The sequence below is a fragment of the Vidua chalybeata genome, chromosome 9 (genome assembly GCF_026979565.1).
Source record: "Vidua chalybeata isolate OUT-0048 chromosome 9, bVidCha1 merged haplotype, whole genome shotgun sequence".
NCBI lineage: Eukaryota > Metazoa > Chordata > Aves > Passeriformes > Viduidae > Vidua > Vidua chalybeata.
Genome location: NC_071538.1, coordinates 28,642,315 through 28,930,672, shown reverse-complemented (window position 1 = coordinate 28,930,672; position 288,358 = coordinate 28,642,315). Strand labels below are relative to the sequence as shown.

Genomic DNA, 288,358 nt, shown 5'->3' with positions numbered 1-288,358 from the left:
TGCAGTGAAGCACAAATCTGTCGGTTTTCTCCAAGCCAGGGACCACATTTGGACAAATCCAGGAGACTGAGTTGGTGGTGATGAAGGCTTTGTCCAAAATGCTTCAGAGCTGTGAAAGGCAGCAGCAGAGACTGAGGGCTGAGCTCAGGGCATTTCCAGGACATCCCTTTACCTGCTCAAGAGGGAGCTCCATGGCCCAGCACTCCCCACTGGTGGCCATCACTGCTATTAAAGCCCCAGGCAGACCCAAATCTGACAGAAGAAAAGCCATCCTGCACTTTTCCCCTCCTCCTCCTCCTCCTGCTGTTCTCCTGCTTCTGGGTTTGCTCCGTGGCTGCCAAGTGCATCAGTCCCCAAATGGACACCAAGGAACTGCTCCAAACCAATGTGCTGAGCAAGTCTTAGCCATGGCACAGACACAGCACCTCCCACCAAGGCCTGAAGGCCACCAGGAGCTGGGCTGGTCCTCCCAGACACGTCACTTCCATCTGCACACTGCTGGGGATGGGGACACATCTGTATCCTTCTGGTGACCCAGCCAGCTCAGGTGATGCCCAGACTGCAGTGAGTCCCAATGGTGCCCAACAGAGCTTTGGTATACATGTTACACCCCAAATTTTTGTCAGTAATAGCAAGGTCAGCATTGCTCAGGAAGATCAGAGAAGGAATAAAGTGCCCTGTTGTCACAGCCTTCCCCGCTGCACGAGAAATCCAAGACAAGGGTTGTGCCCTTGGAGCTCCTTCCTCTCCCTGGTGGCAGAGGAAAGGCAGCTTCAGCCACAATCCAGTGAAATACTTTAAAATGTCCATTTTTGGCCTGTTGGTTGTTTCAGAGGATGTCTGCCAGATGCTGGAGGAGATGATCCCTTGATCACTGAGAGGCGGCTGTGCTTGAGATGGGCCTGGGAACACCTCATGGGAAATGGTCAGCTAAGAGCTAGCAGAAACCACACTGCTCTAGTGGAAGTGTCCCTGCTTGCTGCAGGGGTTGGCAAAGTGGCCTTTAAAGATCCCTTCCAACCCAAACCACTCTCTGATTCTACAATTCCATGACTGGCAGTCAAATTCTGTCCAGGGGAGCAGTCTCCTGCATCCAGAGGAGCCAGAGGTACTGAGCAGGTGGCTACTAACAGGAATGTACGGGCCAGCCATGGACTAAGTAAATTGTGGCAATCTCCATGGGCCACTCACTTAAAAGTTGGACTCAATGATTCTTGTGGGTCCCTTCTGTGATTTCTTAGAAGTTTTAATGATTAAAAGTTTAAATGAAGTATGTTGAGGAAGATGAGAACTGTAATATGTGCCTCCAAGTCCAGCTAATCCCTGAGGATTCCCATCTCCCACCTCTGCAGTTTCAAAATACAACTGTCAGCTTTTGTAGATGTCCACAGAACACCATGAGTGTTTCTAAATGAGTGAGTGAATTTAAGATAAATTAAAAAGCAGCCTGATGTTCTTTTCCTGCTGCCTGCACCCAAACCAGAAGGGCTCATCCCCCATCTCTCCCCTTGTTGCACCTCCAAAGTGCTCCCCTCATGATGCCCCTCCAGGGAATGCTCATGATGTCCTTTTAGGGAATAAAAAGAGAAAGAAAAAACTCGCAGGAAAAAGGCCTTTTCCCCATTGTGTGGGTGACAGGCCAATAAACAACCTGGCTCAATGGCCTCTTGTGCCTGAGGACTGGGCCAGGCAGGGGAGGGACAGGAGGATGAGGATGGAGGGGAAGCAGGGGAGGGAGAGGAGAGAGAAGAGGCAGGGGAGGGAGAGGTGGGAGGAGAGGAAAAGGAGGCAGGAGAGGCAGAGGAGGGAGAGGAGGCAGAGGATGGAGAGGGCCAGGAGCCGCAGCAAGCAGCCCCTTCTCCTGCGGGCTGATGGGGCTGGGGACACAGTGGCCCCTTTGAGGGGCCCGGCTGGCAGCCCCCGCCCCACCCCGCGCTGGGAACCCTTTTCTTTTCATCGGGCTGGTTTTGTTTACAGTGCTCTCAGAAAGGACGGGAAGAAAATGCCGGGAGGCGGCACTAAATCATTGCATGTACTGCGCTGGTTTTTGTCCGTTTCTCATTTTGTTAGGGAAAAATCAATGGAGTCATTAAGAGCAATCCACTTTGCTAATGAGTTCCAGCCTAACCAGCGTGCCCTGGCGTACGTGGGGCTGGCAGCCCGTTCCCAAGGGCACTCCCTCCCTCCATCCCATCCAAGGAGCCGCTTTGTGCCCCCTCCCCGCTGCCGCGGCCAGCGTTACTAACGAGGGATGCAGGGAGCTGCTGCCGGGCATCCTTCCCACGGGCTGCCTGCTCTCCCACCAGCTCCCGAGGCCAGGCGAGTGGACTGGGGGAAAAATCCCTGCACGCCCACCCCAACACAAGTGCTGGTGCTCAGAAAGCTGACCCACAGTGACATCCCCCATGGGCATGGCAACACCATGTCCCAGGCTCAGGGTGCCCATCAGAGTTCACAGCAACACATCTCATTTTTTAATCTCATTTTTGTCCATGAGCATGTTTGCATTGTGATTATTTTTTACAAATCACCGTAGCCATGTAGGAGCCAGTTCATGATGATGGGACCAGTGATGGATCTCCCCTGGCACAGCTGCCCAGGATTGTTTTGCCATGGTCCCTTTGAACCACAAAGCCAGAGGTGCTTCTCTTGTGGGGTTACAATCCCCAAATATAATCCCAGGAATTGCCTGTCAGTTGTTCCATTACCCCTCAGCCTTTTCCCTGCAGGGAGGCAGTTGCCTATACACTCTGCCACAGCCTCCAGTAATAACATGCACTTCAAGGAGATAACTCCTCCACATCGTTGTACTGCTCCATGCAGGATTCAGAGACAGCAGTTGTTTTTCCAACCATTTTCCAGGACAGCCATCATCAAGATGTTTTTGCTAGCAAGCACTGAATGGGTAAATTTTTCACAGTCAGCACTTCATATGTTATAGCTTTTAATTTTTATTTCTATTTATTTCATGCAAGCCCTGGTGGGACAGGGCCCCTTCAAGACTTGAGCTTGCAGGGCTCTGCCCAGGGTCAACTCTGCTCTGAGCCACCCTCTGCAATTCATGGAATCCCAGAAGGGTTTGGGTGGGGAAGGGACCTTAAAGCTCATCCCAGTCTCACCCCTGCCACGGGCAGGGACACGTTCCACTGTCCCAGGGTGCTCCAAGCCCCATCCAACCTGGCCTTGGGCACTGCCAGGGATCCAGGGGCAGCCACAGCTTCTCTGGGAACCCTGTGCCAGGGCCTGCCCACCCTCACAGGGAACAATTCCTTCCCAATATCTCATCCAACCACACCCCTGGCAGTGAGAAGCCATTCCCCCTTTTCAAATGGTACTCCAGGCCCATGTCCCAAGTCCCTCTCCAGCAACAGGTCTATGTCCTTCCTGTGCTGCCATTTCTTTTCAGAGGGTAACATGGAATTTGCATGGAGCCCTGTGGAATCAGGGTCCAAAAAATTTGAGATGTAGAAAGAAGATAAAAACAGCCACAGTCTGGAGAAACTTTAGGAGAGACAGGTTAATTCTTCATCGTGTGTTTCACTGCAAATCTTTTTCTGTCCAAATGCAACATCTGACTAAATTAGGCCTTGATGTATCAGATTGGAGGTTAATTTACTTGCCTGAATACCAACACAAATGGCCCGATACAAGGACATGTTTCTATCTTCTTAATCAGAGCTGATAGATCAAAATCAGATTTATCCCACCATAGGAGTGCAGTGATTGTCCCAGTCCCAGCTGCAGCCAGTGGAGCCCATTTCTCCTCTGCTGGGCACAGCAGGCCTCAGATTTATCCAGCAGCAGCAGAGTTCCCTTTAGGAGGACTGTCCAGTCATTCTCTGCTTCCTTCTCTGGTCTCCAAAGCCATATTTCTGTGTATTTCTGTCTTCATCTCTCAGGTCAAGCAAATCACTTGTACTCCTGACCCACATCTTTCTAATTTACTCCAGGGAACGCTCTCCTCGAGCTTAATTGCTGCTATTACCTGTTGCTCATCCTCCACTGGAATATATTTCTGTGATTTCAGGCTAATTTTCAATAAATGATGATAATGCTGACAGCAGATGAGCTGCCTCCTTCCCACTGCCTGTCTCTGTTCCATTTCCCCCTGAACTCTGGAACAGATGTGCCTTTTGTCTCCCAAAGCAGAGCCCGTGACTCTACTCCCAGTAACCTCAGTGAGTGGGAAGCCCCACGAGGACTCGCTGCAGCTGCTGCCAGATGTTGGGAACATTTCTGAGCCTGCTCTGCCACCACTCAGGGCCTTGTGCTGCACACAGGTCCTTGGTCTTCCCCTTTGCTCTCCTCTCCATGGTGTGCCACAGGTCAGAAAGTGTTTGGACAAGGCTTTCAGGCACGTGGTGGGATTCTTGGGGCTGTCCTATGAGCTGGACTCCATGGTCCCTGTGGGTCTCTGCCAGCTCAGGATATTCTAACTACAGCTACAGTAGTAGAGTAACTACAGCTTCTTGTGCTGTTGACTGCTCAGCTCTCTGCAGCTGCTCCCAGTCTCCCATCTAACCTCTAACTCTGGATTCTCATCGGTCTTGGGAGTAATTTTACCTCAAATTCTCGTGTTTCTGAAAGGACTGGGCTGACTCCAGCAGAACCAGTATCTAAGCCTACATTGGAGGCTGACTTTCACATTCTCAGTCAGTCCTACCCCAGCCCTCATCCCAGTATTTCTTCCTTCCAGCAAACCCTTTGAATGGCATTCCCACCACCACAGGCAGTTCTGTACCTGCCAGTTCAGCTCCAGCTCCTGAAGCAGGGACAGACTCGCTCAGAGACAGAGCAGATGTCCCCCTCTGAACGACTCACAGTGTTTTGACACTGAATTTTGGTAGACAGAAGCTCCATGCTTCGTGACATTCTGGTTTTTACCTTCGGGTGACATTTGCAGGAGGCAGTGGAGCTTTGTAGGGGCAGCCAGGAATGCACTGCTGGGGGCAGGACTTCCAGAGAAACTCTCCAGACTGTTTCAATAAGGCTTTTTTTGATCTCCAGGACTCACAAACACTTCCTGTTTGCAGCTGACGAAACACCAGCCCCTGTTCTTTCCATTGCACACTCTGGCTGCAGGAGTTTTATTTCACAGAATGGCTGTGCCAGGTCCAAGCCCCCATGTAATGCTCCTGCCTAATGCTCTCATGTCAGAGCTGCTGTTGGGCACTTGGATTTGGTGACCCAGCACCCCGGGGCATCTCAGTGCAGCTGAGGGTGTTTTGCTCCTGAATGGAGTTTCCTAAGCACAGCCCACAGAGCCTCCATCACAAATCCAAAGCCATGGTAACCATGGGAACACCACCAGGTCTGGGACCTCACCAGCCACTGGCAACACCCCCCACACATCCACAGACTTTGTCAGCTGCCACTGATACAATCCTTCTAAATGTCTGACTGCTGTCCTCCATCTCCCTGGAGAAGGGACTGAAAATGCTATTTAAGGATCAGACAAACCCCTTAGATTTTCCAATCTTTTTTGGCATTTGTGACAACACCTAGAGAAAAAATGCGTTCTGAGCAAAGATGAATTAAAAACCCCCAAACTTCTCTAATGAAGACGATTTCCTCAGGCACAGGAGGTCCCCAGGGAACACAAATCCCACATCCAGCTGCATATTAACTCCTGCCAATCCCATCAGCTGTCAGCAACTTGGTCTCTTTGACAGATAAACTGTGGATTTCCTCTGAACAGACAATCTCCTGATCCCAAAGATAAATTATGCCCAAGATAAATTAGCCCTGGAGATCACCTGGGAACATCTCAAAGTGGATCCAAACAGCTCCAACCACAGGAGACAGGGTCAGCTGCACTCAGCGTGGCAGCTGGGGAATGAGGGTGTTAGTGCCCTGCCACAGACCCTGGGAACAAAAATTAACCAAAATTCATAATAGATACAGCCTGATGGCCTTGTCTGGTCTGCAGATAGGAAATGTCTTTGGAAAATCCATTTTATTGGAGATTCTGTGCTCAACATTATGGAAGGTGATGATGTCCAGAAAAAGCATCTGAATATTCATAGAGTAAATGCATTTACTCAAAGGAGATATAGCTGTATTATGGATATGTAGAAATTCTACCTTTAAATGCATTAGATTACATAAAATCTTACCCCAGGGAAACACTGGGTACTGAAATATTCTTCTCATGAATCTATGAACTCCTCACTTTTATTCTTCCCCTTTATGTCTTCTTTTGTTTTCATAATTTTTATTTTTTAAGAAGAAAGTAACCAATGTGTTGCTTGGGACAAATACGAGATGCACCCACTGCAGCACTCTGACTCCTAGGACCAGGAGTGCTGGCAAAAAAACCAAAGTTCAGAGCCATGCAAGTAAAAATTTCCCTTCCACTCTGCAACCCAACAGGACAACTTAATAGAATAGAATAGAACAGAAAAGAACAGAAGAATAGTCTAGACTGGACTAGAAGTATTTCTTTTGGAGGGGACCTACAATCAACAACTGCCCGAGCACTTCAGGGCTGATCAGAAATTACAGCCTGTTGCTAAGGGCATTGTCCAAATGTCTCCTGAACACTGACAGGTCTGGGGCATCCACCACCTTTCTGGGAAGCCTGTTCCAATGTCTGACTTCCCTTTCCATAAAGGAATGCTTCCTCATATCCAGTCTGAAACTGGGAGTACAAATTGGTACTCAGTGTACTGCTGATTAGTAATCAGTACTCAGTACAAATTAGTTCCTCAGTGTACTGCTACTGAGGAAGCTAATATTTAATATGAAGTATTTAAACAAGATGCACAACCCCAAAATAGGCAGTGTAAAGAGTAAATTGGTGTGTGAACATCAGCCCCCCCATCCCCCTCAGCCACTCGCAGTATGAGCTGTGCTCCAGCTCCTTCACTGTGTCTCACAAAGAAGCCAAGGCTGTCATTTAAAAGCTTTCTGAAACGCACAAAAGCTGCTCTCAGGACAGCTGAGATATGCAAAGAATTATTCATCCTCTTTTTCAAAACATCTCCAGCACCATTACTTCACTGGCACAGCCCTGGGGCAGGGTTACCCACTCTTACAGCCACACCATCCCTTGGAGCCAGTGGCTATTTCGAGGAGATTCAGCAAGAATTCCTGGGGTATCCCAGCTACTACCAGCATTAACACTCCAGTTGTCTCCCAGTGAGATGCAAGATCAAATCAGCAATGATATAAAATCCCACTTTGCTCTTCACCTTTACCCAGCATGTATATCCTGAACATCTCAGTTAGCCTGCCATGAATCCCAGACTGGTGACATTCCCACAAAACAAAGGATTCTCTCAGCAAATTCCTCACCCTCCTGGTCTTCTTTGTACTTGAGCTATCTAACCAAGGAGCTGGAAGGGAAATCTTGGGCCAGATTCCCCCCCCCCCCCCAATAATGGAGAACACAGGGAGCTGCAGCAGGCAGGTCACTGTCCTCCCCATGAAGCTGTGCCCACCCCTGAGGGAGACTGGATGTTCACATTACTGTGTCTTACCTTTTCAATTTTTTCATCAAGCATTCTGAAGAATTCTTGTTGGCTTTCGGAGATGTGCATGCTGGAAGGCAAAGGAACACTATCAATACCAACAGGATTTCTTCCATTATAAAACAGCCCAGGGTTGTTGAGGGGCCAGCTGTCAGCTTCCACCACCATGAAAAATAAATTACTTCATGGTTTCATCTACAATGTCAATTTTTAATCTTTTCCCCCCTATTTTTTGTTTGCCCACAAAAAATTACTGCATTTAGTTCTGTGTACATGTGCAACACTTGGGGTGGTAACTGGGATGGATCCACATACATCCAGAGGAGACTGTTCCCTTTTCCAGGCTGACTGCAAAGTTGGTAGCACAGTACCTCTCCCTCACAGGGAGAGTGAGAGCCCCCTCTCCTTCAGGACAGGAGGTTTTCCAGGACTGCCAGCCTCACCACCACAGAATGAGACACCCACAACGTGAGGTTAAAGACTGTGTCCTCTCATCCTGCCACTTGTTATAGGGGAGAAGAGACTGACAACTGCTACAACCTCCTGTCAGGAGCTGTGCAGAGCCAGAAGGTTCCCCCTGAGCCTCCTTTTCTCCAGGCTGAGCCCCTTTCCAGCTCCCTCAGCCACTCCTGGTGCTCCAGAGCCTTCACTTCAACTAATTCTTCAGCACCAAGAGGCTCAGTGATATGATTTTGCAGTAGTAAAGAGGGCTGGAAAATACTCTTTTTTTCTTTGTCTATAAAACACTGATGGTCACATGAGACCACGGGTCCTTCCCCATGGGGAACTTGCAAGCGAAAAACACAGAAAGGAGGAGGAGACAAGGGTGAGGATGGATGGCAGGTGGTACTGGGGGGATGGTGAGAGCCTCCCTCCTGCAGGAGTAACACCCCTCCAGGAAGGTGAGGCTGGAGCATCCTCTGGACCCGCAGCAGGGAGGAGCACTGGGCTCACAGGCAGCTGGGGAAATGTGCCAGGGACTCCATGTGCAACACAAAAAGATGCAGAAAGGGGAGGATGGGGACCGGAGCCAGCGGCGACAATGATGCCAAGCGGTCAGAAGGACACACAGCTCTTGGAGATTTTCCCCAGCACAGAAAGCTGGCTGGGCTTGCTGAATTCCCACCCATCCCCTCTTCCTCAGAGCGATCCTTTCAGCTGTAATGAGTTAATGCTCTCCCTAAGTGCCCAACAACGGGCTGCACTTCCCCACAAAGCTCAGCATTGAGCCCTCCCTGCTATCGGTGAACGTATACAAAGATCTGCTTATGTGGGACATAAATGAAGCTCAGTTCACACGAGGAGGGCTCAGAAATGGCATTAAAACCTAAAGCTGGTGATTCAGGAGCAGGAACAATTCACCTTTCAGTGGTTGAGGGAGTTCCTGTCCCCAGCTGTCTGCCTGTTCCTCAGCTTTCCACCTGAACCTCAGATGGGGAAGAGATGCTTTTTTTGGGACAGCTGACCCCATCACCTGCATATTCAGGTGCCTTGGAAAGGGATTTTAGAGCAGTGCAGCCCTTTTTGAGTAGGCAAGTGCTTGAAAAATAGTCTTGCCTTTAAAACATCATAAATCCAGTTTCTAATAAAATGAAATAATACTGTAGTGGCTCACCCCAACCATAATTCAAAACAGAACTAAAAGAAGGCAGGGAAAAAAAAAAGGAGTATTGTGTAGTCATATCCCTGAAAAATCCCACAGGATAATCCTACAGATCTGGTCTAGTAGAAGGTGTCCCTGCCCATGGCAGGGAGGTTGGGTTAGCTGATTTTTCATGTGCCAACCCAAACCATTCTGAGAGTTTGTGATTTGGCAGGGTAAAACTGGTCTGAAATAACCACTTTCATTTGATGCTTCAGGCTGCTGTCACACCCTGAGTTATGAACTTGTCCCAGGGTACTTGGTGGGTGTGTTTGATCATTCAAGGTGTCAGGGGAGTAAGTTTGGTGAGGAAAAGACAGAGCAAGTGCCTGTGAGGTCGGGTCAGGGTGCAGGGGGAAGCCCTGAAGGTGTGGCAGGTACCAGGACTGGGTGTAAAGAGGAAGGACCAACCCTTCTCCCTCTACCAAAGACCCCCATAAAAGCTACTGCTGGCTCTCTACATCCCCTGGTTATGAAGTCCAGGGCTCTGGATGGAAAAAATCCTCCTGCAGGGGGATCTCACTTTTCAGCTGACATCAAAATATTGTAGAATAATTGTAAAGTCCATGTTTTGTTTAGAAGTAACACCCATTGTACCACAACAGTACTGTAAGATGAATCTAATGATGTATCTATTAATTTCTGCTCTTCCAGCTGAGTAGACCTTTTCCACCCAAAGCCACCCCACCTTGCAGTCAGAATTGTTATGGTTTTTAGACAATAAACCTTAAAAAAAATTGTACATTATAACAGCTGTTTGCTGACTTGGCAATTAGCAACTCAAACACATGTGCCCACTTTATAAACAGAAATGCAGTGGTAGGTTGGGCAAACACTGGAGAATCTACCCAACAACCTTATGTTACATTCTGCACCTCTCTGGGAAGTATCCTTATTTTTGCAGGTCTGTGACAGAAATATTTATCTCTGTCAACGCAATGTAAAAAACAGGCTTTTCGGTCAGCTCTGATTTCTGCAGGGACTTTTCAAATTAGAGTTTTATGAAGGAATGGAAGCCCTGGCCCCATGCAATTCCTCTGCTGTGGATGTACCAAAAGATGACCCACCAAAAGAACAGCCTTTTTTATCCCAAAGTAATTAGCCTCATGTTAGAGCATGTTAAATACATCTCTGACCCTGCTGGGAAGGACTGAGCCACAATAATGAAGTACAGCTTTTCTGAAGAGTGCTTCTACCTCCACCTCCCTACCATGAATTTCTTTGCAATTACATCCAAAGCACTTGGCTTTTCCCTTTGAAAAGAGGCTGAATTACACTGTCAGCTGATTAGGAAATAACTAAAGTTTCCAGACTTGAAATAGTGCTCAAGGCACTTGATAGGCAGCAAGTTTAAGTTAGTAAGTGCCCTGAGGGCAGGGCACAAGGAACAGCATTTCCACTGGTGTTCAAAACCCAAATCACAAACCTTTATCACTTGCTGTTCATGAACCTGATATGTGGCTCTGTGTAATCAGTTATTCCTCAGCCAATTAGCAATTAAAATGTAACACTGAGTTAGAAAAGAAATGAGTTACTACTATCAACAACCAGCTCTGCCACAAGAGGCAAATGTAACACTGACTGACCCCAGGCAGAGCATGGGCACAGAACTGCCAACCAAGCAGGGAAGAACAACCTTCATTGTAACAACCTGACCATTCCCAGTCCCAGGCAGAACAGCTGCTAATCTACACCAGGAGCTAGCAAAAACCTCCCTGGGACTGACCCACTTGTATTTAGGAACACCAGTGGATATAGAGAAGTTTGTTCTGTGTAAGTTGTATAGAAAGCTGAGAAATAGCACAGGTCTTCTGTTGGGCACAATAGGATGCATCTCACCTTTTTTCAAGTCCTGCATCTTTGCTGTGCAAAGGAGAGGATGCTTCCCAGTCTTAGGACACAGGTGATCTTACCTCTAGTACTTAACTCAGCATGACTTTAGGGCTACAGGGTCATTTGGTCTTTGCCTAGGCAGTAATTGTGAACCTCACAGACACTGCTTGTGTTTATTTGTATTATGATTTAAACAACAGAAATTTAACTTACTTTGCTCTGGGTTGATGTACTAATCCTGGGATCTCTTTATTAGATTTAAGTCTTGAGTTTGAACTGGCACTTTTTTCCTGAAACACACAAAAAGCACACAACAGCATCAGTATTTATTAAGCACACAGAGGTGACAGGCATTTGTCATCAGGGTGTCACACTCGGCTGGGTCCAGGCTCAACTGACTGAGAAAAGCTCAGCAAAAATGAAATTAAAGGTAACACAAGAGATGAAATGACCCCAGGTGGGCAATTTTTAAACACCCTGGGCTCAGTGGCATGTGGAATTGCCTCTGGGTCACTGGATGAAATCCAAGGATCAAACTCCATGCTGGCTGGAAACTCTCCAGCGGTCCATGGAAAATGGGGTGTGCTCATATAAATCAACAACAACACCAGCCTCCACCTGCACCAGAGCAAGGCAAAGCACTGGGAAGACAGTCCCAGAGTCACCCAGCACCCCCAGGCTGGCTCAGAACAGAGTGGGGAAACATCAGCATCGAAGAACTGCCTGCAGGAGGAAGCACATGTCAGATGTGCCGGGGAAGAGCAGCAACTGCTCAGCCACAAAACTGGGCACAAGGGGCCCAAAGAAGCAAATCAGCTCTGAAGATCCCAAAATTAGGATGTGGGGATGCTGGAGAGAGTCCAGAGAAGGCCTCAGAGATGTGCCAAGGGCTGGAGCCCCTCTCCTCGGGAGCCAGGCTGGGAGAGCTGGGGGTGTTCACCTGGAGAGGAGAAGGCTCTGGGGACACCTCAGAGCCCCTCCAGTGCCTAAGGGGCTCCAGGAGAGCTGGAGAGGGACTTGGGACAAGGGATGGAGGGAAAAGACAAGGGGAAATCACTTCTCTCTGCCAGAGGGCAGGGATAGATGGGATATTGGAAGGAACTGTTCCCTGTGAGGGTGGGCAGGCCCTGGCACAGGGTGCCCAGAGAAGCTGTGGCTGCCCCTGGATCCCTGGCAGTGTCCAAGGCCAGGTTAGAGGGGGCTTGGAGCACCCTGGGCTGGTGGAAGGTGTCCCTGCCTATGGCAGGGGTGGCACTGGATGGGCTTTAAAGTTCCTTCCAAGACAAACCAGTCTGTGTTTATAGACAAGAACACAACCCTGTCCTTTGCAGAGGACCAGAACCATTAAAAACATCTTAAAAAAGGCCTGGGAGGGGAGAGTTGAGAGCCAGCACTACTTGGTAAGACCTCCTCATCATGTCACGAGCTTCTGTAACCCAAAACTTAGTGCAAACACGTATCTATTGTCTCCAAAATCCTTCAGAGGGATACAGCCTCTTCCAGATCTTCCCAGTGCCATGTGTTAGGGAAAGCTGCTGGTGCAGATGGGAGAGGTCTGAGTCAAATCTTAGAGCTCACACACTCCACAAATCCCTCTGTATTTCTTAGGCATGTCACACCCATGGCAATTTAAGAAACATAAACCCAAGAATCAGTGTTTTTGTGGGTAATTTTGGTGGTTTTATTTAGCCTTATTTAGTCTTTGCCTGTTTGAATCACACAAGATTTTGGAAAGGGCTACTAAATCACTGAATTAAAAAAAAAAAAAAAAGAAAAGGAGGCTGTCTAGCAGTTAATATTTTAATGAATAATTCTACAAGGGCTGTAAACATCAACTGCCTCAGCATATTTAACACTGTTTAATGCATATCTTCTAATCCTCCTAACCAGGGAACAGTGCCTTGCATGAAAACAGCAGCGAGAGAGAAACAAGCCCTTCTTCCAGCCTTAACAAGGGTGTCTGTGTTTGCTACACCCCACCAGCCACTGCCTGCTCAGGATCCTGTGGTATCACGCCAGAGCAGCAGAACAAAAACCAAAATCACTTTTTTCAAAGCATCTTCCAGTCTTAGCAGTGGTAGGAGGGTGTGACATGTACATGCTGTGTGTGATGAACACATGTGCACACAGACACACAACCCATGAGCTCATGTCTGACTCACATGGCTGTCAAAGCAAAACAAAAAGAGAGGGATGGGTGTCAAGGAGAACACAACAAAGCCATAAATCAGCTAAACCCCAGCCTCCTGAGCCTTTATCCTCAGATCTACTCCATGGGATGGGAAAGGGAAGGGAAGACTCTGATCTAGATCTCCTGTGTTGGAAGCTGTGATAAATCAAGGCAGCACAAACTCAGCTTTCCACATCTCTGCTCATGGTTTGGTGTCAGTGCAGCTCTATCAAGAGCTGGAGTCAGTCCAAATCCCAGCCTAAAGAAACTTCTGGCACTTAGGAACAAATAGAAAGACACAAGAAAAGTATATGCTGCCTTCTCACTGTGGGTCCCAGAGCAATATTCAGATTATTAACTGACATGCATGGGAAAAGAGAAATAAAATTCCTGTTTAGTTGACTTCAAGATTCCAGAGTTTACTCTTTCCCTCCTATTGCTCCTGATAATTACCACACCTCAATTATCTACTGCAATTCTCCTATTTAAGCAAAGAGTATGTTACCTTCTCCATCTGTTGCTCAGCAGGAGCAGACAGAAAAGGAAGAGTTAAGAGAAAAATAAAACCCAACCAGGTCTCAAATTGGCTCATTGCTTTGTTTATAACTCTTATTTATGGCAGTGATATTTCACTGCACTGATCGAATTATTGGCTTGGATAAAAATAGACATTCAAAAATAATTCTTCCAATTGCAAACAAATAGAGTATTTTTCCTCATAGCTTTGAAGACAAACTGACTCATCAGAAATTAATGGCTTGGCTTCTATCACTAAGCTAACAAAAACACCTTGAAATGCTTTAATGCAGTCAGATTGTTCTTCCAGACTGACTTGACTTTGGCTGAAGGGTCACTTCTGGCAGTCCAATTTTCTCCCTTATTTAACATTAAGTAAGTTACCATGCACCAAAAGAACCACAACTGGTTTTAGAGACCTAATCTGTTGTAAATTGAAATGAATATGCAGAAGTTTGTTTTTAATCTAGCTCCGCTTATAAGGATTATTTACAATAAATGCAGTAAATGCTGCCTCACACCACAGGCTTGAAAGAAAATCCCCAAGTATGCTGCACTTGTAGAGCAGCAGTAGCAAAAAAGGAGAATAGTGGACATTTTATTCCACATTATTTTGCAATTAATCATTATCAAGGTAGGGCTGTCATCCAATCAAGGTGATTTTATGTGATAGATTTGTTAATTATTGTTAATTCCTCCATAAAGGATGCACCATCTCCAGGATTTCAGGGCACTAACAGATGGCAGTGACTCTGCTGCCAGATGCTATTAACACAGCAACAGCCACTACTGCCATTATAATTAAATATCTGTCAACATTTCTCTTGATGCCTCCCCTCTGACAAGCCCATTTCTAGAGACATGTGAACTTCATTTGAAGTGTTTTGCTTTTCTTCATAAGGCCGCCACAGATTGACTCATGTAAGCTGCTAACAGTCCTTATAAAATAATATTCCTGATTTATATCAAGATGACACTTTTCTTCAAAGGAGCCAACAGCACCTTTAGCTGCTTTCTAGACCCAAGCAAATGATCATTAAAGTGAGTTAAAAGGAAAAATGAAGTATTTGTTTTCTTTTTATACCATCAAATATTCTTAAAAATAATTGTATCTGAAAAAGAGGAAGCAAATGCATCAGTTAGAAATGGACTGAATGATGAGATGTTAAATTTCAATATGCCAGCCCAGCGCTTTTTGACCTCACTCAGTCATGAGCACCAGCCTCACGTAGTAATACCTCACATGGGCTGTCTGATCCATCAGGATGAACAAGGGAGAAGCACTGACCCATGAGATTTACTCCAGTTTCCTTGCTTTCTAAGTACATAAGGGCTCATTTTTTGTGCTGTCCTTTGGCAGAAAGAGAGCCTCTCTCTTTTTCTCTACCTACCTGGAAGCAAAACCACCTGAAAACGTCATTTAGGGTAACTTCATAACGAAGGGGCAAATCAAATATGGAAAAATCTCAGATACTAGTCAAAGGAGATTATTGCTGGATGCAATTTCATCAGAGGAATCACATTAGCCCTGCCAGAATGTGTACAGGCATCCAGTCCAGGAGGGTGTCCTGGGCATGGCATGGATGGTGCTGACACAGGAGTCTGCTCTCCCCCTCTCAGATCCCCACAGGGAATGAGGGATGATGAAAACCACGGACCCATCTGACCACGGGCTTTGGAAGCCAGGCTGGGAAGGAGCTCGGTGTGCACACACCAAGCAGTGCCTCACAGAATCACAGAACATCCTGACTTGGAATGAACCCACAATGATCCTGGTCCTGCACAGGATAATGATCCTGTCAGAACCACACCACGAGCTCCAGATGCACATCACCCCCACAATGTACACCAGACCCTAGAGGCAGGGCTTAGCAGTGAATTTAACCATCAGGGCACACGGGCAGGAATGGATTCTGGTGGTCAGAAGACACCTAACAAAGACATTGTCACCACGCTCCCTTGGCTGTCCTGCTGCTGGAGCACCTTGATCCTCGCAGGGAGGACTCGAAAACATGGCTGGTTATCTGTGCATTTGGGTGAAGCTTGAGGTCACATTTCGTAATAAAAACCTTGTCTTAAATGGAATGTTTTAATAAGTACTCTTGCTGTGTCAGGTCAGTATCTCCTCAGCCCAGCATGAAGGAGTTGCCCATGAGGCCCCACCCCTGTCAGTATCTTCCATCCCTGGGGATGTCTCAAAGCTGTCTGGACTTGACTCTGGGCAGGAGGTTCCAGATAGCCCTGCTTGAGTCATGGGGCTGGACTAGAAGACATCCAGAGGTCTCTTCCAACCTCATCCAGCCTTTAGTTCCATGATAAATTATAGTCAGAGACTGGAAAAATCCCACTTTTGAGTAGGTTTGTTGAGTTTTATCCCCAGGCAGCAGTGGGAGAGACTGAGGCCATTCAGGCATACAAGGGGAAGGCAGCAGCAGACACAGGGCCTGGCATTCATTTTAGGAAAAAAACCCAATTCTGCAAACCCAGCCAGCATCACGCAGTGCGTCTGCACTGACACAGGGAGTGTAACCCAGGCTTGGCAGGGAAAAATCCTGTGCTTTCATCAGGGATCCAAGACATGTTCCAGAGGGCAGACCTCATCCTGAAACCAGCCACTTAATGGAGCTCAATGGAGCTCCTCATTCCCAGGGAAAACTACTGTACTGGGAAATTCTGCTGTCGGAACTCCAGTTCCTGGAATGCAATATGGAAGATTTGTAAAGCCCCCTCCAAAAAAAAAAAAAAAAAAATACTCAAAATGGGATAAAAACAGGTAAAAAAAGAGAAATGTGTAAATCCTAAGCAGCTGTCTGCAGCCCACCAAAAGGTCTCCATTGCTGAGAAAACAGGGAATGCTGCTTTCAGTGTTTATTTACCAGTCATGCAGACGGGGACACACAGTGGTGCAGTAACACATTGATAACTCTTTTTAAATGCTTTTGAGATGTTAAAAACTATGAAGGGATTGTTTTCAGAAGAACATCTAACATGCCCTTTACACTCAACTCAAGCTGCAAGAGCTCAAAAATCAGAAAAATCCAGCCCAAAGTATAAAGTCAGGGGAAAAATAAAGAAGAAAACAAAGGAAGAGGAAGGAAAAAGCTCCCTCTGAAGTGAGTTACAGGACTTCTGCAGTACCTAAATATAGTTCACCCTCAGCCCAAGTCAGTGGCCTTTGAGCTTTGGTGGAGGACATCATTGAAGAGCAGGGGATAAAAAAAGGAGGGCAATTCCCACCACTGAAGGGTTTTCACAGAGCTTCACAGAGTATTTACCAAGTCTAATGGCTACAACTTTCTAAACATCATCTTTTCTCCCAGTCAATATTAGAAAGTCTGGGCTAATTAGTTACAGTAATTCCAGTTAATTCTGTCGAGTAGAAGCCAAACACCAGGGTTTTGTGTGAAAAGCAGACATGGAGCAGCAGCTGGCCTGATGACAGGAAATTAGGGCAGGTAAACAGATGAAATTACAAATAAGGCACATAAATGATAAATAAGTACTACCAATGAATCCTGCAGGGAAACTCTTCCCTGCACACTGCCATCCTGCTCCCTTTCAGAGCTCTGAGCTTTTATCAACCCACATGGGTGAGTCCTTGGGGTTCTTTATAGCTTGGCACACTAAGGTCCAGAAAAATAACATCTGGATTTCTACCTCAAAGTTCCTTTCTGCAGACAGACTGATAAACCTCAAGGTGTCCTCTACAGAAAACAAGAGGTGTAATCACTGGAGAAATGCCTCTGTTGTGAAATATGAGGATTATGCTGCCCTGACAATCAGGGTTTTCTGGTTCCTTCAGCGCTCCTCCGCAGCACTCCGAAAGGTCAGCCAGGGTAAGAAAATGAGCATAGCAGAGATAAATAAAGCCAGAACACTTGTTTCCAAAGGTGCATGAAGTTTCAGGTCACATGGGAAATTGCCTTGCTCCTGCAGCAGGAGCCCTGCCCATCCGTGTAATAAACCCAGAGAGCACGGGCAGGAAGCAGGGGAAGGGACACGTCTGCAGGACTGCCAGCACGAGGGGACCTGCAGAAGGAAGATGGGGAACATCCCCTCCACCAACAACTTGGCACGAGGCTGAAAACTGTCCCTCACAGCTGTATGCCCCAGAAATCCAGGTGGCAAGGTGCCTTAGAGCATGAAGAACAGTGGCATCAGAAGATATCCAAAATACTGCAAACAAAATGCTGCGGGCAGGAAGGCGACCTGCTCTCCAGCTCTCAATAATACACCCGATCTTCAGTGGCTTTGGTACATCAGACTGGTTGAAACTTTTACCTAGCAAATAAAAATCAGATAGAAAAAAGTTTAAAACTCCATTACTGATGACTTGGAAGACCAGGCTGACTCTTGAGGAAACTTCAGAAAACATTTGGCAACAAAAAGCACTTGGCAACCTTGCACTTCTGCAGGTATGTTGCTTTTCTGGATTGTAGAGCCACCCTAGATAACAAAACCTGGCTCAAAAATTAATTTTCTGCTTAATAAGCCTGTGTCATCAACTATTCTGTCTCTCTCACTCAACCAGCTTTTACAAAAATATACTTATTTATGGTAAATGTAGATATTACTCGTGGTCCCAGTTCTTCATGTGTGCCTCCTGGAGGCAGTTTTCCACCAAGTGCAGTAAAACAGAAAGAGCTGGCCATGAGCATGAAACAACAGGACTGGGTAAAGTCTGTGAAACATTGACAGCCAGGGACAAATGCTGTGAGAGGGAGTCGGGGTGTCAGGGAATTCCTGCTCCATGAAGGCACCTTGCTGGAATGGCAGGAGGGTTACAGCACCACAGTTTTGCAGAACTTTTTACTGGGATGGTTTTGAAGAGTTTTATGCCCTTCAAACATATATGAGAGAACACAGCTAGAGAAAGGGATGTGCCCTGCTTAAATAGCTGGGTCTACATTTTCAGCAGCTGTAGCAAATTCTTAAGCTGCTTTTCTAGAGCCAAAACTGGCCTTTTTCAGCCTGTTTTTGGAACATGCTCTACTTTAACCCTTTGTAAAATCAATTTCCTGAGAGATGCCTTTACATACAAGCAAAGCCTCCCGAGATCCTTCTGTGCTGTCAAAACCAAACAAGACTGCAGATGCACACAGATCCTCCCCCACTGCCTTAATACAACGTTTGGGGTTACCATGTAGGATGGCCTCATGGAAATGATGGTGACCACCAAACAGCCACATTGAGGAGGTGTTAAAAATAGCAGCTGGTACCCCCATCTGCAAACAACAGCATGGTGATGGTGCTTCCTCTGGAGTTATGGTGGTCACTGGCTTTGATCTGTCGACTGCAGGTTTGGGCAGACTATGCTTATTACATTTTTCTACTACATCCAAGTAGTTCCATAAAGTGCACTGACATCCTCCTAGATGTCAGGATAATGACAGTGTCCCATTAGCCAAGTCTTAACAGGGAATTTAGCAGGATACACCTAAGTTGGAGCAGCTCAGCTGCGAGGAAAGGCTGAGAGAATTGGGATTGTTCGGCCTGGAGAAGAGAAGCTTCAGGGTGACTTAACTGTGGCCTTGCAGTGCCTGAAGGAGCCAAAAGGAAATGTGGAGAGAGACTGTCTACAAGAAACGGAGTGCCAGGACAAGGGGAAATGCTTCCCACTGCCAGAGGGCAGGGTTAGATGGGATATTGGGAAGGAATTGTTCCCTGTGAGGGTAGGCAGGCCCTGGCACAGGGTGCCCAGAGAAGCTGTGGCTGCCCCTGGATCCCTGGCAGTGCCCAAGGCCTGGCTGGACAGGGCTTGGAGCACCCTGGGACAGTGGAAGGTGTCCTTGCCCTTGTCCTTGCAGGGGGTGGGATGAGATAAGCTTAAAGGTTCCTTCAACCCAAACACTCTATGATCCTATGAAGATACTTTTTCCCCATCTTGTTCCAACCTGGGATTTACAGGTTGGATGGAACAAGAGAAAACAAAGACAAAGTCCTTCTGGGTTTGTTGTTGTTGTTGTTGTTAAGAGGAAAACCCAAACTAATTAAAGATGTGGTGCAAATTAAAAGATACTGTTATGACATAGATAAGCAGAGTGAAATGGTAGCAAGAAATTATGAATGATGTAACCCTGAGAAGTGAGGTAACCTAAAACCAAGAGTGGTGCTACTCAGCAATACACATACATTCACTTCAGGAAGGGTTTGTGTGTTCCAAACCAGAAAGAATTCCCTACAAAAAGCTCTCATTCTTCCAGCACTGTCCAAGGCTCTAATTTTGAGATTTTCAGTAATTGCAATTATGTAAATGCCATTGCTGGAACATATTTTCAATGTCTGTATTTTGCTCCTCGCAGCGTCTGTTTTATTTCCATTAATTCTCAAATTTGCACCAGGCATAAGATTTAAGACCCAAGAGAATGAATAACAGCTCTTGCTACATGGCAAATTCCAGCATGCCTGGGTAAAGTGTGCATTTTAAAGGACATAATAGTTGGAATATTATTAAGTATCACATATGTACTATGACACACACAAGAAACATTAGGACTGCAGGAGAAGCCTTGCATCTGATCTGCGTATTTTGTACCACCTTCTCCTTGTTTTAGCAGTTACTTTTGACCAGCAGAAAGAATCATTATTGTTTCACAGACTACAGTGGCCTGCTCACTTACTGTTTCCAGTCCTCAGCTGTATAAGGATTTTGCCTGCATTCTCCCAACACATTCATCTGAGAGTAATACTGAGAAGAGAAACCATATACATCAGAATGGAAGACAATCATAAATGGCTTAAAAATTTTATAAGCCATTTAAATCAGTAATGGAGGCTGGGTCTTAAGTGTTTATCTCCTCTAAGTTTCCTTGGAAGAAGAGCAGATAAATAAATGTAACTCTGAAGTGCTGGCAAAATGAGGCACCAATATATTCCAATGAGGTTGTAGAAATATAGCTCTGATGCTCAGGGTGGTGCAGGTTAGAAGATATCCAAACCAATACATGGAGAAAAATTAGCCTAAAATTCAATTACAGACCTGGAAATACTCAAGTCCAACTTGAGTAACTTGGAAATACTCAAGTCCATTTAGGACATTAACAGTTAGATTCAATGATCTCAGAGGTCTTTTTCAACCTTAGCAATTCTACGATTCTATCAACCTAAGATGACCAGTATTTCAGAGTCCCAAAATGACTGTATGCCTGTTATAGCCTTTAATATCCACTCTGCTTTTCCATCCTCTCATCTTCTGCATCCCCTCTTCCCAAGACCACTCCTCGTAGGTGAGAGAGGACATGGAAGAGACTCAAAATGAGCTCTGCCTTCCTCTTCCAGAAGGCAGCAAATCTTTCCTCCAGGAAAGGCTCACAGCCAGCCCGAGGTGGCTGTGTGCATCAGTCCAGCAGTGCATAAGCCCAGCCAGGGCTGGGATTTGGTGTCAGCTCCCTTGGGAGTGACTGGCCATGGAAAAGGAGACACCATGCTGTGCAAGATCAGGCAAGCAGGGATGGATCCATCGTTCACCCACAAAATTTCAATGTCTCTCTCGATCAGAACATGAAATAGCTTGGTGAAACCCTACAAGATCAGTGTCCTCAGATCTTCACCTGGTATCAACCATCACAAAAGTAAGATATTTCAAAATACCACCCAATTGCACCACCCCAGGGCATATACCCAAACCACTCCAACAGATTTCTGTCTAACCTGTTCTCCAAACTCCCATCCCACAGGTTTTCCCAACAGTCTGTCTTTCATCTTACCACTTCCCTGAAAGTTCAAATATTTAACCTACTACCCAAGCTTTAATCCTTGCCTGATGCCTTCCTGCCTCTCTCAGGAGTCGTGGAGAAAAAACTATTGTCGTGCCTTTTAAAGCAACCTTTCCTATATCGGATGACTCGTTTCCTTCTGTATTTTTAGGCTAAACAAATCAATTCCTTCCATCTTCCATTACAGCTTACGTTTGCTAAGTATCCTATTCTTGTCACTCCCCTCTGGCTCTTCCCCATCTGCCCACATCTTTCCTACCGAGCACATTTCCAATTTCAGCCACAGTATTTAAAGCCCCTCTCAAGTCAGGATGGATCACATGCATTGCCATATTTTTTTTTTTTTATTCCTGTTTTTAATTCATTACCTCAAACAAGCGAGGTTGACCTACAACAAATACAGGGTGCACCTGTAAACTATGCATTCATACTCAAAAAAAACTAAAGTAAAAGAATCTTGAAGGAGAAATTAGCTAAACTCACCTTCTCTAATGGCTACAAAACATTTGTGGTACAGTGCTCAAGATGTCTCTCATGCCAAAAAGTTGGTGGGGATGGTCTCTCTTCCTGTCTCAATGCTTGAAATATTAAACAAAACAATTTGGTGCTAACAGAAATATCAGGAAGTAAAAAATCCCCATGTTCTATGATTCACAGTCCATCACGTCTCCTTAAAATTAACCAAAATCACATGCAACATGCAAAACAGGTGTTCTTAAATCATTTCAATTTTGCTATCTAAGCAAAACTGGCTTCCAAGTCTATAGTTGACTTCCTGCCATTTGCAGACACAAGTTTTAACACAAGCTCTATTTTCTTTTCAAGTGAGGTGAGTGAAAAGATAAGCACCTCTAAAATTTAACATGGTTGTCCCATCACAGGAATGTTGAAAAATGATGGACCAGCATGCCTCAAACAAGAAAGCTCTCTGCCTGAGTCACCAGTGCACTCCAATGCATGGTCATAGGCATAGTACTCACAAGGAGGAGAAAACTAGTTTAGTATGGAGAGATGGCATCATTTTTCACTGCAATGTTGTACTATTAGCATTCAATTACTTCCCTACACTTAATTAGCTCCTTGTTGAATCTTAATGTGATAATGAGAACTTTAATTCAAACCATATACCATGCCAATGCTATGATCCTAACAGCAAAAATAGATTTTATTTAAGTCACCCAAGCCCCATAATTCCTCTTCCTTTTTATAAGACTGTGATTCATATAAAAGCACAGCAGATGCATCAGGACAAGAATCTTCCCCGATTGCCACTAAAAAGATTAACAAAATCTATTTTGAAATCAAAATCAGTTTGCTGTGATTAATAGTTCTCACTTGTTCATCTCTCTGCAAATTGAAGAGCAGCAGAGATGGTGATCGAGGCTCTCTGGAGATCCTGTACCTATGTTCAAGCACCTGGTTAGATCATTCATTCTGACAAAACTTTCACCTTTTTAACAACCCACAGCAGAGACCCCATGATGTGAATCCCTCCCTTGGCCTTTCTATGCCTCACACTTTATAAGCACTCAAAACCAGACTAGAGACCTACCAAACCCAGAACATCAAGACCCAGCAAGGAGCACACTTGACCTTCCAGCAAGCTCTTCAACTCTATAAGATAAACAACGACAAACAGATCACAGAACTTTACAAAGAAAACAAAAAACATCGCGCTTGGCACTTAGCAGCCAAATCTAACAATCTGACAAGCCCTAAACTTCCCAACCTGAAGGATTGCAAAAGCAGTTTTGAAACAAACAGAGGCATTAAGTGTGTGTGAGGATCATGTGTTTCCCCCACCAGTGAAATGCAGAGCTGCTCTAATTCCCTGACTCCTCACGAAGAGCACAGCCTTCCACACCACCGAGGCTTTGGGATGCAGTCGAGTATGTCCTCAACAAAACATGCCTAAATTCACTGCTAACAGTTTTCCTGATGTAAACTTCAACACTTTGCTCCTGGATCTGCAAAGCACTTGAAGGACTAGAGGTCCTTAAATGTCCCTAAACACAGAGGTGCCTAAATCCCCTGTAGGTCAATGGTGCACAGGCCCACTCGCTGCTCTCCTGAATCATGGCCTGCACAAGTCTTCCAGCATGTGCTGAAGACTTATCTTGCAGTTATTAAACATGATGGTAACAGGAACGACTCCATGCTGGAAGGACTCTGTTTAGAACAGCTGGGTAAGGCCTGCAGGGAGGGAAAGCTGTCGGGGAAGATGGGCAAACAACCCGCCCCAGGAACAGCATCCTGTGCTACTGGCAAAATTGCTGAAATAACCTTCAGCAGAGAAAGGAAGGGCGAGCAGCAGATGGGGATCACAAGATGAGGGCACATTTTATGATGCTTAAACTTCACTTAAACAACAGCGATCATCTGAGTGTAATGAGCAGAAGGAAATAGATTCCTTTCAGCCAAGGCTCTTGTACTCCTTTCTTCTAAATGAAGAGTCACACATGGCCTAAACTTACAGCTATAAATAAGCAGGTGGTAACATTGCACCGTCCTAATTAAATTCTAGGGTCATTAAATCCTTTCTGTTACTATGCACAGAGCTTGCTGCTTTGCCTCAGCCATTGCAAGGCCTTGCCATGTGCTGCTCACCTGAGTTCTTGCCTCAAAGCTGAGCTCCTGCACCCATGGACTCTTCTCCAGCCCTCCCATGGACTTTCCTGCTGCTGGCAGCAGCAAGTGAGCAAACTGTGACCATGCAGTCCCAGACTGGGATGGTTCTCAGCTCTCCTCCCCATCCCCTCACTTCTGAAAGGCCACATCACACAGCTCACTCAGCAGCTGGGGTGCAGGGAATGCTCAGGACGTTGTCAAGGCTTATCTGGGAAGACAAATGCTTAGATGATTAGTTAGTCTGTTCATAATCCTCAAATTCAGAGTTTAGTTTAAGCCCCAAATTCCTGGGGCTTAAAATGGCTTTCAATTAATTTTAATACTAGGCACGATGGGCCCTGGGGGAACCGCACAGCCACCACCATGGACACTCAGCACATGTTCTCCTGAACTGACCAGAAACTCTGGCCAGCACTAATAACACAATATGTGTTCTGAGAATATTTTTCAATACCTAAAGGTATTTATTTTCCTCTCTCATTAAGAGTGCAACTTTGCAGTCAATTTGGAATCATGGAGTGGTTTGGGTTGGAAGGGACATTAAAGGTCATTCGTTCCAACCCCTGCCATGGGCAGGGACACCTTCCACTGTCCCAGACTGCTCCAAGCCCCATCCAGCCTGACCTGGGACACTTCCAGGGGTGGAGCAGCCACAATTCATGGCCATTTGACTGAGGTCTGACACTAAACAAAGAAGACTGCAGAAGAGAAATCACAGATGTATCAGGATGAAGTCCTTCATTCCAAACATTCAATAAGCTGGACTTCCCAAATGAATTAGGAAAGCAAATTTCACAGCATCATTATCTTGCTGAAAGACAGAAGGATCTCTCAAAGTGTTGTTTAAAATTCTTTAACATTGAAGTATTGATTTAAACACTGTAGAATTACTATTTATCACAAAAAACAGAGTACAGTGAATAATTTCAAGACAAGAAAAATAATAAAATAACTAGCAATATGATTTAATTCTACATGCAGTACTCTGCTTCTTGTTATATTTGGTCTCAGCTATCAGCCTAGTGTAAAAGCCAGCCAAGAATTCTTCAAGCCCTGCCAGAGCAACAAATACTGGCCAGAAATATTTGTCGTATCACAGCTCAGTTTCCAAAAAGTAAGATGCTGGACTTTTACAGCCAGAAAAATACAAGGCGCAAAGGACAATAAAAAATGAACTTACTTAATATTGTTGGAATGCATCAGATCAAACGAATCCAAGTACTCTTAATCCTGTAGGACTGCAGCATGACAAATACACTTCATTTAGATACTCAGCCCCCGTGAGTCAAACCAGTCTGGAAGATTCAGCCTGGCAATTGCTGGATGTTACTCAATTAGCATGAGGCAATGATTTCCAGCCCTCAGCAACCGAGGCAGCCTCCACCTCTGGAGAGCCAGACAGCTTTACCTTGGATTAAATGGATCGATTTTTCCACTGTGTGCACAGAACAGCATCGTCAGGCAATTTGAGTTCACCGGCCACGTTATTAATGGACTTTGCTAATTTTTTCAAAGCACTCATAAAATACAAAAACATGGTGTCTTATAATGAGGTGTAATTGCAGCAGCAGCTTCTGCAACATGTGTATCTCCAAGGAGAATGTGTTGACACAGACATGCCCTTAAGAAGGTTGGGCTTTATCTTTCCTTACTGTCGGGTACAGTATCTTCAGCCACAGGCAGTCCTATTCATTTCAGCCAGCCCACCTGCTGCAGTGAGCCCTGCTCCCAGGAGAAAGGCACCAGCAGGAAAGAGTATCTCCCAGGGAAACCTCTTTGCTGTGTAATTCAGAACCCAGACATTCAGTAACACTAGTCAAGGTAAATCCCACGTACAAACCTAACAAATTAGGAAAACTTTAGGAACATTATTTCTTCATCTTGGATCAGGAAAAAATTAGGAGCAAACCCAAATTCTGCATCTTGGCTCAGTCACAGGTGTGCAAATGCCCAGCCTCCAAGCCAGGAAAGCTGCTCTAAGTTCCTGTTTTCACCCACCCTACTGTAAAGCACCAGCAATGCTCAGCTGTCCAACTAGAATATTCACCTACTTAAAGTGAAAAAAATGCCCTGAAAACTATCAATGACTAGAATCAGGAAAGTTCTTCAGATGATTTCATGTGTAAACATATTGAAGGTACTGACTCTGGAAGAAATGTAAAGCAGGATTTGTGTACTATTTTAAAGAGGGTGAGAAAACCCTTCTCCAAGCACATTTTGACATAATATAATGATGTCAAAAGTTCACTACTTACACGTCTGTGCTAATTGATCAGAGTGGCTGAATCTAAGCTTTGACTAATACCAAAGTGCAAAGCTGGCTGAGAAGAAGGTACTTTACAATGGAACATTGTTTAAATGGAGGAATACATCAAGTAGGATTTTGCTGGTATCTATCCTGGAGCTGGATTTTCACTAGGGACTGGAATGAGGAATAATAATGAACTGGAGACTACAACTGCTTTCCAAAACCCCAGAGAGTACCAAGCCAGGAAAGGCTCTGTTTTGCAGGATTCAAAGTTACCTTGACAACTTGGAGAGATGTCCTGAAAAAGTCAGGAGATCACTCCAACAAGTTCCAAGTCCTAGTACACCTGCAGAAATAACCAACAGGATACAATAATATATTGATATATCAATAATAAAATAACCAGCATGGAAGCACTAGCTTATGCAGTAGCTCTGCTGGACAGGATCTAGAAGCTTGCTGGACACCTGCCATGAGTACCCTGCTCTTGCAACCAAGCCAGGCCTCGTCCTGATGAATCTAGAAGCTGGGATGGCTGCAGAATGAGTGACTTGGCTACAGCCACCAGGAAGGTGTCAAAGAACAAGAACGACAACGGCTCCACATGAAGTGGAGAAAACACTCCATGGACTAGAGCTCCAAGGTGACAGCAGTGAGACACAATGTTCTCCTGCTCTCCAGACCTACCACCACCCCAAGGACCAACAAATGGATCAGCAACATGGGGATCTGGATGGCAAAGTGTTTAACTAATACTATGATAGCAGAGCTCCAGCCCTTGCACTGTATTCTTCACAATTCCAACATGCCTTCCCTTCTCTATCAATCTTATTCCTAGCTATCAATCCTATTTCATGCATTCTCGATCCTTTTCCTAGTCCACTCCCACAACTTTGTTCCTGACAACTTCTTTATTCATGTAAGGCAATAAGCTTGAAACAAGAGCAGAATAATTATTTGGTATCTCCCACCCCAGTGTTAAGTTCCTCTAAACTCAATCACGAAGAACCGCTGGCAGCTCCCTATTTGACAGCAAGATACACCAAAGTAATAAGTGATTTCACATCCTGCTTTTGAAGACAAGCTATTAAATTCATATACTGTATTACTTTAATCAAGAATAGTTAATTAAGCTGTTCCCCTGATATGAATTTTTATCATTCTGCACCAGCCATACATCACATTTTTATGACTCAGACTGGGCCCATGCTGCATGTTTGCAATCTGTCTTTCCAAATTAATCTGTCACCACTTGTAAACTCAAAGTGGATCCAATACATTTGGTCTCAAAGGTAACTGGGCCAAGTTCCGGGACAGTGGGGACTGGAAAGTGAGTGATGCTGAAGCACCACTTCACAAAAGGGTTTCAATGAATTACAAGCCACATGACACAAAAAACACACTGTTAATATTTTAGTCTGCTTGCCTTGTTTTATTTCCTTAAGTGAACTCGGCTTCATGTTCTATGCTACCATTCATAAAAGCATTTCAATAACTTACATGCTCATAGTAATCATCAGCATCCATAATGCAGGAATCATAAGTGCAGGCCATAAAGCAAGGGAGATCTGGAGTGTCAGGTTATTAAAAACATTAACAAATTATATGAATCTAAGTCTAAATTTATTACAAGCAAAAACCCCCCAACAACTTTCTGTTCCCAGAGCTTAAGGACAGGCTAATAACACAATGTTTTTCTAGAAAAACAGACTTCAAACACAGCAGCCAAGGAGCCAGATATGGATCTCTTATCTTTTACAAGTACTCACAGAAGTAGAATAGAAAAAAAGAAAAATGACATCACTGTATGGCTATGTGACTTAATCATATAAAAATAGGTTTAGGAAGTAAAAAAGTGAATGAAATGAAAACTTGGACAAGATTTTCAAATATTAACTGGGAATATTCTGTTATTATGCTGTGAGAAGCGGCTGGAATTTACCCCCAGGAAAATAAGGAACATAGAGAAGATGCGTCATACCATCTAGCCTTTTGTGAATCTATGCCATCAAGTCAAGCCAAGCCTTCCATAATTCCATCCAACCACTTTTATTTAGGTTTTCTAAAGGGTAGACTGATGAGGTTTGATGTGAGCTGGCTCTTTTCACACCTCACAATTTTACTTTTTTTTTTTTTAAGGCAATACAACCAAAGAAAATGGTTTAACATGGGACTACTGGATCCCCAGCTCCATTAATAACCCACTGAGCTGGCCCTGGCAAAGTCCCTGTCTATGAAGACAAAAGGAGAAGCACATCAGGGTACTTAGGTCACTTATCTTTTAATGAAGATAGAAAAAACTACTATATTTTGTTTATTGTAGTGAGAAATCAAGTACAGCCAGAAAAACAGTTACCAAAACCCAACCAGGCCCACAAGGAATATCTAAGTCCACTCCAGGAGCCCTTGAATTGGCTCTTGGGCCTTCTATGTGTTTTCCCCATTTAAGAGATTTGTTTAGATAAACTCACAAATATGGGTGTTTACACAGCATGACAGAATGGTGTATTTAGAGATTTTTAAGAAGAACATTCTTTCAGGCTCATCACAAAATGAAAGCATGCCAAACTTTAACTAAAGAAACATGTTCTAACACCGAGAAACTTTTATAATTAATCCTCTCTTTAAATCATCTCAGAGAGAGTTATGAGTCTAATTACCGTCAGTTGAGAAATTGCTCATGTTACCGAAATGGCTGAAACCAGACCCTGGGTAACAGACAATCTGAATCCCTCCCATCCCATGACCAATTTACAGCTAAGCCCTGACTCACTGCATTAAGTCCAAAAATATTTCTCGGCATTAGCGACAGCTCATTGCGGGAGGAACAACGGACACGGGCGTGGGGGCAAAAATCCCCTCCGAACTCCACTGCTTCACAGAAGGGCTGAAGATAATACATTGCTAAAAAAGCCTTTTTTTGATGTTGTGTTGGTTTTTTTTTTTTTTTTTTAATAAGATCACCAGGGCTATTCTTAGAGGAGTTACACGGTGTGCAGGTTGCAGCGAGCGAAGGCTTGGCCGGCGGCCAGCCCTGGCTGGGTTTGCTGCGAGGCTGAGCGATGCCTTAGCTCGGGAAGAGATTTCTGCTTGCTTTTCTTATGAAGAAAAGGAAAAGAGGATGCAGAGAACTCCATACACAACCAGCTAAGAACGAGCTGTACTCTGGGAAGATGTGCCACTGTCTCCTCACCATCACCCAAGGCCTGTTTCAGTGCTGAATGTTTTCCCCAGGAAGGAAATGAGTGTAAACACTTCAGAGGCAGCGTTCCCATGCGGATGTTATTCTTTGGAAAAGCTGGGCAGGATGCAGTGACTTAGAGAGCCAGGAGATCTCCAGCAGCAACAAATCCCACAAATATACAAGCTGCTAAACTTGTGAATGCAGCCAAGCCCTTACAAAAAAAAAAAGTAAGGCACGTTTTGACCTTGACTCACTCTTAGACACTCTGAAGCAACTTGAAGCTGGTAATTTCAGAGCCCCACCAGTCAGCTGAAATGGCTGAGATTTCCTATGCCTAGCTCAGGTGATTGCTTGTCTATGGAAATGAGCTCTCCAACTCTACAAAGAAGTTGCTGATGCCAGAGAAGTTGCTGACACCCCATCCCTGGAAGTGCCCAAAGCCAGGTTGGCAGGGCTTGGAGCAACCGGGGATAGTGGAAGGTGTCCCTGCCCAAGGCAGGGGTGGAACTATACAATCTTTAAGGTCCCTTTGCACCCAAACCAGTCTGTGATTCCATGAAAAGGAAAGGGTAATCTGGCAAACTCACAGCATTTCAGCAGAAGTGCCACACTACCAGCATTGCTCCAACCAAAACACCCTCTGTGTTCCACCACACCTGAAAGACAAATCTGTCCCTCCTCTCTTGCACAGCAGCTTTGTTTCTTTGAAAGGCTAAAGGAAAGGAGAAAACAAAGGGAAAAGGGCAGCTTGACAGCACTCCCTCCCAAACTGCCCCTCCACACCATGGAGCCCAACATCCAAATGTTCACAGAATCACAGAGTTTGGGTGGAAGGCAACTTAAAATCCATCTCATTCCACCCCCAGACATGGGCAGGGACACCTTACACTATCCCAGGTTGCTCCAAGCCCTGTCCAAAATGGCCTTCTTGGACACTTCCAGGGATCCAGGGACAGCCAAAGCTTTTCTGTGCAACCTATGCCAGGAAGAATTTCTTCCTAATATCCAGTCCAACCCTGCCCTCTGGAATTTAAGGCCCTTCCCCCTCAGTTTTGTCACTCCAGACCCTAGTGCCAGGTCCCTCTCTCTTGTAGGCCCATACTGGGGGAAGAGGACAGCACAACACCCCTGTGTCACAGAACTTTCCCCTCACCACGTTGTGTCTTTTTTTTAAACACCCTGGGCTTTGCAAACTCCCCCCAGCTCACTGTCCTGGAAGTACAAGGATTTTGGAATAAAAGCACCCATTTGGATAAACTTCTGGGGAAGCACTGGTAATATGTGAGCCCATTCTTGCTGTGTTTGCAGGCAGAGCAGCTGCTTCTGATTCCCAGCACTTGCCTTCAGGTGCTGCTGCAATACAAACTGCATTTAAATACATATACACACACACACAATTATAATATGATTACCTTATTAAGAAGCATTGGCTTTGTGTTCCCATGCAGAGATTATCTGTTGGCTTATTTTTTTTTTTAAAGCTGCCTGTCTTTTGATGGTATCCCATGGAAAGATTACATATTAGATAGAGCGGCACATGGTCCACACAGGCCAAATGTGGGAGATGAAAGCAGAGCACTGAGAGCTCTGTTTGAGCTCCAACACTGCTTCTTCCAGGAGCAAGGAACAAATAATTTAAAGCAAAAAAGGATTTTCTTCTCAGTGAGAACAATCATGAAGCTGCATATTACCTTAGGTCAGTACTACCTTGGTATCTGTATAAACCACTGCTTTCTATTAGGAATTATTAATGAATTATTCAGGAGAATTTTTTAACATACCTAGATGTAATTCCAAACTCTGTACGCACAAGAGTCTGAATTATCTGCTCAGCTTTTCAGAATATTGAAATACTTGCCTTTACTGGCATAAACTTATTTCCATAGAGATTTTCTTTCCATCCCTGACTTCTTACTTAAAAAAATCCTGAACTCTTGAACGTTATACTCTTGCATTGTTTCCCCTCCTCCCAGTCCAATTTCTTACTCTTCTTTCCACCAGCTGAAATGCAGAAATGCCTTCCAACACACATTTGAGTCTCCCAGCTGCCTGCAGAGCAGCTGGTCTTGGCTATCCACAAAATCAAAGGGAAATAACCAAAGTCCAAAAGCTCAATTATAGTGAAAAACAGACGAGGCTGAGCTTCTTCCAGCCCTGGTGTAGGAATACACAATGCAGAAGGATGGATACACTCACTGCTTTATTCCTGGAGGTGGCTGAAGCACCTCTAGCTCAGCTAGAGGCAACCCAGCTCCTTTTTCCTGGGGGGCTGTACACCCATCCTGCTTTAATCTGCCTGCTTTAATAAATCCCCTCCCTTGTCTCACCCACCTGCTCCCTGAGGGTCACGCCGTGGCTGCACAGCACAGAGCAGCACAGAGCCCTGGGCAGGCTGTGGGTGAGGCTGCTGTGCCCTTCCCAGAGCTCCCAGAACATGCACACAGCTGAGTGAGCACATCCCGAGTTCACACCAGGTCCTCGGGAAACCTGGATCTGCCAATCCTGTCACCCTGAGCACACAGCAATTAAGGCTAAAGAACCTGTTAATGCAGCTAATGAGCTTCCCCAGCAGCTCCTTCCCTCTCTCTACAGAAGACACCACAAATCAACATCTTTCCTGCTGATGTGTGCCCTCGCATCCCAAAAAGCCTAAGCCTGGGTAGCCCAGCCCCTGAATTTCCCTGGAAGAATTAAGAAGAAAAGAAGTCCACTCAAAAATGTTCACCACAGTTTCAAGTAATTTTGAGCAAAACACCATTTTCTCCATGACAAACATGAAACATTTCCCACCTTCCCACATCTAGTGGTGAAGTACAACCAAAATATGGAACAAGCAAAACTCCAGCTTGCAGTGGTGGGAATGCTCCTCCTCAAAGATGATGTGAGCATAAAATTGCCTAATAGATAGAAAGCTAACCAAAGCAGTGACTATTGAAACAGGAAAGTAACATTTCATGCTCCTTAGTACAACAGACATTGTCTACTTGAAGCTTAGTTAAATAACCAGTGCTACAACTTGTGCTACTGGGAGTACTCCTCACTCTTGGATCTTCTAGTTCGTGTTGCCTATAAAGGTATTTTTTAACATTTCTTACTAAATAACCAGGATGAATGGGGAAAAAAAAAAACAAACTAAAAATAATTTGGGTGATGAAAAAAGCCTTATGTGGATTGAATTGGAGAAAAATGGCATTTTTGGTGTAAAACAGGAGACAAAACCCAAGTTATTTCAAAACAATAATGGTACAAAGTGGACTGGAAGCTCGTGATTTTCTAATCCCAGAACAGTGGAGCAACAGGGCTTTTAAAAAATAGTGGCAAATTCAAAGCTGAAAACATTCATTTGAAAAAATAAGTTAGAACACTGTCAAATAATGACAACTCTGGATTATGCAACACACTGCTATCATGTGCTGTTCGTGGCAAGAAGAGAAGTTCAGTGCTGCAGAGAGCCCTCTGAGTCTCTTCTCACCTCTCCTAGTGGTGCTTCTGCTCCTTTTTCCCTTTCTTGTCACGTTTTTCCCTTCCTTCTTTATCCCTCCAGTCTCTTCCTGGGATGGTCACTTAACTCCCACTAACACACATTCCTCTTTGGGCTCTGGACTGCTTTAAGGTCCCTTCCAACTCAAATCTTCTGAGATTCTATGGTTATATCTCCAAAACTGGGTGCTGGAGATGTTCACATTTTTCATTTGACCAGCTTCAAGTTCACCTCCTTTAACTGCCCTTCAAAGACATCAGTTAGGAAAGCTTGCAAAAGAAAACACTTTCTACTGACAAAAATACCTGCAGTAATAAACAAGGTCCAGCCAGAACAGCGACTGTACAAAGGATCTGCCTGAAACCAGCCCCAAAAATCACACCCCTCCAAGGGCTTCACCTCAGCTTCAAAACATCAAAATTAATAAATTCATAGAACCAGGAAAATCCCTCTAAGATCACTAGTCAAACCATTGACTCAGCACTGCCAACACCACCACTAACCACCTCCCCAGGCACAACATTTGTACTGGTTTGGGGTTTAAAATGGCACATCCCTCCCTCCCTTTTCCAGATGCAATACTGTATTCACACTGAAACTGAGAGATCACAAAGGCTGTACGGGTAAACATCTAATGAAGCACCCATGGATGAACTTGTTGTTATCTCCATGCTCTACAGCAGTCTAAATTAGCACCTCACCAGATAGGGATATCCCAGACCCTAGATTTCCACCACAAACACTTTGACTCAAGGAATCCCTGAAAAGAAAGTATGAGCAGACCACATTATAGCTATAATTAAATGTGAACAGATGAAAGGCTGAATTACTTTGCCACTTTCACAAGGAGGTCAGGAGATCACAGCTCACCAGTGGTCAGGAGTGCTCCAAAGTGGGACTCTCAGGCCATAGAAGCTGCCTGGATTTACAGCTTTAGTCTCTATCAGTGACTTCTGATGATTTTAGGTATTTCTGCATGACCCATTCTGCCTGTATCTTGCCTCATCCTCTGTTCCAAAACAGCAGAGTTAACAATTAACACCTACTAGGCAATTGCTGAATAGCAAGTACCAGAGGATACAGAGAGCTTCTCTTGCTGACAGCTTGCAAAATCCTACACCTCATCTTTCTTAAAGCTTCAGTTCTGCAAGTGTGGAGATGCTCATGTCCTTTAAAAACAAATAAAAATAATAAGAAAGAATCTGAAGGTTCCTGGTCCTCACAATTGTGGAAGAAACTCTTAAATCAAGAACTTACCACCTTGCCATGACTGCTGACTCCTCTGTTTCACCAACAGCTCTGTGTCCATCCTCCTCAAAAGCATCAGCTTTCCCAGAGAGCGGGGGGGGAACCCCAGGCAGAAACTCACATGTTAAAATGATACAGGCATGGAAACAACAGAACCTGTATGGAAAATGATCTGCTTCCACAAGTGACAGTGGGAATGTCTCTGTAGGTTTTGCAAGAATCCTTTCCACCAACAATGTGGGCTGGTCCTGAACCGCGTTCCTGAGAGCTGCCCATCACTGCTACATTTTCTCCACCATCAAGCCCGCAATTACACGTTGCTCCTGGACACTGTTATTTTAATACACTTTGAAAGAAATAGCATTATGTATTTTTAAGCTTTCTACTTTAAAATCACATCCATCAAGAACTTGAAAAATCATATCATTCTACCTCTCCATAGGGCACTGTGCAGATTTATTCAACAAAGCAGAAAGAAGGAAAAAAAGTCTGGTCTGAAGCAATGCATCTGGAGCACAGCTTTTTTATGATATTCTGACCTGCTAAAAATATTTATTAATGATGTTAATTTATCTTCTAAATTTTCAAAATTAAATACTGGGGGAAAAAAATGAATACTTCTTCACCAGAACCATTTTAATGGAATTCAGAAGAAGAATATTAATACCTAGTGCAATCGTTTACTTTGATGTCTCTATAATATGTAGTGACCCGTAAGTGGAATGAGCTAGAACTGTCATAAATTCATTATGAGAAACCATTCTTTGAAGAATATCAATGCAAATTTGAAATTAAATGAGCAATATGGAAATGAGGTAATTGCACAGTGTTTAAAATAACTGGCTCCAGTAGCAATGTCCTTTCTGTGCACTTCTATTTCAGCTGCAAAAAACACTGGAGAGGCTGTGTTATGAAAATTGAAATGCTGTAATTACTTAGTACTGATAGTGATAGGGCAGCATTCATTTAGAATCTCAGACTCTGGGGGAAAAAAAAGAAATCCAAAGGATGATTCTATAATTCTCATTTCTCTGAGAAAGGGAACCTTGGATGGCATGCAGTGTAAAATGTGCCAACCCAGGCCCCATCAACAAAGACTGGAGGAAAATACTGTATATTCCCAGGGAGTTTTCTAGGTATCATCTTACAAAAGTAGAATGTCAAATTTCTCTTAGTATCCTACAAAAGTTTGGGTTGGAAGGGACCTTAAAGCTCATCCCAGTCCCACCCCCTGCCATGGACAGGAACACTTTCCACTATCACCAGCTGTCCCAAGTCCCATCCGACCTGGCCTTGGACACTTTCAGGGATGGGGGACCAGGTATCCAGAAGTGCAAAGGTGTTTTCCTCCATGGATCTGGAATGCACCTTCCCTCAGTGAGGGCCAGCCCCTGCTGTGCTCTCTCTGTCCCAGCACTGCTCAGAGCAGCTCTGCCTGGAGGAAGCCCCACCTTGGCCCTCGCAGCTGCCCGGGGCAGGGGTGCCCAGCCCACCCACCTCCTTTATCCCAGTGTGAGCCCTGCCACCTCGGGCAGAAGGAGCCTGGCATTACAACTCTCCCTCCTTCCCCTACTTACTTCTGCATTTTAATCCCTGGCTTCCCTTTACTCACTGATTCTGGAGCTGCGCTTTTGTAGCAGCAGCTTTTGTTTTGTGGTTTGTTTCTTCAAGTGGAGGGAGGAGAGTCCAGATGTGGAGCAGCTCCATGCTGGGCTGTGAGGAACCTGTGGGACCTGTTCCCACAGAGCTGCCCCGGGCCCTGGGGTTTGGCTGACACAGCACCTGGGCAAAGTGGATGCCTGTCCCTGTGGGAAAACGCGTGGGGGAGCAGGCTGGCTTTGAAGCCCTCCATTCCTGCTCTCTCCTAACTCTCAGCAGCACAGGAGCAGTATGGATGAACACCACAGGAACCTCTGCACATCATCCCATCTCCAAGCACATCTGCTGATGCTCACTTTGTCCTTTCAGCCCTCCTACGCCCCAGGAACCAAAGAAAAAGGGCAACTCAATTTCTTTTTCCCCTCCCGCAATGACCCAAGCTGCATTTTATTTTGCTGTGTGTTTTTGTGGGTTTCACCCTGCCTGGATTCCAACACAAGAACCAATATCATCTCCAAGTATTTCATTAAGCTGAGGCTATATATATATATATGTATATAGATATACACACAAACACATACATATACAGATATGCTCCATCTATATGTACTGGTATTCCATACCTAAAGAGGCTCCAGGAGAGTTGGAGAGGGAATTTGGACAAGGGCCTGGAGTGAGAGGACAAGGGGAAATGGCTTCAAACTCATAGAGGGCATGGTTAGGTGAGTAACTGAGCAGAAACTCCTCCCTGTGAGGGTGGGGAGGCCCTGGCACAGGTTGCTCCATCCCTGGAAGTGCCCAAGGCCAGCTTGGACAGGGCTTGGAGCAACCTGGGATAGTGAAAGGTGCCCCTGCCCTTTCACTAGGGGGTGGCACTGGATGAGCTTAAGCTCCTTCCAACCTAAACCTACCTGAGATTCTGTGATCTGAAAGCAGATGGGAAAATGGGTGGGGGGCAAGACACAGAGAAATTAATAGCCCCTCCTTTATGTATAGAAAATACATTTCTAGATATCCATCCTTTACAGGGGATAATGAACCAACAGGATGAAGTTTTCCCAACACTTGCAGTGGAGCTGACCCTGTGCTGGTGGAACAGGGCTCCTGGAGAATGTCACACAGGAAGGAAAGCAAATGAGGGGCCAGCGCAGGATTTAACACACCCAAACTCTTCAGGATAGACAAAACCCAGGAAAACCTCTTCTTTCTAAGGGCATGAAGGCTCTTGGGCATTTTTGGTTTCTTTCCCCTTATAAGCAGAGCAAGAGCAAGTTCTATCCTGAAATGGTGTGTTCTGAAACACTGCCATGGCACAATGGTTTAAAATAAATAATTAGGACATTAGAGAGAGAAATCTTCACACTGGAATATGCACTAATGTGTACTGGAATATGCATTAATACGTGCTAACTTCAGTTTGTACAAAGCTCTTCACCAATGTACTGCACCAGTGCTGAAATAAAAATGCAGTTATGCATTTAAAACACTGCAATTCAAAGTTTACCTAGCAATAATAAGCAACACAGGCTTTAAGTATTTTAAAGTACCAAATTAATTATATTTCCATGCTTAAATTTGCCCTAGTGGTATTTTACATCTGTAGAAAGGAAAACACCATAAATACCCCTGATAAACTTAGTGGTGGCTACTCTATTTCTTTTAGCTGGCTTATTTCTTTTTTATTTAGCTTTTTTAGCACCTAGATTGGACAGGTTGGTAAGAGAATTAAAATGTATTTTCCTAAATTGATGTGGAATTCAACATATAACTGTCTTTGCACATCAAAAATATTTATGATTGATGCATCTATAACAAGCATTTTACACCTTGTGTATAATATATATATTTAAATAGGGGTCTTCCCTTTCACATATTACATTTTATATGGTTATTAAGGTGTTTCATTCTGCATTTTCTGCCAGGCTTTTAATTTCACACACTTCACTATCAGATATTATTGCCTACTTTAAACAAATCACTACAGAAAATGAAAACTGGTGTTGAACACAGAGTCAGGGAGGTGGGGGGGGGGGGGTTGCAATTCCAAGTAATGTGGAGCTGGGTGACAAATGGAGAACAGCAGCTGGGCTGAGAAGCTCAAGGGAGACAAAAATCACATTTGCAGGTAAGTGGAGTGGAAATTTGTGGAAATTGGGTAAAACAAAAAGCAAAACATTGTTATTAAAGGTGGTGTGAGAGGTAGCAAGAGTAACAGAGAGGCAATTTTCTCCCAGCTCCAGCAGGAATTCATCTCAAGCTCTAACATGCAATTTCACTACAGAGCTTCATTACACCAGGATGAAACACAGGATTATATCTAATTGTTTTGGAGGTTTGGATAACAAAGCATAAAAATCCCAGTAAGTGGCCTTTTGTGCCGGCGCAGCCCAGAAAATGATGAATAAAAGTTATAAAAACATCCAAAACCTGAACTGCAATAAATATCAAGATAACTACCCAACAGAAAAGAAATGCAGCTTTAGGGATTTGGTATTTTCAGGGATATCTGTACTATGACAGCCCAGTGCAGAGGAAAATTGATCCAACTCCTGAAGTTTGCCAAAGCAATGCTAAGCTGCAGGAATACCACACACCTTCTCATTTTACCCTTTCTGGCAGTAATATTTTACAATGGGAAGCCAGGAGTGCTGAGAGAGTATGGAAAGGAGGACAATTAAATTTGCCCTATTGCAAGTATTAAAAAGGCTGTTATGTAATTGTACTCTGCATATTTAACATGATGGTGTAGAGCTACACAGTCCCTTCCAAACAAGAAATTATTAGGTCTTTATTAATATGTTATTTGTTTTGGTCATACCTGCTTGTAAAATATTAATACTGCCCAAGCTTTGGCACTTTAGCTTTCACAGTGACAAATCCACCCTTAGCTTTGGCTAATCCTTAGGGTCAAAAAAACCCCATCCAGATCTGCTGAGTGGCAAACTCAACGCTGGCAAAACTCCCTTTGTTGTGGTGAAGGCTTAGCATAAAACCTTCCCCCCAAGAAGATGGGGAAATGCAGGAGAGGTTTTGTGGAGCCACTGTGGAGTCATGGGGAGCTGAAGTTTAGTTTTAGCACAAGGTGGAGTTCAGCACCACATGTGGCACCAAGCTGGGCACAGAGACAAAGCCCAGGAACCCAATATACCATCCCAGCCAGGCCTTCTGCTCCTGAACTCACAAATAACCATCCTAGCAGCTCATTTACCTCCAGGAATAATAGCACACACATTACCTTCCATGCCTCATCTCACACAAAAATTAGCACAGCTCCCACGTTTTCTTACATGTGGGTATATATATATATATATATATATATATATATATATATGCAGAAACCAATGCTTGTGATTTAAAAACATATATAATATGTAGTACAAATTACTTCCTTCTTTCACCTATCTACTAGTTCTTCACTGTCCTGACTCCAAACATCCCTGGTTTAGCTGAGCAGCCACCAAAGCACGTGCTGCAGTGACAGCATCCAGTGTAGCCCCAGCTCTGCAGTGCCCAATCCTGCAACATCCCATTCCCACCCTGCAGGCTGGGATGTGGATGGGATGTGGGACTGCCAGCTCAAGTGCAATGACTCTGGCTTTGTTTTGAAGGTGGAGATGCTCTGGAAGGTGTCAGAGGTACTTGGAATGAAACCAGGAGCAGAGAGATCCCAGTGGCAGGTGAAGAACTGGAGAAACAACCTGACTAAAGAAGTGAATCAGGCCTATGGATACAAAGGAACAGCAGGAAAACAAGCTTAGTTTAGCTTTCCTTATTTCTTTTCCCCCTTGTCAAAAGCCTACATTTTAATCCAAAGGGGCCTTTGATTCCAGCAGAAAATGTCTTCCCATGGAGCATCTTGTGTTTCCCCTGGCAGACAGCCCTAGCACAGCCATCCCTGTTGGCACTGTGTCTTAGGAGCATTTCTGCTTTACTGTGCCAGACCTGCTCAAGTTTGGAGCCCTGCTTAAGCCTCAGGTTGAAGCTGAGGTGGTGGTGATTCACTGACAGAGCCTCATCTCTCCCACAGATACCCATATTTGTACCAGCCCTTCTCTGGCTCTTCCTCAAGCAGAATCAAAGCCTGGGACTCTGACCTCAGCACCAAGTGTGAAATGACAGCTTCCCTGATGACTGCCATGTCCTTCTATTCTCTTCATCTACTCATGTGACCTTCTTTCCTCCTGACTCAGAAATACTGCAGCACCAAAGGCAGAGATGGCAGCACATCAAAGAGCCTAAGTTACAAGGGAAGCAGGCTTATTTTCACTTGAGCTCAGATATTTTTTTTTTAAGCAAGACTTCAGAATACCTTCAAAAAAGTAACAGAGATGATAATGGGACTGAAAAATCCCATGGCATCTGAATAACATAATTCAAGCACCAGAATCAGGGGATAACATAACCCACCCAGAGCAATTCCCAGCCACTGAGGTTACACATCTCATCTGGGCTGTGTTTCTGAAGGGGATGTGAATTTGCAGCCCTGTGACAATAAAGAAATTTGGGTTAAGAAACAAGAGAGGAGGAAAAAGGGCCAGTCAATTCTCCCACCGCCTTTTCTTGTTCCTAAAATTTCAGTTGCCTGGAAATTGGCTGATGAGAAGATGGGATTATGTAAGTGTTTGCCAACTTCTCACATGCTAAGGAAATTAAAGCCTCAGTGATGGGTAGCTTAACCCATCTTCTAAGCAGTGAGTTAAAACATGTTTACTAAGGAGAACTTGAATAGTGAAAGCCCTTTAAAAAAACCAGAAGTGATGAGGACTTGACAATTCCCAGGATTAAAAAGCTGCATATATTACAGACAAGGTAATCTCCTTATAGTAAGATGAGGAAAAGGCAAATAAAGTCTTTTTGGTGGGCAAGACAGTTTTTGTTTTAAGGCATATCCATCCTGTCTGGTTGAAGATTTTCCTGTGTTATTGCCTTTTTTTTTCTCATGATAAACATGACAGAAAAGAGCTACACCAGCCTTCCAAATCCTTACTGTTACATTTTCCAACAAACTCACTGCTCCCATCAAACATGACCCACCAATAATAAAATAAGAAGCACTGTGCTCTCCCTACATTTAATCAGGTGAGAATGGGTGGTACAAGACAGCTAGCACCAGCCAAAGTGCAAAATAGCTCGAGCTAGTTTTGAGCAGACCTTCAGCAAGTGTGTCTCCTAGCAGACCTGAGCTTTCCCGAGCTCTTCCTCACTGTCATTCCAGGGACATGGGACCTTCTGCAAATACTCTCATTTAACTACAGCTGAAGGCCAGTTGAAAACCTAACATAGAATCACAGTATATCCAGAGCTGGAAGGGACTCACAGGGATCACTGACTCCAACTCCTGGCCCTGCACAGGACTCCCCAACAATCTGTTAACAACCTCTAAATCCTGCTCCAAGCTGAAGTTGCACCACCCATTGGAGGTGCAGAAATTATATTGCCTGCTGCTCAGCCACAGGATAGGGCAGCAAAATAAACTCCATTTGCTCCAGGAATGCACCTGTAGTTGTGTCATGGAAGTATGTGTGTCTAGGAGAGGAAATATAAAGTAGCCAAGTTGCTGGAGCTCACATATTTATCAAAAGTAAAAAAATCCCAAACAGGGTTTTTTCTACAGCTGCCCCATAATGGCAAAAAGCAAATGCTCAGCTGATGATAATGGTTATGGTTCCACTGGAATCTGCTGCTGCTGTTTCCCCTCTGGACCTACAGATGGAGGGGGGAAAACCCAACCATTCTATGTGAAGAAAAGCTGCACTGAATGAGTGGAACCAGATGTGAAAACCTGCACCCAACTACAAGAATTGTGGGATGTCTTTGAAAACTTCGACCGGTCAAAGCCCCAGCCAGCCAATAAGAAAACCTATGGTCCAGCAGCTTTAGAAGAGAAGAAACAACTTTTCAGAAATGCCAGAGGTGACTCAACCGTGATTTTTAAGCTGCTTCAACAGCATCTTAGTTATTTCAAGTAGTCCTAAGAGTTTACCTGTGATTGCCTTCCCTTAATGGAACTACGAGCTGGCAAAGTGCTCAAATCGGGGTAAAAGAAACACACATGATTTTTGTGACTGCTGTGTTATGAACATATTCTTTTTTTTCTGCTCCAAACTGCCTTCCCTGGGAATTTTAAAATACAGAAAACCAGCAAGTATCTACATAAGTAGGTCATTTTCTTAATGGCAGAGAAGTGCTGTTTTACTCCAGCTCGTTTGTAACACAGACACACACATTTCCAAATAGAGTATTTTTGGATTTGCAAGGGAGGGGAGTGACTTATAATCATGGAGGCACTCACTCCAAGATCAAGTAGAGTCTAATTCAGAAAGACAAGCAGGAAAAAGTTGTATTTTGCACCTTCCATGAGAGCTTTGCAGGGAGTTGTGACATTTTGGAGAAAATCCTCTTGCCGCGCATAAGCCGAGCTGGAGGGTGCTGCACGCTGCATGTTCCATTACAAAAGCAGAGCCACGTTAGTTCATTAGAGAAGTGATAAGTTCAATCCTTACCAAGTTTTCTTGGTTCCTGGCTGCTATTTTCTGATCATCTTCTCCCCCATTTTTCATGTATTTGACCTCTTCCACTGGTTTGATCCTATACTCATCTGAGCACCAAGAAAAAAAAAGAAAAAAAAATTTTGAACCAGTGTCGTTCAGCAGCTGGGATAAAAACCAAACTAAAACCAAAACAGCTGACTAGAATAGACCCTAGTTAAGCAAAGCAACTAAAAATTACATGTATATCTTTTCAAAGGCTTACATGTGACTAATACAATGGAAGTTTCTCCTGCCTAAAGCTTCAATAAGAATTTCAATAGCTCTCTGGTCTAGTATAGCCACAGCACCAGGAAACAGGGATGTTTGGTGTGTAGTCTCTCCCAAATCTCTAGTTTTCTATTTAATATGTTCAATACAAACAAGTTCTTTCCTCCTGCACCCTCCCTAGATATTCATTCTCAGTGGACCAACAAGCCATGGACAGTGGCTACTTGAGAGAAGGCTGCTCATGGGTGCTCCCTGCACAGCCAAGCTGATGGAGGATACTGAAAATGTAGGTTAAAAACTGGAAAAAAGCCAACCCACACCATAATCACTTTGGCTTTTTTTTAAATTTAGTTTTTCCTAATGACACAATGCACAGTCATAGAATGACTTCTGGAGAAAAGGCCCCATGATGACCATCTTCCTCTTCCCACTTCCCCCACCAACCACTATTTTTCCCTGCACACAAATGTTATCCAGACAGAAATGCAGCCTGAAAATAAGTGAGAAAAGTAAGATCCGTGGTTTATTCTCAATATTTATCAGCTCTTCAAATACTGGAATTCCCAGCTCTAATGCCAGTATGGAAATGTTACCTAAAATTCAGGTGCTATACCACAGTAAACCCAAAAGTCCAACAAGGGATTTTTTTTTCCTTGGTAGGACAAGATGGGATTTCAGGAAGAATGATTCTTCCCCACAGCCTGTGAATCCAGTTCTTGCAGGACCAACACTGCCCTTGCTCAGTCACTTTCTGCTCTGGTTATCTTTGCAGCCTGTGAATCTATTGGAAAAAACACCCAAAGTTGTGCATCCACCCTCCTCTAGCCAGGATAAACAATGCAGAAGAGAAACTCAATCCCACAAAGGTGGAAAAATATTAATACAAAGTGAAATGAGGCACAGTACACTCGGAATAAAGGGCAAAACCATGACAAATTAGAAAACACTGCACAAACTTTCCTCCTTTTCTTTGGGTTTTCAAGCAATTCCTCTCACTTATACTAAGGGAAAAACAAAGCACAAATAGATTTTTTTCTGGCTTACTGTATTGCTAAAAAAAAGAATCAATATTATTTAGACAAAGTTGTTTTCAGGAAACTGTTAATCACAGAGTCTGGAAGTTAAATAAGCCTTGCTTTGAAAAATAAGGCTTATTTTTTGAATAAACTTGTTCCAAAAAACAATCTTATTTTAAAAAATACATCATGGTTTTGCATTTGGTCTAGTCTGCACCTATACATTTTCTTTATTACAGAGTTCAAATAAACTGAATCCATCAAATAGAAGCATCTCAGACATAGAGCCTCAAATCAGATGGAAGAATTTAAGACAGTATTATCAGACTGGTAAATGTGAACAACTCTGAGGGGTTTTTTTTTTTCCTTTTTTTCCAGTGTAATTCAGCTAGTCTGGAAATGACAATTCATAAGCCCAAAAGGGCTGAACACAATAAAGCCTGGGAATTAGAAATAGTTGATTGACTGTAATTATCTAACTTACATTTTCCTCCCTGCCTCAGTGCTCTGTGTTGTGATTAGCAATAAAACCCACACTCAGAAAAAGCATCAAACTCCCACAGAGGCACACAGGGATCTGAATGGGGAAACAGATGAGCAAGAGAAAGCAGCACAGAGGACATTTCCCAACCCACAGCCAGTCCATGGGCACTGGAGGAAAGAGGAAGTTCAGCCCAGCCTTGTGGAAAACGAGGAAGGTATGGAGGGGCTGATGTTCCATGACAAAAATAACCCTGAAATGTGTCTGCTGCTTATTCCAAGAGATTAATTGTGATCAAACACCACTTCCAGGTAGCAGCTGATCCTGTGGGGATGGTATAGGAGGGATGCTTCCTTGGACACATCATCCCTTGGAGCAAGTCAGCCAGGGCACTGAGGAGTCCCTGACTGATAGCCAGGATAATCAGACTGACATGTGAAATTTTGATACACCTGGACAGGACAGAGTCTTCCTAGAGATCAAAAATTTAAAATTCACAATGGACATGTGCAGAGATCCTTCAAATGCTGCATCGTTTTGCCAGATACATCAAGTAGCTCTGAAGAGGCGGCAGAAAACTTTGCAGAGATTTCTTATGGTATTTCCAGAGCTATTTCCAACAGTGTTAGTAAACTTCAATACTTTCCTGATGATACAATAAGTATTCAATTATCTCTGGCACAGCTGGTGTTACTCTCCCCTCCATCCTACCAACTGCAGAAGTGCAGACAACTGGATAATTTATGCCCAAGATATGCAGCAGCAAGAAAGTTTTGAAAAATAAACCAGTCATTTTTCGTAACATTTTGTGGACAGGATGAATCCACCACAGCAAACAGCAAGTCTTACTTTGGAGAAATCCAACGTCACCTTAGGAGAATGGCTTCCCACTGCCAGAGGGCAGGATTAGATGGGATATTGGGAAGGAGGGTGGGCAGGCCCTGGCACAGGGTGCCCAGAGAAGCTGTGGCTGTCCCTGGATCCCTGGAAGTGTCCAAGGCCAGGCTGGACAGGGCTTGGAGCAATCTGGAACAGTGGGTGGTGTCCTATGGCAGGGGGTGACACTGGAGGGGCTTTAAGATCCCTTCCAATCCAAACCATTCTGTGGATACAGTTAAAAAAAATCAGGAAGCCCCTGCAGATGCTGCCAGAATCAATTTAGTAATTGAAAGTGTCTTAGAAAATTAATATAAATGTCCTGGCTCTAATAGAAGGTATCTGTTTGAGCAGAAGAAATGTCTGCTTGTATCTCAAAAAGCAATAAAGCTTTGACACAATCTAAAGCTGAGGATCTGCTTTAAAGGGCAAGAGATTATCTCCTGGGATGAGGCCCACTGGGGAAGGGGTTGAGGGGCTAGCACTCAGACCCCAGTGCCTCAAGGAGTGATGAACAGCCTGGAGCTCCAGGCAGATCCCAGCTCCAGCAACCCCAGGGGCTCTGCACCACGGTGAGACCAAAATGCAAATGCAGCACTGGCCTGTGGGAAGCCAGGGATCAACTTCATTTTGGTTATAATAACTGAGCCATAACAACTGTTTTATCAGCTACACACAGAAATGAAGGGAGCAGATCAGAGATTCGTTACATTTGAAGCAACATCATTACTCATAAGGTCTCCTAGCTCCCTATCACAGGCAAAATACTTCCCTTAAAACAAGGAGCACTGATACAATATATTGGAAACATTTGTTAGTATTGAGTGGTCTCTTGCTGGAGGGAGGTATAAATAGATATGATTCCACTTTGCAAGGGAAAAGAACAACTAAGTAATTATACAGAATTATACAGCCAGGGAGGATACTGCTTGCTGGTATAACAGAAAGCCTTATTCATAGGTAAGACAACATTCTTCATTTCAAATATATTAAACATAGGAATTAAAATAAGATAATTATTTTCAGAAGATGGGTCTTGCACTGCATTATGTTATTTTTGGGAGGACACAATGATATCCAGACTTTCTTTTGACTAGGTGAAGACAAAATTTGTCTTCTATAGATACCTTACACATAAACTCCTTACCTTACACATAAGGTAAGGTAGGGAGTCCAGAAACTTCAGATTCTGAGCTATTCATGAGATTGCTCTTGCTCTAAAGTTACTGTCAGGATGAAAGCACTGCAAGTGCAAAAGGGATGTTTATGCAACACAGAGACCTTGAAGTAGATAATGAGGGGTATGGTCATTAATAGTTTGAGGTGAAAATGAAAATTAGATTAAAGACAGGTTGGATGATGAGCCCTAAATGCCTTTCCTGTAGGTATGTGCAAAAAAACCACCAACTTGGTTTTGCTCAATAACTTAGGAGTGACCTGGAGTCGAAGAAGTAAAGGACAATAAAAACCATCTTTTAAGTTTTACCTTCTGATTTCTACTGAAGTAAACACAGCATTTTGCAGTAATTTGGTCTGAGTGATCAGAAACAAATCCAGAGAAATCCTGAAATGTTGACTGAAATCCAGCAGGACCTCATTAAGTCTGGCAGCCAACAAGATCTCTAAAACTGTATGAAGTTCAGGATAAAGGAAATTTGTACTCTATGTGTATTTACCTTGGTCTTTTTCTTAAATACAGTTTTATATCAAAAAGAAGAGTGAAACATGTTCATTCTTCTTTCTTGTACAGAACCAAAAATCAAGTAGTGAATAAGATAAAAAAATTAGAAAACTATCACTCAGAATGTGATATATCATAAAGAGAAATGCATCCTTATGCTCCTTTCAGGAGTAAAAACAAAATCAAGTCCTCTCTTCTATTGTGTGGTGTATTATATAAAATGAGAAAATTTCCAATAACTCATATGGGGGAGGAATGGCTTTACAGGAGTGTCATAGCAAATCCTGAGTTGAAGAAAAGCAACTCAATTAAATTGAAAGAAAAACAACATAAATGAACCACAAAAGACAGAAATACTGCGAGCATAACACCCACCACAAAATCACAGGATATAAACCAGAAAGCAGGAATGATTCTAGCTCCAAACTGTGGAAAGGCACAGGGAGGAAGAATTTTGAAATTGAATATGCTGCAAAAATTCTCAGCAGGCAAATCTTATGAATGAAGATCTCCATCTGGAAACAGATAATTCCACTCAAACATGTCACCCAGTTGCCATGGCAATGTGACAAAGAAAAACAGCACTCATTAATAACAATTTCAGTGATAAATGAGCATATCAACTTAGAATATTGAAACAATTACTGGGTGGGGGGCACAAAACTGTGGTGGTTCCCATGAGAAGAATGTCTTCAGCACTCTCAGACACGGCTGTAAGTGCCTTTACCACAGGAATATGGGCAATGACATTAATTCTAGCTGACTTTAAAGGAAAGAGCAACACCAGAAAAAAGTATAACTTTGTCAAATATATGTAGAGTCACTGTGACTTTCAGAGAAATATTTGGTCAAACAGCAAGCCTTTGAATAAGTAAATAAATATAATGCTGATTTTCATTGCATTCCCATTTCAGACATCTAAGGACAAACAGATTTGGTTCCACTGTCATCAAGAGGGACGATGGGTGAGCCTCTTCTCTATTTTTAGCAAGATATCAAGTATCAGGCAGGAGGTGAGTGGTACTTCAGTGATACCACCAAGAGGGAGGTTTCTAAACACACCTTCATTTTCCTGTGCCACCTATTTTTCTGCAGGTTCTCCTGCCTTTCTATCACACGACATGCCAAGATTTATCCTCCATCCATACTAAACCACATATCTGTTATATAAAATAGGAGCTTTCTGTCTAACAAATTCCTCTGCACTGCACTTAGTTCTGCCAGGTGCAGAAAGTGCTCCTGCTGCTGTGAATGCCACGGATCAAAGCTCCACATGCTCCCCTCTCCCAAAGGCTTGAAAGCTCAAAGTTATATTTAGATAAAGGACTGAATCGCTTTTTCTAAAAATATTTGTTAAGAACCGTAAGAGATTTTGATGCAATTTAACTGAAACATAGAGCAGCAGGTGAGCCACTTAGATGCTGAGCACAGAACATGCCAAATGTCCCAGAATGGTTTGGGTGGGAAGGGATCTTAAAAAAATCATCCAATTCCACCCCCTGCCATGGGCAGGGACACCTTCCACCAGCCCAGGGTGCTCCAAGCCCCATTCAACGTGGCCTTGGACACTGCCAGGGATCCAGGGGCAGCCACAGCCAGGGCCTGCCCACCCTCACAGAGAACAATTCCTTCCCAATATCCCATCTAATCCTGCCCTCTGGCAGTGGGAAGCCATTCCCTGTGCCCTGTCACTCCAGCCTTTGTAAATAGTCACTCCATCTTTTTTGTCAGCTCCCTTCAGGCACTGGAAGGCTAATGGAAGGCCTGAAGCTTCTCTTCTCCAGGCTGAACAATTCTAATTCTCCCAGCCTTCCCTCACAGCAAAGCTGCTCCATCCCTCTGATCATCTTGATGGCCTCCTCTGGACTGGCTCCAACAGCTCCATGTCCTGCCTGTGCTGGGATGCTGGAGCTGGATGCAGCTCTCCTGGAGCCCATCTCCAGTGCCACTGGGAAGGAGGAACACTCCAAGATCCACAGCTGCACTAGAAGGACACGAGCAGTGGTGGGCTCAGCTCTAGAAAGAGCCAGCTACACATCAGGGTCAAAAACAAAATCACACACCACCAGGAGAGTCAAGGAGCAGAATTGGATTGCTTGGGTGGCTGCAGTTTCCAGCACCTGAGTCATCAGCCTTGGGTTCATGTGCATCTGGTCTGGAGGACTGGAAGGGTCAGATGAGCTACTCAGGTTATTCCAACCCTGTTATGTATGTGGTTATCAACTGCCTGGGTACCACAGAAGTTACGCCAAAAATCCCAAAAACCATCAACAGTCAGAGAAATTACTTGCAAAAATCCTGCAAATTAATATTTCTTGAACTAAATGTTAAGAAATTGAGGATATCTAAGTTATCTTCTTAGGTCCAGCTTCAAGCACTCACAGAAAGCAGCAGCTCTATGGTTCATTTGAGTTTAAAGGGTTAAAGCATTTGCTCAGCTGTGGGGGTGGGTTTCTGATCCACTTGGATGTGGGCTGGGAGTGAAATTTCATTGGAGGTCAACCAATATTGGGTGAGCAGCCTGTTGTTTTCCTCCATTACCAACCCTCAACCCTATCAATTCACAGGCAATTCCTGATCCAAGTGATCATGGTTTTACTAACATGAATAGAATAATAAAAATAGCTTAGGAAATAAGCCAACCCATTTTTCTCAAAGGATTATCTGAAAATGCTCATTCAGATTTCCCAAATTAATTTACCTTACCCTAATCCAATCTAAAAATACAGCCACTGCTGGGAGTCGAGGCAGTGGACACCACCAGATAATAAACAGAGAACAGGTGCATGAGCAACACACCAATTCGGCCAACAAAATGTAAATCCTCTGACAGAACAGCTCTTTAAAAATCAACACACCACACAGATTGCAGCACATCTGCAAAGACCACCCTCAAGCACTTCTCCTTCTTCCTACACAACCCTGACAGGTACCCAAGGAACGCCAACGGCTGCTTCTGCACAAGGCAGATGTGACCACTAGGGCTGGTTTTTTATAGGAGAAAATGGGATTGAGACACTCAGGGTAACAAAAGCCAGTCCCTAAATGGAGGATTCCTGCAGAACTGGAAGGACATCCAGCGAGACAGGGGTAGCTCTTTTCTAAGCTATCCAGCAGCCCTATGGCATATCCAGCGCTCCATGAAACATTAACTCCCTCAAGGGTGATGCCTACCTGAAAAAATTTAGCAACTTCCCTTCTATTTTGCCAAACCTCCCTCCTGCAGGCCCAAACCATGACATCTTTCAGCAGCAATCCCTGAGGCCAACAGGGTGACAGGACACGACTCCATTAACTGTCCTGGACATGATGTTTGCTGCCGGAGAAGCACAAACCCTGATGTTTCTGTGTTAGCCCACCCCTCAGCAGTGCTGTCAGCAGCTTCCAGAGCTGCTCACAGCTCTCCATCCCTTGGCAACTCTGTCCTCTCCCAGCCTGATCTCTGCCTGTGGCAGAAGGCCTCTCCCAACCCCTGCGCTGCTGCCGCTCCTCGGGTGCCTCAGTTTGTGTGTCCTGTGTTTCCTGATTACTTTCCCCCCAGTTTAAAGGTGGCAGGTGACGATGAAATCATAATTTAGCTCCCTTGTTTAAATCTACAGGTTTAATTTTCAGATCTGGCACGTGACTCGCAGAAACAAACCACTGTACATCAGCTGTCACAGCAGGAGATGTGCAGCCAAATCAAGGAGGGGGTTACTTGCTTCCCACCTTCACTTGGTTCCTTCTTAGTTCCCTCTACTTGCTTTTTCTTCTTGGTTCCTTCCACTTCTTGGTTTGTTCTTGGTCAAAAAGTCCCCAAGGCTACTCTACGTTTCGAGCTGTCATCTAGTCCAAGCGCTGTGAAAACTGGAGTTGTACATACAATTTTCTGTCACATTATGAGTTAAGGATTGTTTTAACTAACCTTACACCAGGGCCACAGGCCCACTGCTCTGTATCTGCCAGGTCTGCCTTAGCTGGAGGTAGGTCAGAGGAACCACAGCCTCAGAGGCCATTTCATTATCTCAGGGAAGATTTTAAAATAAAACCTCAACATTCCCAAATCCAGTTAATGCTAAAAACACAATCTCTGCCTTGCTCCTACTGTCTTTGTGTTCAAAATCTGAGGAAACACCATATGTGAGATGGTATTGAAAAAAACTGCCATGTGATCATATAATTAAAGACTTTTGTGCACTCCTCTGTAATTACAAAGCCAAAGAAGAGTGCTGGTGGTGTGCACTCATAACTATCTTTCAGCTACCCAGATTTCTGCTTGCTGAAACTATATAATTCATATATACATATATATATATAAATATATACACACACACACTTTTTTAACCTTTTTGTTTTCATTTAATTAACACATAACTTTGAGGCAGACACCAGGCTGTTTAAAGGAAACCATTTCTCAGGTGGAGGAGATTACAGCCACGGTGCTTGGCAGGAAGGATATCCAGTAAATGCAATTATCTAGCCCACTAAAAAGATGAAATTGAGAAATGAAAGCAGGAGAGGGAACAAGTCGCAGAGAGATTAATTAAAGGAAGTGGACAGAAGGAAAACAAAGGGTCTGTGCCTTGAAAAGATGACTGTTCATATGAAGTCCCCAGGTGAGTGTCAGGATCCAGGCTGCCTTGAACACATCACAGCATGGCCAGTTTGGAAAAACTCCTTCAACTCCATTTCACTGTTCTGGTTTGAAATTCTCCCTCAGTAAGTTAAAAAAAAAAAAAAAAAAACACCAAACACAAAATATTTAATTCTTTTCAGGTTTTTCAATGTCATTAATGAAACTCCCAGTCTCTGCTGAGCCTCCCTTCACCCCCATCTGTCTATGCACTCCATTGAACATCCCCCACTTTGGCACAGAACCTGTCAGGAACTATTCAATTCCAGTAAAAATACCTAACTGACCATTTCTGTGAGCATCCCTCGTGCAGCACTGGAGGCTGTGCCTCTTACAGCCCCTCTAAGGCATCCATCCACCCAAACCACTCCTGAATGGAGACACCCCAAGCATTCCCTGGAAAATAAGTCATTACCACTCCACACCCTTGAAATTACACATCTCCTATTATTGCAAACACAGGATGAGGTGCCTTCAGTTTCCTTGTCAATAAAAAAGCCAATTCCTCTATCCTTAACAAGCAATGCCATTCTCAATCAGTCAGCTATTAAATGAGATTGTTGCCCCGCAACGTCTGACTTGAAATGGATTTTCATACCCTTTCAGGGATAGTAACTTTTTTCTATTAATATTAGGCTATCAAATTTTCCCTGCTCACAGACCTCAAAGAGGGTTTGTAAATCAGCAGCTATTTCATTTTTATTACTTCCAATATGGAAGGGACTGAATAAATACCCAGAACCAGTAACATTTCCTCACTGTCAGTATTTCTTTAAACCAAGAGGGGAGATGTAACAAAAACTTGACTTACAAAATACAGCACACATTTCCAGATGCAAAAGATACAGAAGTTAATTACATTATTTTACTTACAGACCATCTATCAGCTCCAAAAGTAACCTATTAGAAAGATTAATATTTTACACTGGTTACAGATTTTCCATGCCTTCTTCCCTTCTCTTTGGGCAACACTTTTTAAAAGAAAGCAAAATACCAATGTCTGAAAGAAAATAGTTTAGTAATAGCTAAAAAAAAAATCCAATCCCACTCTGTGCATCCCTGAGAGCATTTTCCAAATGCCCCTGGAGCTCTGGCAGCCTTGGGGGATGTGACCACTTGACAACAAAATACAGGGGATAAGATGCATGCAATCGTAACAAATACAACCATTACACAATTCAGGAGACTTCAGTGGAAAAAACTAAACCACTACACTCCCTTTTTTTCCCTCTGAATAGTTCAAGATCATTCGTGGAGCCATAACTCCTGAAACAAAGGTGACTGCATGCTCCTTCCTGGTACCACAGAACACGAAGTGCTCTGCACCTGAGCTGCCTGAACAGCCCCTGCAGTGCTCTCGTGACAAGAGCAGAAAGGAAAAGCAGCATTTAAAAGCACCCTAACCCTGATCCTTTCTGCCAGAGCCCCCGCTCATACAGGTAAGAAGAAAAAGTGCACGGCAGGGCATAATGACACCCCCTCAGCAGAAGCCAGGCTTTGTTTTTCACAAGCACACCAGGCAGAAGTCTTAACATTTTCCATTTTGTTCTCATTTTTTTCTGGTGCTGGCTCAAGACAGAGCACTGTCAGTCTTGGGCCTCTGACCAAGGAGAACATGAGACCACTTGGTTGTAATATTTATTTAAAATACCCATGATGGCACAGTGTTTTGGAGAATTACCTACTGGAAAAATGTTCACTTACTCCATCCTATAAAAGCACCTCTGGCTGTGTATGCCAAAGATACACAAATACTTATTGGTCAGGTACCTTTTCTTTGCATTTAACAGCTATTTCTACCAGCAGATATTTCCTAATATAAAATTAGAGCCTTAAAAATTTCAGTTTTGTGTTGCTGAAATGAATACTCACCCATGCAGCTACACAAGGCTTACCTGGGGAATTGGGAATTATTGCCCAGAGTGAGTCTTTTCCGGCCAAATTTCAGCCTTTGGGGTTTTCTCTTGGTCTTTCAGTTCTCCAAATTTGTGGCCCAGTAATAAAACACTTGGAAAATGGCTAAAGGAACACTGCAGTAACTGAAAGTATATGGCATTTTTACCACGATTTTTCCTTGCTTGCATGTACAGGTAGGCAATGAATGCCAGAGATTGTCTTTAAAAGATGAAGTGAAAAACTAAGTGTGTCTGTACCATAAAATAAACGGATTTCCTTTAGCACCAAGGCTGCCAGAAAACACATCCTGGCTCCTTTCTAGCCAGCGCCAAAGGCGGATGTATGGCCCTATTTATAGCCCACTAATGCAATTGTGAAATGCACACCCCTTGCACTTCATTTGTATGGGCTGGGACTGGACTCTCCATGGGGCTAAGCAGCTTGGAGGAAAGGTCACTCCCTAGAATAACACCAAGTTCCCTCTGCCCAGGGACTGCAGAGACTCGGGGTCCTTTGGAGCCCTCTGGTCACCCTCTGGGTGCTCTGATGCCCATGGAGAGCTTGCAAAAGGGGAAAGCTCACATGAGAATAAGCAGCAAGGAAGTGATGACCTGCCTGTGATTAATTTCTGCTCCTAAAAAAAGGGATATCAACTGTTTCTCCACCTTGGCTCACCTTCTGTCTCTGTACTGTAAATCCCTGCTCAAAGTGCCGAGTCCAGCTGTGTGTGTATCATTCCAAACCCAGCACTGCAAAGATCTGGATAAAAACAGCTCCCTTCCACTAAGGAGAATGAGACAGTGCAGAATAATTCCCTCATCTAATACCATGACAAGGGGCTGTAAAAACAGTCCAAGAAGATTAACCACCAGAAGAAGGTCACCATAGAGTGCAAGGGCTGCCTAACTAATTTATGGATATCTGTTCTAAGTCCAGCTCTCTTTCAGGTAGGAAAAGCTCAGCAACCCTTCCATGGCAAAGATCTTCTATCCATTCAGGAAAGGCATCTCTTTTTGGGTCTTCCTGATTATTTTTTTCAAATGGGCACCAAGAAATTTCTTCAAACACTATTGGCTCTACTGCCTGGACCATTTACAGCTAAGTAATTTTCCAGCACCCAGGTAACTAAAAAGCCACTCTCCCACTCCCATCACTTCTGAACTGGTTTTATTCTCTGCTGGATTGGTGAAAATAGACACTGAAAACCAATCTTGCTGAAAGAGGCAAGGCACCTTCTTGGAGTCCACAGGAACCTTTCCACAGGCCTGGATGTCACCCCAAAGGAACACCAGCTCAGTGTTTCTGCACTTCCACGGGGGGGGAAACAATGGGCAAAAGAGCAGGAGAAGGGAGAACTATTTCAATTACTGTCATTACATACAGAGCACAATTAATGGACAGCTGCTGTCAGTCCTGAGTGCACTAAGAGGCCACAACCAGCCCCTTGAGACCCCACCTGCACCTCCTGCCCATGGATCCAGGAGCTCTGCTTCTGCTGAGACTTGGGCCTCCAGTCCCTGCCAGAGCAGGTCTGCCTGTCTCTAGTCCCATCTCCTGGAGGGACTTCACCCCCAGCTTGTAAAGTATTTTCTCTCCCATCTCTCCTCTCCCAGTCTCCAGCCTCGTCTCCTGGTGCTCCTCACTGCAAGTCCCTGGATCTGGTTCACTGCTATGCTTGGGACTGCTCTTTTTGCAATGTTTATATATCTATATATCCATATTTCTGTGCTGGAGAGGGAGAAGAGCTTGGAGAGGGAAGAGCAGCCTCTTCCCTCTTCTGCAAAAGCAGCACCAAGAGCTATGAAGATGAGCCACTTCCATACATAAAAGGTGAAAATAGAGTTTTAATTCATGTGGAAAACACTTTCTTTGCACATATCGATCATGAATACGTAACTAGACAAAACCTGAGGGTGCAGTTTGGTTTTGTTTTGATTTTCTTTAAACTCTATTGCTTCCTTATGGTAATAAAATAGTAAATTATTGACTTACCAAGGGTGTTCTCAGAGTTACACAAATACATCATAAACCTAGATAACACATGCAATTTTGTTACATCTCTCACATAAACATAACCAGGGTAGGGTTTGGTTCTATTTGTTTCTCTCACTTCCTGAAGCACTTGTTTAGAACTGCCCTGTTTGCTTAGATAAGAAGCAGGCTATCAACAAATTGCTAAATAAGGCAAGTAATGAGAATCACAGAATGGTTTGGGTTGGAAGATTATCCCATCCCACCCCTGCCACAGGCAGGGACACTTCCACTAGCCCAGGTTGCTCCAAGCCCTGTCCAGCCTGGCCTTGGACACTTCCAGGGAATCCAGGGGCAGCCACAGCTTCTCTGGGCACCCTGTGCCAGAGCCTGCCCACCCTCACAGGGAACAATTCCTTCCCAATCCCTAATCTAAATCTGCCTTCTGGCAGTTAAAAAGCACAGAGTCCAGTACAATTCTGGAAGATGCTCATGCACTTCAACCCTCTGCTGCAATGCACTCACTCACTCATCTGCTTTTCTTAAGCTTTCAAGCACTGGAACAAGATGTACTTTATAACATGAGCTGCTGGAACCATGAACAACATGAAACCCTCCCTTCCAGGAGCTCTGGCAGAATCTGAATTTAAGCAATGAAAATCTCCTCATTTGAAACTCACTGTGATATCTGGTTTTAGACCCCTGAGACTGAGTTTTCAGAGAGTGGGTGCCTACAGGCCACTCACTTCCATGGAGCTTGGATTAAGAACAAGCGCCTGGGATTGCACCTGAAATATTTTTCATGATGGAAAATGCCTTTTAAAAAAGCTGTAGTCTCAAAGGATGGAATTAGGACACAGTATGGGGCTGGTCCCCTTATGCATCTGTCCTCAGATTGAGTATGAGCTGATACTCAGAATACTGGTATGCAGAACATACCAGGACAGCCACATGAGCTGGAGCAGTTCCTCCTGGGGTGTTCATCAGCTAACCACCACAGCCCATCAAATAAAGGCTGCCAAGCAAATAAAGGCAAAGGGAAACGTGTGTTTGGTGCAGTGAGACCTGATCCCAGCACAGATCCACACCTGACAGGACACAAGTTCCATTGCTTAAGCTACAGCATTCCAGACAGCTTCAGTTCATTGAGGATAGCCATGCTGTCTTCTAGAACAAAGAAATTCTTGTTTTCAATTTTAGATTTTTTTTCCCCTGACAATTGAGGGGAAGAGAGAGGGGTTAAAATGGTGTAACATCAGGAAGATGTTATTTACTGAAAACACTTGCCAGATATTTTTCTGACTGAAAATTTTAACTGAAGACTTCCCCACTTCAAGTGGCCAGACGACCTCCAGAATTTTGTGTACCAGAACAAGACGGGTTTAGAAGTTACCTCCTATTCATTAAGGACATCTGAGCAGTCTTCCTAGGCCTAGAGATATTTTGAATTGTCCTGAGCAACATCCCAAGACTGAAGTTTTTAGTAAACTGATATTTCTGGCCTGTTAAGGAAAGAGCCTTCAAAGCAAATGAACCTCTACAAAGGTCTGGACACACTATTTTTGGAGATGACAATGCATATTTAGGAAAGGTAAATCATAGTCCAAATTCCCCCTTGTTATTCTCCTTTTGCATAGAGTGGACATATTTTAACGGTTTCAATTATTTTAGCAATTTGGCATTTACTTCAAACTAAGTCAGGGTTCTGCTGGAAGAAAGAAAACATCAGTGTGAGAAAGAAAACTGCCCTAGGGTTGGTGAAGCAATCAGACACTACCATAGAATCCCAGGATTGGGATTGGGTTGGGAAGGACCTTAGAGCCCATCTCTTAGAGCCCCTGCCATGGCCAGGGACACCTCCCACTATCCCAGCTTGCTCCAAGCCCCATCCAGCCTGCCCTTGTGCATTTATCAATTTTTCAATCTCATTACAATATTTTACTGCTGAAGATTTCCTCTCCTAGCCTTCTCCCAGCTGTTCTGAGACAAACTGGTTCATAAACTATGTGCTTTGCGTTCAGCTTTATTTAGACAGGTTTAGCAACTGGAGCTGCTCTTAGTAACAGAAATCCCACCATGATATTCCCATTTTGTCAGAAAATTCTGACCTGACATGGTAACTCCCCTTTTTGCAAAGCACCCAGGAGCTCCATGGAAACATCTGGATTAAGCCTTTCAAACTAATGAACACATTCTAGAATGTTTTTTTTTTCCCCAAAAATTGCATTACCTCTTACTTTCTTACAGAAAGAATTACTTCAATAACCTCCTCCTCAAAGGAACATCCCATAATTTTTTATAAAGGCACAAATAAAATTAATCTGCAAGAGATGCTATATTATTAAAACATATGCTGAAATCAACAATGCTCAAGACTTTATCATGGCATTTTGTTCTTCATTGGTATTTACATATTATAGTTCTTATGTATTGCCCTGGAAATCAGCTTTGAAGTGGAATGATGAATAAATGAAGATTTATTATTACTATCCTTATTAGAGGGATTTTAAAGTCATTAGAGACCAACAGACATAATAATCATATTATATTCAATCTTCTCTAGAACATCTCCTTTGATAGGCCTGCTAACTCAATTATTTAAATATATATTACAGCAAAATGCAGCATGACTTCTACAGCTTGGGACAGGGTGGAAATTTTTATGTTTTGGTTTCATTTACCAGGATTTATCCTTACAGAATTCATGGGTTTCATGATGGGTTTCTTGGTTTTAAACACCATGATTTCAAATTGACAGCAAGTACATGGCTCAATGTGTCTGCTCAGCTAAAATAAAAGGTTATAGCTGGGGAAGAAATAGGGTACTGGAGATCAATCTTAACCTGCAGTGTCTTTAAAAAGTTTAAAAAAAATCTCCCAGAAGCCATGATCTCCCAATAAGTCAATAGACTTGACTGCAACCAATGCCACCACAAAAGAAGAAAAAAGATCCAGAGGTTCTGAGGAAGAGCCAAAGCAGAACCGCATCGCTCTGAGAAGCTCAGAAAATTCTCTCTGGATTCAATGTCAGTCAAGTAAAAACTACTCATGGGGAAAACAAATCCAAACACTGCTTAACTGGAAAGTACAATCCTTACTATTGACTCTTTCTGCCTGCAGCTTGTCTGGGGCAGGTGCTAGAGGAAGGAAGGTGAACTGTTTCCAGTGGGGTGTTGTTACACAGCGAGGGGCAATTTCCTGTCAGGCACATCCTTCAGACCCCACCGCCTGCCCAGGGGAGGCAGCACCAGCACTCTGCTCTTGTGCTTTAATCCTCTCCTTGCTGTACCAAATCCCTCAGGATTTCCTCCCCTTGTGAAACCTCTGAGGCAGTGTGGCTGTCACAGCCACGAGGCTCATCCCTGCTAGCTCTCACAGGCACCTGATGTCACATAAGTCCCCAGCTGCCAACACTGCCTGTGCTCCCTGTCTGTGCACAGCATGCTCACTGAGATTCTCAGGGTGTTACCGACACATCAGCCACCTTCCAGCCCCACTTGACTTCTGCTTCCTTTAGTTTGCAGCCTCCTTCCTAAGAACTAACCTCTAACTCCCTTTCCATCACCTCCTTTCCTCCTTGTTTCCCCACCACTCACCTTGGTTTAGCTCTGCCTATTCTTACTGGAGGGAGCTTTCAATCCCTACAGGCAGCACAGATACTCTGCTCGTGGCCACTGGCTGGGTGAGATACTGCTGTCCCTTCCCAAAAATAAGAAAGGAAGCATCAGGGTGGGGAAGCCCTGGCACAGGGTGCCCAGAGCAGCTGTGGATGCCCTGGATGCCTGGCAGTGTCCAAGGCCAGGCTGGATGGGGCTTAGAGCACCCTGGGACAGTGGAAGGTGTCCCTGCCTAGGGCAGGGGTGGCACTGGATGATCTGTAAAACTCCAGCTCAACCTCCTCCTGCACCCAGCTCCTGACCTAGAAACTGTCTTTCAACAGCAAGAGAAAAATGTGACTTCTATGGTCACCATTCAATGAGTTAAGTCAGACTCCAGCTCTGCTAAGAAGGAATCAGTCATGGACTCAGGTCTTTAGGAATGACAAATCCCACACCTAAACTAAAGCATGGGCCAGAAAATGGTTAACAGCAGGTAATACTCCTGACAGTAAAATACAGAACAATTAACAGCCCTCAAATGGATGCCAGAATACCTAAATGATACTGCTGACACCAGTCCAGCTCTATAAATGGGAGCCTTTTAAAATCCCTTCAATCTTCTTGATCCTCTGAGTCCAGAAGCTACTTTGAGTTTGCTGTGTTAAAGTTATGATCTTTGGCCCACAGCAGGTGGTTAAACCACCACCAAAAAAAAAAAAAAAAAAAAAAAAAAGACTGACTGTCACCTTCTGCCAAAAATTGCTCCCTCGCTAACTATAAGCTAAAATGTAAACTCAAATTCCTTTGAGCAACTGATAGAATTTTCTGTTTATGACAGCACTTAAAGCCTATTTTAAACAAAAGCAGTGTACTGAGCTCACAATTCCAAACCCAGCATCTCCCAGCCATGAGAAAGAGGACTGAACAGTCCTGAAGTTTGTTCAACAACTGCTTTCTCTTCAGGTAAAACCTTATCCAGGTTCAGAAATTTCATTTTTGAACAGTCTTTAAGATAACTCCTGCCATTTTAAAATCTGTACTTAAAGATTTACATCTTTATCTAAAAAAACCATTGTGTATACTAACAGAATCTGGGGCAAAAAAAACCCATGAAGTTGACTATGATTTTATCTGCTATCATTTACCTCTCCTGATGCACAAGACCTGGGTCACAGACCAGTCTTCACAATGAACCAGATGTTTTCATCCCACGTTCCCAGCTTCCCAGCACCACTAAATCCCTCAGTTTCTAGTTTCATTGTACCTTCAAACCCTGTTTGCTCCAGGACTTCAGAACTTATGTTTTATTGCTTTACAGAAGTGAGGAATTACTTTTCCTACCAAACAGATTTTTATTTTTAGGAAATGAGTCAACTGTGTTGGTACCCAATGACATAAAAACATATAACAGAGACACATATATAAATACATATATAAATACATGAGGGAGTCGTGCAACTCATTGTCTTTGAACTATTCCAGGATTTGTGGAGGCAAAGACAGTGTAGTACCATACACCACTTAAAATGTTATTTTTTTCACTAAGGATTTCACCTGTTTCAAGTGTCATGGTACCCTCCCCTGGATGGGCCAACTGCCCTGTCACTGTGCTATATTTTAGCAGGCATTTTGCTTTGTATTTGGTGAAAGGTTAAGACTCCCTCGTACACCTTCCAGGACATTCATGGTGCTGGGAGAAAGACAATCCAGCAACACTCACCCCCAAACACATCTCCGTTCTGGTAGCTCTTGCCCTTCTGAGTTTCCTCTTCGTTTTGAACAGTAGACACATGCTTGGCGGAGGCACAGCCCATAGCTTCATTCAGACAGCTCCAGCTGCACCGAACCACAGATCATCTCTAGCAACGCCCGCTCATCCTCGCAGAAATAATCCACCTTCCTGCTCGGCTCTCACGTGCCCTTCACCTAAACACGGCCAAAGAGAGAGGAAAACATTCACACAAGGTACCCTCGACACGGCGAGCTTCAAGGAGATAAAAAATGGAGTTTGTGAGGAGGAGCACAAGGGCACAGCCTCCACGGCCTTAGGCTGCTGAAACCATATTCCTTAAGAGCTGGTACAGGCAGGTCATGATAAAGGTACCTCCACCCTGCCCTGGGACAGAGCAGTTGAACTCAAAAGCCTCTTCCAGCCTGATTCTTTAAGCCATGGCTTGAAGAAAGTAAAGTGCAGATCTGTTTCCCACCCAGCCAGCTATTCTCACAGAACGCAGAGGGTTTTGGGAGAGGAGATAAGAAACCATCAATATCTGCTCCTCCTGCTCCTTTTACCAATCTACCCATCGAGCCAGATTTCTTAAAAGCATTTTACTGATTAAGAGTTGCTAATTGTGAGTGTTTGTACAAAATAACTCCTCTAAATCAATTAAAGATCTCGTGTTCCCAGATGTGAAAGGCGATAGTCAGCTGTATTATCTTTTCTCTACGTGTTCATTATTCTACTCAATCCATAAAACCTCCATCGCTCAAAAAGACAACCACCCCCATTTTAAGATAGAATAACACTCCCTGAACAGTCCAGATGTCACATAAAACAAAAGGGAAAAGAAAAATCTAATCCAGAACTGTAATATTTTAGGTTAAAAAGAAATTCAAATTCATGAACTGTATATTGCTAAATGGTTCTGCACTGGAACAAAAGCTACCTCAAAGTTTGGAGAGATGACCTGGTTTGCCTTTCAAACCAGCCAGACTTTTCAGAAGAAAGAAAAGTGAGAAACTCCCCCTTTTGCCAATTTTTTTAGCTCAGCTATAGCATAAGATCATACACACAATTTCTTAATTCATTACTTCTGAGCATGTACTTTACAAGGCTGTGGCTCATTTTGCTCCACGCTGACAATTTAATGTGTAACATCAGACAAGCACTCTTACCTGGGACAGGGAGAGTTGGAGCGAGGTGATCTTTAAAGTCCATTCCAACCCAAAGCATTCTCTGACACAGCAGTACCCATTCCAGCAGAAATGTGTAATCCCAAGGGATGTGGTGACCTTCCTTTCCCTGAGCACTCAGCACTGGGCAGGTCAGTGACACACCAGCATATGGTCTAGGGGGGCTCTGCTCCTGCCTCCGCAGGGATTTTCCTGCCCCTCCCCAAAGCCACAGACATGAGGATGTGGCAGCCAGGCTCAGAGCGATTCCATTTAGCAGACCATGGCTTTCACCAAGCAAGGGGAAGGACTCTAGATGCAAAACCACCTCTAACTCCTACTCACAGCTAGCTTCCCCCTTCTCTGCACAGAGCAGTGCTTCTGCTCCACTTGGCAAGGGTGTCCCAGACATGCAATGTGTATCTGCTAACCCCTGTTCCCAGCAGCCACCCCTCCCTAGTTTTATTTCAGTACATCCCCCAACATGCTCTACTTTCTTCCTTCTCTTATACGTGCACACCTGAGCCTGAATCTCTTATTGCTCCATCCTTCTCTCCCCCCTTAGACAAAGCTAATTATTCATTCCAAAACCCAGATTTTATAGGATCACAGAAAGGCCTGGGTTGGGAGGGAGTTTGAACTCATCTCGTTGCAACCTCTGCCATGGGCAGGGACACCTCCCACTATCCCAGGCTGCTCCAAGCCCCATCCAACCTGGCCTTGGACACTTCCAGGGCAGCCAATGTTTTGGGCAATTAACACCAGGCATTGTTGCAGTGAGTGGAAGGGAGTGAGCACACCCCTCTGGAGCGATTTTTTTAACCCTACATGGTTACATAACTTTGCCCCATCCCAGAAAACCTGGATTTTACAGGAAAAGTCACTACAAAGCCAGGGAAGTTCCTCAGTTTCTGCAGTTCAGGGAGGGTCACAGCTGACAGTTCATCCCCTCCTCTGTTCAAGTAGCAGCCTGCACTAAGGTCTTCATCTCACTGTTGGGGGGAAACAAGGATCCAGAGGGATTTAAAGCATCAGCCAGGCAGTGCTTGGAGATAGGTAAAGACACACAGGGGTGTGGGAGAAGGAGGAGAAATAGCAGACTGGGAGAGGGAACTGCTACCTGGACTGGAAATGAAACGGGGACTTTCTTCCCAGAGGACATCAATTTGGTTGAAGACAAAAGCTTTTAATGGACCAGCTGAAACAAATGAGGGGGTAAACACGATCAACAGAGTCCTTGCTTCAGATTTCAGAGAAAAGCAGGAGCCTCCAGGCTCCAGACAGAGCCTGAAAACACTGACTTCTGGTTTAAAATACAACCAGTAGTATTATTCCAGGGAAAAGGGTGTGGCCAGCTATAGGAAAAGGAGCAAGGGAAGGCTTGATGCAACGCTGGAAAGGATGTGGAGGTGTTTGGGTGAGACCTGGGTAGGAGGCTGTCGTGGGGGAATTACTGCCTACCACAGCTCAGCACCTCTGAGCAGAACTGCAGGCACAGAAGTACCTGTTGAATGAATTATGCTCCTGCCATATTCAATTATTTTTCCTGTTTCCTTTTCTGTCTCTCAGCAGGGACCGTTTACAAAAGGGAAAACAGCTGCTTAGTAATAAAACCCAAATGTATTTCACAAAGGAGCAGTGGGTTGGGTTTAGGAAGGAGATTTTTTATGAAGCTTTATACAGCCAGCATGCAGCACAACAAATTGCAAAATAATTATTGATTAGTGCCCAGGATGGTGATGGTCCCAGGACCACTGAGCTGCATGAACAATCAGGAGCAAGGAGATATAGAACAGGAATGCAGAAGGATAAAGCTCTTTGCGGGAGAAAAGGAAGAAATATCCACTGTCAAATCTCTCCCGCAGCATTTTGGTAGCACACATCAACCTCTAAAAATATGGTCACGATTGAAAGCATGCTGTGATTAAAGGAAACAGATGGGGATACAAGAACTGGAAGTTTCACTTTTTACATTAAAGAATAGCAATCACAGCAGCACCTGAAAAAGCCATACAATTAATAGTTGGGTTACGGAGGCAAACTTCTCCTTGGTGCCAATAAACTGGGCTGAGAAAGCTATTGAGAAATGACCTCCAAGGTGAGTCTAACACACACTTCCAGGCATGTTCCTTGGACTGCTGTTAACATAGCACTGTGAACACAGGTAATAAACACAACCCAGGGATAGTAGAGGATTTAATACCAAGAACAGAGTGGGAGGAAAGCAGCATTAATTTCACAGGGGATGCAATCCGGTACAGGGCAGCACGATGCTCTCCAGCCTTGGGAGACCTCCCCTGCCTGAGGACCAGAGCCCTCAGGGACGAGGTTTGGGAATCACTCAGAAGAGAGGGGCTGGTCCTCACTCAGTGGGATGCCTGGCAAAGCTTTGGGGATGTGAAACACAGCACTTCACCCAGCAGCAGAACAACACATCCGTTCCTCCTCCTCCTCCCCCACTTGTGCACAAATGTAATCTTCCCTTTTGTCTTCCACAGCATTTGGGGGCACACATATTTTCAGAAGCCAAAAATAAAAAGAAGAAGAAAACCTCAAACCATTTGCAGTTCATGTTCACCACCCACCATCACTAATTATCAAGATTTGAGAGGCAATTTGCAGGCTCCTATCTGCAAAATGCTGGTGAGAAAAATCTCTCAGGCAGATCAAAAGTGTCTACACCACCCCCAAATGAAATGGAGCAGGTTGAGGATTAACATCTTACAGCAGGTCAGAAGAAGACTAGAGGCACTCTTAGATGCTGTGCTTTGTACCCCAAGTTTCTTCTGAGCTAAAAATGGGGGAGCTCAACTCTTAGAATAGAAAATACCTTTGGAAACCTTCAGCAATTCCTTTTTTCTTTCTTCTGAGCAATGTCTATGATGTGCTTTTTCTTTTACCAACTCTTTCATCACTTCATTAATCCACTCATTACACCCTCACCTTTATTTCTGGCGGTCAAAGGCTGCATCCTTGACAAAACACATTTTGCTTCCACAAGCGCTTCATACAAATGGAGGACTTCCAGTGTTTTACAACAAATGCATGTTAATTCTTCTATTACAACAGGTGTGTTTGTTTTCATCTTTATTGCATTGAGATAACTGATCTTGCATCATCTTCAGGCTGCAGATACATCCATAAGTTTCTTTCTGTGCTGACCACACAGGAAATCAGGTTAAAATTTCACAATGCTCAAGAGATCAAAGCAACAATTTTCATGCGACCATGAAAAACCCCTAAGCTAAAAAAGCCACATTGGCTTTTCCTATGAAACAACCTGTTCCAGGCAGACCTTGAGGATTTAACTTACTGCTACTAATTACATTATTTCCTATAAGAAATAGGCCTGTTTGATTTCCATTTCATTTTTTTACCCAAAAAGAAGAAAGCAGAAATGAATTCCAAATTTGTCCTGCACTTCTCCACTGCGACATCTCTCTTTCTCAGCTACCCTCCACCACAAAAGACAGCTTTTTGGGTTTTATTCAACAACCAAAAGACATTTTTGGAGCCAAAAAGATATCACTTTTGCCTTTGAAGTGCACCAATGGCCTAAGGAGGGAAAGAAAAAAATATTAAAAAAAAAAGTTCATATAAGGTCTCTTTCTCCTTCTTCAAATTATTCAAATTGGCACGAATAGTGCAGTTATATTGAAAATTAACCCACTGACTTGCTAAATAAGCAGGGCTAAATGAACAGCAGAATGAGTGATGCAAACACTCTAGAGCATCATCTTCCAGTGGCACTAGGGGGAAAAGAAAAGTCAAAGTGAGTGGTGACTTCTGTTCCTTGGGAGCCATGGACAGAACATGCTGCCCTCACCCCCTGGTACAAACAGCCAGGAAATGAAGCATTTTCTGCCCTTCTATCAATTGTTTGCCCCTGTCATGCTCAAGTCCTGTGTTTATTACACATTTCAGCCTCCTGCTGGGAGCAGGCTGTCCCAGAGAGCCAGGTGAGCAGAGCAGTGACTGCCTGCAAGGGGAGGGAATCAGCTGCATGCTGTAAAGCCAGGAGCACACAGAGATGGCCTGTTTCAGGTGAGAACCCAAACTTTTCAAACATATTTCATCTGCACAACCTCTGCCAAACCAGGAGCAGTACCAGAGCTGGCCTTTAACATAGAAGCAGGTACTACTCAACCAGATTTCCAAAGATTTAGGACACTTATCCAAAATATTTTCACAAAAAAACCAAGAACTTTTCATAAAAAATAAGATTTTTTTTCATAAAAAACAAGATATGACAATATGCAGAGAACACCTAAATATTTACTGCTTCTACAGCAGAGATTGCTGTGGTTGTTAGAAGGACATGACAGAGAGATATTCACAAAATCACAGAATGGTTTGGGTGGGAAGGACCTTAAAGCCCACTCCTCCATCCTACCCCTGCCATGACAGGTATCTTCCACCAGCCCAGGGTGCTCCAAGCCCTGTCCAGCCTGGCCTTGGGCACTGCCAGGGATCCAGGGGCAGCCACAGCTTCTCTGGGCACCCTGTGCCAGGGCCTGCCCACCCTCCCAGGGAGGAATTTCTTCCAAAATATCCCATCCAACCCTGCCCTCTGGCAGTTTGTAGCCATTACTTTGCCCCACACTAAAAATTACTACAGTCAACACCAGATAACTAAAAACCCACCAGCAACCACATTTAGGGATCTGATTAAAAGCAACAAGAGCTTTCCACTGACTTGAGGTGGCTTGAGGTCACTTCCTGAACCTCCAGTTTCAGGAAACAAAGATTGTTTTGTGATTTATTTCCAAAGAGATTTTGAAAATGCAGTGCTGGTGGTGGCACCTCGGGCTGAAGTGATGTGAGACACTAGACAGGACTACAGAAAAGCCAGGCTCCATTTTCAGTACGTGACTTTCTTGTGTATCTAAGAATAATCTCCAGCATTTACCGTAATGGGAAGGTAGCTCAAGCACCTCTAAAGTATAAAAACAGCAAGCAATAAGCTCTCCTATTTAATTTTATTTCTGTCTTCATGGTTTAAGAGTAAGATGTGCTTTACTGAGCAGGACACAGTAAAAGGCCCTGAGGTACAGGAACAGAGATTTATGCAATATTTAATACGCTCCAAGCACAGGTCTGAGCATCATCTCCCTTTTGAAGACTCACTCCCCTTGCTCTGCCTTAATAAAGTAATTTAAAGATGCAACCATTACATCTAGGCAGTCACCATCATCATGTCAAATCACACTAAAATAATGATGTAGAAACTGCAGCCACTTCATCAACAAGACCCTCTGCTTTGGAGGAAGACCTTGAGGGATAATTACCACACTGACAAAACAGCCTTGTTCTCCTGAGCTCCTCTCACCTTCCCACCAGGGCTGAGGGATCAATCTCCACGTGTCAACACTGACTCTGGCCTGGAGCTGAGCTCTTTTAAGGACTACCCCTCTCCCAGAAAAGGCAGTGGTTTAACAAGTCTCTCCTAAAAACGTGAAGCACATACTTCCTTATTTCAACAGGAAAAGCATCAAGGGCCTAATACCACCCACTAGTGTGGTAGCAAAGACCTGAAATTTTAAGACTTGAATGTCTAATCTTCATTTTTTTTCTTCTTCCACACTTTGATTTCCTTCCCAAACTACTTCTTAATCTTTCCTGTTTGCCACCATGAAGGTAGAAATAACCACACTGAGATGGGTCCTAATGCAATTATCTGTAATTGCACATTTGTGGGGTCTCACCTCCCTTTAACCCACTGATTTATCATAACAGCTCTACAACAAAAAGCCCCACAGTCAGCTGACTGGTTATTCCCTAGAAAGCTCTTAAAAATATCCACAAATGAGACAACAGACCCTGGCATCTCTCTCCACCTCCAGCTCCATCAATGAATGATGAATACAGCAGCAATTCACCTCTCTGCTCAAAAACCCAGCACAGGAAACTGCTTTGACTTTACCTTGAATATACACTCTCCAGTTATGCTGTGTGCTTCCAGCTTCCACCTGGAGACCTTTCCTTGCATGCTGGTAAGCTTGGCCAAACAGCATGTCTGGGCCAAATTCCTGCCCGCAGAGGAAGGGGAAAGCAGCTGCACGCTGGAGGGGGGTGGCTGGATGTCCCTGGATGTCTCTGCACCCACGCTGAGCCCACAACCCGCCCCCACCTCGCTTCCAAGGCATTTTTCATCCAAAGAACTACAGCAAGAGCTACTTTATGTGCCACTGAGGATAAACATAACACAGAACAACTGAGCTATGCAGAAGCCAAGGGGCTGAGATGCTGGGGACCTACTGCTAATGTGCCAGCAAGGAAACATTTGCCATATGTACGTCTGCTGCTGTGCAATTAGAGGATAGAGCAGTTTCAAGGGGCCTCCTCTTTTGGCAAATGAGCTACAGAAATAAGAAATCTTTCTTCACTAACCTGATAACACTTAAATGACAGAATAAGTGCAGGGATGCTGCTCAAAACCACAGGAGGTGACTCATCCAGGCTGCTGAGGAGTGATCCCAGCACAGGCACCCAATTCCATGCACATCTGCCTCCTCCATGGCTCAACCAGCAGCTGCAATCTTGCTAAAAATCAGCAGGTACAAGTCAGAATAAGAGCTAACAAAGCAGCTCACTTCACTCTTAGCTCTTCTGAACAACTGCATAATATTTCTACTGTTATTTTAATGATTTCCTAACTGTAGTTCTGGGGAAATGGCACAAGCAGGAATGAAAGGGATGCACATTGCCATCTGCATTCCCAAAATGACACTACTGACTGCTCCCTCCTGCTTTGCAGGATAGCTCCTCAGCATCAAGGAGGAGAACACAGGATTTTTTGGTGCTGAAGGCCACAGTACCTGAATGTTTGTGCTGGTATAGTTTGACCCAAGAGCCCTATGCCATATGCTATTCAATCTCATACCCTATCCCACAGGTTATCCCTGAGAATCCCCAGCTGGGAGGGGAGCTGAGAAAGCAGGCTGTGCTCTGAAAGCAGCAGAGCTTCAGAAACCTCCAGCCCAGAACAGGGAGCTGGAAAAACACAGGTGAGAGAGGAACCAGGTTCTGCTCCTGTAAAACCTGTTTTGATCCAGTCCCTACTTTCATCCCACCCCCCCCACCATGCAATACTCAGAGGAGCTTCTGAACATCCCTGATGGAGGAAAAACATTTCCTTCAACACAGATTTAGGAGTTTACTCCAGTCCCAGCTTTGGGTAGTGTCTTTCTCCTTTCTTTAATTTTAAAAAACGTCTTAGAACATCATCAGTTACAGTTCCATGGTGAGATGCTGAATGGATAGTCCATAACCAAGCCTAGACATTCACAAAATAACATCTAAACCATGTTTCAGCCTATGATATAAATAAATGAGCAAGCAGACTAGCCAAAGCCAATTGCAATATTTTCAGTTCATGTTAACACAGTTATAAGTCAAACACAACCAGCCAGGGCAGAACTGGATCAGTGGCACAGGAGAGGGAGGGCTGCAGATCTCTCCTCCCACTGATGACAAGGAGCAGCCAAGACAGCAACAGACCTCACAAGGATTTAGAACACAGAAACCAGCTTCTGTCTTTTTTTAACTACCTACATCTTATTCCAGCTGGCAGCACCCTGTTTCTGTATTTTGACTTAATGTTACATTTCCCAAAAGTGACCACAATAATTTTCTGCGTATAGGGAGCTGGGCCCTCTTCTGCATTTCCTACACCTGTATAGTGCTCTTCAGCTCTGAGCCACAGTTTAAGCCACCTGTTTGAACTCAAAACCCACCATTTAAAACCAACTGTGTATAAAGCACAACTTTCTGTCTGATGGTGCAAACTTTTCCTGGATACCACCTGCATACCACCTGGATACCACCTGCAGAATAGTAATGATGATGCAATTTTTGGTACATAAAGAGGTTTAAGAACCACCCTGAGAGCATTTACACCTCACCCACGAGTCCCAGCTCAGCAAAACCCATGCAGCAAAGGGATACAGCCATCCTTTTGGAAAGGTCTGTTAGATATTGGTTAGATATTGAGTTAGATTCAGCAGCAATGCATGCAAACACCATGCCAGGGCTTCCTGCATGCACAGCATGGCTGCAGGGGCTGCAGAAGGCATTACATAATGTAAGTCATCCTTGCAAAGTGTGTGTGTGCCTTCACATCTGTGCAGGAACAGTGAAGGGCATAGAGTTATCTGTGCTGCTCACCACCAAAAACTGAAACTGGAGCTGACCTGGCAACCAGGGACCACCCAAAACTATTCTGAGTCCTGCTTCCAAGTCCTTTTAGGCAGCACACAGAACATAACCCACTGAGGAGTGAGCAGGGGGTCCCATGTCAGCCCAGCTGTGGGACTGGGAAGCTTCTGGATGCAGGGAGATGAACTGGTGGCTCGTGGTCCTGCAGTTGTGAAAGGTCTGTCACTGAGCAGGGGCAGGCTGGAGGAAATAATCCTGAAAGCACAGGAAAACGGAGTGTTCTCCCACACTGCCAGACCACAGTGGCATTTTCCTGCCAAATGGACACATGAATAGAAAGGGGGGGAAAAGCCCAGCTGGAAACAGCCTCACAGCAGTCAAAGCAAGGAGAAAATCCATACAGAGCAGGGAAAAAATACAAATTCTGCTCAGCTGTAAGAGAGGAGAAAAAATGTATTATAAATAATTGAAAAGGCTTCCAAAGACTATTGAATACAAGCAGTACGAATTGAAATGCAATAGGATTTTTTTTAAGATTTGTAGTGTCAGAACAATACAAATGGCTACAGGATCATAATTCATGTGGAAAACCCAGGTCAAAATAGGCCAGAGCAGGCATCCAAACACACTAAAGCTCTGCAGATGTTCATGCAGTTTTCTCAGGAAGAGAAACCCGATGGGGAGAAGAGTCAATGCAACACTGTTCAATTTGTGAGAGTGGGACAAAGTAATACATGGCCCCTGAAGGAATCCGAAATACGGATTGCAAAAGACTGAGGCAACTTTGAAAAGCAAGGACAGCACGAGTGCACAGTTTGTTTGGCTGGAGGAGGGACAGAGCAGGGACTGGCTCTGAGAGTGAAAAGGCATCCCCCAGGCTGGCCCACACTGGGACCCTCACTCACACCTGTGAGCAGAGGACAACATCCACAGGCAAGTGAAAATCTGACCCACCTCGCTGTTTTCATCATCCTGAGGACAACTCTGTCTCAAAAGTAGTTCCCATGTTCTTCCGCTGTGCTCCAAGCAGATCTCCCTTTTCATGGGGATCAACTGAGCTGACCCTCTAGGAGTTAAGTCCTTCTCCTTCTGCCCCAAAGGATTCTCCTTACAATTACTTTAGTATTCAAACGTTTAAATACTGCTCTTTTTCCAGTTCTGTGTCAGTAATTACATAATGTCACTAGGTAAGGGGCCAAGGAACATGTACTTCTCTGAACCACCCACACAGCCATGAAGAATTCACCTTCAACAGCCTCCAAGCTCTACATACTTTGGCCTGCTGATAATTCAGGCAGAAACTACATGAAAACCATCACATTTCAAAAGTGCTTACACTCAAGTGTCCAAGGCCAGGCTGGATGGGGTTCTGAGCAAAGTGTTCTAGTGGAAGGTGCCCCTGCACATGGCAGGGCATGGAATGAGATGAGCTTTAAGGTCCCTTCCAATACAAACCATTCTGGGATTCTGTTATTCAGTAGCACAGCATCAGCTCAGTACTTTTGAAAGCCTCTCTAAAAGGTTGCCAAGGTTTTATGATCTTCCCCAGGGACTTGTCTCTAAAGTTTTTTTAACCCTGTCACGTTTATTAATCTGGGAAGTGAGGCAGTGTTGCTTAAATGCCGTTTGTATTTTGTCCATTGTTTTGTTGTTATTTCCCTCCTTGTGTCCAGCAAGGACTAGGTGCAGCAACCTGAGGTCTCCATGTCCAGCTCTGCAGGTCCAGCAGGACCATTCCATGGTCCAGGGTCTGTGATTCCCCGTGACAGAGACACTTGGACACAGCTGCATCGCATGTTGAAAGGCAGCTGGACACTGTCGAGCTCAAAGGCCCCTTTACTCCCACATTTAGCTTTCTGCACATGAAAACAGCAGCTGCTTTTCTGAGAGTCAATTCTGCAAACCCTTTATGGGCTTTCTCTCCCTCTTCTAGGGTCAAGTGTGAGGAGGATTCCTTTTTAAAATTAGAAAAAGAGATACGTTTATGAAGGCTGAATCAGGCTGGCTCTCTTAGATACACTTTCATTATGCTAGGAAAGCAATACTGAGACTAAATTCAAAAAACACTGAATTGGATATTAAAAAGAAGGAGGGGGAAAATAAAGGAAAATGGGAGAGCCAATTGTGCAATGTGCAAGGTCCTGCAGACTGAGCACCTCCCTCCCAAACCCATGACTGGGATGGTCATGGCTGTGCAAGGAGCTGTAGCTGGAATCTGATTCAATGTTATTTGCAAGAAAAATCATTTAACTGAGTCCAGTTCCCTGGAACAGCATTTAACTCAAAACAACACAACTGTAAATGCTGGTGTCATTTATAGCACCTGTAAATCATCCACTGCCAGACAACTGATAAACCCAGGCTCAGGAAAATCAGCATCCAGAGCAATATGCACCAAAACACCATAAATCTTTCTCACTATTACTGTATTTTTCCATTCCCATGTCATAAGTGAATTCCATGCAAATGAATTATAATACTGTAGCTGAGCACTTACCAATTATATTTTAAACAGACTATTTAAAGGTGCCTTTATCCCACTGCAAAAAACATCAAGACAGCAACAGCAGAGAAGCCTCCACCCCAGAAATAATAACTGGATTCTTCTGTCTTGACTTTGTTTCTCTTCAGTTGCATGTTTTATAATTAAAAATTACATGACAGAAAGCCACTATTTTCCCATCTCCAGTGAATCATTTAATACATATGTCAATGCTCATAAAAAAAACCCTTACTGCATCCAGGTGAAGTTGACAGCCTCAAAACTCCAAAGGCTAAATCCAGAATATCACTGTGAGAACCTGAAGCTAAAAACCAGCAAGGACAGAAACATTGTCTCTGGTTCATCAAGAGCAACCAGTTTCTGTTCAAGGCCAGCCTGGACAGGGCTTGGAGCAACCTGGGCTAGTGGAAGATGTACACCATGGCAGTGGGTAGAATGAGATGGGATCCTTCCCAACCCAAACTATTCTAGGATTCTATGACAGGTTTTAAAATATGCTGAAATAAAAACTAAAAATTTTATGTTTTCCCTGATTTTTTTTCCTCACTTCTCCATGGCTAAAAGAGAAGCAAAGTCTAAATGCTCAGGTTTACCAAAAAAATGCTGTTAAGTTTAAAAGCAAAAATAAAAATACCTCAGGACATTCTGCCCAGAAATCATTGCACTTTGCCTTCTGATAGGCAGCTTTCTGTAATGCACCACTCCCTCATCTCCTTCCTCTGCTGCGTGGTAACACCTGAGCCCTCCCTATTTATGAGGGACGTGGTTTTACACCAGCACCAGCACCCCTGCAAGGGCTTTGTCAACACAGCCAGACCCAGTGCTTGGTCTCCTCTGGAGACCTGCCAGAGCAGCTCACGAGGAATCCGAGCAGCACGAGAAGCAGTTTTGATAAGGAATTAAGTGAAATCATCTTTGTGCTGCACCAATATCATCCTGCCTCCTCAGAGTGGAAGTGACTGCTTACTGAGATGGAAGAGACCCTCTGAAGTCCACCAAAACACCAGGGAAGGAGACAAATGCCATGGGAAGAAGGGGAGAAGTTGCTTAGCAACTCTCTTATTCTGACAGCCAGTTGGATGAAAGAAGCTGAAAAGATAAAGGTAAAGGAATTAAACATACAAACTTTGTCTTCTCCAAGGTCCTCAGCTGACCTGAGTCACATTACTCAGATGGTTTTTGATGGGCTAAATCAGCCTGTACCAGATGCAGGGCAAAATTAACAGGAATCAGCTACCCAATGAAGAAATAAAGCAGCAGAAATCTTGGGAAGGCACACTTGATCACCATCAGGATCTACACAAAGCAGCCACTTGGATTTCCATACACAAGTGCCAACAACTTCCTCTCAGGCAGGCCAAAAAGGGAGTTTCTGAGCAAGCACCAGAGATCAAACTTTAAATACGGCCAAGATGCCAAATCAGGCCCAGCAGCTCCTGGGGCATTTGCCAGCCAGCACCAGCTGGAATGGAGGCTATAACCCCAACAGCTCAGTTAATCCTCTCTTTTTAGGCCATAAAAAGATCTTGTAGAGGCCTCTGAATTCCAAGAACAAATTATCACGTTAAGTTAAAATGTGACAGGAGGAATGATGTTGGTGCTCACAGATCCCAGGGCTTAAAGCTGGGCTTTCCAGCAGCTGGGCAACATACAGATCCCCCAGCTGAGATCCAACAGAACAAGGGAGTTACTTGATGCAAATGAGTGTTTCTGTAGATACAGTGGTTTAAAAATAAAAATATTGATTTTTGCTACTATTGACACAGAGCATCCATCCGCATGTAACTAGTGCATTTCAGTCTATAACATAACTGATAAAAGTGTAATGGAACATTAATCTTAATTTAGGGTTAAGTGCCTTATGGGGGGGGAGGAGGGGAGGATCTGATTTTATATAAGCCAAAGTACAGCCTCAGAGAGAGACATTAAAAGATTTTTTATCAGTGTATAAAAACCAAGACTGGTATTTCAGAGCACAGCAGACTTATTCATAAGGAGAAGAGTAGGTAATCCAATTTTACATGATAAAATCCCAAACTTTTTTATTTTCATCATGGCACTTAGCTTCCCTCAATGGTTTGAGAGTGAAAAGCCAGCCCAGGCTGGCAATTTCCCCCTGAGCCCCCAGGACTTCTTTCTCTCCCTGCAAGCTGCCACACACCCTCACAGAATACCAATGACATGGGATGGGACAACTGGGAACCAAACCCAGGGGCTCCTGGGGAACAGGCCAGCACAGCACAGCAATAAAATCTGTTCATTTTAGCAAATTAAACTAAATGAGGTAAATACACTGCCCTGGTCCCTTCTCACTGCACAGGGAGGAATTAATGGGTGCATTACAGGCAGAGCTCGAGGTGCATGGTGTGCTCCTGACACCTCCCTGCTCCCCACTTAGCAAGAACATGGTTGATTGGTTGATATAAAGCCATAAATGATTGATTTTACTCACAATTTACCTGGGAAAAATATTCCATTTCCCATCCAAGCCAGCTAGAATGGGAAACACTCTGGAAAGATCTTGAAAATTATAGACTGATCAGCCTTACAAGTTGTTTGAAATCAGAATTAATTAATGATAGTGTTTGAAAGCAACTAGAGAAAGATGTTAAACCAAGAAATTTTAAGCTTCAGTCAGAGAAGTCAGAGTGCTTGGTTTTTTGGGATAAAGAAAATGTCATGTTACTTGAACATTCAAAAGCCAGGGACAGTGACTTGAAGGAGCTTTGTTGGAGATACCTGGGAAGTGGCTTGGAAGGAACCTCAGAATGTTACCTGGCCTGCCAGAGGGAAAAGAAGAGGGAAATCTTCACAGGAGCAAGTTCACCCTCAAGAGGACGCCAGCATAATGAATGTCAGCATAGGCAAAGAACTCCTCTGGGAACACTCCGGAGCCAGAGCCTAAGCTGGGCCTGGTGACTGGTCCTATGACCTCCCTAGTCCTCATTAATCCACTCCAGTCACGCAGCAATCAACTTCAGTGACAAAAAACACCCCAAAACCCCACAGCAGCATTCATCCTTGAATCCAGATATGGGCTAAAACACATTTCCTGCAAGGAGTGGCCAAGGAAGAGCTATACATGATGGGTGGTACTAAAGTGCAAATTCATCAAGACTAGAGAAAATGGCAAAATCCCAAGGGGCCAGAGAACAGCCAGATAATTAAGATGCCTGAACTTGAAATAAACTTATCTTGACAAGCACAAGGTAACACAGATTAGAAGGAATAATGTACAACTGTGATGCAGGCTTTACCGTAGACAACTAATGACGATGTATCATTGGGATTCAGAAAACTCGGTGAAAACCTGACAAAAAACAAGACATACAGCTAGATCAGCACTGTGATATTTTATTTCTTGCCTTCATTTCATTATTAACCACAGGATATTCTGAATACTGAGTTAAAATACTTTTTAAAAACTACATCAAAACATTTGTACTGATTTGTATAGCAGGATGAGCTGTAACAGCTACAATCCTGATCACCAAAATAAAATGTATCTCACAATCATCCTCACACAGACTTTGTTTATGCACATCAACAGTCAACTGGTCTCACCAGCAGAAGGCTTCACCCTGATAGACTGTAATTCAGTAGATCTCTCACTAATTCTAAAAAGCCCTCTTGAAGGCACAGCACCATTTCACAGCAAGTTCTAGTCACGGAAAACACCCTGGAGAGGTGTCAGGATGTGGCATCGTAACATGCCAGGCAGCTCTTGCAGATTATGCCTGCTTCATACAATCTCTGGTGAAAGCCCCATGAGCCCCTCGCTGCTGGCACTCTATTAGCAGACCCATGAGCTGCAGCTCCTCTTCCCCAATTTCCACCAACCAGGGGATGTTGTTTACCCAGATTAAATTTCCATGCTCAGCATGAGAGACTCCATATGCACCCCCCGATGCCTTCCCTAAGAGGGAGGCATTTGTATTCCTGAGCAGCATCACAGTCAGCTTATGCTCCCAGACAGCTCCTTGCCAACAGCCCTTCATTAAGTCTTCAACTCAACCCTAAGCATCCCCTTCCACGAGCTGCCCTGTCAATGGATGCTCTCCCTGTAAAGAAGCATCGTATTTTGTACAAGGAGGCTCAGTCAAAACAGCAGAGCAAGGAGAGCTGAAAAACAATCCTGACTGGCACATTTCCTCCCACTTCCCCAGACTGAGGGCAATGCACTCTTCCCACTTGGATCATTTCCTGTTGGTCCCACACACCGAGTCCGTACATTTTCACTCATCTCGCAGTAAGAGTTACTTGAATTTCCTTTTTTCAAGGAGTATTTTTGTCACAGTGCAGCTGGGGCTGCCATAATATATTTTTGGACTGCTTTTTTAGCCTAGAAAACCTCTGGAGTAAAAACCCTACATGAGCTTTTTTTTTTTTTCCCCCCTCTCCTTCGACATTTTACGAAAGTTCTTTAGATGTTTCAAACAAATTACTGCTGGGAAGTAAAAAGGGAAAAGCCCAGCCACCTTCAGCTCCTCCAGATACCCTCTTGGTTCAGAGAGCAAAATTAGTATCTTCCAACTCCCCAAGGTAAATCCAACTCCCCGAGGCAAATCTAGGACAATTCATGAATGAGCAAGGGAGCAGAAGCCGTGGGCACCTCTGAATATCTGCTCCTGTGCTCCCCTACATCTTCCCCTCTGGCATGAAAATGTCACAAAGGTGTATCTGCCCATACAAATATATATAAAAAGTATGTGTACACACACACATATATATAAAAATTTATGTGTGTATATCCTATAAAGGAAAACAAAGCATCTAGAAGGCACCAAGTTGCACATCTTTGCATTTCAAAACCAGGATTCCTAAAAATGCCAGTCCTTACCTCCTCCTCCTCCCCTGGTGCCAGGCTCTCTCAGTTCAAACAGATTTAAGAGCACTTTGTGCCAGAGCTTCTGCCAACTGGTTTCCAGGACAGAAAACATCTCTCATTCTCTTAAACATCAGAATTACTTTCCAGAGGGGCTGCAAGGCAAACTTTAAAACAACTTTCCGGTCAATTATCCCAACACTGGTTTTTAAAACATTTTCCAAAACCATTGCAAATACTTCCCCTGATTAAAAAAGCTGCATTTATTTATTGCCTTTAACCTAAACCTCAAGTGATGTTGATTAATATTAATCCAAATGAGATCTCCCCCTCTAAATAACAACACTGTATGGACCTTCTAAATTAAAGCAGTATATTCTGTGACTGTGCAGCTCTCCTCCAAGAAGCTGGGAAGAACTGCCTGCAGGACAGGAAGGATGGGGTGGGGAGGAAGGGCCCATAACCCTTGTGACACGTGCATGTCAAGCTCCCCATGCCAAGGCACTCCCAATGACTCCAGATGAATTTCCAGTACTCCTGGGAGCCTTCATTTCTGACAGAAACAGCCCCAGCCTTCAGATTTATGTAATTTCTCCTCGATGCCAAGCAACAGCCTCTGCTGAGCTGTGTTCTGATGGTTCAGGTTAAGAATAAGCCGTGAAATCACAGCACAATTCCAGATGCCGAGCAAAGAAACGGCTGCACCCTACCGGGGTTCTGCTCTCCAGGGCTTCCCAAACATGAGATGACAAATATAAAGGATTGTTAAGACTTTCAGTGCCTGGCTGAGCAGCAGATTCACAGGACAAAGTAAAGCGTCTTGCAACAGAGCAAACACCTTTGGTTGCAACAAATAATAATAATAATAATAATACAGGCTTTAATTAAAACACAGCTCTCCAGGAATATCAGTTTGGTAGCTACTATGAAAGTACATCACTTGGAAATTGTTTTGTTCAGGGTGGGTTTGGGGTTTTTCACTAAAAACAACGCAATTGTTATGCACTGACAATATTTTTATTATGCAAAAACAAAGCTTTTCACGCTGTACACTACTAAAAACTTGAAAGCAGGAGACAAGGACAAAGTACATATGTTGACAAACCTACAGTAAAGAACAGTGTCAGAAACCTTCAGATACTAATAATATCCTTTCTTAATTGTAGGCTTCCATTGTTAGAGCTTCACACTATGGTGATGGGAAACAACACACATGAAAAATAAAGTAATTTTTTTTAATTGCTCATGCCACTCATAAGCATGATCTATCCTATCCCCTGCAGAAGATAAACTAAGAAACAGATAATTCTATCAAAACAGCAGGAGAATGGTACAACTTTAAATCATTTTTAAAAAGTATTAAAAGTCTCCCGCTTGTTTGTTTTACCCCTGCTTTAAATTTTACTCTCATCTGCTGAGCAGAATCTTGTTTTCTTGCTTTAGATTACAAAAGCACACTTGGGAGTTTGATAGGATGCTGTCACATGACCTCTCGCTACACCCAAAAATATTTGTCTCCTCTCTCTATACCCAAAAATATTTGTCTCTAAGTACACATATTTTACAACCTTGAATTCCTTTGCTTTAGTCCCTGCCAGAAACAGCCCTTCAAAAAAATGATGAAATATTCACCAAGGTCCTCCTCAAGTCATACCTGCAGCTGCTCAGGCTGTAAGGCCCTGCTAGAGGTGAATTATTTACAAAATTGGGTTTTAACAACCACAGCTGTCAAAGGAACTTGTCTCTTTTCACCAGGTACAGCACCAGTGAGTGTCTGACAAAGGATGCTGATCTGGGGGTTAGCAGTAAAGATGAAGAGTGACTGTACCACTGAATGAGACCAAATTAAACTCCTGTGTAACCAAACCTACCTGGCTTATCCCTCACACAGTCCCCCAGGAGGAAGGAGTCAGCCTGGCATGGCAGCCCTGCCACAGCTGACCACATCCATGCTGCTCCTGAAGCTCTTGAAGGACTTAGGACAACACCACAGGATGGTTTTGATAATCCTTGAGACAGCTCCCATTCTTTATCTGAGCATTTCTTTAGCCTGATGCTATTTCATTGTTAAGGTTTAAATCTATAACATTCTGGCCTGAGAGAAGCCACAGTTCACCCAGACAGCTGAACCCTAATTCCACTAAACAGGATTCCTGTATTGCTCAGGACTGTCACCAGAAGAGATGCTACAAGTACATTACAGCATTTATACTGTAAATACTAATTTTAGACTGTAAATGGATGATACAAATCAGTCCTTCTTTTACATACAGATGTTGCTGGCCTACAGACCATCTGTCTTCTTCTAAATATCACTAATATCTCTTCTTATGTCACCTTACAGCTTTCTCCTTGCCCCTGAAAATCCCCTTCTGGTGTCTCTGCAACCTTTCTCCCTGTAGCTTTCCTCATGAACAGCCTGTTTAGAAACATCCTCACAGGTGAGAGCAACCAGCATGAGTTATCAGGTGGTTATTACTGCATGGGCAAGAGAATCATTCCACCAGGACTTAAACATTTGCTGTGTATTGTCTTCTATTACCCAAAAAAACCTGCAAATGTTTCACCCAAGGTGAAGAACTCTGCATTTCCCAGAGAGCCTCTGCTCCAAGCCTGTGACATGAGGCTGGTGTGGCAATGCCACCTGAATGTGTCTGAATGTGCATAAATCCTTGGCTTTAACAAAGTACAAGTGGAAAGTTCCAACCCATCTGGAGCTGCTCTACCAACACCTGGAGGAGGACTGGGAGCAATATTGATCCTACCTGACTCATCTCCCTGGAACACAGGGATCCTCTGGGCATCTCTAACAGCCCAAAAATTTGCCATGCAAAAGTAGAAACCTCCACTAATCCCTGGGATCAAAGAGAAGCTTAAAGCTTTAGGGATTTGGCTATCCTTGGAATGGTGTTCTTACAGAATTGTATGTTAGACACCTTCACTTACGGCTTTTTTTAATGGCATTTGAAAAACCAGTACCCAAGGTCTGTCCTTCAAAATGGAGATATGCTGCATTTGAAGTCTGAGGGCTTTCTACAAATCATGTAATTAGTACTTGGACAAAAAGATCAAGAAAAATTTGTTGCTTTTGTCCACTGTTTAAGTGCAGGTATACTTTTTAAGAAAAAAGCTGGCTATCTGCCAAGAAAAAAGCTCATAGCAGAAATTTTTCAGGGGAAAAGCATCATGTCCTATTCAGGTTGCAAAATCTTAAGTATTCCTGAAGGCAAGCAAAGAGTCGAGGAGCATGAAGGTTTTAATGCTATTGCAATGCAAATACTAAACCCTTACAAAAATAAATTGTAGCAGACAGTAAAATGCATTTTAACATAGCACCTTAAAAAAATTATACTTGCCAGGCATTATGATAGCTTCATGAATAATCTCTCATAAGCCAAAAGGTAGGAGATTGTGTAGTCAACAATTGCCACGAGTGCAATGGCCAAAAGAGTGATCACTGCTGACATGTAAGGGGGCACAACCTCTTGATGGAATAAAAAAGCACTTTTACAGGAAATAAGAATGATTTCAGAGCTGAGGTAGTAAGCTGTTATTCTGCAAAGATTACTAACCTGCCCTATATACAGATAAAATTGTACACGAGGCATACAAGCACTTTTCAGTACATTAGCCACTTTTTAAAATAATTTGTATTTCAGGAAAAAAGCAAAAAAAAACCCACTTCCCTCTCCTTTACCAAATAGCCTTAACTTCAACTGCAGAGCCAGAGGTGTTCAAGTTGTAAAAAGTAAGCATTTAACAGCGAGACAGACTAGAGAATAAAAGCTCTGTGCAGATAATAATTGAAATAGCAAATTTAACATCATCTCAGATTCCTGGAGCCACCTCCAAATCTGGGGTAGGAGCTGGCAGTATTTGGGTTCTAGGCACAAGCCAGAGGTGCCCACTGCCAGCAGGAACAGGGTTTGGGGAACAAAGCACAGGGGCAAAATGCTAATAACTTTCTAACTTGCTTTAAAAACAAGAAAAAAAACATTTTGGTGTTCAGTATTTCCTGTATCCCAAATGCTCAGAGAAGCAAAAGCAAGAAAACAAGAAGTTCTATGGGAAAGGTGCTTCCCAGTGCCTAAAGGGGCTACAGGGGAACTGGAGAGGGGCTTTGGGCCTGAACCAAGGGATTACCTTCATTTTCTGCCTCATCCAAAACTTCATTGTGACAGCAAATCCATATCCAAAAAATTCAAATACTCACCCTGTTCAACATCCCCTCTCAACACGACATCCCACAGGGCTTCCCTTCTGATGCAAGTGGTTTAGTACTTACAAGTCAACCAACATGCTCGCTGAAGTGGCATTCCCTCAGGAAAACATTCAAATGAGCTCCTCTATTAAATTACAAAATAGATCAGCCTACAGTTGTTTAACATGCACTCGAGTTTCTCTTACAACAGGGCATCCTTCAGTGTTTAGCAGGAGCATGTTCCTGTGCTACTCAATTATCTTCTTGCTGAAGAAACATGAGACCTCTGAAATGAAGGTTAACCATTTTTAACATGCAAACACCACGTATGAAGATACTCAGGACACCACCCATATCATTAATGACAATATTGCATTTATATGTAGTCTACCTGCATGAAATTCAATGAAAAAAATTGGCTGCAGGCTGCAAAAGCAGGTTTAAAAATGGATAGCATTATCATTCAGCAACATTAAAATCCAAGGGAGGAGAAAACCCCACCAGCCTTAACTCTGTGGTCTGCCTTTTATGAACTTAAAATCTACAGAAGGATTTTACTGCAGGGTACTCCTGTTGATAAATAACAATAACAATCCAGAATCCTGATGATCTGGATTAGAAGAAGGTTTCTGCATCCTCAGCAGGAATTTTTCTCTAGAAACACAAGACAGCTTTGAACAAGACCTTTTCCACGACTGTGAAGATGCGCTCTCTACAGAGAGGTGGGGAAACATCTTGTTGGATCCCTTACCAACTCCTCATTCCATATATATATATATATGTATATATATTTTTTTTTTAACCAAATGAGTTCAGTTTCATGAGCTGTGACTCCAGGTGAAGATGCAGAGATCCAGGTCACAATGACACATTTCTCACTCGGCACTGGGAAGTCTTAATACCAGAATAGCTGGGAACATGGATTCATGCTCCAAGCATCCTGACCCTGGTATAAACAGCAACAGTTACCACAAGCTACCTGTAGTGCACAGCTGGAACCAGGACCCCTAAAGACACCAAGGACCAGGAAAACTGCACCAAGGCTGGGACAGAGCAAGGCAGGACAGACCAGGGAAGACATCCAGCAACAGAGATATCTATCTGCTGTACCATGGGTCAGGAAGAAAAAGGTCATGTAACGTTCACAGAGCACACTACAAACATAGGGGACAAAAAAAAAATGATGTTGTTTCCAATCAATTGAAAAGAAGTCAATAAAGGAAATTATCACTGCTTTGGTAGGATTCCAGCCCCAAAAAGCCAATGAAATCTTCCCCTTCCATGTGCATGTGTTTTCTTTATACATAAAGGAAGGAAGACAATTCCATTAAATGAGAAAATAAACTGATGTAGTTCTCAGCATCAGGTTTCGTTTTCAGCCACTCACAAACCCCAAATTCTTGTATATTGTACAACAAGAATGCACTGGCAATAAGGGATTTCATCTCAATCCTACAGACAAGAAGCTCTGCCAGACAGGTCAGTGAGACCCGAAACAGGAGGAGCTCTTTGCCAAGGCTCTCTGCAGATGTGCAGGACAAGATGCTCCATCCACAGCACCAGGAGGACCAACACTCACACAGTTATTCACGCTCACAGTTATTCACAAGGAACTCTGTGCACTTCTTCTGCCCTCTAATGCTCTCAAGGCTGCATCCACACGCCTCGGCACAAACAGGAGCTCCAGCCTTCCCTTGATTCTTGTACTTGAAGTGTTTCACATGACAGCAGAAGAGAAGAGACCAATAACAGGAAGCAAAAATTTGGTGGGGAGTAATTCAAATGTGAAACTGTTAATTAAATATGCAAAATACTTGCAGAAGCAGCAAGGGATAGGAAAAAGCCAAAACAAAACCAAATGCTGCATCTACTGTAAACAAGTGCGAACACAGAGAATAAATATAGCTACCTTCCAAACTGGGATTTGACTTTCTAATCTCTTGTCTACAAATTTCAGATTTGCTTCTTTTTAAACACATGTTCTGTGAAGGATGTCTCTGCAAGATTAAGACAAGAAGTAAATATTTCAGCACTTAGAAAAGAAACAGGAAAAACTGTTTGTAGTTCAAGATTTCTTGAATTCCTCAGAACACAGCAAACAGCTTCTGCTCCTGTTTAACATAAAGGGTTTACCACTGTGTAAGTAAAGTGTGTCCCTTGTTACCAAACAGGCAGGAAGGAGCTGTGAACAATTCTAAGCACAATTCACAGAGCTGCAGATAAGAAAGGAGGAGTTGAACAATTTAAAGCAGTTTGTGGAGGAGATAATAATAATTTTATTATTACTGCAACTTCTGTAGTACATAGGAGCAGCAGGAGAAAGAATCCCTCTGTGCTGGACACTGTAAACATGGAGCAAGTTCCCCCAAAAAGTCTGTGATTAAAGCATAAAACAGAACTAGCACAAGGTCACACAAAAGACAACCTGCAATTCCTACTCAAACTAATTTTACTTCTAGATACACAAAAACTCAAACTGGGTTTAACAATAAACACTATAACTACTATCATCCAGCCCTATAAAATGCTGCTCATTCCAGCCACCAGGCTGAGTTTTCAGAATATGGTGGGTACCACACAGAAGATGGAGGGTACCACAATTCCCATCTTGCAAAGGTGCAAAGAGACATCTAAACATAATTGCAGTGGGTTCCAGATTAAAATAGATCAGCCCTCAGCCTGTGAACACAATGAATCACCTTCAGCTTAAAAGATGGTGTCCTGGTTTGGGCTGGGAGAGAGTTAATCTTCTCCCCAGTAGCTGGTACAGTGCTGAGGTTTGGATTCAGCCTGGGAATAATGTTGATGCTTCAGCTGCTGCTGAGCAGAGCTCCCCCCAAGTCAAGGACTCTGCAGTGTGCCAGGCTGTGCCAGTGAGGAGCTGCAGCAAAGCTGGGATGGAGCAGGGCCAGGACAGCCAATCCCCCTGGGCAGAGGCCGTGCCACACCACGGGATGCCATGCCCAGCTGGGAACTGGGGCAGTTGGCCAGGAGGGGCTGAAGGCTGCTGAGGGACAGGCTGGGCATCAGGGGGTGGGTGGTGAGGGACTGCACTGTGATCACTCATCTGTCTGGATTGTACTCCCTTCTTTAGTGGTCTCCCTTCTCATTATAGTAACAACAATACTAATAATATCATTATTGCTTAATTCAAGCATTAAACCGTTCTTATCTCAACCCACAGGTTTTACCTTTTCTGATTCTTCTCCCATTCCTCAAACATCTGCTCAACCAGGCCAGATTGTTTTGAGAAGCAGACCCAGTCAGCTGAGGTGTCTGCAGCCAGCCTGGAGCATCAGCTAAAACGTGCCATGCTCATAGACTGAACCAATGCTCAGGACACTGCTGGGCTCCTGACAGGAGCAGTTTTATGGGAAAAGAGGAGTAAGCCTTTTGGGGGGAGTTTTCTGGGGAAAAAGGAGATGAAGGTAGAGCAGGATGAATCTCATATACCCAAACTGACAAGGAAAGACAAGCAGTGATTGACACTGTACATAACAAACACAACTGGGAAGAGTCTAGACAGGCTTTCAGTGTGTAAATATCAAATTATATGCAACATGCTGGAGGGACTTGTAGCAACCTCTAATTTTAAGGTTCTACCTGAAATTTAAAAGAAAGGCAGCAATACCCTCCCTGGCTCCTTGCCTAAGCAGATTCTGCTGATTTGCTTAACCAGACAAATCACATAAACCGTGTGGTTTATAAACACCTTTACAAGTTTAATCTCAATGAGTGAATTGAGAAAACCTCTGGATCTGGGTTTTTTTCCTGAAGAAAAAGTGGGTGAGGAAGAAAAGTCCCCTTTCCCTTCATCCTTCTCATTTTCACAGTGAGCTACAAAACTGCATTGTGCCCAGCACTGTCACTGTCCTGCCCAATGCTCACAGGATGGATTCTATTTCCCTTTGAGAACAATATGAAAATATTTTCCCATTGCTTTCTTCCCAAACACTTGGCCTAAATTATTAAAAGGCAACGTTAACTGCTCCTGCCACAACCCTTGTGCTCTGAAAAAGCTTCCCACAAAGCACATCTGAACCACCAATCCTTTATCAGCTCTTCAATTTCAGAAATGCATCAGTCCTGCAGTTAAAACTCCTCACACACTCTTGTGATGGGCAGCAAAACCAGAAGTCAGTGGTACACATAACCTGCTAAGTTAAATGAAAGATTTGGGGGGGTCTGAAAAGGGGGTTTGGTCTTTCACTCAATACATAAACAAACAAATAAGTGATCCACAGGATGAATGCAGCTCACCCTGAACACAGGGAAGAGAACTCCAGAGGGATGACCAGGATCGTATCAAAAAGCCTTAAGTTCTAAAAGCAACAGATGTTCCCTCTCAAGTCATTCCTTTTGGGACCAAAGACAAATGTCGGGGTTTCTGCTGAATGCAAAGCCATCAGGTGTAACTCACCTGTCTCACCACAGCTACACATCAGTGCCTGCACATCTGGGAATCTCTACCATGGAGCATCACATAATGTGGAAGAAATTGGATCCTCCCCAGACAGCCTGCTCTTTATCTTGATTCCCTCTGAAAATTCACTTTTTTTTTCTCTTCTCTTTACTTTCCGTCCTTCTTAAAAGAAAAGCTGGACAAGGAAGGTTTTAGCAGATCAGCATCTCAAAATGCTGAAATTGCTTCAAAGATTCCCTGATGGAGAAATACCAGCACAATGGTGAGTTTTTAACAGAAAACTTGAATCCCATGAGAAAAAATTAGTATTTTAAGCTATTTAATACTTCCCATCTCCTTATCAGAATAGTACTGATTTTCTTTTCAGCCAAAGCATTTCAAACATACACATACTTCAATCACAGCAAGCTTGAGGGCTCAAAGTTACACATATGCCAAGAGAGTCTGATGAAAGAAAACCAAAACTACCAGCAAAGCATTTTGGCCCAGTAGTGAAGAGACCAGCTTGCCACAAGTACTTCCATGGCCCACAGTGGGCCAGAAGCAGCATTGTGTGTTTATTTTATTAACAGCAAGTTCACTTATCTTAAATATGCCCGGCATCACCATTGCTCCACATCAGATGCCATTCTCCAGCTCTGTCTCCTCCTCTCCTCCAGGCTTCCAGTAAAATTAGACCTTGCATTTAACTTCCAGTAAAATAATTACAGTTGGCAGGTATTTTTCAACACTGATTTGGAAGCCAAGAAACCAAAGCAAAACAAAACAACGTCAAGTCAAGCATTACTCAACTTCCCTCAGAAATAGCTTGTTCTGTAGATCAAATACTGTCACTGGCAGATGGTTTTGCTCTCCACTACTTCATGTGCTCTATGAACTTCACAAAAGCACTGGCTGTATACCTTACAAAATTTCCCTACAATAAAATGTCTCAAAAATGTCTCAAAGCCTTCAAAACAAGAAAATGATGACAGAGAGAAAAAGTCCTCCTCAAATGCTGTGGACATTTTTGTTGTGGAGAAAACAATGAAAGGAAAAAGGAAAGCAAGAAGGAGCTAGAATCCTTCACAAGATTTCTAAGCAGCATGCATCACCACCATCACTTTCTTCTGCATGCAGATGATATGTTAACAAGCCCTTTAGATAATTTAGTCCATATATATGCTGTGTAGGTGTTTGCTAAAACACTAATGCCAGCATCCAGTCACTACAACGGGTGTGCTCTCTACTTTATTGCATTAAAAATTGTTAGAAGAAGTCACAGAAAAATGTGACAAGAAAGAGAACTCCATTTTCAGAAGTATTGTAAGTCAGTTCACCTCCATTTATTTTTCACCAGCAGCATGGCTGTCGTTAGAGCTGCTTCCTCCTGGCATTGCTAATTCAGCATTCCCTTCATTCCCACACTTTATCATTCCCCTTTCCTGTTTTTGCACTCACTGCTGCCTTTTGAGGATGCTGAGTTGGGGCAGGATGAAAAATCGAGACGAGAGCCCTCAGCTTTCTGAACAGCAACCTCAGGAAGCAAAGCATTTAACAAACACACTGAGCTTTAATTTTCAGGTCATTTAGCCAAAAATGTTATGAACAGAAAAGAAAAAGTGATGTTCTAACAATCCCTGAGGTTTTAAAAACGACAATTCTGTCCACTCAGAGAATCATGCCTAACACTTTTTCCTCTGTCTATACTTACCACTTCTGTCTCATTCCACACTCTTACAAAAATTCAGGACGTTTAACAAAAAGCGAACCAGGTTTGACTGCAAACATCTTTTGCCAGGATAACTCTCAAAATTGCCTAAGGGCTTGAGACACTCAGATGCTTTAAGTAATAATCGAACAGGACACTGCATTTTGTATAGCTCTGAGATGGCTCTGAGACCTTTGTCAGTGTTTTTTCCCCCCACATATACATTGCGAAGAGCATGGATCATTCTGGAGATGAGTCACTACTGAAACAACAGAATAAACTCCTGTGAAATGCTGTGGGGTTTCTGCTTAACATTCTCTAGCTCCTTTCTGGGATAATTTGGCAAGGTTCTGGCAAATGCTCCTCCCACAGAAATCAAGCAGCGATTTTGTCAGTGAAATTAATCTAGAAATGCTTAGTATTCATTTCAGTCTCCACTTACCTTCTCCTCCTGCTTCAAGTCTGCTTCCTCACAAAGCTGACGAAGGAGAATGGAAAGCCACCAGGAGCAGGGTGACTGCTGACACCAAACCCACAGCCAGGACAGATTTCCACACCTCCTGAAAAAGCTCCCAGCACATTTGCTACTGCCTGAATATGCACAATGCTACAACGTGGTCTAGATTGGCTTCCACTTGTAACAAGTTCAGCAGGAACATCTTTGGCTAAAGCCGATTAACATGTGCAAAATGGGAGGAGAGTGAAAGGTAGGGCTAAGTGAGGTTTTGCTGCCAAGCAATCAGCAGAAAAGCTAAACCAGAGCCTTGCTGCTGCCATGGTCTGTCTGCACATCCACCCACCCTCCCGAAATCCTGACAGACCTGTACACTCTCCCTGGGCACAGGCACCCCAGTAATTACTGCCACCCAACTCAATCTGCACACAAATCACTAATTAACTCAGAACACAAAAAAGGTACCCAACCCACAATCACAGATAATGTCCCTGTCTGTCACAACGCTAATCTCAGGGTCATCAGGGGACACTGGGTGCTTACCTGGACAGCTGTCCTATGCTGCAATCTGCCCTATTGTCTCTGCATGTGTTCTGCTACTTATTTATCCCTATTACCTTGTGGCTCTGCACAGCTCCCTGACAGGAGGGTGCAGCTGGGCTCTGCTCCCAGGGAGCAGGGATGGGACAAGAGGGAACGGCCTCAAGCTGTGCCAGGGAAGGTTTAAATTGGGAATACTGGATTGAATATCAGGGAAAATTCCTTCATTCAAAGGGCAGTCAGGCACTGGAACAGGCTGCCCAGGGCAGGGATGGAGTCACCATCCTTGGGGGCATTCACAAGACACAGGTGAGTGGTGGGCTTGGGAGTGCTGGGGGAACAGCAGGACTCGATCTTAGAGATCTTTTTAAACTTTAATGACTCTAAAATTGTACTTAAAAGCTACAGTAGAGATTATTATTATCAATGTTACAAATATACCTTCAGTTACAGACACTTGCACCTTTTATTAGAGTTCCTTTGGAGGAACAGGTGCATTCCTGCCATCCCTGCTCCCACATCTGCACAGAGGCACTTCATGAGACTGGACATGGAAAACCCTTTGTTCTTAAGAGTCACTGCCCAATCACTTCAGTCATTTTATACTGGAATCTGATGGAGAATAGAATAAACTGCTTATTTACCATACAAATTATAGTAGGACTAAAAACATTCTGATGGTTGAGTAGGCAGAAGACATGAGGAAAAATGCAATCTTAAAAAAAGTGACCAACTCTGAAAGTAAATTAATTTTTCTACTGGCTTCAAAGAGACTAAATTAAGGGAGTTTTACCAAAACAAATCATTAAGTCCATAAACATGAAAGTGAGTTTCGTCACAAGCAAACATTCGTACACCACAGACACTGAGTAACAGCACTCAAGGAACAAGTGAACTCACAGTGTGCTCCACTTTGATTAGACTGTCAGTCCCTTAACAGATGATAATCCATCATTCCTCAGAGACTGCAGGAATACCAGCACTTCCTTCCTCACTCATCGGAGAGGAAGATGAGAAAACAATGTAAAAGAAATTAAAGACAGGCAACCCACCCCCTCCCCCACGCTCCAAAGCCAACAGAACAGTTGTCCTTTTTGTGAATGGGGAAAGCACTTTACATCTTCATTCCCCTGTGCTGAGCAGAGGTGGTTGGCATTTTTACAGCATCTCACAGACAGGAAAGCAAAGGACAAGTAGCACAGCAGAGGCAAAAGAAACTTCCACCTTTCCATCCCTCTGCTCTTCTATCCATGGAAGAAATAGGCCTTTTTCATTTTCAAATTTGATGGCAAGCTTTCATTATATTCCTCTGCTTTCCCAAACGGTTGCTACCCCAAAAGCTCAGCTGGGGATGTACAGAAACAAAGAAAGCAGCAATTCCTTCTTTAGGAAGCCTTCAGTGGAATCCCCCAATCCCCCCAGTCATCCTACACAGACCCCACAAGCTCACCCAAGACTTTAAAGGTGAGTTGACAATGCAGTTATTCCCAACAACATCCAGTCTATGAAGTCCACTTCATCCTGCACCCAAGAGAAACCAAAAGCAGATACATGGGGAATGGTGTAGGAATACAGAAACCATCACGTGGTAACACTCCCTCCTACCCCAACTCTTTTCTCCTTCAAAGAGTAACTAAAGTTGTAGGAAGTGCAAACACAGCAAGTCAACATGGACTGACCATCAAGGCTGTCGGGCTCTCCTGTCCATTTCCTCCTTCCTTCCCTCTTCCCCACCTTGTGAGCTTTGGAAAACCAAACTCCTTGCTGAAAGGCATGACTGCACTTCCCAGAACAACACCTGATCTCATCTGGGGCTTCCCTGCACCAACATAACACAACTGGTAATGTGGTGAGGGGAAATTTAAGAAGAGGAAATGGGAAATGGTGCCAGTGCTGGAGAGAGGAAACTCCTTAAGAACAGCTTTTTGACTTGGAAGCAAAATTAGCCAAGGAATTTCTTAGGAGTTTTTTAGAAACACCTTAAAATTTTAAGCCAGTAAAGAAGACCCCCATGGAACAACTTTATGTTGCCTAAGACTTTGCAGACACCACACACATGAGGTTCCCTGCCCAAAACCAGCACTGGAGCTCTTTGTCCTGGACAGGAGGCCCTGCTGCACCAGTGCCTTCCCTCCACTACCTCTGCTGACAAGCCAGCTCTTGCTCCTTGGTGTCCTGCCAGGACCTCTCCTGTCAAACATCCCGTGTGCCAGCACAAGTGGCAACATGAAACTGCATGGAAATTGGTGCTGCTCTGACTTTTGCAGGTCACTGCAACACCACACAGCATGGGTGGGGACATAAAACAGAAATACCAACAAGCCTCCATCTACAGAGCAGAGCCTTTAACCAGTCAAAGCTACTGGAATCACATCAACTGTATTATTCCCACAGCCAGCACTAGTGCTCCCTCCTTCCCAGCAGTGTGTCCATGCCACAATGAGACTCATTTCTTCCATCAAACCCCATCCCAAGCTTAACAAGTGAAGGCTCGTCCATTAAATTTCACCTGTACCCTCACTTCTCCCCTCAAAACACACACTGATTAGCTACAGTTAAGGTACCACAGTAAAATGGATTTTAATCAAACACAATTTCTTTTTTTTCCTCGTTGCTGTTGCTTTGCCTTTTACTTACTTATCTACTTGTCTGTCTTGCAGTCAAATCCCAGAATACAAACCAGCCCCACTGAGAATCAGGGAACTAACACTAAGTGGTGATTATTTTGCTGTAACACCAGTTATCTAAGTGGTTTGTGGTAGAAAGAGAGAAGGTTTAGGGAACAAACAAGGGGTGCAGCCAGAGATCAAAAGAAATACTGCTCCTAAGTGGAATATCAACATTTCCCTATGGAAGAGATGACAGGAAGATCAGTAAAGCACATCAAGCAGAATCACTGCAGTTCACAACTGGAATATTTACAAGCTTTTTGGCTGATCTTTAGTATTTCAGAATTGAAGAAAAACCCTGACTGAATCCTTCCTCTTTTGCCTTGCCCTTACCTAGTGGTGCTGTTCAGCATGATTTGAGTGACAAATTTTCTGTCTGGGTCCAGCCCAACTCTATGTCCCCCATTAGAAGAGAAGGGTGCACAATGAAGAAAAGCGACACAAAGCCATGGCAGCCTAGAGAAATCAGCTCTGGCCCTGAGCACTCATTCAGAAAGTTTTTATTCGTAACACACACCGCATGAAGGATGGGAGAAAGAAGCATTTGATCATTTCTGCCCCTGACCACACAACTTGAGACAGCAATGCAAAGCACACGTGTGCCCTTACACAATTTCCTTTCCAACACCAAGTGCCTCTTTCTGGTTTTGCTAGGCCGTGCCTCAGTTTCTCCTGCTCACGTTTCCAGCCTCATGCCATCAGCTGTTTAGCTCTTCACATTCCCTGTCAGCGCTCCACCTTGCCGCCTCCTTGTTCATTACATTTATGAACATTATACTCCCACTCCCCATGTCATTTTTCTGGTTACTGACACCAGCTCTGGATGGTGACAACCCAAACACAACATGCTCAGGCTCTGCCTTTACCCCAGAATGAAAAGTCAGCCAAAATGAAATACCCAAGGCCAGGCTGGATGAGGCTTGGATCAACCTGGTCTAGTGGAAGGTGTCCCTGCCATTCCAGGGGTTGGAATGATAAAATCTCCAAGGTGCCTTCCAACCCAGGCCATGCTGTGAACATCTATAAAATCCCCTTTGCTGGGCATCATGGTGGCCAACCATTACTCTGAACTTCTTCCTAGAAGTTAATTTTTAACGCATGCTAAGCCCAAGGTACTTAAAGACTCCAGTCTGTATGAGGTAGGTAGGGACTGCAGAAAGGTGGTGGGAGCTGAAGTTGGGGGACAACCAAACACCAGATGTGCAGGGGAGCCATACACCTTCTAAAGAGGGCAACCAGAAAGACATGTGCTAAACCTCCTCTATACAAATTTTCCTATTTGTAAACAAATTAACATAGCCACAATATATGACTGTACTTCTGTCTTCCATGACCAGTGAGTCAGAATTGTTGTTTACAGTTATTAGCAATGCAACCCCGCAGTCCATCAGCACTGCCTTCGCCCTGCGGAGGCAGGTGAAGCTTCAAAAAACATCAGGAAATAAGGACGCACACCCCAGCCCCAGGACTGCACTCTGAGCAGTAGTACTTATCATACACAGCAAGAGGAAACACTCTCTGCTGTAATTCTGAACTTAAAAATAGCATTTGACAAGCAAATCTATTATGAGAACAAAATTAAGATACTGAAGTTCAAGTTGATCAAACAATTTTGAAAAATAATCCAGATTTCACTCTGGCTTAAAGAAACAAACAAAAACACTTGAAAATCAAGAAAAAGAACCAGTTTTTATCTTTTTGATAGCAAAGCACAGAACAAGCTCAGAGTCTTACCACAAAGACACTGTTTTGGCTGCAGAGAGCCTGGCTGGGCAACTCTCACCACAGCAGCTCCACAGCCCTCTGGGAAAAAGAGCTGTGGTCCTCCAGCTCCCATCCCAGTGCACCATTCTCTATCCCTTTTTCTCCTATTCCAGCAATATCTGGAAGCACATACATTTTCTCCTCCTTATCACAGGCTTTGAAGCTGTTTTACCAGTGCATGCTTGTTCTCTTTTTTCCCCAGTATTCCCTAAAACAAAGCAGCAAACAGGAGAGAAACCAGGGGAACTGCCGAAGACAGATGCACACAGCACTCCTACATTTCCAGGTAAGTACAAACAACTGAAGGCCTAAAGATGCTTCCCCTGAGTCCACTGTAATTTCCATCAGTTTTAAACTTAGTCCTAGAGCGCCTTGAATCCTTCAACCTACTCAAGCTGGTGGCTAATGACCAGATAGGGATGAGGAACAGGAGATTGGAGACAGCTTCCAACCCCTACCACCAACAGGCATACACTGCCTTAAGGGCCAAAGTCACTCTCATCTTCTGCTTTCCATCACTCCTTTGACATTTAAATCGAGGCCCCAAACCAGTCCTGCAGTCTGATGATACAGAAAGGTCCCTGCACTCCTCCAGTGCTGGGGCCCTTCTCCCTCAACATTGGTCAGCATTCCCACGGTCAGCACCACACCTCAGTCTGCACTTGGAAAAAACCTTATGGATATAGATGCTAGCTCACAGAGTTTGATATCACTGGCACTGAAGCTACTTTCATTTTTACACCCAGTCACACATAGTATTTTGAAAGCAATAAAACCATTACAACACAAAAATTAAGGCATGTTCATGACCATGGCAGGGGAGATGGCAGCAGGTAGGGAATGGAAAATCATAGACAAGGAAAAGAAGAATGGGAAATTGAACACTTAAAAAAGCAGAGGCGTCACCAATTTACCAATTAAAAGAATCCATCAGCAAACCAAACAGCACCATTCAGCAGGTAGCAACCATGAAACAGAAATCCAGAAGTCTTCAGAGCTGCCTCCACTCTTACTTGCAGTTTTTATTCCTGAGGATATTCAGTCACAACCAAAAGCAGAGCTGACCCCACACGCTAGGAAAGCTCACAGATTTTGGGGGATAATTTCCTTATTCTTATGGCATGGTTAATTCACCTGGGATCTTCCCTCCCACCTCTGACCAGGACTGCATCAAAACTTGACTCCTGCTTGGCCAGAGACACCTCAGGAAGCAGCTGACGCTGATTATGGCCAACAACAGACTGTTTGTGCCTTTTCAAAGCACAGGATGATGCAAAAATGCCCCAGAAAAGAGTTGTTTCTTCTGGATTTGGCTTAGGGCATAAAACATGCAGGAACACAACAAATATCCCAGTTATTTACACTCCACTAAAGAGATAAGGGCTGTGACAACAAGAGCGAGCAAGTGGGTTCTTCATGTGCTTTCCCAGGATAGCAGCAGCTCTTGGGAGAGCAGGGTGGAAGAGAAGAGAGGAGGCATTGCCATCAGTCTCCATCACAGCCAGATCATTCCTGTACCTGAAATGGTTTATTTCAAAATCAGGTCTTGAGACTCGTGGGGGTTTGCACCTTGGGCTTTCTTTTGGAGGGCAGGCAAGAGGGAAAAGGCAGCAGTAAAACAACTACTTGCCTTACTCATCACAACAGGAGCAAAGAAATCTGTCCTCATGCACTGAAGGCATTGCAAACCCCAGAAAAACAGGAGCCCTCAACATGGTACACCTAATGAACATCTGCAGTGAACTCCCCCTTGTTGTGTGTAGTCTCCCAACTCCTGTGCTGCTGCCCACAAAGGAAAGCCAGGGCAGGGCCTGGAAGGGTTTGGACCAATTCTTCACCGAGCAGCACCATCACTATGCGCTGGTTCTGCCACGTTTGCTTTCGCTTCAACCTCAGCACCTTCAGGAGCCCAAAGCCCCGAGGCTTTGCCCAGCCGATCTTCCCTGACTCGGCAAGAAGGGCACCCCAATGCCACGTTTGCACGGGGACAGGGCTCAGGGCGGGCTGGCGCTGGGACACGGGGCAGGAAGGGCGATGGTGCCGCTTCCACCGCGGCAGCTGCTGGGTGGGAAGGAGCCGGGAGGGAGCCGGGGCACAGCCCTAACTCCCAGCTAAGCTGGGCGGCTGAATCAGCGCGGGTGGACAGCGATTCACCGCTGACAGAGCTGCAGTAAATCACCACCTTTCTGGAGCAAGCAGGAAGTTGCAGGGGTGACTCAGTCATCCTCCATCCTGACGCCATTCCAGGGGCAGAGCCACATACGTCCCCCGGCTTTGGGCTGTGCCCGTGGCCCAAAAATAGCTTTTAAGCCAAATCCTGCAGTCATCATTCAAAGCTGAAACTCTTTTATTTACACTCAGCAAGAACTCATGTATGTTTTTGACAAAGCTGAGAGTAACCAGTGCTTAAATTATTTGCTTAGCAAAGGAGTCTATTTAACTACAAGAGTTACACCAAGTATGCAATGTTTTCTGACCCACATAAAAACTAATAATTTGCATTTTATGGAACCACTTTGCATAGACAACCCATCTTAATGGCCACAGCTTACTGTACAAGAATTAATAATTGAAAAGCAACTCGTCAGCACTGTTATTTGCGTTACAGGTAACTCACAAACCTCATTACACTGTAGCATTAAATTTCCAATGACCTTCTGGAAAGCTGCTCACTGTGAGAGTCTTTTTTTAAGGCATGATCTTTCAGAATGCCAAGCAATTGCAGAGAAAGTATGTGACAGCTACCCAGAGTCCGTGGGAGAGGCCAGGCAAAACACCCTGTCAGAAATGTATCAGCCTGATCCCCCTTTGGCTGAAGAAGTGACTTTGACTTCATGAATCCCCCTCTCTCCAGTCAGTCACTTGACCGAGCTTCTCTCACAAATTTCTGCCTTAATGCCAGATTAATCCTACTTCATCCAGTCCCCAGACATCTAAGAAGCTCCAGCCCTTTTTCTCTCAAATCATTGGCTTTCAAACTATTTCTGTTGCAGCACCCAAGCATTTGCTGTGGATGAAAGAAGGCTCAGAGACTAGTACAGAAGTGTAAAGGCAAACAAAAATTAAATGGCAAAGCCTGGGATTTTCATAGTCTTAGGGAAATTAGGTCCCCTGAATCCCACGGCAACTCTGAGAAGAGTCGAGTACGTAATTTTCCATTATGCTTGTAAAAAAATCCCCAAATAAACGTACAACTAAACGCAGCTTCACAAGGCTGAGCGTTTCTTATTCTCCTCAACGTTGTTACTAAGCCTGAGGTCTCTTATTCCACGTTTTAAGGCCTGATTTTTCAGAGAACAGCACAGAATGGCAGTGAGAGGAAAAGCCAGCTCAGAGCGCTGCTGTTGGGGAAGAAGAGCAGAGCAGCCCCACATTTGGAGCTGCGCACCCCGACGCGCTGTCCCGCCGGCAGAGCCTCTCCGTGCTGCCATCACAGTCACTGCTCGCTGTGACGTCTTTGCTCAGGGCTGTGCCCCTACACAATCTGCTCCAGAACATGCTCGCTGACTCCTGCCATCCCCAGAGCTTCTCTGGCATATTTCTGCAGACTGAAGCAGGAAGATTTGGGGCAGGCAGGGGCTGATTTATCTCTGCGTGAACGCCTGCGGGTGTAATTTACGCAGCTCTCCCAAACAAAACATTTTCACTGCCATAGCAAAGGCAAACTTGCCCAAATCCAATTTGTTTGGTACTTAATTAGCATCCCTGCTGCAATGCTGGAGACAAAAGAAAGAAGCACTCCCCTCCTCCCATGAGCATCAGGACTTTTTAATCTCAAAGATACACCTTATCCAACATGGCCAAAGCAGAAAGAATACAGCTCCCTCTCAGGAGCTTGTTCATCATGAGGTTCTGATTTTAATTTCAACAGCCCCAGCTGATAGACTCCCATACCTGAAAACTAGGGAGTAATTTAAAAACATCAATCATAAGAAAAAACAATTATATCCATTAGACCTTTGAGTGGCAAAAAGAATAGAGATGGGATTAGAAAACCCTGTCTGGCTTTCCTTTCACCCACTAATCAAACATTTCCCTGAAGTACTCACAGGAGTTTTTCCTCTCCACATTTCTGTGGCAGATGAAGGGGAGAGCCAGATCTGCTCCCCTGGATTCAGTCTGGCTTATTCAGCAGCTTCAGCTCTGCTATTTCAGATTTCCTGCAAAAATAAAGGCTCGGAAGGGAAAGCTGAGCCTCTGGGCATCCACCAGACCACAACTACTGCACGCGCATACGAGGCACAGGCACGGCTGCGCTGCGAGGAGAGGAGCAGCAGCCTGTCCTTCAGCATCACATGGCTGGCCATGCTCAGCAGCCCACAGCACAGCCTGAAAGAGCCCAGCCCAGAGAACCCCTGGAGCCGGGCACAGCCATCGGTAACAACAGAGCAGCTCCTGCACACCCTGTCAGTGCATTTACTGCAGTCAGCCTGTCCGTGCATTTACTGCAGTCAGCCTGTCCGTGCATTTACTGCACGTCAGCTGTGCTCCCTTCAAGATGCAGCTGGGGGGAGCAGGCCTGTAGATGAAATTAAGCAGCAGGATCCAAAGTGCATATTGCCAGAACAGAGAAACATCTTAGTCATCCCTCAAAGTTGAAGCAGAAATGGGCTTACAGCCCATTACCAGCCCTTAGAAAGGCAGCATTTGTTTTGGTTTACCAGTCGATTCTTCCCTCAGACTGTTTTCCACTGGGGAAGTGCAAATGTCTGCTACACAGAGCTTTACTGAATAGCAGTTTTAAAAGGAATTCTCCCAACACTCAACAAGCCTGCTTCCCCAGGAACAGCACACCAACATCATGAACATGCACAGGCCATGGAAAATGCTGCTGTGAGAAAGGGAATACGAGCAACGTGTTCCTTCCTCTGTGTCTTCCTGCAAAAACAATCTCCCTGCCCAATATCCAAAATTGCACAGGCTCCACAAATGTAATTAGCCATGACTCCAAAATGCAGAGCTCTGTCTGTCTAAATGCATAAACATTAAAGTTGTTTTGCTTTCATTAATAAAATCTTGGGACAGGATGAGATAAAAATCCTAAGGAGGAAAAGTCTACGAGGTAAGTACCTCCCCGAGTAAAGAGCTGTCTTTGTGTGAATAAACTGGGCAACCTAGATAAACTTTTCCTTGTTTATTATAAAAGCACAAGTTCACCAAGGTCCTTTTATGTCCTGATGTATGAAATTATTCCAGCTACATATAATTTCACAGAGCCAAAGGGGTGAGGCTATGGTATTTATAGATACATTCAGGGCTAGAATTTTGGTTAGCAGCAACATTTTTATGGCCTCAACACCTCACATACTTTTGGGAAAATGCCCACCTGTATATATAGATCCTGGGAAATTTTCCCTATTAAATACATATTTCAAGAGAACTTGCTCTTTATCTTTTTCCAAACTTGACAGATAAAAGTCTGTGCTTTTCTCTTAGAGATACAGAAACAGAAGGAGAAGAAACTGAGGCTGCTTTCATAGCAAGAGGAAAGCCTCTGATGCCATCCTGATGCTTTCAGACATGTTCACTGGATTGTTATTTTTATTCTCCAAAATGGGGTCTCAGATTAGGAGCTCACAATGGTTTAAAAACCTGTTTCTCCAAACTTCTAACCAGAGCCGTGCCTGAAGTCTGCTCAGGACTGGATCAATACTCCAGTTAAATCACTCAGCACTGACATCTCTTCACTCCAGAATTACCTTCCTTTGAAGCAAGCAACAGAAGACATGCAGGCAAGGGATGCTGTTGGATTAACACCACTCCAGAGAGCTTACCAATATACATATACTGTTGTTGTGTATAGCATCGTTATGTAAGCCTCTCTATTTTTAAAACAAAATGTTTGTCTGGTCAGTCTCTACTATTATCCCACCCGTAAACCATCAGGCTGAAATCCCAGCCACTTTAATCATAAGTTTACAGGCTTAAGGGTGGAAAAGTAGTAGAAATGACAAGATCAAGAGTTTCTATTTGCTTTAGAAGTATGAAAATTCTACCCATTTTTACCAACAGGATTTCAGAAGCCGCCACAATAAGGGCACTGCCCAGGCTTCCCAGGGAATGGGCATGGCCCCAAGGCTGCCAGAGCTCCAGGAGTGATGGGACAATGCTCCCAGGGATGCACAGGGTAGAACTGGTGGAGCATCTGTGCAGGGAGAGGGTTGGACTCAGTGATCCTTCCTGGTCCCTTCCAGCTCAAGATACTCTTTGATTGTATGACTCTGAATAAATTAGCAACCTTTGAAGAGCTTATTTTAAAAAGCCAAACACAACTTTACCACCAGCATCCAGAAGTCTGTGACCCAGAGGGCTCCTGCAACCCAGACAGACTCTTGAACCACCAGCACAAAAGCAAATACTGTAGGTCAATTCACAGCCAAAAGATTCTGCTTCCCTGCCACACAAAGAAAAAGTGGAATTTAAACCACAACTTTGTTACCACCCATCTATTCTTGAAATGGTCGAGGATGGCATGGTGGAAGCCAACCTATAGAACAGTTCAGGGACTGAGTACTACTTTTTCTGCATCATGCAGCACTTACTGGAATCTGTATTACTTAACTTCAAACTCTTCAATAGAACTTTAAAATTCTATTCTCTGCACTCTTACGCATACCCTAAAATGTTGCACCAGATCCCTTCTAAGATTTACTTTGGCAAATCTTCCAACAACATTGCTGAAGTTGCTCCTTGGCTTGCAGCAACTCTTTTGTCATCTGAGTGTTTCTGAATCAAGACTCACCCCGTCCTATGTCAAGGATGCACAGCTGCAGAAATCACTTCTTGTATTTGAAGATTTTTTTGCATACAGTCACCTAAATATGACAGCCATAATGGTACCTATGCATGAAACATGACTGCAAACAGGGCTGGGATTATACCTCACTGCAAATATAAAGCCATTATCTTCATTTACCTTCTAGGTTCACTTAGCATCCTCACATATAGATCATTTCTGTGTGAAAATCTAAAAAGAAATATATTCTTCTAGAATTCAGATAGACTCACAAGGACTTCAAATGGCAAACTGTAAAATGAAAGTATAAAATCCTTTTCAGACTGGACAATTATACCAGAAGTTCACCAGCACAGGAGGCTGTGAACACTAATGTAATGAAGTTTTTCAAAACTAATTAAGACATTTTTTTAGAGAAGACAATCCATCAGCAGCTGTTAAACACAGTTTAATTCCTCCCTGGAACTGCCAGCCCAAAGGTCTCCTAGACTGGTGACTGCTACAAGGGTTTACCAGGAAGAGAACTTCACTGCTCCAGTTTTTCTATGCACCTGGGAGTGGTCTCATCAGAAGAGCTACCAAGCTAGACAGACCTCTAGTCTGACACAGAATAACTGCTCTTACTTCATTCACAAGATTGAAGATGACAAGAGACCAACCTGTTAATAAATCAGAGTTGAAATACACTCACACCAGCAAAAGAAATACTCTTAACATGACTGACTGCCTATCACATTCCACACTGCCTCCTCTGAACATCCTACAACACAGCCTTAATAATATTACCTATTCCCTGAAGTACCTCTTTGGATTCCAGTGTACCCAAAATGTGCTTGTGTACATTTATCACAAATGTAATACAGCACACAGAGTAGACAGTAGCACGGTGATAGACATTTGCAAGTGCCTGTGAAATCCCTTTGCAATTACATACCTGCTTCTATAGAATTAAACACAGCCAGCAAGGAAATAAGTAACAACAATAATAATAAACTCTTTCCAGAGTATTTTTAAGCATATATTCAAAATGTAATACTGTTCCATCCCCTGCTAGAGGATGGAAAAGCAGCACCCTCGAGGGTCCCTTACCTTTCCTTGAATGAGGGGAAGATTGGAAGGCTCAGGCTCCACTCCAACACAAAGGCCTCTGGAAAACTGACTGCAGGAGTTGCTTACTCCTCCTTTTCCCCGAACACTTGATGCCATCACATCCTGTATTTTCAGAACGAGATGCCCTCACAGAGCAGTAGAGCCCAGCCCAGCGCAGCTGCAGACAGGGGTGCCAGCGAGGCACTGCACACACCTATGGAGAGGTCCATGCTGACCAACACCTCCCTCTCCTCCCCACACTCCAGGTACTTGCCCACATCCCAGCCTGCCCCTTCCCCTCTGAGCTCCTCTCACCTCCAGCACGGTGGCGATGCCTGCGCCAATCTCTGCCCGCGCGTCATCGCCTCCTCGCCGAGCAGATTCAGGGAGACAAGCCCTGAGAGCCTCTCCTGCAGCAATGCTACCTCCACGGCAGCGACAAGCAACGGCCAACTAATAATGGACCGGTTGAGGGGCTGCCAGCTTCAGCAAACATGGCTGGAATTGTGTTTTTTGTTTAATTCAGGAAGCTTCCAGTTGAGCGTCGGTCATCTTGCTTGCCCCAAGCCCTGGACTGCAGTAGCCCAGAGCCCACACAGCACCCCAGGCACCAGCAGCTGTGCACAAAGACTTTCCACAAGGCCTTGGACTGTCAACTAAATGAAGCCGAAAGTAAGTTTGCCCATGCGTGCAGGCAGCACCTAAGGCACTGCAGAAGCTCCTGGAGCACAGACAATCGATAGTAAATACATCATAATCCCAAAGAGATTACTAAAAATTTGTTTAGTACATTACTGTGTCCACCCATTGTGTTTCCATCCAGTATTTGCAACACGCCAAGTGCAGCAGATCTGCCCGATGTAAACAGCTGCCCTAATCCACACTGTTCTATAGATCGTGTTTACCCAAAGCTGAATGATCATTTCAACCTTTGTTAATCTGATTGCATAACAAACCACAGCAGCCTGAAATAACCAAGCTGCTCTCTCCTGCACACATTAGTTGAAATCAGTCATTTCAGCACCCCGCTTCTTCTGAAAAACAGAACAGACCAGATCATGGAGAAAGAAGAACACAAACAAAGTACCCGGCCACTGCTTTCGCAGCCAACCACCACACACATCGCGGCACGCAGATGCCACGGGGCACATTCGCACCTGGAGCGGGCTGCGAGCTCAAGGCAAAGCAAAATGTTCTCAACCCCTGAGCTCCACTGCGCAACTGGAGCGCGTTCTGCTGGATCTCACTCACAGCTCGGGCGCAGGCTCGCAAGCAAACTATACAGCGCGGATTTCCAAAACACGAAATTGCACGTATATAAACAAAGGCTGTAATTTACATCGCAGATCCTATGAAAGCTTATCTAGCACATGACATCACACCCATAAATTACAACTTAAAGCACCTGTGCCAAACTGCTCCCACCCCAAAATGAAGATGATTAATATCATCTGCTCATCCATGCCCATGCCTCTTGGGAATAAACACACATGAACTACCTCCCAAGACAGAGTAGTATTTAAAGATTCTTCAGACAATGAGAAGATTTATAATTATTATTGCATTGCATCATCACAAAACCTTAAACAAATCAAGCTGCCTCATCATATGACACCTAAGATAATACAAGGTTAAACGGCATCAAGCAGTATCGGTTAACTTCGCTTGTACAGAAGGGCAAATACCCCCAGCCCCTGGGCACGGGGATGTTCAGCCTCACAGCTATTATTAAACAGCAAGTTAGACAAGCAAAATCAAAACACACGGATTTCTTTAACAGGCCCAGAATCAGAATTTTTCCTTTGAAATCCAACCAACCAGGGCGTAGGGAAAGTGAAGGGCAGGCAAATGGGGAACTGAATAAGGTGAGGGACGTGTTTCAGCATCCCTCAGCTTTAGTTCACTGGTCCGTGATCAGCTTGGGAGAAATCAAGAGGCGGTATCAGGAGCTAACATTACACTGCCTATTGATCACAGCCAGCTTTCCACAGCACACAACAGAATTCCTCCTCCGGACTGACGATACCCGAGGAGGCTGCCTTATGGCACAACTGGCAGACAAGACAGCCATCAGCCGACTCTCTAACCAAAACACGCCTGAATACCTTTGTAAGGCAAAACCAGCCAAGTATCTCTGCTCCAGGCATAGATATCTGCTCCTCCGAGTCGGCAGCTACCCACAAGTAATTGCTAATTATCGCAGTGCCCCCGCGCTCCGCCCGCGCCGGGGCACTGCCCCCGCAGCAGGCCCTGCACCGGGAACGGAGCGGCTCCGCCGGCCCTGTCCGCGCCAGCTGGGTCTGTGCCGTCTCCATCAGCTCTGCCCGCACCGAATTCCCATTTCTGCGCTTTATTACCAATCTGACATCACCCAGAGCAAGCACAGTCTGACATCTACAGTTAACTCGGTGATGGTGTAAGTGCCGCCCGGCGCACGAGCGCTCGGTGCTGCAATACGCTGCTGCCGAACATCGAAAAAGAACGTAGAATATACAGACACAGATATATCGACACACGGCTATAAGACAAAACCCGCCGGAGAGCGGCTCGCAGGGCTCGCTCCCGCCGCGGCCGTGGAGCCGCAGCCGAGCCCCCCCGGGCGCGACGGCCCCGGCCCGGCAGCGCCGGGGGACTCCGAGCCGCCCACCCGCAGCCATTTCCCCGCCGCGGCCGCGGGTCCGGCGCTCCCGGCGAGCCCGCTCCGCACAAAGCCCGCCGGGCCATGAATAAAACATCGCCCGGAGGCGGCGGCGAGGGGGGTCGGCGTACGAGAAATAAGGGAATGGAAGGGGGAGCGGCCCCGCGGAGGATGGGGGGGGGCTCCCCCCGGGCCCCTGACCCGCGCTGCCCCGGCCCCGGGCGCTCACCTCGGCAGCCACGCTCGGAGCGGCTCCCCCGGGCCGGAGCGGGCGGCGGGCGCGGGCGGCTGCGGCTCCCGGGCGGTGTGCGGCGGCGGGGAGCGGAGCGGAGCCGAGCCGAGCGGCCTCTCGGGGAGCGGGCGGGGCGGGGCGGGGCGGGCGCGGGGCCGTCACCGCGGGGAGGAGCCGCCCGCCCGCCCGCAGGGTCCCCGCGGGGTGCGGGAGTACCGGGCGTGCTCCTCCGCACACGGGTCTGGGGCACCGGGCGTGCTCCTCCGCACACGGGTCTGGGTACCGGGCGTGCTCATCCTTACACGGGTCTGGGGTACCGGGAGTGCTCATCCTGCACACAGACCCCGGGGTAACGGGAGTGCTCATCCTGCACACGGGTCTGGGGTACCGGGAGTGCTCATCCGCACGCGGGTCTGGGGTACCGGGAGTGCTCATCCTGCACACAGACCCCGGGGTACCGGGAGTGCTCCTCCGCACACGGGTCTGGGAGTACCGGGAGTGCTCATCCTGCACACAGACCCCGGGGTACCGGGAGTGCTCCTCCGCACACGGGTCTGGGGGTACCGGGAGTGCTCCTCCGCACACGGATCTGGGGGTACCGGCACTGCTCATCCCGCACTCGGATCCGCGGTGTCACAGGGGAGGGAGGCACCAAGCGCCCGGTGAGGTCACAAATGCACAAACGCATCTCATGGAATCGGTGGGGGTAGGAGGGACCTCTGGAGATGATGCAGTCCAACCCCTCACCAAGGCAGCGTCAGTCGGAGCAGGTGACACAGGTGGGTTTGGCATATTTCAGAGTTGGAGGCTCCACACCTTCCCTGGGCAGCTGTTCCAGGGTTCTGCTACCCTTCATGGAAAGTTCTTCCCCATGGAAGTGGAGGGTCAGCTCCAATCTCTGCTCCCTGTGCCCAGGGACAGGACCCGGGGAATGGCTAGAGCTGTGCTAGGGCAGGGTCAGGCTGGAGCTCAGGGAAAGGTTCTTCCCCAGAGGGTGCTGGCACTGCCCAGGCTCCCCAGGGAATGGGCACAGCCCTGAGGCTGCCAGAGCTCCAGGAGGGTTTGGGCAACGCTCCCAGGGATGCACAGGCTGGGATTGTTGGGGTGTCTGGGCAGGGCCAGAGGCTGGACTGGATGATCCTGAGGGTCCTTCCAACTTTGGATATTCCATGGTTCCATGTTTTTAAACTTCTTGTGTTTTACTTTTTGTCCATTGCTCCTTGTCCTGTCACTGAGCACCACTGAAAAGAGTCTGGCACCATCCTCTTGGCACCTGCCTCTGGGATATTTATGTGGATCTCAAACACAGCCCCCTGTGCCTTTGGTGCCCACTCAGCAGGGGGACAGCAGAGTGCTTCTCTTCCTTAGCATGGAAGTTGTTTTCCCAGGAATGCAATGACTATCAGCTCTATGGCACCATGCACCCAAACTTTCCCTGGAAGCCTGTGTTTTTCTGTTCACAGAGGCAGAGTTTTTCATGAAAACAACTGAAAAACTGGAGATGGAGGTGAGGCCTCTTTGAAGATTGGGTTATAAAAGCTGTCTCAGACTGTTCCTGCCAGGAGGTGCTACCACGTGAACTAGAAAGACTCCAGCAAGCCTACATCCTTTTCATCATTACAGTTTTAGTATCATCCAATAAACCAGGCAGATAAGTTTTCATCGAAGAACATTTTTCCTTCACCATGATGAAAATGTTGAAATAAATAACAGTTTGTTTGCCAAATCCTTGGCAAGATCCCATTTGAAGTAATTTCTACCTTCAGATTTCTAGCAATTAATTATTTTTCGCTGCACTGGAAATCACTACCAGAAAGGTGCACATAAACAACATCAAGACATTCCAGAAAAGGGAATATTTTCAGCTCTAGGTTGATAACTGTGAAGTTTGGCCAACTTTGTTTTTCTGCAGAGAGCCTGATACTGTTTCCAAAGAAACAGTGCTTTTACAGTGAAACATATATGATTGCTATGCCTCTGTAAACTGTGCTTCCAATAAAAATGCCCATAAAAGACCAGCAGGAAGCAAACATATTTTGTATAGCCTCCACAAACAAACCTTCCTGATGTTTTCCTGATGATGTGTGCAGCTAGTTAACATTCATAATAATTAATTACATGAAAATCCATTTCCTTATGCACAAATTTGTTTATGGAGTCTTTGTCTGCCACTCTCATGTCGTCAACAATATGTTTAAAATCAGAAAATAGTTATTTCCCTGATTTCTGGTGTTTGTTTTACTCATTTCTGAGATGAGACAGTGCATACTGGGGAGTTATTTTTAGAAGCTGAAAAATGATAAACAGTGTAAACAATTTCTGATATCTAGGACAATTTTGGTACTAAGAGTACCATCAGCTGGGCCTTGTGCTCTGTCCCTGCCTAGTGATGCTCAAACCAGATACTAGTTTATTAACTCACAAATAAATTACGTGTTTAATATCAAACCCAAGTGCTGGGGGTTGTTCCAGCAAGAGGAGGACAAATTTCATCCTGACTTTTTTGTACATGAGAACAGAAATTGGCTTTCCTTCTTCAGTTCTCCTGCTGCTGTTGGAATGAATTGACTTGGATCTGGGAGAGTCGTGGACTGAAAGTAACCAGAGACAAATATTTGCAAAGATGAAATTATCATTATTTTATAATAATAAGCCACTCAAAACTCTTGGAAAGAGGAAAGATGAGGATATATGTGAGTATGGAAAGTCAATGGCTTGTACCTGGTTGTCTTCTTTTGAAAGCAGCTCCACCTCTGTGCCAAAAGAAAAGAAAAAGCCCCTGAAGATAGCAGGTAAAACAGTGGTGTAGAAACACCAGTTTGGCCTATTTATGAGAGAAAAAAGATTTGGCTTTCATCACAGTACTGCAGTGTAATCAGTGTGTGCATGCCTCACATGTTCCCTCAGTCATATCAATACAGCAATGCTAATGAGACTCTGTCTGTCTTCCCCTAAAAATGGGAATGCAGTTCATTGTTTATGCCAAAAGTATGTATATTGTACTTGTGTCCTACTTGTTATGGGTGAAAAATAGACCATTACTTGGATCAGGTAGCTGCTATCAGCACAACTGTCTATGTTTCAAGCTGAAAACTGTTTCAAATGCCTAAGTTACCCTGTTTTATTTTCTGAAAGGCACTGATGATTTCCTGATACTTCAGTGAAGCTCTTCACTTCAGAAATGGAAAAAATGAGAGCAGTCATGGCTCACCTTATAGAGGAAAAACTGAAACTGCTGCACATTTTTCCCAATTAACAGGAGTTCAGAAGGAAAACTAAAATGCTGCACAAGCTGCTGCCAGAAACAGTTTAAGGATTTTTATTAATTGTTATCACCTCGACCCTGGCTAAAGTAAACCCCACAAAGACAAATGCATTTTCCCTTCAAGTATTGTAGTCCCAAAACATTGAACTATTTCCTAACTGTGTTGATAGTCAAAGATTTTTGTGAACACAGTCCCCGGGGTTGGAAAGTACGGTCACTGTGCAGGGACTCTGGCTGCCAGGGTGAGGTGGCTATTGCTCCGTCCCCAAGGACTGTGGAGAAGCCCAGTCAGGCTCACGTGGACCACATTGCTGTTGCTGCTGGAGAGAGAATAAAGGGCACAGAAAGGCATGAGCCCTGCAGATGCAGCTTCCTCCCACGGATTTTGCATGTTCTATAAGATTTTAAGATGTCAGGATTTTACAGGATGCCAAAGTTGTTGAGGTGAGTTTGATGCTGCAAACCAACAAGCTGCTCTTTGAGCTGTTCTGCTGCTCGACAAGCGACACAGGAACAGACATGTGAACTTCCCAGCTCCTTTTTAATGGTGTGTTAACATCAAAGACTAGCTTTACATATTTTAAAGACTACAAATTAGCAGGCATTTGTTTTGCACAGTCTGGCCCTGCTTGTTGCATTCACTGTCGTTATTAAAATGGAAATGGATGTTAATCTGCAATACAGAAAAACATGGATTGCAAATCCTGGGCATATAAGAGAATGCATTTTAACCAATAAATAATTATGTCTGAATAAATAATGCCCTTGGAAGTAGAAACTGCTCTCATTCACCCTGCCAGCACTGCACCTGTTCAGAGGGTAAAAAGGAGAATGAAATTTTTAAAAGAGTCAAAGATTATTCTGCGTCACTTAACGCTGCATAATTCTCCAGAGTTTTCTGTTTCACAACTTCATCATCACACAGCAGGGCCTACATCAAAACCCTGGGACACAAAGCAAGCCCAGCTGTAGGAGAAAGCTACAGATACACCTGGGAATTTTCAGGCAATCTTTACTGATCCCAGTTCTGTGTGCAGTGCTTGTTTATTTACTCTGCAGATTCAATTATTGTGTTTATATCTGAGCTTGCAATTAGGAAAGATAAGACAAAATAGGTAGATAAACCCTCCAATAAACCACCCACATTTTGGAAGCTGTATAAACAAGAAGAAAAGGTCGGTGGCAGAGCATCCAATCCTGAGGTCCTAATTCCAGATTAACAATTTAGCAAAACTGTCTGTTAATTTCAGGCAAGGGCTGAGAGAGGAAAGGCTAAGCAGGAACTTTAATTGTCAATTGTTGAACATTTGGATGCAGCACAGATACTGCCAAAGCCAGTACATTGGGGTTTGAGCCTGAAGAATGCTTCATGCTGGGACTGGAATCACAGGCCATGTACCTGTGCTAGAATAAGATAAGTCAGTGAAGATCACAGAATCACAGAGTCATGCAATACCCTGAGATGGAAGGGGCCCACCGGGATCATCAAATCTAACTCCTAAGATCGACTTTTATTTGTGTGCCTGAAGGTCCAGTTCACCAGAACCCGTCCCCCTTTTATTATGCCACTTCTCTAAACAGACAATATATGGTCTGAAAACTCAGGGAAGGAGTGGAAAGTGAGGATTGGGTGCTGTGGTCCTGTTCAAGTCACCAGCAGAAGGCCCCTCTGGCCTTCAAGGTGCAGAATTGGACCCAAAGCACAGGCTGAGTTCTGCTCGTTACTGAGCTAGCACCAAAAAAGCCAAGAACATTTTCTTCTAGGCTGCACGTTTGTTTCTCAGTACCAGTTAGGCTTGCAGAACTTTCTCTTTAAGCATCTTATGCTTTAACATAGCTCATTCTGACACTAAATTATACAGAGAACACTTGTGTGAGCTGTTCTACCTCCTCCTGGGGAAAGGTGCACGTCTCATTTTGGGAGGGACACTGCTCACTGGTGATTTCTTCTCTGGCACAGATGTTTGCAAAGCACAGAACCACTCCCACTCCTCACCTCCCTCAGGAATATACACAATTTTAAGTTAAAGCCTAGTTTTAAGTTAGTGTTTTAAGAGACAAAAAGAGAACCTGTCCCAATAACAACAGCAGTTTACTTGTTGTGATAATATCTCAACTGTATCTCCTACATTAAGAGATAAACACTGTTAAATTTTATGTAAATCAGTCTTTCAGGGACCCATAAAAACACTGCTTGCAAGAACATAAAGCAAAAACAGGTGACTATAACAGGAATGAAGAATTGGAGGATTTTTAAATGTATTTTATGGACAAAAAAAAAAAAAACCCAAACAAACAAAAAACCAATAAACAACATTCTAAGTTCATAACTAGTTGAAGGATGGCTTCAAGCAGTAGAACTAACATGGATGAAATCATTTGTGCTCTACTGTGTGCCTTGTGCAAACTTAAACCTGTACACAGCTTTTATCAGATCAAGTCTCAGGTCTCAACATCTCAGGCTGGCAAACAGGGATTCAATAAGTAGCCTAAAGCCCAGAGTGGGCTGAGAAGAAAAGCTACGAGCCATGGCTGAGTCCATGTTCTAACTGCTGGCACAACTTCCTCCTTTTCATGCACAGGAAATGGGCATTAAAAAGAAATATATAATTGGGTTTTCCTGCATCCCTTTCCTTATCAGAAAGGAGAACACACTGACTTGAGAACACTGCTGTCTGTATGGAATTCAAGGTCTATTTCCTTGTGCACCAATGTGTGTTATTCCCTTTTAATTTCCAAGCTGAGGAAATAAAGAAAAAATATTCTTGTCATTATGCTGCTATTATGGTAGAGAATTTAATTGCATTCAAATCAAGGCAAAGTTATGATTCCCTTAGAAACTGTAACTTGGTCCAAAACACTGAGCTCTTCTGGAGCAATTGTTGCTGCACACCTTTAGAGAAAACATTAAGCTGACAGGAAGTGTGTGTTATGGTTCATAAGGGAACTATTACATGGAATTTCCCAACTTGTTAGGATATGTGATTAATGACAAATGCACTTTCATCATAGCTTTTACATATAGGTGGTGATACAGAGCTGTGGGTTAGGATTTGCCTGCCTTCTCCTGTGCTGCAGCAACTCCACCATGGATCTCTTTAGAGTCACTGAGGGGAAATAAGGACCTCCAAAGGCTGGTTGGTGTTGAAATGAAGTGAATGACCTTCCAGAGGCTCGTGTTTTGCTGGGATAACTGGCACGAGCACAGGCACCTACGTCCTGATGTCTAAGCCATGTCAGGTGAATCCACCCTTGGGCAATTTGATGGTGTTTAGGAAGACAATCATTTGCTCATCATTTTTGGGAGCTTCCTCTCAATAAACATATCAAAAGCCTTGCCTGTCTTTCTTTCCTACGTTTGCAGCGTCTATCTATCCTTCTTCCTCCTTGTCATTTTCAACTTGCAGATCTGTGAAAATGCTCCCACTTCAGCAGTATCTACTGAAAAAAAAGGGTTTTCAGTTCGTTATCAAAACAAACTCCCTTGCTCCCTAGGCTGCTCAAAAGGTTCTGTCTGTGAGGAAGAAGGAAAAAGTTAGTAGAAAAAAGGATGTTCCTTAAAAAAAGGCAGGAATGGTATTGCCAGCAGTTTTGTCTGAATCGTCTCTGTAGGTTAGACACAGAGAGGGGAACTGGGATGGCAATAGGAGACATTAAAAAACAAGTCTTCCACAAAGTCATAATAAAAACTCAAGGTGATTTAAAGTTGCAAATCACTTAGGAGTTCATTCCAGGTAATTTTAGTTGGTTTGGGGACAAGTCAGAATAAGTGAATAACAGAAACGCGTTAATATATGACACATTGTTTGGGTGTTATTTATGCATGTTTAAACAGAATGAAAAAATGCACTTTCCATTATAATGTCTGGGCAATGGGGACCATTATGGACCTAGAAATTCAGATTCAATGTCCAGTTCAAAGATTTATACATCCCAGTGAGAGGCTATAGAGAGGCTGTTTTGTTAAAAATGATATGAAAACATTCTGGCCACTCTCAAACCAGTGAAGGGCAGTAGCAATATGCAGTTCTGTGCTGTTATCACAAAATTCAACTATATTTCTTTTTTTGAAGTCCAAAGACCTCTGTGAAGTGGGGTCCTCTCACCAGCTTCTTCTGTTGCTGAACAATAAGGAGAGAGGAGGGTAAAGCCAGGACAGGTTCACAGGATGATGTGGAGAAGGCTGAACATCTTGCCCAGCCCTCCCTGAGTCTGCTTTGGTACAACCTGCCTCTGAAGAACTGCACAGAAAATCCACTGGTGTTCCTTATCCCTGAGCAGGGTCCCAAATGGATTGAGTGAGGTGCCAGACTCCTGTCACCCCTTGAGAAAACATCTCTGCAAGGAGGAGAGATGCAAGTTTGCCTGTGGGGCAAATGGTGCTTTTCATGGCAAACAGACAATGGATACCCAGGAGAAAGTCAGTCACCAGTGACCGTGGGGACTGGAAGGGAATCTGGCTTTAGGAATAAAAGAGAGAAACGTTTCCTCCACAGTCTGAGCCTGTGACAGTCCATGTTAATTGTAGTTTTACAAAACCAGCTGAGGGTCACTAACAACTTCCCTAAATTGCTGAGCCACAGCAGAGGCAGGAGTTGGGCACATGACTGTGTATTAATGCCCACCCAGGTGATCCAGCTAAATATAGAGATAATGCAGCCTTTTCTGTGTGAGGGTAAGAGATGAAAGTCTCACCAACAGTGCTACAGGAGAAGAAAGGAAAGCTGCAGCCTTTCTGCATCAGCTCCAACAGCATCTGCAGTGTGCTGCTGCTGGGATGGGGTGCTTCAGGCTTCAAAAATTATGGAGGTATCTGCCCTAAGGTTACTCTTGCCCTGGGAGTCTGAAGAAACTGTAAGCCAAACTAAAGGTTAACCTGCCTCCAAGGACTGTGGCAGTGTCATTTTTTACGGGTATGCTACATCTGAGACCATGCAAACATCTGTTACTGGTTTGTTGTTTGTTTTGAATGTGTGTGTGTGATTTTTAGAGAGGGAAAGAACTGCCAGTCTCTGGAGCTCGCTGTGACTCAGAGGCCCAGGTGCCATGCCAAAGAAAAATGGGATTGAACCACATTAAAAGAAAATACTTTAAAGATCCTTAAACAAGTCTCTGCCACTGTTCAGAGGTGGACCACTTCATCTGGCTTCTAGAAACCCTTGGTTTTCATCATCCATGCAATGGTAAAGGGAGATTTCCCAACTTTGCACAACTATGGTAGGGAAATGCAAAGTGTTATTTCCTCCCTTAGTGGCCTTGGGGCTGTGCTTGCCTCTGTGACCTGCTGTTGGCATTGCAGAGTGTGGAGTAAACCTGAACCAACAGCTCATGCTATTTGTGACTTCTGCTCTCAACCAAAAAGGGGAAGGCAGGTCTCAGTACCGTGTCTGTCCAGCAAAGCTTTTCACAAATGGAAGAACACTGTTCCATCAGCTATGTTGGAAACCTTTCTCATAGTTCCTTGTGCATCTCTTTTCCCCAGATGTGTCTCAGTCGTGTGCAAAGCCTGATTAAATCTTAAGTGTAAAGATTAGCTGAAAACACGGGGTCTAAAGGCATCTGTCAGCAGTGGCCATGGCTTTTGATAGGTGTCAGTCTGCCCTCAAACATCTTCCTTAGGCTGGCCTACTCCATGTCAGGCTTTGAGGCGTCTGGATGAGCAGGACCTCCTATTTCATTAGTTCATTTAATGTGCAGAATGTGCAGGAATAAGCTTTACCTATTTGTACTCTTTTAGCAGACACCATGCTTGTGACTTTAGCTGGTGATGGAGCAGTTAAATGAAGGAAAAAACAGAGTAACTAAGAGATTGAGCACATCCCAGTTATCAAAAAGCAGAGGATTACTGTTTTTCTGCTTTTGTTTCAATGAGGCTCCTAAATGTCCTAACACACATCCCAGTAGTTGTGGAATGAGACTATTTGATTCATCTCTGCAACCACCTGCGCTCCTGTACTTCCTTTTGGAAAGTAACTGCCCCCATTAATCTTATTCCATTTAACTGGATTAAGTGTTATCTACATTTTGTATACTGTGACCAGACAGGAGCCTTCACACTATGCATAATCTTGTTATGTATTTGTGTGTGCAGCCAGAGAAGCACTGGAGGAGGTTCAGCCTCGCCCAACTCCGTGGTGTTGGACAGGGAGGAAATGAGCCCAATGACTTCTGAGACTGCATGGGAATACACCAAATGTCATGTTTCTATGGTTCAAAATAGCATTAAATCTCCTTTGAATGGGACTCACCATTTCCAAAATAAAAGGAGCCCGTTCTTCCCTCGGCGTGGTGGGGGCCAGCACTGACGTCCCACCTGGGCACGTACTGGGTTTGTGGGGACACAGCGTCACTTTAGCCACTCAATTTCCATTGAAGCAGCAATCAACTCTTCTTGGTTCCCTCCCCAATGGTGCAAAGCTGTACTTGGCTGTCTTTGAAGAGGACTTTAAGGATACAAATCCCAAGCATTATGATTTGTTTCAACATGCATGTCCTGCTAGTAAAGAGCTGTGTAAAACCCAGTGCTGCTCTCAGCCAAAAGGGTATGAGGAACAATGCAAATGATTCAGAAATGTGAGTGGTGCAGAGCCCATAAAACACAGCAGATGTAAATAAGGCCAACAAAAGAAAGTCTGCATTCTACAAAGCTGTATTACAAAAGACTCTCATAACAATAGTTGCAGAATATAATTTGTATTGTAGGAGAAGCCCGAAGCCCCCAGTATCCTCTCCGGCAAAAAAAAAAAAAAGTATGTAAATCACAAAAATCTTTTCCAAGATGCTCTAAAAATACATAAATCTTGCAGGCAAGGAGATGAGTTAGAGACTGGTACACAATTTGCCCTGCAGCCAGCCAGGAAAGTCGATCTGCTGCTAAAAGAGAAACGATTTTCCTAGATTTATAGACTGTAAATATTTTATTTACTCTGCAAAGAAGGAGTCCAAAGAATGTATACAAAGGGTGTGCAAGGCTGTGTCCTCTTTGGTTTGGTGTGGCTGTGAAAATAAATTGAAGCATTACTGGAAGCCAAGGGAGTTCAGGTGTCCTTTGGTCCCATTCTCCACAGGGAGGAACAGGAGATTCCTCAGGCACATCCATCCTGTGTGAGTGTCCCTCACACACCTGTGACTGCAGGAGGAGTTGTTCAGGCCTTACTCTGAGCTGAGAAAATACAGATGAAACATGAATACAGAGCATTCTGGAATAATTTCCAATGCACGAGCTTGTGTCCAGCATAAGCTGAGAGCTCTTTCTGCTTTTAGCTTTCCTGCAGCTGGGTCTGAGTTAGCTGTGACAGAGCACATCCTCTCCATTGCTCTGTACCCTCCAGGCTGTGCCTGGGGGTAATGAACAGGGGCTGCTCTGTGCGTTCTCCAAGTCTCATTAGAGGTAGCACTAATATTTACCTGTTTGCATTTCAAATGAGAGAGAGTCTATTTAACACCATCAGCAATTTGGTCAATATTGACAGGTGGAGAGCTGGATGATGTTTTCATTAACTTCAACGCTCTACAGCCCTGTGGATTTCCCCAGGAGATTGTTTTCTGTGAGTGTGACCAGAGTGTGACCAAGGCTGTGGAAGAAGGGCACTTATAGGGCTGTCTACTAAAATCTCAGGGTGTTTCCTGAATGATGCTAAAAGGCCTTCCAAGCTTTATTCTCCATCACTGTTGCTTCTGTCCCAAAAAACAGATATCTGTGCTTGGTCCATTAAGCATCTTCTCTTCCTCCTCCTCCTCTATGGGCTCAGGTTGAGCCCCACAAATCCTCAGCTCCACATGGAGAACTCCATTTTTGTCCTTTTCCTGCCACACCGCCCCTGTCTGTGGTACAGTTGATACTTATCCTTCAGCATGTGTGTTATAATATTGATGTGGCTGTAATTCTCCATTCCTAGGGTGTGCTTAGCTGGGAAGAGGAATACAGTGGATTTCTTTATTCACGGATAGCCCTGTGAAAGCACATTATAGATTACGCTGATTGCACTGCAGTTTCCAGTGGCAGTCATCACAGTATTCTGTAGACAGAAGTGGATTTGTTCTCAGAATTGGTCCAAGGAAGGAAAGTGTCCTGATTCCCATGCTAGAGATGGAAAAGCTAAGGCAGAAAAGCAAGATGACTTGCTCGAGGAGTCGTCTGTGGAGGCAGAGTGGGAGTGGAAATCCCATCTGCCAAAGAAGGAATTAATCCAGACTACAGGAAATGTGGGAGATGACTCAGCTGCAGATGATAAGAAGGTTGAAATGCAAGTGAAAGCTGGCCTGAAATCTGGATCAATGTAACAGAGAGGAACTGCATTTTTGAAATGATGCAGAAGAAAGCCCCTGTACATGTGCAGCTGAAGGGGAAACCAGTGCCTGGGCTGGGCCTGGGTTTATCAGTCAGAAAACAGAGACTGTGAACTGCAAAGTCATCTCCACTTGGCTGGAGCCCTGCTGGGCAGCAGGCTAGGAGCAGAGCTGCCTGCACACAGAGAGGCTGATTTCCAGCCTCTGAGCAAAACACCCTCCCTGGATCAATAGTTCTGTTCACAGCAGAGCTTGCTAGACAGGGTCACAAGAAAGAAGTTGTTCTTCTACTACTGAAAATTCTCCATTTCTAGCCAGTAACCATTGCCATTTTCTGTCTGTTGTATGTTACTGGGCTTAAGTTCATGTTACTTCACATATTTTAATATTTTCTATCTTTAAAAGTCATAGCAAAATAGTTCTCTGTCATGCTCCTAAACGTTTTTGTCATTCAGGTTTTTTGCATAGTGGCAGAGATTTAGGTGAAATCTAAAATTATAGAAACAAAGTATTCATATGAATTTCAGAAAGTTTATGTACACTGGACCAAATCTGTCACTTTTCAAATATTTCCCAGGCAAACAATTCCCAGGAAGATTATTTGAACTCTTAATTCCAATCTTTGTATTCAACCACCAAAAAACAAAACCACTTTGTATTCAACCACCAAAACCAAAACCACTTTGACCTCTGCATCATCTGATGCTCCTACTCAATTCTTTGATAATTCACAGAATTCACATCACGACTGGGTTGGAAGAGACCTTAAAGATCATCGAGTCCAACCCATGCCCCAACACCTCAACTAAAGCATGGCATCGAGTGCCACATCCAGGCTTTGTTTAAACAGATCCAGGGATGGTGACTCCACCACCTCCCCAGGCAGACCATTCCAGAACTTTATCACCCTTTCTGTAAAAAACTTCTTCCTAATATCCAACCTATATTTCCCTTGATGCAGCTTGAGACTGTGTCCTCTGCTTCTGTAATCCACACTGATGCCATGAAAGACATCATAGTGAACAGCATAGTGAAAAAACTAGAGAAAAACACAAAGTAGTGAAAAACACAAAGTAGTGAAAAAACTTTATTCCTAAAATAAAGAAAAACTGTGTCTTAAGCACAGGATGAAAATTTCCTGTCAGCAATGACTTAGTTCAGCAACTGTTATCTCGCTGGCGTCAGGATTTCTTAATGAAGAAATATTGCACGGTGTGAGGAAAACTCCAGGCTTGGATCACCCAGCACTGGAAGAACTTACCCATGCCTTCCTTCCAGCTGCTGGCAGAGCAAACACCTTGGTGCAGAGCAGTGCCCAAAGGAGCAGGGACTCCACAGGAATGAGTAGAGCCCGGTGAAATGCGAGCAGGCGCGTTTTCCCTGCGGAGACTTCCGACAGCTCCTGTCCCCACGTGGGCTACAGGCTGTGAGCAGAGCTGCTTCCACAGCAGCTCCTCTGAGTTGCAGAGAGCAGAACACGAGGCAAATGTGAATCCTCAGGGCAGGGCACCTCAGGCAGCTGAGTCTGAAAGCAGCTACAGCTCACTTGCAGGGAAGGTTGGTGGATTGGCTCGGGCAGCTCCATTGCCAGCCTTGCAGCAGATGGACTCTCAGTTGTGTCCGTGGTGTGAGGTGGCTGCCTGTGTTTCTGCAGCTCCTGCTTGTGCACCCTTGGGGATGCAATGTGCTGCTGCTTCTTTATCTCAGCTGAAAGGGAAAACAAGGAAGTCTTGCCTCCCATGGCCCCAGGATGCTGCATCTCCTCTGAGCCAGACCAGAAGTGTCCCGAGCTCCCCCTGTTATTGTCCACTGCCATCTCTTGTGCACTGCCCAAGGATTAAATGTGCTAAGGAAACATAGTGAAGCAACTGTCCTTCCTGGGATCCACACCTTCCTGACAGAGGCATTTGCTGATTTCATTAGCAGAAATAACCTTTCCCTTCTGATAGTTAGTTTTAATTTACCTCATCTCTGCCACAGAATTTCTTCTGGACGCCAGTGAGGGGTGAAAGAAACTTCTAGAAATAAAGACCCAATAAAATAGAAATAAAATGTAATTCTAAAGGATGTAGTATTTTAGAAGAAAGGCATCCTTCAAAGCAGTCCAGTAGGGAACATGATGCCTTCGAAGCTGGCAAGTGCCCAAGCCAGCTTCAGTGTTTAGATAATTGAACATCCTTCTTTGGAACCTGACTGTGGGAGAAACTGATGCAAAGATAAAAATTTCATTTGCAAAGAAGAGAAGAACTGGCAGAGTCATACACATATTGAGACCTGAAGAGAGAATTTCTTCATGAAATTACACATTGAGCTGGCTTTATTGCTGCAGCGTTGGAAGTCTTGAATGATGTTGTAAATGGCCTGGTATATTTGCAGTCCCTCACTGGTCAGGCACTGCCCAGGCTCCCCAGGGAATGGGCACGGCCCCGAGGCTGCCAGAGCTCCAGGAGGGTTTGGACAACGCTCCCAGGGATGCACAGGGTGGGATTGTTGGGGTGTCTGGGCAGGGCCAGGGGTTGGACTCTGTGATCCCTGTGGGTCCCTTCCAACTGGGGATATTCAATGATTCTATTACTAAACCACCTATTGGGTTGATGCCAAGTCTGTCACCAAAATTAAACATTTTAATACAATTTACTTCCTTTAGTCCTTAGGGCCACAACACCACTTTTATCCTGAGTCATTGCTAGCAGAGCCTGCCCTAGGTTTAAGAGCAGCTGCAATAAATTTTTGACTGGATCAAGTCAAAACCCTGTCCTTTCCTGAGGTGAGCTGAGGTGTAATTCCCACCTCTTTGCAGTGACCAAGGCTGAAGAGCCAGCTTGGGATGAGTGCTGGGCAGGTGATGGACCCTCATCAGAGGGACAGTGCTGGTGATGGTCTCCCTGCCTGGTTTGAACAGCCACACTAGAAAGCTTTGCCTTGTCTCTGCTTGCAATCAGTGGAGCCCAGTTCATGTCTGGCCCAGCCCAGCCCAGCTGTGCTGTCTGGAGGAGAGGGGTTTTTTAGCATTCTCCTGAGGCCCTGGAGCTGGATGCATGGAAGCATAAACCCCCCCAAGGGACACAGTCACCTTGCATCAGGAGAAAAGCTGGTGGCAGCAGCCTCCCTGTGAGGATGGGGCAGGAGCTCTGCTCTCCAGACAGGCACAGTCCCACAGGAGTGAGCCATGGAAGGATGGAGAAGTCAGTGAAAACTGAGGAGAATTTTTAGGTGTCGCATGGAATGAAGTAAGGGAGATGAGAATTAGCTTAATAATTGGTTAATTATTCATTTTCAAAACAAAAACCCTGTGGATTCAGTCCTCAGCCCTCGCTGTGTTTCCATACAGAACCAGAAGTTTCTCTGGTGACAGTCTGGAGAAGCCTGTACAGAACCACACGTGTGGTGAGGTTGGCTCCTGAGGAACCCACCAGCTATCACTTTTTAGTCCAATGCTGCAGCAATTCCTCGCCAGGAAGAGGAGAAAATGCCCATATAAGTGTGCGAAATGCCCATTTGCTAGTAATTTCATGTTCTGAAGCTCAGCTTATTCATAGAAGGATCATCTGAGGGTTGAAGGGAAAATGCAACTGGTAGCCTGCAATGGCAATGGCACCTCCCTGAAACTCCAGGTGGGATTTTTGCTTTCTGAGAGCAAAACCACACCAGAGTTATGACCTTGTGAGAAGCTGAGTGAAAGCAGACCCAGCCATCAACTCTGATCTGAGAAGGAAGTGTGTGGAAGGTCACAGCAGGAAAACACTAGACAAATTCAAAATACACACAGTCTAACTTTAAAGGTAAAGGAGAAAACTCCTTTGGGGCAAATGAGAAGAGATTTCTTCTCCAGAAAGAAATCTCTTGAAGAAAATCTTTTCTTCACAGGAAACAGCTGGTATATTAGGGGGAATATATTTAAAGTAGCTTTATGTTATTTAATCTTATTCATTAACATCTCTTCTTAAAAGGCAAAGTCGCATAGATAGAGAACCAGGGAAGTGATCAGATTTTATGATCAGCCCTGAAAAAAAGGCAGAGAATAATAGAAGAACTGTGGAAAGAGAAGGAACAGTTTGCCACATTGTACATAGGCAGAGCCTTGTACCATGGGTGCAGGATGTTCATCTTTGTTCTGGTTTGTGTGTATATTATTGTTGCATTTCCAAACTTCCTATCTGATAGCATGGGAAGAAATATGTATTCTAGACAGATACCTCAACGAAGCACAGATTTGTTTTGTGGAAAGCCGGATGTTTTCAATGACATGTAGGAATGCTGAAGTTAAAAACCATTAAAATAGCTACAGCTTGTGGTGCATGTTAACACAGAGGGAGCCTACTTGAGAACACCATGCAAAGAGCTGCACTTCTTCCACTGTGTTGGAAATTATTGCCTGGTTTTTCTTGTTAAATGAAAAATGTGCTACATTAAAGATTTGCTTTAGCATAGTATTTTATTTTGCCCATTTAAAAAAGTGAAGAATAAAATCTTTCATTTTCAACGAAAATTTCAGATTTTTGAAATCTGAATCGTCCTTGTTACTCCACATCACATTTGGAAGATGTGATTGGGATTTGGAGTGGGGAAAGGATTGTTCAAAGCTCCTCCACAATGCCATGATTAACTAAAAAAAAGTATTTTAAACATCTCATTGAAATAATATGTATTCCTGATTTAACTCTCAAATTTCTATGCATTTACCCATGAGAAGATAGCCCTGTATGTGCTCCTGCTGCAATGTTTAGCTCCTGCCAAAGGAGCCTTCTGGAAGGCAGCTGGAACTGTGTCATTTTCTGTAATTGATTATTTTAAATATACTGGACTTCCATACAATGGCAACTGGCCTTTGAGCAAGGCCATCAAGAAATTGAAATGAGACACAACCTTGGCAGTTTCCAGGACACAAATGGGGTGTATGGACAATGGAGATGATTAGAGAAATGTAATTTTGTTAGCAGTGGGAAAATGCTAAGGAGGAAGCAGAAATTTTGAGGGGCTTAGAAACCACACCAGAAATGAGTTTAGCTTCTAGTTGCAGCTTGAGCTGATGTTTTTTCCTCTTGCTGTTCATATCAGCTTAAAATTCCAGCTCTATAGAAGAAAAGAATTTTCTACCATGAGGGTAGAGAAAAACTGACATCAGCTGCTCAGAGAGGCTGCAAAAGCTCCATCTTTGGAGATATCCAGAATTTAAATGGACATGGTTCTAAGCAGCTCACTGTAGCTGCACTGATGAGGAAGTGGGAGTGAGTAGAGGTCCTCTGGAGGCCCTTCACAACCCCTGTGGTCCTGTGCCAACAGCAACATGATCTCTTTCATTTGCACATCAAATACCACTAGAGGTGGATCTGTATCGTGTTCAGTGATAGCACCTGTAATTATAAAAGTGCTCAGCAACATCCCTTTCCATATTGTGTTTAATTTAGATTTAAAATAAGAGAAATTGCCACCATTCCTGTTCAGTAGCAGCTTGGTGAGCGAGTACACGAGCAGGTATGTGCCCAGCTGGAAATCTTGGAATAAAACTGCAGCCGAGGAGGATTAACTAGAGTGGCAACAGTGACTGCAGCTCCAGTCCCCAGCTAAAACCTGGAGCACAGACCTACCAGGAGATGACATTAATTTGTTTCAGGGATGTCCTTGCATCACAGAGAGCAAACACAGCGAGGCAGAGTGTCACAGGGACCCCGAGGGCACCGGGGATGACGTGCACCTACGCGTGGTGGCCTCATGCTGGAGGAGGGGAAGCTTTCAGCCTCACTCAGCAATGCCATGCAGGACAGGATGTGAAGAAGGATGTGTCCCTCACTCAAAACAATGTGAGGCTTATTTTTTTAATCTAGTCAAAATACAGAGATTGAAATTTGGCTGCAAAACCTGGGCCAGCCTGTCTACAACAGCAGAATGAACCAAGTTATTGAGCCTTGGTCCTTGGAAGTGTCTTTGGATTTTTACAGCATGAGATTCTGAAGCTGCCTACTCCATTTTTTTAGGGATACCTTTATGGTTAAGCTGAAAAATTATATAAATTTCTTAAAGCTTTGTCTAGTTATGCCTATATTCCTGTTAAGCTCAAAGTCAAACTGCTTCCATAGGAGTGACAGCTCAGATGTGAGTGAAGGGCCAAATGAAAATTATGTGGAGATCTCATTTGACAAGGCCACTTCAGACAAAAGAAATGTTAAACAAATAGCCTTACACAATGGGAAATGGTGAACTTGGGCTGACCCTCGCTGGTGGCTGGGTGCCAAAGGAAAGTTTGAAGCTACCCACATGTTCCCTCTGGAAAGCTCTCTGGGTTTAATGTCCAGCATTTGTATATCATTTAAAATGGAAAATGAAGAGTGTTTAATTATCTTCCCAGGGTATGACAGCTGATGGAAATTAAAATGTCTGCCCAGAACTCCTCTGCTTCACAGAGCAAATCCTGGTAATTACTCAGACGATATAAACCTGGGCCATATTAAGCCCTAGACCACAAATAGACGAGACTGGATAATTTTGCAATGCAAAGATAGTACCAAAGAAAATGAAATTATTCAGGTACATCTCCCTGGATGAGTGTTGCTTTTGGGCTGCCATCTGTTGCCACAGGCAGTTACAAAGATCATGGTCTGGGTAACTTCAGATTTGTCTGCTTGGGCAGGAAACACAAAACACTGGGGGAGAATATCTTTTCTCAGGGTAGATGGAGTTAGAAGAAACTTTTCAGCTATCAGGACCACAAGTCCTTCAAATTTTAAATTAAAACTTCATTTTCCCTCACTAATATAAACCAAATCATGGCCAGGAATATGAACTCTGCCTACCACAAAAATACCCTAATAACCAGTCACCTTGGTATTACCTTCTGGTATTCCAGATTTACTTTTTGTTGGCCATTACAGAAAAAACTGCTGTCTAATATTTTAAATATTCTGATCATTGCTGTCTGGAGTAATGGCAGAAAACAAATTACTGAAGGGATTGATCTCATAAAGCAAAATTAACTCTTTGAAATGGAGAGCTGCCACCATGATCTGATGGCACCAGTCACAGTTGCAGGAAAATGCAGCTCAGGCTTTGGGGGAAGAGGAGCACAGACCCCTGGCCAAGCTGTTTTAAGGTTTGTGCTGTGCATTCTCCTTTTAACTCAAGATGAATCTGAGGTTCAAATGCAAATGCTAGAAGGTGACTGGGGGTGGGTTTGGAGGTGTTGATGTCTTCTCCTAAGTAACAAGCAATAGGACAAGAGAAAATAATAATAATCATGCACCAGGAATGTTATAGGTTGAATTTTGAGAATTTTCTTTGTCCAAAAGGTTGTCAAGCACTGGTACAATCTGCCCAGGGCAGTTATTGAGTGAGTCCCCATCCCTGGAGAGATTTCAAAGCCATGTGGACGTGGCACTTGTGGACATGTCTTAGTTGTGGCTGTGGTGGTGCTGGGGCAGCTGTTGGATTCCATGGGCTCAGAGGTCTTTTCCAACCTAAGTGAGTCTAAGATTTTGTGATTCTATGTACCCCACCCCAGCCCCCATTTTTAGCAAGAACATTTCTTTCTCCTGGTGGAAGAAGGAGGGATACCTCCAGATGCTCAGAGCTTTGAGTCAAAGATGCTCCTATCTGTAGTTGACTGGAGAGGTTCATGGACTTGCCAAAATTACAGCCTGTTTCTCCCCATCCCTTTTCTGTGGTGGCTGAAAAATGCTTGGCTGTAAGAGGAGCCACGGAGCCCTCAGACCGAGGCTCAGGGCACTGGTGAAATCAGACTGACACTACCTGACACATCCAAATCCTCCCGGGATTTTGGATGACTGGGTTTCAGAGTGAATTGTCTTGTGGGGATCCTGAGGAGCTGCCACAAACCCAGCTGCTGGCAAACCTTTACCTGGTGAACTTGCTGGGTTGGACATGTTTTGCTGGGAGAAATGTTTCTGCTCCCCCCTCCTGCCACGGGCTCCTGAGGCACAGAAGAGTGGCTGATGGCCTGGTTGCACTGATGCCATGACATTATGGGACAAGGCTGGCTAGTCAGGGAACACAAGTGCCAGGCAAATCCTTCTCCTTGAGAGGCCTTTGAAACCCCCAGGGGTACCATGGCCACCTCATGGAAACACCCATTATACAAAATGGGCCTGACGAGTGGTTTGTTTTCTGAGGAGAAGACAAGCTGGGTAAAATGTCATTGTTGAATAGCAGGAGGAGCAAAACGGGTCAGTCCTTCTCATTAAATCCTTCCTTTGCAGAGATGATTTGACCCCAAGGAGCTGTAAAAATAGACTGCAAAGCAGCTGAGCCTTTCACATGGGCCAGACTGCAGCAGTGGTGGGTGTTTTAATACCTGAATCCACAGACTCCTTGCAAGATAATTGCCCATCTCCCTTAATTCAGCTGACACCAGCTGAACAGTTTCCAGCATGATGACATGCTCAGTGCAGTTTTCAGGGACAAATTATAAATATTAAAACAAATTATAAACATTTCTAGCTAAACACAACTTGGTTTGCCAAGTGGGGCTGAATGTGAGATGTATTTCTGCTGATGCAGGAAGACCCATGAACAAGTCACCCAGCTTTCAGATCATTTTCTCTGCAAAAACATTAATCCATGGCACTAAAGTTACTGTGGAAGCTATCAAAATGATAAAAAAGAACTCTTGTAGCCTGGTTTCTTGCAGACAGTCACACACTGCTGCACCTCTTGCACTGCTATAGCCCCAGGTCCAGCAAACCTCCTACAATACACAGTCATTGAGCTCTGCTCTCTTCAAAACAGCTTCAGTTCTGCTCTCCTCCTCTCCTGGATCTTTTCTTTCATCAGTTCCTCTCTCACGTCATCCCTGACCACCACACAAAATGTTCTCTCTTCACCCAGCCAGAGGACTGCACAAGCAGCTCCCTTGAGTTTCATTCCTGTGGATTAGTTGGTGAGTACATCCATGGCCAGCAGCATCTGCTGAAGGCAATGTCTAGGAGGAAAGTTCTCCCTGCCGTTCCCTCTGTGGCAGCACCAATAACATCACTTTTCTCTATGTGCTTCTCTATTCTTACGAAGTTTAGAGGACTTTATTTTTTTTAAGCTCTTTACTGCAGCCTGGTTTCTGCCTTGGATTAAGCTGATCACAGTCTGATGGTAGCAGCCTCATTTCCACAGGAAACCAGGCTAAAAGCCTTCTCCTCACCTGCACTTGGCAGCTGCCAGTTTGACAATCTGCCAGAGCCGGCTTGACAAAAGCAGACCTTCCCATTCTTCCTCCTGAAAGTACTTTCCCATGGAGCCTAAAGGTGAACTGCCAGGCCATTGATCTCACTGCAAACAAGGTATTGGCAGGGGATCTCTGTGGGGATGAAGTGTCTGGGAATGACACATGCTGGCTGCTCCTTACATTGATCTGTTGCTAACTGGTCCCAAAATGAAGAGCAGTCACCAAAAGTGAGCCACAGGCCACTGGACTTATTTTCTTTAGTAACTCCTAAAACAGTCACCCACTCAAAAGTTAGACAAGGGCATGGCTTATCACAACTCTATTTCTGCTTCAGTTCCCTTGCAAATTCATCCAGTTTTTGAGTGGAACCCTTGCTTTAATCTTTAGAGGAGTACTTAATGCCAAGTCAACACAGCAGGCTGCTTCTTCCCCGCTACCCATTTTTAAACCAGGTAATGTCCACAAATGATCTGATAGCCTGGCCTCACAAAGAGTTTTCCTGGCACCACTTGGGGACAAGACACTGTGGCCCAGAGGAAGTCCTTGACTAGCTGGTGATAGCAGTTTTGGGGCCCATTACCCACTTGTGCAGCAGAAGGCAGTGTCATGTCAAACCACACGTTAACCACGCGTTTGTGTGCTCTGTCTGCTCCAGGGAAAAGCGTCTGTGAGCCAGTGAGCAGCAGCTGAGAGAACTGATTTAAGTGGGATATGAAACTTTAATGCTGGCACTTCTGAAGTGCTTGTACTTGCAAATCTAACAGCCTCTGTTTAACACCGATGTTTGCAAGTGTTCGGGCTTCTTAAAAGGAAGATGAGCTCCTGACTGTATCCAGAAATCCCACCCTGAGCTCATCAGAACCAACCTGGGCCACCAAGAAGGCTGAAATCCTTCCATGTGCTGCCCAGCCCTCTGCCTTAATGACCTGAGTGATGGATGATGGGGCAGAGAGCACCCTCAGCAAGTTTGCAGGTGACACAAAACCGGGAGGAATGGCTGATGGACCTGGATGGATGTGCCACCCATGGGCACCTTGGCAGCCTGGAGAAACGGGTTGGCAGGAGCACACAAATTTCAACACGAAGTACAAGGCTGCCCCTCTGGAGCAACAACTCCAGGCACAAGAAGGTCCTGGGGGCCAACCAGTTGGCAAACAGCCTGGCAGAAATCCTTCCTTGGCTTCCCCATATTCTGCTGGGGTGCCCTGCTCGAGTACCAGTAAGGGGAGCAGGTGGTACCTGCCTGCCCGCAGCTCTGACTGCCTGGATTTGTGCAGATCACCAAGACTGTTAAAACAGTCATTTCAAAAGCTTGGCATGAAGTTTTTTGCGCTGTGGAAGGGACTCAGGCTTCTGCTAAAGGGTGCAAATGGAAACCAGCAGAACTTGTGCATGATCTGATTCACAGCCTTCTGCTCCTACCTTGGCCCTCCAAGTCTATTTTAATGCATTAAGAGATGGGACGTGCACCGTTTTTCCATGATGTCTGTCTGGGACAGTGAAATCACAAAGAAAGTTTTTAACATTAGAAAGAGAACAAATTAATTACAGTGCCCAGAACCCTGGGGAGATCGATTTCTCAATGCCTACAGAAGTCTGAAAAGAGCCAGGGTTTCAATATTTTCTTATTGGAAGCTGGGACAGTGTGAGAGAGCAGGATGAAATGTCTGAAAAACCTGACTGTTGTCAGTACAAAAAGTGACTGAGGATATTTCAGTACATCCCAATATGCTCTTGCAACTCTGTTTGCAGAAAACTTCTTTGTCACAAGAGGTGCTCAAGGAGCAGCATGGAGCAGGAGAGTGTCTCATTATTGATTTGCATCTGTGGGAATGCACAGATTTTTGTAATTTGTCTTGTTAACCACAACCTCACTCAGTAGGAGAGATTTGTAACTGCAGCAATGAATTTATTAAAGCTACACGTAGCACTAACCAACAGTTTATTCATAACACGATGAAGAAGAGCTGGATTTCCCCTTTTTCCCTTATCACGTGGAAGTGTCTAACCAATGCAGCAGACAGAAATCTCATTTTTACACCCTGCCCAGGGTAGGCAGTGTCTGCCAGAGGAGTGAAGAGCTGGGGCTGTGCACACTGAAGGGGCTGTCTGCAGCAGTAATTGGCAGGAGAGAGACTTTCTCCTGAATTATTCAGAACTGTTAACTAGAAGCCAGTCTAGGGTGAGATGAGGCCATGGCATTAATTTTGGTTTCGTTTAGACCAAGACAAAATAAGTGGTAAACCTATTTTCACTGTCCATGCACAAAGACAGGTCCTCTGATGCATCAAGGCTTTCAGCTTTATCATCCACTGATATTCTCTCATCAGAAAACCCCTTGGCAAATTTAATCACACCACAACACGGGTATCACTGGTCACCAAAGCCTGAGTGCACAAAGATGCTTTGCAATTCACATCCTATTCCTTCCTGCTTCACTAGGTTTTGAGTCTGTTCAGGGAGGATGAATTACATGGGCAAAAATTATACTTGGTGGGTTTCATGGCTACCAGCCAGAAGAGTCTGCACTCCAAACATGGCACTTAGTCCCTGTGGCTAAGCCTGGTAAGCAGTAATCATAAAAAAACCTCTGGGGTAAGCAGCTGGCTTGACTTTTATCTTGGTTTTCTAAATTATGCATCTAAGTCATGTTTCTAAGTTTACCCTCCATAGAAAAAGGCCAAAGTTTAACTGGCTTTTCCCCCTCTAACTTCTTCAGCCACAAAAGTTTCCAGTGGTGGAACAAATTCCTTCCAAATGCCAACAAGCAGCCTCAAACTCAGCATCCTCATCTGCAGCCCCATGGGGGAATCTCGCCCTACAGCGGGGCCTTTGGATGATGTGTTTTAGCCCAGTAGTATCCAGGGGAAGGAATATTTTATTTCCCATTCCCCCGAGTGCTTCAGGGCCATTTACAGGCTGAAAGAGTTCGACACGAGTATGAACTTCTTGGTTTTTTCCACTGGAGCTGGGTGCCTGAGGCACTGCAGTGATGTTGTACATCTGCCCAGCACACCAAGCGTTACTGGATGAGCAAGAGAGAGGGACAAAAAAGGCAGTGTCCTCGAGTTTCTCAGTCCTTGGGACAGATCCAAGCACTGTGGCTGTATCTTCAGCAATTAAAACTGTGCTATGAGTGCTAACCATGGCAAAGGTGATCAAAGAATGCAGTTGATGCTCCGTGTTCATCAGACAATCCTCAGTGTCCTCAGCTTCCCCTTGCTGTGGTGTTGCTGAGCTCAGCAGGTGACAGGACCTGGCCAGTGGCTCATGGCTGGGTTCTCATGGGCCTCACGTGGCTGCAGGCAGAGCAGGATGACCACAAGCTCCTGGGCAGAGCTGGATGACCACAAGCTCCTGGGCAGAGCAGGATGACCACAGGCCCCTGCAGGCAGGAAGACTAACCTGGGATGCTTCTGGAAAAATCCTGCCATGCAACTTTCCATCAACAGATGTGAGACCTGTGTTCAGGGGCTCTGCTGCTCCCTGACTCCTCTCAGGAATGAGATTGTCAAAGTCACTGTCTTCTATGTTTGCCTTCACTTGTGTTTGTAACTAGTGTCAAAGGCCCCACAGTCCACATCCATCCTCTCTTCCTCTGTTTTACCAGTGACCCTTATGACCTGCTACCTTGGATTTGCAACTGAGGTTGAGTCAAAGGTTACAGGTGAAGAATGATTTTAACAGCAAAATGAGGTTTATCAAAACAGGATCCACTTCCTAATAATTTCTTTGTCAGTTGCTCTACCATTTAGGACACTTCAGTGTCCAAATATCATAAAATCATGAAATGGTTTGGGTTGGAAGAGACCCTAAAGCCCATTCTACCCCTGCCATGAGCAGGGACACGTTCCACTAGCCCAGGTTGCTCCAAGCCCTGTCCGGCCTGGCCTTAGACACTTTCAGGGATGAGGCAGCAACAGCTTCCCTGGGTTACCTGTGCCAGGGCCTCGCCACCCCATTAGAGAGACAAGAATTTCCATTTTTGGAGGCCTAGGTTCATAATTTAGAAATCCAAGATAAAGCAATTGCCTTGGAATGGCATTTGAGCCACCAGCAGCTCGGGGTAGGCTCAGCTCAGCATCCCCATGTTTTGGCAGGGTCTGTGCCCGTTTCCCTGTGGAGGTGGTCCATCATCAGCCTGGCTAGAGCCAAGCAGGGCCACAGGAAGAGCAGAGGAGAGCAGGGACACCAAGAGAGCCTGAGGGTCTCTGTTCCCTTCAGCCCAAGGACAGCTCCCACCATGGCCAGGCACGGCAGTGGTGCCTGCAGGGAGAGGAGAGCACAGACACCCCGACACAGCTCAGGGCTGAGGGGGTGCCTGTCCCTTCACCAGCAGCAGCTCCTGGGGTCTGTGGAATATCTGGCTGTGTGACAAGGGCCATTTTCTGGGAGAGCCTCTGAGCCACTCCCAGGTTTCACATCTTTGTTCCCCAGGGCTTCTGGAAACAAATGGAAAGTATTTTTCTCCTGATGTTTTTAGCAATCGCATGCCAGGAAGTGGCAGGAAAGACTGAGCATACTATTTTTTTTTAAGCATGTCGTGGGTGTAAAATCTCAGGGCAGTGACTCAGGACACGAGGGGAATACATTTCCTGATGGATGCAGCGTGTTGAGCCCAGGGCATCCATGGTGATGGCTGAGCTGCCAGACTCCCCCAGCCCTGCCCATGCCACTTGTCATCCTGACCTTATGTTCCAGTCCGAGGGCAAAGGGGCTTATTTTTTCCTTTCTGTTAATTTTAAAGAGATAAATATAGAATGAAGCGACCTCCAACCCCCTTGGAAGTCTTTGAGTTTAAAGCCAAACATGTGAAATTTAGCAGTAGCTCTTTTTTATTTATAGGTTGCTCATTGTTTAGCTTAGCATGAGGCTGTGCTGTGTGCCTACCAGCGTGGTTAATTAGCACAAGGTCAGCAAGCTTTGCAGAACAATGACATGTTTTTTGCTAAAAAATTATTTTCTAATAAAAATAGATAGTGTCCAATAAATATAAATATAAATAAATATAAAAATAAATAGTGTCTAATGCTGAAACACGGTGGATTGTAGTCTTGAATAAAATTTCCCAAATACATATTTTTATTTGAACAGCCACCTAAGTAGCTCTGGCCCCACTGAATTCACCAGGGCTCAGGTCTGGATTCCATCCTGATTCTGACACCATTCCCTGCAGTTTTATCCCCTAGAGCATGAGGTACAGTCAACAAGACATGGTCATCTTGAAGGAAGAAATTCTGTTTCCATAACTGCAGCTCTGAGGAGGACCCAAGTGAGCAGCACTGACCAAAAATAGGCTGTGATATAAAATTGGCTTGAAATTGAGACCCTTCCTGGAACTGTCCAAAGCTTTTTATTTTACCCACAGTGACTGCAGGACTAATAGGACACATGTCCATTAGTCTGCAGGAGGTTACTGTAATGAATAATAATGGATTTGACAGCAACCCCGAGGTAACTCAGTGGCTCTGACGCTGCTTCCCAGTTCTCCCATGTATGGCTTTCATCCTCCCTGATTTCTGCCTTCTGCCACATGCAGGAAATAAAAAAAAAAAAAAGATTGGGACATTACTTTATGGAAAAAAAATTAAAGAAAATTAAACTATGGCCTAGATTTCTGTTTAGAGAAGACTTTGCTTAAGGGTCAGAGAAAGGGGCACAGTTAGTGTCTCCTTGGAGAGCCAAGCTTTTTCCCCAACATGCTACAGAAAGCTGCTGGCAACGCCTGTCAATGAAGTTACAATGGTAGGTGAGAGCAGTTGAGGTTGGAGATCTCTCCAGGTGTTTCTAGAGATGTCTAATCCAGCCCCCCACAAAGCTGGACCAGCTGGAATAGCTTGCCCAGGACTGCATCCACGCAGTGCTCCAGGGTTGGATAGTTCACAGCCTCTCCCGACAACCTGCTGCTTTGTCCATCCCCTTGCACAACAAACGAGTTCTCATTATGTTTGGGTGGAATTTCATACATTTCACTTTGTGCCTGTTGCCTCTGGTCCTGGCACCACTGAGAAGACCCTAATTCACCTTTACCACTTTCCATCTATTTTTAGGTAGGACAGAGACAAGTGAAGTTTCCTTACACAAGACAAACATGATGGTTGGACCTGAGGATTTGTGTGGAGAACCATAGTTAAGTTTGCTAAAACAGAAGCTGTAATTGTAGTTAGGATCATCTGTGACTCCAAAAGAGTCCCAGCCATCATCTTTTATGTCAGAGGGAAGCACCAGAGCTTTCTCCTGGAAAAAGCAAGAGCACTTTCCCAAGTTTGCATTCACCCCAAAGCTGCTGCAGATGGAGGAGATCACATCCCAGGGCTGGGGACAGGAGGCTACAGGCACCCTCTAAGGGCAGGAGGGTGTTCTTTTCAGCCAGGAAAAGGTGATTTTTGGAGAGTGGGTGCTCTCAGGGCCATGTGGAATGGCCAGCATGGCCTCGGGGAGGTGCAGAGGAGGGAGAGCAAAAAGCAGAACTCCCAAGGACTCCTGCCAGAATAGATGGATGCTCATCCCAGGCTGAGCCCATGGAGGAATGGCACAGCTTGATAAGTGCCTGCAGAGACACCATGAGTGTGAGCCATGGTGTGAGAGGGGAACCAGTGTCTTTTTGAGGGTACCAGAGGGCTACAAATATCTGTCCAGGCAGAGCTCAGAGCAAATGCCTGCTTGCAGAGTGTCCTGATGCCTCCAGAGAGGGCCAGTGTCTCCAGCCATCACTTTCCAAGCTCTGCAGGATGAAGGGACATTCCTGATGAAGGGACTGGACCAGCTGGGTGCTGCTTACTGTGCTTTGATGCTTTTGTACAAGATGCCTGAATGAGAAGGAAGAAAGGGACCCAGGAAACAAAATTTGTATGAATTTTGCACGGAGCTCTGTGTTCAGGCTGGCAGTCCTAATCATGCTGCATTTTCATTTGACTGAGAAGAAAAGCATTTGGTTCTGAGATGGCTGAGTAGCACTTTATCTCCTGGGTGGTTGTTTTCTCTTTGGCATGGGGAGAAGTGCTGTGCTCTTAAGTGACATGCCTTGTTATAAACAGCGCTTGGAGCTCCGTATGTTATGGGAAACGTCTCCTCAGCTAGGACACACAGAGAGCACAGTGTGCAGCTCCTGCTAGACCACAGGCAGAAATGCTCATTTGAGTCATCACAACATGCAGCTCTGAGCAAAGGCTGGGGCTGTTGGTCCCCAGCTGAAGCACGGGGACCCTGTCTCCCAGCTGGCTGTAACAAGGGACACCCTCCCATGTGCCTTTTGTCTCCAGATCCACCTTCTTAGCAGGCTTCCCTTTGAAGCACAGCTGGAGCTCAGGGCCCTGGGACAGGCACCCAGCTTTGAACTGTGTTTCTGTGGGATCACTAAGTGCCACAGTGTGAGCAAACTGGCTACAGAACCCAGGAATTAACTGGATTTGAATCACTTTCATTTCCATGATGGGAGAAGATTTGAGCTGCACCCACTTTTATGTAGCTTTTGAAACTTAAATAAATTCTAAGTGTGAATTTGGATTTGTTCAGCTTCTTCATTTGAGTCAAATTCCAGATCAATTGTAGTCACGAAACATCTTTCCCCTCCACCTCTATTAAAGGCTGAATGTACAAATAATTTCTAAAAATATTTGGCATTTTCACATAAATCATTTCACTTCTGCATTAACAGTCCAAACCCGTGGAGCAGCATCACTGTCTGGTACAACCACTCGCCCCCTGCCATTCCAATCTGTTTCCTGGAGATGGATACCACAGGTCCTTTGAAAGCACCCAGCATGCTGCAACATCCTCAAAGTTCCCATAGGTTCGAGATGGCTGTTCTTGTCCTCTGGAGACACAAACAAAGCACAGAATGTACCAGTTGGGATGTACCAGAGTAGATCTGTACCAGAAAATATGTTGCTTGCTTCTATGACAACACTGGAAACATGAGAGAAATAAGACACTGCACATCCCACACATGAAAGAGCTGAAGCTGCCTGCAATCCTGCAGTGACCACAAAGCCCTCTCATCAATTAGCATTTGTGTTTATTTGCATGTTTGCATGAGTCAGGTGCACAGCACCTGAGTCTGACATCTCCCTCCAAGACCCTCAGCAGCAAGTCTGGAGTTGACTGTAGCTGTGGTGCCTCTGACCCAAATTTTAGGACCCTGAGGTGAAGGGAGCCTGTGAGAAATCAGCTGGTGGCAGCTCTGTCTTCTGCTCTCCTGATTATAAGAGGGAAGAAGACAACCTCCCACTCTGCAAACAAGATTATCTGTCAATGGTCTGGTACTGCAGAATTTAAGTACTTTCTCTACCAAGGGCGGTCCTAAAAGCAAGGTCCAAATGCTGGACATCCCCACCTGGAATGCAGGGTCAGGAGTCTGGGGGTTTTTCTTTTCCCCCTCCACCAGGGTGCTTGGAAGGTAAAATGTCTTGCTTGAACTTTATATGCTGTACAAGCTACAGCATGAAAGTGAGGACAACACGTGGTGCCCACGGGAAGCTTTCTGGGCCTGCCTTTGTGCAGGGCAGAGAGTTGTGGGTCCCAGTGAAGAGTGGTCAGGGCAGCCTCAGCCTATTAATGTCCTCGGTCCCACCTGCAGGGGAATGAGGGAATGATAACTCCAGAAGTGACTCCAGGTGTAAATGGAGCCCTCACCTGCACCCCACTCCCAGAATGTGTCAGTAGGGATTAAGGATGGATTCTCACAAGTAGGAAACACTGTGCTCTCCAGACTGGGACCTGTCTTGTTAGCTCGAGGGACCAGGAGCTGCCTGCAGCCCTGAGAGAGGCTGTGAGTGAGGGGTCACTTGGGCTGACTCCTCATCCCCTCTGTGGCTGCCCTCCAGGAGCTCCCGAGATGGGGAGGTTTGGAGATGACATGGAGGGTTAGTTTGCTGTCATTGTGCAACTTCCCCTTAGTTCTCTGCTTCTAACTTCACTTGAGCCAGTGGGAGCAGGGGGAGAATTTTCCTGAATAATGTCAGCTTGTAACTAAGAGCTTGGCATCTGGTGGATCAGAGGCTGGAATCATTTGTGCTGCTGTCTGCACAAGGCTGGGAGCAATGCAGAGGAGGCAGCTTTAATTAAAACCAGCAGCCATAGATCATGAAGCAGCCTTATCAATTTGCAGGGCTCTGGAGAGTGCTGGGCAGTGGGGATGGAGATGGCCTCCAGCAGGACCTGGAATAACAGCTGGGCAAGGAGCAGAGACACCTGGAGCAAAGCAAACCTATCAGCCCTGATTCTGGCCTGCTCTGCCCAGAGAGAGACCCTAAACCCAGCCTACTGGGCCATGTGTGACAGGGGTGAGCCAATGCTCCTGGAACACGCTGAGAGGCTGCTCTGTCCTGCTGACCAGAACGTGTGACCGAGGCTTTGGGTAGGGGACATCCTGGGGACCCAGCCACCCCCACCCAGTGCCTATGTAAGTCTGAAACTCCTCTAGACTCCCGTTGCTAAACCACTGAATGGCCTCGGGTATTTGACGTGGGGCAGCAGTGGAGATGAAAAATATTTTGTATATGAATAAAAAAAAAATTACATCCCATCCCTGGAAGTGTTCAAAGGCCAGGCTGGACAGGGCTCGGAGCAACCAGATAATGGAAGGTGTCCCTGCCCATGGCAGGGAGTGGAACAAGATGATCTCTAAGGTCCCTTCCAACCCAAACCAGTCTGTGATCCTATAATTATATAATTATATACATGAAAAATGCATTCCAAAAATCATGCTTAAAAAAAATCTTTATGCAGCAGTGCATACAAAAAAAAAAAAAAAATCTCTGTGCTGATTGTGCTGGAAAGAATGTCCCATAGTATAAGCCAATATCTATAAATCCCTGATCTAGAAGGTGAAGCAGCACATTTAAAGAGAAGCCTTTGGCTTTGTGCTCCAGGTTAAGGCAGGCTGAAGGTCTGCATTCTGCCCCTGGCCGTGGATTTGCATTGCCAGGGTCTGATCTGGTGCTCAGTGGAGCTCAAACTGGGAATATGCCTTTGCTTTTCATTAGAGGTTTGGATTTGCTGAAAGCAGTTAGATGTATTATTCATGAGCATCTCCTGAGGAAGTCACAGACCAGTTTTCCTGGACTGCATTCAATGGAACAGATTTCCATGGAGCGCGGCAATGGGGTTGAGAGTCTTGTGTGAAACTTCTGTCAGCTACGCACAGGGAAACTCATGAACATCCCAATCCACAAGAGACTGCAGAATACTGAGTTTGCTGCCTCTAAGAATTTGAAAACTACAAGTCAGGCCTCAGTCGTAACTTCTTTTTCTTTTTCTTTTTTTTTTTCTTTTTTTTTTTTTTTTTTTTTTTTTTTTTTTTTTTTCTTTTTAATACAAAGAAACCTCAGGGTCTTTATTTGCTTACTGATGTGTAAACATTGAGTTCTTGTTCTCAAACTCTCAAGCCTTCATATTTGTGGAAATAAATCTATTTCTAAATGAAAAGCCAGATTCTCTGGCAATAGCAACTCTAGAGAAGCTGACTGTATGTTTCATAACTCTTCCAGGGTGAACTGAACACTGCTGCAGGTTATTGCTACCACCTGAGGTGGATCTTCTCCATCTGGATTTGTGTGTAGTGCAGGTTATCACCCCTGAGCTTAGAAACTGGTAGCTGGTTTTAAAAATCTCCCAAATTGAGCCTTCCCAACCAAGAAAAGCACATCTGAGGGAAGAGCTTGAATCTGTGGACTTCATGAAGTGTCCAAGGCCAGGCTGGACAGGGCTTGGAGCAACCTGGGATAGTAGAAGGTGTTCCTGCCCATGTTGGGGTGGAGCTGAAGGAACTTTAAGGTCCCTTACAACCCAAACCATTCTGGATTCTCTGATTCTATGCATATCTCCAAATAATGGCTATGAAGAAGGAACTTTCTTGGCTCCTGCTTGTCCAGGGGGTGCTGGAGCCTGCAGAGTCTGTGCTGGCAGCAGGGGCAGAAAGCTGGCAAAGCATAGAGGTGCCCTCTGCTCTTGCTTTAGGATGACACAAAGAGATTATTTTAATCTTAGGCCTGAACTGTTGCCAAGCTCTATTTTATATATACATATATATATATTTATATATATATATATATATATATATATATAAATATAAAGGAAGGCAAGCATGGGAACTTAAGGGTACATTTTAGCCATGTGGATTATGCTGCATCTGTTCCCATTCACTCTTCCCTCCTCCAGTTCCCACATCTGACTCCTTGGACTGGTCCTGTCGCTCTGCCAGGAGGGTGGTGGCAAGTACAGCAGCACCAGGGACGGTGTTTAGCTCAGATGTTGAGGTGTTGGATCAGCTGCAGCAGGGAAAAGCCAGCACACACAGAGGACTCAAAACTTCAGATGTAGTAAAGTTTCATAATGGAAACCAACAGCTATCCAGCTTGTGTCCTTCCCCCTTGGAAGACAGCATAAGCAGAAGAAGTCTTTCAAAAGTCATCCACTTCTGTGAAATGCTGCCCTTATACTCTCTTAATTGTGGAAACTTTGGGGTTGCAAAGTGGCTTCTGAAGAAGGTATGCAGCACTTGTCTAGATGTGATGTTGAATCAAGTTCATCAGCTGCATTTAACCATCCAACACTTTGCCTGTTTTAACATGAATCTCACTTGCTGTTGAGCATTTTATTTCAAAGCTGATCTCTTGAAACCAAGTCCCTCTTTGTGAGGAAATGGTACATCTCCAAACCAAACTGGGCTGTGCTTCCTCCTGTGCTCACCTGCACTTGTAGGGCAGTGTCTGAGGTTCAGGCTGCACTGAAAACTTTCAGCACAGCTCTGCTGACAACCTTTTCACCTCAGCAGTTAATCTCTCCTGCTGGCAACCGTTACTGTTTACCCATCCAAACTGAATGTCCCTTCCTGGAGCGTGTCCCTGCCAGCAGAACCTGGTGGGATGGAGGCAGCTGACTCTGCTAAACTGAGTTACAGCTAAACCTCTGCTCCAAGAGACCTGAAACACCCAGTGAAACACCTGAAACACCCGTGACGCCACAGTCATGTCGTCGAAGACCAGGAGCTGCCTTTACCTTCTCCCAGAGGGAAAGCTCCTCAGCATTCAGCTGTGGTGTTCCTCAGTGCTGAAACAGCTTTAGGGAGAGGATCAGGCTGGGAGGATCAGCTGTGCCACCTCGTTCAGAGCTGCCCTGAGTGTTGCAACCCAGGGCTTGTAAAAACTCACAGTGGCGGCAGGTTCCTCCTCTCAGAAATTCCTGAAGCTTTTGGGGAGGATTGAGCCTTGCTGGGCTGTGAGGTTCTAAGGAGCTGGGCCAAGGAAAGTGGAATTGGAGCCTGTGGGAAGCTTTCATCTAGAAAGCCAAGCTCTGACTCAAGCAGCTGTACTGACTTTGTGCAGTGGCCTCCCATTGCTGCCGAGTGTGGGTGTTCAAAGTGGCTGGAAATGCTCCCTGGCATGGGAGGTGTTCCCATTCTGTCAGGGGAGACAAAGAAAGGACATGGGAGGGAGGTAAAATAATGGATGCTCTGTTAGTCTGTCCTAAAGTGTGAAAAAGTTTAGAATAAAATTGCATGGGCTTTTTGAGAACTCAGGAGATTGCAGAGGGCACATGTGAGTGTACCATCTGGGATGAGAGCTCTCCCAGCTCTCACTTGGTGCTGGGGAGGTTGGACTGCTGGGTATCAGAGAATTTGGCTGCTGCCATGTCACAGCAAGCTGAGTCATTGACTGTTGAGTCTTAAAAGTGCTCTGCTTTTCCTCCTGCCCTCTGTGCCTGTGCTGCTTCACAGGTGCCCTCAGGTATCAATCAGCCTGCAGGGTGAGCAGGGATGTGCAGACCCTTGGGCTCTCTCCAGCACAGAGTTACAGGAGATTTCTGACTCAAAGCTGGGTTTTGGCTTTTGTTCTCTGGGTTTTGGGGAAGTTTTATCTGTTTATTTTACCTTAGCAAAGGAGCCAAACTCCTTATTTCTTAAGGAAAACAAACTCTTCAAGAAGATGGCAATCCTTTGGAAGGCTTCAGAGGCGCTGAGGTTCCGTGCTCATTTCTGATGGCCCATCTGGCCAAGGTCTGACTCTGGTGCTTGAGACCCCCTGCTCGAGCATCAACAGGATTGGCTTTTGTGCAACTTGCCAAAAAAAGAATAATTTTGGTACTACTCAAGAGGAGAGTGGGATTTTTTTTCCCTCAGCACTTGTACAACACTAAGTCTTGTGGGGGCACCTAGAAGGGATCTGTGTTTCCTAAAACACAAGAGCTCTGAGCTCTGATGGTCAACAAGTGAGAGTGCTTTTATTCAGGCTTTCAAAACATCTACATAACTCTAGGTTTGGTGTGCAGAGTTTTCAGTGTCCATGTATTTTTATTGTCTCCTTGCAATCTCTTTTTGGCTTTGACCTTTGAAGGACAGTAAAATGAATCTGTTTATAAGAGTGCTGAGCCAATGTGGAGACACCTGGGTTTTCTTGCCTCTTCTTATTTTTTTAGGGACCTTCAGCAAGTTGCTTAGTTTCTTTTGACCTTCCCTTCTTCCCTGGCTTAAATGCTTGGGGAACTTAAGAAAAATGCACTCTAAGAGACTCAGTAGTACTGTAACTTGTGAATGAAGAATGAGAATTACTTAGAGATAAAAGATTATTAACAGAGTGGGAATGTCTCCTGGAAACTTAATGGAGGATATCAAACGTACAGTGTATTTAAAATGTTCATAAAATCAGATTTTTATTCTTGCAGAACTTTTAAATAGTTCCTAAGATTGATGAGTACTGGCTGGCTGCATATGGGGGTGCGTGGAGACTTGCCTGGAATTCATTTAAATTTCCTTGGAGATCATGTGACTTTCTTGAGGCAGAAAGTCCCAAATCAAACATTTCTTGTGACAATCAGCACGTGTGCTCGATGCATTTGTGACAGATGCAAGCATTCTGGGTTTTTGCTAAAGAAGGGTAGGGCAAAGCAGTGATATCAGCCTCCAGTTAAGGCTGTGGGTAAGAGGCTGGGAAGGGCAGAGGACAGCCTGTCCTGCTCTTGGACAGGGCTCACATAGCCTGGTGACACAATTATAAATGTCCCAACAGGTCTGCCCAGGCTGCTGGGTTTGCTCACTGTAAACAAGTCTCCAAGCCCGTGTCACATGAGCTTGGGTGTCCTGAAAGCAGATCTCTCACTCTGGGAAATGGAACGTGTCCCAGGACCCTGCAGCTCTGCTCACAGGGGGACACTGAGGGGACGAGGACCCCAGTCCTGATGAGGCCTGTCTGACACTGAATTTTAAGGCAAACCAGCAAAGGGTTTTCAGGCACAGCTACAAAAAGAGTGGTTTCCCCTGTTTGCTGTGAGTGGAGGCAGGGGGACACCCTCAGATGCTGAGTGTTCATTACTGGGGCTTTGCTGGCGTAGCAACTGGAGACACCCAGGAGCAAGCTCAGCCTGGTGGGCACAGAGCAGTGCAGGAAGAGCTCAGCCCGTGTTTGTGCAGTGGAATGCTCTCCTGCCCCAGTCGGGTGGGAAACCACGCTGGGAGTCTCACCTGCACAGTCCCCGGGGCATGCAAAACAGGGGGTGGCCACCCATCACCTCAGCTGCCAAAATTCGGGGGGAAGAGACAATTACAAGTGCTAAAGATGCCAGTTAGACCTCCAAATAATTTGTCTTCTGTGGATGGGAGAAGCACCACTATTTACCAATACATGGAAAGCTGTGTGGGTGTCAGAGGCTTCAAGCAGCCCGTTGAGGCTGATGTTTTATTCCTGGTGGAATTTGTTCATTCATTTTTTCCCCAGTAGACATTTGGAGTAAGGTCCTTGCTTGTTCAGAAGCTCTCAGTGAGGTTTTAAATGTCAGTATTGATTAGGAGCATGGAAGGTGGACTTTATGATGAGGTGCTCTAACGTGATATCCTCTGAATAATTATTTCCTACCTGTGGTCAAACAAAACATTAAAGCAACACAATACTAAAATCTTCATATGAACTCAGTGCTTAATTACATTTTCTTCAAATGGATGCTAAATGACAAAGATAGCTTTTCATGGACCAGAATTCATCACTATTGCCTTATTTTATTCAAACTTATCGATACCTGTCTTGTGGTCTGTTACTTTCTTGCAAAAATGATCTCCTCTGGTGCAAAATTCTCTCTTGCAAGGGCCATTAACAGCAAATCATCCTATGGGTATTTAGTTAAAGAACATTTGAAATTTTCAGCTGAAAAAAGGAAATGAATTGGAAAACCCTCTGAAAACTGGATGACTCTACTGGCATCAGTCAGCTCTTGGGTTGATACATCCAAGCTTTGTGTCTCATCAGGAGTGCCAGTAAGTAAGGTGCAAGGCTGTTCTTTGTCAGAGCCTTGATGTATGTGTGTGGTAGGAGTGGAGCTTTGGACTTGTTAGGCATCAGAAATCCCCTCTGGAGAGCAAGATCCATCTGTTTTCCCGATCTCTGCCTGGGTTCTGTACGTGGTTACGTGACTTCCCCTTGAAAACATTTCCTCTGAATATTGTTCATAAATATTTCCAAGAAACCAACAAACTATTGTTTGGCTTCTGTCTTTATTTTGTTCTTTTTTTTTTTTTTTTTTTCTGGATAGCTTTTCAGCAGGGAACATTAATGCTGTGGGTCTTTTCAGCAGGTTGGGGAGGGGGGGGGTTTATTGTTCCTGGGTTTGGGCAGTTTGTTTGGATGGTTGTTGACTTTGTTGTTGTCTTCCCCCTCCATTTCTGACAGTCTGGGGAAGTAGGTGGTTCCCTGTTTTGTTTTCTTGACCATTTGTGAATTATTTATACAGGCAGGCTTTTCTGGGGGTGAGGTTTTCTTTGGGTTTTGCTGTTTGCTTGTAGGGTTTGTTATATCTTGGGGCACTTGTTGTTCAGCTTTTGTTATCCTGAAGTTCAGTTTGCTCTTTCTAACTTCCAAGTGGCTCCTGTGGCTGGGAGCTTCTGACAGCTTCAGAGCTGTTTCTGAACCAAAAAGTTCAGAGCCTGATTTAGAACCTAAAAGTACTTTTCCCTTTAATCCCAGGCTGCCCACTGCTCAGGGAGAGTGCAGGGCCAGGAGCTGGGCTTTGATGATCCTTGTGGGTCCCTTCCAACTCTGGATATTCTGTGACTGAATCTGTGGGTGAGGGAAAGCAGTGGATGCCACTTGCCTTGTCTTTAGTCAGGCTTTGCTGCTGTGTCCCTCAATTTTCTTGTGTCCAGTTTGGGGTGTTACTGCCTGGATGGGTGGAGAGCTAAAAGAGTGGGGAAACTGCCAGGATCACTGGGTCAGTGGTTTGTGCTCTGTCTGGAGGATCTTACAAGGGAGGTCACTCAGGGATTCCCCCAGGCCCTGTCCTGCTCCTGCTTTGGTGACTGGAGGCATCTGATTTTGAAGAAAGTGGTTTGGGAAGGATGAGCAGTGAGCCCACTGTCAGGTCATCCAGGACTTCCACTGAAGCTATTCCTTGATTTTCAGGCTTAGAAAAACAATTTTGCTTTGATCTACAGTACCCAAATAGCCCCTCTGAGGTTTATTTCCTCAAGTGCTGATCCTTTGAGGCATTTAAAAAAACCCAAACCAAACAAAACCCTCCCCCCCAAAAAAAAAATTACAAACAAACAAACAAGCAAAACCACACACAACCAAAACCTCCAAAAAACCCCCAAAAAAACACAGACACAAAAACCCTAACCACACAAAAAACAGTCCAAATAATCCCAAACACATTAATTCATTTGCTTTACCACTCTACAGGTCACACTGGGTATTTTATCTGCCTGCCTTAGCCAATTCCCAAAAAAGGCCACCCCCAGAAGATGTTTTATCCCTAAGGCATCCCTTCAAATGGGTTTCTTCCTTGTCTCTCAGCCTGCCTTCCTGAATGTAATTGGGCATCTATGGTGTAACAGGTCAGCTTTAAAAGATTCAACAAAATTTACAACTGTTTGCACAAATGGTGAAAACTTGAATTTTCTGTGTTTCTAGTTGAACACATTAAAATTTGGAAGCTAAAATATTAGCTGGGGTGTTTTTCCTCATTCCTTTTCATTACTCCTGCATTCACTCAGAGTTATGAGATGGAGGATGCTTCCTCCTGCCTTGCTTTCTTCCCCTCACCTTGTCCACCCTGAAGGTTGGTAGGTGAACATCTGGGAGGTGAAGATCTGGACTAGCAACAGAGGAGGGCTCCTGCAAGCCTGAAAGAGGCAGTACCACCTCTCTTGCCATGCCTTCCTACTTGAACTTCCACGTACAGGAAAACTGATCCCAGCCTTCTCACCACCCCCCTGACCTGGGAGCACCAGGATGTTTTTAAACCCAAGCTGCCCTGAAGCTGTTTCATCAACTCTGTCAAAGGCCACAGCTCCCCACTGAACTCTCCTGCCAGGTGGAGCCTGTTTTGGAGAAGTGGCCATGGGTTCAGACCTGGACCCCCTGTCCCCCTTTTCCTGGGCTCCTTCCCTTACCCACACTGAAATCTCCCAGCTGGGAAGGAACTCTGACTTTTCATTCCTTTGGCATTTATCAATTCCCTTTTTCTTCAGCCCTAAAAAAGTAAAAATGAGCAGGCAGTTCCTTCAACACCTTCATGAAAAGATGTAGAAATATTATAGGCTGATTTCACTCCTGTCTCATTAAAGGGAAAGAAATAGCTGGTGGTATAAATATGCAATTAAAAATAGTAGCAATTAGAGTGTCTCAAGAATGAAACAGGAGCTTGCTGTGAGGTGGAGCTGCTTTCCCTTTTGCCTGTGCTTCTAATTCCAAACTCTTTGACGTTGGGATCTAATCTTAACAGCTGATGCTCAACTTCTGGTTTTGCCACGCATGTTAAATGTCATGATGTAAACTCAGCTCTGCCTCAGACCTTTGCTGCCTGTCTGTGGTGACAGGATAGCCACACCTGGAAGCCCCTGCATGCTTTTGCATGGATCAGCTTCATTTTTTCGTGGACAAAGGAAAAAGATGCTTTCTAGGCTGAGCCTGGGGCTCCTGCTCTCTCATGTGCTGCTTGGAAAAGCGATATTCGGTGCAAGCTGAGACCTCAGCATCACTAAAGATCAAACACTCCCTGTCATGGCCCTATTTCATAGAATCCTGCAATGGCTTGGCTTGGAAGGGACCTTAAAGATCATTTAATTCCAACCCCCTGCCATGGGCAGGGACACTTTCCACTAGACCAGGTTGCTCAGAGCTATTTCAGCAGGGCTAATTGGTCTAGGACAGACTGGGAGCCCCTGGAGCCCCAGCTGCAATTCTGCAGCATTCTTGAGGCTGTTTTGAACTCTGAGACACTTCAGTGAATGCAAATACTTTTCAAATGAATCCCCCAATCCAGATACCCACCTGCACCCTAGTTGCTTAAGGCTGGCAGTCGTGGCTGACCCAATGTTTGCCCACCACTACCTCCATGTTGTGCTTTTCTAGTTGATATTTCAGAGCTTGCCAACACAGAGGTTACCACAAAGGATATATTTCCATTAATCCTTCTCATGCCATGCTTCTGGAGCCAGCTGCTCCTCCTGCACCAGCCCATGTCCCGAGGTGAAGACAATAGGATGGGCAGAAGCGATGGCAAATGGAGATTTTAAGTCTCTATGTTGCTCAGCATCCAATCCTTTGTGCCCACAGCTGCCTTCAGTCAGGAGAACAGAATACTTAAAAACCAGCACATTTTCCCCTCCTCTCCATCCTTTTTGACATATCCTAGTTGTATTTCTAGTCTATTTTGACATATTGTTGGTAAAACCTGGACGGTTAAAGGCTGGACAGGGAGGCAGCAGCAGCAAGGCTCTGTTTCAAGGAGTGCTTTGCATTTGGGGATCAAAGCTCTGTGCAAAGCATGGAGGTGCCCTGAATTTTTCAGGCACTGTCTCCCACCTGCAGTAAGGAATTACGTGGGCACAAAGCAGCCTCTTGTGCTCCTGACACATCACGTCCCCTCCACAGCAGTCTTGAGCACAACAAAGAGCTGCTGTTTCCAGACCTGTGTCTAGACACTATTGGCCTTTTGTCATTGTTGTACACTCAGACCCTTGCTAGGAATAACAGCAGTCGATGTGTTCCTCAGGTACTGGGAACAGTACATGTGCATAACTCTGCTCACAAGTGGGTGCATGAATAGGACCCTCACAGCCTGGACCCCTCTCCACCTCCCCCTCCCTGCATGGATGCACTCACCTGGGAGCAGTGCAGATGAAGTGGAGTTTTGCAGGGATTAGGCACTGGAGGGCTGCTGGCCTCACAAAGAGCTATTTCAGCATTCCTATCCCCTGTGCTGCGGGCAAACGGATGCTGACTCAACCCTCTGAGCAGCCCTTGTGTCCCTGTCTGTTATCATCATCTCTTAGTTTTTGCTGTAACATCTGTGTTTGTCCCTGATGAGATGGCAATTTCCTTGGGGCAGGGAGCACAACTCAAACAGAGGAGTTTAATTACCCCAAACACTCTTTTCATTGCTCTCACAGGGATTTTGGCTTCCACGGCTCCTGTTTGGATGAAGCCATGGCTGAGGGAAATGTCTCTACCAACAGTCACCCTGTGTCTGGGTTGGACACAGTGCTTGCAGCAGTGCCAAGCTCTGATGTTCTCCTCGCTGCTGAGAGACCTGCAGGGATGTCCTGCAGGAGTGGAAGGAGGAGTGGGTGACGGATGGGGAGGACACAGCAGGGTGAGCCAACAGCAAACAGGTCACCACAGTGCTCCTGGCTCCAGCAGAGCTGAGGTGGGCTGGGCACACCTTGGCCATCAGGTCTGCGTGGGTGTTGACAATGCCATGCTGCAGTTCCTCCTGTGCACATGGGGAACAAACACAGCCTCGGTGCTCCTGCTCTCCCTGGCTGTCCTTATTTCTGCTCGTAGGGTGGCTGCTCTTTGCACACAAACACAGGCTGCAGGCCCCCAGGCTGGGTCACACAGGGTGGCCACAAGCACGGGAGTGACCCTGCAGGAGAAGTCTGTCCTGGCTGCTGCAGGCACTGGAACGAGCTCGTTCCCAGGCTGCATCCTGGGAGGGGTGACCCAGCACAGAGCCTCTGCCCCGAGCAAACCCTAAGGCACCACGCTGACTGATCCCGCTGGCATCCCGGGACAGACCCAGTCCAACCAGGACTTCTGGGCACCTCAGTGCTTCCTTCAGTCAGATCCTTCCTCACCTGAGCCCTGGCCCTTCTCTGGCCCTCCTGGCGACTTTGCTCACAGCCTTGGTGCTATCACAAGATGCAGACTCTTGTCTAAATGCTTAGATTAAGTGTCTACCTCATTTGTTGTTTTGTTCTCTAGAGAGTTGTGCTTCACTGGCCATGCAGTGGGGTGTTTTTCCAAAAGGCAATTGGGAAGAAGTGGATTTTTTATTTAAAGCAGGGACCTTCCTCCTGTGTGGCATCACACCAGCAAGTATGGAAAAGCAGCATCCGTCTGAGATGTGATAGAAACCCCGAAACAGGGACCCAACCCTTGATGCTAACACCCACCTGCTTTTTACTAGATGCCTCCTTCATCTCCACTCGGCAGCCTGGGAAGTGCAGAAGTGCCCCAAGCACAGCTTTTACTCGTGCTGTCACAGTCCCCAGCTCTACTTGCTCCAAGAGCACTTGGAATGTTTTCCCTAACTCTTTGCAATCCCCACGCTCTGTACGCGTCCCCTCCAGGCCTTTAGCTGAAAGCACAGCAACATCTCCTGGAGCCGGGTGGCTACTGCAGGTTCAGCTGTCCAAGTGCCACCATCAGATCCCCAGCTGAGTTCCCTCAACTCGAGAAACTCCGGATTTGTTCCCATGGTGCAGATGCCAGGGGTAGTGTGTGCCCTGCACATTTCCTCTGTGAGGAGAAGGAAGGAGCTGCTCTTGGAAACTGCCTGTCCGTTGTTCAGATGTCCCTCAGGAAAGCTTATCAGCCCTGACGAGGCAAACACCAGCTTGTGTGAAGCATTTAGAGGGAAACCAGGAGAAAGGAACTGGATTGGTGGCACCACACTAAAGGAGACAGGAGGGATTCACCCCATCAACAAGAGGTGCCAAATGGCTGGATTTTATTACCAAACAAATGAATTTATTTCCTGTAAAGAAAAGCAACTGGGCATGTGCGCTGGGGGTATCCCTGGCCCAAGGATAAGGAAATTGGAAGAAGGAGCCACCAAATGAGGTCCTCTGCATGGAAATAAGGCAAAGTCCTGGCCTTGCTGACCTCCTCTATGAGAAAGAGGCAAATGCAGAAGGGCAGTGATTGGCACCTCAGAGGAAACACAGCAGCAGTGGGGCCAGGTAGGATTTGTGTCTCAAGTGCATCTTCCCTGTTTGCAGTGACCCCACATCCTGCTGCCACCTCAGGGTACACAACCAGCTGGATGCCAGCCCAAGCCCACCTGCAGCTTCCCTCCCTCCTCCTTCTTGCATAAAAAGGTGGAAAATCCTGGAAGCAAACAGTTGCTCCCATGGCTTAGAGGAAACTGGAAGGAGAGCAAGGGTGGACATGAATGTAGATTTCTTGTCTGGTGCCGTGAAAAGGCACTGCTTGTACTACAACAAGCCCTGCAGCATCAGCAGCCAAATTATTTGTTTAATTATAACTGCCATCCTTGATGCATCTTGACTTGCTAATTAGTATTTTAAGTGCTTGTGAAGTAGTTTGGATGTATTCCTTCAGCTTTCAGACACGTCTCTATCACCATTGCTATTCCTCCCTCCTGCCCTATGCCATCACCTAAGTAACATCATTTCTGCTTCCAGACAGGCTGAATTCTCTAAAGCGGGAGGGAAACTCAAACTTCTTTGCTTATTCATGCACAGGGAGCTCTTATTTGCATGAGAAGAGATGAGGCTGTGGAGCAGCACACCCTAAAATCTGGGGAGAAGAGAATCTTTGCACTAGGCAGGGAATAATGAGGCACAGAAGTGGATAAACTGATTTTTTTTGTTGTTGCTCTGCAGCATTGCTGAGTTTTTATACCCTGTTTTCATCACTCAAACCACTCCACTCAGCTGATCCACAGCAATGGTGGGCTGGGAGCACCACTGGCCATCTCAGTGGTCCTGCAGAGGGCAATTGCTTTGGCAGGCGATGCAGAGGGGACATCCTGCATGACTGGATTCCAAAAACAGGCACGGGTTTCTGAATGGGCACCACGGCTGCTGTGTCAGACTGCTAAATTGGGTTCAGCAGGATTGCTGGCAGGCATGGGCAGCCATAGGGGGACTTGTTGGATCTGGACATTAGCTGAGGAGTTTGTTAAATTGCCCCCACAAGCAGATGAACTTTGAATTACCCTTACAGGGAACCTCAAACGATGCCTTTTTTTTTTTTTTTTTTTTTTTTTTGCACGTAGTATCTGGCAGCTGTACAAAGCACCAAAAAAATCCCTTCTTTCACAGATTTCCTCTTAGTTTTTGGAATGTTTCTTTCTGTAACTATGAAGATAGGAACTATTAAAAACCATTTACAGCAGTTCACAAAGCACACAGTCATGGCAGCTGCTATTTATGAATGATGTTTGGGAGGTTCTGTCAATGGAAGAACAAATAGATTTTTGTACGTGCACAATTCTGGATATTTAGCACACAGAGGCACTTCCCAAATGTTTTGTGAGAACAAAAAGCCCTTTCCCTGGCTGTTTACAGATGGCTTGCAAAGAATAAGTGAGAGGTTCAAGCGTGGCTGAACTGAGCAGCTGCTGAGACTTCAGATAAATGGTTTCCAGCCCTGCTCTTCCACAGCTCTGCTTTGGAGGCTGCAGAAACGAGACACGTTGCAGGGTAATGCTGTCCATCACATCAGAGGTTAGAAGGAAATCTTGTCTCATTTCCATTCTCCCCACCTGCTCTTTGGAAGCTTATTCTTTAAGCATTATCTGAAAGCTTTTAGTGTTTAGGTCCCAGCCATGATCTCATGGGCTTTGATGAGCTTTTTGGAGCTGAAAGAAGCTTGTGTGAACAAGGAGATGAAGACAACCCCTTGCACCTGGGGTGTGTCCATCCTTATGATGAAAAATGCACACATTGGTGTGCACCTTTGGTTTCCCCAGCATTGATTCGGAGCTTGTGTGGCTTCAGCAAGGCAAACTCTGCCTTTCCAAATTTCCAAGGCTCTCTTGTGTACCTTCTGTAGTGATGAAGTGCTGAGAGGATTTCTTTCAAAGCCAAGTTGGCCTCCAGTTCCTGTGTTGCCAATGTCTGCATCCAAAAAAAGCTGAAAATAAAGTCACCTGTAAGGTATCCTCTGCATCCCATCACCAGAGCTAGTAAGACAATTCCCCATTAGGCCATTCAAGGCCATAAAAATTGCTTCAATATAAGCAGTGGGTTTTGTAAGCTTCTTTTACTTCTCCTTGTTTGGTCACGAATTGGGAATCTCCCACATCCTATACAGAAACTGTTTAGGACATTTCTTTCTTTGTAGGTGGGGTTACTGAGCCTGCAGGAATACTTGGCTCAGACTTTACAGGAGGCAAACTGAGGCCTCAAAGGCTATTTAAACCAAAACATAATCAAAGTAAAAATGCACCTCTTAGGAAGACGTTTCTGCACAGCTGGTATAGAGCAGGGGGAGCCCTCAGTGGTGCACTAGAGCTTTTAGAGGGCTCGTTGGACTGGACCTACCACTCTGTTGTGCTTGAAACTTGTGGAGAGAGTGTCTTCCCACCTCTGAAATACAAGGGCATCCTGAGGGGAGGGTGAACCAGCAGGGACTGCTTTGTCTTGCACATCGCCGTGCATCAGTCTAGAGCATGGAATAAATATCTTCACTGTTAGATGTCAGACATCCTTTAATTTTTCATGGTGGCTTGCTCTGGAGTGTCAGAGTTCCTACTGGAATATCCACTAGAAAAAAGAAAGGATGAGTGGTGCTTGTGCGCCACTGCCCTGACACAACAAGGGAATGGAACAACAAAAATCTTAAATTTACATCCTTTCTGCAAGGGGCAGTAAGATGGCTTGCTCTGCATCAGCTCCTACCTTCACCCATTAATTTCTTAGGCTACAGAAGTTGATTAGATCTGGTCTAAGCTGATGTCTCTTGGGGGGGAATGGGTGCTACATCAGCCTCTGCCCTGCACAGAACAGGGACATGTTAGGGACATATTCAAAGCAGGTGTTGCTCTGGGTTTTGTGGACACCTTTGGGAACGTGTCTCTTTTTTGGTCCCCAGACACAGTACGTACCCAAAAATGAGGTTATTATGAAAGCCCTCAGAAACTTGAGTCGAGGAAAGCAACACTCCAGACTGAAAGGTCATGGAATCAAAGAACCTTTTAGGCTGAAGAAGACCTCTAAGATCAGCTCTAGCTGTTCCCTCAGCACTGCCAAGGCCACCACTAACCCATGTCCCTAAGTGCCACATCTACACAGCTTTTAGATCCTTCCAGGGATAGGGACTCCACCACAGCCTGTGCCGGGGCTGGACAGCCCTTTCCATTAAGAAATTTCCCTAATATCCAACCTGAATTTCACCTGCCACAGCCTGAGGCCGTTCCCTCTCCTCCTGTTCCTGGGAGCAGAGCCTGACCCCCCTGGCTGTCCCCTCCTGTCAGGAGTTGTGCAGAACCAGAAGGTCCCCCTGAGCCTCCTTTTCTCCAGGCTGAGCCCCTTTCCAGCTCCCTCAGCTGCTCTTCATCAGACTCCTGCTCCAGTGGTGGTGAAAAAGCCCTGGGGACTTGTTAGGAACTTCAACTCCCCCATGGGTAGAACCAGCTGGGCAGGGGGGTACACAAAATCTTTGTCATTGGTTGAATTTAGTTTGTGCACTTTTCTGTAACTCAGTACCAGTAAAAGGAGGAGTTGTGACCTGGAAACTTGCTGCCTGGTTGGTGTGGACAAGTCCCTGTTCCATTTTCTTGGAGCAAACACCATTTTGTCGTGCCCCCACGCCCAGCGGCTCATGCCGGCTGCTGACACACAGCCAGGGCTGTGGGCAGACATCTGCAAGAAGATACACGTTCCATGAGGGATTGTTGAGCTGACAGAGAATGCCTGGGACAGACTTCACTCAAACCTGCTGACGTGCTGGACGCTCCAGCCACCCGCTCTTTAGATCAAAAGACTGATGGCCCAAGTGTGTAACAGAGAATTAACAGAGACCTAGGGGGACTGGGCAGTCAAGTGGTTGACAGCAGTGCTCTGCTTTCCCTGTTGTTCTGACAGTTTCCCTGTCAGGCCTTATCACAGTCTCTTCTGAGTCTGAGGGATGACAAAAAGAATTAGCTTATCCGAACTAGATGTCGTTGGAAACAAACATCTTTCATCTGCTAAGTATTCCCTCTTGGAGCTGTTCCCATCCCGACGGCTGCGAGGGGCTGCCGGGGACCACACACTTCCTGCTGCTTCCTTCTGCTGAAGGATGAGCACCCAGCAATGGCATCCCAGAGCTGAGACAGGCACGTGCCACTGGCAGCTCTCATCCTGGGACTGTCACCAGGGCTGGGCTCTTCTCAGGACCTTGGAGCTCACAAATGGTGCAGCTAGAGATAAGCAGCTCCAGTGCATTAATCACCACAGTGCATTGATCAGCAAAGCATGCACCGCTGGAGTCAGAGGGAAGGTGCTCTGTGGGCCTGAAACACTGTTGGGTTGCATCCATGCTCCCTCTGAAGTCAGTAGGAGCTGGCTTGTCATGATGCCTAAAGAGGCTGCCCTGGAACACAGGCTAGACAGAGTTAAAGGAACAAAGCAGGAGTTTATTAAAAGGCCTTCAAAGGACACACCTTGGGCAATACAAGAGCCTGGCTGTGGTTCTGCCCAAGATGGACCCAAGATGAATGCAAGACTGATGACCAGTCACTAGTTTTCACAATTCTGTACGTTTTGGTCCATTTACATGTTGGGGTCAATTGTCCAATTACAGCTTCAGGTTAAGAAGTCCCATCCTCCCAGATTGCTCTCCTCAATTCTCTGTTGTTTACACTTCTTGAGCCTAAAGCTGCAGCAGTGTCCTTGGTTCTCAAGCTGGAAAAGGATTGTTTTGTCTAACTACCCTGTGAAGAGAACTTGCTAACACTTCGTATGAAGTTCAGAGTCACACACTAAGGCAGTACAGAATCTAAAATATATGAAAGCTAAAACTTAAGGCATCAATTATACTATTACCTTTTCCTTCTATTTATCTTGGATGAACTCTAAAAAAATTGGTTTTAGATATCCATGCTGAGAGCATCAATATTGACATGTGAAAACCCCATCTTGGAAAACAGTGCTGCTCAAGGCAGTGGATTTATTGTAAGATCAGAGCAGATAACCGCATGTGTCAGAGGTGTCTCCCAGACCTGTGGGGTTAAACCTTACAAGGCACCACAGAAGCAGCCAGATTTATGGAGGAGAGTATTGAGGAGTAGATTTCTTCTGCTCTAACAGGGATTTGGGATTAGGACTTTAGTTGAGCAGCTGACAGGTTCATGTCAGTGGAAAGAGTAACCCTGCAAGAATTTGTGTTTACTGCCTGCAAAATATCAGCACAACAGAGCAGTAAGTGACCAAGGGAAGGTCCAGCAGCACCCACAACTGCCAAGGGTTCACCCCACCCCAAGCTGGTGTACTGACTACATGCTGGACCTTGAATCAGTTTGTTGCAAAGCAATCTCTGCTCATGAACATAACTTTAAATGCAAAATGAAAAATGAAAACCCAAATCCACGTACAGAGTCCAAAGATGAGTCCCCAGTTATAAGACAAGCCAGTCTAAAATGAAGCCAATTGTCAGTTGAGGTGCCACCTTTGTGCCACCAAAGGACACAGGAGATGCATTTCAACCCACTTGAACAATCAGGCTTGTTCCAGCACCAACAGTAATAGTCACTTTTCCAGAAAGAACTGACATTATAAATGAGTTGTTGGTTAATTTGCTGCTTTGTTAAGATCATTGATTCTGCAGCTACATCCTTAAGCAACAGTGCCTGAATATAAACTACCCAGCAGCAAAATTATAACTGCATTTGGATGCAGAACACAACCTTCTTGTTACCAGACTTTCAATCCAGAGTTTCGGGGTTACTCATGCAAAAATAGCTTGTCTGCCTGAGTGAGCATGCGAGGGCTGTTCTCAGCCTTTAACCACCAGCAGCTGGGAAGCAGCTCAGCAATATCTGTCTTTCCAGAGACATCCAAACCCACCTCCCAGGGAGCTCCTTGTGGAGCTCAGAGCCATGTGAAGGAGCCCAAGTGTTGGCCCCTCTCCCATCAGCAGCGCTGGCTCAGCTGGCTCAGCTCCTCGCCCTGCTCCAGCTAGAGACAGAGCACATCCAGATTTGCTGCTTTGCACAAGGTCACCCACCAGATTTGCAGCTGGTCTAGCATTCTGAGGACATAAAAACAGCATGAGTTTTAGCACTTGTAGGGGCAGGACCACACAGGTGAGCATGAAGATGCTGGTCCTCAGCTCAGTGGGTGGAATTCCAGCTCTTGTGGAAAGGCTCTGTGCTGGAAGTCTAGTGGGAAGTGTCCCTGTCCATGGCAGGGCAGGTAGAACTGGATGATCTTTAAGGTCCCTTCCAGCCTAAACCTTCCTGGGATCCTGTGATTCTCTCTTTTCAAAGCTCCCTTCCAAAATTTGGCACTATATTTGATTATAACTTCTGCCTTTCCCATCCCAGCCTTATGGGAATGCATCCTGCTCCTAGGCAGGAGCAGGAAAAAAAACAGAGGACCATGAGTAGTAAAACTAATGGTGAGGAACAAGCCAGGAGCCTGAGTCGTGCAGCTGCTGAGCAGAAAGCAGAGCCATAACAGAGCAATGGGATATTTTTCCTTTCATTCTGCATTGGTCTCCATGGAAGTACAAAAAGACCTTTGCTCACCTTGCTGTGACAAGTTATAAATAGAGGTTAAAAAGATTATTAAATTTGACCACTCGTGTCCACCAGAGGAATAAAAAAAACCCTTTAAACCCAAATTATTTGATGTAAGTAGGACAGTCCAACCTTTATTCTTTGCCAAGAGTTTGGTGAAATAAATGCTTTTCTCTGAGTGAATAAATGAACTTTTCAGTAAAATTTGTCAGAAAAGACTACCAGTGGACAAGGCATTGAGAGGCCAATACTGACACATCCCCAGACACTCAGAAATACTTTTGTTCCTTTTCAAATCTGCTTTTGAGATAAATAGCCCCCTCTCTCACCTACACCCGTGTGTTTTTATACACACCCACACACAGATATGTATATATGAATACAAAACTATTTATTCCCAAAACTTAAAGCAGCTTTTAAATCATGTGATGAGATGTAAATACTCATCTCCCAGGCTCATACCCATGCCTGAAATATCAGGTGTGCTCCCACCTGGTTTGGGGCTGGCTCTGGACCCATCAGATGGCAAGAGAGGGGTATAGATCCTGATCCTATACATCACCAAGCCACTCTAGCTAAACCACGTTTCCTTGGCAGCTGAGAAGTGGGATAATAAGATTTCTACTCCAAAGATACGTGCCCAGAGCACCAGGCCTTTAATTATGCAAAGGACTGGAGCCAGCTTCCTCCTGCCTTTTCAGATAAGTGGTTTCACCGAGAGATTACAGCGAGCAGAATTTGGCACCTGGCTCTGCTGGCACCAAGGGGCTTTTGTTCTTTGCCCATGCAGTCTCCTGCCACGGAAATTTGTGCTTATCCCAGGATCCACCCGAGTGGATCCAGTTGCCATGTCAGCAGATTAGTGCCTACAAAAGACCAGCAGCCCTGGGCTGACATTTAGCATCTCCCAAAACCTTGGAGCTGAGTGGTGCCGATGCTCATTTGTGCTCTTTGTCCCACATGAAAAAAGCTGGCTCAAGCCCCATTCTGCTCCAGTCCCTCTGGCCTGGGAGCTAGAAAGGCAGTGAGCAAGCCCTGCTCCTGCTGAGCTGGGTGCTGCTGGAGGCTGTTTTACTGCAGAACAAACTGGTTCTGCATGTGCCAGCGATACCTGGGCCGTGGAAAATCACAGAAATCAGCAGAAATTCAGCAAATCCCTCTAATGCCAGCTTGGCAGCCTTGAAACATCTTGCACTGTCTGATAACTAGACACAAAACCAGCCTTGTTTTCCTCTTTTGCAGTCTCGTGGTGGCTGGTTGTAGCAGACCAGCTGGTCCCTCACCCAGGGAGAGGCAGGACAGGGCTGCCTCCCGACTGGGGCCACTCCTGCTCTCAAACAGCTTCATATCCAGAAATTAGCTGAAATCAAATCTGTACAAAGTGTCTTTTAAGTTCCTATGGATACAATGAATTGTTGCACTAGCATGAAATGTGCAGAGTATGTCTTGGAGCCTTGGGAGAAGCAAACCCTGGTAGCAGAAACTTGGGTGGAGGCTTTGGAAATTGCCTTGGTGTTGGGTTAATGCTTCTAATTGAAGGGAACACTAAAGCTAATACAGACTTCAAGGGGAAGGGGTACCCCAAGGGTAAATCTTGGAGATAACTGGGATACTTTCTCTATATTTCAATGTTTACACAGAGGAAAGACTTCATAGCTGAATATTTATGGTGACTGTACAGAGTGAGAGTGACATCTGAAGAAACATATAGGCTTTCTTCTCCAAAGAGAAATTTGGATCGAGACAAAAATGACCTAAATAAACATTGGAAGATCATAGGAAAGTATTCCTTGGAGGCAAAGAAAAGGAATATATACATGCAGATAAGTGTTGGGTATTGTTCTTTGGAGAATTCCAGTGCATCAAAGGAGCCTGGTATCAGCCCTGGAATAACATCAGAAGAAATGTTGTCTGAGGAAAAGCAGAAGGGCTAAAAGAAATTCATCTGGGCAGAGGAAGGTACAATGGACTCTCCAGTTTTAGATACTGAGGTGGTTTCTGGCTTTTCCATGTATTGCTCACTGGGGTCAAGAAAGAGCAACTCTCCCAGCTCAGAGGCTTCTGAGTAAAGGAGAGGTGGACAAGTAGAGTTTGTGGTGGGTCCAGGAAATAACAATAACTTATTGGGTCAGTTTCTATAATAAATATTATCATTTATGGCCTCAGTTTTCTGTTATAAGCACAGAATAAGGTAACTACACTTGTATCTGCTCTATCCCTATATTGGAACTGTTCAGCACCCCATTATGTCATAAACCCAGAGTACAATTTAAGAAGAAAAAAAGCATCAAAGAAAAAAGCATCAAAGCAACTGAGAGATGGACTTCAGGAATACTTCAAGCATGTGTACACCATGGAGCACTGAACTCAGACTGCAACTGAAAAGGATATAGCACATCAGTTTGGAAGCAGAATGTACAGTTTATTGCAAAGAAGAAGGAAAAATCCAGGGCAGAATTTGCTCACTTCTCCCCACCTCCATTTTTCACTGCAGGTAAATCAGATTACAAGAATGTGCAGCTTCTGAAATGACTGTAAACTCAACCAGCAAACTGTGGGCCTCCTGAGCACCTCCCCATGTGAAAACAGCATTAAAAACTAAACACAGCTTCAGGAAAGAGCTGGGTTAAGTGGCTCATCTTCAGTGTGCTGTCTGTGTGGATGAACTGACACTACCAGGTACAAAGAATGAACGAGCTGTTGAAAACAGACCTGAGTGCTCTGATCCAGCTGGGTGGCTCCTGCCCTCTGGTTTGTCTGGGTGATAATGGGCATCAGGTGGTGGGTGGCTTGTCATTGTGTGCTGTCCCCAGCAGCCAAAGAGGGCTTGGAGTAGTCACTGAGCTGTAGTTTTAGCGTTAGGTTCCTCCAGTTCTCAAGCCTGAGCCAAACAGCACCTCTGCAATTCAGATTTTGGGTGAGTTACTCATTGTAGGGCTGAACTATCCTACCCTGCTGAGACCCAGCACTCCAGCTGAGAAAAACCCCACAGGCAGTGAGAAAAACCTGCCCTGCATTACATTTTCTTTCCTTGTGGCAATAACCTCCCCTCCAAACTCTGTCCCCATGCTGGTAAGCTGTGACAGCTTTTTCAAACATAGCATCTTCAGGTATTCAGGAAACACAAAAATGTTGGGTGATGAGAGGCTTTAGATGGCTCAAAGCATTTGGGTGACCTCTTTTTGTGCAACTGTAGGTGGTGCATGGCAAACCCAAGTCACCAACTCAATGTCTCCCCCTCTTTCTTCAATTCCATGGTTTACACTGGCATATCTAATATTTAGGAATATTTAGGAATACCTATGACTGCAGGGGAAAGCTGTGCCAGCCTGGAGGAACAGGTTTAACCTGAGGTGCTCTTTCAGGAAGCTGCTGCTCGTGGAGCACTGAGAAAGGGAATCCCAAGTTTACCTTCAGCACTAATGAGAGACTCTCCTGGGTTCTCTGTAAATCTGGCCAGAGCCCACTGACCACAAGTTCAAAGACATATGAGGTTATTCTCAGGCCAAGGAGATGCTGCACTAGAGAGAAACCCCACAAGGACCCCATTGGACCCCAGAAAGAGTGTTTGTGTTTTGAACATCAGTTTTCTTCCTTTCCTCTCTTGCCTTTGTGGGAGCCTCACACCCTGATAGCTCTCACAGCAAAGCCTTTGAAAAGCTTTGCATGAAAGACATGGAAAGAAATGGGAGATTTAGGTCCCTTTCCCAGCCTGAAGGACCAGCCAAGTGTGTTGTGATGCATGTCAGGGCTGTATTGGGCTGACACATCACCTGGACATGAAAAGGCTCTTCACACTAAAGAAAACCCAGTAAATGTCTGCTGTTGGAGTCACTTCCTGGGAAGAAAGTTGAAAAACTGCCAGCACAGAGAGCTGGGAAGGTGCCCAGTGCTTCACTGGGGAAATTATCCCAATCCCTCTGGATCTCATATCCATGGTCCTAGGACACCATAACCAGTTATGGTCTTTCCAGGGGACACTGCTGCCAGCACATGGTTTTTAAGATGTCTAAGGAATAACCCTGTACAGCCTAAAACTCTTTGTCCACCAAGAAGGGAACTCAGAGCTTTTTGTACTGATATTCCCACACTGGATTCATTTGCTGTTATTTTCCTGCCACTGTGCTGTGCTTCTTGTATACTATCTATCATGCTATTTATATATTTATGCACCTACCTCTGTGCAACCCCATATGGGCAGAAAGCAATGCAGTGTGACCCAAGCTCAAGCCCTAAAGTGCCCTGGCTGGAGCAGGGAGGGTGCCAAGGAGATAGAAAATTATTCCATGAGTGATTGCAATGGGGAGATGAAGGCACAGAGGGGGGAAACCCTGCAGGCACTGAAAGGGAAGGAGGAATGGCTGTGGGATGTGCCCTAGGGAAGGGGAGTGGGTGTGCAGCAGATCCCACTGGCAGAGCTGTAGGCACTGCCTGGACCAGCTCCAGCACTGGCACAGGTGCAGTCACACAGAAGAAACACATCTCCTGTCCCCTGGGGCTCAGCCTCTTTCCTGGGAAATGAGGATTTACAAAAATAGGAAGCTGGAAATGCTACTACACAGCAGCTAAATATAACCTGACCAACTGAGGAGCTGCAGCCCTCACTCCAAAACCAAAGGCAGGGAAAAAGAACTCCTCATTCCCTGCCAGGATGAGGAGGGATGGAGGGAGCTGCTGGCCATGGCAGAGGCTGCCCTGGGGAGCCTGTTCAGTGCCCCACCACCCTCTGGAGGAAGAGCCTTTTCCTGAGAGCCAGGCTGACTCTCCCCTGGCACATCCAGCCCGTCCCTGGGTCCTCTCACGGGTCACAGGGAGCAGAGATTGGAGCTGCTCCTCAGGAGGAGCTGCAGAACACACAGTTGAGCTGCTCTTCTATAGGGCTGCCAATTTTGCCATCCTTGGAGGTGCTCAACCTGTTCCCCCATGAAAAATCCCTTGGTTACAGTTGTATGTTTGCCAAATGCTGATTTTGGGGGCTGATTCCCCAAAGGCAAAGAAGCGGTGGAAGGTGGACGTGGTGTTACCACCACAAAGATGCTGGCAGTGGGGCTGGGGCTCAGCACATGAGATCACTTGTTCTCTGTTTTGCTTTTTCACAGCCAATAACCAACTTGGAAAAGTTGGTGCAGATCCAGCATGGAGGTAAGCACATCACTGACATCACAACACAAGGGAAATTGCAAATTTACTTTGGGAAGGGGAAAAACAACAAAAGGCTCAGAAACTGAACTTCAGCACCAGCACTAATAATAAACCACAACAATTAATTGCAGACCTGCTTGGGAAGGGGGCCAGCAGTGAGGACAAAATGAACTAGAAGTGACATTGTTTGGTGAATGGAAAGGCTGAGGCATCCTGATGAGGGCCCAAGTGTGGGAAGTTATCTAAAAATAAACAAACAAAACCCCAAAGCTCTGAGCATTTCAGCACCATCTGGAGACTCTGGACAAAGAGGAGCTACTGTGGGACGTGTTGAAGAGCAGGGTTTATGTGTCTAGATGTGTATCACAGCAGTACACATCACCAACACAGGGGAGCCCAGGGCTCAGAACACAAATCCAATTGGCCATGTATGAAGTTGCAGTGGAAGATGTCTCTGCTCATGGCAGGGGGTTGGGCTGGGTGACCTTTAAAGGTCCCTTTCCACCCAAACCATTCTGTGATCCTGTGATTCTAAAACTGCACACCAATCCCAGAGCAGCCACTCTTTTGGGAAGGGCACAGTAAACCCAACAGAAACTAAGATTTGAATGTACTGGTAGAAAAACAAGCAAGGAAAAAAATAAGAGGTGTTTCTGGCAGTTTGCTGGGCTGAGGAACCAAGTGCTGAGAGAGGCAACATTCAGTCAGAGCCCAACTCTCCATCCCAGGAGCACCAAGTGTCAGGAGCTGTGCTGAGCCCTGGCCAGGAAACTGGGACTTGCAGCTGTCTTAACATTGCTTAATGCACAGGGGTCATATATCTGAGATGAAATTAAAACAATTAAGGAGGTGCAGCATCACAGCACATGCCACAGTTGAGATGGCCACAATACACAGAGTGTCACCATGCAATGGCAGAAAGCTGCAACCCATACACAGTAGCACCTTACCACATCAGAAGGCTTCAGGTGTCTACCCCTGCAGACCAACACCCTGTCACTTCAGAAGGCTGCAAGCATCCACCCTTCTTGTTCTTCAGCCCAACCTTTTATCCCCTCATGTTCACACATTGCACCTGTGTGCCTCTGTTCCCTTTGGGATTGCTCAGTGCCCCTGGGCACTCCATGGCTCATTGCTGTCAGTGCTGCTCACCTGCTTCTCACAGCTGTAGCTCATTAGGGATGAGGCTCCACAGCCCCACTCCCAATTACCACACACTGTGTGCCTGCAGTGCAGGGCTTTGTCGTGATGAGTTTATTTCCAGGTGGGCTTGAGGACCCTCAGGACCACACTGCATCCCTGACGAGGTCCCTCCTCCTCCTTAGATGCCAGTTTAGCTTCCAAAAGTGAAGTTTGCTTCAAGGTGTGAAGACTTTATGGTTTAGCTATTGCTTCCACAGCAGGTTGAGCCAGTGAAAGGCAGTAGAATTGCTAGGCATGGACAATTAAATTAAATAAAATTTAAAAATTAATCTCTATTTATCTGAAACTGAACACTGGAAATTATTAGACACAGTCTTAATCTCAGTTCCTCAGATCTCTGTCTGCAAAAGGAAGCAGCATCACCCCTGTCTAATTTCTTCATCTAATTACACAGGATTACAGAGTTGGCAGCTCACTAATATTTATGCTTTGTTTGAAATCCTGGTGAAACACCTCAAAGGCAGGACTTCTGTATTCAGTGTCATGTCCAGATACCCTTTGATTAATAACTTATAAAGTAATATGCTAATGAGAAGGAGATGAAAGACTCCACATTTACCAAATGGAAAAATAAGTTTTGAAACCTATAACAAAGGGCTTTTCAACACTTATCCACAAGAAGATCAAGTCCAGGATGACAAGACCAGGTTCAGGATGCACAAGCAGCCTGAATTCTGGGCTCTCCCAGTGCCAGGCTCTGAAACTCCCCATAACAGGCCCAAATTCCCTCTTGCACTGTGGTAAACCCAAGGAGGACCTTGCTTGAGGAGACATCCCTGCTCTTTACAGTCACCACAGTTGTATCGGGGAGGTTTAGACTGGATATTAGGAAAAAATCCTTCATCCAAATGGTTGGCCAGCCTGGCACAGCTGCCCAGGGCAGGGGTGGAGTCCCCATCCCTGGAGGGATCTAAAAGCCCTGTACACGTGGCCCTTGGGGATGTGGGTTAGTGGTGGCCCTGCCAGTGCTGGGGAAGGGTTGATTTCTGTGACCTTACAGGGATTTTCCAACGTAACTGCTTCCATGGTTCCGTTCTGGGAAGTCTGTGTTTCTGGCAGGACCTCCAAGGATGAAAACCAGAACTTCAAAGCTGCTTGGCTGCTCAGGCCATACCAAACCCTCCCTGCGTGCTCCAGGTGGAAAGGGGCAGCAACAGAGGACTCTGCCCACTGCTCCTCTCTGCTTTTCTGCTGGATTTGTTCAGTTTCAGGTCTTCTCAGATTTTTTCCTAGAATCACAGCATCCCAGAACAGTTTGGGTTGGAAGGGACTTTAAAGCTTATCTCATTCCACCCCTGGCATGAGCAGGGACACCTTCCACCATCCCAGATTGCTCCAAGCCCTGTCCAGCCTGGCCTTGGGCACTGCCCGGGATCCCGGGGCAGCCACAGCTTCTCTGGGCACCCTGTGCCAGGGCCTGCCCACCCTCACAGGGAAACAGTTCTCCCTAACATCTCACCTAAATCTGCTCTCCTTCAGTTTTTCAGTTTAAAGCCCAAGCTGCCCTACATTACCATCAGGATTTTCCTTTCATAGCTCTAAAAAGCCGTGATTTTGTTAACTTTTTCTTTGACATGTGCCTGCAAAATTCATGTCCCTGAAGTATCCTAGAGATATCCTGCACAGCACAACACCCTTCCTCCATCCCAGCTCTCCCTTCTACAAATCTACTAGAACAAAATGATTCAACCAAGTAACAAATGTTGGAGAGACCAGTCCCTGCAAGCTCACAACAAAAAAGCTTGGCTAATTATTCTCTTCCTTTCCTCACACAGGCTTTTTGTGAGGCTCCAGCAATTAAAGATGCTGCTGGGGAACAAGATAGATGGGAATTACTCTGACTTAGGGAAATTACCACCCAGAGGTTTTTGATTTTTTTGTGCTGCTATGTAAATTCCCTTTGCTCTGCTAAAACTCTTCTAACCAAATGCATTACTTTGACAACACATTTCAATAGCTGAGTTTTAAAAGACACACTTTAAAACTGTTTCCAGCCAGCTCTGATCCCAGCCTGTATTTCTCATGGTAATCTTGAAACCAAATTCCTGGATGCAAATACTCTACTGACCCTTTTTCTCAGCTCTCCCAGCAAACCTTTGCCATTCACGTAGAGCTTCAACAGCAAATACAAGACAAGAGGGGAAATCACTCACATGTTTATTCATCTAAGCCAGACATCCCCCTTCCCAGGAGGACCACCCCATAATCCCAACACAACTCCACGCTGTGGGAGGCAGCCTGTGGTGGTTCTCCCTCGCTCCCAGCGAGTAGAAAGGGTCTGTGTGTGTGTAACCCTCTGATGGCTGAGGGACCAGCTGAGCCTCGGCCGAACTGGTGCTCCTCACTGTGCTGCGATCCCACGCCTGCGCCTCCACTTCCATGAAAAGTGAGTTTGACCAGTGTGACATTCACATTCTCTGGACAGAGAGACAAAATTCTGTCTCTCAGGAGAAGCACAGAGAGAAGAAGAGATAACTTTATCTCTGCTCCTTTGTTTTCCCCATGTGGAATGTGGTGTGGAGATTGTTTACCCGCAGTGATTGCTGGGTTGGATTCTGGTGAAGGGTGTTTGGGTTCAGTGACCAATGGGATCCAGCTGTGGCTCGGGCTCTCAGCAGAGAGTCACTGGTTTGTTAGTTAGGTAAGTATAAAGTATGTAGAATAGGATAGTATCTCTTTAAATAATATATTCATGTAATATGGTATAGTTTTAATAAAGCTATCCTTCAGCCTTCTGATCTGGAGCCAGACATCAGCATTTCTTCCTGCATCTGGGGATCAACACATTTTTTTTTACTGTAGACCAGGTGGGGAAGAAACCTTTGAGCATGGCTAAAAGACTCTTGTGTTTTGCTGTAACTTTTGGCGAGGCTGCCCTTGCTTTCACACCCTGCCTCAAGCTCTGGGGTGAAAAAATCTGCTGCAGAGGATCCAGATGGTCAGGAGGGATTGAAACACCCCAAAATCTTGGGTTTCTGCTAACAGATGAAGAAGTGGGCACCAATTAGTGTATGCATACCCCTGTATGATCTGCATTCCTGCAGCCTCCACACAAGCTGCTGCTTCATAGAATCATTCTCACGGAATCCTGGAATGGTTTGGGCTGAAAGGCCCATCCAGGGCTACCCCCTGCCATGGGCAGGGACACCTTCCACTAGCCCAGGTTGCTCCAAGCCCTGTCCAACCCTGCCAGGGATCCAGGGGCAGCCACAACTTCTCTGGGCACCCTGTGCCAGGGCCTGCCCACCCTCACAGGGAAGAATTCTTTCCCAATATCCCATCTAATCGTGCCCTCTGTCAGCTTAAAGCCATTCCCTTTGTCCTGTCATGACATTCCCTTGTCCAAAGTCCCTCTCCAGGAAGGTTTAAGTAATACCATTTCCTTCAGGTAGGAAGAATTGCCAAGGCAGGTGTTTCTGCTGACAGGGCTTTCCTCCCTCTTTTTGTTTAGGAGAAGCAGGTGAGGTGTGTAAGGGAATTCTGCAAAGCTCCAGCATTGCCAGAGGAGGAAGGCTCTGGCTTGGCAGTCTCCAAGCGCCCTCTGGCGCAGACACAACCAGCAGCTCCAGCCAGCTCTGCCGGCGGATTTATCCAGGGAACATCCATGCCGGATGTTAATGGGGATATTTAGGATTATGGAAAGGGGGGTGACAGCCTCCCTGCCCTGTGAAGGCAGCGCTCTCCAGGAGAGAGGGCCTTTTGATCTCTGCTCCCTGTGCCCAGGGACAGGACCCAGGGAATGGCTGGGGCTGGGCCAGGGCAGGGTCAGGCTGGAGCTCAGGGAAAGGTTCCCCAGAGGGTGCTGGGCACTGCCCAGGCTCCCCAGGGAATGGGCACGGCCCCGAGGCTGCCAGAGCTCCAGGAGGGTTTGGACAACGCTCCCAGGGATGCACAGGGTGGGATTGTTGGGGTGTCTGGGCAGGGACAGGGGCTGGACTGGATGATCCTGAGGGTCCCTTCCAGCTCAGGATGTTCTGTCAATCTGTGTTGGCTGGACACTGGCACAGGGCTCACAAGACTTTGCTTCAGAATTTACCCAAATTTTTTGTGGTAAATGGCATCGATCTGGTGGAATTGAGAGGATCAGTTGGTACCTGGATTGGAGCAGAGAAAGGCATAGATGGTTCTTAATAGACCATCCGGGCACCCCAGCAGAAGACAGGAAGCTTGGAAAGAAAGAGGTGTTTCCAGATAGCATGGAAAGATGAATTTGAAGGTAATTAAGGGTATGAAATGTGGGTCAAGAGGGCAGTGAACAATAGTAAGAAATTTGCTGAGATGACTACAGCAGTGAGAAAGAGGGGAAATAAAAAAGCAGTGGAAAAGATGAGCAGAGCCTTTCTAGTCTGGCACTGAGAGCTTGATGGCCAGGTGAGACACATGAGGAGAAACATGTAGCCAGGTGGGGTGCAAAGAATAGCTAAGGAGGCATCAGGCAATGAATCCTGTCTGTCAGGTGCTGCAAACACAACACCCAGCAAGGAGCTGAGCAGGAGTCAGAGCATTGTTAATTGAGTGAGGTCTGCTGCAGGCAGGGATCTGGGGTCTCAGTGGGAGCATCTGAGAAATGAGGGAATGAAACAGAAAAGCCAGCAGCTCCCTGGATACTCTGAAATATGAGCTGCAGCTATTTTTAGAAGCATGAAATATCCTGAGTGGGAAGGGAGTCACAAGGATCAGTCATCCAGTCCAACTCCTGGCTCAGGACACCCCAACAATCCCAGCCTGTGCATCCCTTAGAGCATTGTCCAAATGCTCCTGGAGCTCTGGCAGCCTTGGGGCCATGCCCATTCCCTGGGGAGCCTGGGCAGTGCCTGCCCAGCACCCTCTGGGGGCAGAACCTCTTCCTGATCTCCAGCCTTCCCTCGGGTCCTGGCCCTGGAGGACTAGAGAAGGTTAACAAGTGTTCATTTACATAGAACAGGGCTTGCAGGCTAGTTGATAGCATTTAGATTCTACTGAAATCTGCTGAAAACTACTAGGACAAGCTATTAAACATCTAATTTCTATACCTCTGCAACACTATTAGGCCAATTAATAAATTCATATGGATTTTTTATTGAAAAAAAAAAAAAAAAAAAACAAAACAACCCCACAAAAATGCTTTTGTTGACAGAAAAGAGGAAGATTAAGATGACTTAGTTTTAGCAGTAGCAGTGTTATTATCTAACTGCTGTGTCCCAGCAGGAGATCCTGTCTAAAACTGTGCCAAGATCAAGGATGGGTTACAAGAGTCCGCATCTTCCTTCCAGTGATTTCTGAGAAACTGAAGTGTTTTGTAGAGATGCTGAGGGGCACTTTGTAGAGTGTGGGATTGTGCATAAGATGTGGAAGCAACACCCCTTTACCTGGCCTCTGCCTTGCTGCCAAGCCAGCATGCCCAGGAAGCAGAGACACATGCTGAGCCAGAGATTCCTGCACTGGCCCAGAGCACACGCAGCCACGGAGGCCTGGGAGACTCCCAGGGGAGCAGCTGCTGCCCAAACAGCCCCCCGTGCTCAGAGTGGGCTCACAAGGGCTGTGGGAGCTCTCTTGGCCACTGCTGACAAGCACAGCTCCTCCTCATGGACGTGACAAGGCTCTCCTGCCTCTCCACCAGCATTTCTTCGCATGAAATGTTCTGTGTGCGCTGCAAACAGCGAGGCTGCATCCGGGAGAGATGGGTGATGGTGCCAGCAGTGCCTCAAGGAGACACAGTCTGCATCAGCAAGGGCTCCCTTATGTAAGAGTCTCACTGTCAAAGCCAGGCCAAAACAGCCCTTTGCTTTTCTGTCATTCTTGACTCAGTGGGGAAGCATCAATGCAAACATCCCTCCACAGAGAGGAGAGGCTTGGAACAATAAACTACTGCAAAATGATCCTCTCCAGATTTTAAAACACCTTCTGTTGGTCAGGGGCATTCAGTGAAACATATCAAGCTGTGCTTGGCAAATAAAACCTAAAAAAACTCTAGAAGATAGCAGTATGGAGCCTGCAAAATCTTCTGGGCTGAAATAAGTGCTGGATTGGCAGCAGTGTCATGGCTCTCACACGTCCATGGATGTCTCACAAACACTTAAAGCAGAGTTATGCCTGAACACTTTGGGCACAGGACCAAGATGCTATGGATTCAGGAATGTTAATGAGCTACTTCTCTGAACTGATATACTTCTACAGGAAGTCTCCTCCCATCTTTATTCAGTGCCTGGAAGACCAGAGGCTTCAGTCTGTGTGTTGTTGATTTGAGAGAAATACTTCAGTGGAATGTAAAGGAGCAGCACAGCTGGCTCCAAGCTTATTTAACATCCCCGTGTTTATACTGTAATACCTATGGGACAAACAGTGCTGTGATATTATTAGTTCTTCTCTGTTTTTTCCTCTCAGAAATAAAGAATCACCACAATCTAAGGAGGCTGAAAAAAGTCCTATACAATCATTTCTCAGTGGGACACAAGAAGAAACAGAAATCAAAGCCTTCAGACACAGTTTATCCAATTTGACCCGTGAAGCTGGGTCAGCAGTTTTCAGTGTATAGAAAATGAGGCTCAAGTTATGAGGCTACTCTTTCTGTGAACAGAAATGACAAAATGAAGGGTAAAGCCAAGCATCAGTCATGCAGCAAACTGCAAACTGACAGTATTTCCCAGAAACTGAAGCAAATGCAAAAGAATTTGCTTTTAGGGTTAAGCATGTGTCTCTTAAATACCAAATCTGCCACATGCCACATCTGTTACAGCCTCCTTCACACAAACCAGCTCTTTTCCTGCAGGGCTGAAATACTTCCCAGCTTGTAACCAGGACAAGTTACCTGGTGGCAGGTAGCCTAGCCAGGTGTAACACTTACTTTATGGAATAAGCCACAGATCCCAGGAAATACCAACATCAAGGTCATGCAGCATGGCAGGAGTCAGCACACAGGGAGCCCTTCAAGGCAGGACAGCATCACACCAAAGTAAAATGGTGGTTTCCTCCACGAGGGGAGCAATGCTGAGAAAGGCAAAGAAAAACTCTTTTTCTCCATGACTGAAACCCACAGATGCTGAGTCTCCCCTGGCTGTATTGGGATAAAGGTGTCCTACAGAGCTCTGTGTGACAGTGACACACCTCCTCCAAGGGTGTGCAGGATCATTCTGCCTCCCAGCACATCTGGCCAAACTAGCATCAAGCTCCACAGCTACAGAAACATCCACTCTAGTCCCAGAGATAGCAAAGCTTAAATTGTCTTTCATTTCCAGCTTGTTTTTTTGGATTCTCATTCTTCTACTCATGCAAGAAGACAACCTCTTGTGCTTCACCTTCTGAATGTTTGATCCTTGGCCACACAGCTGTCACACAGACAATCCTGTGCTCAAGAAGCTGCTCTGGGATGTTATTTGAATGCCACGGAACTCTTCAGTTTAACCTGGAGATCTTCATGCAGAAGACATGGAAAATTCCTGCAGAAGTAACTAAAAGTCAGATTTTTTTGTCTTAACTCCAAGCTGAAACACCTCCTGGGCAATCACTTCCAATATGCAGAAGCTGTGTCCAAAGACAAAATAAATCCTAGGAATGACAATGGCTTTAGAAAATTAGTTGGTGCCTGAAGCAGGTAACTGGTGTGCTCTAACAGCATAGGTGGTGACATACTTTGGTATTTTAGTTGCCTCTGGTGCTGCTGGTGCTATAATTAGTTTTCCTCTGTAGGGAAAAATTTAAACAAGGTATTTCTGTGGAAGAGCCTTTTCTCCAAAAGCAGAGGGAAGAAAGCAAAGTTCAGAAACATTACCTGGGGGGCAGCATGAGTCTTCTGACAGGGCTAAGACAAAGACACTCTAAACTACAAAACCCTTCAGTCCTGCAACAAGCCCTTCAGACTTACCTGTAACCAATGTTTACAGTATGGGTAAGGGTGTGTTTATTCTGTTATTTGCCTGACCAGATAGAAAGGAAACACAAGCTTTGCTAACACTTCCCAAGAGTATTTATTAGTCAGGACCGATCTGTGTCAAAGCATACCTCAAATGGCATTTCATCACAGTGCAGCTGCACAAGCCTCTGTTCTCCCTGAACACATCTTGGTATGCCAAGGCAGACTTTAGCACACCACTTATTCACTTACATCAGTTCCTGCATTTGTTTGGGTTTGAGCACAGGAGTTCAAGAAACGTTTTGTTTTCTCTGCCCCAGTCATTTGAAAAGTTTCTTTCTTTTCTTCCTCCACTGTTTATTATCCACATCTTTGGTATCATCAGGAGGATCTGGCATTACAAAGCCATCAGTCATTTTATAGTAGACTATTGTGGAGTCTGTCTCAACTATGGCCAAGGTAACTGACAGCAGGGTGTCGGGATCCTCTGGAGGGAGAGAGGCTTTCTTCAGTATTTCCCTTAACCTAGGAGAGGAAAAAAAATCACTTAGAAAGGAGTTCACAACCACCTACGGTGGCACAAAGGTTGAATAGCACCGTTTTTATTCAGCCCGTTTTCACTCTGCAAACTCATCTTCACTAAAGTGAGCATAATATCTGTTCTAATAAAAATCTAAAGTTGTGTAATCAAGCAACAAAAGAAAATAACAGAATCAGTTGCACGCATCTCTGCTGGAAATGGCTCAACGCATGCTTTTACACTTTGTTTAGGTGTACTCGTGCTTCAGCCATCCCTCATCCACCACAATCCCAGCATAGCAATCTCTACCGGCCTTGTTTTCAGCAGACTTATAGAAGAAATCTAATTAAGTAACACCTGGTGTTCAGTTGAAGAACTGAATAATTAAGACTTGTTCCATTTGCAGAGGTAAGTCTTCCAGTCCCTGTGCCACAGGTCTCTGCCAGACTATGGAAGGCCCAGGAGCCCAAGCCAGGTTTCTCTACCTCCCTGTCTAGACTAAAAGCCACAAGACTAATGCTCTTCTTCAGAACAGTGAGCCCAAATAATGTCTTCCTTAAAAGCTCAAGACAAAGTTATGCAATTTTTCCTGTTTAGCTTATTTTAAGAGAAACATGCCAGTTACTTTACGGTTCAGAGCTCAGGACAACATTGATCCCTGGAGTCCCTGAATTCCTGGTCTGACTGGGGAGCAAGTTCTGAAGGAGTGTGGTGCCCAGAGATGAACCCTTCCCCCACACATCAGGTGCAAAAGGGCTCCTCTGAGATTGCTGGGACAGGTTACATTCCAGGGGGAGTTCAGCTGTGCATGAGGATAAACCAGTCCTGGCTTCCTGCACCCTGGAGAGCTCAACCAGCAGAGCACAGGCAGCTCTGAGGCCAGGCACTGCAGCTGGAAACAGGGCTCTCTCTAAAGGCAGCAGCTTTCAGACTTCAATCACCATCTTCCCTCAGAACCCCTTTGATCCTCTAATAAAAGCCAAATGGAACGTGGCAGAGAATGAGCAGCAGCCTGGAAAGCCTCGCTGTTAAGCCCATGACCTTCTTAAGGATCCATCTGTGTTCTGAGCTGTGCATAATCTAGCCTGGTAAATTCAGGAGGGCCTCTCCTCCTGCCTGCACCACTGGCCCAGACACACAGCCAGGCAACACAACACATTTACTTCATGCAACAGAGATACCATGGCTGGGAAAAGCAGTATCCTAGCCCTCCCACATCAGCACATTTCCTAACAACACAACAAATAAGGTGAGAGATTGTGCTGGCCACTGGCAGAGGAGAGACACTGCAAGAGACTCCTTCAGACAATGAGGCATCTACTCCTGTGCTCATTGCCACCTCAGCAGGCTCTGTCTGCAGGTTTATTTGGCAGGTTACTTACTCTGTGCTCTGAACCTCAGGCTCCTGTCACTTCCAGCCCCTGTGCAGAGGTACCCCCAGCACCACAATGTCCTGCCAAAGCCCTGGCAGGGGACAAGAGTCTGGGAAAAGATTATAGATCTCCTTCCTGACACATGCAGAGAGCAAGAATCCAATTACCACATGCAGAATCATGAAATTATTTGGGTTGGAGGGGACCTCAAAGCTCATCCAGTTCCATCCACGGGCAGGGACATTTCCATTTTCCCAGTTTGCACCAAGCCCCATCCATCGTGGCCTTGGACACTTCCAGGGATGGGGCAGCCACAGATTCACTGGGCAGCTATGCCAGGGCCTTGCCACCCTCAGCAGCCAAGTGTCTGGAGAAAGCTCCAAGCTGGCACTGCTGGCAGAGACCCTGTGAGGAAAGAACTGTCCATGAAGCAATGGACACTGATCTCTTTCTCCTGTGAATGCAATATAGAATTCATGACAAAATGCCAGATTAAAGGGCACAGCTACCCAGGAGAGATATTTTGGGAGCCAAAGAAACCAAACTTGTGTTGAGTGTGGATGATGTTGTGTCTGAGAGCAGACTCAGGCAGAGGCCTGGATTCACCTGTCAGCCTCCCTGTTTTCTTTAATATCTGTCACTGGTTGTCCTCATAGTCTATTAGGAGGAGGGATGGAACAGTGAGGCCTTAGATCTACATTTCTGATACTCATGATTTCTTCTTATACTGCCAAGCACAAACACCTGAGACTTTATTTCCCCCTATTTAGCAACTAGGACTTTGAAGATGCCCCATGATCCCAAAAGCAGCCAGGTTCTGACAACAGATTAATGACATTTCTTCCTCCTTTTCAGGAGACAAGAGTTCCAGGATTTATGTAAGAAGCACAAAGACACACCATTGCATCAGGATGATCTGCTAACTCTGCTGTCCACAGATGAAGAATGACAACTGCAAATGCACCCTTTTCCCCTTCCCCCTCCCTCCACACAGGCAGCCCCAAGACAAGGGCTCTCATTCATGCATACCACAGGAGCCACAGTGCACGGCAGCACATCTGCAAAGCAGCGAGAGGCTATCTTTTACAGGGATAAGCTTTGGAATTCAGGAAGCCTGTGCCAGACATCATCCCTTGCCCTCCTCCCCTGAAGGCATCCCCAGCAGCCTCTGTGTCCAGCCTGATCACAGTGTTCCTCTGCACCAGCAGACATTGCAAAGGAGCCATGGAACCTCTGATTTTACTGTGCTTGCTGCCTGCCATGAGCAGGAAGATGAAATGCTGCAGGAAAGGTATAGCTTTTGTAATCCTTTTAATGCATCTAATGCTGTCTATGGAAAAATAAAGAAAGCATGAAGCCTTGTTGGTCTTCTGAAATTCAAAGAATGCATGTTGGACATCCTAAACCAGGCAAGAACCCTTTATTTCAAGGCTGCCCATCTCACAAGCAGCTGCAGTCAATGATGGAAATAAAGTCCTAGGCAAGAAGCCCATGTGCTAACACCCCCAACAGAGCCTGGTGATTTAAATTACCCAGTTAATGGCTATCAGTAAGCTCCTTAGTGACCAGTACAATCTGCTACACCATACAGGTGATGATAACCATAAAAGTTTATTTTATTTGCTTAAATAAAAGTGGATTTAACATTTCTGAAAGTGTCAAACATCAGTGGAACAGAGGAATTCAGTGCATCCAGCAGTCTGGCAGATGCCAACAGCCTTGACCACCTACATTCCCCAGCACCCTGTAGATAACTAGGAAGCCTTTTCTGAGCCCTTTTTCTAATGCAAAGTGTTTTAGAAATGCATCCTTCCCCCATCTTAATTTTGCACTACGTAGGTCCTCAACACCCATCAGAAATCTGTGCTGTGTTTCCCAATATCTGCTCCTAACAAAATAACACTGCCCTTTTCTCTGGGAGAAAGAACCAGGTGTACAGCTGGTGACCCTGAGGTTTCAACTGACTCTGCAAAAAACAACCAAGGGCAGAATAATAAAGAATTCAAGCAGCAAATTCTGTGATGAACAAAAGAGCATTTCAGAGACACGTCCCATGCAATGCCTCTGAGAAGCAGCATCCCTCTGCAAGCTCAGAGCAGTTTTATGGAGGTTGCATAGAGCTCCATTGAGCTGAAATGGAACTACTGCCTTCCATCCCATAAAAACCAAAGGCTTTCAATCTGCCCTTTATACTTGGATGAATAATTCCTTGCAGGCTTGGCCAGCCTGAACAGCTGCCTCCCCTGCTGGCCAGGCAGGGCTGCAGAGTGCACACAAGTTGGTCTCTGTGCCACTGCAGAGATCATTACCCCAGGCACTGGAGCGTGCCATTGTCCCAGCCTGGGCCAGCACCATGGCACAGGAACCTCCCAGAGAGCACAATTCCTTGGATTTAGCCAGCACTGCAAACTTCAGCACATCAGGAATGCTGCTCCAGACCCTGCTGCAGGGCAGGCAGCAGCATTAACCCAGTGCCTTGAAATATGTGGGAAGGAGCACATGGGCCTGGGAGAAGGTGTATTCCTTGGGATTTGTTCCAAAAACACACAAACAGGGAATGCTAAAAGAAACTCAGTTTTTGCAATGGAAAGAAAAAAAATAAATGCAAATAAAACACCACATGCCACACTGGTCAGGAGAAGGAAGTGAAGTCCCAAGGAGTATAAAGATCTTTTCCCATGGAAGTTCAAGAAGAAAACAAGAGAAACCACACAAAAGGGAGGTATCAAAGTTCAGCAAAGTTCTACAGGACACACTTACTACTGGATATTCAACCACAGTACTGCATAACCCACTCTGCTGTGGGAGCTGCAATATTATTTAAAATATTAAATTTAAAAAATTAAATAAAAATACTAATAAAGAGCTTACATTTAGGAGCCACTAATTATATTTACAATGTGTAATTTACTGCATGAGTAAATTATGCTTACAGCAAGGGAGTTACTCACAAAACTGTGAAGAGAATGCAAGATGCACGTCACACTTCCAGTGCTTTAAAATAACAGGATTTTTCAGTTTATGGCAAGATTTATTTCAAAGTCTACAGGCTTTGAAGACAGTAAATTCCAGTCCTCAGATTTCCTTCTTAGGATACTTATCAGCTTTAAAACAAAACATTTATGTATTGCTTTCTTCTAAAGTAAGTTAGCATTTTAACAGAATAAGCCCTTCCCAAACTTCACAGGTCTTCATGACCTAAGGCAACTTCATCCTTCATTTACAACACTTGTACACAAAATACAAACAGAGCAGTGACGTGTCATTTAATCTGACAGTTTATCTGCAACATTCTGCTTAGACAGAGTTATTTGGCTAGGACAAACAGTGCCAAATTCTATTAGATCTGGGACCTAACTCCCTGGTCCCTGAAGGCTCAAGGCTTTCCAGGCTATCTAAAAATCCAGCTGCCAACATTGTGAGCTCTCCTAACTTGCTGAGCTTGGTTTATGCAAGTTATTTCTGCCAGCTCTGAAGCAGCACTCCCAGGATTCACTGCTTCCTCCACAGTGGGGAGCCACAGTTCTGGAATGTACTGACAACAAGGTACTTGGCATGCACTCAGGTGTTGTAGTGAGCAGCAAACACACCCCAGCCTATGCACCTGCAAACTCCTTCAGAGTCCCTGCTGAATTCAGAGGCTCTCCAAGCCTCAGCCAGCTGTGTGTGGGTCACAGCAGGCCAAGACAGACAGAAATTGCATCGTATTCCGCAGGGCTTTGCTCACAGAAGATTCAGCAATCTTCATCTCAAGAACACACAGAGCACAAAGCCACTTCTCAAGACTCTTTGCTCCACAGCCCATAATTCTCTAATTTAGTGGGTTCCTGTGTAGCCCTACCCTGCCACAGCTGGACGAGCAGCTTCCACCCAGCTCTGCAGAAGTGGACAGTGAACTTAGGAAGCAGAACAGCTTTTGCCTTCAGCACTTAACTGTCGTGCTCAAACTGGATGTGATGAAATTTTGTAATTGGCTAAAAAACATTGAATAGATTTTATTTTTTGTAGGGCACTCATATTTGTCATTTGCCTAGGTGTCCTGCTGGTAATTTCCACAGCAACTTTCCTGTGGCTTTTTAAGGACACACTTCTCAGTGGCAGCCAAGTTGGGAACTTCATGAGACACCTGGGAAGGCAGAGCTTGGCTGACATGGATTTCAAGTAGAGAACCACCACTATATTTCTCTGGAAGACCAAGCCACAAGAGTGACTGACTAACATTGGCAAAATGTGAGATCTTTTTTAGCACATACATAGCACTAAAATCCATTTTTTTTCCCAAAGAACCACTTTCTTTCTTCTAGCAATAAGGAAAACAGAGCAGAATGAAGATGGAAGTCTGATTTCAAGGTGTCACTTCCAAACCTTATTGGTTAAACAAGGAAGTGCTGCCCATAAATGCTGCTGTTGCTGACTTCTTTTGCAGTTAGCACAGTTCCAGGCCCAGAATAGAGACAGAACATTTTCACCATCCCAAATCCCTCCAAGGGCTTATTTTCAACACTAAGTGAGCTGCATTCACTTGTACTCATACCTCCTCCCCTGCTTTTAGCAGGTAACACAAAACCACACAGTGCTGCTTTGAACAAAATGCAGATGCACCTTCAACACCACAAATACAAGTGTTGTACACAAAAAAAAAAACCTCCCAGCCTGACAACATCCATGGCTATTGAACACATACAGGCCTTTATGGACACAGCTGGCACTGCAGCCTGGGATTCAGCTCATTTTAGTGACAACACACCCTGTGCCATTGCTCTGCAGCAAACCCTGGTTACAAACTGTACTTTTAATCAATGTGATGCATTCACTCTTTGCCTCTCCACACACATCCTTCCAGTACTGGATTCCAGACACTCTGGTGCCAGAGGCAGAGCAAACAGCATCACCACAGAACAAACAAGTGCAGAGGCTCCCCGTGAAAAGCTCCAATGACACAGAATAAGATAGGACATGCATGCAGTGGAATATCTGTTATTAAAAGTCAATCAGAACATACTCCCAGCCTTTACCCAATGCCAGGAATCCAAGTTTTCAGCCCAGGTGGAAACACACTATATTAACCAAGCACAACAGCTCAGCTTGTAGGTGGAATTCCTCAAAGATCCCACATGCTCACTGACTGCCTTCTATTTCCACCTAAAATCTTGTCTGAGCTGAGAGCTGCAGCATATCCCTTTCATTCCCACACACACATCTCCTGCTTGCAGACAGGCTGAATGACACTCAGTATTTCACCCTGCAAGGCCTCTCAGCAGCTTTCCCCTGCTGTGGAGATCACATCACCAAGCCCCCAGGAGTAATTGACCAATACTTGCAAATGTAATATTTTTTTTCAGTACAAAAACAGTACTGAACCCCATCAATATGTAGTAAATAATTTTCTTCCCCCTCACCCAACAAACAATAAAATGATAATGAAAGTCTGCTAGCAAGATCTGTCACTTCTAAAATCCAAAATGAAAAGCAAAAGCATCTCTCCTAGAGTGCACACACACATCTAATAAGTGCAATTAATTAGCCACCTAGCACTGTGTCAGGTTGCTGCCCACAGGGCAAGAGGAAGCAGCAAAAGCAGTAAGATTTGTAAAGCCAGCCCTGAGCCAGCTCCTAGCAGGAGTGGGAACAGAAGAAACTGAAAAATGTACAACCATGTCTCAGGTCTTCAGAGTCATCATGGCAAATACCATTCAGAGAAGGCAGCCTTTATCAGAGAGTAAATCAGATTGTGTGTCTGAGGCTGCTTTAGGGGCCAGTTAAGAGTCTGTAAAACTACTGAAGTGGAAGTGTTCTAGGCTGTAAATATCTGTAATGTAACAAATTCATGGCTGTGCTGTTTTCTGCTTGAAGAATTGCTCTTGCATGTGTGAGGAAATCAAGTCAAAAATCACAAGCACGTGAGACTCTAGATGTGAAGTGAGTTTCCCATTTAAAGTAGCTAAATGATAGTTTGAAAACAAAAGCAAAGCAAACCATACAAGGCTTATCCGCAAATCTGACAATAAAAAAAGCTGACTTTTAGGCAGCTCCAAGAGGATTTCTTTCCTCTTAGGTCCTTTCAAGTCCAGCAACTCAGAAAGCATCGTACATTTCCAAGAGTACAAAATCAGCACAGGAATGTTCAAAACATAAGCTGTGAAGGCCTTGTGTTCTAGCCTTGTCTCTCAAACACATACTTTGGTGTCCACTGTTATCTCCTAGCACATATGCAACTCCAGACAACAGGAAGTGTTTATCAGTGGGCATCAGTTTCTGCTTGACCTCCAAGAACCACTTCCAGACAGGGAGAGGCAGAGACTGATGCAAGCTGGGGTTTCCTTAATGCTCCAAGCTGCCTGTGTGTCTGCAGAACCCAAAATAACTCTGCTTACAGGCTGAGAGGCTGCTTTCCTCTGATATTCCTCTATTTCCTCCTCCTTCCCCTCTTGACCAAGCCATCACCAGCCTGTAAAATGTTGCTGTGCTCCATTTTCTGTCAGTGGAAAGCCGAGACAAGCACTGAGCACACCCTCACCTCTCGTGGCTGATCAGGATGTGTGCAGGCACTGGCACCATCACCTGGAGCCCCTCCTGCTCCCTGGCACGGGCGTGCAAACACACCAGCTGCAGCTCTGCCACGCCCACCGGGTGCACCTCATGCCAGTTCCTCCCTGGAAAGGGATGAGAGGGGCAGAACACAAAACACAAGTCTTAATTGGTCAAAAAATAAGTGCAGTATCTAAGTTAACATCTAAGGTTTTGTTTTCCCTCCCTCTCCTCACAGAAAACTCCATTCATCTGCCAAATTCCCCTCCTGAGAAGCAATCCTGCTAAAGAAATCCAAGGAGCAGGAGCAGGCTGCTGGCTCCAGAGCTGCACTGAGGGGTGGTGAAGTGAGCTGCCTGACAAAGCTGCTCTGCAAAAGGCAAAAAGAAGATGAAACCACACAGCTTTAGTCATCTGACTCAGCACCCTGCTCTGTGAAGCAGCAGGTGCTAAAAGCGTGGCTAATGATGATACACAGTTCTAACCTCCTGCTCAAGGGATAAGGATGAAGCTTTTGCTGCACAATTACAGAAATCTTCTTTTAAAGACTATTAAGGCATTTCCTTCAGAGGTGTAACAGCAACAGACGCAGCAATTTCTGGACTGTAAAATCCCTCCCTTCCCTGACCTTGAGAAGCACCAGGCTCCAAGCAAAACTGAAATATTTTTCTCAGGCTGGCTGGCTGCCTACTCACAGCCCCTTTTCAATAAAGCCAACTTGGAAGAAGCCAGGCAGAAGTTTATATATCACGTAACTCTGCTCCACTCTGAGCAGACACCAGCAGACTACACTGGATTTCACAGGACCATTTTGGCCAGAAAAGCCCTCCAAGATCATGGAGTCCCACCAGAGACCTGACACTGCCAGATCCTCCTCCAAGCCATGGCCCTAAGCACAACAGCTACAATTTATTGTATAAATTACTGTTACTACGATGGTTATAAATTACTGCTACCACACTTGCAAATGATCTTCTTTGCTAGAGGAACCAGTGCCCTTTGCAGAAAACAGGCCAGCACTCAGCAGCCATTGCTAAATGGTGACTTTTGTGAAACACAGTGATTGAGGAACTTCACTTTAATCTACCAGTGAGGACTGTTACAAGCTCAACCACTGAACTTGTCACTTCACCTTCCTACGTTCCTTTCCTCCCCCTACTCCTCTTTTGCTTTTTTTCCATGCTGACTGCCTTTTCCCTTAACCTGCACCTGGAAGTGCTGGATGAAACGGGCCCTCATCTTTGCACAGGCTCCAGGGAGGCAGAGCACAGAAACCTGCAGCACAAAAAATCTCAAAATGGGCACCAAGGACTTTGGAAGGAAAGGTCCTGTCCCACTGCAAACAATGAATTTAACAGCTCCTCAGGGCATCAGCTGGGATACAGACACTTCCCCCACTTACCTTCCAAGAGGTCCAGGTACACCAAAAAGGCAGCATAGACTTGAGTGCTGTCGGATACATCAAGTGACATCATTTCTGTGAACTGAGAGCCAAAGAGGAACGTTGAGGAAGGAAAGCACAGGTTATGCTAAGAATGCACACACCATCTCTACAGCCAGCAGAGCCACTGGAGCTTCAAACCAGTTTGAAGGCAATCAAAAAGCAGGACTTGTTTCCTCACAGTATCTCAAAAGCTCCTTTTTTCCCCCATTCCCCATATTTTAGCGCTTAAAAAAAGCAAGCAAAATAAACAAACCCAAGAGGAGTCACAACTATTTCTGGAACAGCTCTAGCTTTGTAGAATTTTACCCATGTTGGGGTAAATAATTGTACCCATTTTTGCTGCAACACATCAACGTAAGACGATGGCCAAATTAAACACCTCCATGTTTTCGGTGTGGTAAAAATTAAGAAGTTTACAGCATTTAGGTTTCCCAGCTGGGATCCCATGATTTACAACCTCCGCCCCTGCTGGCAGTGGCATTCCCCAACTACCCCACGGGCCGGAGCCCCCCTCGATAAACCAAATACAATAGATTATACAAGCATCTCCCCGCAGAACCCTCCTGGGGGGACCCCAGGTGCACCTCGAGAGCCGCGAGGGGAGAATCCTGCAGGGCCGGGCGGGAGAGCGGGACCGCCGAGACACCAAGGGACCCCCGCCCCGGCCTACCGTGGGGTGAGCCGTGATCCAATTGCCGCCAGCCGCCCCCGACCAGCTGCCCTGCGCCCCTGGGGCCCTCCCGGCCGCGGAGGAGCCCTGGCCCGGATCGGTGCCCCGCTCGCCCCCCGGAGCCGGGCAAATGCCACCCCGGCCCGGCCCGGCCGGCGGCTCCATGCGCTCCCGCCTGCGTGCAACGCGCCTTCAGTCCGGGCGGCGCCGCGCAGCTCAGCGCTCCCCGGAAACTGCCGCACCGCCCCGACCGTTCCGCCTCCGCTCCGTTCCCACCTTCCTGCCCCCCCGCCGCAGCCAAAGGCGCCGCTTTAAACCCTTCAAATGAAACATATCTATCTATCTATCTATCTATCTATCTATCTATCTATCTATCTATCTATCTATCTATCTATCTATCTATCTATCTATCTATCTATATCTATCATCTATATCTATCATCTATATCTATATCTATATCATCTATATCATCTATATCTATATTATATATATCTATATCTATGTATACACACATATATTCCTCTCACGGTCCCTTCTCCCGAAGACTCCAAAGCCTTATCAATCTGCAGTGTCCAGAGCTTTAATAGCCTGGGTAAGGGACATGCCTTCAAGGTATTGCCATTAAAAGCACCTTGGACTGCTTTACTAGAAATATCTCTGACTTTGCCTAATGCCAAGTGTCCCAGCTCTGGCTTATCAGCTCCATCTGCTGATAAATTTCAAACAGTGGCTATTCTCTAATAAGGTGTCAGTGAAAATTGGTCCATATGTATGTAACACATAAATTGTATGTGGTTTGTAGGCACAGGAAGTCATATTTGGGCCGATCTAATTCAAGGAATTTTGTGGTAAAATGAGCAGCCATTCTGGCTGCTTAAAAAGTATTGTGTTAGCCAGCACTTCAGTTCCCTGGGCACAGAATAGATAGCTAGATGGGATAAAAACATCCAGTCTCCAAGACTTTAATGGAAGAGTTGGCAACAGTGGTTCACTCAGCTGCTGGGAAAATCATTGGATGGATTTGAGTTCTTAGAGGTGAAGAAGCAAGTGAAAGGAGATGGATCCACATCAATGAGTCAATTTACACCAGCAGGATGGAACCTCTGATTTCCTCAGTGTGGGAAACAATTTAGAAGAAATCTGCCTCAGAGAATTTGTCACCTGCCAAACCGAGGGATTATGCCTCTGCCAGAGACAGTTGTCATAGCTGGAGCCTCCTTGTTTGGTGTAGCTATTTAGAGGAGGCTGAAACAAATGGCTTCAATTGATTTCTGTGGGACTTACATCTGCAAAAAGCCATTTCTTCCCCAAAGCTAAAATACTTCACCACAGAGTGGCTCATTGTCTTGTCACAGCAGGATGGAGTCTGGGTTTAAAAAAACCCCACAGGATATAGTTTTGGCCACCAATAAAGAAGTCAGAATGAGTACAGATGTCTTTGTACGTGGACATGAAGTCATACACATTTATAGGTGTTGGAATGGCAGGAATTGTCAGGTAACTCTTTACCTGAGCTCTCCAAACTTTGCCCCAGCTGTGTGTGACTGGGAGTGAGAGATGAAGCTGAGCTGACTCCTTTCTCTTCTGCATGGAAGAACATCTCATGTTTCAGGCTTCTGCTGCTCTCACTCTTTTGTGTTCACGGCAGCCAGCCAGCACAGGGAATTGTGTGAGCGAGGGAACATCACTTTGGAGAGTGAATCACTGGCTTTGGGATGCTGCTGGATTCTTTTCATTTGCCCCCAGCAAATCGTTATGGCTCTGATGCTGCTCACAAAATAAAAAGAGAGGAGCCTGAAAAGAGCCGAGGGTAGTTTAGATTTCACTGAGGACATCAAGAGCTGCACAGGGTAAAGGCACGCTCAGAGTTCTGGCAAAGGCAGGCAGAGGAGGGGCTTATTTCTGCTGACACATCCCAAGATCAGGACTGTGACCCAGGTTGAATGGCCAGTGGATGGGAAATGCCAGCTTCCAGCCCTCCACATCAAGTACAGTTTGGCAGCGTTAGTCCCCACGCTCCAAATGTGAGCGGTCCCGTGGGCAGCAGCGGAATTCCGCGTGTGTGGATTGGGCTGGCTCCTGTGAAACTCTAATCACCTCGCACGGGCTGCAAAGCTGCTCCTTCTATTTGGTTAATGAATCCAAGCATAAAAGCAACATGTGGCAAACTAACCATCACAGAAAAGCCTCATTAATGTATCATTCTGGAAGGACAATTATAAAGGCATCGCGAAGGGCAAACAGGAGGAGCACATTTGCGCTCATTGTTCAGGAAGATGAGTACAAATTGAGAGAGTTTCTCAAATTTTACTGCAGATGATTCTATGACCCCTGGAGATTCTTTATTGAAGTTTCCTAGGATGATCCTTTTTGGGAAGTCATCTGCTCTGGAAACTGAGACAATGTAAATTGGGGTGCGTGATAAATTAAGTTCTATAAGCAAAGAGGAGCAAACATTAACTCTCTATATATAATGGGTGTGTGTATATTTATATATACATACTACCTGGATGCAAGCAATTCACAATGAGATTATGCATAATTAAACAATTGTTTGCTTGTTAAAGGTTTCCTCCTTTTTAAGTGTTGCAAGCACACAGCCAACAGTAGCACCTGCTCAAAGTGGTTCTGTCCACCTTGGAGAAACTTCCTACCCATAGTAAAACCCAAATATGCTGTGATGGGGCCCTTAGAGTTAATTAGAGATTTCATCTTGAAAAGGGTCTAGCATGCCCACATTCTCCTAACTTCTAAGAGAACTATGATAACTATGCCCCTTTTAAGATCATGACCCAATAATTTTAATTGCTGGAATACGTCTTATGTATTTTCATGCTAAATTGCCATCGGTCTATTCACAGGAACATTTCCATGGTGGGTAAGTCAATGAAGTACAGGGAAAATCTTCCCTGTATTTCCTGTCTTCAAAGCAGAGGTGCTGAGAAAGCTGGGCTTGTTCAGCCAGGGGAGGAGAAGGCTCCAGGCAGGACCTTTGAGCCCCTTCCAGTACATGAGAGGCTCTTATAAAATGGAGGGAGAGTGACTTTTTAAATGGGCAGATAGTGATAGGATGTAAGGGGAACATCCTTAAACTGACAGAGAGTACATTTAGATTAGATATTATGAAGAATTTCTTCCCTGCGAAGGTGGTGAGGCCCTGGCACAGGTTGTTTGGAGAGGCTGTGGCTGCCCCATCCCTGAAGCGTCCAAGGCCAGCTTGGACGGGGCTTGGAGCAACCTGGGACAGTGGAAGGTGTCCCTGCCATGGCAGGGGGTTGGAATGAGATTGTCCTTAAGGTCCCTTCCAACCCAAGCCTTTCTGTGGCTCTACGATATTGATGTTTCAGCTATGCTCGAGCTGGAACAGCGCATCCCTCCTGCAGCGTGGGAGGGGTGTGGGGTGTGCGGCTGCTTCGTACGGACATCCCGCAGATCTTGCCAAAAACTTCCTGATATAAAAGCTCAAAGCTACTTTAATTCCCTACCTGTGTGGGAAGGATGAGGGCGAGATCTTCACGTAAGCCTGAAACAAAGGGACATCTCAGCGCTAGCAGCAACACTCCTAAAGCCTCTTTAAAGCCCCAAACTCTGGCGGAGAAATGTGGGGTTTGCAGCTTTCACCGCGGCGCTGAGCAGCCGCGCTGACCGCAGCCTCCCGGGGGTCGGGGGTTGGAGCGGGCGGCACCCGGAGCGGCGGCGGCAGCGCGGGCTGCGGCGGGGCCGGGGGGCGGCGAGCGGGGCTCGCAGCGCGGGCGGCGGCGCCGCTCGGCTCCTCCTTCCCTTCTCCCTCCCCCGTCCTCTCGCTGCCCCTCCTCCTCCTCCCGCGTTCCCTGCGCTGGAGCCCGCTCTGCCTGCCCGCGGCTCCGCGGCTGCCCCTCGCCCATCATGGCTGCGAGCGCGCCGCTGCTGCTGCTGCTGCTGCCGCCGCTGCTGCGCGGCTGCGGGGCCGCCCCCGAGCCGCCCGAGCCGCCCGAGCCGCCGGGGCCCGAGCAGCCCGCGCTGCCCGAGTCGGCGCTGCTGCAGCCCACCGTGCTGCTCGCCATCATCGCCCGCAACGCCGCGCACACGCTGCCGCACGTCCTGGGCTGCATCGAGAGGCTCAGCTACCCCAAGAGCCGCATCGCGCTCTGGTAAGGGCCGGGGGCGGCGCGGGGAGAGCCGGCTCTGCGGGACCGGGGAGAGCGCTGCTCTCCGGGACGGGCAGCGGCCGCGGCCGCCCCAGGAGCCGGGGCTGTGCTGCGGCGGCCGCGGAGAGCTCGCCCCCCGCTCCGCGGTCCCCCCGCGTGTGGGGAGCGCGGTGGCTCTGCCGGGAGCCGCAGGGAGATGAGTTATCCCAGCAAAGCTGGCCTGGAGCCTGGGAACATTCACCGCCGGAGCATGTGTCCAAATCCACAGGCACGGAGAACTCCGGCGGGGAGCGTGGGGCCGGCTCCCGGCTGGTAAATCCCGGGCTTTGTGGGAGCTGGTGGGGATGTTCCAGGGCTGGAGAGCGGGCGGGCTGGGTAGGTGCTGGTGGGCATTGAAAGGAGCATTGTTGCCAGGCTGGAGGCTGGAAGATGGATTAAAAGATGTATTCAGAAATCGCAGCATGGGGGCAGCTGCGGCGGTCAAACAGGGGTCGGGATGGAGGAATTAGAGCAGTTTGGGAGCTGGTCAATCTGCCCTTGCGAGGAGACAAAGGAAAAAAAATAATCTTTCAACCTGACATAAGTGTTGAGTGGAACAGGATTGCTTGGAAGAACCCCAAACAGAGTTTTATTTTTCCTCTGTAGAGCCTGATCCAAAGTTCGCTGAAGTCCATGGTGAGACTCCTGTTAACTAAAAACTCAGTAAAGTTTCGTTTTACTTTGAAGGGGCTGGGGAGGACCTGCCCCCCAGTCACATCACTGAAGTGTCATTAAACAGATGTTTCTGTGTGCTTCAGTAACATGGCTGTAATTTGTCTCCAAGTACAGGGCTCTGCAGAATGTCAGTGGATGGATTTTTTTTTTTTTTTTTTTTTTTCCCTTCTTTTCGTGTTGCAGGTGTACAGAGCAAGTTGTGCTATCAGGCCAAATTCGGGGTGCCACACAAGTGTGTGGAATCACAAGCTGGTGTGTGGCAGTGGGTAAATTCACGTTCCTCACTGTGTAGATATGTGACTCCTCATTCATTTGTATCAGCAGGAATTTTGCCAGTTGAGATTTCGTCATAGCAGATGTGTATAAAAAAAGATATTATCAGACCCCACATGGCCTGTGATTCAGCTGAGCTTGGTGTTTATAAGAACATGTGGGAGCTGTAAGTGCAGTTCTGGTCACCAAAGCAGAGCACATCTCAAAATGCCTCTTGCTGTACAAGTGCAAAGTAAGTTTTGTGGGGAGAGTTTTAAGTCCTGCAGATAACTGGTTCGCTCTACAACTTTTTTCAGTACATTACTTGCATTATCCTCACTAGACTTAAGGTCTCTGCAATATTGTGAAAGTATTTGTGGGGATTTACTTTAACATAACTTAAAATACGGTAAGGTTCTTATAAGAAATCACTCCCTTTTTAAGATGATTGCACACAGACAGAAGGCATGGCTAAGCTAGAAAATCTGCTGATGAAAATGTCAAGATCTATAAAATGAGAATGACTAAAAGTTTCACAGCCTCTGGAAGAGGAGTTCTGAGGATGCTCTGAGTTGCCACAGAGAGTGAGAGGTGCCTGTGGGGTGGCAGTGGTTCCTTGGAGAGGTTTAGTTGCTCCTCAATAAGACTTGAGCTTTTTCAGAGCTGGGAATGTTCAGGACACAAAGTACCCACTCAGAGCAAGCTCACATATGATATCTGTGAAGTCTCTTGAGAACAAGTGAAACCATTCAGTCCATTTCTGGAAGCATCTTGTGTTTCAGACAGAGTCCTTTCAACAGATGAATTCCAAGATTTACCTGTGTCCCCGTGTCACTGGGATAGCTTGGGGAGGAGGGCAGGGAAGTGGTGTTTGTCATGGACTTGCATTCTTCCATTGCCACTTATATCCTACTTATATCCTAAGCATTTTCTTAAGTAAGTCAGCATTTTAAAATGCCCAACCATAGATCTTGAGAATGAAAACTAAAACCATAAATCATCTCTCAAGCTCCCATATGCTCTCTCTGCGTAGCTGGAGGGCTGAAATTGAGCAGTGGATTTCTCTGACGGATTTCTAGGGGGAAAGCTTTATGAGTGACAGTGAAGATGGGTTAAGAGATAACGAGTTTGAAGCAGGCACTGAATTTGCTTTGTGTAGTCTGTATCAATTAATCCCAAGCTTTGTTACCCTAATAGTGAGCAAAAGATGTGCGCCGGGCAGCCTTGTGTTCCCTTCTTACCTTTGGTCTTAATTATGACTTAATTCTGAAAGTGACTGTGAGCAGCTTGGAGGGACTTGCTGGCTCCTAATGAGCCGAGCAGGCCATTTGGTCTGGGGCCAGCTGGCACGGAGGAGCCGTGGCCCTGCAGTTAAACCCTTCCTTCCCTTCTTGCCGATTCCCTCCCGAGAATCAGGAAATGCACCCGAGCTGCCTCCTGGGCCGGTCCTGGCCTGCGTTAACCCCGGCTGTCCTTGCCTGGGACAGCAGGCCAGGTCACCCCGGGACTGTGCTGGTGGCTTCACGCTGGGGATTTCTGGGGGACAGCTCAGGTTTCTGTCCTGGCCCTGCTGAGCTTCCCAGGATGGACTCGGCCATCGGCGGCCTGGGAGCCTTTGGAGCCAGCGCAGTGGGGATGGCAGTCTCCCCTCTTTGGCCACCGAACCCCGTCTGCGTCCCATGTCACCACGGAGGTGCAGTGCTGAAGGGAACAGCTGTCCCTTCTTGTGCAGGAGGAAGGGTCACAGCTGTCCCCTCCGAGCGCCCAAATACCCAGTGCTGTGAGAAACGGGCTGGGGCCCACAACAGGAGAGAGCCTAAAAAAAAACCCCTGGCTGTTGGACGCAAGTCCAGCTTTTTTATTGCCACAAAGGTTCTTCTGACGTACTGCTTGTGTGGCTGAGCTTCTCCCAGAGCTCCCTGTGCTCCCAGCACTGGGAAACTTGCAGGGAAAGTGTACAGCATTGTTTGTGCTGGCCTTGGAGAACTGCAAAGGGAGGGAAAGAGATCTTTATCTTGGACAAAAATGACCCAGAAGTTACACAGTCAGCGTGCCCCAGCCCTCTTTTGTTAGTGGGCGAGGCTGTGGGGTTTTGTTTTGAGCTTTATCAGTGCTGACTGTTCATTTGAGATGGGTCAGTTACAGGTACAGAGTGTTTGCCTGTTAGGAAGGTTCATGTTGGCTGCCTAAAAGTGTGTGTATTCAGCAGTTTATCACATTGCCTTACACCTTCCTTAGTCTCAGATTAAGTGATGGTATAGCAAAGAAAGTTGCCTGTAATTTAATCTTTTGCTTTGTCCTAGTGGGTCATCTGCTCTCTCCTCTCAGTAACCTGGGGATGGAATGCCTGCATAAATGGGTTGCTGCTTGGGAGCTGTAATTAGGTCCTTTTGTGCTTGAAAATCTGCTTTGGGGATCAGAGTATGCTTATATTTCAGAAATGATAATGTGAACAATAGTGAGACAGGTGGAAAGCTGGAATAAATCCCAGCTGAGAGATGAGTGGATGTACTGTAACACAGCTCCAGTGAGGGAATAGTTTCAACTTAAAAGAACTGGTTGAAGCTAAAAATAGAAGCTGATGAGATCAGTGTAATAATTGTATTTCATAATTGTGTATTATTAGACTGGAACTAGCTGATGATATCTGAGCATTTTCTTATTCTTTAGTGGTTTACTTTTCAAATGTGAAAAAATTCTACATAGAGGGCAAACTCCAGTGAGATGCAGGGATCATTTAAAACTTTAATGGCTGTTATTACTCTCAGGGAAGTGCTGCCTTTCAAACACCCTGTGTTTTCTGTCCCTGTCTCCATTTGAGCAATGAGGTCACTTTAATCTTCATGGTCATTATTAGTCATTTAGGAATGCTGACATTCCAGTCTGCTGGCTCTGCCTCTCCTTCTTCTGTCCACTGGTGTTTTGCATCCATTTCAGGTGTGCCCACCTGTGCTGTGACTTCCATGTGGCAATATTAAAACATAGGTTTTACAAATTAACCGACTTTTCACTTGGCTCATCATTTAAATTTTAGTGGGGTTTAGTTTCCCGTTTGTATTTGTAGGTACTTTAAATTTATTTATGATGTAGTTTTAATAACAGTCATAGACTAAGAGGGGGCAAGAGTGAGATGGGATTTGCACAGCTTTGGAATTGCAGTTCAGGTGACGTTCCTGTTGTGGAAGATGTTGCAGACAGCCTTTCTGCCAGAGAACTTGCATTTAGATGACTGCATCAACAGAAAGAAAAGGAGTAATTCTTCCAGTTTCTAGCTGGGGAAATAGGGGCAGAAGGGTAAAGTAACCTACACGAGATTGTTGAATTTATGAAGACTGGAGATAGAAGAATCAAGAAATGTCAGTTATGAATACTTTCTTGCTAAGGTCATTTTTACACCAACGTGCAGAAAAATTACATAAAAATGGAAAACGAGGGAAGGCTAAAGAACTGTTCCCATCCCAATATCCATAATCACTTTTTTTTTTTTTTTTTTTTGGTCCTTTGGGTTTCTCTCCCTCATCTCAGTCTTGGGAAACTGAAGCAAATGGCATAATGAAATTACTCAGTAGAAACATTTAAAGGGAAGTCAAAAATTGCTGCTCTGCCTTGCTGAGGTCTGCGTGGCAAGACACAAACCACTCTTCAGCTAAAAACTCTGCAATTCTGCAGAGAAGCCATAAAAGAGGCGTGAGCTGTGTGATGGCAATGTGCAGGGTAGCAGGAGTTTGTTTTTCCCTGCTGTGGTCATAAATTGACAGATTCTGATACTTTTTGATGACATTAAAGACCATCTTGTCCCACACTTTGTATTGGGGTCTATGAGACAGCTGTATGAATATTGCCATAAAAGAAAAAAGGCAAAAATAATTCGTTATCACGATAAAATTAATAAATAACCCTCCAGAGGTACAGGGATAATACCATAAAACTGATGTCTTAAAATGTCTAGAAGTTCTGTGACACTAGTGAGCATAGTACATTGTGTGTGTTTGTTTAATAATTTTTTATATCTGAATTCTGTATGGTCTGTATCTCTGGAAATACAAGAATTTATTTTGTCTGCCATCTTTTGGCACCCACCTTTTGAGACAGGGGTCTACCCTGTTATCTGTGTGTCTGTCCCTCGTGTCATAGGCTGCCTGGTGCCTTGTAGTGCAGATTGTGGGTTTGGAGACTGGAATCCAATAAAATAATCTATTGTCCAAAAGAAGCAGCGGGACAGAGTTCAGCAGCAGAGGCTGTTGCTTATGATAAGCCTTTGGATATTTTCAAAGGTCAGGAACATACAATTTTCAAGCTTTTTTGGTCTCCTTTCATATGTGCAAAGTAGGGATGAAAAGACCTCAAGGAGTCATCTAGTTCATTCCTGCCCAGGGCAGGATCCCACTTCAGCCCTTACTTCTCTTTCCCTCAGGGCTGGGATTCCTCATCCAGTCCAGGCTGCCCAGGCTGTGCACTGCACACCAGCTATTTCAGCTCCTAATTTCTGGTGAATCTGGGAGTAGGGATCAGTTAGGTCTGATCCATGGGGAACTTGCCCAGTTCCTGCTGTCATCTTCATTGCTGGGGGACTGTTATAGGGACAAAGCCCTCTCCCCTTCCCCAGTGCTTCTCCAGCTGAGCTCATGCATGGATCTCCTGGGATGGTTAGTGCTGGAATGCACCTCCAAAGGCTGGCTGCTCCCAAAGCCAGCTCTGGTGAAGGCAGAGCACTGTTGCAGTTCAGGTTTTTAATGTCTCCAGGGATGGAGACTCTACAATCCCTGGGCAGCCTGTCACTGTCAAGGACTGTCTTGGAAATTCATGTGGGCTGAGGGTGGCAGACCTTTGGGATAAAGTGGTTCCAACCACTTTTTCTCCTTTTTCTTTCCTATTTTCTGTTAAATGGAACACGTCATCTTTTCAGAAAGCTGCCTGGTCACTGCCCATCAGATTCCTGAGGAAGGGACCCCAGGTGTCTGAATGCAGCTGGAGAGGGGTCAGTCCCTGGGAGGTTTGGCAGGGCCCTTCCTGAGGAGACCAAAACAGGGATTTGTGCAGATGGAAGGGCTTTTTTGATCTCTTACATAAATTATCACATACCTGCACTTATTTATCTGAGTCCCCTGGGACTAAAAGTCTTCATGCACTGGGTCAAGATTCTCTAAGAGCAGATCTGTGATGCACATGGTGTGCAGAACATTGCCCAGCACTGCTGCCATGCCTCCTCCCAGGAGGCTCATCTGGGCTACAGGGTTGAGAGAGGACCAATGTGGGGTGCTGTCTGTCAGAACCTGGAATTTCCTTCCTGTGGGATGATGTCTCAGACTTGGTATTATTGCAGTCTATTTCTGTGCATCTCATTTCCTTTATTCTGGTCAAGCATTGTGCATGTTGATGGTGCTTATGGCCAAGGGTGGATTACAGCTAAATGGGACCCACATGCACCAAAATTTCAAGGTAAAGAAAGATAGGAATAAAAAAAAATTTTGGTGTTTTCTATGAAGTGGATTTTTTGCCCTCTTCTGTAGAATGCTCAGCTCCTTCATACAGCATGTGGCACTGATAATAAATTCATCAACTAAGAAAAGCACGATTCTTTTTTCCTTTTTTTGTGTACCATATGCCTCATATAGTGCCTGAATACAGATTTTAAGCATGAAATGATTAGTTTTGGTTGTGTGTGCAGGCACATGCATTTGTCTGTAAATTTATATCTGGTGTCCTTGGGCCAGAGCACTTTTGTTGCTGTAAAATGATGCCAGTTTTCTTTCTGGAAAAGTTGACAGGGAGACTAATAACAAGATGTTGATTTTAAACTTCTTCCATGGATCTGGTATAAACTTTCAAATGGAGTTCAGTCATTAAAGTTTTATGTGAACCACTTAGGTTGTGGTAAAGTTTTGCAACATAACACATTGTTCCTTGTCTTGACATGATGTGGCACTGCTAAAAAAAGGCTAAATTTTGTACTAGACACTGAATTCACTGTAGAGGACTGAAATTATGCTAATGGCCTATAAAGCAGAATTTCTTATATTTCTTTGGGAGAAGTGGTTTCTTATTTGAGGTAGCTGTTAGACATTTTGGGAAGTGAAACCTTACTCAGAAGTGAAGGCTGCTTTCATTATGACCAACTATTTAAGTAGTCAGTGTTTTTTTTCCCCTTTCTAACATATAACTAACTGTAGAATCAGGTAAAACTGAGCATGAAAGCTGATAGTGTTGTTTTGGGAATATGCCTTCACCAAAGTCTGTCCTTGCTCTTTTGCCAGGGATTTATTAAAACATAAAAGTTGATGAGATCTTTGTATCATCTGTGGTGCCTGAGTGGCTGTAATACATGGAAAAAATAGATTTCCAGCTATTTACCTTTCATTCTGTTTGGATGGACTGATATGAATGACATAGAACACCTGTTATAAAGATAAGCAGATCTTGATCTGGAGCAGGATTTTGAGGCCGTCCCCCTGGAGCTCATGAATTCATGCTGAAGCAGATGATAGTGGGAGTCCATGTGGCACTACAGTGCCATGGTAGGGCTCATTTAAGCTTTTTCATATTAGTTTTGTAAGGCTTCAGCTCCAAAAGGGAATTGTTTGTTGGTGGGGTTTTTTTTGTTGTTGTTGTTGTTGTTTTGGTTTTTTTGTTTTTTTTTTCATTTTTAAAGATTTTTTTTTCCTGTAAGGAAGAAAAATATTATTTATAATTATGCTTTTTTTCTCCTTTCCTCACACACAGTACAGGCTTCCCTTGATTCTAAAAGGATTGTTTGCTTAGTTTTGCACTTTGATCTCTCTGCAGAGGGAAGGTTATGTGTGGCTGCCTCCTGGTTTGAATTTTGCCCAGTGGCAACAGTGAGGTTGTATTACCTGTGAAGGGTTAGTTTATATCCTGAAGCTGATAGCAGGTGCTTATCTCTTCAGTAGCAGCTCAGAACCTTCAGTTAGCAGCGCAACATCTGCTCTTAAAATGGGTGCTGTGTTGTGCCTGTGGGGCTAGAATGAGAATTTAAGGTTGTTATTTCCTCAGTACTTTCAGTCGTTTTTGTAAGGTACTTGGGAAAATTCAAGGTTGGTTGGACGGGGCTCTGAACAACCTGGTCTGGTTGAAGAGGTCTCTCTTCATTGCAGAGGTTGGAGTGGGTGACATTTAAAGGATCCTTCTCACCCAAACCATTTCAGGATTGGAGGAAAAGGCTGTTTTCCAGCATTTCTCCTCTGAACTGCTTATTGTGACTAGGAAGGTAAATATTAAAACTCTGACAAATGCAAGCCCTTTTTGTTGGTTGGTTGATTTTTTCCTCTGGTTTTTAGCTCAGACATGTGAATTATTCCCTACCAGACTTCAACCAAATGAACTTAAGTGCTATAGCTGGACTGCTGTATCATTGGATAAGCAAAAGCCTGCTTCAGGCAAGTCATAAAAAGATGTGAGCTAGGATGTGTGATTTTGGACAGGAGAAGCTGCGAGAGATCTGTTCTGTCCCCACAGTTTATGTCTAGGGGCCAAAGAGGAACATGACCTGTAAAGCTTTGCAGCAAGACTCTTCTCTCTCCATTAATCACCAGCACTCCCCAGTTCATGTGAGGAAGCAGGCATGTTAGATCCTCTTTTCATCAGAAAGAGAACCAGAAAAACAAAGTGTGTGAGTGAGATTGAAACGTGTTTCGGTTGTGCTGCAGGAGCAGAGCAGGTGCTGAGCTCTGGGCTTGGCTGCACTGCTCCAGGGAGCAGTTTTGCCTTTTCTTTGGGGTGTCCCAGAGTGTGTCCTTGGCCACTGCACCTTAATGCTCAATGAACTTTGTGGTTCATTGAGCATTAATGAATTATTATGTATATATATAATTAATTCCAATGCTGGAAAACAGCCTTTTCCTTCATTTTAACCTTGTGGTTCATTGAGGGTGTGCTTTTACTCTTGCAAATTCTTCTTCTTAAATGAAGACAACAAATACATTCCTGTAGTCTAACCAGAACTTGTAATTAACACCTTAACTCATAAAGACAATGACAAAAATACTTACAGTTCAGTGAAAAGCACAGCAGTTACATGCAAAAGTCACTACACGAGACTAACAAAAATCCTAATTTGAAAAAAGACTTTGAAATATATGTCAGTGTAAGAGTTGCATGATTAGGGTGAAGATTTATGTTTTCATTTTGCAAAAACAGTAAAAGGCAAGTTCTTTCTCTTTTCTGTAAACTGAAGGATTAAAAGGAGTTCTAGTGTCTTCAGGAACTGCTGGCCTGCATTTTATTTCTCCTTAATTCTTGGCTACAATTGGCTAGAATTACCAGTGGGAGAAACAGCTGGAATAGCTTTCAGATTTGGAAATCTAAATATTCAAGGATCTATTTTACTGATGGGTTGTACAGGCTTAAGAAGTCAGGAGGAGAAGTGGTGTCAGTAGGGAGCAAGGTTGGATAATGTCCTGTGTTATGGACAGGATCCCTTGCTGCCCGAGGGATTCAAGTGAAGTTAGGTCTTGGGAGTGGGAAGACTTTGAGAGCTCTGGTTACTTTGCAGATCCTACAGATGGAGGAAAGGGCTGATGATAGTGGAGTGCCTGATACGACCTTGTGATGCCCCTGGATTGAACTGGGGCTCCTTAGAGGGTTGTGGTGAGGAGAAAGATTTGGAGATGTTAATTTTCTGGTGGATCCTATGTGCTGGCAGAGTTGGAAAGCAGATTGGTGTTGACTTGGCTGGATGGCATTTTTCTCTCAGCATGTGCAGAGGGATTTCTGGAAGTCCTTGAGCTAGAGTTCCATACTTTTAGTGCCTGGAACTCCATAGCTTCTCTAGTTTGGCTTGGCTCCCAACTCCTTCAGCACTTTCAGACGGGAGTGGGATGTTGTTAGAGGTGAATAATTTCTGTTCACTTTTGCTACACAGCTTAGGTGAGGTTTGGGACTGGGAGTTCCAAGCTGCTGTAAACTGAGATATGACAGGTTATTCAGGCCCAGGAGGTTTAGAAAAGCCAGCTGCTGGTAGGGACCAAGCACTGCGTGTGCTCTGTGCCATTTGTATCTGGTTTAGCACAACCAGTTCCTGCAACAACAGAGCAGTAGCCCAGTACTGTGCTCATTTTTCCCAGTCTTACTCCCTTAGCACTACTTGACTCACTCCCATAAATCAGTCTCTGGTTGCTGCTGGTGTTTGCTCCAGATGATATGTGCTCCTTCAGTACGAAGCTCTGGATGGAGTTTCCATTTATTTGTCTCTGAGATGGGCTCCATGGTTTTGGAGGAGCCTACCCAGATTCTTCTAAATTGGTTGGTAGAGAATAATAATTGCATTTGGGTCTTTTGCCTCCTCAAATATTTTCTTCCTCCGGCTCTGGCTGTCAGAGACTATGGTTGCACTCATTTTTCAAAACACCAGTCTGAAATAGGTTCAGTGTGTGTGACTGGAATATGAAAATGTCACTGGTGCTAAATACTGTCTCTTAATTTATGTTTTCTTTTAAATTCTTTTTTTTTTTTACTTGAAACAGGATTTAAATTGCAATTATCATATGTAATTTTAAATGGAAATTAAGATACTGTGTTTGTGGTACGTGTTTTATCGCTCCTAACATACACTCTCTCCCCCTCCTCCCTTTATTTCTCACACAAACAAGTTATTGCTTCCACAAAAACTCTTGTCAATGAGATGTTTTTTCAGACTAGTGAGCTCATGGCCGTCTGCTGGCAGAACTCTGCTCTGACTTAATACAAGTGAAGGCTGCTGCCAGGATTTTTTGGCTAATACCTGAGCCTTGAAGGAAGCTCTGTTTCACAGAGCAAGAATTGAGCTGCTGTCAGTGGTGCTTCCAGCCTACAAACTTCCCATCTGGATTTTTGGATGAGCCAGTCTTTGTATATGTGGTGCAGATTTAAGGGGGGAGGAGTATGTGTTCAGGAATATCCTAGGCTGGGCCCAAGCAGGAGTTTCTTTCCTACACTCACCAATTCATTGTGCAGTGATGTTGGTTGATTCTGCCTGTGGAGAGCTTCAGTCACCTCCAGGTTTGCTCTGTTGCTGTTGCAAGGTGCAGAACTTGTTGTTGCTCATGGAGCACAACAAGAATGCCAGGTGACAGCCAGAATAAAGTCAGTGTCCCACAGAGATCTGCTGAGGAGAGATGTGCCTCAGGTCTTTTACTCCTCCAGTAGTGAGATCTCCAAGGAGAAGTGATGGTGTGTTACATCTCCCAGCAGTAATTGCCCAGCTGGCAAAGCTGAGCAGGCTCCCGTAGCTCCTGCAGATGTGTGGCTTGCTGGGTACTACAAGGACACCTTTGGGATAACCCCGAGGTTAAGGAAAACATCTGGTTCTAATAGTTGGGACACATAGCTGGACCAAACCTCCAGCCTTTCCTCAGGAGAATGTATTTATTCCAGGTCTACTGACCCAACAAAGGTATATTTCTTCCAGTTCTGTGCTGGCATAGAAGTTAAGAATTTAACTTGGAAGAAACCAAAATAAAGAGCCCAAACCCCTAGATTTCAGCTAATTAGGTCTTGTATTGGGTTACACGATCTGAAGAGGTTCTTGAAACTCTTTAACAAGAGTTCTACCCAACTGCAGCCACTGATAAACTGGCAGAAGTTTAAGAGCAGAATGATTTCTCAAAGGAGAAGAACCAGCCTCTCCATTTCTCCATGAACTGTTTTTATTCATGTATTTAAGAAATCCCTCTAGTGGTCTGGTACTTCTATGATATATCAGCTGTTCCCTTGCAAGCTGATGCTGCACATCAGTTGCTGCTGTTGTATGGATTTGAGATGGAGCTATTGAGGGATTATTTGAAAGGCTTTAGGAGAAGGATCTGAGATTGTTTCAGATGAAAATAATTTTTTTAAAAGTACTGGGGTTTTGGTTTTTTGGTTTTTTGGGTTTTTTTTGTTTGTTTGGGTTGGGGTATGGTGGAGTATTATGGGTTTTTTGTGAGTTTTTTGTTTTGTTGGGGGTTTTTTGGGGTTTTTGTTTTTTTTTTTTGTGTTTTTTTTGTTTTGGTTTGGGTTTTTTGGGGTTTTTTTTGTTTTTTTTTTTTGTTGTTGTTGTTTTTGTTGTTTTTGTTTTGGGTTTTTTTTGAGTCAAGCAGGTGATGCTAAATCTTTGAATTCCATTTAGGGCCATTAGCTGATGCTTTGTCTGCACTGTGCAATAGATCATATTAAATGATCTATTGAACACCTTTGAACATAACTCCCAATAAAATTAATAGCTTCAGCAAATAAAGCAAGCCATTAAGCTTTCAATTTATCTGCTGATACATCACATCTCTGTGTAAACCCCAAACTCTTCAAAGACAGTCATGTTATTTTGTATGTGGGTGCATGTTTTGTAGTATGTAAGAAGTTGTGGCATATAATCTGCTATTCCCTGTGAAGTGCTGGGATTGGGGTTAGGATGGTGTTTACCCCTGGCAAAGGGAGAGTTTGGGACTGGATTCCTGCATGCTCAGCAGAGGGACTGTGGCTTCCTTGAAGCTGGACATTCTCTGCTCTTTGATTCCTCCCACAGCAATGCCTTGTGCTGAGGTATTGCAAAAATTCAGCTTTCCAGCCTTGGAAATTGCCTCAGAGCCCCAGGGAGCTGAAATGTCCAGGCTTGGGAATGCTGCTGGACAAGTGCTGTGATGCGTGTGAGGGCTCCTGGGCTGACATGTCCCTGACATGTCCCTGTGCCCTGGGGGAACAGACAAGTCCAACACCTGCAGGTGTGCTAGGGTTGGAACGCACTTTATCTGTGCACTTCATCCCCTGGGATGGAGCTAGCTAAGATGGGAATCTTTCTCATTGGAAAACAGCTTGGTTAGGAACCATGCTCTGCAGAATAAAGGCACATGTGCATTTTCAAGGGCTTCCACTTTCCTAGGAATTTCCTTGCAACTGGCTACTGAAAGACCTAAGTGCCCATTTCCTCTCTTTATTGACATCCAGTCAGTGATGGGGGAAAAAACTACCTATGCTCAAACTGTGCATTTGTGGTCAGGATGAAACCTTTAAGAGGTGAATTGTGTGTTTGCATTCTTCTCCACACCACAGTTGCCGATGCAGCCTTCAGTGCTTGGCTCTCCCAGAGGTTTGCCTGTCTTCAGTGGGTGCTCCCTGGGATTTGTCCCTCTCCAGTGCTTGCTCCCTGAAATCCACACAAAGAGAACATAGCAGCAGAAGGGAGAATTGTGATCTTGTGTCGTGCAGAGGAAGCAATCCCATCCACCAAGTGTCCCTCTGTTTTCATGACCAGATTTCCTTAGCTGGGGCTTACAAGATTAAAGACTTCACTGCTTTTCTTTGTCTTCTCTTTAGCATTAAGTCAGCCACCAGCACAGCACCGGTTTCCCATCACTTTGAGTCCAGTCAGTCTTTTCCAAGGGAGAATGTGTTCTGAGCCTGGCATCTGTAGTATGTCCCGTGTGCTGACCCCACAGCAGCCATGTGTGCAGCACATGTGTGTCCATAGGAGAAGCCCTGTGAATTTCTGTATCCCTGAGTGAAGCCTGAGATCACTAATTGAAGAGATTCAGATACAGAAATTTTAGCTAGCCCAAAGTATTTGGAATTTAAAGTAGAAATACTTTGCTTTTAAGTTTTTTTCCTTCTCTCCAATACTAGTACTTCACTGCTTTAAAACTCTAAACCATAAAAATCAGGAACCCCATATCCAAAAACTGGAGTAGGTTTTTTCAGTGCTGGAGGCAAAGTATTTGGATGGGACGAGAGATTTTTGTCTGTGAGTTTGTGAGAGTTTCTTAAAAGCAACACAGAGGAAAAGCTGTTCTTGATATTGGCCACAAATTTATCACTAGTCTGGCAAGTACTCTGTGAATGCACTAATAAGTAAACTGCTCTACAAAAGCTGAATATCTGTAGTTTATTTCAGTGTGTATTTTGGAAGGAATGTTAGGTTATTTTATCATTCCCAGCCCTGACACCCACTCCTTTTTTGTGACTTGTGAAAATCTTTTTTGTTTTGTTTCTCTCTCTGTAAAGTGAAGCTATAGTGCTGCCTCAGTGCAAGGTTGAGAGCCTTGCTGTGGGTTTTGGGGGCCTCTGGGCATGGCCTCTGACCCCTGTGATTCACATCACCTCATTCCCAGAGATACATTGCAGATGAGCACACTTAGCCATTCAAACCAACAACACTATAAAATCTATCAGGCAAAACTTCAGAAGATTTTGATAGATAAATTCGTTATTTCATCCTAGCAGAGTGGTGTTTGTTGTGTTTTCCCTTTCCCTTTATTTGGAATCCTGTCAGCATATGAGGTTGTCAGCTTTTCAGCTGTTTCTTCATTGGAAATGGGATGGACAAAATTACATCCAGGAAAATTCTCTATTTCATCTCTCAAGGTTGAATATATTTTTCCCTGCTTGGCTGCAGTAGTTGTTTTTCTATTCTCTTAATTATATATAAAACATTTTCAGCCATTTGCCAGCAAATATGATGTAATCTATTTATTTTCAAGCAGTGAACCATTCCATGCAATTCAGAGAACCTCTGAATTTTCCAGGGTAGCTGGCTACTTGAGGAAAATTAGGCCAAAATTATAAAGTCTCGAGTTCCATGCTGGCTTCAGCAAAGTCTAACTCTAAAATAACTCACTGATGACTGTAAGTGTTAGCTTAGTGTTGGTGAAAGCAAAGTTTGGCATAAATTCCTTTATGCCAACGGAAGCCTGTGCCAGGAAGAGAGTAATGAAACCTGCTGTGTTTGTGTGCTGTGAATTTGCAGTGGAGCAGGGGAAATGTCTGGTCTGATGTTGTTAAATACTCTGTACTGTAGGTGTGTCCTGTAGGTTCACAGGGATGATGTATTGGTTGGGTTATTAAACTGCTGATTCTGAGAGGGAAGAGCTGGTCAGATCTCCAGTGCTGACACTTCAGTTTTGCTTTTTTGTTGCTGATTCCTTGATCCCAGGATATGGGAGGTTAAATGAGTTTTGTATTTCTGTCTGGGTTACTTTTCATGGGTCTTCTCTGAAGCTCTGATGATCCTTGAAAAGGCAAAAATCTGATATTCCTGGGTCTGTGACTAACTCGGATGCTTTATCCTCTGGCTGTGCCACTTTGTGGAGTGTGAGTGGAACAAACTTCACCCTGGGCATCACTCTGGGCATCACCCTGGCTGGTGCCTCGCACAACCTCTGTGTGCTTGGGTGGTGGGGGGCACCATGCTTCGTGTAGGTGGTGAAGAGGAGGGTCTGCAAATTGCTTGGAAGATGGAAGGTCAGGCCCCAAACATCAAACTCAGTTTGACAGTGCAGTGAAGATACGATGGGGTGAGGAGCCTGAGCTTCCTGGAGGCGTTGAAGTGCTTGGAAATTGAGTCTGAATTTATTAAGTCCTTGAAGGGGGCATGAGTAAGTCCCTAAAGCCTGGGTGGTGAGTGCAATGTTATGCAAGGTCACAGAAAGTGACTGTAGAGCTCATCCAGTCCCACCCCCTGCCACAGACCGGGACACTTTCCACTAGCCCAGGTTTCTCCAAGGCCTCTCCTTCCTGGCCTTGGACACTTCCAGGGATCCAGGGGCAGCCACAGCTTCTCTGGGCACCCTGTGCCAGGGCCTGCCCACCCTCACAGGGAACAATTCCTTCCCAATATCCCATCTAACCCTGCCCTGTGGCAGTGGGAAGCCATTCCCTGTGTCCTGTTGCTCCAGGCCCTTGTCCCGAGTTGTTCCCCAGCTCTTCTGCAGGTGTGCTCCATTACATTGACAGCCCTGCTCCCAAAGTGTCTCCTCCTGTGGTTATCCTGTGGATTGGGAAACCTCTTCCCTGCTGTAGAGGTGAAAGCTCTGTGGCTATTTGCCATTTTATCATTCAGAGGCAGTGACAAACCAGTTGGAACCATGCTGAGCATTTGATTTATTTATTTTTACTTTTCTTGCAGTACCTTTTCTGTACAGTTCTTTTTAATATTAATGCAAACTGCAAAGCTGGTGCATGTGCCTTGACTTGAAGACAGATTGTCCTGACCTGCACTCATCATCTCCTTTCATTTCCTGACCATATGGGCAGCAGCAGCATCCTGGGATATGTGTTTTGTGGACAATATTAGCTTCTTTCAGGCGGCATCCACCAGCAGCAGCACTTTGAATATCTTTGGATGAACTTGGAGAGAGTGTGGGTGGAGTTCATGCCTCTATTTCCAGGAGCATCTGCTATATGGCTAACTTTTGCTGCTGTGTTTTGAAGTTTCTTTACCTGTTTTTGATACTGTGGGCCAGTATTGAAAAGTGGTTTTAAAGCAGAAATTCTTCTCCTTTGCTGGAGAGAGGTGATAGGCCTGTGAATTCTTGAAAGGCCAGGTTGGATGGGGCTTGGAGCAAGCTGGGCTCTAGTGGAAGGTGTCCTTCCACAGAATGGAATCGCAGAATGCCTTGAGTTGGAAGAGACCCATAAGGGTCATGGAATCCCACTCCTTGCTCCTCACAGCATTACCTAAAACTAAACTGTTGTGACAAAGACCTTCCCTGAGAACCTCCTTGAACTCAGGGTTGGTGACATGACTTCCTGGGGAGCCTGTTCCAGTGACACCCCTCTCAGTGAACTTTTTTCTGATAGTCCAAGCTGACCTTCCCCTGGTGCAGCTTCACTCTATTTTCTCATGACCTATCACTGGTCACTAGAGAAAGGAGTCTCCATCCCTGGAAACATTCAAAAGCCATCTAGACATGATTCTGGTCAGCCTGGTCTTGGTGGCCCTGCTAGAGGAAGGTGGGCACGATGACCTCCAGAGGTTCTTTCGGTGATTCTTGTCTTGTGGTGCTGAATTACCAGCCCAGGGGGTCATGTTAGAAAGCTCCTGTGCAGCAGTGGGGTTGGCTGCCCCTTGGGACAGCCCCGGGGCTTGGAAGAGGAGGCTCCAGCAGCAGGAGGAAGGCCAGCCTGCCTGCAGGCCTGCTGTGATCTAGGGCAGTGCCTGGGTCCCTTGTGAGATACAAGATGTAAAACATGGCAGCTCTTCTACTCGTGAAGAATTTGCTACAGATCCATGGTTGACTTTTCTTGCTGTACCTCCTGACTGTATTTTGAAAGCAGATTCTGTGCTAAAGTTTTTCATCCCAAAGGTAACTGGCTTGCTTGTACAGAGGCTGTAGAAGAAGCAGTCAAGAAATTTACTTCTGTTTCTATTCCTCTGTGTCTGTACTACACGTTATAAACACCTGGGATTTTATCATCCTTATGTTGCCCAGTTTTCCTGCAAGCAGCCAGTAATTCACAGCCGGCTGGGGAGAGCAGGAGTGTTTATGATGTGCCTGTGCCAGCCTTGGCCCTGTTATCTCGCTCTGTAAGAATGAACTGAAGTTATTCTTAGTGTCTAAAGCTCCATGAGTTTCTGGGTGCACAGACAGCTCATTGTGCTGCCTGCTGAGACAGTGCTGGGGATCACACAGTGAGGTTTTAGCGGGCGGTCTTGGTCCTGGGGAGGATTTTGGCTCTGACCCTTCCAGCAGCACTGAAAGGGGAATGGTATTCCATCGGCTGAGCGTAAACCCAACGTGTTTTTCCTGTGCAGCATAGCAAACTTTGACTTGGGTATGATAGATTTTTTTTTATTACCTTTCACAAGCAAACTAGAAATAGTTCACAGACATCTGCTGATCACAGTTTGAAAACTACTGTTCTCAAGCTACCCTGAGGTTGAATTCCTTTGGAAAAAGTCTCGCTGACTTTGTCTGCTTCTGTAATCACAGAATCACAGAAGGGTTTGGGTTGACCTTTAAGCCCATCCAGTCCCACCCCCTGCCATGGGCAGGGACACTTTCCACTGTCCCAGGTTGCTCCAAGCCCCATCCAGTCTGGCCTTGGACACTTTCAGGGATGGGGCAGCCACAACTCTGGGCAACATTGGTAAGTAAGATAGCTGGTACAACAGACCCTGAGGGTAATCAGCTCTAGGGGCAGGGATGGAATTGCTCTCACTTACTGGGCTTGGGTTGGTCTGTGTTCTGTATTATCTGTTCCTGGTGGGAGCACTGCAGATCCTTTGGGTGGAAAGAGTTTCCCTGCATAAGCAGTGGGAAAAAAAAAAAAAAAACCTGAAATTGTTGTAAATGCTTTTGCCTGTGCAAGGCAAGCCTGGAGCTCTCGCTCGGGGTCCAAACCTTTAAATTTGGCATGGCTCCCTGTGTGAAAGCAGAGCAGAAAGAGCTGTTGGATTGACAACAGCCGTGTGCGTGCTGACGGCAGCGCTGGGATTTCTCCACGTGTCTGTAACAATCCGTTCATCTGGCGCATGCTCCTGCTGCAGCCCTCTCCGTGCCCAGACAGTGAGCCCTTTCATGGAGAAATGCAGAGTCATATTTCTGAGTGCAAATTAGCCAGGGGACTGTTAGTAGTGTGGGCTTGGCCAGGCTCCTTTCTGTGAGCAGCTCTGGCGCTGGAGCAGGGGAGGTGTGGGCAGACACCTCGTGTGTGCCCTGCCAGCAGACGGGGGAGCCCAGGGCTGGCACCCTGCTCTCTTGGGGGCAGCTTACACACAGGGCCAAGCAAGAGTCCTTCAGCCAAATATCCTCCAATCTGACTTGCTGTCTCTCGCAATTAGACTTTTCCATAGGGTGGTGCATCAGGAATATGATGCTTTGCACTGGGCTCATTGTCCTGCGTGTCCCAGGAGTGCTCAGGAACTGTCCCAGCCTGCTGGGAGTTGCTGGGATGTTCCTGGGATGCATTGCTGGTATTGCACTGGGTGACTTTGTGGTGAGGCTGCTGCACTAGGGCAGTCCTGAGCTTGGGAGCCTGTCTGAGTCCAGACTTTCTTCCTGCCTCTAACACCCCTTTTCCAGGCCTTTGTGAGCAAGGGCAGATTGTTGTTCTGGTGGAATGGACGTGTACCGGTGGGGCACATGTGAGCCTCTGCTTTCTCTGACTGTACAGCTCACAAGGGGCAGGGGAGGAGCAAGTTATGATCTCTTCACTCTCTGTGACCAGTGGCAGGAGTTGGGGAAATGGCTGGGGCTGGGCCAGGGCAGGGAGTGGCTGGAGCTCAGGGAAAGGTTCTTCCCCAGAGGGTGCTGGGCACTGCCCAGGCTCCCCAGGGAATGGGCACAGCCCCGAGGCTGCCAGAGCTCCAGGAGGGTTTGGACAACGCTCCCAGGGATGCACAGGGTGGGATTGTTGGGGTGTCTGGGCAGGGAAAGGTTGGACTGGATGATCCTGAGGGTCCCTTCAAACTCAGCACATTCTGTGTTGATCAAAGGAGCCTTCTCAGAGGTGGCACAGAAAAGCACGAGGTGCCACAGTCTGCTCTGCAGGTCTGGTCTGGACTCCTGCAACGTGACTGCAAAGCCTGCAAAGGTGGCATTTTTCAAGCTGTCATTTAGTGAGTGTATCCCTGGATGCACACATCCAGCCCTGCTGAGCTGGAAGGTGTCTTCCAGCTTTTGTGCCACATTTTTTCAGGAATCATCACACATACACCGAATGCTTTGCTGTCAAGGTTTTCTTCAGGATGTCTCTGTGCACCTGAGTATGCAGGCAGGTAGCAGCCTGCTGGAGACAGCTCTGGAGGGCTTGCTGCTCTTGTGCTGTTGACAGTCCTTTTCAGCCTGCAGCAACAACAAAGGGATTCCTGGTCCACTGGAGAGGCACAGAGTGTGGATGGAGATCAGCCCTGAGTTCAGAGCTGACCTCAAACAGACCTATTGGGGTGGCAATCCTGTTGCAGGGTCTGCACAGGGGGATTGTTGAAAGCCTTCTAAAAGAATTGTAAATTACTGAGTGAAGGGCTTCCCTCAGCCCTTCTGGTGACCTGGAGGCTGTGAGCTGTGTTCTGAAGAGAGCTGCAGGGGAAGAAAATCTGTGTTTCAGTGACCTTTGCATCAAGCTGTGGATAAAGTTTGAAAGTTCCAGGGAGTGAATGTGAAAATATGGAGTAGTGTTGGTCTTCATTAACTGTTTAACTTTGAGCATCTCCTACCCTTCTAAACATAGCCATTTTTCTCCAGAGGCAAAATCCTTTTGGATAGCCAAGCATCCTTTGCCACTTTGTTTGTAAAAAGAGCAGTTTATGGCCTATTCTTACATTTCTCTACTCCAAATGCTTTTGGACCTCTTCTCCAAATGCTAAATTTGGGGTTAATCTCAGAGAACACTGTTGCTAGCACTCATTGAGCTCTTCTTCTTGTTCTCTTATTCTGTTATTTTAGGTTTGTGATGGCCTCAAAAAAAAGCTGTGTGACAACTTTTGTGAAGAATGGCTTTATTGTTGCCTATCAGCAAAATGAAAGGGTCAGTTAGTGTGTAAAGCTCTCCAGTACAAAACATCCTGCCAGTTTCCAGATCACAGAGCAGATTCTCAATTGGTAAAAGAAGTTGTCCTTTGCTCCAGAATTAGTTTCGGATTTGGGTCTGTGTTTCCCTCCCTGCTGGGTGTCAGGTGGTCCATGGTGTGAGTGTTCTCACCAGGGGTGAGGCAGGCTCTGGGACCTTGGCACTGCTCTATCTGCAGGCTGGGTGCAGAGGCCAGAGCTTTTCAGGTGTTTCTGTTTTGGAAGAGCCTTGGCAATGTGTTACAGGCTCATATTCAGTGTGACCATTGAAAAATCAGAGGTGCTGAGCACCTAAATATGAAACCCATCCATTTTTTTTGTTAGCAGACACAAGAATATTTCTAAATCCCAGTGTTCCTTCCCAGTGGCTTACACACTTGCATTAATCTCGAACAGCTGCATCAGCTTTTGTCTGAGTTAGTTGCTGGGATTAAGCTATCCTTTCAGAAATTACACAACTGTTGCAATTAATTCCTCCTTTGAACAATTGATTTCAGAGGCCAGTCACCACCCTGATCCTGCATGTATGGGATTTCCTGGGCTTCCTTCAGGGGCCTTGTTGCCTTGAAGCCAAGTCTTCTTGGAAATACTCACAAGATGCAGCTGGCTTTTTCTTTCTTACAGGCTTAGCAGCTTTAAAGCATGGGGTGAGCATGGGGAGAACTAAAGACAGAGAGAGGACTTGGGATTGAAGCAGCAGGAACCTCTTTTGCATTGCAAGAGAATTCCCATTGCATGGATGCCAGGGAGCTGTTGACTTCTGGCATGAGGGAGCCATAAGGCTCGATTTAGATTAGATACAAGGAAGAAGTTTTTTACAATGAGGGTGGGCAGGCCCTGGCACAGGGTGCTCAGAGAAGCTGTGGCTGCCCCACCCTGGCAGTGTCCAAGGCCTGGCTGGACAGAGCTTTGAGCACCTTGGGATCATGGAAGGTGTCCCTGCCCATCACAGGAGGCAGAATGGGATGGGCTTTAAGGTCCCTTCCAACCCAAATCATTCTGGGATTCCATGATTCTATTGTGGGGAGTGAGGGGCAGGAAAGTGAGTGATTTCTTGAGGTAGCATGGAAAGAGCACAGATCCTGGTGTGTACAGAAGTCTGTACACACATACATCTGTGAGTCATTCACTTGGACTTGGAAGACCACTGAAGGTTTTAAAATCAGTGCTGCTGCCAGCAAAATCCATTATCCACAGCTGCTGAAGGGCACGGGGAAAGAGTTAGAGGGGAGCCCTGTGTGCTGCATTCCTGTGCTGTGATGTCCTGTTCTTGTACAGCTGCCCAGCCTGGGGAGCAGCGCTGCTCCTGTTGCTGGTTCCACGCTCCCACGCAGCTCCCTGCCACCCATCTGGGCCCAGGTGGCCTGGGGACCAAGTTAAAATAAAAAAAATAAAAGAAGGTATTTCCAAAAGTCTGTCCTTAATTAAGGAAACCCTAGAACAAATGCCAAGTCCCTACAAAGCCAAAAAGTCTTATACATACGTTAGAATTTTGGCAACTTATTTAAATGCTTAAGCAGTTCTTTGAACTTGGGCTGAATGTTCAGGCCCTGTTTATGAAGTGTGTGAGCATAATTGTGCTAAAATAAGCGATTTAGATGGTTTGAATCTATCCAGAGTCTCTGGACTACATTGTTAGTGTGTTATCCCTGAGCCCATAGGTACCTGGGAGATCTGAGATACCCAGTTTCAAATTCACAGATGTGAGGTAGGGCTGGCAGACTTGAAAATCATCTATTACCTGAGTCTCATCTCTGCTGGATGAGCAGGAGCCATATCTGCCTGTCACTGGGGGAGCGTTTGGAAGGATACAGGGAGCCCTGCTTGGTTTGCTGCTTTTTTGAGATGGTCCTGGGCAGGAGAACACAGAATAGTTGACAGTAACTCCATTTAAAATCATACAATAGACTAATCACATGTTTTAGGTTAGAAGGGACCTTAAAGCTCATCCCACCCCCTGTCATGGGCAGAGACACCTTCCACTAGACCAGGCTGCTCCAAGCCCCATCCAGCCTGATCTTGGACATTTTCAGGGACTTAATCTATGGTAAAAACAGACATGTTTGCAGCTGAAATTAAATGTCTCTTACTGTGCTTCAGAAGTGTTTTGCTTCTGTCTTGTTTTGAGTTTTTTTCCTTCCTCTTTAGGATCCATCCCTTCTCTTCCAGTCTCTTCTAGTGCACTGCTCCTGGTCAAGGTAATTCATCCCTGGCTCACGGTGGAAATTGCCACTTCAGTGAGGGAGTTATATTCTGACTTGGTTTTCTAAGCCTGGCAGCTTTCAGAAAAAAAGAGCAGGGAGAAATGACTAGTCTGTTACTTTATTTACCACTTGTTTTGGGAAAACTAAATCCAAATTTATGTTTGACTCATATTGGGGCTCTGTGGCTGGACTCTGCTTTTTCAGTTATTTTTGGCCGGGCTGATCTCACACCCAGCATGAGCAGGGCAGCCTGGGTGACAGGAGCTCAGCTCCACTCAGACCAGGAGCTCTTGGGGCTGCCTCAAGGGACTGAAAGCCAAAGGCTTTTATGCAGGATCTAAATTCAGAGGATAAAACTCCCACCCTGTGCTCTGTTCATTGTGTGTTGTGGCAGAAAGCAAGGGGCTGCTGGAGTAAATTATTAATAGTGGCAGGGGCTGGATGAAGTGGTGTGGATTTTTCCAGTGCTCTGGGGTCTGAAATCCCTGGAGTATCCCCAGAGCACTGGGGGGACCCCTCATGCAGTGCCTGTTGCTGCTGGCTCAGCTCAGAAGGTGCTCAGGAAGATGCTGAGTCCTGCTCTGAGGGCTGAGCTTTGTCCTAGAATATCTGAGCACCTCTGTTAGCACAAGTTGTGGAATGGAGCACACAGAAATGTGCTTCCTCCATCACTTTGGTGTGAGCTGTAACCTCTCTCTGAATGTTTTATTGCTGCTCAGCTCTCAGGAAAAGGGCCAAGGGGAGGTACTGGTGTTTTGTCCCCAGTTTCTGTGTTACAGTTGTTAGGAATGATCTCCTAACAGGCTTTCCATTGACTTTGGGCTCTGCTTTGGAGGAGACCCTGTGGGTTTAGGGCACATGGTCATCCTATGGCTCTTGCTTCAATGGAACTCCATATGGGACCACATCCCATAGCAGGCCTCGTGGGTGAATTGAACCCCTGGCTGCAGGCAGAGAGGAACCAAGGGAGAAGTTAAAGTGAATATCCCTGGGCCTTCCTGGAATTTGGTTGCATTCGCAACTTAGTTCTGCAAGCAGCAGGAGCCCTGGAAAACCAAGTGCATCCTCCTCCTGTGAACCATTTTCAGTGCAACCCCAGCATCAGCAGCCTCCTGACCACTGTCATCCTCTGTGTGTTCTCAGCAGGGCTGTGGGAAGGGCCCACTGGAACCTGCCTGTGCAGATTTGGCTCTCACAGCCATAAAGTGTGAGCCCAAAACTCCCCTCAAGCCCAGCAGTCTTCAAAACACTGACAGAAAGGGAAGGAAAAAGGAGCAAAAGCTCCTTACAGCTTTTGTTTTTGAAAGCTGTCTGCCTGCAGCCAGTCCTCACTCAGCTCTGCACTGCTTAAAAGTGAAGCCCTGACCCCTGTTTGAAGCTGTCCTTCCCACCCTGTTTGCTGAAGGGAGAAGGTGGAAATGTTAAATTCAGTAGGAAAATTACTGCATGGCCCTGGCTGTGCAGTTTGCCTCAGCTTGTGTCTCAGCATAACCCCATACTCTGACAAGCCAGCAGCACACAGGATGCATTTTGTCCTCTAGTATTTTTCCTATACAGATGGTGAAGGTGAAAATCTTCTCCTCTGACCCAGTGCCTGAGGTAAATGAACTAAATAGCCTGGAAGAACAGGCCAGAGTGTGAAGAAGTGAAAAAGGGGGGATTGTTATTTTCAATTCCCTTTTTGGGGAGGAAAAGAGGAGAACAACCATCAAAGCCTAAATTAACTCCCGCTCACAAGCATAATTTGAGGAGACATTATCAAGCTAAAAATATGAGCAGTTTGTAAAAGGAGCTGTTTTCTGCATGTGCTGCTACTCACATTACTTAATTAAAACAGAGGTGCTTAACATGGTGCTTTGATTTTCCACTGTGCATGATCCATGAGTTTTTTTGGGAGGGGGTACTTTGCTGAGCATGAACAATGAGGGCTTGTGTCCATGGTACAAGTCCTGGTTAAAGCCAAAGTAAATATTGAAGTGGTCGTAGTTCTGTCGACATAAGCCCCTGTACGAACATTCTCACTCAAACTTTTCAAAAATGTAACTTCTGTTTATTAGAAATGGGTTTAAATCTGAGTGGAAAAAGCTGCCATGTTACTGGAATAGAGGTGTGTTCTGGTCTATTTATTAAACTTTCTTTTCTGAAAAGAGTGGGACGAATCAGAGTTCTTTTCTTCCAATTTTTTCCTAGTTGTATTGCACAGGCTTTAGGTTGTAAATCTTGTAGGAGACCTTTTTTTCTTTAATTAAATCCTAGATATATTTAATCAGCTCTTGAAAATGGTGTTGCTGATTCACTCAGAAAAGAGGATTTGAACCTGGTGCCAGCTCAACAACATTGCTGATAGACTCCCACACAGATAATAGTGCTGTGCTTACCAACTTGCTTTCAGAAAATAAACCCAAAAATCCAGGCACTGCCTTAGTCTAAGGGCCATGTGGACAAGCCATGCTCCTGGTGAGCTGAGTGGAGCTGGGTTATGGTGATCCACTCTCTTCATCCTGTCAGGCACAGATCACAGACCAGTAAAGATAAGAGGATGGAGTAAAAACACTTTTCCAGGACAGACAAGTGGGCAGAGGTGATAGCATCTCTTGTGTGACGTGTTCTCACCACTAAACTGAAGTCTTAGCTGTGGACTTGGCTTCTTGAAATGCTACAGAGTGCTACAGAAGAAGTGTTTATAACATGGAGTGTCCTGATGTGCCTCTCAGGGCATGAGGAGCTCTTGCTCCCAGTGAGAAGTCCTGCTCACATTTTAATTAGCTTGTTTTTCTTGTGCAGGGGTTGCCATTAAAAAAAAGAAAAAAAAAGAGGGAAAAATAAAGTATGTGCCTGTTTTTCCACACTGTGCTATTGCAAACAGCAGAGCTGCTATTTTTTTTCGAGGGGAAAGGTGGACTGGTTCAGGTACTACAAAAAGAGTCAGTGCTGATACTGTTTGATCTTAAATTAATTATTCTGTAACAAATAGTGATAATTGCTTTTGTAATGGCTTGGGTTGTTTTGGGAGGAGGTTGGTTTGGTTTGGATCTTTTTTTGTTGGGTTTTTTGAGCTCAAAACTGGAAGAGCAAAGGTTTGCCAAACTGCTAGTCATAGGGCGTGTTTCATCCAGGGTGGAACAGACTTTATTGCCTTTGAGGACTTTTGGGCTTAGAAATGCTGCTGAGTGGATAGTCCTGGAGAGAGCTGTCCCTCCTTTGTGCCAGAGCCTTGGCTGATCCATGCCTTTGGGAGGTCTAGTGGGATGTGGATTTACCTGCCACGTATTTACCTGGATTTACCTTCCTTCCATGTAGATTTACCTTCTGTGACAGCCTGGGCACTAAAGTCATAGAACCAAGGAATGATTTGGGTTGGAAAATGCCATTTTCTTCCAGCAGATTCCTTGTGGGTGGATCTAGAGATCCCTTCAGCTCCCATTTGTTCATCTTGCTTCTGGCTGGAGGATGTTGGCTGATAGTGTCATCCAGGGTGAATTCTGTCGAGGGCCTGCTGCCCTACCAGGAGCAGGATGGAGTACTCCAGGTGTGATTGGAAGAGCATCCTTCATACCCCTTGTTGTGCTTACAGAGGGAGAGGTCTTCCTCTAACTCTGCCAATTGCTGTCATTCAACTTCAGGGTTTCTTCTGCTAGTCAGAGATTTGGGCTTTGTGTAGCAACTCTGAGGAAACAGCTTTCCATCATGGTAATCCTTTTCTCTGAGGCTGGATGACTCTATGATTTCATGTTGTCATGGAAATTTGTATTTCATTTGAGAGCTTTGGGTTTCTATTGCACAGCCCTGCAAGCAGCTCCCCATCTGAAACATTTTGGGCTTGTGTGTGCACAAAGTTGAATGGAGAAGGATCTCCAGGCTGAGATGGGAGCAGCCAGCATAAAACTGAGATTAGTTTGACATGTATGCAGCTGGAGCTTCCCCTTTCCCTGCCCAGACTGCAGCAAATCCCTTCACATGTCCCCACTGATACTATGTGAGGTTAGAAGGCTGGTCTGGACCTGGAAAAGAGGATGTTGTGGGATGAGCTGCAACATTCCCCAGGGTGGCCACTGTCCTCTTGGCCTTGTCTGTGTGATGTCCAGTTGCATTGTGGCCTCAGTGACACCTTCTTGGTGCCCCTGCAGCTCCAGTGATGACCATGAACATGAAGCATTGCCCCAGGTCTCTGGTATTTTAGGAATTCTGGAGCTGTTTGCTGACTGTGCAGCTGGAACGTGGGAGGAAAGCAGAGTGAGACCTGTGAAACGCCTTGGTGGCTGTGAGAGCCCAAGGAGGTGTGTGAAAATGGGCTCCAGGGGATGAGCTTCATCCATAAAACACATGGAGCAAGTTGGACTTGCGCCAAGTTGGCACTGAGACTTCTCTAGTCCAGTTTGAGCATCATTGCAAAGTAGATCTGCAGTGCAGCATGAGCCAGGGTCTTGGACCAAAGCAAACCCTGAAGCCATGACTAAGTCCAGCCTTGCTCTGTCACAGGAGAGCAGTTAATGACACAGGAGCCAGCCTCTTACACTTGCTGAACTTTCACTATCTGTTGTTTCAGCAGACATGAATAAATATTCAACAAATAAGCCTCCTGGCCTTAAGTGATTGTGGTGTTCTGACTATAAATAAACTGAAAATCCAAGTTCTCAGTTCCTTTTTACTTTAAAGCAGGCTAGACCCCATGGGAATGGTATGTTCCTGTTGCACAAAGTGAAAAGGGTTCATGTCCTGGTTTTCATCTGTAGGGTCATATGGTGACTTGGAATGGAGGTATTTTCCTGAAATAGATTTGGAGTAGCTGTAGGGTTTGGGATGTGGCTCCTTTCTGCATGTCCTCCCCTGGCTACAGGGAGCTCTGGCTTTGAGTAAGGTGGAGGATGTTCTGGGAAGTGCCTTTGGGTCTGTGGAGCTGGAGGATAAAACAAGAAATGTATAGCAGTTGAGGGGAGCTTCCAGCAACCTCCCTCAGTGATGTTTCACACTGGCTTTGCTGTCTGCACCAAACCTTGTGGGACTATTTATACTCCCAGAGGAATATGAAGGGATTATGAATTCCCAGTGGAGCTTGCTGAGCTGTGCCCTGCCACAGGACTGTGCTTTCCTGCCCATTCCAGCTAGGAAAAATGAGCAGCCCTTTCAGTGGCAGGAGTTTGTGGTGGGAAGTGACACAACCCCACGCTGGGGGTGCAAAGCCCTGGTCCCAGGGAAGGCAGCTGGGGAGGAGCAGCTGGGATGGGACTTGGCTCACTCATCCTATGAAGCCTTGAGCATCCCAGGCAGAGAGCAGTGTGTGGCCCCTGTGGGAGCATTTCCGTGGGATTGCTCTCAGGGATGTGAATCTGTACTCCTGTTCCCAGTCTGTTTAGCTCAACCTTGAGGGAAAAAAGCCATTCTTCAGCGAGCTCTGTGTCCCTCCCCTCCACTAAAGGCACATTTTAGTCATTTGTTTCAGTTATTACATGGTTCTTTTGTCAGCCCACAGGCTTTGTGCCCTTCCCCTTTCCACAGTGGTGGTCTCAGTTGCCAGCTGGGATTAAACCTCGACTGTGACTTGTCTTTTTTGGTGGCTGGACTGGACAGAGGGCCCCATGGTAAAGCAGGGCTTTGGGCAAAGTCACAAACCTCGTGCTAACGTGCTTCCTTTGCTCTTGCTTTGCCAGGGCAGCCACTGACCACAACATTGACAACACCACAGCAATCCTCAGGGAGTGGCTGAAGAACGTGCAGCACCTGTACCACGATGTGGAGTGGAGGCCCATGGAGGAACCCCCGTGAGTACCTGGGAGGGCTCTTGGCTTCACAGCCCAAATTCCTGAGGTTTTCTGTTTCCAAACCAGGAGTTGGTACTAAATGTCCAAGCGTTAAAATGTGGATTATTTACTTTCTGGAGTCTGTCCCATTAAAATTGTATTCTTAGGGAAAAAGGTGAGGTAAGGTTTCTGTAGCAAGGTCTCTGACTTCAGTGAAGCACCTCATGCAGAATTTTGTGGAAGAAACTATTTTCCATTCAGTTATTTAGCATCTGTCACTGCTCTCTTTGTACAGTAAACAAATTACATCAAGAGCTACAGGGAATGAAAATTTTCATTCTTTATTTGCAAGGAAGCAGAGAAATTATAGCCCATTCCATAGTATGTGTGAAAGCTCTGACACATCAAATATTCAGTAAGTGCTGAGCCAGAGAACTAGATTTAATTGCACATATTATGCCTTTACATGATTTGCAGGACCGTTGCTTTGAAAAATGGTGTGTTGGGTTTTTATTACTTTAATTTTTATTTATTTTTAAGATCAGCTGTTCCTGGGTTTGTTCTGCTTTCTTCCATCAAGGAAAATTACATCAGTTTCCCCTTCCTTTAGGCTTGATTTTATATTCGAGTTCCTCACTGCAGTGATGGGGAGTTTGTGGTACAAACCCCCAGGGAGTGCTGGTTTTATTGACATTTTTAATCCTTTCATTTGATTTGAGTTTCCTTCATCCTGCCAAGCTTTGCTTAAGTACTGCAAAAAGCTTTTGAAATTCTTAGCTCCTTCCCTGACTTATGCTGGCACTGTTTCAAAGTCCTGGATTTTTATTCCTCATTGGGATCTGCCCCTGAGTTCCCTTCCATCTTTGTTAAAAAGCCATTGCTTTTGGAGCTGATCCTGAAGGCAGAGCCGTGCATGTGACTTTGCTGCCGTGCTGGGGCTTGTGGGGCCAGGTATTGGGGGATTTAGGGGCTGCTTCTGGGATGTGTTAGCAGTTCCTAATAATGCCCAGAGCCCCAAGGAGGCCAGGCTGCCTTCATCTTCACATCCCAGCCCTGCTGGTTCTGCTGGGCCGAGGGGAGCAGGATTTGCAGCCTGGCAGAGGGCAGATGAGTTTGTAGCCCAGGTCAGGCAGGGTCAGGGAGCTGCAGGTGGGTTTGGAGGGTCCCCTCTGCTGCCGCAGCAGCTCCTGCGCTGGGTGGTGTACTCAGAAAACTGCACTGCTTTTTCTCTGGGGCCTTCTGTGCTCATGCCAGCACAGAACTTGGAATTATTATTCTCCTTTAAAACCTCTCTAATGCTGTTTTGCTTTCATAATGAAGCATCTTTCCCTCTCCCTTCCCTCCTCTTTCCCTCTTCTTTCTTTCTTCTTTCCTTCTTCTTCTTCTTTCCTTCTTCTTCTTCTTTCCTTCCTTCTTTCTTTCCTTCTTTCTTTCTTTCTTCTTTCCTTCCTTCTTTCTTTCCTTCTTTCTTTCTTCTTTCCTTCCTTCTTCCTTCTTCCTTCTTCCTTCTTCCTTCTTCCTTCTTCCTTCTTTCCATCTTCTTTCCGTCTTCTTTCCGTCTTCTTTCCTTTTTCTTTTTTTTTCTTTTTTTTTTCAGTGTAATAAAGCCCAGACATGGATTACAGTCACTTTTTATTTCTTTCCTAGGTCTTACCCAGAAGAAATTGGGCCAAAGCATTGGCCAAGCTCTCGATTCACTCATGTGATGAAGCTGCGACAGGCTGCCCTGCGCACTGCCCGGGAGAAGTGGTCAGACTATATCCTGGTAAGCATGAGGTTTGATTTATTCCCTGGCCTCGGGCAAAAGCTTACCAGGTGCTCACTTGGGTACTGGGGGCTGTCAAAAAGTTTTCTCTCCAACTTAAGACAAGTTGAGATGTCGTGGGTCGTTTCTTGGTCTGGTGAGCCAGAGACTTTGCAGTGAAGGAGGCGAGTCCTGGCTTAGTTTGGAGCTTTCTCCACAGGCATCAGGACTGAACACAGTCCTGGTGGTGAGAGATACCTGCAAGGGTCCCCCAGATTGAACCCCCACCTGGTGAAGTGGGAAGATGCTGACTTTGGTCACTCTGGGGGTGGTGTTCCCAAAGCCTCCAAGCGAGGTGAGGTGTGAGGGCAGTTGAGGAGTTGTTCTTGATGCTTTTCACAGAATGAACTCATCCAGAATTTCCAGTGATGTTATTTTCCCTGGCAGCTCCCTGGTCCCTGTGCTGGCATGAGGTTGTATGGAGTCAGGGAAGCTCTCTGCCCATCTCCTTGCTGTGCCCAGGAGCAGCTGCCCCCACGTTTCCCTGTGACAGCCCTGTGCCCTAGGGAGTCGAACCCACCAGCTCACTGCTTTTAGGGTGGTTTTTTGCTGACTCATGGAATAATAAAGTTGTTAAGGCTGGAGAAGGCCTGAGATCTCTGAGTCCGGTTGTTGACCTGCCGTGTTCACCATTAAGCCGCATTCCCAGGTGCCAGATGCACACATTTTTCAAACACTTCCAGGGATGGTGACTCCACCCCTGCCCTGGACAGCCTATTTCAGTGCCTGGCCATTCTTTTAGAAAGAAATTTTGCTAATACCCAATCTAAACTTCCCATGGTGCAGAGCCCAAACCCCCCGGCTGTCCCCTCATGCCAGGAAGTTGTGCAGAGCCAGAAGGTCCCCCCTGAGCCTCCTTTTCTCCAGGCTGAGCCCCTTTCCAGCTCCATCAGCCAATCCTGGGGCTCCAGCCCTTCCCCAGCTCTGTTCCCTTCCCTGGACATGCTCCAGCCCCTCATTGTGAAGAGCCAGAGGTGCCCTGGCAGTGGCAGCACAGGGGACGGGCACTGCCCTGGGTCTGTGGCCACACCAGGGCTGCTCATGTGCCTCTGGCTGCCTCATTCCCAGGAAAGTATCAGGGCAATCATATTGTTTCATCTGTTAACAGGTTTTTTTTTTTCCCTCTTCCTTCTCTAGTTTACTGATGCAGATAATTTACTGACCAACCCAGAGACCCTGAACCTGCTGATAGCAGAAAACAAGACCCTGGTGGCACCGATGCTCGAGTCCCGCTCCCTCTACTCCAACTTCTGGTGTGGCATCACTCCCCAGGCAGGTGACCTCGTGAAGGGTGCTGGGGGGCTGTGTGAGTGGTGTCCTCCAGGGGCTCCTGGCCCTGTCTCTGGAGCAGCAGGCATCCTTCCTGTTCTCTGGGCTTTCCCATCTGCTGCTGTAGCCTTCTTCTGAACAGAAGCTGCTGTAGCTCTGAGGTGGTGTTAACATGTGGTATGATCCCACACAAACCATCCTGATAAACAGATCAGAATTTTTTTTAAGGTGGTTCTGTGTTTCTGTAATGGCCTTAAAACCCTTGGTGCATAATTTTAGGCCAGTTTTTTTGTATAGTGATGCTATTCCAAGAGGAATTTGCTTTTCTTTCCACAGATCTCCATTGTGTCTAAGTTATCTTTCTCATCTATGAACAAGATTTTTGAAGTGAGGCAACATCCTTTGCCTTGTAGGGAGTGTGTGTGCTGAAGTATGCATGTAACAAGTACTGGTGCTGAGCCTAAAATTAGAGTTTCATGTTACCTTTCCAATGTTACCTTTTCATGTTGCTTCTGATCCACGTAACAACTGCATTGGGTCAGAGCACAGGTTCATCTGCAGATGTCTAGGGAATAGTATAAAGGATAGGGCAAAAAAGTGAGTGTTACTTCCCCAAAATCCTTTTCTTTCCTCTGGCAATCCTCTTCCAGGTTTTTGAGGAATATATTTGCTTTAAAGCTCCCAGTGATTTTTTTTTTAAATTCTACAGAAATCCCTGTCTGAATCTATTTTTTGGCACCTACACCATCTTCTGGCAAGGAGTTCCACAGTTCAGACTGAGTAATTGGATAAAAAATAGCAGGAGAAGATCCCGAACTTTACAAATTCTTGGGAAGTAAATAGCAAGATAAGAAAGGGGGTGTGACGAGGTGTGTTTACTTGTTTCACTTGGGTTTGTTTGCTTTGTTTGAAAATGGAGATAAAAACTTCATAGCAAAGGTATTGATTGTGCTTTAAGCTTTTAAGGCTAAGTCAGCCAGGTTTTCCACTGGGGTGCATCAGCCCTGCTTCCCAGGCTGAAGTGGATCTCTGCCCATGTGCACCAGCCCCAGCCCTACCTCTCCAGCAGGAAGTTTCCACCATTACCAGCACTAACTGAGAAAAGGGGAGAGGAACACCAGCAAAGGCATCTTGCAAAATTTGGTAAAAAAAAAAGAAAAAAAAAAACAACCCTGCTGGAGTGAACAGGAAAGTTCTTCCTTTATTTTTCTTTTTCTCTTGTTTCTGCATGCGGTTCCAGGGTTTTGTGTGCTCAGCCTTGCTCTCCCAGGGGACTTGGGGAGGGAATCACAGCTGGAGCACATCCTGAAACACAGCCTCCCCCCAGCCCAGAGCCACAGTGAGCCAAGCCTAGCCCCAGACAGGCTGACATTTATCTGTCACAGGGCAAACTTTGGGAGAGGCAGCAGTGTGGAGGAGTTGGAGCCCTCCTTGCCTACACTTGATTTATGAGCAGGGGACAGGCCCAAAAACCCAGGGTGAGCCACTGGAGGAGGAGAGATGAGTGTCCAGCATCTTCACTTGTGGGCATTCTCAGGTGTCTGTTAAAGGGTGGGTGTGTTAACCCTTCCTTTGGTGGGAATGCCAGTCACATCTCTTCCCACCCGCTCCTTCCTGTGGCAGTCAGGATGGCTGTGTTTGGGATATCCCATCCTCACAGTATGGTCACAGTGTACCCAAAAGGCAGAGGGAAGTGGCAGATCCATAACCAGGCACATTGCACCACGGTCTGGCCCCACACAGCCCAGGGCAGAGCAGTTCTGCTGGCTTTTGCTCAGCCAGTGCCTGTATGCTCATGGAAAATAGAACATAAAATGGAGCTTTAACTTTTTTTAGTGACTCATTGTTTCTGTAAAGCCCAGAATCTGCTCTGGATTCAACCATCCAGATGTCAATTTGATGCTCTAGCATTTTCTTCCTGGAGGAATTCAGTGTATTTATTTCCACATGAGCCACACACTGTGGGTGTTGCACCCAGAGTGCTGGAAGTCTGGCAGAGCTCCTGGGTACAGGGAATTACCCAGGAGCTGACTGAAATGCCTCCCTGCACAGAGTCAGGAGTGAGTATCAAACCTGCTTGCCCCAGGATGGAGGAAGCAGGGATTCTTACACAGGTGATGGAGACTGAGATGTTGCCTTCACTGCAGTGACAACAAATGATTCTTTTTAAAGATACGGATAGGATAGAATTTATGGATAGAATTAATGTGCAGATCCTGCTCTCTGAGATACTAAATGGACTTTGTGCTTGTTGAACATGGAGGATGTCATGGATGCTCAGCAGCTTCCAGGATCAGGCTGGAGAGTCTAAGCACAGAAAGGGTTTTGAAGAACCAGGAGAAAATAGTCTGTCGTTTGAAGCTCCATTGCAGGGGAATTTTGCAATGGAAAAGTTGGGCTCCCCAAGAGCTCCTATAAAGTAAGGGAGAAGGTCAATCTTTAACTTTTGGGATGAAGACTGTTTCTAAATACTTGACTGAGCCATTTCCAAATGGGAGCCGCTGAAAAAGCTGAGAGTTGAGCCCTGGTGAACCTCTGCTGGAGAGCTCAGAGCGTGAGCTTTTGCTAAGGAACAGCTTTGAAACAGGAATCTCTTGTGACAACAGCCCCCTCTTTGTGGTTTCAGGGCTACTACAAGAGGACCTTGGAGTATCCCCTGATTCGGGAATGGAAGAGGATGGGCTGTTTTGCTGTCCCCATGATCCATTCCACGTTCCTCATTGACCTGAGGAAGGAGGCCTCTGCCAAGCTGGCGTTCTACCCCCCACACCAGGACTACACCTGGAGTTTTGATGATATCATGGTCTTTGCCTTCTCCAGTCGCCAAGCAGGTGTGTCCAGGGCCTCTGCTGGGGAGGGCTCACTCCTAGAGACACACAGACTTCCACTGCCCATTCACAGCCCAAAAGTTCTGGGTGGACTTCCATGTGGAGTTCAGACCCTGCTCCCTTTCCTCTCTGGGATCCGGTCAGGGATAACCAGCAGCAAGTGACTGGAAAGGCAGTTTTGGATTGCTGCTTGTTTCAGAGGATGTGGGGGCTGTTCTTGGGATGGGGCAATATTTCAGGGACAAAACGTGTGATTCCACCCTTGGTTTGTGTCAGCAGGTGAACACAGGTGGGTGCTGGGAGAGTGGAAGGTGGTCTGGGGGTGAGGTATCTAAAGTTACCACATCCAAAAGATCCATGAGGAAAGGGGTGAGGACAAGAGACACTTAAACCACAGGATCCTAGAACAGTTCAGGTTAGGAGGCACCTTACAGCTCATCTCATTCCACACCCTGCCATAGGCACAGGCACCTTCCACTAGACCAGGTTGCTCCAAGCCTTATCCAGCCTGGCCTTGGGTACTTCCAGAGAGAGGAAATCTCTGGCTATTGATGTTTTAAGAGAGCTCCAGATGCTGCTGAGACATCACTGTTTCTTAAGTGCCTTGTGCTGCTGCTGTCCATGCTTGTGGTGAGGATGTTTAGTCCCATTTATTTCTGGAGAGTGGCTCTTGGGAGTGTCCTGTCTCCAGCAGAGTCCAGGCTGCCAGACCTGTATGTAGCAGTGTCAAAGCTGAAGGGAGCTCCCAGGACTGTAATGACCATCTGTGTTGTTCTTTGCCTGCTGTGTTGAAAAGTTTGGGGCATTATAAGGAAAAAGGGATTGGTGAAACCTCAGCAGCACCCATAAGTGCCTTCTGTTCAGAAGTGAGTGGGTTGGTGACTTGGTGGGGTGAATTATTAAGGAAAAGTTGTTCATGAATCCTCTGAATGATGTGCAGTTGGTGCTCCCTGTCCTCTGCAGAAGATGTAAGGTTAAGGAGAGCTGGAAGGGCTGCTCTTGGGAACGGGCAGGCAGGGAGAAAGCCAAGGGAAGAAGGGTTGCTGTTGTTCTGCAGGCTGAGCCTCCCTTCCCACTGATCCCAGAGCAGCACAGCAGCCACCAGCTGCCTGTAGCTTCCCTTTTAGTGGTGGGTCTGGTTGGCAGGTCTTGACAGCACCAAAAATGATGTTGTTGTCTTGGCAGACTGAGCAGGGCGTTCTCAAAATCAGCTGCGAGAGGATGAGGAGTGTCAGATAAGATGAATGATGGAGGAGAGGCAGCAAGAGCTGAAATTGGAACCCTTGGGAGGCAGAGGTGAGAAGTGAATTGCAGAGCAGCTTCAGGATCCTGACTTTCAGAGTCAGGACATGAGTGCAGAACCACAGAGTGAGACCCCCAGGGCCATTCAGTCCAGTGTTTCCCCAGCACTGCCACATCCATCACTGAACCATGTCCCCAAGTGCCATGTCTTGGCTCCAGAGGAGAGTTGAGGTTTAAGATGGGAGAGCAAAGCAGGCTACTTAAAATCTACCCCTCCACTTCTTCCCTCTGACAGCTGTCCCAGAAGTGCAGCCTCCAGCCCATGTGCATTAGCTGCAGCTGCTTCAGAAATATTTCAGGGATTCAAACCCATCATTTTTTCCTTCTGTCCTAGAACACTATTTTTTTCCAGGACTGACCCATGACATGAAAGGTTTTGCTCCAGCTGTCTGGCTTGCTGATCTACTCAGATTGTTGACTTGTGTCTTGAGCTCAGTTTTGTCACCCAGGATAAAAGGATGACATCCAAGTTCAGAAATGCGAAAAATGTGTGAGCTTCAGGGGAAACTTCTTTTTGGAGTAATTTCACTTACTTTCCCTTAAGTCAGAAATGATACTGGCTTTTGTCCAGGCCAAAAGCTATGCTTAACAAACCATCCATTTCCAACAGGGAATCTGCTGCTGGAAGCAGCTGTTCTGTGATGCTCCAAAGAGCATCCCACCTCTGAGAGAGAACGTGGCCTGTGTGGGAGTCCTGAATCTGAGCAGAACTCAGAGCGGGTGTGTTATTGCCAGCACTGGACTCTGCAGAGCCCCTTGCACTCACAGGAGAGCTTGTAGCCAGCCAGGTCAGCCTGGAGAAAAGGAGGCTTGGGTGAGAACTTAGAGCCCCTTCCAGTGCCTAAAGGGGCTCCAGGAGAGCTGGAGAGGGACTTGGGACAAGGGATGGAGGAACAGGACACAGGGAATGGCTTCCACTGCCACAGGGCAGGGTTAGATGGGATATTGGGAAGGAATTGTTCCCTGGGAGGGTGGGCAGGCCCTGGCAGAGGGTGCCCAGAGAAGCTGTGGCTGCCCCTGGATCCCTGGAAGTGTCTGAGGACAGGTTGGATGGTGCTTGGAGCAACCTGGGCTAGTGGAAGGTGTCCCTGCCCATGGCAGGGGTGGAAGACGGGCTTTAAGGTCCCTTCCAACCCAAACCATTCCATGATTCCATGATCTCCTGAGCTGCCCTTCACCCTGGGTCTCTGCACCCCTTGAGCCAACCAGCAGGAAGGTCTGGTCACAGGGAAGTGGGGACAATTTTGGTTCCTTAACTATAGCTGTGGTTTTAGGATATGACTGTAAATCCTGGACACTGCCTTTAAAGCCCGTTAAGAATAATAATACAAATACCTGTAGTTTTTCTATCCCTTGTAGCAATCATTTAACTTTATTATAAAAACAGAGCTGGAGAGTGAGCCCCCCTCCCTCTTCTACAGAAGCTTTACCATTTTCAAGTACATTTTATGCCAAACAGAGCAGGAACACTGGTGTGAATCTGTGCAGATTAAATACGTTCAAGGCAGTGGAAGATAAGAACAGAGATCAGTGAGGCAGATAAGATTAGTTGATAAGATCAGTGCCAAATCCATTAATGTCTGCAGGTAGTAGTTTTTTATTCTGCCATTTACCTAAATTGCAGCTGACAGCTGAATGTGTTTTGGCAAGTAGCATAGCCAGCAATTTACTTGTAGAACTTAAAATGAGAGAAACACCAGAGTCATTAGTGCCAACAGTTCCACTCTGCTAAAAATACCATGGATTAGGGGCACTAATAGATGAAAGCATCAGCACACCAGGTAGTGTCTGCTTTTCATTTATTTCCTCGAGGGAGGGGGCTGGTTAAGATTGTTTCATTTAAAAAAAAAACAAAAGACAAAGAAAAAGGCAGGTTTTGGCCGGTTGCTTGGGTTCTAGCAGCTTTGATTTGAGTTAATAAAGGACCTTACCAGAACTCAATGAAAAACAACGGAAATACTTCCTTGGCTTCTCTGGATGTGGCTTTTGAGCATGTTGCCTGATGTGAAAGGCAGAGTTACAGCCAGTGGTGAGCAAGTCCTTGTCATCCCAGAGGGAAAAGCCTTCTGCTGATGCTGGGATGTTCCCACTGGGTGAGTCTGTACCCTGCAAATGCATCTTCTCCAAGGACAGGCTTTGCACCTTCTCTCTGTTTCCCACCTCCAACAAGCAGTTGCAAAAGCTTTTGAGTAGAAGGGTGTTAACATTATCACATCTGTTCCCCTCACTGGTGTCTCACTCTGGGATTTTCCTTTAATCTTCAGGGCACAGTAAAAATTAGCTCTGGAGAGGAAAGGACTGTGTTTGGTGGTGACTTGGCATTTCAAAGGTTGTTTTCATATGTATTCCTCAAAGTCCTTTGCCAGCACAGGTGAAAATGTATCACCTTAATTTCCTAGCCAAAGCAAAAGGAAGCAGTGATAAAGAATAGAATGGGTTGAGTTAGAAGAGACCTTAAAGATCATCTCGTTTCAAGGACACCTTCCCCAAGCCCAGGTTGCTCCAAGCCTCATTCATCCTGGCCTTGGACATTCCAGGGATCCAGGGGCAGCCACAGCTTCTCTGGGCACCCTGTGCCAGGGCCTCAGCACCTTCACAGGGAACAGTTCCTTCCCAATATTCAATCTAAACCCAGTCTATTTCAGTGGGAAGCCATTCCCCTGTCAGCCCAGGCCCTTGAAGGGTTAGTTAGGCAGCCAGTAGGGATTGGTTTTATGAGAGAGGCCACTTGCTGCCAGCCAGGCAAAACAGAAAGTGGAACTGGAATGACTTTGAATTGTTTGCTTATGAAGCAGAACTTCTTGGGACTGAGGTCCTGGCACAAGTGTGTTTGTGGCTGTGTAGCCACAGAGCAGTGCAATGCCCTGGTAGCAGGCCTGATTGCAGTTTCTGCTTTTCTGTGATCCCCAGGAGTTCAGATGTTCGTCTGCAACCGTGAGCACTACGGCTTCCTGCCCATGCCCCTGAAGCCGCAGCAGTCGCTGCAGGAGGAAGCTGAGAATTTTGTGCACACCCTGATCGAGGCCATGAGTGAGTAGCTGTGCCTTTGCCATGATGGACCCCCCAAGTTATTGCCTGCAGAGCTCTCCTGCCAGCAGCCCAGCTCTCATTCTCTTGGAAGTCTGCATCCCAACCTGTCTGCTCTAATCTTGTTTTGATACGCAGTTTTCAAATTTTTCCACCACTTTTCTACCTAGGACTGTAATTGCTTCATGGTCAGGTCAACCCCATCCGCAAAATCCCTCAACTTCCTCAGATCAAATGCATCTTTCATGTGGAAAAGGGTGCTGCGTGTCCATGTTTTCTTCCTGATGTCTGTGTGGCACATGGCTGCTGGCTCTGGCTTTGCCGTGTGATGTTTCCTGCTGTTCCCATGCTGCAGGGGCTGCTCAGCCCGGCTCCCGGGGAGCCCAGCCCGTGAGGGAGACACCTTCAGACACATCATGTCCACTGCAGGGTGTGCACGAGGGTGACGTTCCGGGTCTCTCCTCTCTTTCAGTCGATCGCCCTCCCGTGGAGCCCTCTCAGTACATCTCTGTCCCTCCGAAGCACCCTGACAAGATGGGGTTTGATGAAGTAAGGAGCCTGTTCTGCTGGTATTGTCTTGTCTTCTCACTCAGTCACCTAATCCTTAACGTCCTTTCCAACTTAAACCATGCCAGGATTCTGTTTTAATCCAGCCAGGAAGAGAAGGCAGAAGTGAGGCTGAAAAACAAGTTAACTCCCCTGTTCTTGAGCTGTTTGCTCTACATATGACTCTGCAGAGCAGCTTGGCCTCCCTTCCATCTGTGACAGAAATTGGGCCTTTGGTAAAGCTCTCCAGTGGCAGGAGGGAAGGATTTCTCTCACCTGAGAGAGACACTGGAGAGCTGAGAGCAGGTGGGGGATCCAGGCTCACAGCTGGGTTCTGGCCCACCTTGGATACCCCCAGGGATGCAAACCATGCCTGGAGAGAAGACTGGAGAGGCTCTGATTGCCTGGTGTCTGTGTTATTCCCAGAGCCAGCAGCCCCTGTGTGTGCAGCTGCCAGGCTGGCTCTGGGACCGAGGGAGTTGTGGGGATCAGGGGAGCCTTTGTCTTCCTGGTGTGCTCTGCTCCGTCTGTTTGTGGGGCTCCTGAAGCTGAACCTGACCCAGCTGTGTCTGTGTTTAAGGCACAGCTGGTCCAGGTTTTCTCCAAATTGTCCTTTGTGGCTGTGCTTTATTTATCCAGTTTATTATTCTTTCGTTTGTACTGAGCTGAAATTCATTCCCCTTCTTACTGGGACGAGGATTTGCTCCATGGGCTACAAGGCTGTGCTTGTACCAGCCTGCCTGGGACTGAAAAATATCCCTGAGCCCCTGAGGGTTACCTGCAGTGAGGGCTTCAGTCCTCAGCCATCCACCAGTCTCCTTGAGGCTTTGGATAGAGCCCTGCCCAGACATCTCTGTTCTCAGCCTTGGCTCTCTGCTCTGGCAGGGATCACAGTGGATTTGCAGTGCCTGAAGTAATCACAAAAATCCTTTCTTTACCATGGCCTTGTACTTGGATGGTGGCCCTGCTGCTAATCCTAAATCCAGGCAGTGGCAGTGTTCCTCTAGGATTGATGCTGCAGATGGTCATGTTACTCTGTTTGATATAAACCTAAACATCCTATATCTTTGGAAATTACAGACTTGGCTCTAACTGGTCTCTCCTCACTTTTCTTCATCCTGAAAGAGCAAGTTTCCTCTGTGAAACTCCATAAAAAGTAGTTGTTAGAGAAAAAGCCTCTACACTTCTAACTCAAAACCAAGTTCAGCTTTTTGACAAATTCTAGACAACTTGGAACACATGTGGTATTTTCACAAGACTTGCTTTTCCAGTGGGGCTGCTGGAGAGGGGTGGATCAGGAATTCCCTTCTCCCTCCCAGGTGGGAGTCTGATATCCTGATGTCTTTCTCTTCCTCCCAGATTTTCATGATCAACCTGAAGCGTCGCAAGGACCGGCGGGATCGGATGCTGCGGACGCTCTACGAGCAGGAGATTGCAGTGAAGGTAGTGGAGGCTGTGGATGGAAAGTGAGTTTTGGTTGGGCTTGAGGGTGTTTTCAGAGGGGGATGTGCTTTACTGCTTCACAGCATCTCCTTGGATGCCCTGACCTACTTCCAGCAGGGCAGGGTTGGCTGCGTGGGGAGCTGAGCACCACTTGGATCTTCCTGCCCATGTCTGGGGCAGTTCTGCTCTGTTTCTTTCCTCCTTTGCAATTAGTCAATCTCTGTGAGAGAACCAGGGTGCTGGGGTTCAGACTAGGGTCCAAATCACATTAAAATCACAGGTTTCTGTGAATGGAGCAGTTAACTCCTGGGAATATTGTCCATCCTAGTGCTACACAGCTGTGGTGCTGCAGTGTTAACCCTGCCACAGCCTTTTCCATGCTTACTCCAAGGTCTGGAGCATAAGTCTGTTGAGGAGTAGCTGGGGGTGCTCAGCCTGGAGAAAAGGAGGCTTGGAAGGACCTTCTGGCTCTGCACAACTCCCTGACAGGAGGGGGCAGCCAGGGAGGGGTCGGGGAACAAGGGAGAGGACGAGGAAATAGCCTCAAGCTGTGCAGGGAGTGTTCAGGCTGGAGAACTGGGAGAAATGTCTTCATGCCAAGGGTGGTCAGGCATGGCACAGGCTGCCCAGAGCAGTGGGGCAGTGGTGGAGGCCCCATCCCTGGGAAAACTGCTGGGTTCATGCTTGGATTTGACAGTATTAGAGGGCTTTTCCAGTCTTAATAATTCTATGATTCTAAGGTATGTTAAGACCTTTTTATAATGAGAAATCAAGGTAGAAATTTTGAGTCTGTGAGTTGCAAAAAGGCCTCAAGGAGACAGGAGCCCATGTACCATCTAGTGGTCTTGGAGACTTGGGATCCTGTCAAGGCCTCAGAAAATGAATCAAAGCCAAGCACCTGGCAAGTGGATGGTCCCACAGGAAGTTTTTGGCAGAGTTAAAGATAATTGATGGTCCCATGAGAAGTCTTTGGCAGAGTTAAGGATAGAATTTGTCAGCTTGATTTAGAGATGTAAATCAAGAAGTTAATTTTCCTCTGTGTTTTTGAGCAAAACAAGTGTAGGAATTTCTCAAGGTGTGGCTTTTTCCTGAACATTAGCAGCATTCCCCATGCTGTGCCTGTGTCTGGCTTGAATTTTTTTTTTTTTTTTTTTTTTGCACTGGTGATAAATACTCCGTGTTTCCCAGAGCACTGAACACGAGTCAGCTCAAAGCTCTGAGCATCGAAATGCTGCCAGGATACCGGGACCCCTATTCCTCCAGACCCCTGACCAGAGGAGAGATCGGCTGCTTCCTGAGCCATTACTACATCTGGAAGGAGGTGAGGATTTTGGGGTGCCTTGAGGGTCCTGCAGGAAGGTGCTGTGTCCTGGTGCACAGCCAGTCCTGGTGCAGAGCATTGGATCCAGCCCAGGTTTCTGGAAGTGTAGGAGAGAAGTGATTTCCTTGGATTGCAGGGGTTTTCTTGAATGCAATGTTCACCTCTCACACCTCCCCTTTCCTTTTCCAGTACATAAAGGGGCTCCAAGAGAGCTAGAGAGGCACTTGGGACAAAGGATGGAGGGACAGGACAAGGGAGAATGGCTTCCCACTGCCAGAGGGCAGGGGTAGATGGGATATTGGGAAGAAGTTCTTCCCTATGAGGGTGCTGAGGCCGTGGCACAGGTTGTCCAGAGAAGCTGTGGCCTGCCCCATCTGTGGGTGTCCAAGGCCAGGCTGGATGGGGCTTGGAGCAACCTGGGCTAGTCCCTACCCATGACAGGTATGGAAGGAGATGAGCTTTAAGATCCCTTCCAACCCAAACCATTCCATGATTCTGTGATTCATTTGCCCTCAGCTCCAAGTGATTTTTATCAGAACATTTTCATGACTGTTTCTGCAGTCCATTCAATATCTTGCTTGGGGCAAACTTGCTTAGAAGAAAGGCAAGAACGTTTTGAAAATCAAAATGGGGTTAAAGAAACACTCCTGTTTTTTTTCCTGTAATTCTCCATCTGAGCAGGAGCAAGTTCCAGTGGCTTGGCATATCATGTGTATGTCACAGAGTGGTTCTCCAGCTCCCTGTCTGTGTGGTCTGGGAGGCAGTGCCGGGTCAGGGTGGCCCCAGTGACCGCAGGGCACCCCTGGAGGTCACTGTGCTCACGTTGGAGCCCTCGTGTTTCAGGTGGTGAGCAGGGGCCTGGAGAAGACACTCGTCATTGAGGATGACGTGCGCTTCGAGCACCAGTTCAAGAGGAAGCTCATGAAGCTGATGGACGACATCGAGCAAGCCCAGTTAGACTGGGAGCTGATGTAAGTTCCTGCTCCTCTGGGAGGTCCTGGGCACATGGGGAGGTCGGCAGCACTGCTGGGCGTGGCAGAGGTGCAGGTTGATGCTGCAGTGCAGGGGATGGTGGCACAGTCTTCTTGGTAGCTCTTCCCACCATGACACATCTGCCCTCTGGGGCGGCTGTTGCCAGGAGGCCCTGTGGGCACCATCCCTGCCCATGGCATGGACAATGCTGTTTGACCTCAGGTGTGCTGGAGATGCTGACAGAGGAACCAGCACAGCTCAGTCCTGAGCCTCAGACTGTGTCATCTTAGCTCCCTTAGGAAGCCTTTCACAGCTGTCCCACCCACGGGTTAAGACTTGGATGTCTGGCAGTGGTGCAGGATAGAAATCTGTGAGCTGGGTCAGGGATTGCTTCTGGGATTGGTCCTTTGCTCTGGCCTGGCTGACACAAATAGTCTGGTCCTAATTGCTATGGATTCACTTTGGTTCCCACCTCCTTGATCTTCTCACCCTGAAGCTACATTGGCCGGAAAAGGATGCAGGTGCAGGAGCCCGAGAGAGCCGTTCCCAATGTCCGGAACCTGGTGGAAGCTGATTACTCCTACTGGACCCTGGGCTACGCCATCTCCTTCCACGGGGCTCAGAAGCTCATCGGGGCTGAGCCCTTCAGCAAGATGCTGCCTGTGGATGAATTCCTGCCCATCATGTACAACAAGCACCCTGTGTAAGTCCCTCTGTGGCTCAGGGAGATATGGGCTGGGTCTCGCTGACTGATCTTAAACCAGATCTTGTTGGTAGCCGGGTTGGTGGGGACTCCTTGTGGTGCTTGGTTTTGTCCTCCTGGCACAGGTCAAAGGAGGTGACAGAGGGGAATGCCTGGGCAGGGCTGGTGGGCTGCTTGTCTGAGGCACCTGTCTGTCTCTGGGAGCAGGCTTTGGTTGTACAGGGGTGTGTGTGGTTGTAAGGACGTGGTTCTGGCTGTACCCCAGTACCTACCCCCACTCCCAGACCAGTCTGCTCCCTGGACTGGCCCTGTCTCCCAGGGACAGGCTTGGCACCAGTGAAGGTTCTCTGTTGCTGACGGTGTTTCTCTCCTCCGTAGCACAAAGTACATGGAGTACTACGAGTCCAGAGACTTGAAGGCCTTCTCAGCAGAGCCCCTCCTGGTTTACCCCACGCACTACACGGGGCAGCCAGGCTACCTCAGCGACACGGAGACCTCCACCATCTGGGACAACGAGACCGTGTCAACGGACTGGGACAGAACACACTCCTGGAAGTCCCGGCAGCAGGGCAAGATCCACAGCGACGCCCAGAACAAGGATGCCCTGCCCTCCCTGGACACGCCGTCATCCAGGGATGAGCTATGACTGCCCACCTCCCCGGGACTCTGTTGACAGCTGAACCTGCCTCACACTTTAGCTTTTCACCCTTGAAAGTTGTAGAGCAGCTCTTCATGTGGTCTCCTTCCCACCACTCCCAAGGGCCATGCGCGGGATTGGGCCGGACACCTGCCCAGGCCGGACACCTGCCGAGGACAGGGTGGGACACCAAGGAGGAAGAAGAAGAAGAAGCGTTCCAGATCCAAGCAAAAGCCCTGGCAAGCTTTTGTTAGAAGAAACCAGCCTGGAATTACGTCGTTCCACAGTTCCTTGTGTAGAACACTGTATTTATAAAGATTAATATATAGAGGTGTACAAATGTCAATGCCTTTCGGGATGGCTGTACCTGGGCTGCTCCCTTACTGTTACTCCTTGTAGGTCTGTAGGCTTTTACCACCCTGTTTGCTGAGCATCTGGGGGATTTGGGTTTGTTTTCCAAAGGGATCCCTATCAGAATCAAGATATTTCCCCAAAATGTTCAATGCAGGAGAGCAGTGCTCCTCTGTCTTGTCTTCTCCCCGTCACACTCCTGTACAAAACCAGTGCTGGCTTCCCATCAGCTCATTTTTAATCTTGCTGCATCCCATCTAAACAGGCCTCTGGATCCAGAACGGATGTCTTGGAATGTCTGAAGTCATGGAAGCCATGCAAGTGGAGGTAGCTGGATTTATTTGTCTCTGCACTGCCTGAAGGGAATGCAGGCAGAGTTGGTCTATGTCACATCCTGCTTCACCCCTGCTTTCAACTTAGCCCTTCAGGAAAACAAAACCCCACAACCTATTGGCAGGCCTGTTTATTCAGGCCATAAAAGCAAGTGTAGGAGTTTTGGGAACTTAAAATGTAAGAAGTTAGGTTACAAACTTTCCTTCTAAAACCAAAAGAACCTACAGCAACGTTACTCTCAACAGCCCGATAGAATTGTGTGTTGCAGGACGGAAAGGCGACTTGCCTGGATATTTTTTCATGTGAGGAGCGAACTTTTCTGTGTTTTGGATGAGTTCTGATGTTTTTGCTGTTGGCTCACATGCCAGCAGGATATGGTGTTTATTTTTTTTAAAAAAAACCTTTCTCAGAGGCCAGGTGATCATGGACTATACTGGCACAGACCCTGAGCTTCTGGGCAGTGGGAGGATTCCCTCCTGGAATTGCCATCTGGGGGCTCACCTGCTGGCAGATCTGTGCATTATGTGTGGCTGGGGTTTTGGTTTTAATTTTTGTTTTGAATAATTACTGATCAATGTTGTGCTTTCTGCTGCAGAAGACATGTTATTACCTGTCAGCCGGTCTGATAATACATAGAACCTGGTGCAAGATGAGCAGCTCTGTGTGTTCTTCATTGTGTGGGAGAGTCCTGGAATGGTTTGGGTTGTGGAAGGCACCTCTAAAGGTCACCCAGTCCAACCCCCTGCCATGGGCAGGGACACCTTTCACTAGACCAGGTTGCTCCAAGCCCCCTCCAGCCTGACCCGGAATGTTAACTGGAGGTTAATGGAAGTCCAGCTCAAGGGATTCTTGGCTGTGTCCCTCTCCCATGGAGTCACTGGCTGTATAAAGGGGCCCATTCTGCAGTTCCCACCTGGAAGCCAAGTTCCTGCTGGTGTCCATGTGGGAGCAGGTGCCCACACAACCTGGTGAGTATGGAGGTTGCACCATAGGCCCACACACAGCCTGGGTCATTCCTTCCTCACAATCCCTCTTGCTTCCTCCGCAGGTCTCTGGCTTTATGAGCACACATGGCCTGTGTGAAAGACACTGGAAGTCCCAGAGGCGTTGGTGAGAAGCTCCTGCAGGAGCAGAGCTCTGTGACCAGGTGAACATCCAGCACTGTCGAGTGTCACTGCGGATATGAGAGCCACGTCTCTTCCACCCTCATGTTTTTTGTTCCATGACAGACCCACCTCAGTGCCTATGAGCAGCCTCTCCTTCCTTCCCCCTTGCTGTGGGGCTTCCCTGTGTGCTGACACGTATTTCCCTGCATCATCACGGGGTGCTCCTCACCAGCAAACAGAGCATGGATTTAAAAAGCATACAATGTATTTGAGTTGTCCCTGTTTTGGTCTTTTAACTTCATTCAGATAATGGAAGATGGAAAAGGTCTTTGCATCACTTGAACAGTCTTGAACTGGAGCTTCTGGGCTCCTTGGCCTTGATGGTGGTTTCAGGGAGGGGAACACATGAAGGCTATAGGATTAAATGCCTGTGTCCATTTCAGAGTAGACAAGGACTCAGTCTGCCTGACTGGTCCTTTACCTTGTGTACGTGTGTGTGAGACAGTGGGAGAAATGGATACACTCAAAAGCACTTCTTATGTATTAACTGGCCTCAGAAGTCATTCAGTGACTCAAAAGAGAATATTTTCATGCAGAAGACATGAAATTGATGTGCAGTCTTAATTACGCAATTACAGAAATCTTTAAGCTAAAACCTCAAGAAATAGCACAAAATATGCCTATCTCTCAGAGGCTGTGTGCATGGCTGATGCATTGGAGGGCTTTGGCTTTGCTGTTGAGAAATTAAAACACTAAAAGTGGAGAGGCTGAAGAAAGTGACAGCAAGGGAAGTGTTGTGAGGTGTTTTTACACATCTGACATGCACTAATAAAAGGAAATTGACTGATTCCAGGCAAATATTAATGAAAAACAATTTATATACTTATCATATAAAGATTACAGGTAAGCAGTTAAAAACATAACATATATAAAAATTTGCAAAGTGTAATTTTAAAATCCAGAACATTTATGTTTCAGCTTAACGCTGCCATACACCCTCTGAGTGAGCAGTACTATATACATTAGGAGCTATGCTATGTACACAAGGAACTGCACTGTACAGACACCAAAAGCAGAGAAAACTGAACTTCTAGTTTTGCCCTAACTCTGGGCAAAGGTAAAGGCTCAGTAACAACCCCCCCACTCTGTCACCCTCTAAACAAACAACTGGAATTCATAAATTGTTCAGGCTATGACCTACACCAGGCTTGTGGGACCTGCCATAGGTCTCTTGGATGTACAGTAGACCTACAGTCGGTCTGTTTTACCTACCTGTAAACAGAAGTGATAAATCCAAATGTAGTGTAAAACTTACCTGAGCCCTGTGTTGCAAATTAGTGCCAGAAAACTGGGGGTAAAAGGCCCAGGCATGGATAAAACTCTTTTAACTAATGATCCTTAAGAATCCTAAGCTATCTGTTTGGATAACAACTGCTAGATCTGTGCAGGCATGCACAGTGCTACCAGCAGAACCAGAAATACTGTGTGTATTTTGTGTGTCTCAAATCAGGGCTGCTTACAATCCAGCGTCTTACTTATGGCTTTTAAAGAGGTTCACAGTTCTGGCAGAGGAATTGCACATTGGGAGGACGCCCATCCATCACATGGGAGTGCACACAAAAGGCATCAAGTTCTGGTCCATGGCTTAACCAAGTCCAAGGGAAATTACCCTGCTGTGACATTAAGACCTCCATCCAACACAAAGTAGTGTCTGTTTGTCCCATTCATGATGTTCATGCAAAGGCAAGTGCAGTTCATTCATTTTTAAGTTCTTTGGAAACAAGATCCAAAACGGGTCATTCTCTGGTGTGGAACAAGTGCAAAAAATTCTCAGCTGGTTCAGGCAGACATACTCAGAACTTGCTTCAGTTCTATAAAAATAAGTTCAGATGATCTTCTGTATAATACTGGCATGAAGGAGACCCTTTTCTCACAGAGGTGGCTCATGGGGTGTCCTCAAGACAAATGTAGCAGCCTGGAGCCTTTGCACCAGGGCTGCCCATTGCTCCAATTGCACATTTTCAACAGGGAATTCCGCCAGATTCCCCATAACCCGTGAGGGCAGCGCAGGTGCAGCCTCAGCCAAGCAGCTCTGCCTTCTTCCGCAGGATGAAATCGAAGTTCACGTGGCTGTTCATGCCATAGAACACGTTGGCATCGCGGGGGAACACCAGCTCTGCAGAACAGGGCCAGAGCAGCGTTAGTGGGGAGGGGGGCACAGCAGCAGGAAAGCTGAGAGAGGACAGGGAGCAGGATGGTGCAGACAGGGCCATCTCCCTGTTCTGCCACAGCAGCATCGGGAGCAGCTTCCTGCAGGAAAGGGAGCAGGGCAGGAGGGGGAGGCCAGGCCCAGGAATGCTCAGCCTGGCAGAGGCCCTGGCAGACTCTCTCAGAAAAGGCTGATGATGGGTGGGATCCGAGGGCCTGGTCCCAGGGAGGCAGAACATCACCCCCACCCAAAATCCTGTGGTCACTCTGCGGCTGCAAGGCACACATGAAAGCACACAGCCTGGCAGTCCAGTACAGGCTGTGCCTGTGGGAAGGGGGCTGTGCTGACAGAAACCACCCCTGAGCAGCCAGGGGGTTCTCAATGGCACCTGTGACCTGTCAACAGCATTTCTAATGCTTCCAGTTTTACTCTTCCCTTTGAAATCCAACAGAACTTTCCAGGCAGCAGCAGAGTTCTGCTTCCCTACCTTTGTCCTCAGAGATGACCTGCACAAGCTCATAATCTTCAACTGCATCAGGCTCAAGGTTGTGCTTCAGCAAGGCTCGCTGGGTGACATCAGGGATCCTGTCTTGGTTGGTTATCTGGAAAGATAAGGTGCAATGAGAGATTCTTCTCATTCACTCTCGTGATTTAGCGATTTAGCGAAAACCTGACTGCTTGTTCTTGGAAGAGATGTCAGAGAACTGAAAAAACAGGTCAGTAACGAAGGGGCAGGTGCTGACAGATACTAAACTTAGCGGTTTTGACATTTGGAGGGGGTGGCTTTTTAGTTCAAGCTGACACAGATACAGTACTAGCAGAGACAGCAGTAGATCCCAGTGTCTGCTCCCTCTGAGAGACCTCACTCTCACCAGCCACAAAAGCCCCCGTGAAGAGCTGCCCCAGCTGCTGTTGCAGGCTCCTGCGCTAAGCGCTTCCCTGGACATCCTGCAAAGCTTTCTGGCCTTGTGGCTGGGTTTGCTGTGTGCTGTGGAAGTGCATCTGGAGCAGACACACGGCTCCTCCAGAGCCTCCTGCAGTCTCACCAGCAGCCAAATCCATCAGGCCCTTAAGGAACGACTTGCTGGATTTGGGGAAGTGAGACCGTTAAAATCAGGAACGAAAGATGCTGAGAAGTACCCCACATTTGTGTCCCCCCAGCTGAGCTAAGCCACATCACCCATGGTCCAGCACCAGTGGCATTACTGGGATATGTCTGTGGAATAAGCAGAGAGGGAAATGCCTGAATTCTGGGGCTGCTGGTCTGGCGGGAGGAGGGAGATTCTCCCTTCTTCACTGGGGAAGCTGTGGAATTAAAAGGCATGCCAGCTCCCCGTTTCCAGAAACCAGCTCCTGGGGAAAGCTGCTTATGGGAAAACATACCATCTTATGTCAAAACCTCAGTGTGCTCACAGTGCTTCACCTGGAGCTTTTTCATAAAACTATTTCCAGACCAGAAACTTCCCTAAAGCTATTTTAAAACATCTCATTCCTACCAGGCTCCATTCTGCATGGCACCGTGTGCCATTTTCCCGTTCCAGCCAGGTTTGATGAGCCAGCTCAGTGAAGGGGTGCTCTCAAAGTGCAGTGATGGGTGCACTCACCCCCCATGGACACACCTGCCGAGCCCAGAGCCGTGCCACTCACCAGGATGCTCTTGTAGACGCTGGCGTGGAGCCCGTCCATGCTGACCCGGATGATGCAGGAGCCCTCGCTCTGTCGGTTGTACACGGGCAGCACTCTGGGGGCACTGCTTGGCACCGAGCCCGAGTCCCTGGAGACGATGGAGCCACTGTCCAAGCCTGAGCCAGTGTCGAAGACAGAGCCCTTGCTGGAGCCAGAGCCCTTGTCAGAGCTGATGGAGCCCTTGTCGGAGTCATAGCCCTTGTCGGAGCCCACGGAGCTCTTGTCGTCGTTGGAGGCCAGCAGGAATGAGGGTAAAGATGACACCCCTGAGGAAGGCGTGCTCATGGAAGAGTCAGGAGAACAGGAGGATAAGGAGTAGCCAGAGATCTGCACAACAGAAAGGAAAGTGCTGTCACAAAGGGGACATTTGGTGTGTTTGCCTGTGTCATTGAGGAATGGGAGAAAGCAGAAGGCACAGACAAAACCTGTCACCCACACTCCACCCAGCCTGCTGGCAGGGGGATTCCTGGCCTGAACTGAAAACTGAACTTCACTTGATTGATTACAGCATTTTAATGACAATTTCTGTCCTGCTGGGGATGCTCTGGCCTCGCGGTAAGAGCAGCCCAGGAGGTGGCAGCAGATCCAAGGAACAGCACGAGGCTGTAGGCAGCCAGCCAGGAACTGGGACCGGCTGGGAAGGAGCACAGGGTGTCACAGGCACTCCTGCTCCAGGTGAGAGCCTTTACACAAGTGGAAATACACACACCCCTCCTCTCTGCCATTCCCCTTGAAACTGCCCCCTTCCTTCCCTGCTCAGCATTTGCCTTTCTCTCCCTCTGCATTGCTCAAAAGCTTCCTGACAGGAACAACCCCACTGTAAGGACAACACAGAACATTGTGCAAGAGCCCCGACTGGATTACTTCCATTTTTACACATTTCTCTCTCCATTTCACTAAAACCAATGCTTTAGTCAAGACCAAGAGCCTTGGGCAAGTATCTTGGGCCTGCCTGCAGCATGCAGAAGCCTCAGCTGTACCTTTTTCAGAGGGTCCTCAGGACTAGAGACGGGAGTCACACACACATCCTCAGTTTCAGAGTGATTAAACTCACACGACGAAACACTGGCTGAATCCGTGCTTTCCCCGGAGCTCCCTCCTACAGGAGAGCTCTTCAGGGGCTGTTCTTTGGGTGGGGTGAACACATCAGTGCCCAGAAAAAGTCTAGTATGGAAACAAAGAAAGCATAAAAGCCAGTAAGCGAGAGCTGGGCTGAGCAAAGCTGTCCCTTGGTTCAGAACTCTTTCATTCTGGAGTTCTTTCCTCTCTGGAGTGGCCTGTTGTTGTAATTTCTTTTGTGGTGTTTATACAGTTTGTCCAGAGGCTTTGTTAGAGGCTAACAGAACACCTTCCTGACCCAGAGTGCCCACAGCTGCAAGGCCACAACCAGCTCTTGCCCCATTCTCCACTGCACTCCATCTCTTCACATTTTCAGGCTCATTTTACAGAAAAAAGGGCTTCAAAGAGCAAATTCATCCTGCTGCCAATTTCTGCCCTCTATCAGGGTGCCACAGGTACCGGGTTCTCTCTAGAAGGCTGGAGATACACACAATAAGGAGATCATAAAGGTGCTCCCTCTCCGAGCTCATTTCTAAATGCAGGTCAGGTGACTTGAAAGGCGTGTCAAAGGTAACAAAACAAGCTGGTCTGACCCACCAAGAGGAGGAGCAGGGAGCATCAGCATGCACTTACTGACTGAATACAGCTTAGAGAGGTGTCACTGACTGCTTTTCTACAGTATTCATTTGCAAAACACATTCAGAGTGCAGATATTTCTACTTCAGTCTTTGAGTTCTGCTTTATTCCATGCAGCTTTTCCTGCATTCCTGCTAGCCTCTTGTTTCCCATGTCCAGCTGCATGGCCCTGTCCTCTGCCCAACCTCCTGTTTGAATCTCTGTGCTATTACACCAAATTGGACCATGTTCCCATGATGTTTTTTTCCTTCTCCAGCTGGTTGTTTCCACTATCAAACACCTTTTTCCTAACTTTAGTTTTCATATTAAAATCCTGCAATGAATTTTTGCATGTCTATAGCAATTTGGACTAATAATAGACCAGACTTTATCCACCTTTAATCTGTTTTCCTGCTGCATTCAGTGAAGTTATTACACAACAGGTACTGAATTCTAATCCAGCACTAAAATGGTTCCTTTTTTTGACACCATAGGAAGGATTTTTTATTCTAGTCTCTTCTATCTTTAATAATCCTCATGTCTGCTGCTAGCAACACAAAGGGACAGCTTCAGCCACCAGGCTGCATTTCTCCTTAAAGCAATGCAGGGCCGTGGATCCCCAGCCAGGTTCTGCAGCTGATTAAATGAGCACTGCTTGTTTGAGTTATCCAGGTCCATATTCCCAGCCCAAAACCCCTCTGCCCCATCATAACTCACGTGCTGATCCTCTTCACCATGCTTTTCTGGGATTTTGGAGACAGGATGTTGGTATCAGCAGCTGCTTCAGCCTCACGTGAGAGTTTGTAACTGCAGGGCAGAGGCCAGCAGGTGAATATTTGCAAACAATGTTATTTAGTTATACAATGTCATTTAGTTGTACAGTTTATTTAGTTGTACAGTGTTTGTCATTTAGTTGTACATCTCACATTCAAGAAATCCCAGAGTCCTTCAGTTGTTCTCACCTCAGAGAAGGCTGCAGCACCACAAAGAGGAACACTGCTCTGCTTGCATTTTACCAGGGCCAAGGGGATATTTCACCTCCTTATAATAAGTTTTTAAACTAGTGCTCTCCAGTGTTTGTATGTCCCTGCCCTGACCTGCCCAGGTGTGTGTGGGGGGTGAGAACAGAGGTTTGCCAGCTGCACTGAGGACCTACCTCTCCTCCTCCGTTAAGTGTCGCTGCCTCCTGAACCACTGGATGAATTTTTGGTCTGGTATCAGGCAATAGCTGTTGCATGAAGATTGCAGGAGCTTGATTTGGGCAATGACTTCAAATTCCTAAGAAAATAAATAACCACATAGAAAGTCTAATTAGAAAACAAGATTATATTTATTCATACAAGGGATCCAGGACAAACTTAGCTTGATGTGAAGTTCAGTTTCAGTCAAGAAACTATTTCAAAAACCAGTTTTCTAACAATAAAGGTGGGCTTTTTTCCCTAGGATCCATAATGTGCACTCACACTTGCTCCAGAGGAATGTAAAATGCTACCCTTAAGGAATGTGACCAGAGTGTGCTGCTCTTCTGTAACTGCACTTGTACACACACTTTGCCAGAGTAATCCTGGATTGTTTAGGGCAGGTTATTGAGCACTTAAGGGGAGGAAATGGCTCCATCTCAGCCAAGTCTGCTTTCAAGCCCCAGGATGGAGACTTGGCCTGACTTCATTCAGCCCACAGTAACCCCAGCACCTTTACTCCTACAGGACATTACTTATCTCTGACCAACAAGGATCAGGCTGAAAGGAGAGACTGACAGCATTTATTTCTCAGTCCTCTCCACCTGGTTTGCCCTCTGCAGACTTTCACCTACAAAGGATTTCCTGCAGCAGAAGGAAGATATTTACTACTGTGTGTTCTGGAAAGCAAAGTTCTCCTGCCACCAGGTCTGGTTCAGCTGCTAAAGACAGATGCCCTTGCCCAGAGGGTATCACTAAACCAAAAATCACAGAACATTCAACTTACCCTTCGTCTCTTCTCAAAATTGATCAGGCCACCCTGTTGGAAGGAAAGAGAAGGGATCAGAGAAGAGCCAGATTTGTACCTTGAGATAAATACACAAAAATTCACACAAGCTACAGTTAATAACACTGCATATTGCTTCCCTTTTCTTTTTGTAAACAGATTTTAAGAGCTGCAGAAGGAGAGATACAGAAACAAGTAAACTCAGTTGGGAAGGCAGGGAGCATATTTTAGGGTTCCAAAAAATTGTCCCACGTTACCTCGACATAGTCCTGAAGGGCTGTGTCAAGCATGATGAGATCGGTCAGGAAGGTGCCAAGGTAAGGGACCGTGCCTTGCATCACTCCCTGCAAGTGAGCAGAGCAATGCTGGATTAACTGACTGAAAAATGAGAATAATTAGAATTCCAGAACACTCCTGTGTATGAAATGAAAGTAATCTGCTTAACCAAGCATCAGTCCTATAATTATGTTTTCTTTCATTACATAATTTTCATTAAATAATCTAGAATATAAATCCAATTCCAGTGAGACCAGGATGCTCTCACAGGTATTACCCAGTGGTTTTGTATTACAGTATTGCCCATCACTGATTCCCAACAGTGGATCCCCAGGAAACCCTGCCTTTGGGAGAAGCACTGAGGACCAGGGACAGGGTCCCTCTGTCACCTGCTGCAAGAGGAGGAGCTGGGGTTGGTCCTGGCCAGCCTGTGTGAGCAGCTTCTGCTCCATCCCTGTGGGGTTTTACTTAATGATGTGTGATTATACCTTGGGATAGTGAAGTCAAATCAAGCCACCATTTATTTCTCTCAAAGAAGTAACCATCTTCCCCAGCCACCCACTGCATTTTAATGCTAATTATTGACACTTTGAACTTTTAGACTGCCAGCACTTGCAGAGTTCAGGCTGGCTCTACACTTGCGAAGGAAACACTTGTTTCTACCATCCAGAAGGAACTGTATTTTTTCCAGTCAAAGAACTACACAGACAAAAATCATGTTCAGCACTTTTGCCTCACTATTCCAGATTTCTCTCCCCCTGTCCTTTAAAATCTTTGCCAGCTTTGAGACAAAAACCATTTTCACCAGCACACTGGATCCCAGACACATTTTACAAAGCAATCTCTGTAAAAGCCTGTGCAATTCTCAAGCTGGTATGTCAGAAGCTGGTATGTCATCAGCTTCATCATATGTTTGAAAGTAAATGAGACTTCTGCTCTGCCAGAGTTAATTTCCTTTATCACAAGAATTCCAGTATTTACAGCAGCACATATTTTACTACATGGAAATTGCGTTTCTCTCTAAAGTGAAACAAGAGTAGATAATGGAACTCTTTCTTGTAGGACCAGAAAAAGAGAGCTGGAAGTGATGACCACATGTTTATATCCGTCAGTCCCTCCTGCCCACTCACTCTGGTGAAGACCTTTCTAGATTTTACTTCTTATAGAATTGACCAATTAGGGTTAATCATGTTACCAGTTCAAAAAGAGGAGGAAAACCCCCAAACACACCTTGTTTTTTTGAAGTTGCAGTCGCTTCTGTGACTTTTTCTGATTTTCTTTCTCACTGCTGTCCAGATTCGCAAATTTGGATGTTGCTTCCTGTGAGGTGATAAAGAATTAAAGGCAATTAATAAAGGATCCAAGTGGTAACTGGCAACTACATGCATGTAAAATAGTAAGTACATTTAACCAGACAAGCCAGCAAAAAATACTTGCTATATATACACGTGTGCTGATTTCCTAGGACTCGGATGCTCATTGGGAATTTTGGACAAAAATCACCCAATATGACTGTGAGGGAATTTTTCTGCAGAACGGCTCTGGCCAAAGCCAAGTGCTGCTGAAAATCTCTTGGGAGTTTAAATCAGAGAAGCCCAGACATACTTCAGGTGTCCAGATGCTCTATCCCAACATTCCTGACATCAGGATTTCTGGTTAATTCCCTAATCAGGCCTGCTACAAGTAAACATCTCCATCTTATGTAATGCTTTGTTGTTTTTCTTATGCTGCAACACCAAGATTCCACAGCCACAGTGACTGTGGCTTACTGACTAATCCAAAACCATGCAGGAAATTAAAGGAATGGGTTTCCATCCCCACAACTCCAGCTTTCCTATGAATGGATGAGATATTTCACCATAGTTCTTTAAACCTTTATTTCCCTGGATGCACAGGGGATGTTGGAGTTACATGTTTCTTGCAGTGGTTGCATAGATGTGTCACAAATCATTATCAATGTCTGTTCAGGAGAAGAGAACACTGCACCCTTTCCATGCCACCCAATCTGTTTCCAATTGCATTTTGTTTGCTCCACACTTGGATTTGCAGGATGGACAGGCAAGGTCCAACATGGCTTCCCTTATAGGGGCTGTTTATAGTGAAGGAAAACTAAGCCTTTGATGATTCAGTGGATATTAATCCTCCAAATGGTCCAAGATGAAAAGTAGGGGAGAGGTTCTAGCTATTCTGTGGGATTTTCTCCTCTCACTGCTTCCAAAAGGTTTTTCAAATCTGCTTAGGGCAGCTGGGGGGTGATTTACTGGAAGCCAGAGGTCTGGGCTCAGTCTGAGTTGTTTTGTCTTTTAATATTTAGTTAAATAGGCTGTTCTGAACACACATTTTCCCTCTATCCTTATTATGGTCTCACCGGCTTTAAGAATTACCTACAGATGCTGATAAATGGATGATAAACAAAACAGACTGACAGACACCATTCCTGAGCAAAACACAGTGTTTCAGATCCCAAGGCAAGGGGCTGAGGGACAAATGCCAGACTGGCTGGACAGAACTGCCAAAGAATGAACTGGTTAGTGAGTTTATAGGAACTTTTTTATGGAGATGGAAAAAACCTGACACAAACATTCCTTAGTTTCTGCAGAACATAACCTTTCCCTGCCATTCTTCCTCACCCCTTTGAGTCTCCTGAGCTTACTGGGGTTCACCCAGGAGAGTGCATAAGTCAAACTGCTCCACACAGAGCCCTCTTTGTTGTCCATCTGGCCACCCACAGAGTAGGAAGCCTGTTCCTTCAGAATTCCCAGCCCTGCTTCCTAGTTCTAAGAAAGGTACAGGATAATGGGACAAACATCTTGGATTGATTCCTCAGCTGAAGCTGTGGCATTGTTCCAGTGACCTCTGAGGGCCTGCAAGACCTGCTGTCCAGCCAGATCATGCTGCCAAAGCCTGCTGGTTGTGGCTATCCAGGCTAAAGCTACTGATTCTTCCAGGAACAAGGAAATCAACTCTCACCCCAGCAAGAAGTTCAGGTTTTACAGCCTGCTCTTCCCTAAAGCACCACAAAAGGTCCTTGAGGAAGTGATGAACTTTGGCAGCTGGTTTCAAAAAGGGTTAAACCTCAGATTTCATTGAGATCACAAGTTTTGAACTCACACCAGTTCTCACCTTCATCAGCAGCTCCCTACTAGTCAGATAATTGTCATGGTCTGAGAAGATGTCAGACAGCTCTTCATACATCAGCAGGATGTCTCTGCACAGGAGAAGATAATATCATTTATGTCATTAGCAAGCACTCTAAAATCCAATCAAGTTTCTGTTTCTTTCTCATCAGTCATTAACAGTTCTACTTATAAAAGATAACAGCACCAAAATGCACCCAGTGAGATGGTGCACATCTCCTGGGAGCCTTGGTGGGACTTTCTGGTGCTTCTAGTAAAGTTGGGCTTCATCTGACAGCAAAGGAACACCATTAGCAGCCCCTGGGCAGGGCTTTGAACTGTCAGTGCAGTGTGAGAATGGGTCAGGGGATACAAAGGAACAGAAAAACAGCTGAGAGGGAACCCAAGTGCTTGATTTTTGCCCTATTCCATGTATTCTGGAAAGCTGGAAGCAAATACGTGTAGAGCAGTTTTTTGCCCAACACAGTAAACACAAGAGAGGCAATATTTAGATCAGAAACACAGGGCAGCAGAAGGAAAACCCCACCTCTGTGGAGAGGAAATACAGAAGGATGCTGCCTAGCAGAGTGGTATTTTAATTTATCAAAGGCAAAGAAATCTGGTATCCCCAAACTGAATGAGCAGAACACCATTTTTTCTAGACAGCAACTTCTGGCACCTGTGGGGCAGGCAGCAAATATTATTTACACAACAAACTGTTCCCCTGGAAGAAATATTATATTCAATACTGGATTTTGTAATTTGGGAATATATTTTATGTAAATATCAGCACCAGGAGAAGAGTTGGGAGGATTTGTAGCAAGCTGGATCTCCTCAAACTTCATGGGAGAGAAGACAACAAGCAGAGGTCGTGCTGCCCTGAAAGTGGTGAGCATGAGCTGGGTGAGAAGACAACAGCATGGTTTTTCTAGAGAGGTTGTGGAAGACCCAGTATGCTAAACGGGACAGAATCCAATATGCCCAAGGGCAGATTGTCCCTTCAAGAGGAAAGAGGAGCTCACAGGAGGGGTCTGAGCCTCCCAGGAATGGGAGGTTCTTCTGACAGGACCCATGTCAGTGAAGGAACAGAACAGGAGGAGTGAGGAGAGGATGAAAAGAAGGAACACTGAGCCCTGTGGCCCTTGGGAACTGAGGGAGAGGCTTACTTGGAAACACACATCCAGGTGGTCTTCAGCCGATAGATGGAGTTGGACTGCAGAGCTGAAATGATGGCCCTCAAGGAAGAGAAGTTCTTCAGGATCCTACATTCCTGTGAAAGGAGTGGTTGGAAACACAGGAGCATTAAATGTCAGCACTACACAGACCTTAGTGCTCCTCTCTCTGAGCCCTGTCAGGCCTGCTACACATTCTCACTGCTGAGCAGCAGCTGTGCAAATACTGAGCATCAAAAATATCACTCCCCGCTCCAGCCACCAAACACTTCACAAGCTTTGGCACTTAGAGCTTGTTTTCCTCACTTTCATGTATTTGTGGTGTCACAGCTTCCAGTTCTCCAAGTAAAAATAAAAGTGGAACTGAGTCCATGAAGCTATGGTGAAAGGCACAAAGGTTATACTTCTTAAAAAGCTCTTTATAGTTACCAATCCCTTTTATCCCTGAGGGAGAAAACCAGGTTTTGACTCTTTGTATGTGGTATTTAAAATGTAAACCCTCAATCATCTCAGTGTCAATTAAAAATAAAGACATGCAAAGGAATAACCTGTTATTCAAGTATGTGCACACTGTTAAAGAGAAAAATCTTCCCAGCTTTTCCAGAGTTGGGATCAAATCTGAACAAAGACTGCTTCATGGACATTTCTTATGTAGCTACTCTGTGACAAAAGCTTGGGTGGAAAAGGATCATGAAAAACTCAGAAAGTAGCACAGATTGCTTACAAAGTGGAGGGAAGCATGAGGGAAAGTCTGGTCTGTGACTCCTGGAAATCTGTGGGTAGCTCAAAAACGAGAGCTTGGATACCACGAACTTCAGCACAGGTGTCTGTACATGCAAACCCAGCAGACAAAACATCTGCCAATTTGACTGCTGCACAGAGATAAGAATATTCAACCTCCAATTCTGCTTATCAACATTTTTATGAATCTTATTCTTACTCTGATAATGCTTATTATGTAAAGGATTCTTACAGTGAAAATAGATGTGATTTATTTCCTTTGTAGGACTGAACAAATGTAAAGCAACCTCAGTATAAGCAGAAGTCAGACTTAATATATCAGCATCTCTGTTCATGAGCTGCATTAGAAGTGACTGAACAGCTAGGGAGAGTACCAGCTCTACCAGTTACTGACCCACAAAAAACCTGTGCTAATTAGGAGACTACATTTATCCAAGTGTGGCTTAAGCAGAGAGCCTGGGCTGACAGCACCTGAAGCAAGTGCTTGGGTCAGATAAAGACCAAGTTCAAGATCATGGGGCAGGACTCACTAGAACTGAAAGCTGATTTTGCATGGCTTGGGGCCAAAAAAAAAAAGCCACATAACAGCTCTTCTCCAGAGACTGACATGTTAAAGAATGAGACCTTTCTTTATGTTCAACCTGAAATTTAGGTTGTGAAGAACACAAATTTAGAGGCACAAATTATCAGCTTTTCTTCTTTCTTCCCAGTACAACAGGAGCTTGAACTGGAAGATCCAATTTGGAACCATCTTGACTTAACTGCACGCTGTGTAATTTGGAGCACAGTAGGAATTCCATTTAATATTGGATTTAGTGTTCTCAGTGGTTCAATCGACTGCAGACTAAACTTGAGCAATCTTTCATTTGCATGTAAGAAGAATTTTTAAGACTGGTTTTAATAACTTTGTTTCATGCTGTGTCCTTCACAGAGGGAAATCCAGAAAGAATCCTGTGCAGAAACAGCTTTGATTTTAAAAAATTTAAGCATAACAGGACATTAATTATTTCATTTTTATTTTTATTTTTAAAGAAAATATTTTTTGAATGAAATTGGCTGCTCTTGCTCGGGAACCTTAGATCTAGATGGAGCAGAGGGCTGGCAGTAGAGAAAGTATCCAGTTTATCTTTTGAACCAAGAAAATGGATCCAAAAGTCATGAAGAGATAACAAACGCGGAACTCCATGCTGCTGTGTTTAGTTGTCAGTGAATAACTGTACTTTAATGAGTTCATTATGTATTAATTCAGGCACCTAACTATTCAAAACACTCATTTGCATGCACAAAGCAAGCAGCTTTCTTCAGAAGTGGGCAGCTAAGTATATGTGCACCCAGCTGCTGTACATGTGCCATTATTTTGCAGAGTGTGCACACACATTTTTCATGTGTTTCATGCTACGACTGGAGCACTTAACGAATTAAGCAAAGGGAGAAGCACAGAAGGTATGAATTAAGTAAAGGGAGACGAACAGAATCAGCAGGGGTGTAGAACAAAGTTCTCCATCCACAGAGTGAGAGGGATGAGGGCAGTGCCTTTCCTGACTTCCCCAGGCCTCCCTTCTGCCTTGGGATGGTGATGAAGTTCTGTCCAGCCTGACCCAGGAAGAAGGCCCTTTTAGCTGGTGCCCTCTGCCACTTGGATCTGCATGTAGAAAATGGAAATCAAACTTCCTAATCCCTTCACACAGACAATAAAACAGACATCAGATGATGATAAAAACAAGCAGATGTAAGTGCCACAGGAGAGGTCCAAGACCTTCCCCCTACCAGCTTCCTGAACCATGCAGTTGCCAGAGCTCAGGTGCCAGGACTGAATGCTGCCTCTGGAAGCACAGAAGTTGCCAAGGTTGGAAAGCCTCTGGCTTCAGATTTTTCTGACTGTTCTCTACAGCTCAAGAAGAATCCATGTGATTCTTAGAAGTCAGCAGACATCCACATGGAAGTGCTTGAAATGGTCTCTTCCAGAGAGGTCTCGTTTATTGCCAGCTGCCCAGTGCTCAGAGGGAAATTAGGAAGGTTACTTTAAAATATTAAAACCTGGGAAATTAGCAAACTGGTTACACAAAGCAGGAATGGAAAAACCCTCTTCTTGCAAAGATTAGGAAAAACATGAAAAAAACATGGAATCTGCTACAAGATCCTCTTGGAAGCTCTGCTGAGGCACATGGAGGGCAGGGAGGTGATTCCACATGCTGGTGAAGTCCTGCCTACCCAGGCCAGTGGCCTCCCACGATGGAGTAATTCCATCAGTGGACAAGGGAAGAGCTACTGCTATCAGCTATCTGGGCTTCTCTAAAGCTTAGGCATGGCCAAGAATAAACCCTATTTCCATAGAGGGGAAGAACTGAGGAGAGGAAGGGCAATATTCATTTGGTATCACAAAAAACTCCTTTTAAAATAGAAAGAATTAGAGCTAAGATGGCCTGGGACCAATGTGTACAACCCCATTCTCCTCTCCCAACTCCTTCACTCCAAGGCACCCACCCAAAAAAACATTAAACAGAATAAATGCTTTACATGTGCAATATGAATCCACTTCTCAATGATCTTGGCCCTCTGCTGGATTTTGAGCTCCCTGGTCCCCAGGATAGTGCTGATGACACATTTGGTGACTGCATTGAACTGAGTGATGGTGGCTCTGACAGTTGGAGCCAGGTTCTTGTTTTCCTTCTTATCCCTTTGAGACCAGATGGATCCCAAACAGTGGTAGGGCACAACTCTTCTGAAGAGCATCTAGAGTGAAACAGAGGTGTGGTAAGCCAGCAACTTTCCCCTAAATCTTTTATTTACAAGAAGAAATACAGATTTAGAGGACAAATTTGACCTAAATCTTATATGGTACTTAAAGGTAAGTAGTGGTTCTCTCTTAGTTTAAAATATACTTTGGCATACTCTTTATAGGCTTGATGCCCCAAAAGAACTGTCAGCTAAACAATACTGGGAAAATAAGGGACACTTTTCTATCAGCTGCATAACCAAGATAATTTTTTTTTAATATAATGATATTTAGAAGGGAATTGATATAGACAAAGCAAAATCTGAGCATTACAGTCCAGAGTACCTAGACATCTTTAAGCCAGGTAGAGTTATAGTTAAAACATGCTATTTCTCAGTGCCAATAACTTTTGCAAAAGAGGCTACACATAAAAAACAAATAAAACAAAACAAAACAAAAAAACCCTTCAAAATGACAGAAGGAAAAAGCTCAATGACTGAAACAGCTGGGATAACCACAGAGCTGTGTTCTGTGTCCCAGCAGCAGTCCTGTTCTGGAACCCTACACTTAAAGCAATGTAACTTTAAAAAAAAAAAAAAAAAAAGTCTTATTTTATAAAGTTATATTATATGCAATACTCTACATACCACATCCATGTACGTCAACTGTTCTGCCACAACATGGTCTTGAAAAGAGGAGAATTCTTCTGGATTGCTGATCTCCAGTTCCTCTCCATCAACCAAGTCACTGGAGGAAGTGCTACAAAACCCATCTGGCCAGAATAGAAAACAACACTCAGTGAATTTATACAGCAAACAATGAATCAAAGCAGGTGTTTATTTTGCAACATCACTGTATTACAGCAGAACACCCCACGGGCCCTGCCTGATGTAATGGCTCCACTGTGCCACTTGAGTGAGAAAAATGACCAGAAGATTAAACTGGCAAAGAAAAGATGGAATAAAAAGAAACAGAGCAAATCCTAGCAGAGAAGTGGCTTGACCCATTTGCTAACTATTCTTATGAAAGAAAAAGCATCACCACCACCCCCCCCAAAAAAATCCTTACTGACATTGCACAGTTTTGTTAATCTATTTTTCAGTATTTATAATCTGAAAAAAAAAAATCGAACTACAAAGGCATGAGACTGCAGTTATACTCCCAAACTACTGCATTAGGAATGATCTTCAATCCAGAAATAAAAGAAGATACCAGATTTCCTGGCACCCTTTGTGACCACATGGGCTATACTGAAGAGAATTTATTCCAGGCAGTCTTCACTTTTTCTCTCAGGGAATTTTTCCCAGGAAATGGAATACAGTGAGCACCTACAATATTCTGCTGAATAGTTCTTCTAAATCTGCACCGGGCAGCAGAGAGGAGGTGAGAGAGCAGAACTGCCCTCACTGAGGGACCTGAGCTGGTGCAGAAAAGAAAGGGTTCCACAGCTGCTGCCATGTCACCTTTTGGCTCCCAGAAGTTGGGAACAAAAAGTTCAAACACCAAGAAATATGTCCTTGTTGCCCATGGTAGAGGAGGAAGAAACAGAAACTCCCTGAAAAGAAATCCTAATTCCTTGTACTGTAAGGCACCAGTAACTCCATTAAGAGGGAGAAAAATATAGGGACTTGTTGAAGACTAACAACAAAAGTACTGAGTTTACTACTGGTGAGATTTCATTTACAAAAACAAAGAGTGTTATGCAAGACTTCATACCCAGTTAAAGCAGAGCATTAAAGCAACAACAGCAGATAATGTGACAGAGAATCATTGTTTTTCAAAATACTTCATTGTTCCTTCCTCCAGTAATTAACAGAACATAATCACCAATGTAAATTGCTACAGTTTTGATGTAACAAGTTGTGTCTACAGGCTGATTTCCATCTGTACATTTGAATTGCACAATTTATTGGCAGAACTCAGTGGGCAAAATGGAGACCTCTGTTCTAGCACTACTTCTCTGTGGCTGGTTTGTAGCAATTTGCATAATTAAATGGACTTGGATTGGACTGCTACAAGAATCTCACTCCTTTTGGCTTTGTAAAATCTCCTTTTCCTTTTGGCTCTTGAAATTCAACTGAAAATCCTCACCACTGAGCTGCAGCCCTACCCAAAACCTCACAGCATGCTTAAAACGAGGTCCTGAAGCACAGTGTAAATTTTCCTTTTCTTTTTTCACCCCTCTTTTTCTCCTTCACAGACGTGTAAGCAGTCTTTTCCCTACTCTCCAACAAGCTGGAATCCCCTTGAACTCAAGTATCTCATCATCTTAGGACCCTTCTGATCCACTCAGCCCTCTCAAAGTCTGGCTGCCTCTTGACTGCGGTGAGAGCAAGCACATGCTCCTCCTGACCCTGCAACCTCTGCCTCTCCTTGTTTTGCTTGCTCAACCTGCAAGAATTGAGGCCAGAAGCAGCTTTTATCTTCCTGTCTGGTACTGCAATCTAATCTATTGGCATGGCTGATGGCAGCACAAAACAGAGGTTTGATTACCCAAATCAAGCTGTAAGATTAGAGCCCAAATGTCAAAACTCAGAACCCAGCAGGAATGCTTTGGGACAGTAATTATCAAGAAAGATTGCAGAAAATGTATCAGGAATTTTGAAAGAAAATGTACAAAGATGGAGCTCTGATAAAAGCAAGGCAACCCTAAAACTCTTTTTTTGCAAATCCCACAGCTTAATTTCATTGCCCTCCTCTAATTTTACTCTAATAACCAGCCTCTATTCTGCCACAACTGAGAAAATGTTATCATTCCTATTGGCCCACCTATTACTCAAAAAAGAATGTTTTCAGCTGTCACTTGAGGAAACAAATACAGAAGCAGGGCTGCTGGGAACTTCTGTTCACTCTGAAGAACAGATGAAGCCAAATACAGCTCTCACGAGTTTCCTTTGTTTGACCTGGGGGAACCCAACCCAGGAAACGTCAGCACGAGCGACATCGGAGCCATCCTGCTCCCTTACCTGTGCTCAGTACAGGCCTGGGCTCTGGGCATTCCTCCTTTTTCTGTTCATGACTGAGTTATTTTGGCATTGCACAGTATTATGCATTGACATGGTATTTCTGGAGCATCCGGCAGACGTGACTTTTATGGAATGAAAGTGGGTTTTTTTTTCCTGGCATTTCCTTTATCATTTATGGCATGAATTATTTCCTCTCACCCCTGTACCAAAGCTGGAAGTTGATTCCAGTTCTCATTCACACCCTATGTGAGCTCTCCCCACTCCCCAGCTCTGGCACAGGAAGTTTTCTGACCAGGATACGGGGACGTGTCAGGTTTATGTGACTACAGTTCACTATTGTTCCAGCAGACTGTGACCCCCAATAACGTAAGATTTTCCTCTGTCCTTGGATACCAGCAGCCAGCCACTCCAATAGGAAAAAACACCCACAGGCACTTCCTTAGACAAGATGGTAACTAGGAAGAAAAGCTGCAGGACAAAGCTTGTGACTCAAGCTGTATTTTGTCACAGCTCTGTATTCTGGTTTTTGTTTCTTTGGGGTTTTCAGGGGAGGGGGGGAGGTTAAAGTGAGAAGCCCAGCTAGAGAACAGCTGTGTGTTTTAACTCAGTGACATGGCAAGTGTGCTCAAATTAACCAGTTGGCTGCTGCAGCAATCTCAAAGCTTTGGCTAAATATTAGAGAAGTGCTGGATTTCCCAAGCCACCCCAGGATGAACAGACATAGGCACCTAACACTGTAACACTATTTCATCCCTCACAGAGCCCACAGCCTCACACAGAAGTTAGATTTCCTTAAAAAAAAAAAAAAAACAACCCAAAAAAACCCCAAAACAAAAGTCACTGGTGAGCCTCACAACATTATTGGTAAGCATGAGAGGTGATGAAATGTACTGCACATAAATCCCTGGGGCATCTTACAGTCTGGGAGGACAGAAAGAGAGAAGGGAATGGTAACTCACCAACAGCTTCTACTTCTTGGTTCTGAAACTGCTTCAAGAGGTTCTGCACCCTACTCTCCATGTCAGAATTGGGCATATTGTTCTTCAGGTAATCCAGCAACTTCAGCAAACACATGTAGTCGGGGGGCTCCCTGAAATCCTCCGAGCACTGATCGAGCCAGGCCCGTAAGACTGATGCTATTTCACTGCAAGTAAACAGAGAGAACACACTGTTTGCATCAGATGGAACTGAGTGTACCTGTATCCACCAGAACAACAAACACATGAGACATTCACAGCCCACCTGACGTATCTGCTGAGCTGTACCACAGCCACGTTTAACAACCACCAGACATTACGCACACCATCAACAGCACAACAGAATTTCTTCATTCCGTCTTGGGCCACTGGGATAAGCTCAGTGTTTGCTCCATAACCACTCCCTGGGATGTTGTGGGAAAATAGCAGAGAGGAAACAAGGTATTCATGGCTCCTTCCCAGTGGAAATGCTAAATCAAATGCTTCCTCTGGAGCCTTTCATCGGCTGCAGAGGCTGGGGATCATACAGGAGCTGCATATCCCAACACACCGTGAATCCTCCTTATCTGCAGTCTTGGTACAAAGCCTGCCTGCTCATGAAACTCTGGCTTTCATGGAGGAAAAAGGAGAAAATCACAGGCACACACAGTGAGTGGGATTGCCTCATCTGGGAAGATAAAACCCTCACTGCAGCACGAGTCTGCCCATGCCAGAGCCAGCCTGGGAGTGACAAGAGAGCTGAGCCTAGGAGACACAGTGGTCCTGCTAATCTTAGTGATGCAAAATGTATCAGCAGAGTCTTGATTTCATCTTCAGCACAAACCAAGGAGGGGCTGTCAAATTACAGCATGCAAAAAGGGTGTCCTGGATGCTTAAGGAGTTGTAGGACCACTGGCTCTTGTTCAGGGAGGTTATCCCAGACTTTGTTAGATACATGGAGCTAAAAGAACACCAACCCATGGATATTCCTTCTACAGAATGAGGGGGATGAGGGGAAAGCAGAGGTGATGACTCAACGTGGTTTCCACCCTGCCTGAAGCAGGGACGGTGGGGGGAAGTGATCTGTTTGTTTGCTTTTCCTGATTTATGTAGGCGTTCATCCACACCCATCTATTAGATTGGTACTTAGATACTGCACAATATATGTTTGTGGGAATGCCCTTATATCCATATTTGCAGGTATTTATCATCATTTCAACTTGATTTTATAAAAAAATAAGACAATTTAAACTATGGTTTTCCAGAAATAGTTTGCAATGTTGTTGACAATTTTCAGCTCAGTGTAGCAAAAATAGAAAATTACCACCAAAAAAATATCCACTTTTCAGAATAAAGGGCACAATAAACACCTAAACTTCCTGAGAAAAAGGCCCTGAGCTTTCCATGTCTCCAAAACCATTCCTGTATCTCAAGTCTCTTCCAGCACAGGAAACTCTCTATTGGAGCAGCGTACAAACACTGGCACATTCCTGCTGCAAGCTGGGAAACCATAGCAGTCTCTGGTTAACTCAGCTGCTCAGCAGCATCCAAAATAAACCAATAGTTAAGAAACAGTAAAGAGAGTTTCTCCCACTCTCTGTGTCTCATATGAATTGTGTACATTTTCCTCAAAACTCAATTAACTTTTAATACCAGACAGATTTCATACAACTTGCATCCATTTAAATCTGTTGTTTCTTTTCCTTCTTGTTCTGATAATGTGGCAACTTTGAATTTTCAGTTAAAGTATTTGGAAATCTGTTGGTAATATTCTTTGGTTAGGCTTGCTGACAGAAGAAATGCTGGAATTACAATTTCAGAGCTACAGGAAGTATTTACAATCAAAAATTAACGTGCAAACACGTCCTGGATTTCAGGTTTCACTGCAAGCTATGGCACAGCCAACAGTGCCACACCAGCGCCACATCCCAAGGCCAGGAAAGACCACAACAGGTAGATGCTCCTGGTGATGCTCACAGACTCTGCCACCACCCTTCCAGTTTCAGTTGTCCCCTCTAGCCCCACACACACCCAGAGTGCTGTCACAGCAGCACCAACAGTCACAAACACCACTGTCCTACACGCCCACAGCATTTTCCTCTCATTCCCACCACAGGCAGGGAGCACTGTGCCTCACTCCATGCCCAAATAGTGCATTTCCTCCTGCTCCATGCTCCTTTTCCCACCCACATCACAAACCGTCATGCCCCCTGCTCTCAAAACCAAAAGCCAGCTAGGTATTCTGTTCCTACAACCACTGACAATTCAGCCATGATTTGGAAGGAGGAGCCTCTCGCCAGGGCAAGTTTTTGTACAGATATTGTTCACACACTCTCCACACTAAGTTCAGTTTCCAGAGGCTTGGTTGGTGGCCACTTTCTTAAGCTGAAAAATAAACAGAGTTTAAGACAGATACAGTCTCACAGAGCAGGGTGAAGAGTTCACAGCTGTTATAGACACTGAATTTGCCAGCAAACTCATTTCACTCGAGAGGGGAAATAGGAAAGAGAGAAGAGGTACACTGTGCCCTAGTGATCTCCTGCTGCCCAGCTGTCCTACTGGAGTGCCAGGGAATAAGGCAGCTTTCCAGAAATGGGCTGGACACTTGCCCAAATCTTGCAGTAGCTTTATATTTGCTGCCCTTGCAAAGAAACTCTCCATACTCGACAGACTCAGATAGGAAGAGGGGCCTTCCAAGAGCTCAGTCAGGAAAGAAACACTACGGACTACATTTTTCATGGTTTGATTATGAGTTATAAATTCTTCCTTTCCTGCCTATACAAAAAACCCTCAATGCTTAACTCCTGTGCTGCTGGCCACAGACTCCAGGCTCTGCTAAGCACTGCTTTCAAGTTTCACACCTATCAGAAAGCCTTCTAATTTCCACACCAGCTTTGCTTGGAGCCCATCTCCAAAGGTTTGTCTCGAAAACCTACACAAGTAGTTGGGGAAGTGTATCTGAGCCTCTTGGGACCAAGAACTCACCCATGCCCCTCTGCCCACGAGCTGCACACAAGGTGACAGGACTGTGGCAGCTCCAGGTCCAACAGCTCTGTCAGCTCAGCAGGGCACAGTGGAGGTGGGAAATGAGACCCTCCCACCACAAGGGAATTCTCCATGGCCTTGTCTCTATGAGAAGACAACTCTAACAGCCCTGACAGGATCTGATACGAATTAAAGAAAGTGTTTCACAGAATCACAGAATTAACTAGGTTGGAAATACCTTTGAAATCATCAAGTCCAACCTATGACCTAACACCTCCTCATCAACTAAACCATGGCACTGAGTGCCACGTCCAGTCTTTTTTTTAAACACCGTCAGGGACAGTGACTCCACCACCTCCCTGGGCAGATGATTCCAGAGCCCAAAGAATTTTTTCCTAATGCCTAACTTCCCCTGGCATAGCTTAAGACTGTGTCCCCTCGTTCTGTCAGTGGTTACCTGGGAGAAGAGAGTGACCCCCACCTGACCACAGCCACCTTTCAGGGAGTTGTAGAGTGATAAGGTCACCTCTGAGTCTCCTTTTCTCCAGGCTGAACACCCCCAGCTCCCTCAGTCGCTCCTCACAGGAATTGTGTTCCAAGCCCCTCATCAGCCTCGTTGCCTCCTCTGGATGCGCTCGAGCGTCTCAACGTCCTTCCCAAACTGAGGGCCCAGAACTGGGCACAGCACTCCAGGTGTGGCCTCACCAGTGCCGAGTACAGGGGAATAATGATGTTCTGCTCCTGCTGGCCACACTGTTCCTGATCCAGGCCAGGTGCCTTTGGCCTGCTTGGCCACCAGGGCACACTGCTGGCTCATGTTCAGCCGGCTGTTGAGCAGTGCCCCCAGGTCCCTTTCTGCCCGGGCACTGTCCAGCCACACCGTCCCCAGCCTGTAGTGCTGCAGGGGCTTGCTGTGGCCCAAGAGCAGGACCTGGCACTTGGACTTGTTAAACCTCAATTTCTGACCAAAAAAGCAAAAGCAGTGTTTTCTTCTCGCCACAATTATTTCTAAAGAATGAGAAGGGAATCTCAACACTTAAGGAGAATAAGGGGAAACTCAGTTGCAAAAAGAGGTTAAATTATTAATTTCTTATGAAATTCTATAAGAATGTGCACAAAACTAGCTATAATTTGCCAAATGCATACTTAAGTCCATCAAGAAAATACCCATTACAGATGGCTATTCCCTTTCCTCCACTGTCCAGGCATCAACTCTCAGGCTTGCTCACACAGACTAAATTAAGTCACCCATATTTTCTCAGTTTTGCTTGTTAAATCAGGGGTAAAATGTAAGTAAACCACAAGAAAAGGCTGGCCCAAGGGTGGCTTCTCACATCCAGTTTGTTTATAAATACCATCCTGATGACCTCCAGCAGATGATCAGTTCTGTCTGATTTGGAAAAACCTTTTTCAGTAACATATGGGAGACTTTTCCTGGGACACGCGTGAAGCTGCTAAGGGAAGAGCCCTGCTTGCTGTTCTTTGTTTTAATTGAGATGCCAATCATTATTTCTCTTTCTAATTATTATTTTCTGCTTGGTTCTGGTTGTTTTCATAACTCTCCCACTCTTCCACTGCCCTGTGTTTGACTCTGCTTCTCATGTAACCACACTGGTTTCTGATGTTGTTTGAACTTAATTTGCTTTACTGGAATGAATGATTGCTGCTCTCCCAAATGCATCTTAACTGCTCCCCACCACAGACTTCCCAGGCATCAGAAGCTTCCAGTCAATTTTCTTCTATTTGTCTCACATTCCTTTGGTGTCTCTTGTCCTGCAGTACAATGTTTCGGGCCATTTTACTTCTGCAGCGCTGTAACTGTGCACTTTGGTTTCCAGTGGGGCTGTTTGGTTCAGAAGGAACCAAAAGACACAGGGTTTTGGTCAGGAAGATCTGAATGCACAAAAGGCCATGGGAGAATGTCTGCTTGTCACTATGAAAAACTCCAAATGTTGTGGTACTACACTGAAGGTTTTGGGTATTTGCTATTTTAATGCAGAAGAAGAGAAGTGAACATGCAAGACATGCCATGTGGTCACTGAATAATTCCTTAATTTTCTCTATTTGAACTATTTCCCCCAAATGCTGTGGAATGAAACAAGGTTTCAGTTTAGCTTCAAGGTGCTTTGTCTGTAGTTTTCAATTGTGCCACATTCCAAGTTTTAATAACAAATAAATTCCGCATTTTGATAATAAAGCAGATGCAACTATGAGCTGACATTCAAGACAAGCAAAAAAGCCTCAAGTATTTTGATTAATTTCTGTGGCCTGTCATCCATCTGAGGGAAAGCACCACCAATGGGTTCCAAACCAGCAAACCAAAGCCAGTAACAGAAGGAAACCACAGCCTTGTAGTTCAAGAGGAGGCTTGAAAGGACTTTTTGCTGTTACTCAAGGATTCAAAAGCCATGGCAGTACTAATATTAGACCTCTGGAAAGCAAAGAAATAAATAATCATGGTCCAAGTCCACAGACCAACATGGCAACATGTCTGCCTCTTGAAAAACCTTTCCTGCAGCTATTTCCAGGTTTGTACTCCTGTATTTTTGAGTAAGGTCTCCAAGGAACTAGATTCAGTTAACATTACACAAAGCTTCTCAAATACAAACATCACAGGCAAGCCTGGACTGCCAGCCTGGATAGCTTTTTGTGTGTCTGGACAGGAATGAATCCCTTCTGGGAACTGCACAGACACAAATCTTTAAAATGGTGTCAGCCAGCTCAGCACCTCTCGTTGATGTACTGCCTCAGCTCCCCAGCTGTCACAGGCTTGTCACAGCAAGGTGACACAGCAAGGATTCCAGTGCCATGGCCTGGCTTGGGACCCTCACACTACCCAGAGACATCTCAGGATCCTGCAGAGCCACTGAATCCCAGAAGGTACAAGCAGCTACAGTATTTTAGATTGGGAAGGCTTTATGTTCCTTTCTCAGTTCCAGTCCTCAGCCTGGTCTTCAGTGTCAGCCTTTGGAGAAAGCAGTGTCTGCTCTTTTAACACATCACCTCTTTAAATTCATGGAGCCTGTGCTTTGGGAGCAGCTATCTGTCAGAAGTGGACTGATTGCCCAGAAATCAAAATCCCAGAAATTAAAATGAACACTGTCCTTCACAAGAGGAAGAAAACAGCACAAGCTGTTCCACAGATCACCTTGCACAGAAAACCCAACCTTTTAGCAGAGTTAACTGAGGAACTGGTCTGCCCCAAGAGAGATCAGGTGATAGGTCCTATCACCAAGAGCATTATTTCTATCTCCTGGGCAGTACTCTTGGCCATTTGGGGAGGACTGAAGGCTCCAGACTGCATCAGTTGCTTGGCTTGCTGACACCCTATTCCAGAATACATAAAGGTGCTAAAGATCTCAAGGAGGTGATTATCCCATTCAGGTTTTCCATGACTCTGCCTGATAAGATGCAAAGAGCCTTCCACACATCAGACATGAGTAAGAGAAAGAACTACTTTTTGCTTTACTTTCTTTCTTCATTTGCTTTTCATGCGGTGACATGTACCAAACAACAAATTTGAACTACACAACCTCATTTAAAAGGCAAGAACATAACTGAATTATTGTAGAAATTTTATGAACTTCTCTTTAAATATTAATTCATCATGCTGATAATTTGTTTGTGCTTGATGTATATATGGTTTTATTCTGAACTGTCACACACCTTGGTGTGTTACAAATTTTTCTGAGTGTGAACAGAAGTCCTAAGCTAAAAGCCATGAAACCATGCAGAGAACACAGAAGACTCCAAAAACAGCAACAACCTACAACAAGAAGGGAAGTCTGTCACCCCTTGACACAAAAACATGCACCATGAGACACAGCACAAGGCAATCTTGTTGATATGATAACATGAAGAACAAAAAAATTACTTACAGGAGGTAGAGGGTCAAACAACCTACTCCCTTCAACTCTCTTATCAGACAATTAAGAGACACAGCATCACATTTCTGGAAACAGAGGCTGAAGTCCATCTTACTAAGATGCTTAGCTGGTATACATGACCTTTTCTGAACTGTATTCTTCAGTTACTTGTGATCATGAACTGTCTGAGTGAGTGAAAGTAGTGAGAAGTGTGGAAAGCAAATTACTGGACACGAAAAGCTAAGGTGGGTCCTGATAGGTAACAAAAAAGGCAGGCTGTTTGAAGCTTACAAAATTTTTGATGGTTTTGATGGATTTACTCACAACTCTGTGATCCAAGGTATTTTGGAAAGTACAGTACCTTTGTTTAAACCACATATCAGATGTAATTAAGTCAGACGTCTGTTGAAAAATCCAATTTTTTGACCACTCCAGCAGCCCAAGAAATGACAGGAATGATATTCAAATGAAGAGGAGAAAATCCCCTTGGCAGAAGGGGCCCTAGGTGGGCATGTTTCTGAGCACAGCTGAAGCGATCTCGGGTCAGTAACAACTACACATCACTGCAGCAGTCTGGAATCACTGCAGGATATGGGAACAGAAGGGCAGGCTTAAAGCTCCCACAAGCCCCTCTAACAAGGCTGTGCCAAAAAAGTGCTCAAGCCCTACTTTAGCATCTGCAGGTTCTGAACACTGAAGCGGGGACATAAACACTGTGTGGAATATTCACATAATTAAAAAAAAAATAGATCATTTACATCAGGCATTCTCCTCAAAGTACATCACAGCTCTATACTACAAGTGCAAAAAGAACAGAGAATTTCCATGTAGAAAGCAGCAACCCGTGGGCTTACAGTGCACCACACAGGACAATGTTCCTTCCACACATACCCTCAGTTTTTGCTACCCCTCCTTCTTTCAGGTTCCATGAGGTACTTAAGGAGTCATAAACTCTCATTCTTGTTGTTCTTAACTTCTGCAGCATTTTTTTTTTGTGTCAAACCAGTGGAAATGCTTTAAATTGAATCCCACTTCTAATGGCCCAACTGGCTTTTTAAAGCCTCTGAGCTACCAGAACAGGAGTCTGATGCATGCAGAAGGTCTCTGGCCACAGACCACAGGCTTCCCCATGAGATATTTTTCCTCTGAGAAATACAGATTTAATGGCAAGAAATAACAAGGCTCTACTGCTGCTTCCTCCTATTTCTCCAAGTCATATAAAACCAAGAGCACAATTATATCATGCTTCTGTTCTATGAGAAAAGAGGGTAAATGCAATTATAGTGGAATTATCCCAGACAAGAGAAAACCTGAACTACCAGAAGTACACGTTTCACAACAGGACTACAAAGCCAAACACTTTCCAGATACCACTAATCCTACCTAAGAGACAAGAAGCCAGAGCAACTGAAAGCAATGGAAATTTTCAAGGAAGGAAAGTGAATTCATATTTATATGGATCTGTTTAAACATGTATATATACCTAATAAATAACTTTTTGACTTCATTGTTGAACCTTTTATAGACACGGATTTGAGTAAAGATATCAAATTCACACATAAAAGGTATCTTATGAAGGCCAAAGGATCAAAATCAGCTGTTCTGAACTACATTGATGACAAATCTGTCAGAAAATTCATCAGAAGTTGAGCTACCACAGTAAGAGGACCACAGGCTTTATCCATTTGTCCGTCCCTGGCTGTGCAAAGGTGTTATGTGCCAAGAGGGAAGAAAGCATAGATGCAGCAGGAAGCAACTGACAAGGCTGGTAAACTGTATGTCAGGAGGAAAATACTTCCACTAAAAACAAACCAAAACAAACGCTCTCCTACTAAATGTTATTTGCTTGCACACTCACCTGCAGGTATAACTGAAAAACTGATGCATTTTGCCCAAAGCCCAAGTGACAGAGGTAACATCAAGATTACTTTCACCCCTTTTGTCTCCATCTCATCATCAAAGTCCTCTGGGTCAACAAAAAGGCAGCTGGGGGATTAATCCCACCATGGTTTTTACCGGTGCAATTAATTCCTCACCCCCAGTATAAATCCTTCAGCTATTCTGCAGGAAGGGTATAGCCTTAGCTCATGTTTTATGACTGAGATCAGGGAATGTCAAATGGTTTGCCCAAAGCTGGAAGAGCTCAGTCTGGATGGAAGTGTGGGAACCACTGACTGACTGTTATTGCTTCTACCCATGACATAATGCTGCCTCCTTGGTGCCTGTAACCAAGTTTTAACTACCAGCTGTTCTTTGAGGAGTTCTCATGGCAAAATGGAAGCAAAATATTTTACCAGTCAGGAGAGACTGAGGGTTGAGCTCCTATATGAAGTCCCATGGGGCAAGAGGAAGAGAAAACCAGTAATGCTGACTAGAATCAAGCATCTTCATTCTGTAATCAAATATAACCACTCATGCCACAGTGCATGCAAACCACAGATGTCAAAGTACAAATGCTGATGACCTAAGGCACATTTTACACCCAATGTCTAAAGATAAAACCCTAGGAGGACAGCCAAACCGCCTTTTTCTCATTTAAACTGCAGTTCAAAACAGCTTTGCTATTTCTTTTGCAAATGAGGATGACCTCAGAATTTAAATTTCACTCTAAAAGCAGCACTGTAAATCACAAGGCACTAATGGAAAAGATCCATGCACACACGTTGCCTGAGTCACCCTCAGCTTTGCTCTGCAGGCATTGCTGTAATGAAAAAAAATCACTCATAAGCAAGAACCACTTACTGCCACAGATAAGGCAGAGGAAACAAACACTCTTTGTTTGTTTAATCAGCAAAATGTTTGCCTAGATGTGTTCATCTCATGTTTAATTCTGAAACAATTTCCCTGCAAAAGATGCCTGGATTGTATTATTGGATGTGTTACAAGACAGTTGGCATTTAGCCTTTCCACCAGCTTGTTTAAGCATGCAAACAGTGCTGTGAATTTTCAACAGAAACACAGCTCTGCTGCTTGCATCCTCCTCCAAGAGCAAACCCTGTCTGGAGCTTGCTCCACAGTGCAAAGCCATACTTACGCCCTGAGTACCATCTCAGATTCCAAGGAATTCAGGTTTGCCACTTCTCCGTGGCTTGAGGTCTCCAGGTTTCCAAACCTGAAAAAGGAGATGGATGTTTAGAAGAAACTCCAGTGAATAAAAGCAAAATCCCAAATAGCATCATTCATATACAATTACCATAAACAACTACAAAGCACTTCCAGCTCAAACTACAAGGAATTTTAACAGGTATGCAGAATTAAGGACCTTGAAGATTATTTCATTTAGGAGGGAAAAAGTCCTAAAGAAACAGCCAGTTCCAACCTAATTTCTTAATCTTCCAACCTAATTTGTTAATTTATTTGAAGCAGCCTGCACACAGGAGGAATCAACCAAAACTGTGTCTTTGCTCACAGCACTAAGACCCTCCTGTCTGTTTTCACTCCATCCTTTCCCAGGGCAATATTCCAGTGTGCAAGGAGACTGTAACACAACCAATACAGCTTCTGTGTCTCTAGCACCTGCCATTCCTAACAGTTCCAAGTGTCACTTCAAGGTTTCCTAGGTGGCAAGTGCTCACTTTGTGCCCAAACTCGCAGTATCAGTGAGAAAAGCCCACGATGCTGTGAAAACACCACTGGGAAAGAGGGAACCGTGGGCACAACTCCAACAGTGCCAAAGGGAAATCTCTTACCTACAAGGCACAATGCTGTGCCTTGCAGGCAGGATCATCCACTTCATTTTCAGCAGGAGTGCCCATTGTTTCAGATATACAGCTCCATAATTATCCATGAAGAATTCCATGGCTCCCTACAGGCAGGTTTCATGAAGGTGAACGATTACTCACTGTCCAGAATAAGACAAACTGATTTTATCCATTTAGGTTTATACATCTTAAATAATCTGAAGAGTTTAAACAAGAGCATCCTTAAGTGCTTGTGCTACAACGGCCTGGTAACATCAGACAGAGAGAACACAGTGACCTGTTTCTGCCCTGAAGGTTTGTGTCAGAACTGTCACAAACTCATCCAAAAACATTTCAATGGATGGAAGTGGTGGTAGTTTTATGCTCCCCTCAAGTATTGGTCTAAGACTTTGTATATAAAGGCACTGCTAGGGAATTTTTTTTAAATAAAAATTCAAACCACCTTATTTTTCCTGAGGATCTGGCCTTCCAAATTGCTTGTTTCAATGCTTACAAGCTTATTTAGCATTTTGGTTGGGGCCATTGCAGAGACCACCTTTCCTTATTATTTCTGAGTTACTCAGAGTATTTCCTCCTTCCCTCTTAAAAGACATGCAGGGATACATTTTCCACTGTTTTCCAGTATTTTTATATTCAGTTTTCAAAACTTCCAGTTAATTTTTTGAGGAAAACTCATTGAGATGAGTCCCAACATCATTGTCCTACTACTGAGTGAAGTATTAAATATGTCTTTGCAGAACATCAGGCACTTGTGTTTAAATCCCACTAGAGACACAAGCTGAAAGAGAGAAATCCCTAAGGCGTCAATAAAGAGCAGGCAGTTTTCTGTGCAAAACTGGAGAAGGATATAACTCTTCCTCATGTTGCCAGATGTAAATCTCTGCCTATCTCTCATCTCTCCATGTACAACAGGTCATTAAATACGGGTTAGGAGGAGTTAACAACACAAGTGATGTGAAGAACAGCCTTTCTGCAGCCTTCCAGCACTCTGTTCTCACCAGCTCCCGGACAAAGAGCCTTTCACTGCCCAGCCTTGTAGGAATGCTTTGCATACAAAAAGAGACACGAGAAACAAAAGGATCCTGTAGCTCTCAGAACTTTTCAGCCTTGCTTGGCATTTGGGAAGTTACAGACTGCACTCAAAGGGACTGACTAAGCAAATGAGACTAGAATGTAATGGGTAATACTGAATGTTTAAATACTGGAAAACAGTGGAAAATGCATCCCTGCATGTCTGTTAAGAGGGAGGGAGGAAAATACTCTAAATAACTCAGAAATAATAAGGAAAGGTGGTCTCTTCAATGGCCCCAACCAAAATGCTAAATAAGCTTGTAAGCATTGAAACAAGCAATTTAGAAGGCCAGATTCTCAGGGAAAATAAGGTGGCTTGAATCCTACACACATGAAGTCATGGAAGTGAAATCACTTCTGTAGCTGAGTAGACAAGCCACCTGCTATAAAGGAAAAGGAGATGAAATAATAGATGCCACAGGAACAGCAGTGACTCAAACACCACAAAGCTGCTGTCCCAAAACGTGTGGCTCTGCTTCAATACTCCCCCTCTGCCTCCCATCCTCTCCATCTACCCTACAGCAAACCATCCTCCTGCAAAAGGAATGAATGGGAAACATAAATCTAACTTGTTCTTTGCTGTCATTCCCCAGCTCCAGCTCTCCCACCAAACAATCTCAATTCCCTCTGTTAGCTGCTCCAGACAGGGACTGGTTGCTACTTTCTCTGTGCCTGGGCCAAGCACTGGACAGTTCTGAGGAACACAGTTATCAGGGCAAAATACATAATGGAAGAAAGGAATTTGGCCTCCTTCTAACCTCATCTAGACAGCTAACCACCTCTGGCTTCCATCACACTTTGGAATACCCCCCTGGGAACAGCAGAGGAACCACTGCATTCCCACATCCAGGGCCAGGAGGAGCAGCTCTCCTTCCCTCCAGGAACTTCCATGGAAGGCTTCTACATCAAAATGCCACCAGATCTTTTTCATTTCACTCTCCCTGCCCTCTTGTACCAAACCACTAGAAAATAGCAGAACATACAGTGTTAAAAGCTTGGCAGACTTCCAAAGCTGTCTGCTCCACTTAGATGCCAAACTCTCATGAATGCTGAAGGGTTGTGGATGTTCAGTTACTTTGGAAACACCAGTCATCCCACTCACTTCTCAACATACCAGTCTATGCTCAAGATTTTGTCTAGTGAATTCTAATCTATCTTAAAAGAAAACATTTATAGGCTGAATTTGGTTAAAAAAATTAATAGTGCATCTGTCTCAAATTTAATCAAAAGCAAAAGCATAATGTGAAGTCCTGGAGGAAAGAAAATAAAAAATGTAACAACCAGATTTCTAAAACTGTTTCTAAACTAAAGTTTCTCTTAAGCACTGCAACCATTTTTTATTTGCTTCCCTGACTCAGGGAAGAGCACCTCACCTGCTTTTGGACACCATAAATGCTTCCTGCCCCAAATTCAGTCAGCACTACTGCTTGGACAGGATACTCTGCAGACAGCATCAAATGACCAACAGGTTTCCCCACACACTTAGGGTACAGGATATGCTCATTTCCCAGCACGTTTTCCCAAGAGTCCCAGGACTTTTAGTGTAAGCTGGGTTTGTGTAAGGCTAACACATTCATCAGACAATTCTGCAGCACTGTATCCACAGCAAATCCAGCAGAAACTGAATGCCCTGGGCTCGAGGGTGATCCAGCTTCCACAAATACATTGTGGAAGAGGTTTTTCAGTGAGTATGTCCCTACAATATAAAATATCCTGCAAAAGATATGGATGCTGTTCCCTCCTCCTCTCTCCCAAGGAGCTGTTCACCTGTAAAAAGCTGGAAGGGCCTTTTTTGATCTGGTTACATCACTGTTTTCTCCTGGACCAAACAAGAAGAGCTCAGCATTTCTAATCGGTCCCTTACTCCGCAACCCTGCTCTATCCCCAAGAATAAGAGACAGGGCTCAAGCTCTTCAGATGAAACTAACACTGACAACAAATGCCAAAACCGTGCTGCCTTTTTTTGTTTTTAAAGAGATTCCCTTTTTCATTATTTCTTCACTGGCACACAAAACAAAACACAAATTATGCACTGACACCCACTTTAGTCTCTGTACTCTTGATTATAAAAAAGTGTCACTAAAAACAAAGTTGCAAAAATGCAGGCTCTGGGCTACTTATTCTCAACTAATCTAGAGATGAAAATCAAGCTGGTTAAAATCAATTACTATCCATCTTTTTTTTTCAGTTTTTTTCCTTATAACATCTGCTTTTCTTCACAAGTCCATACTCCTCAGCTACATGTATATCATTCTAACTTTTATAGCTTAAATTTAATCTGTTTTTTCTCCCAAGCCATAAAATTCTAGACTCTCCATGATACACAAAAAGCCAAGAGAAACATCCACGGATTCTTAAGCACTACGCTCCTATGATTTGTGAGAAGGGAAGGAAGTGGTAACCTCCTAGGATTTCCTGTAGATCCTGTCATGTATTAAAAAAGGCTGGGGATGATGCTGACAAGATCAGGCAGCCTATTCCTCTGAAGGGGATATTGGAAGTTGCTCAGAGAGGTACAGAAGCCAGCAAGATCAAAACTGGGCTCAGAAAAGAGAGTTCTGTTCTATGGAGAACTGTTCTATGGAACTGTTCTACAGTTCTCCTGGGCTTTCCTGCCCTCTCCAGACATTTTCACCTCTTTAAATCAGTGTGAGAGGAGGAAGGCAGGACCAACTTCCTTAGAGCCTCAATGTTTTTATATTCTTGTAGGTACCCACTGTCAATTTTTATAATCTCTCACATTCTGAATCAGAATTGGGATGGACTGAGAGACAAAGCACAGAACAGTCAATGTAACTGTAACCAAGTCTACTCTCCAGGATGGCAGCTCTTTTCTCAGCTGACTGCTTAGCTGTCAGGTTATTATTATTATTATTATTATTATTATTATTATTATTATCTTTACTAATTGAGCCAGACAGCATTCCTACAAAACAGCCAGGATTATCCTTTTCAGATAGAAAAGCACAGATAATTTATCCATGCCTTGTTTCCTTATCGACCTAGTGGAAGAGCCAAAATCAAACCCTAGGGGTTCTTATGCTACTTCTCTGTCCTAGTTACTTCATGCCAGATCAACCATTTCTGTGAATCACAGATTTTGAAAGTGCAACAAATACGACACTCCCAAAATAAGAGCACCCCTGACCCAGCCATGTTTCAGTTAGGATTTAGGGTGAGAAACTATTGCTGTGTGTTCCAAGCATTTATGCAGACACAGCAGCCATAATTTAAAGTCTGACCATAAAAGCTGTTCTTATAACATTTAGCAGTTCTTGGGCTATCTGCAAAAATTTTTGGCTGCATATTCATGTGACGTAACAGAACGGGAGAGCAAATTCTTTCTTGTGTTTGTACAATCCCTGCTCTGAATAAGCAGCCCCCAAACAGAAGAGCTAGGTCTAAAAACACTGGTATCCAACAAAATTTTGGAACCTATTCTAGCTATGACTTTGCAGCCCATGCATTCTGTTGGGTTTTTTGGAGAAAACTTGAATTAATTTTGCTGTGTTGGTCCAGCTGGGTTCTTTAGCAGCCAGACATGGCACACTTTCCTTACGTATGCTTTGATGAGTGTTGGGATGTGAGCAGCAATGCATTTAGAGACTGGATCTTTATGCAGAAATTCTGGATTTTGCAGTATTCTTGACAACAGGTTATCAAATCCATGCCCACTAAAAGCAAGGGAAGAAGTTCCTGACAGCTTTCCCCTGTGGTGTAAAGGATGGGTGCACTTCCACTGCACAGCAGTGGCTCTTACCTGTCCAGAAGAAGCTCCAGCACTGCCCTGGGAGAAGCAAAGGCCCTGTATGTTGCAAGGAAGATGCTGATGTAGGAAAAATCCGCATCTCCAAAAGCTGTGAGAAGGTTCTCCACCAGTTTCTCCAAAGTTCCAGCTTTTATCGCCCTGATCTTGGATGTTTCATACTGTCTGACAGTGTGCTCTGGGGGTAACTGGTCTCCTTCACCCTACAAAAGGAAATAAAAAGCACAAAAATCAGGCAGGAGACAGATCCCTGACAGAGATTAAATCCTATCTTTGCACAGGAATTGGCCATCACTCATTAATAAATGATTTTGTTGATTTTTGGTGCTCTCCAAGCACCAAATGCTGTATAAAATAATGGCTTTTTTAAGTAACTTTATTTTAAAATATTTTTCTGACATGCTCAAAAACACATTTTACAGTGTGACCACTATCAAGTTAAGTCATCATTCCACCATATATTAGTATCTAAAAGACAATCCATTATCCCACAAAGAGTAACATTACCGAAGGGAATAAAAGTGATAATTCAGTGTTTCATTTAACTTCTGAATAAACATGAAAACTGACCATAACTTAAGCACTGGCACTTGCGATTCCCTTGCTGAAAATACCAACTTTGAGGTGTCACACAGGACCCAAGGTCAGAACACATTTGGTGCAAAAACATTTCAAGATACTTTTTGCAAGGAGGGTGTCAAACTCATCTTGCAAACAAGGCATTCTAACATTCTAATTTTCTCTTAGAGTTTCCACTTGGCATAATATTTGTCCATAAATTTAGGGTTTGGAATTTTGTGTGGGTATGTTTTTTAAACAGCATTTGTTTTAAATGCTTACACCCTGCTTTGAGTCTGAAAGAACATTTCCTTAAATGATGTCATTATTTAGAGGGCAGTTCAAAAAAGTATTTTCGTGACTCTATTTTGTAAAATATGTGGGAAAAAATGGGATTGTAAATTAAAAATGTCCATTATTTGCTCAAACACCTTGATACTGAGGGCACAAAGACAGCTTGTTAATGACAGTCACTACCAACCCTGGCTCGGGATACTGGCGAAACACAAAGGAAAAAAATAATCTATTAATAAGATAATTTAAAGAGATACCCCACCTACTTCCTATTTACATCACTACCCTCCACTGCTTTGGAATTGTTTCTAATAGACATCCTTTTCAGTTTTAAACAATATAGATGTCTTTAACATCATTCTAAAGTTCTGTCGCTAATATTATTTACAAAGCTCTGCTATCTCATTTCCCAGCTTCATGAGATCCAACAAACCCTTGCTGCAACATTAAAATACAACATTACTGTCTGTATTTAAAAAAACACACTAGGCAGGGAAATATTTTGCTACATTTTGTTCCATGGATCTTTAAAAGGTGTATAACCTGCAATGTATCTGACTTAAAGGTGCATCTGGAAATATATGAATTATGAAAATGAACTAAAAGTGTATCTGGAATTACATATGACACTGTCATTACGGAAAAATTATTAACAGGATATGTTGTTACCACTATGTAACTCTCTTACATTCAAATTTTCCTTAAGCAAAACTTGGTTGCATAAAAAAAAACCCTTGCAATTTTCTCGCTAACTCTTCATCTTACAATTGTGATACACATTTGAAAATAACTAGTTACATAATACAACCACTTTCAGACAGGGAAGAAAGTCTGCACCGCTGTATTTAACTCTTTAATTTTTGATTCAGCAGATTGCCCCACTCACAGTGTAATGGTTTACGGGCATATTCACTCAGGGCTCATAAAACCCTCTCATTCTCTCATGTGAGTACATTCAAAACAAGGGCAGAATCTGCTTCCAAGACTGATACACGCACAAAATTTTCCATTAATTGCAACACTACAACTTCCCCAAGACATCATGTCGGGAGAATGTTAAAAATAAACAAACCCCCCCCCAAAAAAATCCCACCAAAGCAAAACAAAACCAACCCCGTTTCTGAAAAAATCTAAAACTTTGTCAGCAAAATATCAGACTGTTAGAAATCATTGTGAGAGTTGTGGGATTGCTTGTATTTGTATTATTTTAGCAATTCTGCCTGTAAGTTTAAAAGGAAAAGGGACTTGGCAGACAAGCTCAATAACAGGCTTTGAGAACAAGACCTTGTGGGCTGAGTTTCATGCTAACAGGAAACTGCTCAGTCTGGATTTAATCAAGAGGGCATCTCTTCACTGACACAACCAGGCTACCCAAAGGCAAAGGAGTTTTCATGTTTGCTTTAGAGCTCTCTGCTCAGAGGAACATTCTACTCACTGCCATGAAAAAACGCTCCTAAAGCTCTCTGCAATTTCTGACAGGGGTGAATGGTGACCACTGTTAGTGGTACCAAGAAATGACACCAGTTTTGCACTGTTTTGTGCACCCAAAGAACAAAAAAAAGCTCTCCAGCTCCCCTTTGTCTCCTTCAGCACCATGTCCAGTGGTCTAACAGAGACCTCAACATTTCAGGGCTTCGGTAACATTTTCTTGGTCCTCTAAAACAAACAGATATGGGATTTTATAATCTGATTTATGTCTTTTTAGAATCTCATTTTGATTTTTCAAGCAACAGATTGTAACCTTGATAATCTGCAAGTGTAAGTGATGAGCAAGTAGCTTCCTACAAGACAGACAGCATCTTTCAAAAGCAAACGTAGAAAGATTAAGCGGAGCTATATCCTTGCAAATCTCTATTTTCTGAGGTTGTGTGTGTACTGATGTAGGGTAATTGCAACAACTTTACTAACCCTTGGCAATGCTGTACCTTCAGAGGGGCCCACTGTCTTTAAGGTGATCATCTTACAGCTCTACAGCACTAAACATTACCTATGTATAAAGTTCTAGCTGAAACAAGAGAGCTCCGTGCACACACCAAAACACATCCAGGCTGAAAAGCTTCCTCCAAACACTACCTGTTGAGCTCCAGTGGGAATATAAACTAACTATAAACACCACCAGTGCCTAAATAAATGCTACAGCCTAGCCAGAGGGATTAGAGACTCAAGGAAAAAAAGGAAAGTTAAAACTCTGATCAGTACAGAACCAGGCTGCTACCCTAACAGACATACAGAACTGTAGTCATTGTCTTAGAAATATCACTGGAAAGAAATGCTTTCACCCAAAAAAACCCACTGCTCTGCACAGGTTTTTTCCAATGCAAATATTATCTGTTGAGTTTCTGGAAGTGAGAATCGTGGGATGAAGTCAATCTAATTGTTTTTCATTACGCAGACTGGAAAAAATACTAAAACTGGGATGAACAATAAGAAAAGGAGGTAGCAAATTTCTTCAGGCTCAGTCATTTGAAACATTACCACTCCACTACAGATTCGTTTTATCAGAAATTCTGCAGTTTTTTTTCAGGAGCATCTAACTAGCACTTTAAATGCATTTTTACAAATTTTGACAGGTTCTTAAATGCTTTTCACTTTCCTTGAAACTTATAGCTTTTCCAGATGGAGAGTATTCCACTCTGTTTTTATTAACTTACTGGACAGACACCCTATGTTGGAATAAAAGTGCCTGAAGTGCAGTAACTTGAACATTAACTCAAAATAAAGCACTCTAATCAAGATTCCCACTTTTTTTTCTAAATATGAGCCTACTTTAACCTTCTGAAAATAGAAATTAGATGCTTTTTGTGATTTTAACCTTATTTTTTTCATATTGCTTCCTTACACACATGTTCCACAACATGTATCTTTAATATTTACACTTATCCTTGGGGGAAATAAAAAAAAAAAAAAAAAAAAAAAAAAAGGAAAAATCAAATCATGGAATTTGAAAAGCTGACTTATGGTACTCAAAAAGCTCCAGATGTATACGCATCCATAATGTCAGTCTATGATAAGAAAAACCTCAAATATCCTTTTTTCAACATGCAGACACACATCACTAAAGAAAACAGCAAGACAGATGAAACAGAAGTTGTTTAGCTGTCTTAGTCAAGTATTTTGGTAAAGAACAACTGCAAAGACATTGAGAACTTTTGTGCCAAAGCGTTTCCTTCCACCAAAGCCCTCGATGGAGTTTTTAGCTGAGCGGAGGAAGCGGCAGACAGACCCACAGCAGCTGACATTCATCCGCACCGACCCCCAGCTCCACCGCATGACTGCGGAACAAAAAAACCCTCTGAGAAGTGGCGACTTCGCCCAAACAATGCCACAGAGCAGTGCCTGGGCTAATCTTATCAATCAGAGTCACAAGTATTTCAAGTGGTTTTGGGCCAGGCCGCTCCCATCCCCGCCCTCAGCTCTGTGGGCCCGGCAGAGTCAGGGCCCTGCAGACCCAGCACTGCTCCGTGCCCAGCTGCCAGCACAGAAAACAGTCTGCAGGGGCAAAACTGCGAATTTGGGGCAGAATTTCCAGCCTAGGAAAGCTCCGTGCCCAGCTGCCAGCACAGAAAACAGTCCGCAGGGACAAAACTGCGAATTTGGGGCAGAATATCCAGCTTAGGAAACATCCGTGCCCAGCTGCCAGCACAGAAAACAGTCCGCAGGGGCAAAACTGCGAATTTGGGGCAGAATATCCAGCCTAGGAAAGCGTGGCTGGCAGTGCAGTGCTTGGGTGGCCAGCGGCGGATGTCCTGCAGACAAAGGCAGATGCTTTTATCCTACAGTGCACTTGGAAATGAAATGAAATAAAATTACGCCAGAGCTCTCCACAGAACTCTCTCCACTTCAATAACTCTCATTTCCTCGTTTTGGATACTGTTAAAAACAAACAATAAAAAACCAAACCAAACAAACAAATACAAACCAAACCAAACAAAAAATCCAACAAAAATAACCACAAAAAAAACCCAGACAAAACCATACTGACTGCACCAAACTCAAAAGCCAAAGTAAGTTTATGAACTCTTTCCTAAACGCCGAAAATGAGGGGGATTCCTGGATTTCCAAAGCTCCGCCCTTTTCCTTTCCTTTCTTGCCACATAAATACCCATTCTTGGCAGCGACCCAGAGTTTCCAGGACCAATTAATTCCATGATCATGACACAAAAGGCATTCTTGTTTTCTCCTCCGAGCTCACAGCCTGGCTGGTATCTGTCTGAAGCACTGGCAAACAGTCACAAAAGCTGTGAGGCAGATTTAGTGGGGAAAAAGAGAAAAGGGAAAAAGCCTCTTGCACAAATGCTGCTGCTCAGTTTGAACCTTTTCACTTGGACACCTTGCAGCTACTGAAAGCCACTCTGGGGAAAATAAGAAATAAGTTCCGTGGTGCTGAGCTGTGCATTCTCACACCTTCTGAAGCGATGCAAATTTTGGCTCATTTGGATATCGGTGAGTTTTGTGGGACCAGCTCTACACGAATCAAAGCACAAGTAAAGAAGCCTAATTCACAAATCACCTCTCCCTCCATGCATCTAAAGGAGTTTTAGCAAGTGCATTACTAAACTGAATCTTCAAAGAGGTCTAGGTTAAAATGGCTTTGTGCAGGTCTTACAAATGTTGGAGCTTATCCAGCCATGGGAACATAGAAATTCCTGGTCTGCATTTACCCACCCAGAAGCATCTGTGCAGCAAAGGAACGTAGCTATATTATTCACTGAGAATCAAGTCACCCAGGAGGTTCACTGTGCAGCACACAAGGTTTTTAAAGGAAAAAAATAAAAATCACCTGAATAGCTCCAGATATCCATCTCTACCTTGTACAATTTATGCACTTACCTTCTTGTCACTTCCTACCTACAAAAAGCTCCCTCTCACCTCTCTTGCTAGAAAGACTTTTACCAAAACCAATACAAAGCCTCTCACCCCCTTCTCTCATCAGACTTGGTGTTGTCATTGTGTTAACTGAACCTGAATCATCAGATTATTGATGTTTCTTTTTTGTTTGTCATGTTTCACAGATCTGCAGTTCACCACAATCCTGTTCCCTCTTAGGCATGCCAGGGATGTATTATTTTCATAGCTTTTATTATGAAATATTCCTTGTGGTGGTTTTGATTGGACACTGAAGCTTAGCAAGTTCCTAATTTGAAACTGAAAAGCAAGAAAAAGAAACCAGTAAGTCAGGTAAGACTCTTAGTCATGTGCATCTTACATTGTTGGAGGTAAATCTGTCATCAAATTACATTTTGCTACAGACACTCTTATAATCCAGTAAATAAATGTGTCCTGTACTACGTATCTTCCCAAAGTCCTTCTCTATTAGAAGAAAATTATTTGTATAACTCAGTATCCTCCTCTCTTCACTGCCCAGAAACACCAAAATGTCCAATCTCCAAACCAAGCAGTAAATAAATATTCAGAATAATAAACAGCTAAGTGAGCAGAGCACTAGGATGAAGGCAAGGAAATGGGTTTTAGTGCCCATTTTGGCAGTACAATCAGCTCATTTTCTAAGATATTTTGACTTCTGGAGCCAAAGGAAGTGTTACACAGTGTCTCCCTGAGAGAAGAGCTCTACAAAGTCTCCTGGGACTTGCGTAAAGCAAGCAGTGATTATCTGTGAAAACTACTAAGAGCTTTTCCAGGTATGGATTACAGAAGGTCCTCAAGGAGGTAAAGGCAGTTGAGGCAGCTCCCCTTTGCCCCAGAAAGAGCAATTACTGCTTCTGTTCACAGCCTTTATCTGAACTCCTCTTCCTCCTTCCCCACACTCTCACAGCTTCCAGTCTGCCCTGGAAATCTGGAGGTGCCAAAGCACCCAGGAACCTTTACTGGGAACCATAAGAGAGAGGTGCTGAGCAAAGAAAACAAGTGTAAAAGGTGGCAGACAACTCAAACACTTCACTGAGTCGGAAACAGCTTCTTGTGGCTCTGATTATAGAGTACAGGGATAGGTACAGTGCACCTGCCACCTGACAAATACTGAAAGGTTCAGTCTCACTGCACAGCAAATTCTGTATTTATATACAATACTTCTAAGCTGTCTTGATGTTAAAACTGACAACTCTATGCCTACCCTAAAAAATGCCAGAGGAAAGCTGTTATTTAAATGTTGTTTGTGCAACAATGGTCAGGAAAGCCCTTTGCCATGTTTCTTTCATGGAAAATGCTGAAATACGCTGTCATTTTTTAATAAATACCAAGTGTAGCAAAAAGAGGGGATGATTGATATTACCACTAACACAGTCAGACAGATTTCATCTGGTATCATGATCTTTGACTACCAACAGAATACTTGTCCTGTGTCAAGTCACACTATTTTTTATCCGCTTCCAGAAGTGTAATTTAAATTAATTGTGGAGCTCATCATCACTTTCTGCTCAGTCAGTAGAAACAAAGAAGGTCCTGTATGAGGCAGCAGGCAACAGTGCTAAATTCAAAATGGATTTAAGGATGCCACAAGTAATAATTCTGTTGCATAATAGTAGCACAAATGCATATTACATAACCCAAAATGCTTTTATTCATCCTAATTGTATTGTTGGCTCTCCTTTCACATTGTAAAGCTTGCTCAAGCAGTACACAGAAATTAAATTTATACTGAGTCAGGAAATCAGTGTAAACTGCCATTGTATCCAGCATAAACAACAAGGCAAGAGTGATAAATTACTAATAGTATGAACAGCTGGAAATTAAATTGTAGGTGAGGGGAGATGAAATGCCTTCTGACAGAGAAGAAAATACTGAGCAGAAGACTGATGCATATTTTCAAGTAAACTGAACTTGGAACAAGGTATTTTTGTGGAACAACAAATACCCAAGAAATGCTGTTACATGTCTCCTAATAATTACTGTGAGCAATCTCTAATGCCAAATTTTTCTAAGATTTTAAGAAGAAATGGGTTAGTATTCAGTAACCACTTGTATGACCATAGCATGGAAACACACCTAAACTGCCTTTTAAACTTCATTCCCATGGCTGTGCTTTTTACTTTGTTTTGAAACTAAGAGGCCTCTTCAGGGTGGGGTCTGAGTAGAAAAAGCAGTAATAGGAAGCTAATGTTTCCTAATATTAAGTGTTACCAGCTTGAATATTTATTTATGTGCTGAAAGAGTCCAAAAATATTAACTCAGTCAGGCCAAACTGCATTTTTACTATATTATCTAGGCATCTCAAGGGATGAAGTATGGTATCTGCTGGTGTTCTTCTCTTGCACACACACCCCCTACAGAGCCACGGAGTGACTGTGTTTGGCTACATGTGTGTCTGCAAGCCATGGCTACATCCTTGTCCCAGTTGTACAGGTACTTTCTCCATGAGAAATTCTGTATTTCACCAACAGAAACATGGACCAACAGAGATGTGTGACAACTGAACCACCACACACCTACACAAATTAGTGCACTCTCCCAACTACAGCACCAGTGGTGAACACTCCTCTTCTGCCCCAGCACAAGCAGTGTGAGCTCGCCCTGAACCCTCTGCAGATACTTGTGTTTTGGTTTAAGAATGCTGCTTGCACTTGGACTGAAATCCTTAGGCAATGGACATAAATCAAAACACATAATTATGTGGAAGTATTGAGTCAGAATGCAAAGTAAGCATAGCTTGCAAGTAAGGGAAAAAAAAGAAAGAAAAAATGCCAGATAAAAAAGTTGTCCACATTGGTTTGATTTTTCTTCTTTTTTGAGAGGGTTGTTGTTTAACTACCCACCAGGAGTTAATAGCATACCTCTGCTCTTCCCTGTCCTGTTCTCCCTGACCACCTGATGTTTTCCTGAACAAAGTGCCTGTTTTTGCAGGAAGAATGCAAGCCTCATGCTTTAAGTAAGTGTGCAAGAGTTCATTCACATTTTCTCTGCTCCAGAGAGCCAGGAGTCTGGAGCACAGCCAGAATCAATCCAAAGCACTCCATGGAAGGAATGCAAAGGCCTAAGATCTGCCTTCCAAGTGAAACAGGCTGTTGTTACTCGTGGGGCATTTCCAACAGCAGCACAATGGGCTGCCATCTCCAAACCAAAGACACCGGCCCTGCCCTAAAGGGTTTCTACTCTAAGAAACACAAAATGCATCAGAAGTACAGCCAGAGATTACTACAAACCAAGCAAACAAAAGCAAAGGTATATCTTCATAATAATTTTCTTGCTGGGTTCACATGGAATATTAAAGGTAGGTTTCAAATGCACCTCAGGAGCATTTAGTTAATTAATTTATTTTGCACTGAAGACAACAGCTAATCCAGATGAGTGCACTGACTTGTTTGCATCCCAACACCAACACATCTCTGAAATGTTATGAACCTCATCTGACAAGTTCTATCCACAGGAATCCTCTAAACAACTGAAGGAAATTCTGCACTCAAATTGAGTCAAAACAAAAACTCCATTTACTCAATACATTCAAGCTTGCATGAGGCATGAACTATATTTAGGAGGGCATAAAACCCTAGCTAGCTCTAATGTGGTGGTCTATTTCTGCTTTAGGATTTGTAGACACTAACACGGAGCCACTGGGATCTGGCAGTCTAATGAGATCTACCACAAGTCTCCAGTTTGAAGCCCAAGGGCTATCTCAAAGTATTTAGTCATTCCATACTGTTCAGTCATTCTGAGATCTTTCAATGGAAAATGCCACTTAGTAATAAAAACATGTTGTTTTACTTGCACAGAGAGCCCATGCACTCCCCAGAAAGGAAGAAACAGCTACTGACTGGAAGAAAGGTTGAGTCCCTGTAGGGAGAAAGGCAGTACAAAGCAGGCGAGAGGGTGGGAGGGGAAGAAAATAATCCTTTAAACTGCTTTCAAACCAAAAAAGGTGGAAGAATAGAAGAGAAAAAATAGATGAAATACACTGTAAGAACAGGATTACTCGACAAAAGCACCTGAAATGCCTACATCTCCTTAATGCCATTGTGGCCCGGGGGCAGCACTGGAGGCTGCTGTCATAGCCATGTGCAGGACAGCCATGGAGGTGGCACAGAGGAAAAAGTCAGAACTCCATCAGTCTGCAACCCAGAAAAGCAAAAGGTTAGTGAATGTCACCATGCAAAGTGGCACAAAGCTTCACACCTGAGGTGCAGCTGCCAAAATCTCTTTTTTTGATTGCCAAGGCTGCTGAAGGCAAGCTACACTCTGATGTGCAACAGATGGCTTATGCAACTAAACAGAGATAAATGTGAGAGGCCAGAAAAAAAGTCTGCTGAAAGTCCTACCCTCAGAGGTCCCATGGTGGCACACAGATCTGAGAAAATACCTGAAAGGTTACAGTAGGTAGAACATTACATATTTCAGCACAGTGCTTGAAAGTGACAACAAAAAGCAAACAAAAAATGTCTGAGGAGCCCACATGTAGAGTACCCTGCTCTGTTCAAGCTGGCTCATTTTTAAAGCAGCTATTGTGAAGCTGAATGGGGGAAAGCAAAGGGCAACCCACACAATTCCTACTTTTGCAGAGTCTAAAACTGCACAGACACAAACTTTTGCTTTACACACATAAAAAAGAGCAAGATCTGAACACCCAGAGTTTTCCTTAACCAGGAGGAGGTTGCAGGGCTGCTGGAAAATCAGCCCACATCAAACTCCTGTACCATATGGCAATATGGCCCTGACACCTCCTGGGCATTGAAGTCCTCATGATTCTTTTGATAAGTACCTGTGTTCAATCTTACTCTCCCTCATTAAACATTTGTTGCAAACAAATTGGAACCAGAACTTGATAAACAGCCACACATAATAATTGTCATTTTAAACTGAACTAGAGGTTTTCCCTCCTCTAAACAGATGCTATAGAGGAAGGTGAAGAAATAACATGCATAACATTCAGAATAACAAGTCTGAAGGAAAAGATTCTTCTCAGCTGCAGGACATGTTTGTTTTATCCCTAAATCACAACAATTAATGTCTTATGTTTTGAATCTCATGCATTTTTTCTCATTATTTATATAAATGTTCAATCCTTTCTGAATCCTCCTGGACTTGACTGGACTCGATTACTTCTGCCAGCAGCAAGTCCCTTTGGGTTAATTACACACAATGTAAAATCACAAATTTCTTCCCCCCCTTGCTTTCAAAACCACCCTGGAGGTAACATGTCCCTTCTCCACTCACTGTTCTGAAGGCTTTTCCTATATCCTCCTATTCATTGCCAGAATGGAGCCTCAGTCCTGTGAGGATTTTTTGTTAAACTTGCACATCAACCCCAGTTGCACCAAGACACCAATGTAACAGTCCTCACCTCTTTGGTGTCTCCAAACCCCTTTCCACCTGTGGATGCCCTTTCTAGTTCTCCTACCTTTGAGATGAGGGAACAAGCACCAGGAACGAGCGAGGAGTTACTGTCATCTCCCTAACACTATTTTCTAAGCTTCACTCCCCCCTTCCCTGCTGTAACTGAATATTTGAGCTTCCTTTCACAACTGCTGTAGCATGGGGGGCAAATGCTTCCACAGAACTCTGGATTCTCAGAAGTCCAGGTCTTCTCTCTAGGTGGTTTTAATTAATTCACTTCTGGTCCTAAATTGTTTCCATGTGCTGCTGTGCCTTGCTAAGCAGCTGCTCCTTGCTGCATGTGCCACATGTGAAGAAGATATCCATGTGATAACAGTATGAAGCCACTAAATAAATATTACCATGCAGTTCTGACAGCTAATCCATCTCCCACGACTTTTTTTAATGGTTCAAACCCTTCAGCAGCCTCAAAACCCCAGCCTTTTTGAAGTCACATTGTCCCAGAAACACTTTTTCCCCCATCTCTTTTCCACTTCCCGATGAAAGGGGAATCTCCCAAACCCAGGCCACAGCACTGAGGCTGAATTTCAGTCCCTACTCAAATCCTACTCTTGTGCTGTGTTACATTACAACACCCAACATAGTCAACCTGAAGAAAACCTGCAACCATGCTTTGAAAGTTATTTGGGTGAAAGGTGCTGTAAGAATGCAAGACCATTATCACTTGGATGTTTCTGCTTTCCTTGCAGTCCCTAAATTGTCCCCTGTTGGTGGCATGGTGCTAAACTGAAGTATAGTATTCAGACATTAGCATGAGTTCAGTTTGGTCCAAGGTAAAAGGATTTCCATAAACAGTAAATGGATTTCCATATCCAAAACACAGAATTCCTCACTATGGCTTTTAAACTTCCTTTAAATATTAAAAAAAAAAAATTAAAATGAAACACATATTCTCATAGTCAATAAAATGCTTATTTCATAAGGTGTAAAAACTTAACACAGACTCTATAGTTGAGCCCTACATGCTAGTGTACCACCCAGGAAGAATTACAAGTCATTTCTGAAGAGCTTGTATGGCCACTGAACATAGTGCTTTTTGGGGTGAATCAAGGGCAAAAGTACTTTTGGGAGACTGCAGGAGCAAACCATGACACCTTCCCAGAGACAACTGCTGGTGAGCAGGAATGAGGTTCCAATTCCTTTTAGGAATCATCTTTCACAATCTCTGATACTATCTTAATGTGGTATTAACACTAAGACATCACACACCTTTTGCCCCTGCTTTACAAGCCACTATACAGTGACTACACAAAGGCACGGAAGAGCAGGATCCACACCAAGTTGGCATTTATTTACCCCTGTTACACAAAATAACTCTGTTTTCTCCAAGGGGCTAAGCCATGATCTGACTACTTTGTGCTGGCTTATTCATGCAGGTGCACCCCTTTACAGTGCTGGCTAAAGGAAATTATATATTTAAAGAACAGCAGTAGCAGAAGATGCAAGTTCAAAGCATGCATTTAGACACATTTTTAATTAGCTTTACCAAGGTTAAATTTAAATCCAAGTGTGACTAACATACTTGAAATGCTTCAGCCTGTTCCTTAAATGAAGGCATCAAAACCCAAACAGTGAAACTAATGGTTTCTCCAGGGCTGTTCTCTGTACAACACCTCAGTCCAGTTCATGTGCTGCATCTCACAGGCTTTCCGATGACACATAGCCACATTCCTTGCCAACTCTTCCTTAACCCAACAAGTGACCTACATCTAGCATTCAGAAAGAAAGTGCCAGTTCCTTTGCAGAGCAAGCAAAATTTGGGGCTTATTCCTTTCACTTACAGCTTCTTAAAAAAAGCAAGCAAGATAACACTTAGTGATGTCAGCAGCAAGACAGTTAAGGCACTGGAATTTAGGGAGAACCTGCAGCATCCAAATAGCAGAGTTTAAAAAAACAGTCATCCTGGCTGTCAGAGGAATTCCCAGGGGAAAGCAATTACAGCACAGGATGTCATTCTAACCCTGCATGTCACAGGTAAATGCCAAGGGCAAGTTTTGTCCATGAACAGGCTGGCTGGGAGATATCCAAAATGCAGAGACACACAACGAGTGCAGCAACAGAACAGTCTCCAGCAGCTTTACTCAAGAGGCTCCCTTAACCCTTGTTATTCCACTTAATATGAGAATCCTTAGCAAGAGGTGCCCCTGCACAGCCCCAGCAAGGGAGGCTGCTCCTGTCTCTCCCCAGTTCCTCGTGGCTGTGCCAGGGTATCCCAGCCCTAATGCAGCCTTCGTAACACCACAGGATTAAAGCACTGTCACGCTTTGGCAGCTTGGAGTGGGAGGTTTTACACTCAACTGAGAGCATAACACTGTGCTACAAAGCCAGTCACCCTTCTAATTATGCACTGTGGATTTGGAACTGGCAAAGTAATGGACAGTAATCTTTCAGGCTTCCTTTTTAGAACTCTTAATGGGCTCAGTTTCCATTTTTGAGTGCCTGTTGCACACACAGCCTCTATTAACCAGATGATGACTGTATCCAAGACTGCTACTGAGGATATCCCTGGAACCTAAACCAGGAAGCAAGGAGAAAAATATTCCATGAGAAGTTATTAATAAGGGCTATGAATGGTACCATGGTACTAGTATGCCCACAAGTGAAGGAAGGACAGGAGGAAAGAGCCTATTCCAAACCAAAACACAAGCTGAGTGAGATGCCAAAGCTTTCTTTTGGATAACTGAGTACCTGTCTATAGGTAAAATCATTCCGTTCCCTCAGAATACACTACTTTGTGGGTCTGCAGCACCCAACAGGCATCTTCTCCCAAGCAAAACCAGTATGAGCACATCCCATCTTTCTTCCTTCTCCAAGGCAGCTCCTCGGAGACTGGAGTGGACAATAGCACAGCTCAGTTTCTGCAGGAAGCCTGTCAGCTCCTTGGGAGCTGCTTTTCTGCTTCTGCCAAATACATGGCCAGAACTACACCCTGGCCTTGGTCTGGGCAGTCAGGACAGGCTGAGGGAACCTGATTTAGCAGAGGGAGTCTGCTTTAGCCAAAAGCGACCAACACATGCTCTAAATCAAGAGACAAAACAGCAAGCTGCAGCAAGGACAGTGATCAGCCAAGCCTGCTGCTTCCAAAGGAAACTGCACTTGACCAGAACATCTGGGATCTAAGGGTAAGATGAAAAAGAAAGAGCTGGCTCAGAAGGGCACATGAGAGGGCAGGAGCAGGCTCAGAGAAAATGTGAGGTTTTACTTCTTCCTAAATGTTGATGATTCCAGGCACCACTTAAATCTCAACCCACAGTTAGGAGGTCTGTGCTGGAAAGAAAGAAATCCAGACTAAAGCTTCTTTTCTGACATATTGATCAAGTCAGAGAGATGGTTGTGTCCCAGGTCCCAACTGGGATACATATTAGTTAGCCACAAGTTTTTGCAATGTTTTTCTGTCTGAACTCTCCAGCACAAGCTTCCTGCCAATGTATGTGACTGTGGATGTGTTTAGAAGCCAAACTTGTGGTCACATGCAGTTTTCAGTGCAAGGCAATCACTCACACTAAAAAAAAAAAAAAAAAAAAATTAAAATGTCTTTCTAAAACACCACAAAATTTCCCAAAAAGGTAATTATCAAACAATAGCAGTGCTAAGAATACACACAAATATTAAGTGATAGATTTGCTACTTTTCAACTCTTCCCTCTTTTAGCATTTTAAGGTTCTGAAAAGCACCCTTCTAACAGCAGTTCATTGACACTTTTGGAAGAACATGTTCTGCTATACACCCAGCATTATAATATTAAAGACACTTTAAGACAAGTTATGTTTTGCAACCATCTCTGCCTGAACAAACCCCAGAGCAAGAAGTTCAGCTGTAGCCAAAAAGAGAAAGCAAAAAGTGAAAACCAAGTTTCTAAAATCTCCTCTAGATGTGTAATCCATGCCAGGCAGCCTGGCCATATGTGAGCAGACTATTTATCTGTTATCTGGATATTTAAGACTCAAGGAAGAGGAGTCCTTGTCATCCACCAGTAAAGCAAGAAACTTGATGGCCAGGATGGACCCTGAAAGCTCAGCAATCATCTAGGTGTGGAGAATCAGCACTGAGGCTTGGGGAACTCCAGTTCCTGGCTGCATGTCCTGTGACCTGCCCCACTAAATACTCACACACTGTAGGTCTCTTCCTCACTCCTTCCCAGATGAAGGACTCTGATAGGAAAGACATTTGCAGGTATTCAGGGGCTCATTCCTCACTGTTCCCTCCTCTCCCAGGGCTGGTCCATCCCTCCCTAACTCCTGCAAGGGGGAGATAAAGCATTCCAGCTGCTTACCACGGGGCTCCACAACAGTCACTTCACAGCATTTCAAAACCTCGTTTGCTTTTGTTTTAGTAATCTTGCCCACCTGCCCACACCACACCCATGCCTCTGTTCTTCCTGCACCACTCTCCCCCCCATCTCTCCACATACTTGTCGACCCTCTGCTTTTTCCCTTCTCTTCAGCTGTTTACTGTTTCCCATAGACCACTGGCTGGAGTTCACCTCCCCTTGCCATTCACACCGTCAGCACGTTGCTCCTGGCCACAAAAATTCAGGTATGTAGCGGCTGATCTACTCTTACATCCACTCTTTGGCTGTCCTTACCCAGTTCTGGCTACAGTATGACCCAGCTTGTCTCTGTGTACCTGGCTGTCAGTTCAAGACCAAAGCTCCCCCGAACATTTGTCTCTTATGCTTTGGTGCCTGTTCTTCACGGACAACAGCACCATCCTCTTGGACATCCAGCCTCAGAGGGAAGCTGAATCCCATTTTTCAGGTTCTTTCTGAAAATACCGTTTTAAAACACAATATTGTCTTTCTAACGACATCATTCAAATACCTTGCTGCGCTCCCAAACCTTCCCTTCCACTTACCAATATGCCTTTTTTCTAGCCTGACATAATGCCATTCAAATTGATGATTGTCCACCCCAAATCCTCCTCTTCCCCTCTTCTAAGTGTGTGCCATCCATATGTATAAATCTCTACTTCTCCATCCTTTTCTCTCACAAAGATGTCAGGCCATGTACCTCAGTTTCCATGGCTTTTGTAGCTTGTTCCTCTCTCTCTCCAGGATCCTGGAGACACCAAAACCCACTCTTTTCAAAAAAACTGCGTTCCTGCTTTCTCTGGTTGGATCCATTGTGTTTGGGAAGGATTCTCACTCAGTGTTTCTAGAAAGTACACAACTTTTGAAGCTGTGATACCAATCATCAGCTAAGATGTATGTACAGACAATCCTCTCTAAATATCACATCTGCACGTTCTTTTAAGTCAAAACAGTGCTTTTGTGCAGCATCTCTCACAATACTGAGCTCCCACTACAGCATTTAATATTCCCTAATGCTCTAGTGCTCAAAGTCTTAAGCTTCACTAAATATTTAGTGACTAAGTATGTGGTGACAAAAGCAGTGGCTATTATTGGCATCCTTTGATGTCCAATATTAAATTTAAAGCTAAGAAATTCAGTGATTATCCAAAAGCTTCACACTTCTGAAAGTTTCGGAACCACTGATGCCTGCTTAAGTCACAGCCTGTTTCTCTTTTACTTTTGTTAGTTGTAGAAGTTTGAAACACAAGGAAGGCATTTCTGTATTTCAATAGGCAAGTGTTTATGGTGCTTTAGTTGGAATCTTATAATTGGCCTTTAAACAATCCATTCTCTCATTTAGTGACCCTGGATAGGTTCTTGGGATGGAGAATTTTAAGGAAGATTTATTAGACTTGACCTGCCACAAGAAGCTCAGTGCTTCAGAAGGGGTCATATTGCTAAGTGGACTTTTACAGGGCACAAACTGACACTGAGAAAACATTTTTTAAAAAGTAAATCCAGGCATGCATATGATCAATAAGTGAGTTATTATGTTTGTTAGTGTGAAGGCTCAATACTTGCTGATGTACAAATAGGTTTTGACCTTGAGTCTTCAACCTAAACCTGACTTAGAGCACCATCAAAAGAATTAAGACAAACATTGCTAAATCCAACACCTTGTTAATTTAGTGCTAATGAGTTTCAAAGCATAGAAAAAAAATCATAAACCCTTATAAACTCTAGATTAAAAAAAAAAAAAAAAGTCACCTGATGAGAGTTCTAAAAGAGACAATTTGGCTCTTCAAAGCCAAACTGCTGGGGGCAGGGATGGCTGTTCATAAATAATGCTCTGAGTTAGAGGCTATTTATTGATTTCAGGACCACAAAAAAAGCCATTAATAAAACAAGATCACAAGAAGAGCTTAAAATACTTTATGTTCTGAAGACCTTAAGGGAAAAAAACAGCCCATATGTTCCAAAATATTTTAAAATAATATACCTAAGATTTGGGGTTTTTTTCTCATGAAAGAGGCCAGACTGAAAGTCAAAGTCTCAGATTTATGCCCGGAACAGGTGTGGATTTCTGACACATTGTCTCCTTCCCCACAAACATTCTGACCTCAAAAAACCAACAGCAGCCCCAGGAACCTGACAGTCACTGCCCTGACCTTGCAGTCCCTGGTCCTCCTGTTGGGATGGGCAGCATCAGCTGTGGCGCTGACCACAGGAATATTCATGCTCTCTTCCTCTGAGAACAGGACCAAGGCCTGGCAAACCCCTTCTATTACAAGGAACAACACAGCTCAAGCAGCAAACAAAATTCTACTTTTCTAAACTATGTTTATGGGCCACAGACACACTCTAAATTATTTTCACCTCTTACACAAAACCAGCTGGGAAAGTTGCAGGAGCTCAAATACACTTGGTAGTATTTTTCCGGGTAAAAACAGGAGGCAGAAATAGGAAATCTGCCACTCAAAGGAAGTAGATTCAAAATTATCTGTTCTGATTAGTACTCTGTGTACTTCTTGGAAACAGGGGAAGGGGAGATTCTAAGCACTATCTGTATGTAGGACAGAATTTGCTTATTTCTCCTGACTGGTTTCAGCTCTGCTGTATTGCTTCATGTCACAGGAGCTTCTCAGGAAAATGACTGGATATAAATCTCAGGGCAGCTTTAAAAGCCTTTAAAATACCAACATGGATACTACATCAAGCCAACTTCTTCTATTACTGCCTTTGATCCCAAAGGAAAAAAAAAAAAAAACATAACAAAATACTATGAAAGTTACAGGCATCTCCTGCAGACCTGGCCCCAGCTGCACTGATTCCAGTGAAGTGAGGACATTTTTTATCAGCTGGGGACTTGGCTTGATAAAGGTGAAGGCACTCAGCAGCATGTCAAATCAACTGTGTCCATTTAAGCTCATTTTACTTACCATTAAAGCCTCCATGCTTTGAGAAACAGTAGAGAGCTGTAATTCTTGCAGAAATGCAATTAATTTCTCATCTGGCTAAGAAAGCAATACAGAAATAAGACCCAAACCAATATTCCCTTAAGTTCAAAGGAAGTTCTGCTGACTTTGAGGGACCTTCACCAGTCAAAACAACATAACTATTTGTTTGGAGACCTGAGATAGGTTCCTAACAGCAGAAATGAGCCATAGTCCAGTCTGAAATAACTGTTAAATGTTCAGCTTCTCGGGCCATAAACTAAGATCCTTATTTCTGCACTAAGAATCACCTGATACAGGGCAACAGCTGGTCAAATTGTTTTTACAGGTCAAAAAAGAGGAAGAGTCAACACAAGGAGAGTGTTATTTCAGATGACCCAGGCAGACTAGTTCAATGTTTGGTTTGTTGTTTTTTGTTCTTTTTCTTTTTAATAATGAGAGCAGTCACTGCTGGAAGTTAATATTGTAACAATTCCTGTGGAATTCAGCTCCCTGGAGACGGCTCCGAAGTCCATGAGCAGCCCCCTCCAACACCTCCGTGCTAACCTCACTTACCCCCAGCCACCTTGCTCCTTTGTTGGCAGCCTGCTGAATCTGCACTTTTTTAAGGGTGACATTGTAGACAGCTCCGTCTTCTACCTCTTCACCCCCATCCTGAAATGTGGTCTGCCAGGAAAAGGAGAAAGAAAAACAAGATGAAAAGGAACGTTTTCCCCCTTCTGCTGACCACAATCAGTCCCAGGTGCTCTCCTGCTCCAGGCAGAGCAGAGGAGATGGGCAGCACAAAGTAAACACAACAATCAGAGCAATCCAGGATACCCTTAGGTTGAGGGAACACTGGAGATATTCTTGGCAAGCTGTCCTTTCCTGTGGTATCGAGGTACCCTGACTTTCCATTTAACTGTTTTTCCCAGACTAGCACATATTTTAAATAGCTGCAAAAAGTCTTCTAAGGAAAGAGTTTGGTTTTGATTAGCAGTCGTCTCTTTCCTCCCTCCTTTTCTACAGCAATTAATCTCTTTGGCCTTTCATTTGGGGAAGAATTCGCACTTTTAAAACTGCTGAATTACTTCGGCAGACAGCCTTGAGCCTTTGAAGCTACAGAGCATTTAAAACACAGCGACATTTTCATTCTCTTGAGAAGAAGGGATCTGAAGCGCTTGCGATTTGCTCTTCCAAAAACCTATTATTTCAAGAACAAGAAAAAAAAACCAAGCAGCTTTAGAGCCGGGGGAAAGCGGAGGGAGGGGGCACAGCATATCGCGGTACCAGGCACAGCATCGGCGGCATCGGACACGACACCCCTGGCGCAGCATCGCCGGCACCGGGCACGGCACCGCTGGCACTGAGCATCGCCGGGCAGCGGGACCCGCGGCAGGGCACGGCACGGCACGGCAGGGCAGGGGACGGCACGGCCGGTTACCATTTTCGCTCTCCACAGCAGTTTCATCCTCGGTGCCTTGCCGGGCGCCTGGCCGGACGCGCCGCGCTGCGCTTCGCCCGCGGGCCGGGCCGAGCCGAGCCGAGCGGCCCCTGCGCTGCGCGGGAGGGCCGGGCCGGGCCGGGCCGGGGGAGGGACGGACGGACGGACGGACAGGGGGAGGCGGCCGCGCCTGGCGCCGCCTCGGCCCGGCCCGCGGAGGGTTTCCTGTTGATGGCCCCGCTCGGAGCGGCCGGCCCGGCCGTGCCCGCGCTGCCCCGGCAGTCCCCGCTCCGCTCCGCGGGCGGCGGGCGCGTCCTGCCCGGCTCCCAGGGAAGCGCCTCCTCCTCATCTCCCTTCTCTTCCCCTCCTTCCCTTCCCTCCCCTCTCTCCTCTGCCGGTGCCGGGGCAGGGCGCAGGGGAGCAGGGGCGACCGCGGGTCAGGTGTCCGGGCTGCCGTAAGGAAGGAATTTAAAGCTATGCTTAACTTTAAAAACTTACTTCTGCCACTTGGGAAGTAAGGAAATTAAAGGTTTTAGTAAGCCCTGCCCGGCAATCGCCGACACTGTCTTCACTTTTACTCTATATCGCTCACAAAGAAGCACCCATGAGCTCCTCTGTGGATGCTCTAGCTGTAGGCACCTGCGTGCTGACACGACCATCTCAAGACACCCTAAAAACCCCACAAACTTCGTTGCCTCCTGAGCTGTCTTTAATTACCTGCTTTTTGGGACTTAAAATAGGGATGATTCAAGTGCACAAATTCCCGTGCAAGGCAACGAAAGTTCCAAGACTTGAAACAGAGCTCAGACTTGCCAAAGCCCCACACTAACCTCCAGCGTGTTCCTGGTTTTATTTCCACCAGTGTTAGAACCTGAGGAGCATCACAGGCTTGGGGGCTGTCAGCACTTCTACCTCTTTAACACGAGAAACCATACGGAAGCCAGGAACATTATTTTCAGCTATGAAACCAAGAGTGAGCTGCGTGGTCACAGGTGCCCTGATCTGGTGATTTGCCAGGCTGTGCTTTTAGTTTACATGTGTGAACGTGGTCAGGAATAAACAGACATCAATAACCTGACTCACATGTACTGCACCTACAAAGTGAAGTGTGGATTTCCCAGAGTTCTGTGGCTTCTCCTGTAAAACTGCAGAGAGCATTCTGAATGCTTTAGATTTTGCAAACTGCTCTTCCACCTCGTAATTTTAATGTGCAGAAAGCAGAGTGTGCATTGAACCCCACGTGGCCAGCCCAGCAGGTGTGTGAGTACCTGCAGAGCAAATTGCCATTGAACAGGACTAGCATACCAGCATATGCAAATGCATATCTAGCCACAAGAAATACAACTCCAAAGCCAAAAAATTACTCTGAAATAAAAGCTTTTTTGTGCAATGATGTCCTGGTGCCACAGTACATGCATTACCATCGCTTTGGGTGGCAGTCACAAAGCAATGGCACTTACTCTGTTTCTTTACAAAAAAGAAAATGGCAGTGAGTTAATACAGTGGGAAGGAGCTCCTATATTTGGTTCAATTTAGCTTCTCTTGAATCACATGTTTTGGACTGGATCCCTACAGAACACTTTATGGACAGACAAGCTCAGAACTGTCCATTCAAGGCAGAGCACAAGCCCTCTCAGAAATGATGTTCCTGAATCCTCTTGGCCACTGACAAGTGACAGAGAGAACCTCCATCGGGAAGGAGCAGCAGATGACATACAGTTTAGCAAGCAGCAGAAAGCTACCATTTTTATTCATAGGATTTGCCACTAGTCTTGCACAGAGTTAGATTTTCTTCGCAGATTATTTTTTGGGAGATACAGTGCCCAGACTTTAGAAGCATTGAATTGTTTAGATTGGAAACGATCTCTAAGATCACTGAGTCAAATCATGTCACAGTGAAAGGTTACAGAAGGGGCAGTAATCAAACATTCTATTGATAACTGTCTGCCTTGGGAAAAGGACATTTCAAGGCCCCTAAAAATCTGCCTTATATATGCAAAAACAGATTCTTTAATACTGGAAAAGAGAAAAAGCATATGTAACACTTAAAGTCCATTATATAGTGTACAACCACTTATTTGAGACCAAGAGACAGAGTCTGAATGCACAGGAAAACATGCACAGGAAGACCAACCAGGCTCTGATTAATCTAAAAGATGTTCTATAAAGATTTCAAGGACAGAAGGAAGTCTGAAAATGAGGAGGAAGAGTCTACAACTCAGTTTAGTAGAACTGCTGGTTTGCTCTTATAGCAGACTTTAATCACAAAACTGATCTACACCAATGAACCATGTGGTCAACACCGTGTTAAACATTTGGTTCTTTCCAAATCATGTTCACATGCAATAACTACATTCCTGCTATAATCAAGCCCTGTGCCTGCCCTTTTTACCAAAGCAGAATTATTTCTCTAATACATCTGAGCACGCATTCCCTCCCACTCGCAACCAGAGAGAAGCACAAATCCACTTGTGAATGCAACTTTACACTTCTCACAGTGAAACGTTATATAAGAAAATACTTTGAGGTCTGGAAAGCTCTCATTCTGCAGATCATTGACCACTTACAGCCCAACAAGAACTGGCCAACTGTCTACAGAGAAATAAGGTAGTGGCAGAGTGATGATTTTCCCCGGGTTTCAGCTGTTGCTACAGCTGGCACACAGACGCCTGCATGGGAAGACAAAGCACAAGATCTATAAAGCAGCTGGAAGTAAAGAGCAGCTCATCTGACTGCCCCTGCTCAGGGCCTGACAGGAGAAGAGGAGGAAACAGAAGTCAGAGATACCCGAATATGGAAAATATTTGGGAGAGCAAAGGAAAAGAAGAAAGCAACAAGGTGATGTAAGAATGTTCCCTGATAGCTTCTCCAGGAGAGAAAGAAATCACACAGCCTAAAAGGACAAAGCCATGTATCTGAGGTGTGCATGCAGCTCACTTCACTGAGCAAGGATGTTCCCTGGGAGATGGGAAAAAAGCCACAGCACTGTCTCTTTTTTAAGTTAAGCCATAGTTTCAAGAAGGTCTTTTCAATAGCAGCACCAGCTCAAGCCATTCCCCCTCCTTGGTGCTTGAGTTGGCCAGGAGCCAGAACTGGTTATGTGTTGGTTATACAAGACATTTCCTAGTAACCATGCCTTTGTAGTCAACATCTTTGTAGTTTTACATTTTTCTCCAAAGAAATGCCACCTTAAGGGCATTACCTAACTGTTAATTGAAAAAGAAAGTCCCATGAGACACTGTTCATTCCATAGGAGATACAAGAATCCATCATAAAGTCTGTCCAAAGAGACAGCCGTGCAATGGATGATGCCTTTGAAGTGAGTGCCTACAAAAGAAAATAAATACTGTTTCTATTAAGATTATCTCATTAATTGTTATTTTTCTGGTTTCTTTAAACCATATTTAGTTCTTAGTTCTTGCTTTCGGTTTATGGAACATACTCTCAATTTGATAACTAACATGTGCTGTGGCCTACAGTTCTGGAGATTGAAACAAAAAAAATCATATGCAGGTGAACCACAAAAACTAGATAATGCAGATACTATAGAAATTGAAACACCAATCAGTTTCATATTGTGTTTCTTTGACAGCCCACTCTGACATGTAGCTGGGCAGCAGAGAGCTTTCCACCATGGACACTACAGGAACTTCACTTGGGAGTGTTCCTTTACATTGTGCACACCCAAGTTCCAGCTTCCCACTCCATTACACAGTTAGTTTGTCATGGGCTGCTTTAGAGCTGCTTAATATTCAGTGCACTGCAATCTCCTGAAGGTCCTTTATGGCACAAAGCACCTCACAAGCACATATCTCACATTTCCATCAGCACGGGCAATGCTCTGCACGTGCTGCAAGCTGATGTAGAAGGGAGCAGAGGTGAGCCAGGTCTTCCATCTGCCTCATCTGGGATTAATAAATTTGGTTATATATATTCTTTAAATGACTGAGATGCATTATGATTACACATCAGCTGGGCAGAAAAGTTGTTAGAATCAAACATTGAATTTCAGTTACAAACTACTAACTAATCAAAGTGAACAAAATGCTACATTACACACTGTATGTCTGCTTTTTGACTGTCTGCAACCTTTGCAAGCCTCACTCCTATGCAAAAGGGAAAACACTGCTTCCCTTTCACTCTGAAAGATGTGACAATGCAGTTGCAGCTCAGTAAAGAACCAGACACACAAGACCATCATAATCTGTCTTCCTGGACACCAGAACTAAACAGAAGCCTTCAAGTAATTGCAAATATTAACCAGCTTCATTGTAAAACACCAGAGGAAATGCATCAGAGCTCCCATACATAAAACTAAATTAATGTTTCATAAGGCTGCATAATTAACTATGCTAAGTCAAAAAATTATGTACTTAAGGAAGCACATCCAGCCATCCCTGACCCTCTGATTTCACATGTGATTGCAATTAGATAGGCATGCACTGTTTCACAGGCTGTGCTGTCCAAAGAGACATAATCTCAGATCTGGGGGGCATATCTCCTGCAGGAACAGCGAGTCCCTGGACTCCCATTGGGAAAGCCTTCAAAGCAATCCTGTGTGTAACAGCAGGGGCACATCTCTGGGCAAGTGCACCCCTGCTGTGTGGTGGGGAGGAACAGCAGTGTGCTGTACTCCCTGAGCCTCTGCCTCCAGAGGAGTGCAAGCAGTGCCTGTGTGCCTCAGAGTCTGGGCTTAGCCCTATCTATCCCCACTCACCCACACCTTATCCCTACTCACTCTCTGGGCTCCTTAGAAATGATTTTTGAAGTCATTTAAAGTCACCCGAGGCTGCAGGTCCTAGAACTCTACTTTCAGTTCCACAGACCACAAAGCACCCAGAAACTTTTTGTAAACCATAGTGCTTTGAGAGGTCTCTTGTTCCCATTCTATACCCATGTGACCCTGCAGTGCAGAGCAATATCTTTCTCTAATTTTGTGCTGCAGTGCTCCTTAGTTGCTCACAGTAAATCCTCTCTGCACATTTCAGCAGCTTTGAAGGAAGAAACAACACCCTGGAGTGCATGCTGAGAACATTGTTTTCTGAGGCTCACAACTCAGTCAAATCAAAGCCAAAACTAAGGCACTTCATAGTTATGGCTATTTCAATGCCGAATTTTAGCCCACAGGCCTCAGCTACTCACACTGTAGAGCTGTTCAAAAGAAGGCAGCAAAAAGTCTTTATGGAGGGGAAAATTAGTTTTCCACTCTCCTCATATTCACAAATGGATGAAATGTTTTCACTCAAACTTTCCAAAAAGTTCACTTTTGAGCAGAGGCCAAGGGCTTTATTTGAACAATTTTAAAACTCTCTGCAAATAATAAATACTGAATCATATAAAAATGCACTGCTCAATTACAAATTTGACTGTGGGTAAGTCTCCTGACATCAATTCTATTGTCATGGGACCTGAATCAATCTCAGTGCTTATGCAGAACTAATAAAAATTATCCCTGCCTTCTCCAACAAAAAGTTATGGAAGGCTGAGAACAGAAGGCTAATATATCCAGCAATCATTTCATCTGTACAAGAACACAACAGTGCCATAACAGAACATACCAAAATGCCTAAGCCAAAATCTTCTTGTCATATATAAAATACATAAAATGGCTCTCATATTTTTAGTCAAAAGATTGTCTTCACTTTCAGATCTGATTGTTTCAGATCTCTTTTTTTTTGCACTTAAGTCAGGTTTAATAATTAAATTGGCCATTGCACAAACATGTATTGGGTTGATTTAGCACAATGCTGATTTTCCCTCATTGCTCTCTTAGGCTGATTCTCTACATAGGCTGATTCTCCATAAAAAGCTTCATACTTTCAATACATTTACAAATTTATCATTTATATTATTGGCTAGTTAGTACTCAATCCTCCCCCTCATTCCCAAATTACTTGCCATGGTTCCTGTTCTTTTTGAGCAAGCTTCAATTTCCAGAAAAAGAAATTTAACTATTTGATTAAATGTCTTCTCAAAACTTCCCTTCTGTTTCATTTTGCTTTGATTACAGATATACTGCTCATATGCCTTTTATGGCCCTGTTAGAGTATGTTTAAACAGGATAAATCTCTGTTGGCCATAAGGATCTTCATCTCCTAATTCTGGCACAGAGTCTTTTTCATTTTTCCCCTTAAAAGAGAAATATTTTCTCCTCTAGAAGCCTGTATCACTCTGGTATCCTTTAGTCCAAGCACTCTCCAGAAGACTCTGGGCTTATTAATTATATTGGAGTGTCTGCTATTTGGGATACTGGGAGTACTTCCCCTTCTGTCTGGGGCCCCCTGTCCCTCTGAGCAGACCTTTGCCAGTGAGCTTTGCATTTATATCTAACTAGTTCAAAGCCCAAGGACTTAGTCCCTCCCACCCATTGGGTTATAATCAGATGGCAGCATGTCTTAGGTTTGACTCACTCCCTTCATGCACACACTTAGTTTCCACAACAGGTAAATGAAGAGTTTGAATTTCAGTGCTGTTCCTACAAAAAATCCTAGTGCTTGCCTTTTCTTGACCTCTAAGATTAAAATAACAGGGATAAATTAATAATAAATCCTTATAATAGTTTATATTATTTGTTTTTTTAGTCTAAATGATCCTTATTAAATTTAAGAATTATGTCCCCTCTTTATTGTGGGACAGGTTTCAGGATACTCAGAAGTTCCTAGACCCCCATTTAAGGAGCCTGCTGAATGCCTGTCATATCAGAGAGATCTTCTGGATGCTGGAGATGGTTGCACACCATGGACAATTTTCTCAGCCAGATCTAAAACAAAGTCTCGTAAGCTTTTTACTGACTCAAATTTTTTCCCAGGCAACAGTAAGCTAGAGTTGTCATCATGTTTTCTCCTCTTCACTGGGCTAAAAGGGAAATAATTGAAGGGAAGCATCACTTCATCTTATCTACAGGTCTCTTGGTTTTTTTAATGCTACATTCAGTCTATCTGACTTCACCAAATCCTACAAAGATTGCATAGCCCTTCTATAGAGCCCAGGAGGCCCTATTAAATCAGACTCCTATTAAATCAGAAAGCTTCTCCACAGCTTTCTTTTGAGCAGGGAGGAGCCACAAACAAGAGAATTGTAAACAAATATGTAACAGATAACTCTAGAAATAGATATAGTGGTCCCTCTGCAACCACATAATGATTTTTCATCATACATGCTCCTCAAACAATTAAAATTTACTAACTACAGCAGCCTTGAACCCTGGAATCTC

The 288,358-nt window shown here is 45.1% G+C and overlaps 4 protein-coding genes and 1 long non-coding RNA gene across 8 annotated transcripts in view; 2 read left to right on the top strand and 3 right to left on the bottom strand.

Moving 5' to 3' along the window:
* C9H1orf21 (chromosome 9 C1orf21 homolog) overlaps positions 1-103,727 on the bottom strand; it is a 105,687-nt gene extending 1,960 nt beyond the window's left edge. The window contains exons 1-6 of one of the 3 annotated variants that reach the window (XM_053951147.1): positions 103,437-103,584; positions 60,347-60,552; positions 42,240-42,334; positions 11,161-11,237; positions 7,482-7,542; positions 5,803-5,865 (exon numbers count right to left, since the gene is read on the bottom strand). In XM_053951147.1, the coding sequence (XP_053807122.1) occupies positions 5,818-5,865; positions 7,482-7,542; positions 11,161-11,237; positions 42,240-42,334; positions 60,347-60,440 (375 nt within the window). In that variant the 5' untranslated portion in view covers positions 60,441-60,552; positions 103,437-103,584 and the 3' untranslated portion in view covers positions 5,803-5,817. Of the gene's footprint in view, positions 1-5,802; positions 5,866-7,481; positions 7,543-11,160; positions 11,238-34,976; positions 35,119-35,749; positions 35,943-42,239; positions 42,335-60,346; positions 60,553-103,436 lie in introns of those variants that run through there. The other 2 variants (XM_053951148.1, XM_053951146.1) reach the window with 2 other exon arrangements.
* Positions 103,728-104,025: 298 nt separating this feature from the next.
* LOC128792611 (uncharacterized) lies at positions 104,026-105,101 on the top strand. Its single transcript, XR_008432469.1, has 2 exons — positions 104,026-104,218; positions 104,903-105,101. It is a non-coding gene; the product is annotated as an uncharacterized LOC128792611 (long non-coding RNA).
* A 60,991-nt stretch (positions 105,102-166,092) lies between these two features.
* On the bottom strand, positions 166,093-176,752 carry TSEN15 (tRNA splicing endonuclease subunit 15). The gene is made up of 4 exons (XM_053951100.1): positions 176,552-176,752; positions 175,840-175,921; positions 174,427-174,562; positions 166,093-166,541 (listed from the first exon to the last, which is right to left on the bottom strand). The coding sequence occupies exons 1-4, from the start codon at positions 176,714-176,716 to the stop codon at positions 166,337-166,339; spliced, it is 588 nt and encodes a 195-aa protein (XP_053807075.1). The 5' UTR covers positions 176,717-176,752; the 3' UTR covers positions 166,093-166,336.
* A 3,717-nt stretch (positions 176,753-180,469) lies between these two features.
* On the top strand, positions 180,470-226,025 carry COLGALT2 (collagen beta(1-O)galactosyltransferase 2). 2 transcript variants are annotated; one of them, XM_053950486.1, is made up of 12 exons: positions 180,470-180,681; positions 208,752-208,857; positions 210,484-210,601; positions 211,778-211,912; positions 214,536-214,740; positions 218,950-219,069; positions 219,539-219,615; positions 220,972-221,078; positions 222,244-222,376; positions 223,220-223,347; positions 223,845-224,051; positions 224,430-226,025. In XM_053950486.1, exons 2-12 carry the CDS (start codon positions 208,844-208,846, stop codon positions 224,695-224,697), a joined length of 1,512 nt encoding a protein of 503 aa, XP_053806461.1. In that variant the 5' UTR covers positions 180,470-180,681; positions 208,752-208,843; the 3' UTR covers positions 224,698-226,025. The 2 variants fall into 2 exon arrangements, with proteins under 2 accessions (XP_053806461.1, XP_053806460.1); XM_053950485.1 differs by having other exon boundaries at positions 208,747-208,857.
* A 1,313-nt stretch (positions 226,026-227,338) lies between these two features.
* Positions 227,339-281,244, bottom strand: RGL1 (ral guanine nucleotide dissociation stimulator like 1). The gene is made up of 18 exons (XM_053950484.1): positions 281,146-281,244; positions 280,278-280,388; positions 261,339-261,547; positions 255,841-255,918; positions 245,959-246,143; positions 242,681-242,805; positions 241,835-242,050; positions 238,571-238,674; positions 237,412-237,496; positions 235,519-235,608; positions 234,270-234,356; positions 234,013-234,045; positions 233,204-233,325; positions 232,765-232,854; positions 231,354-231,537; positions 230,335-230,700; positions 229,175-229,289; positions 227,339-228,654 (listed from the first exon to the last, which is right to left on the bottom strand). The coding sequence occupies exons 1-18, from the start codon at positions 281,170-281,172 to the stop codon at positions 228,557-228,559; spliced, it is 2,325 nt and encodes a 774-aa protein (XP_053806459.1). The 5' UTR covers positions 281,173-281,244; the 3' UTR covers positions 227,339-228,556.
* Positions 281,245-288,358: the final 7,114 nt, after the last annotated feature.

Coding starts and splice junctions, on each gene's coding strand:
- RGL1 (XM_053950484.1), bottom strand. CDS start 281,172: ATGAAACTGCTGTGGAGAGCGAAAATG. Junction 242,051..242,680: donor AGTTGACGTACATGGATGTG/GTATGTAGAGTA, acceptor GTTTCACTCTAG/ATGCTCTTCAGAAGAGTTGT. Junction 231,538..232,764: donor ATGGTGAAGAGGATCAGCAC/GTGAGTTATGAT, acceptor TTTCCATACTAG/ACTTTTTCTGGGCACTGATG.
- COLGALT2 (XM_053950486.1), top strand. Junction 222,377..223,219: donor ATTACTACATCTGGAAGGAG/GTGAGGATTTTG, acceptor CTCGTGTTTCAG/GTGGTGAGCAGGGGCCTGGA. Junction 223,348..223,844: donor CAGTTAGACTGGGAGCTGAT/GTAAGTTCCTGC, acceptor CTCACCCTGAAG/CTACATTGGCCGGAAAAGGA.
- TSEN15 (XM_053951100.1), bottom strand. CDS start 176,716: ATGGAGCCGCCGGCCGGGCCGGGCCGGGGTGGCATTTGCCCGGCTCCG. Junction 175,922..176,551: donor GGATCACGGCTCACCCCACG/GTAGGCCGGGGC, acceptor TTTGGCTCTCAG/TTCACAGAAATGATGTCACT. Junction 166,542..174,426: donor ATCCTGATCAGCCACGAGAG/GTGAGGGTGTGC, acceptor TTCCTCTCCTAG/GTTAAGGGAAATACTGAAGA.